The sequence below is a fragment of the Halichoerus grypus genome, chromosome 10, assembly GCF_964656455.1.
Source record: "Halichoerus grypus chromosome 10, mHalGry1.hap1.1, whole genome shotgun sequence".
Taxonomy (NCBI): domain Eukaryota; kingdom Metazoa; phylum Chordata; class Mammalia; order Carnivora; family Phocidae; genus Halichoerus; species Halichoerus grypus.
The window spans coordinates 34,406,187-34,636,601 of NC_135721.1; the positions used below are offsets into that span (position 1 = coordinate 34,406,187).

Here is a 230,415-nt window from a genome sequence, read left to right on the forward strand (position 1 = left end):
AGGCCAACCCCCTTGGATTTCCTTTTGGTAACCAAGGAAAGTGAGGCTCAGGTCACTTCAGGGCCTTGTCCAAGGCCACATAGCATGTTGGTGGGAGAACCAGGCTTGGAGCCCAGTCTCCTGGCCCTGACCTGACCCTGACCCTTGTTCCTTCCCCCTTTACCTTGGTCCTGTTCTAAGCTGAGCCTGCCCCGTGAGACATTTGACACATTAAGACTGTTCCTTCAGGAGGGCAAAATCAAGTGCAAATTCCTTCAAGCCCCTCAGAGTTGAAAACAAGAGGCCTTTGCTCCTAGAACACCCAGGAAAGGCCTCATGAAAACCCAGCAGGCGGGGGTGGGGGCCCAAGGCTTGGGGCCCCGGGTGTCAGAGGGGTGGAAACAGGATGTGAGCAGAGAGGGGCCGTGAGAAGCAAGGTGGCTCCCAGCAAAGGCAGCCACCTGGTACGGCGTGTTCTGAGGCACGGAAAAGACCCTGGGCTGTGTGGGAGTTGTCACATCCTGCTCCCCGACAGGCCTCCCCCGCCCTGCCTGGCTCCCAGCCAGGGCAGAACCCGACCCCTGGGTGAGAGGGCAGGTGAGAGGACAGGAATGTTGCCTTTTGGAGAGATGGGGATTAAATCTCCCCAGCCGCCCCAGGGAGGCCTCATACCCAAGGGCGAAACCAAACATGAAGGAAGAACAGGGCAGATAGCTCACTTGTCCATCCAGTGAACACTGGCGTGGGACTTGCTCGGGCCAGGCCTGAGCTACGACTGAGCAAAGTGAAGCTGCCAAGACCCGTTCCCTGACTTCAGGGAGGCCCAAGTATTGGGAGGGTCTCCTGATGGGGCCCGTGAAGGGCAGAGGTGAGCCTGGGCTCTGGGAGGCCCTGGGAGAGGCCCTTGGTTCAGCCGGAGGATCTGGGAAGGCTTCCTGGAGGAAGTGAGGCCTAAGGGAACTCTTGAAGGAGGGGCCGGTGAGGGGTAGGTAAAGGCATCCCAGACAGGGTCAGCCAGCACACGGTGCTGGGGGACACCTGGCCTGAGGTGTGTGCATCAGTGTCACTGGGGGGCTCTTTTTGCCCCTGGCCAGAGCCCACCCCCTTGGCCTGCTCAGGGCTTGCAGTCTCCCCTCTGGCCTGACCCCTCACTGGCACTGACACTGACTGGCATTCTCTTCCCTTGTCAGCAGCCCCCCTCCCCCGCCCCACATCCCTGCAGCAGACCTCAGGCCCCTTCCCCTCCCAGTCCACTTGTGGAAGGCTTCTAGACGCTCGCTTCCCAGCCTGGCCCAACTGCAGTGTTGCCCCTTGCACCTCTCGCCACACCACCAGCCCCCTCTGGGTGGTTCAGAGCTTTTCCTTGGTTTGTAACCAGACTTTTTCTCCTAGAGTGTTTTCATACATATTTATGTTTATATGGAGTAGAACTTTCTCTTTTTTATAAAAATAGTATCATACCGTATGATCTTATTTGTAAGTCCTCTTTTTCTGCTTGGTCTGCATCAGTGTGTGTAGATTTACCTCACTATTCTTTTACAGATGCTTGGTAGAACTATAAAAATTGTGTATTCCATTTCCCCCCAATACAGACAATGCTGCATTGGAAATCTTTGTATAATTCTCTTTCCAGAGTGATACCCAGAGGAGGGGTTGTGGGGTCAAAGGGCATATGCTTTCAACATCTGGATAGGTCTTGCCAAATTGCACCCCTCCTCCCTAAATGATACCAACGTACATTCCCACCAAAAGGGCACGAGGTAACCTGCTCTTGGTACTGAATGTTTGCCAACCCGCTGAGCAAATAACACCATCACATTTTTCCCGTGGGCAGAGCCTGAGGGCGGCACGTTTACTGGACACCTGCATCTCTTGACCTGAGAATTCTATGTTGCTCTTCTTTGTCCCTTTTTCTATTGCGTTCTTTGGCTTTTTCTTATTCAGTGTTGGAGGGCCTCACATCTTTGCTTTCCTTTGCCACACTCCCTTTCCTCCCTGTTTATTGTTTTCTGTGACTGCCATCTGACATATGACATGTTTCTTTCTTTCTTGCCTCTCCCTCCCCGCCCCGTGAGAATGGAAGGACCCGGAGGGCGGAGATTTTGTTATTTAATGTGTCCTGCACCCAGGACAGCGCCCGGCACAGAGAACGCACCGCCAAATTAATTGTCCTATCAATGAGTGAGTGAGTGAAAAATAACCCTTTATCTGTTACTTGTTTTTCAAATATTTTCTCCATGTCTGTCACTTGCCTTTTACCTTTGTTTATGGTGAGTCTGATCAGACAGAAAAAATTAATTTTTTTTCAGATTTTATTTATTTATTTGACAGAGAGAGACTCAGCGAGAGAGGGAACACAAGCAGGGGGAGTGGGAGAGGGAGAAGCAGGCCTCCCGCGGAGCAGGGAGGCCAATGCGGGACTTGATCCCAGGGTCCTGGGATCACTACCGAAGGCAGATGCTCAAGGACTGAGCTACCCAGGCGCCCAAGAAAAAATTAATTTATATGAGTTCAAATCTATCAGTTCTTTTACATGAGGCTTTTGTGTTCTGCATTTTGCTTATGGCTTTTTAAGCTTGAAGCTATAAACATATTCTGGTGTGTATTTGCCCTAATATTTACATATTTTGGTCTTATTTTAAGTCATATATTCCACATGGTATGTATTTTTGTGCATATGAGATGTGGATCAAAATTTTTGAAGAAGTGGAGAGCCAGCTGTACTGTTGTGGTATGGAGATGCCGTTGTCACTAGTGGGCTTTCGGACCTTCTCATCGGTTCCATTGCTCCGTCTGCCTATTTCTGTGACAGAACCACACTTTAAAAATCACTAGACTTTTATAGTTTATTTTTATATCAAGTGGGACAAGTCCTCCCTCTTTGTTCTTAATTTTCAAAAATTTCTTTGCTATTTTTGTACGTATTCTCTTTCACATGAATATGAAAGCCAGCTTGTCAGATCCCATTAAAGCATCTCATGATTTTGGTTGGGTCATAATGCATTCAAAGATCAAGTCAGGTTGGACCCCACATCTTTATGTGGAATAATCTTGTTATGGGGCATGACATAGTTCTCCGTGTACTTAGCTCTATCATGTCCTTCAACCAAATTTTACAGCTGTCTTTTTAAAAAATATATATATATATTTTTAAAGATTTCCTTTATTTATTTGACAGAGAGAGAGAGAGAAGGGAATGGCAGGGAGAGGGGGAAGCAGGCTCCCGCTGAGCAGAGAGCCCGACATGGGGCTCGATCCCAGGACCCGGGGATCATGACCCGAGCCAAAGGCACATGCTTAACTGACTGAGCCACACAGTTGCCCCTTTATATCTGTCTTCGTATAGGTCTTATACATTCCTCTTAGGCTTGTTTCTTGGTGTCTTACAGTTTTTGTTAATGTTTTGAATGGCAAAATTCTATTACAGTTTTCCATTGGTTTTTTGTTTTGTTTTGTTTTGTTTGGTGTGTAGAGAAGCAACGATTGTTGTATGATGATCTTGTCTCTGGTTACCTTGCTGATTTCCCTTTATAGTATGCATATTCGTCAGATGATTCTCTTGGATTCTTCTGACTGGTAGTTATATTTTCTACAAATAACAATGGTTTATGTTCTTCTCCTGTATCTCTTTCTTGTCCTATTAAAAGGCCAGGAACCCCCAAATTCGGCCCAGCAGCTGTTCTAGTGGGCTAGCTTGTCTTGTTCTTCCTTCTAGAAGAATGATCCTGTAGGCTTCACTATTAAGTATGATATTTGCTGGACTTAAGAAGGCTTCTATTTTTCTATTTCTAGTATTCTAAGAATTCTGCTTTTTTATTATCTTGAATGAGTGTTAAATGGTATCAGTTTTCTGGGGCACCTGGGTGGCGTAGTCGGTTAAGCGTCTGACTCTTAGTTTTGGCTCAGGTCATGATCTCAGGGTCATGATCTCAGGGTTGTGAGATCGAGCCCTGGGGTTGGGTCGGGCTCTACACACAGTGGGGAGTCTGCTTGAGATTCTTTCTCTCTTTCGCCCTCTGCCCCTCCCCCCCAACTCTCTCTCAAATAAATAAATAAATCTTTAAAAAAACAGACAAACTGGTATCAGTTATTTGACAAGCTTGCTCGGTGTGGTAGAGCCTGGGATTTTACCTGGGCACACGGCTGCTGAGGATACTGGAAGCCTTTCTTGCGGTTAGGGGTGGCCCAGGTCTGACCACTGGGTCACAAGCCTGTTGTTCCATAATTTTTACATTATTTACACACACACAGCCCTTCAGAGTTTCTAAAATGCCTTCCCGGAAGGCGGCTTATTCAATTCCCACAACCGGCAGACAGGCAGGCGAGGCGACGCTGCTCTGGCCCCTTCCCGGGGAGGCGGCTGAGGCTGACTCAGTGGCCACAGCTCCGGCAGGGGGCTGCCCGGCCCAGCTCACTGGGAGGGGGAAGGAGGCGCCTCAGTGCTGGTATGCAAGCAGTTCCTGTTTCCCTTATTTGACGGGGGCTATGGTGTCTCCTTCCCACTGAGATCTGTCACCTGCCTAGAACCAGTCTGGGGCAGCTGCCCTGGCCCCCTGCAGGGTGGGGGCTTCGGAACCTGCCGGCTTCACCTCCAAGCTTCCAGGCTGCTGGCGACTGCCTTGCCCCGTGTTCCCCAGACCCATGTGGCCACCCCACCACTCCAGGTGCTCCAGCACCCATTCCTTCCACAGCCAGGATGTGGTAAACCTCTCCTCGGGCCCTGAGGCTCTGGACAGGGAAGTGGGAGACCACTGAGGCCAAGCCCAGCAGCTCCTCTGTGACCTGCCCCTGCCCCTGCCCCTTCCCCACAGGAACCAGGGCTGTCAGCTGTCCAGAGCCTCATTGCTCAGCTTGGCTCTGGCAGGGGGCTTCTTGGGGGTACCCTGAGGGGACTGTGGTTGGCCCAGGGGCAGGAGAGCTCCGGAAAGGGGTAGAAGGAAGGGAGTGCTGCTCTAGGCCGCTTAAACAGGACCTGTCCTCCACTCCACCAGCCCCCTGCTCCGGCCTTGGCCTCTTTGGACCTGTTTCCTCATCTGTAGATTAGGGCTGATGAAAATCCCTGGGACGAGGCCTGGGTGAGGCAAAGCAGGGAAAGCAAGGCAAGAGGCACAGAGCGCTTTGCACCCACCTCCTGGATTCCAGTCCTATGCCTGGTGCTGAGAGACAGAGAGACATCGTGCAACTTCACAGGGAAAGGAAGGGCGGGCATCCTCGCTCCACCTGAGCACATGAGGGAAAATCTCTGAACCTCAGTTTTTTCATCTGTAAAGTGGGGAGAAGTAATTCCCATCTCTTTATTTTTTAAAGATTCATTTGAAAGAGAGCGCATGCACACAAGCAGGGGGAGGGGCAGAGGGGGAGGGAGACTCTCAAGCAGATGCCCCGCTGAGCGTGCAGCCCACAGTGGGTGGGGGGAGGGCTCCGTCTCATGACCCTGAGATCATGACCTGAGCCGAAACCAGGAGTCTGGACGCTTAACTGATTGAGCCACCCAGGTGCCCACCTATCTCTTCAAGTGACATAAAACTAATGAGAAATGTGAAAAAGTGTAGCCAACACATGGTAGGTCCACAATAAGTGTGAGTTTGAAAACATTGCCAAGTGGTTCTTGCTTTCAGCTAGCATGAGGCAATACTCAGATGCCTGGGGCTACTGGAACAGAGCTGAGGAAGCCCTGGGGGTTCCTGGGGTCTCCAGTGGGGCAGTAGAAGGCAGGCCCTGGGCTTCTTTCAGGGCTGGTTTGGCCTCCAGGACCTGGAGAAGGTTGACGGTGTCTGGGTAGCCCTGTGGCCAGGCCCATGAGCCATAGACATTCTGGGCTAGAGTCTGAGGCCTGGGCCTGGTGGGTGAAGGGTACAGGGAATTGATATTCTGATGTGTGGGGAAGCCACCAAAAATCTTGTTCTACCTGGTGAGCATCCTGTGCTGGAAGGAGCTGTCTAGGTCATGTTTGCCATCCCCCTGCCTGAGCAGGGGCTTCAGTCCCCAGAATAGAAAGATGTCCCCAGGCTCTGGGGTAACTTTCCTATGGAGGGCAGGGGAAGTTCGGCATTCTGACCTTGGCTGACCTCAGAGTGCTGCTTCCTCTCACTCCTTCAAGGACAAGTGCCTCAGGCTGGGGATGGACCTGACCCTGACACCAGGGAGAGGTGGCTGGGCTCCTCATGGGGGGTGGGGGGGAAGGGGGGGCAGGCCAGCCCTCCGCCACAGGGAGTGTCCCTAGAGTGGCAGCTGTGCTGGGGTGGTGTGGGGCCGCAGGGCAGGGCGGGCTCCCAGAGACACTGGGCCCGATGGGAAATCCGCACTAGAGCCCAGGAAGTTTTCCTGGAGGAGGTGGCTCTCGCCATCCAGAGGCAGGGAAGAGCAGGGCAGAGTTTGGAAGCGCAGGATGCAGGGAGGATGGGGGGCATGGTGAGCCCTCAAGGCCAGGCCCAGGAGTGGGGACGGGGCCATCTCCACATGCAGTCTCTGAACTGTGAGAGGTGGGCTCCACACTCAGGCCAGGTGTGTCATGAGGGGCCCCTGCCCTTCCTGTGCAAGAGAGGAGGCTGGTGGCCTGGGGGGAGGGCCCACCCAGGGCCACACAGGGTCTCTGCAGGGGTAGTTAATAAAAAGGGCTGAGGGTGGGAGTAGCTGGAAGGTCGTGGGGGGGGGGGTTGCTGGGGGAGGAGAAGAAAGTGGGAGAGGCGAAGGGAAGAGGAGGGAGAAGGCAGAGGGGCCGGTGGCCTCTCAAATGTGTGTGGCACGAGATGTCTCCCTGGGCACTGCTCCGCCGCCCTTCTGTGGGGCCTCGGGTCCGGGCGAGGGCAGCACGCCCTCTGGCCCTCCTGTGTCCTTGGGGGCCCTTCCTGGATTTCTAGCCTAACGACTTGTCTTGGGGGCTGCCTCCTGGGGCCCATGGCCTGGGTCCAGCCTCCTGCTCTTTCTCACTCAGGCCCACTGCTGGGTGATCTTGCAGCCTCAGCCAGCCGGCCCCACGACGGCAGGAACAGCAGGCATCTGGGCCTACCTGGCAGCTACCTGCAGGTAGTGGGGCCTAGGTGACTACTGGTGACCGGCCTGGCCTAGCCTCCAGGGGCCTTTCCTGCGTCAGACTAAATCTGAGGCCTACCCCTGCCCCTGGGGAAACTGAGGCAGGCATGCCTTGCCCAGTCCCTGCTCTGCATGAGTCAGGCTGGGGACAGGGCCAGAAGCTACCCCTAGGAAAGAAGCAGGGACAGCAAGGTTAGCCTTTCTTGGTTGGAATGCTCAAAAAGGACCCGGCAGGAATAAGGGCAGACCTGGCCCCTCGGACAGCTCATCGGTGTAGCCCTCTCTCCGAAGCAGGGCTCCCTGACTTGGGCTAGTGGGTGGGCTCTAAGGAATTGTGTCAGTGGGCATGCCAGCGAAGCCCAGCTCATAGTGAAGTGTCCCTGGGGCACCCAGAACAGTGCCTGACACCCAGGGGAGCCCATGCCACTGTATTTGCAAAGTCGAAGACTAATACGGGCCATCTTGTTTAGCCTTGAGATCTTCTAGGGTGATCTCCTCTCCACAGAACAGCACTGATGATGGAGCTCAGACCTTACAAGGAGTGTGTGTGTGTGTGTGTGTGTGTGTGTGTGTGTGTATGGGAGGCTCCACAGGGCTGAGGCCAGGCCCCGAGAAATGACCGTGCGTGGGACCCCCAGCTTCTTTCCAGGGCAGTGCAGACAGGGTGGGGTGGCTGTGCAGGGAAGGGGACTGCCCCCCTCCCCCGAGCTGTCTGAGTGAGAAGTAGACCAGGGGGCTTGTATCTAGGCTGCACAGCGTTCCAAGTTAAACAGGGGGGGCGCTGGCGGGTGGAGGCCGGTGTCGGGGCAGGTGGTGAGGGATGAAGATGTGTGGGCTGCACAGGGACAGCTGGGGCACGTGTGAGGCGCGGCTGGGCCCTGGGGCCTTGGGGGCACGACTGTTCACACAGGGGTCTCTGTGGGCTGTCGTGGGGCTAGGGAGGCCACGTCCTGGGGTGTGCTCGGGTCTGTGCTTGATGGGAAGGTGCTTGGCTTTGATCGTGTGTGATGGTCTGTGACACCGTGTGTACATGGACAGGTAGTGAGCGTATGACTCTGTATGCACACGTGTGTGTGTGTGTGTGTGTGTGCACGTGCACCCGGCCCTCTCTGGATGTCCAGGGGCAACTCCATGAACAGTGCCAGCTTCAGCTTTTCTTCAACGGCAGCATAGTCTGATCTGTGGCCCTGATCCCCCTAATCCTCTCCGGCGTCCCCCCCACCCCCAGCCGTCTGTGTTGCTCCAGCCAGCCCCAGGCCCAGGGCACTTCTGGGCGCCCTGTCTCCCCCAGCCCCCCAGCTCCTCTCTGGCTGTGGCATAGGCAGCCTCCCTTCTCTGCCCTTTTCCCTCGCACCTGCTGCACCTGCTGAGTAAGGAAGCGGCCCTCTTCCCAACTGTGAAACCGAGTCCTGGGAGGTGGTGAGCACACGCAACAGCTGGTGTCTCTTGGCTGGCTTCTGGGTCTCCTGGCTGGGGGAGCAGGTGCCTAGGCAGAGCTCTGGGTCGGGAAGGAGGAGAGGGAGGCTTGGCCCCATCTTTCTCTTAGCCAGCCATCCGCCCCTCCTGCAAGGCTCTGTCCACCGTCCCTGCTGATTCTCCCCACTCCTGATCTGGACCCCTTCTCTGTTTTCACCACAGGGCCAGCCAGGTCCCTGAGCAGCTGCAGCAGCTCCCGACGGCTCCCCACACAGGTTACATGGACTCTTCCGCTCCCCTGCTGGCGTGTTTACTCTCTGGAACCATTCTCTGCTCTGGGGACGCGGGGGACACCTCTTCTGCTCTGGAGCCGGGAGAAGGTCAGGGTGAGGGGCCTAGCAGGCCCCATCCGGACATTGGCTCTGTTCAACGTTGTGGCTTTTCAACTTCCTGTGTAATCAGCTTCCTGTCTGAGGGCTAGCTGGGGGCACAGAGGCAAGCTGACATCTACAGAGATGCATGGGGTGCCCACTGTGGGCTGGGCACTGTGCTTCCCAGCGCCCTGGGCGTCCTGCATCCTCAAGGGGTTTATAGCCGAGCCAGGAGATAGCACTGAGGCCCTAAAAAGAGCCAGGTCCTCTTGGATGGTGGCCTGTGTGGCCAGAGCCCGGCCGAGAGAAGGGCTCTGGGCAAGGGTGGGAGGCAGATAGGAAGAGGCTGGGTGGGTGCAGATCTGGACTCTGAGGGCAGGACAGAGGGACACAAGATCGTGAGTTCCAACTCCAGCTCTACCATCTACCGACTGTGACAGTTTGGGTAAATTAGCCTCTTAGTGCCTTGGTTCCCCCATTTGTATTTGGGGTACCAGTCATTCCTGCCTCTTCGGGCTGTCTGAGGTTTAAATGTGATAATTCCCGTAAAGGTTTCAGGACAGAGCCAGGCCCATGGCAAGCATCAGGCAGTGTTAGTGTTTGTAGCCGTCTCTGTGAGGAAAGATGAGACAGGTGTGTGCTGGTGGGAGGGTGGCCACGGGACACATGTGGGCCCTGCAGACCTGCCTGAGACAGGGTAACCTAGTGGTGAAAACCCGGGTGCCAGTCCCAGGTTCCCCATTCATAGGCTGTGCGGCCTTGTTTCCGTCCCCTCCCCACCCTGGGCCGGGGTTTCCCTGTCCGCAGAGAAGGGTAACGATGCCGTCCCCCAGCCCTGCAGCCTAGGTGCGGCGCTGCTTAGAAGGCACGCAGTCCAGTGCCCGTGACCGTGATTGTTTAATGAGGGCACAGAGAGGTGAAATCACTTGTCCAAGGCCCCGCGGCGAGGACGCAGCCCTGCTGTGTTTGAGCCAAGGCAACGTGGCTCCAGAGCCCCTAGGGCTCCCTGGTCCCACAGCTGCCATTGCCCTGCTCATGCTGGTATTACTGGTCTTCAGGGGAGTGGACCGGCCCGGTTCTTGGTGGTGGGAAAGGTGCGGGGGTGACAGGTGGGAAGGAGCGGTCTCTGGCTCCTCTGGGCCTCCAAGTCCCCTGGCCACCGCTCTCACTGCAGCCCGCTCTGGCTGCGGGGCAGCCCCTGGAGTCCTCTTGTCACAGAGCCATGCACCCTGGGGCTGCAGTGTGGTCCCATTTCTGGGAATCCCTCGCCTCTTGCCTAACCGTTCCCACTGGTGACAGAGCTCTCCCTTAGCAACCTCTTCTTCCCTTCTCGGGGACTTCACCCTGAGCCGGGGGCACATCCGGCCGAGAGGGTGGGAATGGGACCATTTCATTGCTGCACCAGCCGGGGGTGGGGGCCCAGGGGGAGCTGGGGGTGGGTGCCTGCCCAGGGAAGAGTGCGGGGAGAAGGTCTCCCCTGGCCCCAAGCCCGGGCGCATCCGGGGGTGCAGCCAGACCCAGGTCACTCTGATGGACATGCCGTGGAGCCTGGCTCTGGCCTTGGCAATGGGACTGCTCTCCCAGATGCTCTTCCTCAGGGCTGTGGCCTCCTCTCCCCTCCATGCCTCCTGTCCTCTCTCGATGGGAGACCATGGCGGGAAGGAGAGCCAGACCCTACAGAACGGCAGAGAAGCTGGAAGGGGCTGTCTGGTCCTCTCCTGGGTAACGAGTCCTGTGTCTCCTACCTGTGTCATGTCGCCTACCTGTGTCACACTCTTTAACATCTTTGGGTCCCATCTGTACCATTCAACTATATCATTACTCTAGGTGGATAACTAGTCTCACTTGCCATGAAGACAAAAACAAATATTATTGAAACAATGAGGTCAGCTCCCTGAGGGCAGTGGTTTGTGATTTATTGCTGTATTCCCAGCACCCAGAAAAGTACCTGGCACATCACAGGTACTCAAAATATATTTTTTTGAGTGAGGGGCCGGTAAATGAACAAATGCAGAAAGGAAAGAGTGATCTGGATATGGATGCTTGGGGAAGGCGCTAATAAAAAAGCCACACCGGGGCGCCTGGGTGGCTCAGTTGGTTAAGCGTTCTTGGTTTCGGCTCAGGTCAGGATCTCAGGGGTGTGAGATCGAGCCCCGCGTCAGGCTCCACACCCAGTGCGGAGTCTGCTTGTCCCTCTCCCCCTCTGTTCCTCTCCCCACTCTTTCTCTCTCTCTCAAATAAATAAAATCTTAAAAAAAAAAAAAAAGCCTTGCCAACTCCAAGTGGAGACTTTCTTCTTGACATACTCACTGTGTGGAGCAGGCTGCCTGCCGGTGCTCCTGCCCCCAGATACATGTGACAGTGTGACCCACGTGTGTCTCCCCTTCTGCCACGGGAGGATCCTCTTCTGAGTCGGCCTTTCTGAAGGCTGGACACCCAAGGTGAATGTCCACTCTGCCCCATCCTCCCCACCGTGCTGGACAGGGCCATCTTCGAAGAGCGTGGAGTCTCTGTCCCCACTTGGCAGGAGCCTGTGGGGGTGGCCGCCACGCCTCCTAGGCAGAGGCCTGGCACAGGAAACCTGACATCATCCTGACTCACTGCTCAGATGAGGCTGGGGGTGGCCACAGCTCGTCACTCTCACCTTCGTCCCTACCTGGCACAAGGATGCTGGCCACACCATTCATTTCTTCCTTCCCCCCTCGGCTTGGGGTGTAGGTTTGGAAGGAGGAGGAAGGCCCACATCAATACAGAGCTTGGTGCTTCATGACTGTGGAAGAGAAACCACTTTGCATGGGGGCTGGGGGGCTGCGCTGGTGGGGGCAGGGGAAGCCAGGAATCCTAAAGGCAGGAGGTGAATGACACTTCACTGTCAAAACAGGTGGTTACAAATAGTACAGCATCCTTTATTCCAGTTTGGTATTTTCATTAAAAAAAGAAAAAATAACTGAAGCTGGGCCCCAAACTGACTCGATGTTGTCTGCTCTGTAACAGGCAGGCCAGGACCACAAAATAACCCAAAGCCTCCGTGTCTGGCACCCCCCCGCTGCCATCTCTGATGGTCTAGTGATGAGAAGCGGGGTCATCCCTCCAGATCCTTCCACCTGTGGGGCATCCCGTCTAACCGAGACCCCTCCTCACACTGTCTCCACCCGTGTGCCCAGAGCCCTGCCTCATCTCTGCAGCGGGAATGGTGTCCCTTCAGGAGGTGGCAAAGGAGGGAAGACATCCGGCGCCGTGACTCACCAGAGGTCTGGGGATCTTTAGTCAGAGCAGGAGTGGGGGTGGGACGTGGGTTTGCCTCTCTTGTAAGGCTTTGGGCTTACACACAGTTATTGGGGGTGGGGGTTACCCCAGTTTGGGAAGAGGGGAAGGAGGCAAAAGGGAAGCCCTGCTTTCATGGCTAAGTCAGGCCTCCGTAAGCGTGTGTTCCAGAGCTGCAAAAGGGACAGCCCCGAAGCAGGTGGCATTGAGGGGGTGACATACGTGCAGCCACCTGAGGCGGAGCGCTGGGCAGGGCCCCCGGGACTGCCGCTAGAGCAGAGCTTTCACAGTGCACTCCCACTCCCGAGCGGGACTTCCCAGCAGGGCGCAGGCCGTTTGCCCCAAGGAGGGAGAGAGTCTGAGCCCGGCGTGGGAGTCCGGGGTCTGCAGCCCCTACCATTGAGCTGGTTTTCACTCCTGAGCCAGGATCTCAGCTGGCCAGTTCTCTCTTCTCCTCCCCAAGGAGCTGGGAGGCTATGGCTCCTAGCAGGGCAGGTGACGCCAGCCCCACGGGTTAGCAAGACTGGACCTGACTATTCCTTTGCATGCTCTGTAATTTGCTCCTGGAATCAGCCATTAAGTCATTTGCCGGGCTGATGCCAAGGATAAGGGCCGCATATCAGCCTCTGGGATCTGTGGCCCAGACTCCCCGGCTCTGTTGTGGGCTTTGCCACATCAGCTTCCAGACTGGCCTGTAGGGAGGGACAGGACACTGCAGTGCCCAGACAGTGGTGTGGCCTCAGCCTTGGAAGCAGTGTGGGTGATTAGCTAGCTGGTCTATTATGAACTCCCATCTTACAGATGGGGACACTGAGGCATGAGAGAGTGACTTGGCCCCAGGAATCTTTGGAGTCCTTTTGTCCCCTGGGTCCCCTCTTCCTCATAAGCACACATGAGCTACAAACTGTCTCAAACCTTGTACAGCTGCATTCAGATCATGCTCCAACATACACAGACACATCGACACACCTTTTGGAGGAGTTTAGAGTTTATAAACCAAGTGGAGGGCTTGGGGGGTCAACATGGGTCCTATCTGCAGTCCTCCAAGACAGTCTGGACATAGGGGACTGCAAGGGAGCTGGAAGGATCTTACAGAGGGCACTGAGTAGTGATGCAGGCGAATGGGAGCCTAGGGGCTTGGGTTCTGAAATCCCACGCACTAGCGGTAGGGATGAGGGCAGCTCCAGGATGCTCTTCCATTCGCCTGAACATCTCTGCTTTGGAGTACAGCTGTCAGTATCTCTTGCCCCCAACCCAGGGGCCCCGCTCCTCCCCACCACGCACACCTGGGCCTCACCACATCCGGTCCCTGGGCTGGCAGCCGGGGTGGGGTTGGACAGAAGGGATGTGGATGACCCAGCTTCCCATTCTCAGTGCTCACTGCCTTGCTCAGGTGCCAGTCCGAGGTCCCTGCTGCCCAGGGGGCCTGCTACGGCCCAGGGAGGGCTGAGAAGGGGCATGGTAAAGGGGTGGAAGAGGCAGATTCTGGTAGTTCTTCTCCTTCCCCTTCGTGAGGCTCCTTGAAATTCCCACAAGGCCCCAGGGAGAGCCCAGCAACGTCAGCAGAGTTCCCCTTCCGAGCTGGCCTGTGACTTGGGGAAGTGCTTCACCCTGGGCCTCTGGGGTTTCCCTGGGCCCCAGGGGAAGCCTTGCCCCACTCTTAACTGGAAACGTATCATGGGCCCCCTGCCTTTCCCCTGGAAGGCCCAGGGGGTCCTTCTCACGCCAATGTCCAGGGTCTTGGGCCCAGAGGATAATGGTCTGGACTAGCTTGGCCACTAATCTACTGCAAGACTCAGAGTGCTGGTCTCAGCCATGCCGTGCGGGAGGGGAGGGGAGGAGAAATTAAAGTTCCTCCTGGGCAAGGTTTCTAAGTAGGAAAAGAACATCTCAGCATGGCTCCCCATTCCCCGGTGTAGAAATCATGGCCATGTCAATTTTTGTTTGTAACAAATTCCTAGAGGGAAAATCCTGGAACAGAAAGGGAGAAAGGAGAGGAAGCGTGGCAAGGGGCAACACTGGCCCCAAAGTCTCTGGGCATGGGGATGTGCATCCGAGACACCAGTTCCCAAGGACTGAGCGGCGTGGTCAAAGGGTGGGAGCGTTCTTCCAGGCCGGGGCGCAAAGATGGGGGGCTGGCACCGGGGCCCCACTGGCCCTGGCAAACCCTTTCCCTCAAGAGCTAGTCTCCGCTTCCTCCCCCGGCGCACCCTCCCCCCTCAGCCCGCCCCGTCCCCGGAGCCGGCCCAGCTCGCGCCCCTGAAGGCCGCGGGGGCGGGCGCCGGCCCCTTCCTGCGCTGCCCTTGTATGGTGACCCGGGAGGCCGGCCCCTGGGTACTTAAGCCGCGGCGCCGCCCAGGGCGCCCAGAACACTCGTTTCGGGCAGCGCGGCCGCCGCGAGAGCCGGGAGCGCGCGGTGGAGGGGGGGCGGGGCACGAAGAAGCGCAGTGAGAGGGGCCGCCGGAGCCTGGGCCGGAGCTATGGGGCTGGAGGCGGCGCGCGAGCTGGACTGCGCGGCGCTGGGCGCGCTGCTGCGGGAGCCGCGGGAGGCCGAGCGCACGCTGCTGCTCGACTGCCGCCCCTTCCTGGCCTTCTGCCGTCGCCACGTGCGCCACGCGCGGCCCGTGCCCTGGAACGCGCTGCTGCGGCGCCGCGCTCGCGGCCCGCCCGCCGCCGCTCTCGCCTGCCTGTTGCCGGACCGCGCGCTCCGGGCGCGCCTGGCCCGCGGGGAGCTGGCCCGGGCCGTGGTGCTGGACGAGGGCAGCGCCTCGGTGGCCGAGCTCCCCCCCGACGGCCCGGCACACGCGCTGCTCGCCGCGCTGCTGCCCGAGACCCGCGCGGGGCCCACGGCCGTGTGCTTCCTGCGAGGTGAGCGCCGCCCGCGCCGGGCCCCCCACCCCCACCCCACCGACCCCCGCGTTCCCCCCCCCGCCATCCCCGCCGAGCCTCTCCCCGCTAACCGCCCCTCGCCCTCCCTGCAGGCGGCTTCGATGGCTTCCAGACCTGCTGTCCCGATCTGTGCTCCGAGTCCCCCGCCCCGGCCATGTCGTCTGCTGGGGGCGAGAACAGCCGCTCTGACCCCAGGGCTCCCTTCTACGACCAGGTGAGCTGAGATCCGAGCTCCTTTCACTATTCGCCCCCCCCCCCCCCGCCCCCCGCATTCGCGGGATAGGCACCTCTGGGGAAGGGGGCTGCCACTCGTGGATTCGAGGAGTCTCTCCATGTCCGCACTCACGTGTGTGTGTGTGTCCCCGCAGCAAACGGGAGCACATCTTTGTGTGTCTGGTGCGGGCTGCTCATGAGGGCTCTGTCAGTGTGTGCCTGCAGCGTACTGGGGGCTTTGACGGGGAGGTGTGTATTTGTGAGCGAGCATCTCTGTGTGTCCCCTTGTGTCCTATTTCCCGAGCATGATCCTGGTCAGGACAGGCTGAGGGCTCCTCTTGCTGGGGCCAGCTGGCCCTGTCTGCCCCCACGGGTGCTCAAGCCCTGGGGCGGCGCTGACAAAACCCCCTCCTCATTCTGCCGTTGCTCCCCCCCATGCAGGGCGGCCCTGTGGAGATCTTGCCCTACCTGTTTCTGGGCAGCTGCAGCCACTCCTCCGACCTGCGGGGGCTGCAGGCTTGTGGCATCACGGCGGTCCTCAACGTCTCCCGCTGCCCCAACCACTTTGAGGGCCTTTTCCGCTACAAGAGCATCCCGGTGGAGGACAACCAGATGGTGGAGATCAGTGCCTGGTTCCAGGAGGCCATAAGCTTCATTGGTAAGAGGGGGGCCTCAGCCCAGGGAGCCCAAGGGACACCCAGGTGAGGGGCCTGGGGCGCCTGTCACCTCCCCTGCGTCCCTTCGTGCCTGACCCCCCTTTCCCCCATGTCCCTTGCAGACTCGGTGAAGACCAGTGGAGGCCGGGTACTGGTTCACTGCCAGGCGGGCATCTCGCGCTCGGCGACCATCTGCCTGGCTTACCTCATACAGAGCCGCCGCGTGAGGCTGGACGAGGCCTTTGACTTTGTTAAGCGACGCCGGGGGGTCATCTCCCCCAACTTCAGCTTCATGGGGCAGCTGCTACAGTTTGAGACTCAGGTGCTCTGTCACTGAGGCAGGGCCGCACCAGGCTGCCCCCGCCCCCCGGGGGGGGCACTGATTCCCTCCAGGTCAGGGAAAGCTGCCCCTTCTCCGAAGTTTGAGAAGCCCCCAGGTGGTGGTGCTGGGAGTGCAGGAATTCTGGACTTGCTCACCTGGTGCTCTTCTGCTAGGTTGGAGGGCTGGCCCTCTTCTGGGGACCAGCATGGAGGGCATGTCTGCTCCCCTCCCCCCTCTGTCTTCTGGCGGAAACTAACTGGCCGCTACACCCATGGATTCCCACTGGTCCCACCACCATGTTGGAGCCCTTGGCAGCGTGAGCGCTCCAAGGAACAAGCTGTGACAACCGGGAGCCCCGTCTGGGGGGTGGTCCACTACAGGCCTGGAGCCTGCGGCTTGTGCTCCTGGGGAGCACCGCGTCTGTTGCGTGCGGGCCTCTTGCTCGCGTGCGTGCACGTGCATGTGTGTGTGAGCACGTCACGCCTGTATTGGTGCTGGAAAGTTTTTTTGTTCAGCTGACATTTAACACTCCCTCCCCCACTTCCTCCCAGCCCTGTGGGCGGGGGTTGGAAACTTAGCACTTTATATTTATACGGAACATTGAGGATGTGTCAATAAAATACTGTTTTGTTTAAAAAGCAACGTCTCAAGCGTCTGGTCTCAAGTCAGTGCCTGGGAAAATGGTCACGAGCCGTTTCCTCATCAGACCTCCCCTTTCCTTGGGCCTGAGGTCTGGAAGGAAGAAGGTGCTCGTGTGAGCTCCCCCGTAGGAGGGGCCCTCCCGGCCCTGGCCGCCCTGTGTCGGTGTCCTAGCCGGGCAGCCTTCCGTCTCCAGAGCTGAAAGAGGTGGTTTCTGGGAGGCTGTCTCCAAACCTCATTCCTGTTACTGGCTTTGGGCCCTGTGGGGAGAAGCCTATGTCCATGGCTCAGACCCCACTTCCTTTTTGGAACATGGATGGATATGTACGTGTGTGCACCTAGGTACGTGGCTGTTCCCGCGGCTGTGGGTGTCTGGTGTTCTCAGCTTGCACACACCTGCGTGTCACGCGTACCTGAAGGTATCTGTGCGTGTGTCCGTGTGTGTGGCTCTTCCAGTGGCCGTGCGGGCTTGTGCTAGGCCAGGCCTCCTTTTCCCCACAGTAGGGCAACACAGCCTCTCCCCTCTCCTCTCGCATCCCCAGGCAGGGCCTCCAGGCCTCGGGATGCCCGTTTGTGCTGGGGCTCATGGCAGCCTCTGTTCCAGAGTTCCTTCTTGTCCCCAGAAGCCATGTGGCCTCGTGTCCGGTGCAGAGAACACGTCACCAGGGATGGGCTTAGTTGCTCTTTACACCCACCCACCTAGCATGTCTTGATTGAATATTGGTTACTTGCCTGGCTCGGGACTATGCCGTCCGGGGTTGGGGGGCGTGAGTCACGGGCCCAGCTGCAGCCAGAGCGGAGGGGTGCACGCGGAGGCTGCCGGAAACAGGCGCTGTGATTCGCCTGGGAGCAGGCATGCGGAGGCCCTTGAGGTCAGCTCTTGGACAGCTCCCCCCGCTTCATGCAGCCTCCGCTCCTGGCCACTGGGAGCGTCGCCTGGCTAACTCTTCGTCCTTCCAAACTCAGCTCAAGGGTCCCCCCTGCAGAATGCTGGCTCTTCCTCATGGCATTCTGCCTGCCTGGCAGGGTACGCCTCAGGGGTGGAGTTTGATGGCTAGGAGGCCAGTTTTGCTCACTGTATTTCAGTTCCCTTGTCTGTAAAATGGGGTTTTGTCACTAGCCCCTGCCAGTTAGCATGGTATGGAGAATGGCACAAGTGAATTCATTTAAGAGGCTTAGCCCAGCACCTACACGTAGTAGGTGCTCAGGAAATGCTAGCTACTGAATGCCCGTGAGGAGAAGGTTCTCAGGTGTGTAGCTGTGCGTCTCAACCATGCTCATGAGGGCAGGGCCTGTGGTCTGCTCTGCCCTCGGTGCCAGGAATCTGGCACAGGTCGGCACTCATTCCAACAGGCCTGGTGAAGGACGAGCAGCCTGCCACCCGTGCCTTGTTCCCTCTGCTGTCTGGGGGTGGGTGAGGCGCTCCCTGGTCGGAACTGAGCAGAGCTGGGCTTGCAATCAAGGCTTTCTTAGGCTCTGAGTGGGCTTCCGTTTGGACCTGCCAACAACACTTATCTTGGGGTAGGAGTGGAGGGCAGCTGGGGCTCTGAGTCATGGGGGCCTTCCCAGCACACGGTCCTACCTCACAAACAGCAGGACTGGTGGCTGAGGCCCCTGCCCATCCCACCCTCAGCCCTACCCCATCCCTTCCACCCACCCTCCCTGTCCACCTTCCCCTACCTGTGTTTTTAAGTTTGTTTCTTTTTTTTGAGAGAGAGAGAGTGTGCAAGTGGGGGGAGGGGCAGAGGGAGAGAGAGAATCTCAAGCAGAGTCCACATGTAGCCCCACGCCAGGCTCACTCTCACCACCCCGAGATCATAACCTGGGCTGAAATAGAGTCCATTGCTTAACCAACTGAGCCACCCAGGTGCCCCTTTCTGTCTCTCTCCTTCCTTCTTATTTATTTCTTTAAAAATTTTAAATTGTGGGGCACCTGGGTGACTCAGTTTGTTGAGGAGCCCGCTCTTGATTTTGACTCAAGTCATGATCTCAGGGTCCTGGGATGAGCCCTGAGTTGGGCTCTGTGCTCAGCAGGCGGTCTGCTTGAGGATTCTCTCTCTGCGCCCCTCCCCACCCCCCACCCCTACTCACGCTCTCTCTCTAAAATAAATAAATCTTTTAAATAAATTTAAATCATGGTTAAAGATATACAGCAAGTCCCTCCTTATCCAAGGTTTTGCTTTCTGTGGTTTTAGTTGCCCATGGTCAACCGCGGTCTGGAAGCAGATGATCCTCCTTCTGACGTATCGCTGGAAGGTCAAGAGTAGCCTAACTCTCTGTCACAGTGCTGACGTCAAGCACCTCGCTTCATCTCATCACGTAGGCATTTTATCTCACATCCTCACAAGAAGGGCAAGTTCAGTACAATCAGGTATTTTGAGAGAGAGAGAGACCCTATTCACATAACTTTAATTACAGCATTTATTAGTTGTTAATCTCTTACTGTGCCTCACTTGTAAATTAAATGTTCTCATAGATATTATGTATAGGAAAAAATAGGGTTTGGTATCAACCACGGTTTCAGGCATCCACTGGGCGTCCTGGGATGTATTCCGTGTGGATAAAGGGGGACTACTGTATAACATAAAATTTACCATCTTTACTATTTGTTTTAAGTAGTCTCCATGCCCAGCATGCAGCCCAACACAGGGCTTGAACTCACGACCCTGAGATCAAGACTGAGCTAAGACCATGAGTTGGACACTGAACTGACTGAGCCACCCAGGTGCCCCATCATCTTTACTATTTTTAAGTGTACAGTAATGTTAAGCATATTCAAGATCTCCAGAACTTTTCCATCTCGCAGAACTGCAACTCTGTGCCCATTAAACAACAGCTCCCTATTCCCCCTTTCCCCTAGGCCCTGGCAACCACCATTCTACTTCCTGTCTCTGAATCTGACTATGTACCTCCTATAAGTGGAATCATACAGTATTTGCCCTGTTGTGAAGGGCTTATTTTGCTTCGCATAATGTCCTCAAGTCAAACTGCATTTCTTTTTCTTTTTTTTAAGATTTTATTTATTTATTTGACGGAGAGAGACAAAGCGAGAGAAGGAACACAAGCAGGGGGAGTGGGAGAGGGAGAAGCAGGCTTCCCGCTGAGCAGGGAGCCCCATGTGGGGCTTGATCCCAGGACCCTGGGATCATGACCTGAGCCGAAGGCAGATGCTTAACGACTGAGCCACCCAGGCGCCCCTCAAACTGCATTTCTTAACTAAGAATCTGTTTCTCTATCGAAGCGGGGTGATTATTAGGATGATTTTAGCCAGCTCTCATTAGATGTGGCCAGTCCATGCATGTTTACATACACTAATACCTGGCCTGGGCAGCAGGGGCATCTGTCTGTTTTCCCCATGGTTCCGACTGGTATCTTTTGAGAGATGTTGGATTCCAGGCATGGCAGGATGCTGAGAAGCACGTGTGGACAGTGGCTGGTGACCTTGCCTCAGCTCTGTCACTTCCCTTCACTGGGCATTGGTGGGGGAGGTCCCCAAATCCTTCACCTCCAGGATTTAAATCCAGGTGGGCCCCCTGGTGACCAAGCTCTGAGAATGGGCCTCTCGAGAGGCCCAGGAGCATAGAAGAGGAGGAATATGGGTAAGGAGCTTTAGTTTCTGGATCTGTGAAATGGGGATAAATGCTGATTTTGCACGGCTGTTGTGGGGATGACAGGGGCAGTGTCCATGCAAAGGTCCAGGTATCCAAAAGCTCCCCCATCTACACGGCAGGCTTCTCTGGGGTGCTGGTTACGCCGGGCGTTCAGTGTGTAAACTTTTCCGGATCCCTGCACTTGTGATTATCCACTTTCCTCTATGTATATAAACACTTATAAAAATTAGTGACCTTTTCCTGCTTCCACAGATAGGCTGGGGGTGCCTCAGGGTCTCGGGCAGCTTTTCCCAGGTGTGAGCACAGGGCGGGGCGTGGCAGGAAAGGGGTCTTCCCCTGTTGGAGAACGAGGTCCCCTGCCCACTCCCCCTTTCCCGCCCCCCGCCCACCTTAGCACCCTTCTGTGATGTTTCCCTGCCCCCTGGTGGTGAGAGGGGACCTCAGAAGAGGCACACTCCCCAGTGGTACCCTCCCTCCCTGCAGGGTGCTTGGTGCCTGGCTTCTCACCTTTTTCCCCACTTCAGCCAAGCTGAGAAGGATTTGACCTGGGTCCTGAAGGCTCCGGCCTGGGCTGGGGGGGGTGGGGGCGGGGAGCACAGGTGGGAGCGGGCAGAGCTGCAGGTGGCGTTGATGGAGGCGGGGCTGCAGGTGAGGTTGGTTGGGGTGGGGCTGCAGGTGGGGGCTGGAGAAGTCGCTATTTAAGGGCTGGGTGGGGGCGGGGACTGGCGTTAGGTCTGCTATTAGGCGGGCTTGTCCTTGCGGGTATTTGGGCTCCTGCTTGCTGTGGGGCCAGTGGGGCCCCCCACAGACCGCGTGAACATGGGACGCCTCTGGCCGTGGGTGCTTGGTCTACTCTCCATGCCAGGTAAGTGGGCTGCCTCGCCCTTCTCTTCTCGAGTTTTGGCTCCAGCCACAGAGTGTGGGTAGAGGCGAGAAGGGTGTGGCCAGAGCCTGCAGGGATCCGAGCTGATCTGAATAGCTCAGAAAACGGGCTCTCCAGGGATGCTCCCAGAAACCCGTTCCGAGGGGTGCCAAGGGAAGGCCTCCTGAAGACCCTGAACGCAGAGGGCCTGCCTGGCAGGAGGTAGCAGGTGCGGTCCTCCAGACGTCCCTGTTCTGCTTGCGTGCCAGGCTTGCCCAGTCTGAGTCCATTTTCCAGAGGTCTGGGCTGAGAAGGGAGGCATGGGGCAGGGTCCAGGCTAGCCCGCACTGCCTTCAGTGTGGGTGTCTGAGGTCTGTCCCCGCCTCTCTTCTGCTCCCTCCCCTACCTCATACCCACAGATACTCAGAGCCCAGTGTTGGTCCCCTTAAAGGAGCTCCTTCCTCAAGGTTGTCTAGCTATTATCACCAGCTGGGACTGAGGGAAGGCCAGGAGGTCTTCCAGGACTACTTTCTGGAGGCCTGCTTTCCGTGAAGGGCCTGGCTCTGGCTGGCTGACCCCCTACCCCCCACTCCCATGTGCTATCGTCCTCTCTCACCAATGAGGGCGCTCCGGGCATCATGGGTACGCACCTGGCTGGGCCAGGTTTGATCCTAGGAGCGCCCTCAGGCTGCAGCTCCCCCGAAGCCTGTGGAAGCAGCTTCTCAGAGGGCCTCAACCCTGAGGAGACCCAGACGGCCTGGGACAAGGACATCCCTGCGATTAACCAAGGTGAGGGCATGGCGGCGTCTTGTGGGGCAGAGGGGCTCTGAAGTGGTCCATGTGCTGTGGTGAAGACCATGCTGAACACGCAGCCGAGCAGAACAAGCTGGAAAGGTGCCAGCTCACTGGGCTCTGGATGAGCAGCAGTTCCTAGTTCTATGGGTAACTTTTTAAAAAGTCTCTATTTCTGTATCTTCTCTACTGGATTGTCATTTTATAAGAAGACAGAAAAGCATAGGTTTTTAAAAAATGGCCTGATAAAAGTACGGGTCTTTGGGGTGCTCCAGCTGGTGTTGAGCGAAATCATTAGTGGGGGTTTGAGATGGCAGCCACCTGGGGCAGGATGGTCTGCAGGTGTGAGGGCGTGCGCTGGGGGGGCAAAGCCGCATGAGGCCTCACGCCTCCCTGTCTGGGGATCTCCGCTGAAGAAAGAACATAGAGATAGCCCGGGGTGAAGCTGCTGGGGGGAAAAAAAGTCTGGATTTTGGAGGTTGGAGCTGAAGTGTTGGGGGACCGGGGTGACTGCCTGAGGGGATAAGAACCTCCCGGTGACCGCGTGGTCATGCTCCTCTTTCCTGGGAGCCCCAGCATGGCTGAGTGGGAGCAGGGCCGTGTGCCCCCTTTCGGTGACTGTGACTGGTCCGGAGGGAGCTAGAACCTAGAATCTGAGGCTTCCCCGGGATTGATTTTTTTTTTTTTTTTTTTTTTCAGTTGCCATAGAGGCTACTTAGCCAGGGCTGCTGGAGGCCCACTGGCTACCTGAGATGCCCTTTACTGGGAAGGACACGCCATCCCCAGCTGCCGGGAATGTTGGCTGCTAAGGTCTCGCAGCTGAAGGCCCTTGGCCAGGGATGGCTGGGAAGCTACTCCCTCCCCTGCCCAGGGCGGCCCACAGTGACTCGTAGGGGCCATGGGGCAGCCCCCTGCCTCAGTGTGGGACAAGTGTGTGGTGCCGGTTGGGGTCCAGAGCTCCTGTGGGGTCAGGTTGAGGCTGCATGCCAGCAGAGCCTGGGGCTTCCCCAGCGCCCCCTCAGTAAATCACTTGTAGGTGCCTCCCCAGCTCAGGCTCTGCGTCTAGGGAACCCAACCTAATGGGCCTCAGGGCCAGACCCTCTTCCGGGACTCCTCGTAGGGCTGACCTCTTGGTAAGGAGGCTGGGCAGAAGGGCTGCCTGCCCTGGCAGAAACCGAGGCTGGAGAGAGAAGCAGAGACAGGCTCACGGGAGCCAGACACCTTCCTTCTATGGTGGTGCGAGCTGGAATTGGTCACTTGTCCCTGCGAGGGCCCTGACTATCACACAGATGGGGGCTGAGGAAGGACAGGAGAGCCCAGGGCATGTTGGAGTGTGGCCTGGGTAGCTTCCCAGCCATCCCTGGCCAAGGGCCTTCAGCTGCGAGACCTTAGCAGCCAACATTCCCGGCAGCTGGGGATGGCGTGTCCTTCCCAGTAAAGGGCATCTCAGGTAGCCAGTGGGCCTCCAGCAGCCCTGGCTAAGTAACCTCTATGGCAGCTAAAAAAAAAAAAAAATCCCGGGGAAGCCTCAGATTCTAGGTTCTAGCTCCCTCCGGACCAGTCACAGTCACCGAAAGGTGGCACATGGCCCTGCTCCCACTCAGGCATGCTGGGGCTCACAGGAAAGAGTGTGGCCTGGGGTGGAGAGGGGGATGACATAGGGGACAGCTGAAGAAATGGCTGCTCCTGATTAGCAGAGAGGAAGGAGTTGGGCCTGGATTTGCGTGGGCTGGGGGAGCCATGGACTGTGTTCTAACAAGGGAGAGATGTGATTGGGCTGAGATCCATCATGCATATTTGTAGACTAGAGACTCAGAGGGACTGTGTGACTTGCCTGAGGTCCACAGCCTCAGGGCCCAGGGAAGCTCCACCTTCAGAGTCAGGAAGGCCAGACTCTGGGGTGGCTGCTGGGCCTGTCCCTAGAGTCTGGACTCTGGGTGGAGGGAGGGCCTGGGCTCATCCACATCCCTCCCTTCTTCCCAGGGCTCATCCCAGAGGAAACTCCGGAGAGCAGCTTCCTCCTGGAGGGGGATATCCTTCGGCCAGTGAGTGTGAGCATGTACACACATGGGTGTGAATAACTTCACAGATAGCGTTAGAGGCCTTTGAGCCCAGCCTCCGGTGTCATGGGGGCGTGATACGTGAGGGATCCAAAATCTGTTGCTCATTAGCTTGATAGATACCCTTTCTTGCTAAAGTCACAGTGAATGCTCTAGTAGGAATCAGCCAGACTGAATGGGAGGGAGGGTAACCTCTGCGGTGGTAAGAGCAGTCAGCTTGGGAGGCCTTCCTGAAGGAGGGGGTTTGAGCCTTCAAGGTCCATCTTGGTGCTCTGCCCAGGGGAGGTGCTCTGCCCGGGGGAGGTGCTCAGAAAGTACTGGAATGAAGGAAGAGATGAGCACAGACCAGCAGAGGGGCTGGTGGGGCTGTAGGGAGGTGGTGGTGGGGAACCCCAGGGGTGGCAGCCATGGTCTGGGACCCCATCCTGGTAGGACGGGAGGGGTGGAGTCAGAAAAGGAGAAGGCTGGGTGGGAACTGGGGTGACTTGCTGGGGAGAAGAGGATGCTTGGTGTTCAGGAGAGCAAGGCCATCTTCTTAGGGACTGGGTGGTAGAGGTGTCCTCCTGAACAGGACAGTGACCTGGTGAGAGCAAGACGGTTTTGCTGGTTGGAGGCTGCCCACCGTTGGTGCAACATGAGGCTGGGCTGCAGAGCCAAAGGCTGGGGCTGGTGGGTGGGGCGAGGCCCCTGTTCCTGGTCACCCAGTGAGGACAGGGGGGAAGCGCGAATCCAGTAAAACCTGTGGTAGCCAGTGGGGCAGGACAGGCCAGGGTGCCATGGAGCCTCTGCCTCGCAGGGTTTTGGTTGGCACAAGAGTGGAAAAAGGAGTTGCTAAGGCCAGGGAAGTTGCCTTAACATCAGCCTGAGAAGGACCCTGCCTCATCTTTCCGTGGACGTTCAGGGATGCTCGGCTGACTGCTGGGTTTCAGGAAGGACGGGGCTGCGGCTGGAGCTCAGCCTTTCTCAACGGGGCCACCCTGGGGAGCTGGCACTCCTCATCAGCCTCCTCAGGAACAAGTGTCAGGTTTTGTTCTGCTTGATGGAATAGGTTACAGTTCTGTTCTGTAGGACAAAGGGTCGTGTTGTATATCGTAACTCACCTAGCAGGCCCCCGGATGTCCCACCCCTCTGTCCCTACCCTCCTGTGCCTGCGTCCTGCTTCTCCCGTCTTTCGGGTTCTTGCGGCCTGAGACACGGCACCTCTGGGGGCAAGAAGCTTGGCTGACCTGGATCCCCAGCGGTCCCTGAACTGCCCTCTCTCCTCAGAGTCCCTTCCGGCTGTTCTCAGCGAGCAGCAACAAGTGGCCTAAGAACGGGGGGTTTGTGGAGGTCCCCTTCCTGCTCTCCAGCAAGTACGGTGAGTGAGTGTGTGCACTCCGTCCTGGGAGCTGTGGGCCTCCCTGTGGCCTCAGCCTTACGCCCTGTGTAGCCTGGGCTCTGCTGGGGTTCTTCCCTCTGCCTCTACTCGCCCTCACCACCAAAGAACCCTTCCCTGAGAAGCCTTTGTTCCTGAGGGCCTCGGGAGCTGGGAGGGCTAAAAGCCCGGGAGAGCTGATAGGGGTACGTAGAAGGACTGTCTGCTCCATTTCAAGGCCGACTGGCCCAGAGGACAGGGACCTACCCAAGGTTGCACAGCCAGGGCCTGTCTGGGACCCAGCTTCCCCTCCCCCCGCGACACTCAGGCTGCCCTTTCTTGACCTTTCCATTTTGGAAGAGTGCTTGGAAGCTCCGTTCCCACCCTGCCTGCAGACTTGCGAGGGGTCACGAGGGCTCTGGGGTCTCTGCTGGAGGTTCAGCCGTGGTGTCGCCTCCCCCAGATAAACGCAGCCGCGAGGTCCTCCTGAAGGCATTTGCTGAATTTGAGCGCCTCACGTGCATCAGGTTTGTCGCCTACCAGGGCCAGAGGGACTTCATTTCCATCATTCCCATGTCTGGGTACGTGCTCCTGGGGGTGTCCGTGTGTCCATGGCGGGGGGGAGGGTTCCTCCGCGTTCTTCGGAGTTCAGCCGGGACTTACCCAAGACCTTGTCTAAAACCTGTCTCGAGGCCTGGCTTCCCACGTCCAAAGCCGCCCTGCCCACTGAGTGGTTTGCTGGGTGGGAGGTGGAGAAGGAGGGGAAGGAGGTGCTTGACTCTCCTCACAAAACCCTGCTCTATGGAGACTTCATGGTCTGGGGAACGGGTGCGGCTTCTGTGGGGCCCACCTGGCCTCCGATCCAGGTTCCACAGTGTAGGAACCACCTGACACCGGGCAAGAGCCTCTGAAATGGGGACGCTGGAGGTACCCACTTCCTAGCTTGTTGGGGACTGAAGATCATGTGTGAAAGCATTGACTCAGGGACCCCTGCATGGGGACGTTCACTCCACGAGCTGCTTCCATTATTGGTGCTCCTCTCCATCCCTCAGTCCTCCTTGTGCCCCAGGCTGGGAATGGGAATTCAGTGTACCCATTTCACAGATGGCCAGGCAGTGAAGGGACTTGGGAACAGCAAGCCTGGGACTAGAATCTAGGATGGGGACTACCTGTTGGTGCTCATTCATCCCAGGACCTGGGAGGGGAAGGGGAAGGGGATGTGGGTCTGCTCTGGATCTCTGGGCTGGTACCTCCCCAGGACTCTCTCCTGGCCCTGCAGGTGTTTCTCCAGCGTGGGACGCAGTGGAGGGATGCAGGTGGTGTCCCTGGCACCTACCTGTCTCCGGAAAGGCCCAGGCATTGTCCTGCATGAGCTCATGCATGTGCTGGGCTTCTGGCATGAGCACTCACGGGCTGATCGGGACCGCTATATTCGTATCCACTGGAATGAGGTCCGCCCAGGTAAGCCAAGTCGCGCACAGCACAGGCCAGGCCTGGGGGTCCTGGCGTGAGAAGCCAGTGGCCAGGGCTGGAGTTGCCTGCCACTTAGAAGAGCTTATCTATCTTCCCCACCATCTGCCTGTCTACCATGGGGAAGATGGGGCTCCTGGTTCTCTTTGAGACCAGGAGGTGGTCCCGATACTACCGCTCTGGGCTCCCAGCCTTCCATCTGCCTGCCTGTACTCCTGCCTGAGCTAGGGCATCACTATTTGCTTTGTGTCTCCTTTTTTTTCTCAGCCAGATACCTGAGGATGGACCCTTGTTCATGGTGTCCTTCCTGTGCCAGACACTGCTGGGTGGGGTTGGGGCAGGGGGCTGTGTTCCAGGTGCACGGGTGGAGCCGAGACCGAAGCCCTGGAAGTAGTGGGCTGTGCGTGCCAAGTGTCTGATGCAGGAGGCTGAGGACAGCCTGCAGGGGCTCAGTCCTCGTGAGCTGGGTACCAATGGGCATGTGGGACAGAGGAAGCCCGGGGAGACCACGTCCCAAAAGGTGGCAGTGGTAGAGCCGAGGCTGCTCCTCCGAGCAGGAGCTGTGTGCTGGGTGTGGGGCTGAGTGCTGGGCATCTGATCTCGGGAATGGCGGGATCCCTCGCTTGTGGGGGGGGGCACATAGCTTGAGTCAGGAGGTGAGAAGAGGAGGCCACTGCTTCATGAGGGATGGAAGTGGGGCAGATACATGATCAGGAATTTGGTCTGGGGGAATGTGGGGGTAAGGGGAAGTGTTGGAAGCCTTCCTGTAAGCAGAGAGCTTCTGGTGGGAGCACCTCCACTGCTGTTGTGGGGTGAGCCAGGTAAAATGGGTGGGGGAGGGTACTCAAGAGACCAGCATGCACGGAGCCCCGGAGAAAGGGTGCCGTGGGTGGGGGGGCACTTAGGTAGCACCTTATAATGAGACAAGGGATGGAGTTTGAGATCTGAGATTAGCCTAAGGAAGGGGGTGATGATAGTGACTATACCCTGAAAATAGAGACTTTAATCCTTCCAAGTGCTCATGGAATACTTGGGAAAACTTACCATATGATAGAAAAACCTCAAATTTGAAAACGTTAATTTAAATGTTTTGATCATGATATAAAGTAAAAATAACAAAACCTAAAACTTCTACTTAGAAATTAAAGTTTAAAAAACAACGATAATAATCCTTTCTTTTAGCTCCAGGGTTAAAGAATTGCAGGAATTCTTAGAAAAACAAAAACAAAAACCCAACACACTAGAACTGATGGTTCTCCGCTAAAGCAATGCTCAGGGAAAATGTGTAGACTTAAATACTTCTATCAATAAAAATAGAAAAAATTAAGCATTTCAATCCAAATTAAGAAAAAGGAAAGCAGGAGGGAATTAATGAAGTTAAAGACAGGAATTAATGAATTAAAAAACCAACAGCACTCAAACTCAAGTGGTTTTCTTAAGCAATTTTTCCCATTTATTAAGAATGAAGAAAACTGAGAATATATTTGTATTATGTATAGAACAAACTGCTAAGATATACAAACTAATGACAGTAATGAACTGGGGATGGGGAGGCAGGACCTCAGAAGGGGGATGGAGTGGGAGGCTTATTATACATCTCAACATTTTTTGACTTTTGAACCAGATGAATATATTGTCTGTTCAAAACTGTTTAATATCTTAAGGGTTTTTAAAAGGAAGGATGAAGAACTCTGTAGAGGCAGGTATGGCAGTGACGGGAAAAAGTGGGTGCTCTGGCCAGTGGGAAAATGCTGGACTCAAACCTGGGGGGTGGGTGCACCGGCCCAAGGCAGAAAGAACAAGGTGGCTTGCTGCTGGGGAATGGGAGTTCAACAGCAGCTGATAGGCTAGTGGGTCTCTAAAGCTGGGTTGAAGGGTAGGTACTCCATCTCTTGGGTAAGGGTGTTGAAGACACGGAGTGGTATGCGACTCCGTGGAAAGTGTAGGTTCTACAAAGATAGTTGCATCCGGGTGAGCTTGAGCAGGGCTAGAAGTGGAGGGCACTCTTTAGGAAGTCATGAGGTCCCTGTGCTTCCACGTCAGCTAGTGCAGGTCTGGACCCCTCCTGGGGAGGGGAGGAGTAGGCAGAGAAGGCACCAAGGAGGTGGGGACCAGGGACTGGTGGTGGGGGGCACACCTGGCTATAGTTTTGGATCCTTCAGCTCACATAGGTTACAAGTGGCTGGAAGGCCCCTATCACCCGACCCCTCACTCCCCCACCCTCTTTCCCATCACCAAGTTTTGTGGTTGTTCCCCCCCTCCCCGCCACCCCCAGGCTTTGAAATCAACTTCATCAAATCTCGGAGCAGCAACATGCTGGTGCCCTATGACTACTCATCAGTGATGCACTATGGGAGGTGAGGACCCCCTTTCCTTTCTCCCTTCTTCACTGCCCCTCCAGCCCCCATTGTGATCTGGACTCAGGTCCCCACCTGCTGGGTTTCAGGTTTGCCTTCAGCCGCCGTGGGCTGCCCACCATCACACCGATCTGGGCTCCCAGTGTTCACATTGGCCAGCGATGGAACTTGAGCACCTCGGACATCACACGGGTCCTCAGGCTCTATGACTGCAGCCCAAGTGGCCAAGGCCCCCGTGGGGGAGGTAAGTGACAAGGGGCAGAGTGATCTGAGGAATCTGGAGCAGGTTTCTATGTTGAGGGTGGTGTCCATGAGGGTGAAGTGGTAGGACTGAGGTTGCAGGGGTGAGCAGGGCGAAATCATCAGGGGTTTACCACAAGAGATGTAGAAAAAGCATTTGAAAATTCTCACTTATGATTAAAAACTTAGTAAACAGGAATAGAGGTCACTTTCTTAACCTTAACATGGGTATCTACCAAAAACCCAGAGCAAAAATCATGTTTAATGTAAAAGCACTAAAATCAGGACCAAAACATGTTTTTCCACTATTGTCTCATCTGTTCAATGCTGTAGTGAAGATCTTGGCCATTGCAGTACAGCAAGAGAAATAATGAAAACTCTGAGGATTGGGAAGGAGGCAAAAATTGTCACTACTCATAGATGATGATTGTCTACACTGAAAGCAACAAAACCTATTAAATTATTGGAAGCAATTAGAATTTTATCTTTAAAGATTTATTTTGGGAGGAGGGGCAGAAGAAGGGGAGAGAATCTCAGGCGGATTTCCCCCTGAGCCTGAGGTGGGGCTCAATACCATGACCCTGAGATCATGACCTGAGCCGAAACCAAGAATGGGATGCTTAATTGACTGAGCCACCTAGGTGCCCCAGCAATAAGAATTTTAAAAGATGTATAGAAATTTCTATATTGATTATATCAATAGTTGGAAAACGTAATTTTAAAAAACCCATTATAATAGCAATAATAAGGTCCCAAGGAATCAGTCTGACAGAAGTTCTATAAAAAGTTCTATGGAAAATTAACCTTTATTAAAATCATTGAAGATTCTTAAATACATAGAGATATGTATCCTGTTCATTAATAGGAAGACAATGTAAAAATGTCAATTCTGATCTATAGATTCCATCAGTTCCCACTAAAAATCCCAAGAAGCTTTTTGGTAATCTTGACAAGGTGATTCTAAAACTTAAATAAAAATACAAGGGTTGGGACACCTGGGTGGCCCAGTTGGTTAAGCGTCTGCCTTCGGCTCAGGTCATGATCCCAGAGTCTTGGGACCGAGCCCCACATTGGGCTCCTTGCTCAGCGGGGAGCCTGCTTCTCCCTCTGCCTGCCATTTCCCCTGCTTGTGCTCACTCACTCTCTTTCTGACAAATAAAATCTTTAAAAAAATTATTAAAAAGAAACAAAACACAAAAGGCAAACAATAGCCAAGATACTCTTGAAGAAAACTAAAATGGTGGGACTTGCCCTAGCAGATATCAAGATATATAGTTTAAAAATATATTTATAGAAATGTATAGAAATGTATACCATACAAAATACATACATGAAATGTATTATATAAAATGTCTATAAATGCATAGAACTAGTGCAAGGATAGACAATTGCCCATTGAAACAGAATGGAGAGTCCATAAATGAATTCTACTCAGAAGTGGAGCCTTGATAAAGGGGCATTGCTGATCATTAGGGAAAGAATAGACTAGTCATTAAATGGCTCTAAGATGACTAGTTATCTATTAAAAATTCCCATCTCATGCACAAATACATCTCAGATATATACAAGACTTACATATAAATAGAAAAAACTTTAGGAAAAAAAATAGTAAAATCCTTCATGACCTTGGGATAAGTAAGGATTTCTTTAATAAGACACAAAGCAAACCATAAAACTGGAAAGATTCACAAATCCAACTACATTAATAACTATTATGTAATTATTATAGTATAACTACTAATCAAAAGGCAAAGTGAAAATACAAATTACAAATCAAGAGAACTTTTGTAACACATAACTAATTGTACCCAAAATACATATTATATAGTTAATATAATATATATAATATACATAATAAGAAAAAGCTGGAAGTACAAAGTAGAAAAACAGGCAAGAGACCTAACAAGCATCTCATGGGAGAAACCAAATTAGAAGTAAACACAAGACCTTCAACCTCCTTCACTTGTATGTGAGTGCCCCTAACCCCAGCTCTAGATGACTGCCAATCTACATTCTGTCTCTCTAGGTTTGCCTATTCTGGAAATTTCATGTAAATGGAATCCTACAATACATGATCTTTTGTGACTGGCTTCTTTTACTTAGCATAATGTTTTCAGGGCTCATCCATATTGTATCATGTATGAGTCCTTCATTCTTGTCAAATGACACTCCATTGTATGGATATACGACATTTTGTTCCTTCAACAGTTGAAAGATATTTGGGTTATTTCTACTTTTTGGCTATTATGATTAATGCTACTATGGATGTTTGTATATAAGATTTTATGCAAATGTATGTCTTTTCCTTTGGATATATACTTAGGAATAGATTCCTGGGTCCTATGGTAACTCCAGATTTAAATGCTATGTTTTCCAAATTGGCTGCATCATTTTTCACTCCCACAAGCAGTGTGTGAGGGTTCAAATTTCTCCATGTCCTTGCCAACACTTGCTATTATCTACTCTTCAGATTATATCCATCCTAAGTGGGTATGAAGTGGCATCTCATTGTCGTTTTGATTTGCATTTCCCTAATGATCTCTTTATATGCTTATTGGTCATCTATATATCCTCTTTGAGAAATGTGTTTAAATCCTTTTGCCGGTTTTTCATTTGGGTTGTCTTTCTATTGCTGAGTTGTAAGAGTTCTTTGTGTATTCTAGATACATGTCCCTTATCATATTTGTAATTTGGAAATATTTTCTCACATTCTATAGGTTGATGGTGTCCTTTGAATACAAACATTTTTAATTTCAATGGGGGTCTAACTTCTCTATCCTTTAACTGTGCTTTTGGTGTCCTATCTAAGTAGCCTTTGCCTAATCCAAGGTCATGAAGATTTAATCCTAAGTCTTTTGCATGTGACTATCCAGTTCTAGCACCATTTCTTAGGCTATTCTTTCCTATACATAATATCCAATATTACATGCTCTTTTTTTTTTTTTTAAGTTAAAAAGAATAGATGATGTGGCAAGAGCTTTGTGGGTATTCCAGAGGTTGGACTACTATGAGGAATGGAACTGGGAGGTGGCTGGAAGGGGCTGTGGGTCAAGAGGAGGTTAATCATGATGGTAGACATTCAAGCATGTTTGGATGCTGAAATGACCCAATGGAGAAGGAAAAAAGGGTGGATTTAGAGGGCAGAGGGAATAATATCTAGAACATTTGGGTAGGAGCTGCCCTTGGTGGATAGATCTCTCAGAATGTCTGAGATTCCTTGGACCTAATAAGGAAGACAGGAGCAGACCTAACTTTGCATGTGGATCTTGATGTGCAGATGCATGGGCTTCTGAGGACTTTGGTCACAAAGCATAACAGGTCACTAGCCTAGATGTTGGGGAGAAGGGGATGAATGTGCGGGGAAAGGTGCGACGCTGCTGACTAGGTGGCAGAAGAACTGGCTGGAGACACCCCGTAGGGCTGTGGGTGGTGCTGTGGCAGCTGGTGGCCAGGTTGGAGGCGCAGCGTAGGTTGGCAACTTGGTTCTCCAGGACTGGGATTTTGTGGGCGGATGTGACAGAGGGGAAGGTGCTTGAGGAGTACTTGCAGTGAGGGCTGTGGAGCCCAAGTCGGGTGTGGAGAGTGGTCTGGAAGCGGGGAGGTGGTAGAGCAGGAAGACCTTGGGGTCCATGTGCTCGGTGGAGCTGAAGAGTTGTGATATTTAAACAAGTGAGCTTCGAAGTATAGGAGTGGGCAGCCAGGGACGGAGACTTCTGCAGTGGTGGTTTCTGGTACTGCCCACGTCTGGGGGAGCGAGCTGTGAGGTCAATGTGACCAGGAGGGAGAAGAGTCGCTGGTTGAAGCAGATCAGCCCTGATATGGTCAGTGTCTGTTGATGGAAGATTGGGCTCATTGTGAAGCGTTCAGTGCATGGGCAGGTGTGATGGGTGAGAGGCAACACCGAGGGGATGGAGGGGCCTGGCCAGATATAACTTGGGCTTAAGATGAGTTTTATAAAACTCTAGGGCCATGGTCCAGGAGTGGCCGTGAAGAGCGAGGAGGCCCTGTCCTGCTGAGTGCATGTGCCTGCCGTGATGGAGGTGGTTACAAGTGCAGGAGAAATTCTGCAGGAGACCTCAAATGTGGGGTGAGAGGCAGGGGGTCGCTCAGTACAGAGGGCCCCAGGAGGTGGCGGGACAGTGGGGGCTGCCGTGCTATTAGCCCTCGGCTATCCGGTGAGTTGACCGTCCGCAGCTTGGGCTCGGGGTGGAAGGTCATGGAAGATCCCTGTGGCCTGACCTGCTGGTGGTGACTGAGACCAAGAGGGGAGGGGATGGGATGGTTCTGTGGTCCTTGTTTTTCAGTGGGAGCTGAAAATTTGGGTCTTGAAGGTGTTGAGCAGCGGCTGAGCAGGGGTGTGGCAGGCTGTCTCCAACGAGCTGTGGATAAGACTGAAAATGGCCCCGGCGCTCTACAGCGGGGCGGTGCATCTTCCCTCTGGGATTCTGGGACGTAACCTCTTATCTTTCCTGCTTCAGGGTTCCAGCCCCCCAGCGATGGTAGGAGCCCTACTCCTGTCTCTAGACCATACCTGCAGCAGCTTCTGAAGGCGTTGTTGGCAGAATCTGGGAGCCCTGACGCCGGTGGCCCGAAGGCTGGAGCCCTGCATGTTGCTGCAGGGCCCGGAGAGAGCCCACGTAGCTGGGAGCGCCCTGCGCCGAGGAAGTTCGCTATGGGGGCATCTGCAGGGCTGCTTCAGACCCCAGCTTCCTCCCTGAACTCCAGGCCTGGAGCAGGTGTTCCTGGTATTGCTCTAGAGACGTCCTGGCTGGCCCGAGTGCCCTCTGTACCCCCAACCACGGCTCCAGAAGCAGAAGACCAGCTAGTGCCTATCCAGGATGCTTTGGGGACCCCAGATCTGCCAGGAGCACATGTACCTGAAAGTCCTTTCAGGGGGATGCCAGGAGGTCGAGCCTGTGGCTTCTGTCCCCAAGGGGGAAGGGCATCCTCAGTCTCCAAGAGCTGGGTTGTGTAACCCCTGGCCTTCCCGGACAGCACCCGCTCTTCCAGCCCCAAGATGGCTCCCCTGTCTGAGGCCTAGGACTCTCCCTCTGTCCCTTCCTTCCCCATATGATCTCCTGAGGGCTCCTGGGGACAAAGGGGACTTCTAGGTCCATCGGGGGCGGTGGGGGGGGGGAGGCAGGCTTAGAGGCTGCTGGGAAGGGGAGAGGATACTCTCCAGGGCTCTGGAAGCCCAGGGGTCTGGAGAGGTGGGGCAGGGGCAGAGGCAGTTTCCAGCCCCGAAGGCCCCTGGGCATCCTCCCATGGTGAGTCCCAGCCCCCCAGCATGCTCAGGTACTGCCACCTCTCAGGCCAGGACTTGGGGAGCCTGTGGCTGGGACCCTGGGGCCAGCCTCCCATCCCTGGTGTTTGGGTGCTAGGAATATTACCCTGCAGCCTCCAGCTCTGCTCCCCAAGGGGCTCTCAGCTTGCTCCCCTGCAGTGCGGGGAGGCTTCAGCGCCAGGAACGCTACCCCAGGGGTGCTGAGGAAGGGGTGGAGGCCTCCAGCACTGCGCAGCGGGGAAACAGCAAGAACAGGAGGCCCTGAACACACGACTCCAAGCTCTTCTCCACCCTGCTTTGCTGTTCCCAGGAGCCTTCCCCTCTCTCTCCCCACCAGCCAGGGACTTGCCCAGCGGAGGTCCTGGAAGATGGGAAGGGGCTAGGGAGGTGGGGGGTGGGGTGGTCAACCTGCTTTTCTTCCTTCAGCAAAGCCCTATCCTTACCTCCTGGCTTGCTGTGTGAAGGCTTATAGGCCAGGAGCCCCCCAGTCCTGGAGAGGCACTATTCTGGTGGCCTGTTGGAAGCCCTGCTTGGAGTAGGAGGGAAGTAGGAGCCTGGGTCCGGGCCCCGTGGGGCCAAGCACCTCAGATGTTCTGGGGGAAGGCACAAATAAAATTGGGTACTTGCTCTAGGAACCAGGTACTGGGCTATGCATGAGCGCATTTAACCCTGCCGACTGACGTGGGAGGGGCCCTGGGGAGGAGAGGGACTCAGGGCAGCAGAGGGGCATGGCTGAGGGAGCAGCCCCGCAGGGCTGAGGCTTGCCGTGTTTCAGGGCTGGGGAGAGCTTGGCCTTTGCCTGCCTCCTGGGCCCAGTCAGGGGACATGAGGGCATGCTCCTGGGAGGCTGGAGCCTCTGCCCTCGGTCCATCTTGAGTCTGGGATTTTCTCAGACCGAGCAGGGGCCTGGTCTCAGGTATTAGCATCAGGGAAGGATCATGGGTTGGGGAACACAGTCCCTCTGTTTGCCCCCAGACAGGAGAGGATGATTGGCTGAGCGAGCTGAGAGTGAGTGAGGAGAGGCTCGGGCCCCATTCCTACCGGGGGGGGGGGGGCGTTCCTCTGGGAGATTCCCAAGCAAAGATCGAGAGCATACATAGTACCCCCATTTATCAGAGAAAGGAGTGTGACCACCTTACCACCTATGGGTCTCTTTAAGTAGTGGAGCCAGGCCTCTGGTGCTGGGTTGGGGTTTCTTAGTGGCCACACTAAGAGGGGGTGAAGTGCTTTGTGCCCTGTGAGGCCCTCCCAGCTCTCAGGCTGCCTGTCATTAGCCTCCATTAGGATGTGGCTTTTGGATTCTCTAGAATTTGGGTTCTCTAGGTGGGGCTGGCCGAGCCTGGTGGCTCAAGGGGGAAGAGTGCTTTTCCCCTCTTCTTTGGGGGTGACCAGGGCCGAGGCTGTCCTTGTCCTTACCCCATGAAGCCCCCTATCACTACAGACCCCGTTTCCTAGGCTTATTCCACAGCCCCACCCTGCCCCTGTGGTCCAGCCGTGGTTCAGCCCCTGAAGCCTTGGCATGGGGTGTGTGCTCTGGACGGGGCGCTGGCTGTTAACAAGAAGCTGGTGGCTAGTCACCCATCCCAGGGTCCGTGGCCTATTCCCTAATCCCCAACCACATAACTATGTGGCTTCACTCATCAATTTAGTCACTCATTCGACAGAATCTGTTGAATTAGGTGCCAGGCTGGCTCGGCTATAGGAACTGGGAGTAACAAGGTGAGCAAGGCAGGGTTTCCATTCTCGTGGAGTTTATTTGGGGGTGGACGAAGGATGGACAGTAAATAGATAAAAGAAGTCATCAGGGATTTAGAAATGATGGGGGAGGAGGACATTCCTTTAGGATGCTGGCATTTCCACTGGGACCCGAATGATAGTAGACGACTCTGAAAAATCCAAGGAAATAGGCAGTGCAAAGGCTCTGAGGCAGGAGGGAGTTAAGGTGTGAGTGGAGGGATGAAGTGAGGTGGGGCAGGGGGAGGTTGGCAGGGCAGGGATAGAGAGGGATGGTTTTATTCCAAGAGCAACAGGGAGCAGCTGCTGGAGGATTCTAAGGAGGGGAGTGATAAGATCTAAGCTTTTAAGTCATCCTGGATGCCCCGTGGAGAGTAGACTGGCAGCAGGGAGGACCGGTGGAAGGCACTACAGTTGTGCAAGCCCGAGCGATGGGGCTGTGGAAAGGGGCAGAGTGGATGCTTTTGGAAGCATTCTTCGGCAGGTGAGGCAACCGCACTTGCTATTGGTTGCAGGGGCTGAGGGCTTCCCATACGGCACGGAGAGCTCAGGGGAGGTGAGGGAGTGTGTGGGCTGAACGAGCCTGGGGTTCAGGGCGGGAGACGGACTTCGGGGAGTCCTCAGCATCTGGTTGGGAGCTAGGGGCCTGGATGAAATTACGAAGAGTTTGGGTCCAGAAGAAAAGGGGCCCCAGGACTGAACAGGGGTGCTGCGACATTAGGGCAGTGTTATTAGTGTTTTGTGCCTCATAATTGTTTGTTGCGGGGGCTGTCCTGTACTTTGTAAGATGTTTAGCAGCATCCTTGGCCTCTACCCATTAGCGGCAGTAGCAACCCCCTTCCTCCTGTGTGACAGTCAGGAATGTCTCCAGGTACCAGACTGCCAAATGTCCCTGGAGGAGAAGGGGCAAAAAAAAAAAAAAAAAAAAAATCAGTGAGACTTGGTGATTGGGAGTTCGGGGGAGAAAAGGAGGTCGAGAAGAAGGGGTGGCCTCAAGCCTGCAGTGTTCTCAGGGAAGGGGGTAGTCTGTGGTCTAAAATGTTGCTGAGAAATTAGGAGGACACGCTTGGTGGCATGGAGTCACGAATGACCCACCAGGAGTAGATGCAGCGGAGGTCAGGGTGCAGATACCCAACGGAGGGTTAAGGAGCGAGTGTGAAGGGTGAGAGATGGTGCAGTGAACAGTCAGAGACAGCTGCAGGAGGCCCGGGAGGCTGGGGCGGGGGGGCTGGCCCTGGATCGGGGGAGGAGTGTTAGTGGAGGGGGAGGATTGCAGCAGCAGAGTCCTGGAGGACAGGAGAGGGCTTGGGATACATGCAGAGGTCTTGCCCTCCCAGCAGAGCTGGGGCTCGGATGAGTGAGTTCGGGGCGAGTTCCTGCCTGAGGGCTTTCATCTTCTAAGTTAGAGGCAAAGTCATGGCTTGGAGTGGAGGAGGGTGTGCGGGTGAGGAGGATGAGCGGGACACCGATTCTGAAGAGGGGGAAAGGTGAGCACACTAGGCAAGTCTGGAGATTTGTGGTCATGGCTTTAAAGCGAGGCCAGTCGATGCAGTGAGTGTTTTGCTCCGGAAGGAGCAGCTGTTCTGCCAAAAGCTGGGTGGATGATTTAGGTCGGCTCAGGATTGGGGTTTTGTCAGGTGAGGTGTGATGGGGGAGAGGGCGGCGGACTTGCATTACGGAGGGCATGACTCAAGGGTCTGGGAAGGTGGGGAGGCTGGGGCCTCCAGGGTGGTGTGAGGATAGGGTCCCAGGGATTTGAAAGGCTGGGGCAGCTGGGGTGTGAAGCCCCGTTGGGCCTCATCCCTGTGGAGCCCTGGCATGGGAGAATCTGGGGCCACTCTTGGCTCTCAGGCCTAGACAAGTGGCTCCAGGGCTTTCAGCCAAGGGGGCGTATCTCTTGCTGTGCTCTCACAACCAGGGACGGGACCACTGTCCCTGTGTCTTTGGAAAAGATGGTACTAGGTCACCTCCCCCCACCCCTTTCCAAGGGCATCCTTTGGGGACACCTTCATTTTAGGACACTACCTGAGAGAGGCTCTTGTATGTCATCCACTGATGCCAGGCTGCCACCCCCTCATCATTGAGCAATCTTGGCCAATATTGGGGACGGAGAAGGGATGTGTGCTCGGGGGTGGGGGTGGGGGAGTGATGCAGCAAACCCATCCGCCAGCATCTCAGTACATCTCTGAGTGCGAACGTGGTACTGTGTACATGGCGTCAAAGAACTTGGAAAGCAGGGTACCTCTTTCTCCCTGGAAGGGCGGTGGGTGAGAGGTGAACGGACCTTGGAGAGTGGGGGGCCCACCAGGCACCTGGGAAGGACTGGAGATGTGGGAGCTCAGGGCATGTCCAGGGATCAACAGGTAGCCTGGTGGGGCCAGGACGGCGGGCCAGTACCCGTCATGGGCTTCCTCTCCCGCTGCAGGTGGCTGGGGATGCTCTAAGGCAGCCCTGCTGCTGGCGGGTCCGGGTCTGGGTCTGGGATTGAATTCTGCCAGCCTGGTGGAATGCAGGGACAATGGAAGGTCAGCTCTAGTCTGGGGACGGCTGATGCTATGGCCTGAGGCTTGGATTCATGCAGGGCTGGCTGGAGTGGGCAGCACAGGAGGGTGTATGCGGGGGGCACAGAGCGCTGCAGAGAGGAATGGGAATCTATTTATGTGATGGCTTCTGCTGCCCCAAGAGCCAGCTGCACATCTGGGAGGCGGGGCTGGTAGGTGGCAGCAGGGGACACAGACCCTGGGGCTGTGGCTGAGCCCCACAGGTGCCTGGAGGCTCTCCTGGCTGCCCCTACCTGGGCTTGGGCCCGGTAGGGCGTGACACTTGGTAGATCCAGAGCTGGCTGCCCCTTCGGGGAAGGCCCAAGTGGAGGGAAGGGGCAGGGGGGAGAGAGTGAGCAGCCCTGGCCGCAGCTCCTTCGGGGTCCTGGTGCCTTTCAAGGAAAACTCGGGCCAGGAAACAAAGGGCTGATGCTGATCGCAGTGTCTGGGGAGATAGCCCCTGGCCCCCCAGTGTGAGTATGGTTGGAGCAGGTGAAAGAGTGGTCCCTCAGTCCTTCCTCAGGGAAGGGGCTACTGAGACTTCTCCATCTCTGGCAACCACAGGCCCAGGCTCAGCCCAGCCAGCGGGTGGGGGATGCATCCATGAGACCTGTCTCTGGAGGGGCTGTCCTGTTCACCATCAGGCTGTCGCACTCAGACTTCACAAAGGCACTAAGTAGGATGGCAGGAGGCAGGGATAGCCCTGGATCGAGGAACCCTTCCACCCCTGCTGTGTGAGCCTGGGGAGGGGTAAGACATTGTGGGCACTGTGAGGTCATTCCCTGGTCCCGTGAAGATAGAGCAGGCAGGCAGGTCCAGTATGCACACTGTCTCAAGGCCGGGGCTTTTGGAGGAGCCCTACTTTCAGGGGTGGCTCGATGCTTATTAATACAGAGGATGTCATGCAGAGCCACGGGCTATAAATACAAGGCCTGGCTCTAGGCTGGGGTTATAACACCAGGGGCTCCGGGAGTGGTGAAAAATGTGCTCTTGAGGCTGCCCAGGCTGACACTGGTGGCAGTGGCCACAGGGAGAGTGAGTAGGGCTGGGGGTGCCTGAGGGGGAGCCTATCGCTCTTGGAGTCTGGCAAGGGGATGGGGTGGGGTGATTAATCTGAAATTTCTTACCCAGCTCCTTCTACAGCCTCTCCAAGAGGGGTGTGCAGCATGCATGTGGCCGGGGGGGGGGTACTCAGCAGGAATGCTCTGTGTGTGTGTGTGTGTGAGAGAGAGAGAGAGAGAGAGAGAGAGAGAGCGAGCGAGCGAGAGACAACATAGTCAACGGGATGCTCCTCCTTGCCTAATTGCCCCGGAGACCTACTTTTTCTCTGAGCTGTGTTAAAAAGCTGAGATTGGAGTCCAAGCCAGTTTTCCTCTTACCTCTTTGCCCTTAGTGGAGGAAACCGAGGCATCTGCGGGGGAAACCGGACAGCTGAAGTCCTAAATCTTTGAGCTTGCCCACCGGCCTTGGGAACCTCAGGGCCCGCAGAGCGCAGCGAGGACGCGGGTCTCCCGGCGGGCCGCGGACCACCGACACGCGGGCGGCAGCAGGGGGCGCTCGCAACCTGGCCACCGCGCCTCCCAGGGCTCCGCAGGCCCGACGGAGTCCGGTCGGCGCTAGAAAGCACCTGGGGAAGGGGCTCGGGCAGTCTCCCCGCTCCGCCCTACTCCTTCCACTCGGCTTCCTCCTCGAGCGCCGGGTCGGAGGTGTGGTTCATTACGCTGCGGTGCCGCAACACACCCACCCACCCTCTCCTTGGGGCTCATACGCGGCGGGAGGAGAGATCAGCCGGAGCCCACCGTCCTAGATCCCGGTGCTCGAACCGGGTCTGCAGGAGAGAGGTCTCCCATCGGTCCCAGCTCCCCGTGCGCACCAACCCTTCTGCGTCTGCAAGCGTCCTTCCCGGAGTCCCGAAGACCCCAGACACCGGTCTCTGACCTCCCGTGGCGCGGAGGCCGGGAGGACAAGGGGTAGGGGCGCCAGGGCGGAGGCCCGGGGCTGCGGGGAGGCTGCGGCCGGCCAGTCCTCCCGCCAGGCGCACCTTCCACCCGTCCTCGGTCCGCCCGCCCGCCCCACCTCCCTCCCCACCTCCGTCCCCTCCTCCTGCTCCCGCCTCCAGTCTCCTCCCTCCTCCCGCGCGCTCGCTCTCCTCCCATTCCCTGCCGCGGCGGGCTGCCTGCAGGCGCGGCTCCCGGCTAGAGCCAGCGAGCAGAGCGGGCGCCTCGGCCTCTGCGCCGCCTCCCACAACCGGTGGCGCGCCCCCCGCCCGGCCCGCCCGGCCCGCCCGGCCCGCCGGGCCCTGCGCCCCAGCGCGCGTCCAGCAGCCTCGGAGCGGGAGGGCGCAACTTTCCCCCGGTCCCGGGCGGGGCGGGGACGGCAGCGGGACAACTTGGAAAACTTCTCCGGGGAGGACGGCAGGGGTGCCGGGTGCTGGTGGGAGAGGATGTAGGAGGGCAGTGGCCGGCCCCAGGCATCCCTCGATCTCCTAGGCCCCGTTCGGCCTGGCCATGGGGCTCCAGCGCCTTCTGCGCCGCCAGGGGGTTGATCCTCCCGTCTAGCCTAGCAGGGTAGGACAGTGCTGTCGCCGGCTGAGCAGGCGCTGGGAGAGCAGCGACCCCTCTGGCCGCGTCCCACTCCGCCATGGACCACCAGGAGCCCTACTCGGTGCAGGCCACCGCGGCCATCGCGGCGGTCATCACGTTCCTCATCCTCTTCACCATCTTCGGCAACGCGCTGGTCATCTTGGCTGTGCTGACGAGCCGCTCGCTGCGCGCCCCGCAGAACCTGTTCCTGGTGTCGCTGGCCGCTGCCGACATCTTGGTGGCCACGCTCATCATCCCTTTCTCGCTGGCTAACGAGCTGCTGGGCTACTGGTACTTCCGGCGCACGTGGTGCGAGGTGTACTTGGCGCTCGACGTGCTCTTCTGTACCTCGTCCATCGTGCACCTGTGCGCCATCAGCCTGGACCGCTACTGGGCTGTGAGCCGCGCGCTGGAGTACAACTCCAAGCGCACCCCGCGCCGCATCAAGTGCATCATCCTCACCGTGTGGCTCATCGCAGCGGTCATCTCCCTGCCACCGCTTATCTACAAGGGCGACCAGGGGCCCCAGCCCCGCGGGCGCCCCCAGTGCAAACTCAACCAAGAGGCCTGGTACATCCTGGCCTCTAGCATCGGGTCCTTCTTTGCACCCTGCCTCATCATGATCCTTGTCTACCTGCGCATCTACCTGATCGCCAAACGCAGCCACCGCAGAGGTCCTGGGGCCAAGGGGGGCCCTGGGCCGGGTGAGTCTAAGCAGCCCCGCTCAGTCCCTACGGGAACTTCAACCAAACTGCCAACCTTGGCCTCTCTGGCTGCTTCTGAGGAGGCCAATGGACACTCTAAGCCTACCGGGGAGAAGGAGGGGGATACCCCTGAAGATCCTGGGACCCCTGCCTTGCCACCCAGCTGGTCAGCCCTTCCCAGCTCAGGCCAGAGTCAGAAGGAAGGTGTGTGTGGGGCATCTCCAGAGGAGGAAGCTGAAGAAGAGGAGGAGGAGGAGGAAGAGTGTGAGCCTCAGGCCTTACCAGCGTCTCCCGCGTCAGCGTGCAGCCCACCCCTGCCCCAGCCACAGGGTTCCCGGGTGCTGGCAACCCTACGTGGCCAGGTGCTCCTGGGCAGGGGTGTGGGCACCGCGAGCGGGCAGTGGTGGCGGCGGCGGGCGCAGCTGACTCGGGAGAAGCGGTTCACCTTTGTGCTGGCCGTGGTCATTGGCGTTTTTGTGCTCTGCTGGTTCCCCTTCTTCTTCAGCTACAGCCTGGGAGCCATCTGCCCACAGCACTGCAAGGTGCCCCACGGCCTCTTCCAGTTCTTCTTCTGGATTGGCTACTGTAACAGCTCGCTGAACCCCGTCATCTATACCATCTTCAACCAGGACTTTCGCCGTGCCTTCCGAAGGATCCTTTGCCGCCAGTGGACCCAGACGGCATGGTGAGCCACCTGCCCGCCGCCCATGTGGGGTTGGTGCCAGGTGGCACCAGGGCCACCCCGATTCCTGCCCTGTTTTCTGTGGCCACCTCCCTGGGGCTTTCTGGCTCCTGCCCGGGTCCTGCAGGCCTCCTCTTGGGAGCCCCCCTGGAGGGGTAGGGGCAGGGGTGCTGTTCACTGGGGGTCCATTTGAAGCCTCCAAAGCCAGCCAGGATAGAGCCCCTCCCTCCCAGGACCCCAGACCCCGGCAAGCCAACGGGTGGGCTTTCCTTCTGGACTCTGTGTTCCCTGGCCGGTCACTTGTTTGTGGTGGTTTGTTTCTCATCTTCCCCGGGTAAAGAGCAGGAAGCCAGCTTTCCATTTTTCCCAGGAGCACCTGCCACTGAGGAGGAGGCAGAACTGAGGGATCCACGCTGGATGCCCGGGGTCCCCATCCGGCGCTGGGTGGGGGGGTTTATGGTCTGACGCTGCTTCTGGGGCCTTCTCCCCTTTCTACCTGCTTTTGGATTTGTAGCTCCTTTAAAAGCCAGAACGTTTTCTGGAATCATTTTCCTCACCTGGCACCCCTCTGGGGGGTGGGCGTGTCCCAGTGGACGCCTCGCCTTGGTGGGCTGGTCTGGAGGCCTGGCGTCTGCCTGACGGGAGATCCCCGATCACTAGCATTCACCCCCTGCAAAAACCCCGGGGACTTGCTGCTGGGAGATGAGCGGCTTTGCAGAAAGCTTTGAGCTCCGTGGGGGAACACACTAGAGAACCAGAAAATGTGATTGTTTGGTGATATAAAAATCCCCTTTCTCTGTGTTTACCACCACCTGTCTTCCTGTAGACTTTTGTTCTGTGCCTGGGGTGTGTGAATTCTTACCCCAAACTGGACGTGGGGAATGGTAGAGAGAACCACTATTTCTTCGACAACGTGTTCTTGCGCCTGCAAGGGTTTAGTTATTATGCTGCATGACAACTTCTCGACATTTCACCCACAACACCAACGGGGTTTTCAGGGGCTTGGGCCCCCCAGTGGGGGAAAAGTCTTTTGTCATCGAGCAGGCTAATTGTTTTCCCAAGATGGCTAAAAATACCCACACCATGGGAGCAGCCTGGGATGAGAGCCTGGGGTGGGTGACAGAGCCCCCAGGTAGGGCGCTGCGGCCAGAACAGGTGAGTGAGGGCCCTGTGGACTCCTGCAGGGGCCTCCCACCAGAGCGCCCAGGCAGGTCTCCAAGCCCCCAGCGGGTCCCTGTGATGTATAAGCGACCCTACCCCTGATGGGGTGGGGGCCAGCTGGCTATCTCTGCCCCAGCCACGTTGCTCCATCCCACTGATGGGGCTCCAGGGGTCTCTCCCTCCTGGTTGTCTCCCCATCCCCGGGACCTGGCACCCAGAACACTTGGGAGCATTTGAAGGACGTTTCCCATTCTTCTCCAAGGAGCGCCTGGCTTGGACATTAAGTCAGCGGGCAGCTAGCGTGGGACTGGGGCTGAGCAGCCCAGGCACTCTGATGGGCCTGGCCGGACCTGGAGAGGTGCTGAGAGTTTTCTGGGGCGGAGAGAATGGAGGGGACCAAAGAGAGTCCCTCCTGGGGAGAGGGGCTGCCTAGCTCCTTCCTCAGTCTCAGGGTGAGGCCAAGGCTGTTCCCAGGGGAGTGGCTGACTTGTGACATCTGACTGGTCTTGTGTGTGTCCCATGGGACTCCTGCTATTGTGGTTGCCTGGGGGCCCCTTGTTGTGATATGCAGGTGTTTTTGTTGTTGTTTTTTTAAAGTCTGAGCTATTTTATCAATAAAAGATATTTTGTAATAAACGAGCTGTGTCCTTGTTGCCCAAAGGCTGCCAGGAGTAATTATTTCTCAGCCACTCGGATAGTATCTCTAAGCATGGGCTCCCTCCCGGGGCCGGTTGCCCTTTCCTGCCTAGGCGTGGCTGCCCAGTACCTACCCACCCGCACACCTGCCTTGTCCCCTCAGCATCCCTTATCATTGCAAGCCAGTGGGAAGAGAGTGGCCAGAGAAGCCTGAGATTGGCCTCCTGGCAAGGAAAGAGAAGGAGGGCTTCCCAGAGGAGGGGGCCTTGGGGCTGGGTCTTGGGGGAAGAGCCGGAGTACACCAAGAAGCAAGATAGGAAAGGTGTTTCAGGCAGGGGACAGCACGGGCAAAGGGTGAGTTTGGTGGATTTGTGACAGTTGGAGAGTCAGCCTTGTGGTCAGGTGCAGCAGCTGAGGGCCAGAGGAGGTCGTTGGACACCACCCCCAGGGGGGCCGGAGGAACATGGGGAGGAAGGGCAGGAGGACGGTAACTGCAGAGTGTTTTCAGCGGCTGCCTTCAGGGAGGGCAGGAGAGTGGACCAGAATGCTCTGCTTCGGGCTCTCCCACACTGAGATTCAGTCACCAACGCCAGAGTTGGAAGACCTGTGGATGTCACTCCTATCAATCTTATTTCCCAGATGAGGCCTCCAAGGCATGCGGTCCCACCTCGGTGAGGGCAGCCTCTGGGGCCTGAGCCAGCGTGGCCTGGTTCTGAGGGCAGGGGAGGCCCTGCCAGGGAGGGGTGAGGCCTGGGAGGGAAGGGCAGAGGGAGGAGTGCTGAGGTCCCAGGGTCGGGTGGTGGGAGGCCATCTACCATATCCAGGATTCACATTTCCCCGGGCCGGGCTGTGGCTTCCGCCATGGGCAACCAATGGAGACTCCAGGGACATGCGGCTCCACGGACTTGATGAGAGAGCCACACCCTGCCCTGAGAAGCTCCCAGCAGTTTCTACCAGCCTGGCTTTCCAAAGCCAAGGTCCTGAGGCCTGATGAGGGTAGATTAAAGTAGCTCATTTGTTCCCGTTTACTGAGCCAATCACTTTTCTGGCACTTTGTCTAATTACTTTGTTTGATCCTCATGCCCACTGTGTAGAAGAAGTATCAGCCCATTTTATCCAGGGGAGACTGAGGCTCAGAAAGGTGTACTGACTTGCCAGAGTGCCCCAGGCCCACACTCTTTCCACGGACCGCACTGTGTTGCCCGAGGGTCTGTGAGGGGCGGGCCCACAGGCCTGGGGGAAGGGCTCCCCGCCCAGCCTCTAGGGACGGTGACAGAGTTAGCGCGGCTAAGTACCAGTACTGAGTACATTATCTTACTTAATCCTCACAATCTTGCTGGGTGTGGCCATTTTGCCAAAGCGGAAACTGAGGCTCAAGGTCACCCAGCTGGGTCCCTGAATCGCAAAGCTTCAAAATTCAGGTGTAGAGGAATCATGCTTCTGTCTCTCGCTCCAGCTCTCGTTCGGGGGTGCCGGCTGGTGGGGGACCCCGAAACTGCGCCTGGCTGGGCTCAGTAGGCGGTGGCGCGGTGACAGACCAATCATGTCTGTCACTGCCACAGAATATGTAAGTGATGGTCTGGGCTCCACAGGTTTTCCATTCCTGACAGCTCAGTCCAAACCCCAAAGTTTTTTAAAGAAGTGACTGAAGCCCAGAGAGAATTGACTTGCCTTGGGCCCCCCCAGCCAGGCGGTGGCAGAGCTGGTCTAGAAGGCAGGTTGTCCACACCTTCATACTGAAGGGATTTTTTCCAGACTTAAGGAAAAACAGGTCCACATTCAGGAAGCATCTGGGACAAACTGCTGTGTGCGAGGGCCTGTGCCTGGCTTGTCCCCATTTTGCTACTTTGTTCCGTTCTCAGATGAAGAGCCTGAGGAGCAGAGCCCCGGGGGCCTGTCCATGGTCACACAGCTCATAGGTGGTGTGGCTGGAGCTGGACCCCGGGACCCCTGGCTCCTAGGCTGTCTTCTCCTCCTCTCACACCCCATTCCTGCTGTTCTGTGTGAGTAGCACCTACTTTGGATTTCACCCTGAGCCCATCTGAGGGTTAGTGGGTCCAAGAGGTGGGCTCAGAGCAGCAGAGATGGGGGTGGGGGGATCACACGCCTCCTCCCAGGAGTAATCCCCCACACACCTTGGGGGTGAGGGTGGGGGACAGGAGGCGGCACGGATTCTTGGCAGTTCACCAGCTGCATGTGAGCTGTCGTGGAGGGGCAATTCTACCTTCTGGAGACCCTTCTAGCTTCTGTCTTAGGACATCCCTGACAAAGGGAGAGACCAGTAAAGAAGACAGTTAAAGAAGAGGTGGGATGGATGGCTTAGGAAGACGTCTCCCCTCCCCTTTCACTCGCGGTATAAGAATCTGGGTCCTTTGAGCACAGGGGATTCCCTTGAAAGGGAGTACAGTCCTACCCTCTGCCTCAGATCAGCTGCTGAGAAATTCGGGGCTGCTGGGAGTTCCTCTTGGGGGCATTGCTGCGGGAAGCCCCCCCGGCCCACCTGCTCAAAAGTTACCTGTGCCAGGAGGGCTGGCTGACCTGCTGCCAAGACTCCAGGTGGAGGGGGCTTGTGAGTTCATTAGGCCCCTGCGTCTCCCCATCCTCGTTTCTGTGTTTGGGAGGTGGCGCTGAGACCCGGATGTGAGACCGTGCAAACGGGGTTGCTGCTGCCTGGGCCTGGGGAGGCATCTGCCCAGGGGGAGCTGATCCCGGGCGACCTTTGGCTTCCCTGGTGCTGGCCAGGAGTTCTGCTTAGAGGGCTCGGTCGCTGGGGACGGCCAGGCTGGTGTAGGACCTGGTGCCAGTGGAAACCACAGTGGGGACGTGGCGGGGAGGCCGGGGTCATGCTTTGCTTCTGCCCTCATTTGTCCAGCTGCCCCTGAGCAGAGCTGGGTCCTTCTTGGGGCCTCAGTGTTCCTGCCTGCCCACGAGGCGTTGACCCCGTGGTCTCTAGGGTTCCCTAGCTTGAGGCTCCATCTCTGCCGTGGCCCCGGCTTTCTGGAAGGTCCAGATTCGGAGGTTCCTGGAATTAATCCGTTGTTGTTAAGGGCAGGCTCTTGGGCAGGCTGAGGGCTGTGTTTTCTTCACCTTTGTGCCTTTAGTGCAGAGGCAGGCTGGGTCTGGGGTGACCGCTCAGTTTGGGGCCCTCTGAGATGGGCGGTGGCAGAGGAATAATGACAGTTCTGAGTCATCGGGACTAGTGCCGGACATGCATCATCTGGGCATTAGATTAGAGCAACGACTACTCCCATTTTATAGGAGAGGAAACTGAGGCCGAGGGAGATTGAGCATCTTGCCTGAGGTCATCCAGAGCCAGGATACCAACACACCCAGTTTAATCTCAACTGTGTCACTAACTGGCCTCAGCATCTGCCTCCTCAACAATGGGGGAGCAGGCCTGGGGCCCTCCCAGCCCAGCAAAGCCCTTGCCCTGTGCTAGCTGGAGGGCCGCCCCTACAGAGACCCCACAGCTTCCAGGTGGGGGGTTATCTCCTGGCCTGCTGATACCCCCGTTAGAGCAGGGGTGGGAAGCTCTGTTCACTGTTAGCAGGGGAGGCGGGAGCACTCAGCTAAAATTAGATTCTGGGATTTTTCGTGCTCCTGCATCCGTCCGTCCTTCCGTCCGGCGTGGGGAAGGCTGCTGTCAGCACGCCAGAGCTGGAAGGAGCCTGGATGTCAGCCTGCGCCCTCCCCAGGGCTCGCTGGCTCTGATCTTCTCACACCCTCCCCTGGCCTTTGGCCAAAGGCTCCTGCCCTTGGCTTGGCCTTGTGGCCATCTATTGATTAGCAGTGATTTCAAAGGAAGAGCGCCCCCCCACTTAATACCCATCCTCTCCTCCTGGGATTCTTCCCCTCTTCCCTCCTCTCGTCCTCTCTTCCCTTCCTCTCCTCCGCTCTCCTGGCCCTTCCCACTTCTGGGTCCTTAGAGGCTGGCTCCCCCTTCCCTGAGTGTCCCCTCTGCCTCCTGTTGACCCTCTGCCTCCTGCCTCCCCCCTTGGGGATAGTCCTGGCTCTTCATGGGGCCTGCAGGCTCCATGGACAATTGTGGTTGCAAGGGGACCAGAACCTACTAGAGTCTAAAAAAGAGCTTCCCTTCCTGGCACGTTGGGGCTATTTCTGGCCCTGCTGCAGCCCTCTGGGGTCCCGGTGCTCCAGCAGGCGGGGGAGGTGCTGGGCCCCAGCCCCAGGGTGCGAGGGTCCTGACCTTTGATTTCCCTGGGTTGGAGTGGGGGCAGACCCCTTCTGGAACTGGGGGTGGGCCCTCCAATTTCAGAGCAGCCAAGGCTCAGATGGAATGCCACTCCCTCTGCTCCCATGGGGACCTGGGCTGCTTCAGGAGGGAAAAGGGCTGGGCCATGGAGTGTGGGGGGCAGTGTGGAGCCCAGGTGTCCCCGTGTCCCCGTTCCCACCCTAGGCTGGCTGCAGCTGGGAGAGAGGGAGCGTGGGAGGCTGCCTGAGCCTGCTGCTGGGGTCCCTGGACACCGAAGTGGGGGGGTGAGGGTTAAACCCAGCCCTCCCTCCCAGTGTGGGAGGGGGCTGTTTGGGGGGAGCCACAGGCAGCAGGCTCCACGAGGTCCCTGGGCGCTCTCGGTCTATCCCCCGGTGCCACTGTGACACGCTGTCCCGGCTACACATCTGGGCAGGCTATGGCCTCTCCACCCCATGCTGGCCTGGCAGCTGGAGTTAGGGTGGGTGCAGGACTGGTGACCGTTCCAAGGATTTCCTCGGCTCTTGCAGAAGCATTGGCCAGGGGCCAGAGGCTCGGGTCATGGTCCCAGTAGGGCCATCAAATTGCTCGGTGACCTTGGGCAAATCCCTTTACCTCTCTGGGCTTCAAATTCCTCATTGTCAGATGAAGGAGTTGGACTGGAGCATGTTCCAATGATGTCCTGGGTTCTGCCTAAAGAACCACTGGGCAGGGGCAGAGAGAGGAGGGGGGCCCAGTCAGTGGCCTCCTGCCCCCAACCTACCCCTGCTTTTTTCTACCTATCCATTTTCCGGAAGCAGCTCCCCCCTCCCGCCCGCCAGGCCTCCCCCTCTGTGGGAGCCTATGGCCTCCATCCCCTTCCTACCCCAGGCTCACGTAATGTACCCTCAGCCACCTCCCTGTCCTGCCCTTGACGCCTGCATGCCCGGGGAAATCTTGGGGGCGTGAACTTCAGAAGGGCCACCTCGGAAGACATCCCTCCGTGGCAGGTCAGGAGCTGGTGGGACGGGGGGAGTGGACATGTGCGTATGGGGTGGCAGATGGCAGCCCTTGGTCTGTGTTGGGTCTAAAGTAAGGCAGGGAAGGGGAAGGAATGTGGGTGAGGTCCCCAGGCAGAGCAAGCAGCAGAAGGGCTCCTGGGGAAACCATGCTCCCATAGAGTCCCGGACTAGAATGACGCAGAGAGATGCGGCCCCTGAAAGGAACCCCACTTTAGCCCCAGCTGTGGTGCTGTGCCTCTCGCCTTCCCGGATGACGGAGGACAAGGGCAGAGACTCGGCTGCCCTGTTGGTACCTTTGCTCCCCTCACAGCCCGGCTCAGAGCAGCTACCAGGACACATTGCTCATTGAGTGAGTTTTCCCAGCAAACTGGGGCAGCTTTGGCCTTAGTCACCTAAGGCTGGGGACCTTGCGCTCTGGGAGTGTGTCTCCGATTTGGGGTTTAATCGTTCTGTTTTGTTTTGTTTTCCATCGTTTCCTAGAGAAATTCTGTTGGAAGATTCCATCCTGGTCTTGGTGGAGCTAGGGGTGGGAAAACTGTCCCACAGAGCTAGAGAAGCACCAAGACATCCTAGGAGGTGGTGGCAGGGACCTGTCCAGGAGTGTGGAAGAATCCACAGGGCTGGACAGAGAGGGGGCAGGTAGAGAGTGTGCATGGTTGGCTCATCCCAGTGGCAGCATGAGAAGGGTACTGACTTTGCAGTCAAACCTGGCTTCATTGTCAATGGGCTGTGTGGTCTCAGGCAGACCATGAAACCTCTCTGTGCCTCAGTTTTCCCCATTTGAAATGGGATGATAACTACATTAAGATTGGAGAGGGGTGCTGAGGGGTAGAGGGGTCCTGAGAGGTAGAGGTGCTAGAAAATGTCCTGGTAGAGTGAGGGGGGTGCAGAGTTGGTCCCCGTGAGTGGCAGAGCCAGTATGATTACTCCTCTCAAAGCCCAGGTCCTCTCCAAAGTCAGCTAGCAGAACCCCTTGTCCCCCGGTGTCCCCTGAGTCACTGCTCAGCAGCCTGATGGAAGGAGGGTAGGCTCTGTGGCCAGGAAGATGGCCCCATATGGCGCAGGGAGTCTCTTCTTCCCACCTTCCCTCACCCCTTCCTTCCAGGAGCTCCAAAGCCTCTCCCTCCAAGAGCTTCTGCCAGGCTCTCTCCAGCGTGTAGCTGGGAAGGGAAGGTTTTCGGGCCAATGTGTCAAACGTACCATGTGTATGCCTACCCCTTTACTGCTGTGCTCATGACGGACATCAGGACGGGATCCCTGAACTCTGTGAGCTGAGACAAGGCAGTGCTGGGCAGGCCTCCTCAAACAGTGGCAGCTGCTGTGCAAGATGAAACCTATTTGTCCCCTGGGGCTAGGGAGAATCCTGGCCTTGGCCTTGGCGGGCGTGGGGGCAAGGGCTGCCCAGCCTGATGGCAGGGGAGCCACTGGGGGTGGTAAGGAGGGCTGTCTCTGGAGACCCCTAGGCTATCGCAGGGGGACCCAAGGGACAGGTGTCAGTGCCCAGGAGAACCCCAGAGAGTCTGAGAAGGTTGCAAGTAGAAACACAGCTGCCAGCAGAGGGCACGGGATGAGGCAGCATGGCGGATTGGATGAGAGTGGGGGCTCCTTGGGCCAGCACACCTTGATCGGAGCCAGAGCTGGGCAGGAAGAGGGGAAATGGGGTGCAGGGGCACTAGGAGTTCTGCTTCTCTTGAGAGTGTGTAAAGCAAGGCAAGGATGGTTCAAGAACCACCCAACCCCCACAGTTGAACGGCCTGTTTTGCTGCTTGTGAGTCTGATCACCTGGTTGGAGCAAACGTTGTTGCTCCCTGTGTTCTAGGAGTGGACTCTGAGCCCAATTTCCCTCCACCTGCAAAGCAGGAGGCCACCCTGCAGCCTCCATCCCTCAGGGTGCATCAGGACCCGCTGAGCCTCCCCCGACCCCTCCCTGACCAAACACCCCCCTTTCCTGCTGTAAGTTTTCTCAGCACTTATGACCAGCTAGCATGCTGGATATTCCACTTACCTGTCTGCTCCCTGTCTTCATTCCCTACTAGAATGTAAGCTCCGTGCGGGGTGTGATCATTAACTGTCCGGTCCACTGTGTCTCCCAGGCCTGACCGTGCCCGACACATAGTGAAAATGGCTAGCTGCCCGGACACCAATCTCCAGGGCTGTTAAAATATTCCTGGAAATGTGGCGAGGGGCAGAAAACCATATTTATAAGAACTCCTTCCAGGGAGGGAAGAAGTGTGGACAAGAAAGAGGGTGGGAAGTTAGAGCCTCAAGAGATGGTCTTGAGCAGTAACAGGTGTTGGTTGCTGTTTGGGTGAGGCCACGTGGGCTGTGAGTCCCCCCAGCATAGCTTTGGTTTGGCTGGGCAGCATGTGAAAGTCTGGGGTCCAGGCAGATTGCTGGGGACTGTGGAGGCGGGTAGAGGTTGTCCCCCGTGATGCCTTCCACACCTCACTCTCTGCCCCATGCCCATCTTGACTGTGGTCATGGGATGGACAGCTGGTCCATGATAAGCAGAGGGGAGAACCCTGTGTCTGAGAGAGAGACAACACCTAGGGGTGAGGTGGGGGGGCCTGTTGGGGGATCCAGGGGGCAAGGAAGGGCCCCCAGCACCAAGGTTACAGAGCACGGGGGATGGAGGGCGGCGGCAGAACACTTAATACTCCCGGAGGGAAGGCAGGGTGGGGGCCGGGGGAGGGCAGGAAGCAGGAGGGAGGGCTGCGGGAGGGCTGCCTCTGCAGAGGACTGGTGGCTGGTGTCTCAGGCAGGAGGGGAGTGGGAGGGGGAGCAAGGGGGGGCCATACTGTCCCCACTATGGCTTGGGTGTGGGTTTACTCAAGATCTGAGGTGCCTTCTGGCCCTGGGCTGCGCCCCCAGGGGCAGGGGACAGGGTGGGGTGAGGCCCAGGGCCAGCAGCCCTGCTCCAGAGGCAATGGACTAAAAATAAGTTGGGATGTCAGGGTCTCCTGGCTCCAGGAAGTGGGGAAGAATGCTGAGTGTCAGGAGGAGGAGGCAAAGGGGAAGGGACAGTCACAGCTGAAGGCGGCCAACAAACTTGTTTGTTTATTTTCTGCTCTCCGGCCTGAAGTCTCTCAGGCTGCTGCTCCCTGGGCTTGGGTGAGGGGCGTGGGTCTCCACGGACCTGCGGGCGTCCCCAGACTCCTGGCTACATGCCGAGGACCCCATTTCCCGTGCACTCCTTTGAGACTCTTTGTCAGTGGAGAGCAGGAGGTGGGAACTCTGTGGGTAAAGGCAAAAGGGACCAGGTTATAAAGACCCTGTTGGGAGGAAGAGAATAAACCGTGTGCATCAAATTTCATTTCTACCCTTCTATTCTGCACATGCAGAAACCAGGCCCAGGTAGTTTAGGGACTTGTCCCGGTCACAGAGCTGGCTTCGCCTGGAGCCACCCCAGAGCCCGGGTCCGCCTGCAGGGGACTTCTGCAGGGGGCATCAGCCCAGGTATGGGACAACCGCCCACACGGCCCTTGGAAGAAGGGGCAGCGTGAGGGCATATGATGGGGAAAAGCCCATCCTGCAGGTGTGCTAACAGGCCTGTAGGTATGGGGTGGGGGAGGTGCGAGGGCAGGACGGCACAAGCTACCCCACGATCGTCAGGGTTTACACGACACCCACCTTAGCCCACCTGCCAGGCTTCCAGACACCTTGGGGGCACGGCTTGTTGGCGATATGCCTTCCCCTCCACCCTGCACTCCAGAGGTGGGGAGTGGCTTTTTAGATGCCAGGGTAAACGTGGTGGGTCCTGTTCCCTCTGCCCCCGCCTCTGGGACAAAGGCCCATGGGGAGCTCACCTCTCATCCTGGCTGCAGAGCGCATCGGGGTGATATGGACACAGCCCCTCTTGTCCTGATCCTGGGCATCCTGACCTCTGGCCTGGGTGGGCCTCAGCAGGTGCGGGTTGCTCTCTGTCTGCCCAGGCCTCCTTGCCTACCCCCTGGCACCAGCTCTGCTAGACTTGGTCCGGATCCAGCCTGTGACCAGGGCAGCCTGCTTTCCTTCCACCTCCTTCCTGTCCTCACACAGAAGAGCCCCTGTTGGGGTGAACCCTGACCACGCAGAGGTCCCGATCCACTCCACTGTCCTTGAGCCTCAGTGCAGGGCTACCCTTGCTCCGCCGAATGCCTGTCGACGTTTATCTGCACCCTGTGCGGTCACAGTTGGCCTGGGCAGTGTGAGAGGGCAGTGAGGTCCTTGGGAGGGGCCGGGCTCAGGCCCTGTGTCACCTGCAGCTGCAGGGACAGGCCTGCATCCAGGGACCAGGGGAAGGGTCCACGGGTGACAAGCAGCTTGCAGGAGGGACCCCCGTGCAGGGCTGTCCGGCCCCTTTATTTCCTCTTCTTGATTCCTCCTCCTCCTCTTTGTTTTATCAAGTCCATTGATAAATTCTCTAGAAGGGCTCAAAATCCTCAGTCCTGCTTCACCAACTGCAGCTCCATCCAATTAGTGACTCCCCCCGACTCACAGGCAGGTGCGTGTGCATCCTCCTTACCCCCCAACAGCCCTACTCCCCAGTGGCAGGCAGCCCAGATTCTCTGGAAACCCCCAGCCCCTTGGCCCTCTCCCCTCCCAGCTGGGTCATGCTCCAGCCCTGGCTAGCCTTTCTAGATTCTGGGGGTTGTCGTAAGGACGCCCTGATCTGGGTCTCATCCTTGAGGAGGCTCCCTCGGGAGGGGCCTGGGGGTGTTAAGAGGGCCCCTGCTGTCACCCTGACGCCAGCCAGGCAGAGCTCTGGGCCCGGGGCATGGAGCCCTGAAGGCATGTGAAAGGCCAGAGCCTCATCCTCCCAGAGCCGGATCACTAACAAACATGCCCTCCTGCCGAGGCCAAGCATGCACTTCCGGCTGCCCTGCGTGGCCTGGCTAGGCCTAGGCCACTCCCTCCCCTGCCCTGGGTGAGCTCTGGGAGCTGGGGTGTCCCACCCCACCCCCCTCGGCCTGGTAGCCCTGAGGTAGACATCTGTCTGGGGGCTCTGTGGATGGGAGGCCAATGGCCTGGAGGACAGAAACAGCAAGTGCAGCTGTGGACTTCACGGGCTTCCTGGTGGGGGACGGCCCTGGGCTGCAGGGAGCTTCATGGGAGCCTCGGCCTGTGAGCTTCCCCAAGGCCTCAGACTCCGGACCCCTGACGATCAGAGTCCGGGCCCTGCAGTCACCCTGCAAGCAAGCCCCTGCAGTCCCCAAATCCTGGGGTACCCCGTGATTCGCTGGGCCACCCTGCCACCAGCTCGATCAGGCCTGGAACAGCCCCAGCACAGAGAGCTGCTCATAAACAGGGCAAGTGGGCTCCTTGGGCAAGTCACTTCTCTCTGAGCCTGTTTTCTCAGCTATAAAATAGAAAGAATGATCTCCAGATGACATGGGATGTCTGTAGAGAGCCAGGGGCATTGAACATTTTCTGTAACACACCCCCTCCCCTTCTTCTCGCCCACAAATGCTGTCTCGGACCCTTTCTAGCAGGTGCTGGTGGTGAGGTGCTCAGGAATAGCCTGTTTCTAGGCCAGCCCAGGATCAGCCTGGGCCCCAGGAACCTTCTAGGGAGCGGCTGTGCAGAGAAGCAACGCTGGGTTCAGATGCTGGCTTATTTGCTATGTGACCAGAGAAGTTTCTCAACTTCTGAGTCTTGTATTGTCATCTGTAATATGAAGTCCTGCTGTACCACACTCCGAGGGTCGCGGAGAAAGTTGCGTTGAAATGATTGTCACGGAGACCGTACCTGTGTTTGCTGGCAGGCCTGGGTGACCTAGGGACGTGGGTGTAGCTCAGAAGGTCGGCCCCGCGGCAGACTTTTGGACTGGCAAGGTCCTGGCTAGGTCAAGCCTGAGGCAAGGGTCTGGGAGGGGGCTGCGGCAGAGGGGGCCCTGGGACTGCCTCCAAGACCACCCCCTCCCTCCCTGGGCTGCAGCACCAGCGAGGACTGCCACCTCTTCTCTCTGTTATTCATCAGTAATTACCCTAAATGCTACATCTGTTGTCATGACAACATATTACCAGTCCTTAGGTAAAGCCCCGTTTGCAGGGGAGTCAGGCTGTCTCCAGCTCCTTGAGCTCCATCACTGTCCCTGAAGGCCCCCCCCTTGGGGTTCCCCAGCTGGTCCCATCTCTCCCTCCCTCCCATTTTGTCCTTTTAGAGAGGTCACTCCTGTTTTCTAAATTTCCAGAATTTTTCTATTACTTTTTTTTTGGTCTCACTTTGTGACTACAGGCCTCCCTCCTCCCTTCATTTCCTCTCGGCTCTCCTTCCTTCTCCCCTTCTCTTTCCTTTTCCTGGATCCTGGCCTCTTTCTTGGTTTCCCTCTGTCTCCTTCGCTCTGCCTGTCTCTTGTCTCTCTCCCTCCTTCTCCCCCCTACCGTTGAGTGCAGTGGGATAGCATGAAGGTGGGTGGGGACAGGGGCCTTCTGTCTGGGATGGGTCTGATCTGCGGGGCCTCAGGAAGCCTATGGGGCTGTGCGGTCCGGGCAGAGGTGAGCCCAGGTCAGGCATGCCCCAAAAACCTCCAGCCTATGGGGTGTGTGGCCAGGACGGCCTCCAACTGCTTCTGAACAAGGGTGGGCCAAAGGAGCTGTCCTTCCTCCTCCCCTGCCTCCCCCAACCCCCGCCTTTGTCCGTCTCTGGGGCTCCAGCTCAGACACTGGCCTGACTGGGGACTTGCACACTTACGGAGCGCTCACTGCACGCTCAGCACCTCGTAAGGGCATCAGTGTAAGGAGCCTTGCAACAGCCCCAGGAGGTAAGAGGTATTATTCCGTTGTGCAAGGCAGGAAATGAAAAATCAGAGGAGTTAAGCAAGTTGCTCAAGGCTGCACAGCTGGTCGGTAGAGGAGGCTGGATTTGAAATTCCCTTCCCCAGCAATGCCCTTAACCGTGGTGCCGTAAGAATACCATCGATGGAGTGCTCGCTGTGGGTCAGGCACTATGCATTTAGTAAGAGCTGGAACTCACGTAGCCCGCACAGCAACCCTCCAAGCTGGGGCCTTGGGCGTCTGTTTTACCAGTGAGGGAGTCAGGCCACGGAGAGGGGAGGTAACTTGTGCAAGGTCACTCTGTGATCAGAGCTGTGGCAGGATTTGAACCCAGGTCTTTCTGTTTCCAGGGCCTGGGCTCTCAACCCTGAGTGCTGTTGCCACCCTCTTCCTCTCCTACAGGACAGAGGCCACAGAAGAGAGGGACAGGACATGGGCTTCCCATGCATACAAGTCCCTCCTTCTCTTCCCTGATCCCCTGCAAAGTTCCCTCTGGGCCCAGCCAGGGATGTTTTTGGGAATCCAAGGAGGAAGCCACATGGGTCGGCAGCATCCTCTTCTTTGCTGGGTTCCATGCAAGGGAGGGAGAGTTCCAGGTCACCAGGAGAAGCCCCCAAATCCTATAGCTTCTCGCGGGCCTCCAAGGCAACCAGAGCACCCCACAAGCACCCCCGGGATTGTCGCCACTAGACCCAACACCCCAGGATCTTGGGCGGGGGTAGGAAGACTGATGCGGCTGGGGAGCCCGAACGGAGTCAGGCCTGTGGGGTGCCAGCCTCTGGGCATGCTCTCCTGGCCTGGGCACAGCCCTTCTTGCCCTGTTGCTCCAGTCCCCAGAGAGCAGCTTGGGCCTTGGAACATGCTGTCCCAGAGTGCGGCTGTCGGGATGATGGAAAGGCAGGTTATTTTTAACAGCGGAGACTCACTCCAAGATAGAGCCTCTTCCTTGCCGGGGGAAGAGACCTCGAGGGAGGGTGGGGACCCAAACTCCAGGTGTTCCTGTCTTATCCCTGCCCTCCCTTCTCTTTCCCCCCACTTCTGGGCCTGAGAGTCTGGCTGTTGACAGTGAGGGAGGGCCTGGCAGTGGTGGGCGCCTCAGAAGTGGGTCCCTCTTCTAGAAGCCTCAGGTCTGGGAGCTAGTCAGAGCTCATATGCCACACAAAGCCTGCCCCATCCAGCTCCCAGCAGTCCCGGACCCCCTTCTTTTCCTGTGCCTCTGAGGGAACTAGCTCATTCTCAAGATCCCCCGGCCTTTCTCAGCTTGAGCTGGAACCACTGGATGATGGAGTGTGGGCCCCACTGGGTCCCAGACTTCTTTAGACATCTCAGGGCTTGCTCCTCCCAGTCCTGACACCCAGTTTATTGGGTCCTACAAGGAAGCCAGGTGTGTGTCGAGCACCTGGCCTGTGTTCCTTCCTCCCTTTGAGCCGTTTACCCAGCTGAGGATGGGTGGAAATGCCTTACCCACTCCCATCTGGATGCTGAACGTTTCAGTTCTTAGGATGACCCTCTCCTGCCCTCCTTTGTCCCCTTTTAGGACTTTCAAAGGACACACAATTACTTCTCACAGAGCGGCATATGAGAGCAGCCTGCTACCTGGAGTGAGTACCAGGCTGGGAGGCCATGACTTGGTTTCTCCCCTGTTCTGCTGCCACCTGTGTGGGATGAGTCCCTCCTCGTCTCTGGCCCTGAGTGTCATCACCTAGTCCAGGGCAGGGTGGGAGAAAATGCTCCTCAAGACCCTTCTTGCCTGAGGCCCAGACTGAGTCCACTCTGTGGTTTAGGCCTGACCAGCCAGGTCAAGGAGATGCTTGCTGGGCGGATGTACCCGTTACATCATGCCCTCCACTGCCACCTCAGCCCCCTGGCAGCCCCTCTCCACTCTGCACTCAGAAGGGCCTCTAAGAACAATTACTCCGGTCAGAGAAGTGCACAGCCCCCATGGGCGAAGCTCTAGGACCATTTATGTATATGTGTACGCCACCCAGATCAAGGTGCAGAGCAGGGACGCCTGGGTGGCTCAGTCGGTTAAGCGTCTGACTCGATTTCAGCTCAGGTCATGACCTCGGGGTCCTGGGATCAAGCCCCACGTCAAGTCCCACGTCGGGCTCTGCGGCTCAGTGTGGGGTCTCCTTGAAGATTCTCTCCCTTTCCCTCTGCCCCTCCCTACTGCTCGTGTGCTCACGTGCTCTCTCTTAAATAAATAAATACATAAATAAATAAATCTTTAAGAAAAAATGGTCCAGAGCATTTCCTTTACCCTGGAAAGTCTCTTGTCTCCCTTCCCAGTCAACATCCCCCAGGAGAGGACATCATTCTGATTTCCATTACCACAGATTAATCTTGCCTCCTCTAGAACTTTCATATACATGTAATCAAAACACATCTATTCTTTTGTGTCTGGCTTCTTTTGATCAATATCACTCTGGGAGAGATGTCCAGGCTGTCTCAGTATTGGTCCAATACCACAGTTTACTTATTCATTCCCTGTCGATGGACATGTGGATGGTTTCCAGTTTCTGGCAACTCTGAATAAAGCTGATAGGAATGTTCATGGATGTGTCTTTCGGTGGACACGTGCACTCATTTCTTTTGGGTAAATATCTAAGAGTAGAATTACTGGGTCATAAGATAGGCAAAGATTTAGCTTTAGTGGAGATTGCAGTCAGTTTTTCCAAATGACTCCACCAAGTCCACTTCTATCAGCCGTGGAAGAGAGTTCCTGTGGCCGCAGCTCCTCACCAGCACTCTATGCCAGGCTGAGCGTGTGGTGGCATCTCCTTGTGGTTTTAATTCGCATTCTCCTATTGGTTAAAGATGTTGAGCACCTTTTCATGCACTTACTGGCCATTCGGATATCTTCTTTTATCAAGAGCATGTTCAAGTCTTTTGCTCATTTAAAAAGTTGGGTTGTTTGTCATTTTCTTATTGATTTATAGGAGTTCTTTATGTACTCTGAATATAAGTATTTTGTCAGAAAATGTATTTTTTGTTGAGGTAAAATTCACATAACATAAAATTAACCATTCAAGAGTGTACAATTTAGTGGCATTTAATACATTCGCAATGTTGTGTGACCATCACCTCTATCTCATTCTAAAACATTTTCATCTCTCTAAAAGGAAAACTCACTCCCATTAAGCAGTTATTCCCCATTTCCCTCTCCTGCCACCCCTGGCAACCATGAATCTACTTTCTGTCTCCATGCAGTTACCTATTCTGGATATTTCATATAAATGGAATCCTACAGGGGCACCTGGCTGGCTCAGTCGGTAGAGCATGAGACTCTTGATCTCGGAGTTGTGAGTTTGAGCCCCATGTTGGGTGTGGAGATTACTTAAAAATAAAATCTTAAAAAAAATAAATGGAATCGTACAATATGTGACCCTTTGCAGCCGGCGTCTTTCACTTAGCATGGTTTTTTCCAGGTTCATCTACATCGTAGCTGGTATCAGAACTCTATTCCCTTTTATGGCTGATTGTTATCCCACTGAATAGATATACCACACTTTTTTAATCCATTCAGCAGGTGATGGGCATTTGGGTTGTTTCCACCTTTCGACAGCTGTGAATAGTACTCTTATTTTTAAAAAAATTTAAATTCAGTTAGTTAACATATAGGGTATTATTAGTTTCAGAGGTAGAGGTCAGTGATTCCTCAGGGGTGTACAATCCCCAATGCTCATTACATCACGTGCCCTCCTTAATGCCCGTCACCCAGTGAATAGTACTCTTATGAACACTTGTGTACCTGTTTTCAATTCTTCTGGGTATAGTGGAATTGCTGGGTCGTATGGTAATTCTATGTTTATATTTTTGAGGAACTGCCAGGATGTTTTCTAATGCAGCTATTCCAGTCTACATTCCTACCAGCAGAGTGTGAGGGTTCCAATTACTCCACATCAAAAAAATTTCTTACTCTTCATTTAAAAAATTCTGACCATTCTCATGGGTGTGAAGTGGTATCTCATCATGGTTTTGATTTGCATTTCCCTGATGGCTAGTGACATTGAACATCCCTACACGTGCTTGTTGGCCATTTATAGATCTTCTTTGGAGGAATGTCTATTCAGATTTTTTGCCCATCTTTTAGGTGGATTATTTATCTTTTTATTATTGATTTGTAAGAGTTCTTTATATATTCTGGAAACTAGATTCTTTTCAAATCTGTATTTGATTTATAAATACCATCTCCTATTCTGTAGGTTTTCTTTTCACTTTCTCGATGATGTCCTTTGATGTACAAAAACTTTTTTGTTGTTGTTTTTGTTTTTTGAAGATTTTATTTATTTATTTGAGAGAGCGAGAGAGAGCATGAGCAGGGGGAAGGGGCAGAGGAAGAGGGAGAAGCCCCCTGACATGGGGCTCGATCCCAGGACCCTGAGATCATGACCTGAGCCGAAGGCAGACACTTAACCGACTGAGCCACCCGGCACCCCGATGTACAAAAGTTTTCAAAAATTTTTGAAGAAGCTTAATTTATCTGTGTTTTCCTTTTGTTGCTTGTGCTTTTGGTGTCATGTCTAAGAAATCATTGCCAAACCCCAGGTCATGAATGTTTTCTCCTGTTTTCTTCCAAGAGTTTTATAGGTTTAGCCTTACATTTACATATTTTGAGTTAATTTTTGTGTATGCTGTGAGGTAGGGGACCGCCTTCATTCTTTGGCAGATAGACAATTCTGTTGTCCCCAGGACCATTTGTCAAAAAGATTATTCTTTTCTCATGGAACAATCTTGGAACCCTTGTTGCAAATCAATTAACTATAAATATGTGTTTATTTCTGGACTCTCGGTTCTATCCCATTAGTCTACGTGTCTATCCTAATGCCAGTACAACACTGTCTGGATTGTAAAAAGTATTTTTGTTCCCTGAAGAAGACAGGCTTTTCTTCTTTGCACTTGCTATTCTCTTTGCCTAGAATGTTCTTCCCTTCAGTTTTACAAGCTTCCTTTTTGTCATTAAGATCTTCTGGAAACGGGGTGTCTGGGTGGCTCAGTGGTTAAGCGTCTGCCTTCGGCTCGGGTCATGATCCCAGGGTTCTGGGATGGAGCCCCGCATCGGGCTCCCTGCTCGGCAAGAAGCCTGCTTCTCCCTCTCCCACTCCCCCTGCTTGTGTTCCTGCTCTCGCTATCTCTCTCTCTGTCAAATAAATAAATAAAATCTTTAAAAAAAAAAAAAGATCTTCTGGAAACATTTCCTTAGAGAAGCTTCCCTCTTGCTATATTGCTAGATATATTGCTATATATATTCTTTCATGCTATATTTTATTTTCTTCATAGTACTTACTGCATTTGAATTTGTAAACTGCATGAGAGCAGAGTCTTCTGTCCTAGTTACTAGACATAAGTTGCCTGCACACAATAGGCACTTAAAATATTATTGAATGGACAGTTTGCTGTTCCCTAGCCTGGAATGCCCTTCACCAGCTCTGCACTGATTCCAATACTCCTTGGTTTTTAATATCTCATCCAAGTGCCACCGGTAACCTTCCCAGTCTGTCTTTGTGGACAGTTCTGTTGGTGCCCCTCCTATGTCATGGAGAAGGTTAAACAAGCCAACTTTCTGCATTAAAGGGAAGTTTCCTGAGGGTAGGGCCCCACCTCCATCCCCACCCACACCCCAGAGCTCATACAGAGGGCCCTTGCCGTGGACAGGATCTGGTCTTGACCCTGGTCTGGGTATGGAGGACTGGGATGAAGGCAAGTTTGGGTGAGGGACTTACCCAAGCTTGGTGATCATTGGGTAGAAGGATTTAAGCCAAGAGAAAAAGTCAAAGATGATTTCATAGCTTTTAGCCTCAGTGTCCAGGATGATCATCATTCTCAGGTTGGAAATGTGTAAGTTACATGGGGGACCTGGTGTGGAGACCAACAATGAGTCCAGCTTTCCACAAGTTGACTTGGAGGCCATGGCAAAGTGGATAGACAGAGTGCCCAGAGGCAGCCAGGATCCCGGGCAATCAGAGTGGGAGGTGACAGGGTCAGCTCTTGACCGTGAGCCCAGGTATGGTCTGCACTGTAGCCACGGGATCCTCACAACCGTGCAAGTTAGGCTATGTTGGCCCATTTACACTCCAGGAAGCTGAAGTTCAGAGAGGTGAAGTGACTTGCCCAGGGGCACAGGGCTTTTAAATTAGGGGTTCAGGACGACACCCAGGTCTCTGACTCCACAGGCTGCCTGCTCAGCAAGGCTAGTGCTACAGGGTTAGTTCTGTTCCCCAGAGGCGCCAGCTGAAGGCAGAGAGACGAGGCAGGTCAAGGCTCAGATATGGAGGAGGGTGTGAGGCCATAACTTCGGCCCCTATAACTGTCTGTGAAGGAGCTTGGACAAGGGGAATTTTCAGTCAGGCGCTGGCTTGGAGATGAGACCCCGTTACACCAAGTGGCTGAGGTGAGGAGAGATCCTAAGACAGCACTGGGCCTCCCATTGGCCTTTTCATACGTCTTTCATGTCCTCTTCTTAAGCCCCTCTCAGCCCCCCTTCCGCTCTCCACAGAGAGAGAGCACTCAGAGCCCACCTGCAGGTGAGCCTCTCGCTCAGCTTGACCTGCTTCCCTAGCCAGCGGAGATCCTCTCTGGCTGCTTCTGCCAGTAGGAGGCAGACCTCTGGCTTGCCCCCGCTGGACCCCCCGCGGTCCTGGGCCAGCAGGGAGGTGTGGGGAGGGAGGTAATAACATCCTGGGCTCCATGGGGACCCACCCACCGCATGCAGCTCCCTTAGACAGAGGCTGCTTTCCCTGAAGTTACTCCTGCCTTCCCTTTGCTCCTGTCCACTGGGATGGAGCCCTAAGGCCACCCATCAGCCGATTTCACCCTCCCAGACCTGAGGGGCAGGCTGTGTCCATAGACATTGCACCCCTCAAAGAGCCTGAGCTCTCCTCCCCAGGATGGGATGAGGGCTGGCTGGAGTGGGAGAGCAGAGGGAGAGGACAGAGGGCTGAGGACGGGGCAGGGCCCGGAGGGGAAGAGATAGCATTTCTGGCTCTAGCCACTCTTGCTGTGTGACCTCAGGCAGACTCCCTGCCCTCTCTGGGCAGCAGTCCATCACCTGTGGATGGGGGAAGCACAGTGCTCACAAGCTTACTCATGATGGGGTGAGGTAATGCAAGTGGAGCCTGAGAATAGGTCTGCCCATGGCCAGCACAGGGGAACCAGGTGTGTGATGGCAACCACTGGGATTAGCTGGGAGGCTGTGATGGGGAGTGAGGACAAGGGAGGGGGAGAGCCAGCAGCTATGGTCAGGGGCACGGGGCTGGGAGGAATCCTGCAGGAGTCCCTCCCAGCACTCTCTGAGAAGCCTGGGAGGGACTGTGGGGAGGAGAGGGTCTAGAGAGGACAAAGAAAGGAGAGGTACTGTCACCAGGCTGCGTAGGGACAGAAAGGGGTATGAGGAGGTTTATAGAGGCTGGCATGTACCTGGACACCAGGTGGCCCATCCACATCAGGAAACACCTGTCCTTCTCCTTGGGCAATGAAGAGCCAAGATCCAGGGCCAGATGCCTTACGTGCCCCACCAATGCTTTCCCCCTGGGGAGGGATACCCCCAGTCTCCCCAGTGGCCCCACCTTACCCACCCCCTTGTGTCTTGCTGCAAGGCCCTGTCCTAATGAGGCTGCTGGGAGATGGTTTCCCTGCAGGGCACACTTGATCTAGGTTAATGGCTCCTCATTGGGCTGAGTGACGTCCCGGTGCCTGCCAGCTCCCAGACACAATAGAATTACAGCCCCATGTCCACCCTCCCAGAGCAAGGCCAGCCTTCCCTTAGCTGTCCTCGGGGTGGGGCTGTGGTGTCCTGCCTAGGGCCCTTGCAGAGATCCTGTGGCTGAGGCTTCCATGATGGGCTGGGACAGAGGAGGATGAACACAGGAGCAGGGGTCCAGAGACTCACCTCTGGGCCACAGGGGACACTGGGCCGTTCACATGACCTCCTGGTCGGGTTTCCTTACCACCCCCATCCCCAGCAGCCTTATCTCTTTAGAACCCAGACTTACCCATGGCACTTCCCTGCTTGGAGGCTGTCAGTGGCCCCCCATTGCCTAAGGAGAAAGTCCAGACACCCCGGCGTGTGCTGGAGACTTTCACATTTGGCCTGCAGTCCTCCGGGAGCTATTTCTTCCACACCCTTGCATTTGAGCCATCCCAGCTGCCTGCCATGTGGCCAAGGTGCCTAGTTCCCCCAGAGTGTGTGGGAGGCGTAGCCTATGGTTAAAGACACAGGTTCAGGGTCAATTGCTCAGGGATGAGTCATCCAGTATCCCTGACATCCTTGGGTTCCCCTTCTTCCTGAGCACCCAGTAGACCACACTTCCTGGCCCCCTTGACCTCAGGATGAATCGGGCCAGTGGGGGGGGGGCAGAAGAGACGCATGCCACTTCCACTTGGCCCATACAACTCTCCCATGGGCAATCCTCAGCTCAATTTCTGCTCTGCAGCAACCTCCAAGGCCACAGGCTAGACACGGTGGTACCAGAGGACAATGGAGCCTGGGTCCCTGAGTCACGGCTGGGAGGAGGGGTGCCTGACTCACACAGGACTGTGATGTGAGCAAGAAACCAGTGTGCACTAAGCCACGGAGATCTGGGGGTCCATTGTTAATGGCGGTTCACCCCGACTTAGTAAAATCTTAGGAGTAACTGTGGGCAAGTCGGTAACATAACACTCAGTTTTGCCATCTGTGAAATGAAACAGGAATGCCTACCTGGCAGAATTAGGCAGGCACTTAGTGAAACTGAAGCTATCTGATGTCACCTCTAAGCCTTCCCACGTATTGCCTGGCCTCTCCGCAGCCTCCTCCGCTCTGGGCCCGGCTGCTCCGGGAGGCCCTTCCAAGCCCCCAGCGCTCGGGCTGCCACACCTGGGCTCGGCAGCCAGCCCGACGACGCGTTCTGCCGGCCTCCTTCCTCACTGGGCCATTCTCCGTCATCTGTCTGTCTGTCTCTCTCCAGACTGGGCCTGCCAGCAGCCGGTGCAGAGCCTGGCACAACACAGGACCCACAAGTGGCTCTCTTGTTTGTAAGACGAGGCTTGTCCTGCCTGCCTCCCAGGATAGGGCTGAATCTGGAGGGTTGGAGGCCCTGCATGTGAAACTGCTTTGCAAAACGGAAAAGCCTGCGTGAGACTCTTAAGAGTCGGTTCCTTGACCCAGGGCACCCCCTGTCTCCTGCCCTGGCCTCGGCCCCACTCCCAGGAGTCTCGGCCACTGAAGTTCTTCTCTCTGCCTTGGCTCTCTCTGTCCCCGAGGCTTGAGGACAGCAGTGGCCCCACCCAGACCTCAGGTGAGACCTGTAACCTCGACCGGAGCCCCACCCTCTTCCCCAGCCCTGCCATGCCCCAGACCCCGACAGCCACTGGCCAGGGGTGGCTGAGGACAGCCAAGTTTGACCAACAGAGGCCACTAGACAGTAAGTGGCTCTCAGGACAGAGCCCAGATGGAAGCCAGCTGCTCAGTCTTCCCTCACTCCCTCATCTCCTGTCGCTTTCCTCCCAGGGGCAGGGGGTCAGGTCAGGAGTGTGGGATTCCCCTTGGCTCAGGTAAGGCCGTGTGGCCAGCCTCCTTTGTCCCTGTGACATGGAGGGTGGGGGTGGGGCTCCCGAAGGCTTGCAGGGAGCTACCCATAGGAGGAATGGGGTGGGGGTGGGAGCTCACAGAGGTGAGGAAAGCCCCTACCCACTGGGCCCCAGGGCTCTGGTGCGGTTGTGACCTGGGCCTGTGGAAGGAGCGCTGTGCTGAGTTCACTGGGCCAGACCTGGCTCGCCCCTCCGCCACTGCCCCGGCTGCCAGGCAAATCTGGGGAGGGGAGCCCCCGCCTCGGGCAGTGGGTGCACCGGCTGGACCATGAGGCGACACCTCCCTGCCACATTTCCTCCTCACTCCTCCACTGATGCTCCTCCTTGTCGCCGAGGCCGCCTGCCCCAGGAGGCAACAGCAGCCTGCAGGTCCCCTGTGCCACACAGACCACATACTGAGGAACTGATTTCCACTTTGTAGGTCACACGAACATGGTCGTGGTGACATTGGTGGGCTTCCTGGTCGAAGCGGGAGACATGCTCAGTCTCATGGCTTCTCCCCAACATGTCAGCACCATCCGTGCCTGTTGCTTTCTTGGTAATGCTTACATGGTCTCAGCCCCTGTCCCCACTCAGCCCTGTCCCCACTTGGCTCCAAATGTCACAGCAGCAGCATTTCCCATGTTTGCCGGGGTTTTCAGGCCCCATTTTAAACGGCACAACCGCAGTTTATGTAACTGTTCTATTGTTATTGGAAGTTTAGGTGGCTTCTGGTTTTTCAGCATTACAGAAAATGCCGCACGGAACATTTTTTGAGCATAGTGCTTTCTCCTGCCTGAGGACGGCTCTCCGGGCGAGATTTCCGGAACTGAGGCTGCTGGCTCAAAGGGCTCCCATGTTTTGAGTCATGACACTTCAGGGGTGGAAAGGCACTCAGAAATGACCTGGTCCCTTCCATCCTGGAGATGAGGAGACAAGCTCTGGACAGGGGAGATGGCCTGGTTAAGGTGACCAGCAGGGCTGGGGTGTTCCTGGGGGCTGGACCCAGAAACTGCTGCCCCTTCACCTCCTGGGAAAGAGAATTGAGCCACCGCAGATGCCGCTCCATGGGGAGCTTTTAAAAAGTCTCTATTGAGATATAATCCACACACAATTCTATGTCTTTCTTGAGAGAGAATAGATAATATGCCACATAATTCATCCATTTAAAATACACACTTCAGTGGCTTTTAGTATATTCAAGGGCTGTGCGACCATCACCACAATCAATATTAGAACATTTTCATCACCCCCCAAAGAAAGCCTGTCCCCTTTGTCTCTCAACCTTCTGTTCCCCTTCCTGCCCCAGCCCCTGGCAACCACTAGTCCACTTTCTGTCTCTATGGATTTGCCTATTCTGGGTATTTCATGTAAATGGAATCACACAATCTGTGGCCTTTTATGTCTGGCTCCTTTCACTTAGCCTAAGGTTTTCAAGTTTCCTCTTGTAGCGTGTACCAGTTCTCCATTCCTATTTATGGCCAAATAATACTTTATTGTATAAATACACCACAATTTGTTTATCAGCCCATCAGCTGATAAACATTTGGGTTGTTTCAACTTTTTGGCAGCCTGGCTGGAGCCTGCCTGGCCCTTGGGAGAGGACTTGAAGGAACCACCGGCTGGGCTTCCCCTCCCCAAGTGCCCACCCACTTCCCTCGCCCTTCACTTAGCTCCGCCTCCAATGAGCCTTTCCCTCGCAGCCTGCGGGGAAGTGCTCCGAAGCTGCCCCCTCCAGCTCCATTTCCTTGGTGTGTGGGTGGAGGGCACGGAGCAGAAGTACCTCCAGGGAAGGTACAAGACAAGGCTGGGACTCATCTGGGAGACCTGAGGCCATTGCTCTGGGGGCAGCAGCCCCATAATATGCAGAATCCTGCGTGAGGCACGGATTAATGTGTCCATCCACTAACTCATTCACTCACTTATTCACTTATTCTTTCATTCCCTGGATGAACATGCCCCGAGTACTGGGCCCTGGGTGGGAACGAGACCCTAGAGGAGCCATGGTCTGGTGGGGACACAGGGCAGCAGAAACCCTGGTGACATTGGGTGATGCTTCTGGAACCTAGGTTGGCTCAGGGCCACAGCCCAGAGAAAAGGGAGACCGAACCACAGGAGAGAAAGAAGATATTGGAATCTCCTTGGATATCTATATAGTTGCAATGAACAATCTGACAATGAAATTAGGGAAACAATTCCATTTACAATAGCCTCAAAGAACAAAATACTTAGGAATAAATGTAACAAAAGAAGTAAAAAACTTATACTCTGGAAATCATAGAACACTGTTGAAAGAAAGTAAAGCAGATCTAAATAAATGAAAATAAATGTCCACGGATCAGAGGATTTGATACTGTTAATATGGAAATAGTCTCCAAATTGACCTACAGATTCAATGCAATCTCTATCAAAATCCAGCTGGCCTCTCCAAAAAACTGAAAAGTTGATCCTGCTGTTGTTCATATGGAAAGGTAAGGAACCCAGAACAGCCAACAAAGCATTGAAAAAGAACAAAGTTAGAGAATTTCTGATTTCAAAACTTACTACAAAGTTGCCTTAACTAAGATTGGGATGGGGGCGCCTGGCTGGCTTAGTTGGTGGAGTGTGTGACTCTTGATCTCAGGGTTGTGAGTTTGATCCCCATATTGGGTGTGGAGCCTATTTAAAAAAAATAATTAATTAAATAAAAATAAGATCTTAAAAAAAAGACTGTGTGCTACTGACACAAGGTTACACTCCCATCAGTGGAATAGAACTTAGAATCTAGAAATAAACCCTTGCATTTATATCCAATTGATTTTTGACAATGGTACCAAGATAATCCAATGGGGGAAAGAATCATTTTTTCAACAAACGGTGTTGGGACACTGGATACGTAAAGAATGAATTTTGATCCCTGTGTCATAGCATATACAAAAATTAATTCAAAATGGATCAAAGATTTAAATGTAAGAACTTATATTACAAAACTCTTACAAGAAAACAGACATAATCTCATGATGTTGGATTGGGCAACGGTTTCTTAGGTATGATACCAAGAGCACAAGCAACCAAAGAAAAAAATGGGTAAATTGGACTTCTTCAAAATTAAAAAAAAAAAAAAAAAGTGCTTCAGAGGCCACCATCGGGAAAGCAGATGCCCCCTGCATGCTCGCCACAGGGTGAGTGGGAAACCTGATTAGAGACTCAGCTCGACACAGAGCCTGGCTCCAATATGGTGCAGGTGACCACGGCAGAGGGCTGTGTCTCCCCCCGGTCTTCAGCGGGGCACTCTGTGATGTGGGAAGTGACAGCCTCAACGATGTCCACATCTGCCAGGGAGCATCATCCAGGTGCCAGGAGCCTCTGCCCACCGTTGGGATCGAGATAAGATGGTCAAGAACCCCAAAGCCCATGCTCTGTGGGGGGCCTGAAGCCCTCTAGGAGGTCTGTTACTACCAGGCAGAGCTCATGGACCCCTATTCTTCCCACTTTGGCTCCCACACTGGTGTCTGGTCGTCGGGCCCCTAAGAAGCCCCCTCACATGAAGCATCGTGGGAACAGTGGATGCCTCTGACCAGCTCTCATTCTGAAGAGGGCTCTCACCACATCCTGCAAAGAAAATAACTTTACGATAACATTTGGACAACGCTAACTTTGCCCATGGGGGCACTTGGCCTCCCCCCATAGTGGCTCCTTCTCTCCTCCTCCCCCATTCCCCACCTTGTCCTTGGAGACCCCACCACAGCCTCTTTTCGGCAAACCGAAGCTTGCCTTCTTCTCCACATCAGCTCCTGCCTTGTCAGGGAGCAAAGACTTTCCCGAACAGGCACGTCCTCTCTCCTCTCATCGGGCCAGCTGGTGGAGTGGGGACCGGTGCGGCGGCTCGGGAGCCATCTGACAGCGCCTGGGGTTTGGGGTGCGCGTGGCGGCCACCAGCCCGGCGCTGGCCGCTCCTCACAGGCAGCTGCCACTCAGGTCTCTAGGAGCCTTCACGAGGACGTTTCTCGTAGTGTTACTTAGGGCCGGGAAGCATGGGATTAAATCAGTGGTCCAACATTGGGAGAACAAGTAGGTGTGAGCCACATAGCCATCAGGAGCCACGAACAAGGCCACATGCCATCACCGGGAGATCCTAAAAATACGGTGCTGCGTGGAAAGCCACGTGACGGACAGAGGCCATACCGTGAAACCACTTCTCAACTGAGAACGCAGGCGTACAGAAATCATACTAGATAGTTCTAAGGATACCTGGGTATGGAAGGACACCCATGGGAGGATAGGGAGGAGCAGGGGGGATGAGGGGAACACTGGAATAAGTCTGCACGTGGCACCTCACAGGGCCCGAGCAGAGGTCTGTGCCCTGACTCGGGCACTTGGGGAGAAGAGGCGGGCGTGGGGAAGGGCGCCGGGGCTCGAGGAGAGGGTGAGCCGCTGCAGGGGGTGTGAGGCGGTTGCGGGGAGCTTGCGTGGGGAGACCCAGGCAAGGCAGCCGCCCCGAGGGTCAGCATTCGATCGTGCAGGCCTGGGGCAGGGCAGGGGTGGGAGGGCTTGGAAGATGTGGCCTTCTGCGTGCCGCGAGGCTGAGCCAGGCAGAATTCTTGGGCCACCTCTGGCTCAGTGCAGGAGGCGGCTGTCCCCAGTGGAGGGGCGGGAGTCTTGGCCCCTGGAAGCGAGCCAAGGGGTGTGGATGCTCAGAAATGTGTGGACGTGAGCAGCTCTGCTGCCCCTGGCCTCTGGCTGGCCAGCCCTGAGCCGGGCCTGCACTGTGCCTCTCTAGCATCCACCACGCTGGAGGTCAATGGCTCTGCCCTGGGCTTGGGCGGGAGGGACCCCCAGGGCAGAAGGGACGGGGAGTCGCTGTGAATGCCTTGGCAGCTTGACCTCCTTTGCCTCCTGATTCAAGTGACCTGGCACAGCGTGTGCCAAGGTTAATAACTGATCATTGACTCCAGTACGTGGAGGCTGTGCCAGGGCTGGGGAAAAGGGAGGGCATGCTTCTTACCTGCCTAGAAGCGGTGCAAAAGCTGGCCCACGAGTGGGGTGGGAGGGAGGCAGCCGTGGTGCCCTGGGCTCTGAGAGGCTGGAGACGTGGGTCCCCATCTCTGCCTGTCCCTTACCAGCGGTGTGACCTTGGACAAGCTGCTTCCCTCCTCTCTAAGGAAGTTGTGAGGTCAGGTACACTCTTAGAGGTGGAGAAACTTTGTAAACTGTGAAGTGCTGCCCTAACGGGAGGTGAGGTGAGGAGCTGGGCTTGCAGCCCCATTTAGTGACCTGGGCTGGGCATGCAGAGTGGTCCCATGGGCAGGCAGGTGTCTGGGCTGCAGGCTGGGCCCTTCTCTTGTGCATCCCCTCCCAAACTAGCACGTGGGCTGGGGCGTGTGTGAGCCTAAGACTGGATCCCTGCCCCGTCCAGGACACAGGGTTGGAGCCTGCAGAGGTTCCAATTGGAAAGTACTATCCTCATGAGAAGGGTTATCGCAATGGCAAGATGGGTCTGCTACTTCTGAGAAGCAAATCAACAGTGAGAGAACAGCCAGTCTCTCTACAGTCAGCAGGCCCACCGTGGGAGGGTGGCTCAACGGAACTGCCCACTCAGTGGTAAGGCCCTGAGTAGGCTGTGGGAGCCACACCAGACAGCTGGCCCACACTCAGGGACCTGGAGATGCACGCCAGGCCCAGCTGCTTGAGCTACTCACAAGTGCACTTGTTCAGTGCCCCCTCCCCTGCAGCTAGATCCCTTGCCAAGATCATAGGTGCTCACTGGTGCGTCCGCCCAAGGCTGGAGGTCCGTACCTCATGGTCCTCTCCCAGGAAGCGTGTGTGTTTGGAACCCTGGTTATGTAGCAGCCCAGCCGGCAGCTCTGTGAGGGGCAGGTGACAGCAAGAGAGAGCACAGTGTCCCTCCCAGGTGCCCCCACCCAAGCGTACTCTGGCGGGGTTGGGGGGCACACTCTGGTCTGACCTCACCCTTCCAATGCAGAGGTTCCATGCACAGCATCGTCACATGGCCATCCAGGCTCTGCTTACATCCTTCTGAGGACAAGGGACTCACTGTGTTGTGGGCAACTGGGCCGAGTATTTTCAGGTGGATAGAGAGGATGGAATGCAACAATATCTTCAAGTGCTGGGCGCCGTGCGGGGCCCATGGAGGTGCCCAAGTGATTTGTGCCGTCCTTGCTCCCAATTGCTGGGTGGTCCTTGTTAGAAAGGGCTTCCTGTGGTGACCCAAAGCCAGTCACTCCCAGCCACTGGAAATGTCCTCGGGCCACCCTCTGGAGCCATGCAGAACAAGTCTGTGTCCTTCGAAGTGTCTGAAGAAAACCACCATTCGTCCCTCAGCCTCCTCTCCCGCAGTCCCCTCAACTTTCCCAGACCTCACAGCATCTTAATGGAGTTCTTAGAGTACAGCAAGTCACTGCTGGCCGCAGTCAGTGTGCCTCTCCCGGCAGGAGGATGGGGCATCCACGTCCAGCTGATCCCAGGTGGAGTCATGTTACTGGTTTAGGCCAATGATAGGTGGGCAGAAGTGTCACATGTCCCTTTTAGGCCAAAGATGTAAGAGCCAGCTTGTGGTTTGCCATGTCTCTTTTCCCTGTCACCAAATAGAGAGAATTTTCCAGATAAAGGCTACTTTGTCAGCTTGGGTTCCAGAGCAAAGATGACATGGATCAGAGCCACCATGGACATGGAACATGAGAGAAGAGCCTTTGAGATTTGGGGATCTTTTGTTACTGCAGTAAAATGCAGCCTATCCTGATTGATACATACTCATTTGTTAATGTCTCTCCCAAGTAGGATCTCCAGGGTCAAGGGGTTGTGATCAGTGTGGATGAGCAGGTATTATGGAACCATCTATTAATTCAGCATCTCTTAACAGGAGCAGCACATGTGCTCATAATAAACCTATGAACTGAACATTTTTTGTGAATGTGAACAGCTGGTAAACCAGGACTTTCTCATTCCCTGCTCAAGCAAAGAAGCACCTACCCCTGCAGAGACCACTGTCCTTCATTGGCATTCAATTTCACTCTACTGATTCTTGGCCATCTCCATATCCTCTTGGGTTAATTTTTTGAACATCTTATTATGAAAATTTCAAACATGCAAAAAAGACTCACCACCTAGATGCTACAACTTATATTTTAATATCCTTACTTTATCACATATCTATCTATGCATCGTTCTACCCATCTATCAATCCATCTTGTCTTTTGATAACTTTCAAAGTAAGTTGCAGACATCAGTGCTCTTCTCCTGCTCCCGCCAAACATTTCAGCATGCATACATTGACTTGAGATCAATATTTATTTACGTTTTGGGGGGTATACACAACGAAATGCACAAGTCACAGATTTTGACCAATGCAAACACCTGTGTAGCCCAAACTGCTATGAAGATAGAGAACATCACCATCTCCCCAGAAAGCTTTCAAGCCCTTTCTCTGGCAATGTCCATTTTAGCCCTCTAGAGGCAAGTCTGTCTTGATGGGGTTTGCCTACTCTAGAAACTCATATAAATGGAATCTTACAGTGTCAGACTTTTTAAAATCAGCATAATATTTTTGAGATTCACTGAGATTGCTGCATGTATCTGTTGCTTGTTCCTTTTTGTTGCTGAGTAGTGTTCTGTTGTGTGATTATACCACACTGTGTTTATCTGTTGTCCCATTGATGGACAGCTGGGCCATTCCCAGTTGTTGGCTATTATGAATAAACCTGCTAAGAATGTTTGTGTATGAGCCTTTGTGTGGACATATGTCTTCGTTTCTCTTGGGTAAATATTTAATATTGTAATTGCTGGCTCATATGTAGATGTATATTTAATTTTACAAGAAACTGACAGATCTTTTTCCAAAGTGGCTGTATTCTCTTCCCTCCCACCAGCAATGTCTGAGAGTACACCCACTGCTCCACATTCTTGGGTTAATTTTGAATCTGGATCCCATCATTCAGTGAGATCACCAACCTTTCTAGCCAGTGTGATACTCGGGGTTGGTTAATAGGTATACTGTGTATATTGTAAATATACAATTTACTGCCAAGCTTTTGGGGCAGGATGGAGCCCCATGGCTGAGTATTAGAGGCCCACTCTGTGAATAATTAGTTGTACCATCATCTATGTAAATGAACCACTGAGCTATAACTTGTATGCATCACCTCCACTGTATCATGAGATGGTCTGTCAAAGCAAGAAATGCTATGTTTCCTCCTAATGCCAGTCAAATATCAAAGAGGGGAAGGGGCTTGTGTTGGCATGGCCAGCTGAGGAACCCTGAATGTTGGTGACCATTGCTTCCTTCCAGAAAAGCCTGCAGATGCCATTTTCCAGTTCTCATAAATAAAGCCATTGAATAATTTGAGAATCTTGCTGGAGATAAAATTCAAGCTTATCTGTATGTAGGTTTTTCAATCCCTTCTTTGAAATGGGTACAAAATTTCCCCATCGCTTCTCTGCTGGCACCTTGCATACCTCCCTGATTTTTCAAAGGTCACTGATGGTGAGTGCTTGACTGTGTCTACAGGTTTCTGTAGTTCCTTGGACCTGGGAAGGGGAGAGAAAGGAGGGAGGCAGACAATGGACATTACTGAACACCTGTTTGTGCACTAGGCATGCATCCTACATGAGCCATCTCAACTCAGGTGTCATCATCCTCCTCCTTTCAGATGAGGTAACTGGGCCCCACAGAAACTAAATAATTGCCCAAGGTCACAGGGCTGATAAGTGGCAGGGCTGGTATTTGAACAAGATTGCGTGACTCCAAAGCTTTCTCCTACAGACTCTAAAGAGCACTTTGGTGGCCTTGAGCATTTGTTGTGAACCTCAAACCTGTATTTTTTGGGAGGGAGGCCATTCCAATGGAGAAGCAGGAAGCTTTCCTATCACTGAGGAGCAGCGCTTGGGCCAGCCCAGACCTGACTGAGGTCAGTGGAGGACAAAGGACTTGGAAGTGAGCACTCTCTTCATGACTGGTGCATTGCTGCCCGAGCCCTGGCTTGTCTTCACTAGGGGCCAGGTAGGTGGAAGACAAATGCCCAAGCTCAGTTAATAAGTGGGGCAACCAGGGTCCAAATCCAGGCCTCTCTACTCCAAAGCACCTATTGAACTCATTCTCCTTGTACCTTCTGTCCGTGATGTAAGTTTGTTAGGGTCATGGCAGGCCCAGGGTCTGATATTGGGATCCTGCTGCAAGTCCCATTGTGAGCACAACAGGCTTGCCCAAAAGATCCATCCCAGGATGTTCCAGGGAAGGGGTGGGGGTAATGACCCAGTCCTGGGAGATGAGATCGTTCATTGGCTTTCAAGGTTGTCAGTCACCACCACCCTGCAAATCAGGGTGGAACTCGAGGCATCTTTTATTTCTAAATTTGTGAGGGGGAGGTAGGATTTAGGAAGGCAGGCCTGGACCATGACAAGAATTAATTTTGGGAATGTGACCTTGCACATCCAGAAAGGTCCCCAAGTGCCCAGAAGACAAGTGGCCCTTGGAGGCAGCATGGCCAGGGGACTGGGACAGGGAGAAAGAATGTTTGTAGAGTTTGGCCAGATTGCCTATTTTTTTTTAAAGATTTTATTTATTTATTTGAGAGAGAGTGAGCATAAGCGGGGGGAAGCAGCAGGGAGTGGGAGAAGCAGTCTTCCCACTGAGCAGGGAGCCCGACACGGGGCTCGATCCCAGGCAGACGCTTAACCAGTTGAGTCACCCAGGTGCCCCCAGATTGCCTATTAAGATGAAAGATTGTGGCATTACTGCCCCAAGCCTGGCATACAGCAAACACTAAACAAGACACTTAAGGTCAAAACTGTACATGTCATAAACAGAGCCATTTTCTGTGGGCTGTTACATTTCTTGGAAGGAAAGCTATAGCAGATGAGGACCCAGTCACCAGAGAGGGTTCCCAGGGCCAACGATGATGCCTGTGTGGAATTAGCTTGTAGCTGAACTACTGGCCCTGGGAAACTGGGCTTAGAGGGTTTAACTCAAGTGGCTGGGGATGAAAATGCAGGGCTGTTTAGAGTCTTGATGGAACCAGAGGACAAGTTATATGTGTGTCTTAGAGGATGGGTTGGGCAAAGGTACAAAGGGTACGTACGTACAGCCTGCCTTTAGGGCTTCAGGGGTGGGGTGTCCTATAGGCTTCCTGAGTTTGGAGGGCACCCAAGCCTTGCTGGGGCTGCTTAAGCCTTCCCTCCAATCTGAGAGAGAAGGAGTAGACACAGGGCCAGGGAGACCTGAACCCCAGGGTCCAGCTCTGTGTGGTGCTTGATGGCCCACCTGGAGCTGGGAAGACAAGGAGCCTGATCACATGAGAAGGAGCCCCATGGCAGAGCGGTGTGGGGAAGGGCACTGGGCTGGGGGACTGGGCTTCCAGTCCGGGTTTCATTATGTCTTCTGAGCATTTACAGATCCTTCTAGTCCTCTGTGACCTCGGCTGTGAAACAGGGACGATGATGCCAGTCCCTGACCTGACCAATTCACAGAGCTGATGGGAGGCTGAAAAGAGATAATAGGGACAGCTCTGGTAGGATATGGAAGGTGGTGACAGACCATTGTTCCTGCCATAGCAACAAGGATCAGTGAACTCAAAGGTAGATTGAAATAAATTATCCAAACTGAAGAGCACAGCAGACAAAAATTTTTAAATGTTTCCTTTAAAGCCATAGGAAAGCTGTGGAGACACATACACACACACACAGTCTAAGTGAACTAAATTAGAGAGAGGGCAAAGCCTTTCAGGAGAGAAGAGATTGACAGTTGCTTTCATTCTGCCTGAGTGGGGGTGGTTGCCTAAACTGGGTAGTGGAGGAGCAGGCCTGACAGGCGGAGGGACTTTGCTGGGAAAGGAGAAAATGTCCAAACTTTCAACAACCAGGTGAACTCGTCTGGTATATTAGAATCTAGAGGAGCCCCTTGGGCACCTGCGTGGCTCAGTCAGGTAAGCGTCCAATTTTGATTTTGGCTCAGGTCATGATCTCACAGTCATGAGATCGAGCCCCCACGTTAGGCTCTGCTCTTAGCATGGAGTCTGTTTGAGATTCTCTCTCTCCCTCTGCCCCCCCCATTCATGCTCTCTCTCTCTCCCTCAAAATAAATAAATAAAATCTTTAAAAAAAAATTATCTAGAGGAGCCCCAAATATAGAGCTATCCTCTACTGGCTGGCCTGCCAGTTCTCCATGGAGCTTTGGCTGAATAAGCATCAACTGGGGGTAGGGCTGGGAAGCAGATAGATGATAGATAGATGGATGATAGATAAGTAGATAGATAGAAACAGAGAGGGAGAGAGGTGAGAGAGGTATCTCACAGTGCTTAGATCCAAAGCCCTGCTGGAGGGGGAGGGGAACTGAACTCACCCTTGAAATATTAAAACCTCAGTGAACTGAAACTAACCCAGCTGCAATCTTGCTCAGTTCTTGATAAGACCAAGGCTAGCAATCTGACAGAGGAAAAATAGAGTGGATAAAAAAATAAGATGCGACTATATGTCTATAAGAAACCCACTTTAACTATAAAGACACACATAGATCAAAAGTAAATGGAGAAAGATACACCATGCGAACACTAATCAAAAGAGAGCAGAAATAGCTATATTAATTTCAGACAATGACAATTTCAGACCAAGGGAAGTTATCAAGAATGAAGAGGAGCATTACATGATGACAAAGAAGTCAATTCTCCAAGAAATCACAACAATCCCTAATGCGTACATATGCAGCTAACAACAGAGTATCAAAATACATCAGGCAAAAATTGATAGAATTGTAAGGTGGAACAGATGAATCCACTCATTACAGTTAGAGGCTCAACAGCTCTCCATTAGAAATGGACAGAATTGGGGCCCTTGGATGGCTCAGTCAGTTAAACATCTGACTCTTGATTTCAGCTCAGGTCATGATCTCAGGGTTGTGAGTTCGAGCCCCATATTGGGCTCTGCACTGGGCGTGGAGCCTGCTTAGGATTCTCTCTCTCTCTCCTTCTGCCCCCCCCCCAACTTCTCTTTCTAAAAAAAAGAAAAAAGAAAGAAATGGACAGAATCATCAGGGAGAAAATATATAGACTAACTCATTCAACATCAGAATACACATTCTCAAGCTCACATGGAATAGTCACCAAAACAGATCACAACCTGGGCCAGAAAACGCACTTAAACAAATATAAAAGAAGAGAAATCATACAATATTTGCTCTCAGATAAAAAGCAAAGTAAACTAGCAATCAATAACAGAAAAATAGCTGGAAAATCATGAAATACTGGGAGATCAAACAACACACTTCTAAATAATATGTGAGTTAATGAAGAAATCCCAAGAGAAATTTTAAATTATTCTGAACTAAATGAAAGTAAAAATACAACATATTGAAATTTGTGGGATGTAACAAAAGCAATGCTTAGAGGAAAATTTATAGCATTGAATGCATATCTTAGAAAAGAAGAAAGGTCTAAATCAATCATCGGGGCACCTGGGTGGCTCAGTCGTTAAGCGTCTGCCTTTGGCCAGGGTCCTGGGATCGAGCCCCACATCAGGCTCCCTGCTTAGCAGGAAGCCTGCTTCTCCCTCTCCCACTCCCCCTGCTTGTGTTCCCTTTCTTGCTGTGTCTCTCTGTCAAATAAATAAATAAAATCTTTAAAAAAAATAAAATCAATCATCTAAGCTTCTACCTTAAGACACTAAAAAAAGAAGATTAAATTAAATCCAAAGTGAGCAGAAGAAAAGCAACAGTAAAAATTAGAGTAGAATCAATCAAATTGAAAACAGGAAATCAAGAGAAAAATCAATGAAAACAAAAGCTGGTTCTTTGAAAGGATCAATAAAACTGATAATGCTTTAGTCAGTCAAACTAAGAAAAAGAGGACATAAATTACTAATATCAGAAATGAAAGAGGGGACATCACTACAGATCCTTTATTAAAAGGATAATAAAGGAATATTATGAACTATATGCCCACAAACTTGATAATCTAGACAAAATGGACCAATTCCTTGAAAGATACAACTCACACAAGGAGAAATAGACAATCTGAATAGGCCTATATCTATTAAAGACATAGATTCAATAATCAATAACCTTCCAAAACAGAAAGCACCAGGCCCAGATGGGTTCACTGGTGAATTCTACACAGCATTTAAGGAAGAAATTATACCATTTTTCTACAATCTCTTGCAGAGGATAGAAGCAGAGGGACTACTTCCTGACTCATTTTATGAGGCCCTAATCACCCTAATACCAAAATCAGACAAAGACATTACAAGACAAGAAAACTATAGACCAATACCTTTCATGAACATAGATGCAAATATAAGCTTGGAGAATTCTTTGCTAGGAGACCTACACTACAAGAAATACTAAAGGAAGTTCTTCAGGCCAGGGGAAAGAATCCCAGATGGAATCCCAGACTACCAGAAAGAAATGGAGACACCAGAAATTGTAAACATGTGGATGAATATAACAGATTGATTTCTGCCCCCAGTTTTTAAAAAAGACTTTTGACTGTTTAAAGCAAAAATCATAAGAATGCAGAAGTAAGATATACAGTAACACTAGCACAAAGGACTGAGAGGGGTAAATAAACTATATTGTTGCAAGACTCATGTGAGTGATGCCTGCAGGGTGTACCCATTTGCAGACTCATCTAGCTGTACACTTAAGATTTGTACACTTCATTGTATGTTAATTACACTGTACTTCAATAAAGTATTATTAACATAAAAAGAGAAATATGCAGAGGTCTGTAAGCTGTGGAGGACTCACAAGTAGAGTGGATGTTTATGTTTGTCACTGGGGAGTCAGGTCCTGCTCCTTGGAGGAGGCTGTTACAAGCTGAAGGTGGAGCAGGGCTGAGAGGGTCAGTTTGCTTCCTGGGGTGCTTCCAGGCAGGAATTTCCCTGCATGATTGACTCCTACTGGAGCCCATCTTCCTGCCTTCATGGGAGCTGCAACAGGGCTTGGCCTTTGAGATGAAGGGCCCTGAAGCTTGGCCTTCCTGTCCTGGGACTTGGGGGGAGGTGGGGAGCTGGAAGACGGCTCACCCCCTTTCTGGGACTCTCTCCCTGTGGTGGGGAAAACTAGAATGTCAGCCTGGAAGGGACTTCTGATTCAGTCAATTTGTTGCCGCTATTTTGCAGAGAGGACTTGGGGCTTAGATAGAATAAATTTGAGAAATTGGACTTGAAAGCAGCCCTCCTCTTTGTACTAGAACAGCTGCCTGGGGCCCATTTAATATTGTCTTCCCCGAACAAAGCTAGAGAATCTACAGTTATCCCTTCCTCTGCCCCTTTTTAAAAGATCCTCATCCCACCAATGCCCTTGCTTTGTTAGCTCTGGGGAAAACAGCTGATAAAACTAATTGATACTAAGGTGTGAGTGGCTGATACCCATTTAAAGCCTTCCTAAACGGGCATGCAGATTAACCACCTCGAAGAAACTGTCCTAATGATGTGGTTCCATCCAGTATGGCAGGCTGAGGAGAAATATTTGGGGCCAGGGGCAGGCAAAGGAGGTGAGAAAAGAGTTGCCAGGCTGCAGGCAGCATGGTGTATGAGAGAAGGCAAGGCTTTGTCCCTGCTCTAACTCACTGGCTCATCTTGGGCACATTAGATGACCTCCCTGGGCCTGTTTCTTCCTCTGTAAACTGAAGGCTGGACACGAGAATAGCTCAGAAGTCCTTCATCTCTGACATCCTAGCCCTTTTCACTTACCTCCTTCTAGTGTGTTCACTTTACAAGAGTGGTTTTGCTACAACCTTTGGCTCTTATGACCAGTCTAGAAGGAGATTAGAGCCCCAGGTGTGTGTGGGGGGGTGGGAGGTCGTCCAATTTGCAGGTGAGGAAATGGGGTGGAGAAGGAAGGCCAGTCAGTGGGATGAACTCTGAGTTCCCCCCTTCCCCCAGGCTGCCTCCTGCAAGGGGCTGGAGGAATCTTCTTTGCATGCCAGAACCCTGGCTGCTTCCCTGGCCTGCCCAGGGCAGTAGTGCTCTCCCTGGATGGGGCCCCAGAGGGAAGTAGGGGACCCCTGCCAGAGGGCTGTTCCTTCTCAGCTTCTCCCCAACATCAGGCCTCGGAGCCACCTCCAATATCTTCACCGATTCCCAAATGCCCCTCACCTTCTGCACCTCTGTGCCTTTGCCCAGGTGTCCCCTCCACCCTGGCTGTCCTTTCCTCCTTCTCTGCCTGCCACAACACTTGTAGCACTGAAGTGGCTCCCCGTGGCTCCCCATGGCGTGAACAGGCCCCGGGGAGGAGTACGGGAAGCGGCTCAGTTAATGACAGTTCTCATCCTTACTGTTTATACTCCTATTACCCCCTGGCCGACCCCAGCCGGGCCACTGAGCATCCTGTTTTCTCACTGTAAAGGGGAGTGAGGGTCCCAGCACCGCCCGCCTCGCCAGGCCGTGGTGAGGGTTAGAGATGCTTGGGTGGGGACGGTCGCGGGGTCAGAAGTAGTGAGGAGGACCTGGTGGGCCCCATGGCAACTTCCCACACTCACCCTAGGGCCAGGAGGTGGCCCTGCGCTCCCTCGGCTGCTGTTCTTCTGAGCTCTGTGTTGACAAGGCCAACAGGGCGCCTGGGGACACTGGTGCCCCTCCCCGGAGCCTCCGCCCTGCCCCTGCCCCTTCCCAGTGAGAAGCCCAAGCTGGTGAGCTCCTTTCTGGCTTTCAGGATTTAAAATTGTTTATTTCTAAAATAAAGAAAGCAAAGCCTCTGAAATGGCAGTAGTTATGTGGTAATAAAAGGAGGCCTAATGGGCTCTGGTTGAGAGGGGAGAGAGAGGGAGTGAGACACCACACTGCCGGTCACCAGGGGCAAACGTCAGGGAATCATGGGTGCCACTCCCTAAGGGACCAGGAGGAGGGCATGGGATGGTGGGGGACAGCCTAGAAGGCATGCCTTCCTGGCCCCTCCCCCCTGGGCTGCATTCTCCTCTGGGGAATGGGCTTCCAGGCAAAAAGGCTTGGGAGCAGACCCCTGAGGCCACCGGATCCTTGTCTGGCCTCCCACGGTGGTCTGGGGGTGGGGGTGGGGAGCCCGTGGCTTTGTTTGTGGGACTTGCTGTCGGATCAGAGAAGCCATGACCCCGTGCCAGGATGGGGACCTCAGAGACCATTCGCACTAGGCGTGGCGGGTCCCTGGCCACGTGTAAGCAGTCCTGCGCCCATCACACACCTGTTCCTGCTGAACCTGCAGGCTGCTGCAGGATTTCTCCTCACTCGGGGCACCCCAGACTGCCATGCCCGGCGGGCAGACATCCGAGGAGCCGTGGCCAGACCCGGGGTGCCCCCGAGCCCCTGTGTGTTGGGCTCCATTTCCCCAGCTCTCCTGTCCACAGGGGAAAGCAGTGACTCAGTCCACGGCTGAGTTACTAAACATCATCCTCCAGAGCCCTGCTTCCTCTTGCTCAGGCCAGGAGCTTGCGCTGAGCCCCTCATGCCTCCAAAAGTCCACGGAAGTCCGCGTCAGCGTGGCCGGGAGCTCCCACCTGTTTGGATGGAACATCTCTTCCAAAAGTTCCCTGAGAAAAGGTGCAGACGAGAAAGGTATGTCTGAAAATGGCTTCAGTGCCCTGTCACACTTACTGTTGGCCGGAGTGGTCATCCAGGTTCTTGCAGCGGATGGCCGGCTCCAGGGAGGCCCCCAGCTGCTTGACCCTTTTGGCCCCCAGCTGCTGGGGCAGCTCCCTCTGACCCTGTGTGCATGTCCCTGTCTCAACCCCCACTGTAACATCCTGTCACCAAGAAACCCCCAGCAATCATTACAAACAAACATGGCAAATAGGCAAAAAACACTAACACACAGCAACTTTAATTAACAGCAAAGCACATGGAGATCACATTCCAGGAATGTATTTTAACAAGAGGCACCTCCTGGGGAGAAATGGAAAACACTAAGGAAAAAAAAAAACCCATCCCTTGCCTCTGCCAAACTCCTCTCCAGCAGCTGCCTCCTGTTTGAGAAGATCTACATCTCAGGAATATTAAATTTTTTATTGTTGTTTTTTTCTCCCCCCTACTTTTTTTTTTTTTTTTTTTTTTTTTTGGCAGAGAGGGTGTTTATTTTATTTTTTGAACCAGGAGCAGCAGCAGTAGAGGGAGAAATGGGGGAACAGGCAAGCTGGCTTGGGGCCTCCTTCTGCCTCAGCTGGGATGTGGAGGGACAGGGTTGCAGGACTCCTGGTGTTAGGAGTGGACCGGTGAAGTGCAGGGGGCGGGCACAGTGGTGCCCTGCCTAGGAGTCTGGCTGGGGGTTTCTAGGTGCAAACACCATCAGCAGGCTCACACTGTGGGGAGGGGCCATCGGCTGGAAAGGTGCAGGGAAGGAGATATGACTCCCTGCTCATCCATGGGGAGGCACGAAGGGGCTCCCACCCCTACCTCCTGTGAAGAAACTCAAGGTTGGTGGCAGGCCTGAGGTCACCAGCAGCCAGCCCAGGACCCTGTGAGTGCCCATCGTGGATGCTCACCAGGAGCGCTGAGGGCACCTGCCCACTGAGCACCTGGAGCTCCTTCTCTGGCTCCCCGAGCCACAGGCAGGGGCCCACCCCAGGGACAGGGTTAGTCGTAGTACAAGAGTTGGGGGGTGATATCCCAGCAGCCCACCTTTGCAGAGTCCCTCTGGGTGCGCAAGGAGAAACTTCTGAGAGCATGTGTGAGAACACCCAGTAGCAGGTCCACATGCAGAACAGGACCCCATAAAATATATAAGAATATATTTTATATGAGAATATATTTCTCATATATTTTATGAGAAAACAATGAATGTCTTATTCCTGTATATGAATTTTAGAAGATTCAGAAGAAGACCCCCAAAATTGTTAATAATGATTATCGGGGAGAAGGAGATGGTTCATCTTAGACGTTTGGTGTTTGCTTCGATTGTTTACCATGAACAAGTATATATTTTTGCATGGAGTATTTTTATGAAAAAAATAATACTAGCTGAAGTTATCTCTGGGGACAGAAACTTGTTTGGGGGGACAGGAAGTAGTTAAAAGACACATTAGCATTGTCTAGAATATTCAAGTGTGTGTGTGTGTGTGTGTGTGTTTTCTCTTACAAAGAGATGTTCTTGAGCAACTTAAAAAAAGTCTTAAAAGCCTAGTAAGTAAATAAAAAATAAAACCCCTGGCTGCAGCTTCTGAACCCCCTTCCCCCCATACCTCCTCCACTGTCACCCTGCCTGGGAGTCTCAGGTCTCAGGAAGGCAAATCTCTGCCTGCAGCTGAAGGAAGGCCTGCGGAGGCCTCACTGGCTGGACTCAGGCAGGAGCCAGGCCCAGAGAATCTGCGTGCTGGGGCTAGGGCAGCTCAGCACTCAGGATCCCAGCTCTGTGGGCCTCTGGTGTGGCTCAGAGGCCACAGCACTTGCCAATCCTGCAGTTAGCTTCAGAGGAGCAGGCCTGGACCCAGGAGCCTGGCCCTCATCCCCCAAAATGGGTGGTACTCTTGACATTGATCCCTGCCCCCTCCCCACGTGGGCAAAGCACCATTCTAGTCTCCAAAGCCCTCCGAGCCACTCTTGTTGAGTTCCTAGCGGGGCCCTGGCGGACCCTGAGCCCACCAGCTGGAGGGTCCACACTGTTGTCTGCTGTGAGGCTTGACCCAGCATGGGCTGGGGGAGCGGGTGTACTTGGGGGAGGAGGTCCCAGGCCCCTTCCCAGCACCGAGCTCCCTCCCCCCCCCCCCCCCCCCCCCCCCCCCCCCCGCTGCTCTTCAGTGGCTTGCAGGAGGCATTGTTCAGCACCTGACAGTTCCCTCTGCCCCCCACCCCCAGCTCCTGCCTCCCTCACTGTCACGTCAGTTTGGACAGCTGTCATGCCAGCTCTGAAACACAGCCAGTTTCCCCAGCTCAGTTCTGGAAAGAGCCCCGGACAGGAGTCCTCACTCTGCTTCCACCAGTCTGGTGACCTTGGCATCCTTTGCCCTGGGGAGTGAGAGACCTACCACCTTCCTGCCCAGCTGGGTGAGAACATCAGGAGAGCTGAGGGCTGGAGGAGGCAGACGAAGCAGGGTCTTCATTCATTCAACATTCAGCATTTACTAAGCACCTGTAGCATACCAGGTGCAGTGCTAGGGGAGACCCAGATAAAGGAGGGGGGTCTCTAACATTGAGGGGCTCACAGTGCGGTGGAGTGGCCCGCTGACAAGGGGACAGAGAATTATGTGGAAATTCTACAGTGAAGGCATTTGAAGTAGCAAAACAGGGCCCTGGGTTCTGCCTGGGGGAGCTCAGAAGTTGGCAGAAGAGGGAGAATTTGTTTTGGGCTTTGAGGGATGGCTAAGAGTTCACCAATTAGAAGAGACCAGAGGGGGCCTGTAGACAGCAAGCCAAACAAAGAGGAAGCAAAACATGTTTCACCTAGAGATGCTTTATAAGGGCTGTGGTGAAAGATGACACTGAAAAGGCAGGTGGGCAATTGGCCTTTGTATTAGAGTACTTTTGGCTGCAAGTAGAAGAGTTGCCCAACTAAAATGTGTAAACGCACATGATGTTTTATTATGTCACATAACAAATTGCCAAGGGCTGGCTAATTTAGCAGCTCAATGATGTAGTTAAGGACCATTTTTCCCACCTTGGCTTTGTTTCCTCATGGTCACAATGTGGCTGCCACAGCGCTAGTCAACATGTCCTCACACATCCAAAGACAGCAAATGGGCAGTTTCCCCAGAAGACTCAGCAGACTTCCCCCCAGGTCCCTTCATCTAGAATCGGGGCTTATCTGTAAAGGGGGGCTGAAAAAGCAAGTGCCCGGCATTTTCTCTCTAATGGAAGGCTGAATGGGCCAGTAAGGAAGAAGGGTGGAAGTAGAGGACCTGGGAATGGCCCTTATGAGACAACCAGCAGTGTCTCCCAGGCTTATGAGTGAGGGCAGCCGCATGAAGCAGTGTGGCCAGGGTGATGGTGGTGTAGTCTGAGTGCTGGGAAGCACACACACACACACACACACACACACACACACAGAGCAGTCCTCACATTATCCCCTAGAGGGAGGAGGGAAGGGTAATTGACACAGGATCACCCAGAAGAGCAGTGATCCAAGTTGTTTAATGCTTCCCTGAAGCTTGGTGGTCTCTGTGGAGAGCCTGCAGATGGCCATGGAAAGGGCAGGGGCCTCGGAGCCCAGGACAGTCTCAGGACACGTGGTGGGGCAGGGGTCCCATGCCAAACTCTTCCCAATGAGTGCCTGAAATCTCCCCATGAGAGCTCCATTCCTTTGGATTAAGCATCACCCTCCTCTCTTTTGCAATGTGAACACCCATAGCAAGGCAAAGACAGTAGGCCACAGTGGGAGGAAGTTGACAGAATCATCCTTAGTCCAGAAAGGGCCAAGGGCCCAGGGCATCTGGTTGGGGAGGAGGCTCTAAGAAGGAGGGGGCCACCCAAGACGATCTCTGCTGATGTCCCCGGATGTTCCCAGCACTTCCTCTTAAAGGCCTCACTGGGCCACTGAGGAAGAAGCAGCTGGCCTCTGTCATGGCTGTGGCCCTGAGGCCCAGGCTGGGGATGGGTCATTCAGGGGAGCAGGGGCGGGGGGGCCCAGAGGCAGAGCCTTCCCTGAGTGCCTGCGGGAGGGGACCTGCCCCCTGATAGCCTGGGCACTACCGTTAGGCCCTCTTCCCAGAGCAGGCAGCCCTGGCCCCTGGCTGAGTGCAGGCCGAGGGAAGGGAGGCAGGGCTTCTGCCTGTGCGGTCTGGGCCGTGAGAGGGCCATGGCTGGGCTGGAGGCTCTCCTGACCTCCGAGACCCCCTCCCTCACAAAGCAGAGCCGTTAGGTCGGCTCCAGGCTCACCACGGGCAGATGTGAGAGAGGAATAAGCTTCTCTCTTGTTCACACACTGTTACTCCCAGCAGAAATGAATCCCAGTGGACATGAGCCCCTCACTTATTTTAAGTCCTGCCAGGTGGCCAAGTGGCTTCTGGGAAGGAGCTCCTTCGTCAGCCATGCCCTCCCCAACTGTCCCTGAGCCACCAGCCCCTTCCCTTCCACTTGGTTCCCTGACACACTTCATGTCCCCACTGTCCTGTGAGTGCCCCCTGTCCCCCCTCAGCCTCCCTCCCACACAAGTATGATCATCATCCCTGCCTCCCTAGCCTGCTCCTCCTGTGTGTGTGAGGCTGACTGGAGGTGGGGGTGGGTAGGTGGCCAGGCCCCAAGCACACCAGCCCTCACCCCGCCTCTTACCTCCCAGCCTGTCCCCCCAGGGCCCTCTCTTCTGTCAGGTGGGGAGACTGAGTTGGAGGGGCAGGGTTGGGGGGAGGCGTTCCGTTCCCAAGAGCCTGACACAGAGCGTGAGCTTTCAGAAGATGTGACCCGCCCGTGGTGCCGGGCAGGTTCCCTACCCCTCGGTTCAAGGTCCACCCCTCATCAGCTGGCTAGGGGCCCGCACTCCCAACACTGGAGGCGTATTCCTCTAGGCCATGGTACCGTGTCTCCAAGAGAGCCCCTCTGAGATGAAGAAGTTCCAGTAGGGGCTGCCAGGGTTGATCTTCAACTCTTGGCCGAGAGGTCGTTTCTGGGCTGTGCTGGGGACCAGGCCGGGTGGTGGGGACTGGCAGTGCTGGCCTTCAGTGCTGGCTGCCTTCCATCCTGCTCTGTGGCCACTTTTCTGGACCTCAGCTCCCTTTTACAGAACGGGGGGAGATGTTCTTTGAGCTTCCTCCCGGCTGCAACATCAGAACGGACGCCTATTTCTGTTTGCAGCTGTGGGACTTTGGTCAAATTGCTTGCCCTTCCTGAGCCTCAGTTTGATGCTATGTGAATGAAGCGGACAGTGAGAACCCCTGAAGATCAGATTTTTTGATGGAAGAGTCGTAACTGCACTGACCCCCTGGCCCTTTTACACAAGGGGCTTGTGCCCCAAATATCTCACTGGAGCCTCCCAGCAACCCTGTGAGGTAGTGTGACTCTCACCCCCGGCTTTACTGTTGCGGAAACAAAGGCCCAGCTAGAGGGGCACAGCTGGGGAGATGGGCCTGGCCATTAGGTCCCCCGTTACCAGACGGAAGGCCAGAGCAGGGCGCAGCACTAGGGAATGGTGACCCAGAATGCCCGCCTCCTCGCCTGCCTCTCCTGGGCTGTGCATCTCCGGGAAGGCAGAGGAGGGGTGGCCGCCCTGCCCCACGTGCGGGCTCCGGGGGGGGCAGGGAGATGCTGCTACTGCTGTGCCCATAATCGCCACTTCTCCATCGCTGCTAATAGCATGTTTAGCTTGCTGACTCCTCTGTTTGCCTGGTGCCTCCCACGGCCCAGAGCTGGGAGTCTTTTAGCTTCCGCTTGGGGCAGGATAGCTAGGGCAGAGAGGGCCTACCTGTTCCCCGGCCCTGACCGCAGCCCACGGTCCACCTGGACCCTGGGCTTGGCAGGGTGCCCCGTGCAATTCCCCCCAGGAATTTCCCTCTGGGCTCTGGGGAAATGGAAAGCGCCTCCTGTTCTTGGAGACCCGGCTGCTCCATCCCTCTGAGCTCTAGTGCTCTATGCATCTCTTGCCCCCACACAGGACCTAGTGAAGGAGGGTTCTGGGTCTGAATGGCTTCCTCATGTTCGGAGTGGGCCTCACAGAGTGGGCAGGACTCAGGCCAGCCCACCTTTACATTATACTTCCACTCCTCCTTCCTACCCCTTTACATCCACAGGCCACCAGGGGACCCATCTTAGATACAGATCTGGCCATGCTAGGGCAGGATGGACCCCCAGCCCCCGAGGAACCATCAATCCTGAGCTTCCACTTGCCAGGTTAGTAGAAAACCTAGCTCACACTCTGGGAGGCTGCTTCTCCCCCTGGCTTGTCCACAGACCCCAAACGTTCATGAGCTTCCCAAAAGTGTCCTGCCGGATTTCCCTCCTGCAGGGAGAAGGCCCTTCAGGCTGGCTAAGCCCACTGCCCTTGGCCTGGGACTTTATTGCCACATGGTGGCCCTGGCTTCCTCATTCCTGGGCCTAGCACCTGCCTGATGAAGGGCTTCTCCCTTGGGAGTCCGCAGCCCTCTGCTGGGCCACATTCTGGTGACCCACTTGCCCAGACAGGAAGGACCCCCCAGTGGGCAGAGAGGGCAGCTGGGGCAGGGGAGCCGGGAGGAGTCCCTCTGTCCTTCTCCTGTCTTAGGGAGGCACTTACCTGAGAATGTTATGATTCCTTGTTTACTATGGCTCACTTTTGGAATGTTCCCTCCAGGAAGGCAGGGGCTTGGTCCCATCCATGGTGGTCTCTCTAACACTTAGAGCGGTAGTACATGGTCTAGACCCGGTACTCAGTCACCACCTGTCGACTGAATAAATGGGTACACATTTTGGTTCTCTTTTCCCTTAACATTATTTCACAAAGACTTTTCCAAGTTTGCCATTTTTCTTGGCTGCCTAATAAATATTCTGCCTTATTGACACATCACCCATCCACTCCACCACTCGCAGACCATTTTGGCTGACTGCAGTTTTGTCCTATTATAAATAATGTTGCTATAAACAGCTGTGTACATATAGCTATTTTTCCCCTTGCAATTATGTCTTTGGGAGGAATTCCAAACAGTGGGATTACTGGGTCAAGGAGCATGGCATATTTATGGCCCTGGTTATGGTGGGACTGGCTAGTTCTCAGCCCCCAGGCTGGCCCCAAGGTTTGTTGCTGAGCGCCAGCCACAAAAGCCCCTTCCCTTTGGGGCCGGAGGAGGTGCTCTCTCTGGCTCCCGATGGGCTGCGGGGCCAGGCGCAGGGGCAAGGGAGCTCACGTGGGGTTTGTGGAGGGGTCGGAAGGAGGTAGCTGTGGGAAAAGCAGAGGCGGGGCGTGTGCCCCGGTTCCCAGAGCATGCGGAGGCCGCTTCCTCTCCCAGACCGCCTTCCTTCTCTGGGACCAGCTCTCCCCTATCCTGGAGAACCCACCCCGGGCTCTGAGAGGGGAGCAGTAACCACCTGGGGGCTGCAAGAAGAAGGGGTGGACTCTGGTGCCTCAGCAATTTCTGGCTTTCCTCCTCAAGGCCCTTTGGTAGGGGGCCATGTTTGGGGAGGGACAGGAGGTGAGGAAGCAGATTTTGAGCAAACATCTGCGTTGTTGTAGAAAAAGGGTCTCCGATCTACAGTCTCCCCCAAAATGCTCTGTCCGTGTCCCCTTCCCTTGGCCCCGCACATCCTCACTCCCTGAGCCCCCTTAATCCATCACCAGTCCCCAGACCCAGCGTCCTGGATGGTAGAGGGGGAAGGATCCACAGCAGCCCCTTCTGGGCCCCGATCTAGAACCTGCCTCCTACTGGAGGGCAGGGTGGCCAGGGTGTGCCCCCTCCAGGCATACCTGTCCAGTCGTGGAGAGACTCACTCGCAGTTCAGGAACTCAGCCTGGTCCCTGGATGCCTGCACTTCCAGGAGACCTCTGAGGCTTGACCCCACTGACAGAGCCGGGCCCCGGGGGGAAGAGGGGCTGCTGAACGCACAGGAGCTGGCCGAACCCACATCAGCAGCGCTGGACGGCAGAGGCCTGCGTGCCTTCAGTGCCGGGAAGGAGGGGCTGGGGCTCCCAGTGTCCCTTGGCTCTCCCTGAAACTCTTTCCCGGGCCCTCTGGCTTCCAGGCCTCCAACGGCAAGAAGTTCTGGGAAACAGTGCAGAAAGAGCATGGGACTTCTCATCCTGTCACCAGCTGGCTGTGTGACCCACACTCCCTGCCCTCTCAGCCCACAGCCGTACCACGGGGGCACTGACAGTCCTGCCTTGTGGGGATCCTGCAGCGGCTTGGGCCAAGGCCTCAGCAGGGTGGGGCTCGCGGGGTGGCTGACCCGACGCAGGGCTCGCTTCGGCGCTGGACCCAGGAGGGCCGGGAGTCTGGAAGGAGCCTGGTCCCTGCGTCCTAAGGTCAGCCCTTGGCCCGGTGCTAGGCGCGCTTCTGCGTTAGGGGTGTCAGCCCTCTTTCCTCAGCCTCCCCTCCCCTTCCGGTGCCGCACTGTGCCTCACAGAGATGGGGAGCTTTTAGCTGGCTAATGAGGGAAACAATGGCTTTGAGAGTGTGTGGGTGCACATGGGGGGGCCTGTGTGGGTTGTGTGGTTTTTCCCGGACAGGCAGGCGTGAGACGGAGAAGAAATTGTTCTGTCTAAAATCTCAGAGACGAGCTCTTCTCCAGACGAGCTGGCAGAGTGACTGTCTCATGGCTGGGTGGGGAGCTAAGAGATACGGTGGGCCATTCCCAGGGGCAGGTGTGAGGCAGGACAGGGCCAGGCTCTAGTGAGGATCCCAGGAAGGCCATGACAACAAAGATAACCGTTGATGTTTGCCCAAGCGTCGCCCCCTGCAAAGAGCCGTGACATCCACAATAGCGGCCAGTCCTCACAAGCATCTACGGGGACCGTCAGGTGGCCAGACGTTGTAATGAACCCGGTTGACAGATGAAGAAACTGAGTGGGGCTCTAAGGCGTGAGCTGACTTGCCCAGGTCACAGAGCCGGTTAGTGAGAGAGCCAGGGCTTGAACCCAGGCGTCTGAAGCCTGAAGTCCACCTCTGCCTGGCACCCCACCCTACATGACCCCATGGAGGCGAGGGAGCGCCAGAGCATGGGGCAACAGCTACAGTTTATGTTCTGGGTCCTCAGGTAGAATCTGCCAAAGGTGCCCTCCCATCCCCCACTCCAACCCGGCCTCAACCTTCAGAAGTATGTCTTCCATGTTGGAGGGGGAAAAGGTTGGGTTGGGGAGAAGGCTGTCCTCCTGGGACCCCAAGTCCAGAGTGTGGGGGGTGGAGGCCCTGGCAACCCTGGGACTCACAGGCAGGCTCCAGGAATCTGGTGGGACTTCTAGCTCTCTGCCATGATGATTTTTTTTTTCACCACAGAAAAGGAGCCCGCTAACAATGGCTAGAAACTGAATCCTCCCCAAGAATCTCGTCTCCTTTGCTGGCAGCATTTTCTTAGCAGAGTGGGCATTCCTGTGGTGAGGGAGCAGGTGTAAGGAGAGTGGGCAAGTCGTCATTCTGGTAGTCTATGGGGCTGTCCCTTTCATCCCAGGCTCATAGTGGGAGTTGGCTTCTCCATCCATAGCAATTCAGGCCTCAGCCACCTGACTTGCTCGGACCAAGAAAATGTCACTGGAAGCGATGTGTGTGTGACTTCTAGGCAGAAGCTTTAAGAGCCCATGTTAGTCCACCTTGTCTCTTTCTTTGTCTCTGAGGTCCTGGATGCATCTGTTGAGATGAAGCCTCCATCATCCCGGGCCACTGAGTGACTTTCCCCACGGTGAATGTGTTGCGTGTGTAAGAAATAAAGTTTACTGCTTTAAACCCATTGAGATTTGGGGATGGTTACTACATACCCCAGCCTATCCTGACTGGTACAGTCACCAAGCTGGCCAATAAGAACCTTGCCTAGGACTTTAGAATTAGGATCTAGGCCTTTCTAATGGGCTAGACCCATAATATGTAAACCTGACTTCTTTGTTTTCCTCCATGGGAATGTGGAAACAGGGAAATCATTCTTTTTTTTTTTTTTTTAAGATTTTATTTATTTTTTGACAGAGAGAGAGAGAGAGAGGGAACACAAGCAGGGGGAGTAGGAGAGGGAGAAGCAGGCTCCCCACAGAGCAGGGAGCCTGATGCGGGGCTCGATCCCAGGACCCTGGGACCATGACCTGAGCCGAAGGCAGATGCTTAACGACTGAGCCACCCAGGTGCCCCAGAGAAATCATTCTTTAAAGAGAAAGAAGAAAGTGGGAATAGTAAGGAGAAATGGAGAGATATCTCCCCCATTCTATTTCTTTCTCTCTCTCTCTCTTTCTTTCTTTTTTTAAGATTTTATTTATTTATTTGTCAGAGAGAGAGCACAAGCAGGGGGAGTGGCAGGCAGAGGGAGAAGCAGGCTCCCCACACAGGACTCGATCCCAGGAACCTGGGATTATGACCTGAGCCGAAGGAAGACGCTTAATCTACTAAGCCACCCAGGCGTCCCATGAGCATTCTATTTCTTGCCAAAGATCTGGATGCATAAAAATCCCCATGTCCTTCTATGAAACTCTTCCCCTTTTTATTATACAAGCTTGGGTTGGTTTAGGTTGCTTTCAACCAAGAGTCCTACTATAGAGTGCAAGGGTATTTGGGACAAGTCTCCATTTTACTGATGAGGCTCAGAGTGGTCAAGTGGCTTGTCCAAGGTCGTACAGCCATTTAGGACAAATGTTCACACACTCCCTTTCTTGGTGAAATAATTCCAACAGTAAAGATAAAAATGTTGGTCTTCCCTTCTCCCAACGCCACCCTTCGTCAATTTGGTGGGCATTTTACCAGAACTTTAAAAAATATGTTACAAACATATATGTATACCACACTCAGAGTTTTATTAGAAAAATGGGATCATATTATCCCCATTTTTCTGAACTATGCTTTTTTCACTCTTCAGATTGTTGACATTTGCAAATTCTATCTGGGCCAGGCCAATCTGGTGATGTGCCAGGAAGAGAAGGGGTGAATGAGGCCGGGGGCCAGGCTCACAGGGCTGAGGTCAGAGAACCCTCCAGGCAAGGGGTGTGGGGGTTAGAGGGAGACTCAGCCAGAGTGGGAAACTTCCAGGCACTGCACAGACATCAGCCCTCCCCGGCAGCCAGCTCCTCTGGCCGGCTCCGAGGAGTCTGGTGTTCCATTTATGTTAAAATCTGCTCCCCCTGCAAGTCCTCCCCACAGGTGCATTACCTCTCCATTCATTCCGGGGCAAACTGCTTTAGCTGCCTCCCTGCCCCCCCACAGTAGACCCGGCAGGAGTGGGTGTGACTCCCTGAGTCTCATACTGGGGCCTCAGCAGCCCCAAGGACCCTCCCTGCAAAAGGAGGTAACAAATGCCATTATGGGCCAGGAAGAAATCTAAAGCTCAAAGACCTAGAACCAAGGGCCCCAGGGCCTGCAGAGAGTGGAGAGAAAACCAACACAGCTGAAGGCAGGCAGGCAATTAAAGGAGGGGGCTGAGTTTTCAATTAACAGGCTCCTCTGCTCGCAGAGGATAATTAACAGATTAGCAAGGCTGGTGGTGCTGCTACCAGCCAGGATTGGGCCAGGCACCAGGGTCGGGGAGAACTGGGGCTCCAGATTCCACAGGAATGAAAGGAACCTTCCAGCTCAGGAACCTGCGGGCAGCTGAGGGTCACTGGACTGAGCAGGCTGGATGGCAGGGGAGAGGCCCAGAGGGTGGGGGCGGAGTGGGGGGGACAGTAGGGTCATCACACTGTCTCTCCCAGCCTGGCCTGCAAGGGCCCTGGGTTTGCAGAGTCCTCTCTGTCTGGGGAGGGGCTCAGGAGGGGACTTATGAGACTACTGGGGAGTCATGGTGTGGATGCCCCTTGGACTTGCACATTGCCATACAGCTCACAACGAGCTTTCAAGGTCATCTGGGGGCAAAGCTGCATAATGTAGACAGGAGAGCAAGGCCTGTGACATTAGACACTCCTGACTTAAAATCTTGCTCTCATTTCCTGACTGGGTGTGGTTCATCGGACATCCCCGCTGCTCTCCCAGACTTCCCAGCTCCTTTCTCCTTAGGCAGGACCACACCAAAGCATAGACGGGCCAATGTGCAAGCCCCCAGCTGTGTCTTCCCCTGCCAGGGAGTTTGAGAAGGCCACTGTTCCAGAGAGCAGAGCCTCGATCAGCCTGAATCCCTGAGTGACCTGTGTGGGGCAGATGCCCCTGCCAGCCCCCTGGAGACATAGCAGGAGCCAGAAGTGAACAGTTGCCTTCAGTTATGAGATTTCAGAGCTGTTTGTAACAGCAGCAAACCAAGCCAGTCCTGATTCTTACAGGGGGTGGCCCTCACCTCCCTCAGGCTCTGTTTCCTTATCCATAAAGTGGGTAAGAATGATACTCACCTTAAGTGATTATTGGAGGGTAAGTGAGATGACATATAAGTTAGCTGAAGGGTACTCTCAGCTCCTAGGTCCCATACTCCCTGTTAAAAAAAAAAAAAAAAAAGGCAATGTTGCTACAGGCCAAGGTCAAAGACCAGGGACATTTCTTTGGCCATGACTAGTGGCTGGAACTTTTAAATGCTGAGCAAAGAGTTTAAAGTTTGAGTAGGGGTATAGGCAATGTCCATGGGATGCTGGAGGCCTGGCCTGCACCCTCCTGGGAAGGGGGAAAGCCAGGCCAGCTCCTTCCCTTTCTGGCTTCTCCAGTTCTCATCTGTCTGCAACGTGCAGAGAGGGGCTGAGGGCTGCTACCGCCATCCTTGCCTGGGGATAGGCTGGCTGGGCCATTAGGTAAGTGCTTCTCCCAGAGCTGCTGGCCCCAGCAGGCTTCCCAGGGTTCTTTCAGGCCCCAGGCCTGTCAGCGGCACATGGGTCCCTGAAGCCCTCCCTTGCACCACCACCCCCCCGCCCCTGTCCTGCAGCAGCCCAGCTGCACGTCCTCTCCTGGCCACCCCCTGGTCCTTCTACCAGCATCCCCTTCAGCCCGTTCCCAGCTGGTCCCACCATCCCCCATAGAAGCGGAGCAGGTTACAGCCATGGAGACGGCTTCTGTTCTCGTCCACTCTGTTTTTGGCCTGTTCCCCACTGTTCCTGTTTGGTCTATAAGATCAAACCCATTTTTGTTCAGCTGATCTCATTCCGCCTGGAGTTTCTGATGCTCTGCATCCAAAGGCCGAGCAACGGTTTCTGTCTACTTTCAAATATGAAGCTGTCTCCCACCCTCTGTAGTTGGCTCCCTGCTCCGAGTTCACCTGATTCTTTAGAGGTAGAATGTTCCAGGCACAGGCTTTTAAAATGTCCTTCTTAGCCTGTGCATGTTCCCATGGGACAACCCCCCACGCCCGGAATCCAAGGTGCTATCATTTCTCCCCAGCCAGTAGCCACGGCCCTCCTCTCTGGGGCCTTCCTGCCCACCCTGACTGAGCCCACTGAACCCTCTGGACTCAGATGCACGAACGCAATCAGGATGCCCCACGGCCACTGAGGATACTGAGTAGGAAGGAACTCAACTCTTGGGTGTCTGACACGGAGTAACAGACCAGCAGGGGTTGGCAGTTTCCCTTGGCTCTCTCACAAATGATTCTGTTACAGCTGCTGTCAGCTGCCGCCACCGAGTGACCCGAGAGATGGCCACTATGCTGTCCAGCCCATCAGCCTCTGGTCACGTACGGCTAACGAGCACCTGAAATGTGGTCAGAAAGAGGGAGATGTTCTGTGAGTGTAAAATACACACTGGATTCTCAAGTCGGGATGAACACAGAACGTGAGCTATCTCAATTAATTAATACATTAATTATAACACCATAAATTATCTCATTAGTATCATAACCATCTCATTTATTTGTATTGATTACATGTTGAAATGATAGTATTCTGAACATATTGCATCAAGTCATTATTGAAACCGGTTTTACCTGTTCTTCTCACTTTTTAAATGTGGCTACTAGAAGTGTGAAATTACTCACGTGGCACGCATTTCATTTCTACCGGCCAGCACCGCGCCAGACGCCTCTCCATCCCTCCCACCACGTGGAAGGCTGCCCTTGAAACGCCACGTATTCATTTCCCATCGCCGCGGTAAGTGCTTCCCAACTCAGTGGTTTAGGACAGCACAAATTCACTACCTTACAGTTCTGGTGGTCGGAAGGCGGCCCCAGGCGTAAAAATCAGGGTGAAAATCAGGGTGGCACCAGGGCTGCCTTCCTTTCTCGAGGCTCAAGAGGAGAATCCGTTTTCTGCCTTGTCCAGCTTCTGTGAGCTGCCCGCACTCTGCTGCTTGTGGCCCCTTTCCATCTGCAGAGCCAGCCGGGGCAGCTCAGGTCTCCGATCTTGTCTCTCCCACACAGACATTTCTGTCTTCCTCTCCACATTTCAAGGACTCTGGTGAGTACATGGGGCCCCACCTGGGTAATCAGGACAATCTCTTTATTTTCAGGTCAGCTGACTGTAGTAACCTTATTCCATCTGCAACCATAATTTCTGCCTTGCTATAGAACTGAACACATTCCCAGTTTTCAGGGATTAAGACGTGCAGATCTTTGGGGTTCATTCTTTTGCCTCCCACATGCCAGTAACCCTGTCCATCTGTTTTCTTGTCCTGTTCAAACTGGCATATCTTGGAGGTGACTGATGTGGGGATATGTTTCATTTCCCTGGTTTCCTTCCCTACAGGCCCCTGGGAGCAGTTTGGGGACCATGTGATCCCAAGAAGGCGATTCCATCTCAAAGGGGGGTGGGTGGGGGACAAGGGAGCATATGACCTGACTGAAGTTAAGTTTTGGACACATAAGAAAAGTCTGCCTTCAACCAGCCACCTTTCCCACAGGTTGCTGAGGCGCAGGTCCACAGGTCCACCCTCATCCCTCCTGTAACCCCAAAGAGGACTCTCTCACCTCTGCACCTCCCCTCCCTTGGCGGAGTGCTCTGTTTTGAGTGTGCTACTCAGCCTCATCCAACCCCTCTTTTCTGGGAATGCTCTAATCCTATGGCTGAATCGATGGGACAAGAGATGGACACAAGGATGAGCTGGACCATCAGACGCTCTCTCCCACAGATCTGAAATAAGAATGCAGACATGCCAGAAGTCCATTAACCGAGGGAACTTGGGAGCTGTGTGCTGAGGAAGCCTCCCTTCACCCAGAGGGATAGAAGGTGCAGATAGTGTGGGGGAAAAACCCAAGGCAGGCAACCCTGAGGCCAGGAGAGCCAGAGGGGGCAGCTGCTTCCGTCTCCAAGGGCTCTCCAGCTTGGGTCCAGTCCTTCCTGAGGTCTGACTGCCCCTCTGGCCCAGTGGGTCTGCCACACTTCCTCAGAATAAATCCCCATCCCCCTCTTTTTTTCTCTGTAGAGAAGTTCAATGAATTTTTATCACTTGAAATCAAAAGAGCCTTCAGTAAGCCACCCTTCCCATTCCCACACCAGCCCTAGGTTTCGAGCCCTAGGTCCTCGAAATAGCGCCCCAGCCTTTTGGGGATCCTCATGCATGTGGTCCTCTTCCCCCGCTTTGTGCCAGGCAGATGAGGCTGCTGAAGCTCACGACTTTAACTGAATTGCCAGGGTCACAGAGGGCAGCAGCAAGTAGTGCTGGACTGCGTCCCAGGCCTTTGACCCCAAACCTAGTGGCCCATGTGGCTAGTTGTCTACCCAACAGCCATTCTCCCCTTCCTTTCCCTCAAAGCCACAGACAGTTACACTACCCAGTATGACCAAGGACAGGTGTCCTCTGAGTGGGGCTTTCCTGTGAGACCCAGTGGCTCTTCAGTTTGGCCCTTCACTTCCCGTTATTCCTCTCTGGGGCACGAAACTGTCTGAAAGGGCATCAGCCATCTTGTGACCATGAGGACAAAGGCAATTGCCAAGGGTGGCAAAGTAGGAAGCTGAAAGGACTCTGGTCCCTGATAACCTCACCCCAACCGCAGTGGCCTCCCACCTCTGGATTTCCTATTACTTGAGGAAAAAACCCCAAAGGCTTATTTGCTTAATATAGTATTGTCAGGTTTCTGTAATTTTTTTTTATATGCAGTTGTAACTGATCCTCACCTGTGTCCTTTGGGAATTTTGGTCATGGATGGAGTTTCCTGGTAGGAAAGGAAAGGGCTTCAGAGACTCTCTAATGTCACCATTTTGTCCTTTCAGGTTTGCAAGGACAGATGGAGAGTCAGCAGGAACTTGGTCTTCCTTGGTGCTCTTAAGGGTGAATTCTAGGAGGATTCCTTCATCAAAGAAGAGGAGAACCCAAAGGAAGATGGCCGCCATCGGAGCCATTCTTTTCATTTTTACTGATGAAGAAACTGAGCTGTGTCAGTTAAGGTATGTTCGGCTACAAGTAAAGAGAACTCAACCAATGGAGGCTTAACTGAATAGGAGTTTATTTTACTCATATAACAAATCTAGTGGCTTTAAGACTGCCTCACAGCCCAATAAATTGAAAGTGTGAGGTTGGCAAGTCTGAGATTTTCTTGGTATTTCCCGCATTGTTGCACAATGGCTGCCACAGCTCCAAATATCACATCCTCACTTATTGATGAACAAAATTGGAAAGAAGGGAGAAAGAGGGGAGGAAAGAGGAGGGGGGGCTTTCCTTATAGAAGAAAATCTTTCCCAGAAGGACCACAGCAGAGTCCCCCTTCTTCATCATTGCCTGGGAATGGGTCACATGGTTACCCCTGGTTGCAATGGAGGCTGCCCAGGCAAGGATTTAACAAAGGGCAGAGGTGCTGCCACAACTGTTTACACAATTGTGATCCCTCCTCCAACTGCACACATTGCTACCAAGCCAAATCAGGGTTGTGTTTGCAAGGTGTGAAGAGAGAATGCCTGCCAGGTGGGTGACTGACAAGGGGTGTGGCTTGTCCAGGGTCAGACATTGACTAGTGAAGAAAGCACCAGGCTAGCCCCAAAACCCCTCTCCCCTGATATCGGATGGGAAGAACCTCTGCATCCTGATGCAGCAGATGCTGCTTGAGTATCAGAATCCTGTACTATTAGGGTAGTCTACACCCTTTAAGCCAGTGCCCTCTGCTGGAGACTGGCCAAGAATGAGTGTGTGATGAAATTCTGGCCAGCGAGATATGACAGAAAAGTAGCTAGGGGGATTCTGGGAAAAGTTCCCTTATTCTTAAAAAGATGTAACCAGAAAAAAAAAAAAAAAAACCCCAAAACATAACCAGGAAGAGGTGGTATCCTCTGCTGTGTACAGTCGTGTCTGGATGTGATGCCTGGAACTGTGGCAGCCATATTGTGATCGTGAGAGAAGCTACCCTGAGAACAGAGCTGGCCCACTGAGGACAGCATGGGGAGGGTGAAGAAACCCGCTTTTCCGCTGCTGTCACTGTAGCACTGAACTGACCAGTGCTGAGCTCTCCTGCCTTGGGGCTTCTTTGTGCAGGAAACAACTCTCTTTTATTGTTTAAGCCCCTTTGAGTCGGGCCTTCTGTTCTTTTCAGCTGAAGGCATTCTAACTAATCCACACATCTCCCTCTGCTCCATTTCCTGCTCCAGAGGCAGGTGCAGACCAGCAGCAAGCGGCCCCATTCCGGGGGAAACCAATGCTACCTGTTCTTTGCCCACACAGTTGGAGCTCAGCCTCTTACGGCCGGCTGCTCATTACGCAACTGTGCTGCCCACTATAGCCATGAAAAAGGCTGAGGACTGCGTTCAAAACCCCAGGCAGTGGGGAAGAGTGGTTTGAGGGGAGGTGTTGTGGGGGCTACATAAAGGTCTTCAGACACCCCCCATCCTCCTGCACCGTAGCCCCACCCAGCCCAGCATTGCCCCCAGTGCCCCAGAGACAATACTAGCAGCCACCCCCCCAGCTGCTTGTGTGCGGGATGGGGCAGAAAGGCTAGTGGTTAAGTGCTGGAGAATCCCCAGATCCTGGGGCTGGCCCAGAATGGGTTTTTGTTGAGGGATTGTGACCATTCTGTCTCTGCAGCTCTCCTGGTGCAGGATGAATACAGGCCAGTTAAGTACTTTTCTGGCAACTGATTATATAGATTTGCTTCCAAAGGAGCTCTCTAGCAATGACCCAGGACCCCCAGAGGGCCCTCCATCAGCCATTTGTGTTGAAAACACTCTGAGCATGCTAGCCTCTTTGCTTTCTGGGAAAGGGATGCTGGCAGGGAGAATGGCTTAGAGGGAGGGCACTTCTTGAGGCATTTTCTTTCCCAGAGGAAATGCCAGAGGGCCCGAACATCACCACTCACCCCCCAGGCCACCCACCACTAGCTGCCAAGTGAAGTCTACAGATTGCTGATCTGACCCGTTCTGCTCGGAGACTCTAATGGTGTTTGCTGCCCCGGATGGCCATGCCTGAGCCAGGCAGCAAGGAATCTCACATTCTGCTGTTCCATCTTCATGTTGCTGAGCTTTTGCCATTCCCTGTCTCAGGATTCCCACTGTCCCAGGTGATTCTGCCACCCCAGTGTGGCCATCAGAATCACAGAGATTGCTTCAAGCATGGGCATGTGACTCTTTCTGGGCTAAAAAAGAAAAAATGTGGGTTAGTCCTGGGGCTTTTGTGAAAAACTCTGGGCGAGGGACACCCACACCTCTGGGTTTGTTAGCTGGAGAGTATGCAGCTGACATTGCTGGGGACCGTCTTTGTCATCCAAGGGGGTCAGCGTAGGAAGGGAAACAACCCAGAGGAAAGCAGATCGGAAGAGCGCTCATGGACATCCCGTGACATTATTTGAGTACCTGAATCCATCTATACCTGAAATCTACCTCTAGACTTTTCAGTGATTTGAGTCAATAAATTCCCTTTATTTAAAAAAAATAATAAACAAAATGAACAATTGTAGCTGGGCTCTCTGTCATTCCTGTTCAAAGTCATTACTCATATAAAGGCTCGACTCCCTCGCACGCAGAATGAATCTCTCCTTTATTGTTCTCCACACGCTTACGCACTTACCCCACTTTGTTAGCATTGCCTGCTCCTTTCTCTCCCTGCCCAGCTGAACCGGCCCCTCCTGTAGGAGCGGGCCTCGTTCCGCCTCAGCGCCTGCTGGACCTCAGGTACTGTTCATTACACTTTCAAGTGGAGTTAGATTCCTTGGTGCATTATCAGCTTCGGTCAACATAAAACCCTTCTCTTGTTTTCTTTATTCTCTTTCATCTCTCCCCCACTCCCATTCCCTTCCTCTGCAGAGGCAACACACTAATGGGACTCTTTCCTCCACCCCCTTGTCGGCATTCTTGCAAAATGGATATTGCCTTTATGGTTTTTTTTAATTTCTGTAAAAGGCAGTGTTTTGGTTCTCCTATTGTTTCTTACATTTTAAACTCAGCATTAAGGCCCATCCATGTTGCTATGTGTGCATTTAATCTCTCCTAGCTGCTGCATAATTTACGGTGGGTGTCATTCCCATTTTTCTTTCCACTCTCCCTGGGAGGGACACCTACGTTCCCTCTGACAACCCTTGTCCCCATCACCACCACAAAGAACTCTGCAGTGAACAGCATGCTATACATGTCCTAGGGACCTGTGTCAATTTCTTTTGCATCTCTACGTGGGAAGGGAGTTGCAGGTGGAGGGCCGTGTGCTATTGATTGCAGTACCTCTGCATGGCTGTCCTGGTCTACCTTCCCACAACGGCAACATCCCCACATTTCCACCCAACACTAACACTGGTCTTTATCCAGCAAAGTTTGGCCTAATAGATTGCAGCAGTTCACTACTGCTATGTAACAAGTTACCACAAACTCAGTGGCTTAAAATAACATGCATTTTTTTACCCCCCATTTTCTGTGGACCAGGAGTCTGAGTCTAGGTTATCTGGGTCTTCTGCTCAGCCTGCAAGCAAGGTATTGGCCCTCATGCGTTCTCATCAGGGGCTCCAGTAGACAAGGATCTGCTTCTAAGCTGCTTTGGGCTGTTGGCCGAATTCCTCTCCTTGTGGCTGTAGAACTCAAGTTGACTTGCTTCTTCAGGGTCAGCGGGAGAGTCTCTGACCTCTACATCCTTTTAGAAGAACAACTCACCAGATTAGGTTCGACTCACCTAGGATAATCTCCCTTTTGATTAACTTAAAATCGATGCTGGAGGGGCGCCTGGGTGGCTCAGTTGGTTAAGCGACTGCCTTCGGCTCAGGTCATGGTCTCAGGGTCCTGGGATCGAGCCCCGCATCGGGCTCCCTGCTCAGCAGGAAGCCTGCTTCTCCCTCTCCCACTCCCCCTACTTGTGTTCCCTCTCTCACTGTCTCTCTCTCTCTGTCAAATAAATAAATAAAAAAAATCTTAAAAAAAAAAAAATCGATGCTGGGGCTTTCATTACATCAGCAAATTTTCTTTGCCTTTTCCATACTGCATAACCCCATCAGAGGTTGACATCCTATCACCATTGTTATATTTCACTGGTTAGAGGCAAGTTTAAATAGTCCTGCCCATATTCAAGGGGAGAGAATTATATAGGGCTTGGGCACAGGGACTCATTTTAATTTTGTTATTGGTTTTTAAATTGTGGTAAAGGATCCATAACATAAAGCTTTCCATCTTAACCATCTTAAAGTGTACAGTTCAGTAGTGTTAAGTACATTCACACTGTTGTGTGGCCATCACACCATCCATCTCCAGAACACTTTTCACCTTGTAAAACAGAAACTCTATACCCATTAAACACTGACTTAGCATTTCCTTCTTGCCCCAGCCCCTGGAAACCACCATTCTACTTTCTGTCTCTATGAATTTGAATACTCTAGGTATCTCATATAAGTGGAATTATATTTGTCTTATTCTAACTGGCTTATTTACTTCCCATAACAGTGTCAAGTTTCATCCACATGGTAGCATGTTGCAGAGTCCCCTTGCTTTTTAAGGCTGAATACTATTCCTTTGTGTGCATGTCTCACATTTTGTTTATCCATTTACCTGTCATAGACCCTTGAGTTGCTTCCATTTTTTGGCTATTGTAAATAATGCTGCTATGAACATGGGTGTGCAAATATCTCTTTGAGATCCTGCCTTCAATTCTTAGGGGTATGTACCCAGGATTAGAATTGCTGGGTCATATGGTAGTTCTATTCTCAACTTCTTGAGGAACTGCCATATAGCTTTCCTATTGGCTGCACCATGTGACGCCCCCACCAACAGCTGCACACGGGTTCCAGTTTCTTCACATCCTCACCAACACTTGTTTTCTGTTTTCTTAGTAGCCATCCTAATGGGTGCAAGGTGGTAGCTCATTGTGGTTTTGATTTGCATTTCCTTAATGATTAGCAATGTTGAGCATCTTTTCATGTGCTTATCAGCCATTTGTATGTCTTCTTTGGAGAGAAGTCTGTTTGGATATCTTATTACGATCTACATTTCTCTACTAATGATTTTGGCCATATCCTCGTATGTTTCTTAGCTTTTTGGGGGTTTCCTCTTCCAAAAAGTCCATGCTTGTATCCTTTGTGCATTTGTTTCTCTTGCGAATTTGCAAGAGTTCCTTGTATACTGAGGCTGTATTAATCTTGTCAATTTTAGACTTTGCACATGTTCTCTCATTTTGTCAAGTGTCATCTGGAACAGATATCTTTCATTTTGACATAGTAAAGTCCCTCCACCTTTTTTTTTGCATTATGACTGTGCCTTGAAATCTTGCCTAATAAACCTTTTCCTCACTCTGAGTCTCAAAGATGTTCCTCTCCATGTGTTTTTTTTAATCAATGTTATAATTTGGCCATTCTCATGGACTCTTCAACCCACCATCTGAGCACCCACCTTGTATGAGATAACATTGTTTTTCTCTATAAAGTGAGGCAGTTTTCCCAGTAAGAACAGCTGACTTTGATGCACCTTTTATTGTGTATTAAGCTTCCCTAGAACTAGGGCTTCATCTCTGCACTCTCCATGGCTTGTCTATTCTTTCTCTAACACCATACTGGATTTTTTTTTTCTTTGTTTTTAAACAATGTCATTATAGTATGCCTGAATATTTGGAAGAGGGAGATTCCTGCCCACCCACCTTTTACTTAGGCATCTGTAGACCTTTATTCCTCCTCACACATTTCAGAGTAAGTTTTCATAGCTGGAGTTTTTATTTGGATTACAATGACATTATAGATTAACTTAGGGAGAAGTAACATCGCCATATATTTGGCCACCCCTCCCAAGAGCATGAGATGACTCTGCTTGGAGGGTGTCTACACCCACACTTTGCTCCCACCTAGCAATTAGCAAGCAATGGATGGAGTTTGCTAAATCAATGCTAGGGAGAAAATCTCCAAGGAGGAAGAAAGAATGGGTCTGGAATGTTCCTCAGCACCACTCCCTCCATTCCTAGCCAAGCTGGGCAATAGGAAGGAAACACCCTGTTACAGAACCTATGTTCTCTGGGTAGACAAAACCCAAGTATGATGGAGGAAATGCATATGCTGGGAAGTTGAGCTTCCCACCCAGAAGGGTTGAGCTCTCCTGGAGAGGGGATCATAGAACAACAGAATAACTCCTGGCTTTCCCCACGGTTGCCCTGGCCAGCATCACATGATGGCACTGGCTGGTTCACCACCATCAATGATGTTTAGAGGACTGATCATGCTTTTCCAAACCCATCCACTCCAGTCTTCCTGAGCCACATTCCAACCATGTGAAGTAAGTAGATTATTATTCCCATTCAATAGAAGAAGAGAACTAAGGTCCACAGAGAAGGAAGTTCACTAATCACTCAACAAAGATTTATCCAGAATCCACAGTGCTGGGCCCTGGAACACAGCAGAGACCAGACAAATGGTCCAGCCTAGTGTTGGCAAGTCAGCAGCAGAAACCATGATGGGCATGTTGCTTTTGTCAGCCAGCACCCCTTCCCTGAGGGAACCAACGTCTCCACATCCCACTCCTGCTGTGGTAGTCAATCATGGTGTTCCCTTCACTTCGCAAAGTTAGGGAAAGGGGGCAGTGGTCTATGTGGAGCCAATATGGCACCATACTCCCTAGGCAGTGATTGGACCAGAGGGCGGGCAGATAATCCTAGCAGGACCAATCAGAGTCTTCCCTGGGGTTTTCATATGGATGTTGGGGGACATACATTTCTTTCTAAGGTTGCTAAGGCAAGTGGGTGTAAGTCTTGGGTTGCTGGCTGTCATCTTGGTATAGGAGAGAGCTATAAGGAAGAATAAAACCAATCAGAGACAAGTGGTACAGACACATGAGAATCAGAGACTGACAACATTGTTTGATCACTGGATCTAGCCATGCCTGAAGTTAGCACACCTACACTTTCTAGTTATGTGAGCCACCCCATTATCTTTTGGCTTGGATTTGAATTACAATCAGTGGAAAGGAAAAGAGTCCCATTGAACAGAGACCACCACCACAAGTCCAGCTTTCTGCTCATTCTACTTGACTGTCATTCCTCAGGATCACTAGACAATTTTGGGATGGGGCTCTTTTTGGTCCTAATTTCCCTTTTCTCAGAATCTCTTTGAGTCCTAATTCTGTCAGCAAATAACCTTTATTCCTTATTGTTTTATGGCATCTTCTAGAATGCCAAATGTGCCTTCTGGGTCAATATTCAAGCCGTTGATAAAGATGATGGGGTGGAGGACAGAGCCCTGTAACACAAAACATCCTCCTCCCTCAGGCCATCCACTCCTTAACTTTTCACGCTGTTTCTGGTCTTCACAGAATCCCAGATTCCTATTATTATACAAGGACTTCATATTCCCACTCCCCATTCCCCATCCCCCACCTCAGCTTCTTGGCTCAAGTTTTCTCCACAGAGCTGCCAACCTTAGCCAGGGAGCAAGTGGCCTGTGCGGTGAGCATCTGTTTGCAGCCTCCCAGCATCCATTTTCCCACTTTCCAGCCACCAGTACCTAGATTCCTCTTCTCCATTCTCAGCTGTGTGTTTTACTGCAATATTTAACAAGACTTTAAGGAAGGTTCTGGAATAGTGGAAGGGAAGTACAACACAGAGCACAACCAATGGTTACCTCTAAAGGTGGCTGTGCTGAGCTCCTAGACGGGGGAGGAGGGAGAAGGAGGGTGGTGGTAATTTGAGAAAGGGGTCCTTGGGGGCACCTGAGTGGCTCATTCGGTTAAGCGTCTGCCTTCAGCTCAGGTCATGATCCCAGGGTCCTGGGATCGAGCCCCGCATCGGGCTTTATGCTCAGTGGAGAGCCTGCTTCTCCCTCTGCCTGCCACTCTGCCTATCTGTGCTATCAAATAAATAAATAAAATCTTTAAAAAAAAAAAAAAAAGAGAAAGGGGTCCTTTCTCCAAACCCCCTGGTGAGCCCAAGAGAGAGGTGCCAGGGCCTCTTTGCCCAGATGAATGCCAGCCTAAGTTCTCTTTGCCAGATGATATACAGCAGGAAGGCCCATCTCATTCAGGGAACACCAGAGGGCTGCCAACCACGGGGAGGGCCTTTGTCTCTCTGGGCCAAGGGAATTAGCTACACGCATCAGGACATGCTGGGTGATGGGATCTGGCCTGAACCCAGGGTGGGGCTCCTGAGTTCCAGTCCCGACTGGGTGGGGCCAAGCCCAAATGAACTTCTCTGTTTCTCCCAAGGTCAGGCCAGCCACAGTCATTCTCCACGGCCCCTGGCCTGCAGTTCTGGCTGCATGGCAGCCCCAGGTTTTCTGCACCGTCTTGAAGAAGAGCCCACTGAATCCTCAATACCCCAACTCCGATCCAGGTTTGAGAGGTGATGCTTCTTTTCAAATGTCCAAATTACAGCAAAACACATTTCTTCCAAAGAAGCAACATAACCGAGAAGAGAACTCTGCTTGCTGACACACCTGGTTTCTGCTATCACAATCTGTGCAACTTTTCAGTCTGAAGCATCTTGGGGATGCTTGGGGCTACGTCTCAACAATAAATCTCCCTCGGAAGGACAGGTGGGAACCTACCTCAGACAACCGTGAAATTCAACTGCCTGTACAGATAGTGTTCCCAGAACAAGGGGAGTGTCAGGTAAATTCAGGTCTGTACTCTTAGGAGGCAACTCACAACTTGTAAATAAAGGCGGTTTTGTTTTTGTTTTGTTTCAGCTTCAGAATCTCGGGGTCTAGTTGTGGCCAGTGTACCTAGATAAAAAAGCAAGTAAGATGGAAAACATGGATTTTGCAAGTGCTGACCAGACACCGCCAACCTGGGTTAAAGTCAATGGACACAAAAAATATGGCCTGGGTAGCTACACACAAAGTGGCACAAAGAAGCTATTAAGATGGCTACACCCTGGAGGGGATGATAGGGGCAGTCACATCATGGGCGGTGAGTCAAGGAGGGAGGGATGTGAACCACTGTCTCTCCTGCCCACCCAGGCTTCCATGTGGTTTTGCTCATGCAGTGCCAACAATGTTCTGAAACTGTGGGATTCTCTTGTGTGACAAGTGAGCTCATTACATGGGGGGCAGTGCCGGAACACAGCAGTCATTCCTTCCCTCATTTATTCTATATGGTTTGCCTGCTCCTTGCTGCTCCCCTGCTGTGTGTTGGGGACAGTCAAAAGATGAATGAACCAATACAGTCTTCATTCACCTGGAGCTTAGGGTCAAGACAGGACTCGGGTATTTACCAAATAACCACACCAATAAACACACTGGTCACAGGGCCAGCTCTAGAGTTCTAACCAAGGAGGGAAATGACACTGGGGAGGCCTGACTTGTTTTCCCACGATCTATAACCCGCTCTTGGTGGTTCTCTCTCTTTTGTAAATGTTCCCAACTCAGAATTTTGCTAGACTCTGAACTCCAGCTGGGAGGCCATGTGTATCTTGGGAAAGAAACTCTTTCATTAGAACCTGGTTGCCATGACTCCTCGTTCAACCTTCGGGTACCCCCGGATCTCAAGGACAGCTCCATGGGTTCCCACGAAACCGCACGGCCTGCCGGGAAGGGCGAACAGGGGCCAGCACTCACCCTGCTGCGCACCTACTGCGCCTGTGCCCTGCGTGCAGTCAGCTCGTCCCGCCCGCCCACAGCACGGGCCACGTGGCCACGTAGCGCACGGCGCGGCGTTGTGCGGGGCGCCAGGGGGCGGGACTTCGAGCCCGGCGCGCGTCCCAATTGGTTAAGCGGAGCTTTCTTTTAGCCGGGAACGCAAAGCTCCCCAGCCGGTGCCTTCGCGCCTTCGGGCCGTCTCGCTGGTAGCTGCTTTGGCGGGAGTTGGCGGCGGGTGTGAGGTGAGAACCGTGGGTTTGCTCCCGCTCCGGGCCAGGTCGGACCAGGCCTAGGATGGGCCAGGGGCCTTCCCAGTTTGGGAGCCAGCTTGGACGACCTTTCTGGGGGTTGGCAAGGGTTGGACGGAGTGCCGACCTTGCAGGGCCTGCCGAGCAAATGCGTCCCTCTGTGGGGTGTGTCGGGCCTCCCGTCAGCCTAGACCCAGGGGAGGCGTCCAGTCCGACGTTCGACACTGGCGCAGGCGCCTTTTCTTCTGTCCGGGGCCAACTCAAGGAACGCTTGCCGGGAGTCTGGTGAGGGGCCTGAGTTCCGAGCCCCCCCCCCCCCCCCCGCACGCCATGTTCAAGCCGCGGTTCTTTGTAGGGAACGGACATTCCAGACAGGGACCAGGTTTGGATGTTATCCCGTGAGGAGGGGCCGCAGATCCCGCTGCGCCCACGGGCTGGGCATCAGGTGTCGTTGATGTGGCAAATGGGAAGGCATTTGCTGCGGGGCTCCAGCCAGCCCCGGGGGGGGGGGGCGGTGCCAGCCAGAGGTGTAGGTCTCAGGTTTTGGGGTTTTGTTTTTGTCTTTAATAACAACAGCTGGAAACCCCTTTTTTCTAATAAAACACGCTCACTAGTCTTAAATGTTGAGGTTAACTCATCAAGTTTTAAAGTATTGTGTGGCTAAAGAAAATACATATATGAACTACATTTGGCCTTTGGGATGCCAGTTTGCCACCTCCGCTTTAGGTGTCCTAGGAGGAGGGGGCGTCCAGGCAGGAGCTACAGACGACAGAGATTACCCCCTCAATTTGGGGGAATTGAGCCCTAGAAAGATCTACCCCAGAACTGACCTCTGGATCTTATAAGCTGAGTAGTTGACTCAGTTGGTGAATGGGAGTTACCCCCTTGCTTTGTCTTTTACGCTGCCCCTTCAGGGTTAGCACAGCTTTAATGGGGTTAGATTTTGAGAGTGGTCTGAGGGGGTGGTCTGAGGCTGGGGAGCAGGCATCCTCCTTGCAAAGGAGGCAGAACCCCTCAAATTGCAGCCTCAGCTTGGGGACTCTGTGCCAAATGTCTGTGAGTGGGGCTGTGAGACGTTTTTCAAAGTAGGAAGTGCATTTGGAATAGGTCTAGCAGACCTTGTGCACTGAAGGAATTTCGATCCTCTTGGCTTCATAGTTCTAAACTGTGCTAATTGGGGAGAGGAGGAGAGACCCAGAGGAATTCTGGGAGGGGGAGTTACAGTCTCATCTAGCACTTCCTGGATCCCTCCTCTGTGCAGGGCTGACTGCTGCGCCTGTGGAGATGTGTCCACTGCAGCCCTTGCCCCCAGGAGACTTTCAGATGATGTGGGGAAATGAAACTTCGATCCTGGAGGAGGCTTCTTGCCCAGCAAGCTTGGGCTGGGGGAACCAAGGAAGAGAGGAAAAAACTAGAGGGTGATCCAGAGGCATCATGGATTTAGAGCCCTGGACAAAATTTGGTGGGATGGCGGGGAAGGGAGAAGGCACTTCCACATGGATATGTACATTGTGTGGTGGGGTAACATAAATAATTGGATCAGCCTACCCAGGGACATGGTGAGAAATCAGGGTAGAGGGGTTTTTAGCGTCCAGTTTCTAGGCTGGGAGGGGTTCAGTGTTGTTTTGTGGAAGATAGATGTTTGTTAGTTCAGGGGAATATTGTGGAGGGAGGGAGGGGCTGAGGAGATACCAAGTGGGAGCTTTTGTGGAGAGTACTGAGTTAAAGGGGATGGGATCCACTTTGGAAAACTCTGTCTTGTCCCCAACCAGATGTGCATTCCTTGGGAACAGGTCTGTGTGGCATTTCTCTGTTCTGATCCTCCAACTATCCCCCTACCTCATACCCTATGCCCACATTCCTATAATGATTGGATGGATAAAGTGCTGTCTTGTGCAAGGGAGAAGAGCCGCTGAGCAGGACCTGGTGGCCTTGTGGCGATGGTCCTGTTCCTCTTTGGCAGTCTGATGCTTCCTTCATGCCAATCCAGCCTTGTTCTTTCCCTGTGCACAGAAGGGGTCTCAGTCTCCATTATAGCCCCCATCTGTGCTGTGAGATGGCAGGGTGGCTGCTGATGATAAGATAGCCGATCCCCTTCATGTAAGCCTGAGGGAGCCCCTGATCTGGACACTGAAACCTTTTGAGGACATCTGCTCCTTTATGGGACATGTCGGGTACGGGGTGGGGCTTTGATCTGAGCCAGCTTCCAGCCCAGCTTCTCACCACTGCTGGCTTGGGTGTTGTCTGTCCTGGGGTTGAGGACTTGAGGGCGGGGGGTCACTCCAGGACCCCTTGTTGTTCCCCAAACTCCAGGTCCCCCTCCATCCTTCTTCCTCTCCCCAGGTCGGGTTCCTGTGGAGAGAGAGAGAGAGAGAGAGAGAGAGAGAGAGAGGGAGAAGTGGCTAGTTCCCAGATTTTATAGGCCCCCATGGATACCATGTTGGAAGCCAGACTCCAAACCCAGCAGAGGAACACCCAGAACAGCCAGGAGGTAATGTGGCCCCTCCCATTCCCAAAATACCTTCTGTCCTCTCACCTCCCCTTCTGTGCCCCCTCACTTCTGGAGCCCCCTTCCCTCTGCCAAGGATTTTGAGTCCTCTAATTTCTTTCTGTGACCCTTTTCCAGACCAGCTTGTGGTCCTCAGGCTTTGGGATGAAGCTGGAGGCTGTTACCCCATTCTTGGGGAAATATCGTCCCTTTGTGGGTCGCTGCTGCCAAACCTGCACTCCCAAGAGCTGGGTGAGTGATGGTAGGGCTGGGCCCCACCAGGGAAGCTTGGGGAAATTGACTATGGGAGCCATGGCTCTGGGAAGCAGCTTTCTTTATGTTCAGCTCTCCTTCACCCATGCCTGTGCTCTGGTCTTTCAGGGGAATGGATACACTGGTGTTGGTTGTGTTGTTGGTCAGGGCTGGCTTCCAGGCCTTCAAGAGTTGGGCGGGGTAGTGCAGAGAGAGGAGATGGGGCATGGCCAGAGGGCTGGGGTCTGGCCAGGTCTGCATGAGTCTTGTTCAGTTCTGGGGACACTGCCCACTTAAAGTCACACAGCACTCAACACATGCTTGAAGACCTCATGCGTCCATACCATGTGCTGGTGCTGATGAGCCCCAGGGTCCTGGCAGAGATCCAGGCTACGTGTCCTCTGCTGTTGACAAGAGAACTTCTCAGAGACTATATGCTACTCTCCACGAGGGGGATTCTGTAGAGCATGCAGCACTTCCATTTTGACTAGGGGACCCTTTCTCCTGAGTGAGTCTTGGGATCTGAGAAGTGAAATGCTGTACTATAATTTTGTCTCCTGGGATACTCAATACTCCCGTCAGGCAAAGCCTACAGAATATAGAGTGGGGGCTCTCCTGTGTTGGTTTGTTAAGGCCCCCAGGGACATACTGTCTCTGGCCCCTCTCCTGCAGGAGTCCCTCTTCCACAGAAGCATAATGGATCTAGGCTTCTGCAATGTGGTCCTGGTGAAGGAGGAGAACACCAGGTAGTCAGGGCTGGGAACTGGGGGGAGGGCGGTGGGCAGGGTCCTTGGGTGCAGGGCTGCTGGGGCCCTATTTTGTGGTGTCATTAGTTTTTCCTTTGGTGGAAAAAGAAGGGCCCCTGCCCTCTGCTCCATACCCGCAGGTGGGGAGAGGCAGGCTGGGAGCTCTCCTGCAGTTTCTTCTCTGAGCATTTATGGATTGCCCACTGTGTGTCAGGCCCTAAACCTGTATCCCACTCAGGGAGAGGGGAGGGAATGGGGCACAGATGGGCAAGTGCTGCTTCTTCCTGCTCCATGATAAGCCAAGCTCAGGTGTTCCCAGGCCATGGGACTCAGGTGTGATCCCTTCCTGGTGGAATATCCTCTGTAGACCCTACTGGGGTATGGGCCCTCTGAAAGATCACCACCCTCCCTGCTCTGGGGGCTGTGTCCAGGTTTCGGGGCTGGCTGGTTCGGAGGCTCTGCTATTTCTTATGGTCACTGGAGCAGCGCATACCACCCTGTCAAGATGCCCCACAGAAGATCATGGAAAGCACTCGGTGAGGAAGCAGGGATTGGAGTCTGGCTGGCACTTTTGAGACCCTTGAAGGGATGACCAGCATTCTAGGCAGGGGTGGTTTAGAGGGCTGGCTTCTAGACTGTTAGCTTTGCTGGGGCCCTTCCTTAAAGATGGTGGATAAATACTGGAGTCTGTGTTCTGGGGATGCTGTGGTGCTGAGGGAAGTTACCTGAGAGATCTTAGGCCTGCCCCAGCCTGACACCACTCCCCCTCACACCACAGGGTGCAGAATGTCATCTCAGGGAGGGTCCCAGGAGGGGCTGGGGAAGGCCAGGTACCAGGCCTTGTGAAGAAAGAGGTACAGCGCATCTTGGGCCATATCCAGGCTCCAATCCATCCCTTCCTGCTCAGGTAACTGGTAGGGGCACTCTTTTCTGGGCTGGGGCCTCTGCCTTTCTGGAGAGTGGGTGTTGGCTAGGTTTGGGGAAAGACTGGACTCCCCTCCTGGGAAGTTGGATGGTGTGTTTACCAGAGAGCCTGAAGGGAGCCCCTGATCTGGACATTGTGATCTCTTTCAAGGACAGCTGGCTCCTTGATGGGACTAGTCAGTATGGGGTAAGGCTCTGATCTGAGCCAGCTTCCAGCCTAGGTTCTCAACACCATTCAACACTGGCCTGGTGTTGTCTGTCTGTTCTGGGGGTAGGGGCTTGGGGGTCACCCCAGGAACCCCTGGTTGTGGCCCAGACTCCAGTTCCCTCTCCATCCTTCTTCCTCTCCCCAGATCAGGTTCCTATGGAGAGAGGTGAGGTGGCTGCTTCCCCATCTTATAGGCCCCTATGCTCCCTCCTGCACTCATCTGGCCCAAGTCTGAGCTCCTCTTAGATGCAGGGCCTTGTTCCTGAAGAATGGAGGGATACACAGGGCAGAGTAAACATATGGCTGTAAGAAGGACAGAACAAGGGTTAAGATTGAAAATAGGTGTGGGGGGAGGAGTAGACTTGTAAGACAGGGACAAAAGGGGGAAAGGAGTCAAACTTGAGCAAGGATGGAGGGAACAATCCTACTAGAGGGAATAGCATGAGCTATGGCCATAGGAAATGGCCACTTTTGCTCACGAAGCTGTGGTTGGAAGCTGGCGAGTGAGTGAGAGAGCTGTCGGAGACAAAATTGAGAGGTAGAAGGGACAAGATATGCACGGCCATTTTAGAAGTTTGGATTTGATTTCTAAGTGCAGTGAAAACCAGTGGAAAGGTTTTAAGCAGGAAATGCTAACAAGGTGAATTGGATCAAGAGCAGAGAACAGAAGACCATCTGGGAAGCTTTGTTAGTCCAGGTGAGATGCCATGATGAGGCATGTGGTGGTGACAGTGGGGGTTGGAAAAATGGATTGAAAGACCAATGTGAAATTAATAGGTCACTGATGGGTTGAAGGGTGAGGGTGGGGGCAATGAGGGGAAAGGGAGAAATCATGGGAGAGCCAGGGTTTTGGCAGAGCACCTGGTGGTGTGGATGGAGGGGGCAGGCTTGGGGAGGAGTGAGTTTGGCCCACAAAGGATACCTTGGCCATAGAGTTTCAGATACCTCATGTGTTGGTGGAGACCCTGAAGAGGCAATTGCTCATGAGTCTGGAACTCAGAAGAGGTAGAGGCCAGGAACATAGGTTTGCAAAGCTTTAGCATATAGATATTTAAAACCAAGAGATGAATGAGTCACTGAGGGAAAGAAGGCACAGCTGTCTTGAAAGTGCTCAGTGGTCAACTGCTTAGTTAGGACAGGAAGTAGAGGTTGTTGGTAACTTTGACCAGCCCTCCATGTGACAATTCTTTGACTTTGCTGAGACTTACAGTCCCTTGACCTGACCACCTTTACACCAGCCATCAGCCCCCCTCTCGTCTTGTCTTCTCTCCTGGTCTTGCTTCGATTCCAGGGCTCATCGTGATGATGATGTCCTTGGGAAGGAGTCACTGGTTCTGTTTGAACCCAGCTACCTGCCTTCTCTGTACCTAAGCAGTCAAATGTTTCCTTTATGAGATTTTCAAAGAGGCATACAGCATCTGCCAAGACTCTGATCCAGACTGCTGCTTCTCAGATTTACCCACTGTTAACTGATGGCCCCATCTCATGCTTCATGGAGAAGTAGAAGCCATTGGACGAGGGCGTGCTGCTTGTCCACCACATCTCTGTGCAACTTGCATCTACACTTCTGTCCTCATTCAACACCAGTCCTCCTCCATTGGGCCTCTGGGGAATGCCTCCTCAGAGACCTGGCCCTTTTAGTTATCCCCTTTTTGTATCACTAACTCCCTCCTTTGTATTTCACCTTTCCCAGCAGTTTTCAAAGACCCAGGCTGGGTTATGCCTGGAGAGAGTCTTGGTCCTCTAATTTCTTTTACGGTCAATGGAGGCAGGGAGGTGCTCTGAAGCTAATTCGAGGCAGTTGCACCGTGAGATCTTGGGAAAGTAACAGCACCTTATAGGCATGGGCTTTGGTGTCAGGCCTGCCTTCCAGCCTCCACATCACCACTTCTTAGCTTTCTCTACTGCTTCTCAGCAGCTTCTGTAACCTGCCCAGGCCTCACTTCCTTCTTCCATAAAGTGGGGACAGTAATAGCACTTGCCTTACAGGAGTGCTGGGTAGCTTCCTGAGGTGCCGCGGGCCCTGACTCATGGGCGGGGCCCTTACACACCTCAGACTGGGTGTCACTCTCCAGGCTGTTCAGCTGGGCACTGCTGCGGTTCCTGAACTGTGTCTTCCTGAACGTGCAGCTCCACAAGGGCCAGATGAAGATGGTCCACAAGGCCTCGCAGGCAGTAAGGCCCGCCTTCCGTTGGGTTGGGGATGGCGGGAACAGAGGAGCAGAGGCTAGGCCAAGCCCTAAGTTGGGACCAGCCCCATCAGCTGGTGGGAAAAATCCACTGCTCTTTGACGACCTTCTCTTCGTGTCTCACGGTCTTGCTCCCATGGGGCTCCCTCTAACGTCTTTTCATCATGGTCTTAACCATTACCTTAAAAGTTGTTGACAGAGCTCCTCTACTTTTGGGAAATGTGCTCAGAGGAAGAACTGCTCAGCTGAACCCTCCCTCCCTCTGGGGCTGCCCTGGGTCTGGAGGTGCTGGATTTCAGCTTCCTGTATCTTCAGGGTGGGGGCGGATTGGCACTTCCCTCTGGCTCTTCCCAAGCAGGGCTTGCCGCTTGTCCTCCTCTCTACCCACAAGTCACTCCTGGATGGGGTCCTGCTGCCCTTTGTGCTGCTCTCCCAAGGCCTGGGTGTGCTCCGTGTGGTTTGGGACTCCCGCACCTGCTCCCCCACCCTCAGGTAAAAGCCTTGTGCCCCTAGACATACAGGGGAGAAGACCCCACCTGGGGTAGCGGTGTGTGGGGATGTGTACGGGCATGTTGCTGGCAGCAGTTCCCCAGAGGCCCTCTTCGTGGTCTTTCTGCTCCCAACTCTCTGTCATCTCAGCCTGTGGGGCTCAGGTGAAGGGTCAGCTATGAGCCTTAGGGCCATGCCTGGCTTCGGAGTGTTCAGGCAGGACCCAGGCTGGCCCTGGTGGGCCAAGGTTCTCACTAGCCTGCCTGGTCCCATCTCCTGAGCCCCTTCATTCATCAAGCTTTGCCTTATGCCCCACAGAGCTCTGCTGAAGAAGCTTGGGGGGCTTTTCTTGCCCCCAGAGGCCAACCTCACCCTGGACAGCCCTGAGGGGGTCCTTGCAAGGGCTGTGGTCCATGCCGTAAGTGCCCCCAGTGGTACGGTTGGGGCCAGACCAGGGTACAGGGGCTTGTTGCTGCTCTGGCCTTGATACCTGCCTCCCCCAACCCCCTTCCAGGCTATGGAGCAGCTGTTGGTCAGCAGGCAGCCCTTGCTCATATTCCTGGAGGAGCATCCTGGGGCCCAGGGGCCTCGGCTGTCAGCCCTGGGCCAGACCTGGCTGGGACTGGTGGTACAGGCTGTCCAGGTGGGCGTCATCCCAGATGCCATGCTAGTTCCAGTGGCTACCACCTATGACCTGGTTCCAGATGCACCCTGTGATGTATACCATGTGAGTCCTGCCCCCGAGGACTCCAAGTGGACACCATCTCTAGAGTGGAGACACATTACTATGTTCTCTGGCCAGCTTCTCTTAGGGTTAGAGTTAAGGGGAATGTAAAGGAATTCTACCCCTCCAGTCATCATCCTGGGGCACTTGCCAAGGCACTTAGACTTATCCAGTCATTTCATCTTCTAAAGACCCAGCTAGAGAGGGATTTCTCCTGTTTCATGGATGAGAAAATAAGCTTGAAGAGGCCATGGTCATGCACCAGTTGGGGCCCAAGATAAAACAGCAGAAGGGGCGCCTGGGTGGCTCAGTCATTAAGCGTCTGCCTTCAGCTCAGGTCATGGTCCCAGGGTTCTGGGATCGAGCCCTGCATCGGGCTCCCTGCTCTGCGGGAAGCCTGTTTCTCCCTCTCCCACTCCCCCTGCTGTGTTCCTACTCTCACTGTGTCTCTCTCTGTCAAAAAAAACCCCACAAAAAAACAGCAGAAAATAGTGCCCCTAGGCAGTTTGCTCACTCAGCTCCTCCCTCCCTGCAGGCCTTGGCCCCACTGGGGTTGTGGACAGGAGTACTGGCTGTCCTGCGGAGCCTACGAGGCTGGGGCTACAGCCCCAGGGTCTGTGTCCGTGTGCACCTGGCCCAGCCCTTCTCCCTACAGGTATGCAGCCTGCTGGACAAGGCTGGGACTGCCTGAGGTCTGTCCCGGGGCTTCTGGCAGCCTGGCCCTCAGAGCCTCTGCAGGGATAGTCTTGCCTACCTCAGGTGGGCTGTGTGCAGGTTTCCTGGTGGGCCAGGGCAGGCCACCTAAAAGCCTTGTCCTGGGCAGGAATACACCATCAACGCCAGAAGCTGCTGGGGCAGCAGGGAGACCTTGGAGCAGCTGCTGCAGCCCATCGTGCTGGGCCAATGGTAGGGACACGGTTGTGTGTGGGTCTCGGGGGCAAGGCAGGCAGCCCTTCAGCCCCAGCTTGTGACCTGGCACCCTCTTTCCCCATACCCACAAACTCATCACCAGCTCCAGCCTTCCCTCTCCAGCTATCCATGGGTCATCTAGAACAGAGCCAGGCACCCCTCCTTGCCTATAATCTGACTGGGACATGGCACACAGACCTGGAAAGGGCTAGGGTTACATGGGCCACCTCTTGCCTTGGGAATGGGCATGGGGAAACACCCTCACCTTTGAGAAAGCTCTGGGCTTCCCCACAACTGTTCTGAGGTTTGGTCCCTTTATCCTGTGATCTATGTCTCTATCCCAGTACTATTGTCCCAGACACTGAGAAGGAGCAGGAGTGGACTCCAGCAACTGGGCCCCTTCTGGCATTTAAGGAAGAGGACCAGCTCCTGGTCAGGAGGCTGAGTCGTCATGTCCTGAATGGTGAGGGGGAGCTAGGTCTGAGCCTTGGAGGGGGGGGAGCTTCTGAGCATTCTTTCTACTGGGTCAGCTAGTCTTTGGAAAGCCCTCCTTTCCAAATGGGTTTCTGCACCTGACTTCCACTCCTGTGTGGCCCATTTGGGACATGTGAAGAGGAGTGGAACCCGCCTTGCTCCCGGGAAGCAGGGCAGCCAGGGAGAACCTGAGGGAGCCACTAGATGACAGGCTGGCGAAGCTGTGGAGGGTGCACTGTGCAGGGGGAGCTGGCCGGATGAGCCACCTACCCGAGGCCATACCTGGCCCTGCCTTAGGCTCACCACTTCAGCCTGGTCTCCTTAGTTGTAAATGAAGGGGATGTCAGTTGCATGGAATTATGCACATAAGGGACTTAAGAGCACCCTCTGTACCAGACACTGTATTAACGAAATTCTCTTTATTACTCTTTGAGTGCCCCTTCTGTGGCAGAGACCGTGGGGGTGAGTGGGCCTGTGAGAGGCAGGGAAGGTCCCTGAGCTCCCATCGTGTATTTGATAAATGTTGGTTTTCCACAGGGAAAGGTGGCACTCAAGGACCAGGCCTTCTCTCCCCTTGCCTAGGGTAGAGTTGGGGGGGGGGGTGCTGCTGCCAGTGGGGTGCAGGAGGAATGTTCTTGACTAGGAAGACTTGCTGGGGCGGTGGAGGGACTAGGCCCCTGGGCCTCGGGCCCTGACCAGCATTTCCCACCCTAGCCAGTGTGACCAGCTCGGCAGTGATGAGCACGGCCATCATGGCAACACTGCTGCTCTTCAAGCATCAGAAGGTAGGGGACAGAGTGGTAGGGGGCTGGGGGAGGGGGTGTGGCCCTCCTGCTCAGCCCCGTACTACCCTGGCCCCCAGGGTGTGTTCCTGTCCCAGCTTCTGGGGGAGTTCTCCTGGCTGACCGAGGAGACGCTACTGCGTGGCTTTGACGTGGGCTTCTCGGGGCAGTTGCGGTGCCTTGTGCGGCACACGCTGAGCCTGCTGCGGGCGCATGTGGCCCTGCTGCGCGTCCATCAGGGGGACTTGCTGGTAGTTCCTCGGCCAGGCCCGGGTCTCACCCACCTGGCACGCCTGAGCGCCGAGCTGCTACCTGCCTTCCTGAGTGAAGCTGTAGGTGGTGAGTCCCCAGGGCTTGGGCTGGGTGGGACGTGTGTAGGGGCGAGGCGAATGGCCGCCCTTCTCGTGCCGGCCCTCTCCTCCCCCAGCCTGCGCTGTTCGGGGGCTGCTGGCAGGCAGAGTGCCGCCTGAGGGGCCCTGGGAGCTACAGGGCATCGAGCTGCTGAGCCAGAACGAGCTGTACCGCCAGATCCTGCTGCTGCTGCACCTGCTGCCCCAGGACCTGCTGCTGCTGCAGGTCAGGCCTCTCCCCCCAGCCCCACATGGTCCTGGGCCTCCCCTGTCAGTTGTGGAGGGGGAGGGACTGGGCAGGCATGGGCCCCTAAGTCTTCCTGTGGCGTTAGGTCTCCCTTGCCCACTGCCTGGTTCTGAGGCCACAGAATGCTTTTCTCCTCAGCCCTGCCAGTCTTCCTACTGCTACTGTCAGGAAGTGCTGGACCGTCTTATCCAGTGTGGGCTCCTGGTTGCTGAGGAGGTAGGAAGGGCGGCTGGAGACAAAGCCCCAGTCTGGGGCCTGGCCACCTACTCCCACCCTGAGTGACAGCTGCCCCAGCGTGCTGTGGGGGTGGGCGTGCGCCTAGCCTGGCTGACAGGGAGGCCTGGGTCCTGCCTCTGCCAGTCTTTGCCTCGGGCTTTGCCCTATCTGCCCTATCATGACAGGACTGGACAACTGTACCTCTGCGGTCCTCTGCATGTCTCCTGCCCCTTACAGTTCTTGTCCACAGACTGTGGCCCTTGAGGGTCAGCGCTCACTTCCTGTCACCCTGCAAGTTGGCTCAGCAGGTGCCATGGTCTGGCGTGGCCCTGGGTGTCGTCTTGGGCTCCCTAGTTCTGCTTTTACTGGTTTCACCCCCACATGCCTGGTCTGCCAAGTACCTGGTCTAGGGAAGTGGGGGGCTCAGGGCTGAACCTGTCAGGGACCAATGGCTCCCACGGCTCCCAGACCCCAGGCTCCCGGCCAGCCTGTGACACAGGGCGGCAGCGTTTAAGTGCAAAGCTGCTGTGGAAACCGAGTGGGGACTTTACTGATAGTGACAGTGACGACTTCGAGGAGGCTGAGGGCCGGTACTTCAGGGTAAGTTGGGAGAAGCCACATCAGGGGTGGGGGAGGCAGGCAGCCAGTGGGAATGGTCCTCACTCTGGTCTGTCCCCCTCCAGCTCAGTCAGCAGTCACGCTGCCCTGACTTCTTCCTCTTCCTCTGCCGCCTGCTTAGCCCGCTGCTCAAGGCCTTTGCACAGGCTGCCACCTTCCTTCACCGGGGACAGCTGCCAGATACAGGTAAGGCGTGCCCCCTCCGGCCAGCCACAGGGGGGGTTGAGAGCTCTCAGGGCAGGGGCCCCAGGCTCACATCTTCTTTCTCCCAGAGTCCGGCTACACGGAGCAGCTCTTGCAGTTCTTGCAGGCCACTGCCCAGGAGGAAGGGTTCTTTGGTGAGTCCCAGGCAGCCAGCCCAGGCTCCCCAGAGGCAGGGAAGGGTTTGCTGGTGGCTGCTGCCCCCTGCTGGGCAGTGACATCGCAGCTCCGGGAAGAAGCGTTGTAGAGAGAGGGTCTTTGCATCTAGTCTGAGCCCTAGCCTTGGCTAGTTCCTTCTTTCAGCACAAGAGAAGCCTGCGCCCAGTGGTTCCCTGCTCCTCCCTATAGCCTTCACTTCTCTCTTCCTTCCAGAGTGTGCAGACCGAAATCTTGCCATCAGTGCTATCTGGACCTTCAGAGATCTGGGGGTAAGAGGAGCCAGTCTCACCATCCTCGTGCCTCCCATCTCTATACCGATAGAGCTACTCAGGGAAGCCTAGCTGTGCCCACCCTGGGGTTTACCTAGTGTCTCAGAATAGGCGTGGTGGCAGTAGTTGAAGATAGGGTGGTTTTCCTGGCCCTTTTGGTCTCCTAAACCACTGTCTCATCCTACTCTTGGGTTTAAGAGGCAACAATTGCACTCAAGGCCCAAGGGGCCCGAGGCTCACTTGCAGTGTGCTGGGGGACAGGCACAGCCCCCATGGTAAGTGCTCACAGCCCTTCCCTGTGGCCCAGGTGCTGCAGCAGATGCCCAGCCCTGCAGGTCCCATGCTCTACCTGTCCCCTACGTTCACCAGCCGGGAAAATCAGGAAAAGCTGGAACAGTTCATCCGGCAGTTCATTTGTAGCTAGAACTGTGGGGTGACTTCTCAGCCCCAGAACATAGCAGTGTCCTGGAGCCAGAAGACAGGGGGCTGCACACCCTTACCTGAACTATAAAATCTTTTGTGCTTCATTGGCTCTTGCCGTCTCTTGCATTTTCCATCCTTTGGTGTGTTAAGGGGACTGGACAAGTTTTTTCCCAAGCCCAGAAGTGTCTTTTTTGGGGTATCTGTTCTCTCCTTCCCCACCCTGTGAGAATGCCCTGTCTTGTTCCTTAAAACCCTAAAAAACAAACTGTAGCAGAAGCCAAGCTGCTGCTTTGGCTGAGAATTTTATTGATGAGGAGAGCAAGCTTCTCCTCTCACTCTACCTGGAAGAGGCAGCTGGCCCTGGGAGAGAATGGATGCCCCACTTCTTAAATCCAGGGCCTGTGGGGAGAGCCCTCACACCACCTTGTTGATGATGATGCCTAGTTCTTCAATTTCACACTGAACTTCATCCCCCTTCTGTAACAGAGAAGATCAGGACATTAGTCCTTTGGCCTCATACAGGCCTGGATTTCACAAGCCTGCCAGGGATTCTGGGTCCTTGTTCCCTTTCCACCTTTTAGTCAACCTACCTTGAGAAAGACTGGAGGTTTCCTGAATACGCCAACACCTGGGGGGGTCCCAGTCAGGATGACGTCCCCTGGGTAAAGCGTAACGAACCTGGGGCAGAAGAGACAGGTGAGACCAGGGGTCGAGGTGGCCAGAGCCAGGGCTGGAAGGCTCAGCTCAGCCTCAGGTGGGGGTGTGGAGTAGGGCCCCATCCCACTTACTGGGAGACCCAGGCTATCAGCTCTTCTGTCTTAAATACCATCTGGTTGGTATTGCTGCTCTGGACCACCTCCCCATTCACTCGGCAGCAGATCTTTAAGTTGTGTGGATCTGAAAAATGTAAAAGCACCACCTTGGGGTTCTTGTTTTCCCCCAAAACCCTCCCTTTACTCAGAAAGCAAATGCACAAGGTGGCTTTGTGACTGGCCAGGTGAAAGGTCTGTCTGCTAGTCTCCCCGCATGTACTCCTGGCACTTCACGCCCACTCAGCACTCCCTACCCTGGAACTTTCTGTATGGACATTGGCGTCCTCAGGTCTCCCTGCATCTACCACCTAGCAGAGCGTCTGCCAGTGGTCACTGGGGTGGGTGAAGGAGGGAATGTCCCAGACCCTCCTCTAGCCACAGCAGAGGCTGACAGCTGCAGATATAAAAACGACTGGGTATCTGTACTCCAGCAGGGTAACCAGCCAGACGGGCACGGACGCCTCCTGCACCTGACGGCAGGGGACAGCTTACCTAATAGTGTCCTGGCTAATGAGCACCTTCGTCTTTTTTGCTTTATACACTCACACCCCCCTCAGAGCAGCGGAAACACAATTTCACTTCACTGACGGCTGCACAGGGTGGTGTAAAGCTGGGCTGCATGGACACACCCCCACCCAGATGGCTGTGCTCTGCCCTCTGGCTGACGGGCTTTCCTCCTGGCTCACCGTGCTGCCTAGAACGGGTGCTGCCCTGGTACCACTGGCTGTGGAGGGGCCGCTGTGCTCTCCCCTCTCCCTTCCTGGGGAAAAGGCATGGGCTTCTGGCAGCCATTACTTCTGCTTCCTGCCAACTTAAAGACACTCACGGACAGTGGCAGCTAGAGGAAGTTCTACCACCTCTGTAGTGAGGGACATGGAAGGAGGCCTGCGGAACTCATGGCCTAGGGTGAGACTTGCTCTCAAAGGCAACTCCAAATTCCAATTTCCTGAGTACGGCTTTTCATTTACTCTGCTGTGTCCATGCAAGAGCAGGAAGAGTCACCATGTGGGCTATCCCAAGACCTACCTGCTATGCTGTCCTTGGTCACCAAGGCAGGGCCCAGGGGGCAGAAGGTGTCAAAGGTTTTTCCCAGCAGCCACTGCTTCCCATTGCGTCTCATTTGCCAGTCACGAGCACTTACATCATGAGCCACAGTGAAGCCGGCCACATGAGCCATGGCATCTGTGGCCTTTAGGGGACAGGGGATTTGGCCAGATTGGAAGTTAGCTCATCACGGTGAGACCAACCCCCATAACCAAGCCTTTATCCCACGTCAGTCGCCAGAACTAGCCGAAGATGGGCAAGGAATAAGGCAGGGAGCAGGTAGTCGCCGTCCACTTCCCAATGCCAGAGACGGCTGGCATCTCTACCAGCTTACCTTGATGCGCTTGCCTTTCTTTCCAATGACCACAGCCAGCTCCACCTCCCAGTCCACCTCCTGTAGAGAACGAAGCAGTGAGCTACCTGGCTCCAGGGCCTGTTCCCATGCTGAGGGGCTGCACACCGTGCTTTAGGGCCTAGGTCTCTGACCGTGGGGCTTGGCTGTGGGCCCACAATTGTAATCGCCATGAACCAGACGTAGTGAAGGCGGGGGGAGGTGTGGCCTGTAGACCCATAAACGTGGGCAGGGGCAGGCAGCAGCACTGCGTGCACGCACAGCTCCCCACTGTGGGGAGCGCCTGGCTCGCTCACTTGGTACAGCACGTGACTTGATCTTGGGGTTGCGAGTTCGAGCCCCACGCTGGGTGTAGAGATTATAAATAAATTTTTTAAGAAAGGCAACATGAGTCTGGGCACTGAATTTACAAGTCACTCGATACTTTCAAAAAAGAATGAATACCAAGTAATAACAGCTAACCCTACTGTGTGCCAATAGCATCCTAAGTGCTTTCAGGTATTAACTCACTTAAATGAAAAGAAATGGGCACACCACAGAAAAAAACATGCACAGCCTTTCCCTTAATCAGCAAAGTGCAACTATAAGAGAGATACAACTTAGCCTTTCAAATTGCCTGCTCTTTCTAATGGTAACAACCAGAGTTGCTCTGAGCACGGCCGACACCTGATCTTGGTCTCTAGCATTGGTCCCCACTAGACAGAAATGGGTTCCTTGGGGGAAATGGCTAATTCCAGGTCTGAGACAGTACAAGATGAGCCTGAAATATCTTGGCAAGAAAGCAAGGAAGTACTGAGAAAGTGACAGGGCTGGGGCCAACCTGAAGCCACCCACCGGCCAAATTGAGACGATTTGAATATCAGAATATAAGTGATGGACTATAACATACTGGATAAAAATGAAAATCAGGAATACACAGTGCTACTAAAGGGACAGGAGTAAAAAAAGAAGGGAGGTAGCTTTTCTTCACAGAATGCCAGATAGTAAGAAGGAATGATAGAAAAATCACCTTTTTCTAACCCCCAATACAATAATGAATTCAGGTGAGGATCCCTGGATGAAAAGCTGTGGGGCAATAAGATAGTCCACAGGGTCTCAAATTCCTACCCTGTAGACTGCTTATTAATTACCACAGTGAAATACACCTTTCCGATGAGATCTGGTCAACATCAAGTAAACCAAGTGATCAAACTTTAGGACCATCTGACATAAGCCTCCCAATGGGGTGCAATACACATCTGTTGCTTCAGACTGAATGTGCCCCCTACCCTGAAATTCGTATGTTGAAACCTAACCCCCAATGTGATAATATTAGGAGGTAGAGCCTTTGGGAAGTAACTAGGTCATGAAGGCGAAGCTCTCATGAATAGGGTTAGTGCCCTTATAAAAGAGATCCCAGAGAGCTCCCTTGCCCCTTCTACCATGTGAGAAAACAGCGAAAAGAGAGCCGTCTGTGAACCAGGAAGCCGGCTCTCCCCAAGCACCAAATGTATCGGTACCTTGATCCTGGACTTCCCAGCCTCCAGAACTATGAGAAATTTTTGTGGTTTATTTTGTTACAGCAGTCCAAATGAACTAACACCTATATAGAATCCTTGACAAAAAATGTTTAACTCAAATCTAATGAGGAAAAAGAGTGTGGGATATGCTAAGACAAACTGCCAGGATTCTTCCAAAAGTCAGTGTCATGAAAGAAAATGGCAAGGGGATTGTTTGATATCAGAATTCAGTAAACTATGGCCCACGGGCCCGATCGACCTCCTGGCTGCTTTTATAAATAGCTTTCCTGGAACACAGTCATATTCACTCCTTTATGTATCAGCCACGGCTACATTCACACGACAGGGGCAAAGATGAGTTGTTGCAACAGACACCCTGTGGCTTTCAGAGTCTTTTACTGACTGACCCTTTGAGAAAGTCTGCAGATCCCTGTTCTAGATTAAAGCACTAAAGAGACATAACCAAGTACACTGCGTGGCCTTGACTGATCCTGGTTCAACAAACAAAAAGTAAAACAACCCAAATTAAGTCATCTTTGGGGGCAAATGGGAATATTCTCAGTTGGACTATATATTAGGTATTATTCATGTTAATTTTCTTAGTGGTGATAGTGGTTATTATGGTCATGTAGGACGTTGTACTTACTCTTAGAAGATGCATCCTGAATTTTATTCTTTTTCTACAATTAGAGTGTATTATTTTTGCAGTCAGTAAAAAATACGTTAATTTTTTTTCCCTGAGACTAGCCTTACACAGTATAATCCCCTGTAGTTTCTACTAAATGCACTACTAAGCAACAGGTAGCTCCTTTAGGCTGGCTGCTGAGTGCTGAGCACCCTGGTGATGGGCCGGCGACTGGGGGCCTATGAGGAGGCACTGACCTGACTCTCCGGTGGGAGGATGACCTCATCGTAGGGCCCCACGATGGAGCTGGCAAACTTGCTGAAGATGATGGGCTCCTTTGGCACTGGAACGTTCTGCTCTTTGCAGTGGTCCACATAATTCATTCCCACACACACCACCTTGTCTGGCCGCGTGACTGGGGCCAGAAAGGTCACCTCTGACCGTGGTAGGACTGGCAACTGGGCAGCCAGAGCTCTGCAGAGACCAGAGCAGGAGAGAGGGACTGATTAGGAGCAGGCCAGCAGCCCTTGGGCATGCTGGGGAGGTACTGCAGCAGCTACAAGTTGTGCTTTTTCAAATATATTTTCTAGATCTATCAAACATCACAATCAGTGTGCAAACCAAACCCAGCTATTATCCTTTGATATCAGAGCACTGTTTATTTTTTATCCAGTGTTGATTTCCTTTCCCCCATTAGGTAATACATGTCATGTAGGGGAACTGAAAAGGTGCACATGAGAAGACCGGAAAGGCCTCTCTCCTGCCCCTGCTCCATCCTCGCACACAGCTGCCAGGGCCCGCGTAGCTCTCCACGGTGCTCTCCACATACTCTTCTCCTCTTGTCCTTTCTTACACAACTGACAGCACACCAAATACACCTTTTAAAAAAATACGTATTTTTTGGAGACCTCTGTGTAGCAGTAGATACCTTTCCCCTTTTCTGACAGGACTGTGACCTGCACAGTACAGATACACCCAATTACCTGATGAGGGACATGGAAGTAGTGTGCAATCTTGGGAGACTACGACCGTATCGGAAAGATACTGTTACCAATACTGTGTGCTCTCAAACGTTTGTATTTGTGCCAGTTTAATATGTACAAATAACTCAAAGTGGTTCTTAATTTACTGTTCATCAGATTCCATACGGCTGCTGGCTTCAGGGAAGTCCCTACCTAATCTAGCCCAAACCCAAGAACCATCTCTAGGAATACCTCTTTGCAGTCCTCTCTCTTCTAAGGAGCCAAGCATCCAAAGACTCCCCCAAGCTTCCCAAGATGCCTCCTAGGACCCCAGATCCCAGACTTCTCAGGCAGACAGGAACTTAGTCCCTTGGGGAAGGCAGAGTGATGAAGCAGAGTTTCCGGCCCCATCACCGAATGTGTGGCCTTGAGATAGTTAATCACCATCCCTGGGCCTGAGGATGTTGTCATACAAGATTTCTAAGGCTCTTCACTAAGAGAAGAGGTGAGAAAGGAAAGGTAGGGTTACTCTGCTGACCTGCAAGAGTTACCAGCTAACTGTTTCCCAGGGCAGGGATGGGGGTGGGAAGGGGTGGGTAGCAGGGCAGCCATTGTAGCTGCCTGCTGATTTACCTTCTTGCCACTGAGAGAGTGGCCTCTCCCTGCTCCAGGAACTCCATCATCGTCTTGGGCAGTGTGGGGTCAAAGGCGTTGAGGTTGATGACCCCCCCGCCATTCCCTGACTCCAAGCCCAGGTGAGGTCCCATCAGGTGGGGTGCCTGGAACTGCACCAGTCTCATATTTCTGGAGGGTTGAAAGGGCCACTTCTGAGCCTGCAGCAGAGTTGTGAGCAACCTTCTACAGGAGACCAGCATCAGAACCTATGAAGAAAACCGTGGGTCCTAGGGGACAGAGGGAACAGAAACCACCATCGGGGTCCACAGAGTTCCCCGAGCTGCAGCCCAAGCCCTCTCACGCCATCAGCCATTCCTGGCACAGCACAGTCCTGGAAGTGGTACACATTTATTAGTTATTTCACCCTGTTACACTGTATCAGGTGATTTTTTTGCTCAATTCAATGCGTGTAATGAAACATTTCTAGCGGAGTGACTACTTCATGCCAGGCACTGACCTAGATGGCAGGGGTTCCGGCGTTCCTTCAGCCGGTGCCTTCCGCAGGCTCCCGCTGTAGCTGGCACTGCCGAAGCACTGACCCGCCCGGCCCTGCCACCCTGCTCTCAGGGCAGACTAACGACTGATGGCGTAAGAAGATCCAGCAAGTGGGACTACTGCTGTGAAGATAAACGGTCCTGCCTTTGTCTAGTTTTCTTGAGGAAGTGATGCTGAGCTGAGCTGGGCTGGGCTAAAATAAGCAGGACTAGAACTTAGCTAAGAGTGGGGCCCTGCATGGACAAGTGACCACTGGTGAAACTGGCTTCACAGCTGTCACAGGCAATTTTTTAAATGCCAGTTTGATCCTTTCACCCTTCTACTGAAATATATTACCAAGCCAAAAGCCCTACCAGGCTACCCTAGCCTTCTAAGAGCAGCCCCCACAAACCTCTCCAGACAGTAATTAGCTTCTCCTGCTGCAGTTCAGGCTCCCTGAGGGAAGAGGCTGCAGACAAAGGGCAGGGCCTAAGCCTGACAGGCATCACTGGGCTATCTCCTCTCTGGGTTCCAGGACTACGTCTGTCTCTCACTGCTCAGTCCCCAGTGCCCAGCACTGTGCCCGGCACAGAAGGCTCTACACTACACTCTGCTGAATCAACAAATGCCAGGAGCGGCGGCTTGACTTTTCACTACTTGGAAAAGCTTGGTGATTGTCAGCATGGCTGTGTCTTCCCTTCTCAAATCACTCAGAAGCTTTCAACAGGGCTCAGGTCCTGTTTTGAGTTCTAGGCTTTACTCAAAGACAAACCCCATTCTCTTGTTTTGTTTCTAATCTAAGCCTGACCTTCATTCCAAACAGTCCCTGCCCTGCATGGGTCCTTGCTTTAAAAAGTAACTCTTTATGCTCAGGCACGTGGAGGTAGTCCCAGACTCCTGGTCCTCACCCTGATGGTTCAATTTGCCATATTCAGTTAAAGACCCAGGTCACTGATCTGACCACTGTAGTGGCCAAGGAGTTCAACCAGAAAACCAGGAGCTTTGAAACTTCCGCCCTCCTGTCTCACACAGCCATGCTACTGTCAAAAATCTGTTCAAGCCAAAATGCATGCATTCAGACACTCTACACACTGAATAAATAGTTACTGCTCCCACTGAATGCCAGGTCTTATTTTAAGTGCTTTACCTACAATGTCTGATTGAATTCTCTTGACAATTGTGGAAGGTAGGTACTGTTAGTTCCATTTTACAGATGAAAAAAACAAGGCTCAGAAAGATGAAGGGATCTGCCCAAGTTCCCAAGGAGAGAAAATAGCTGACACTTGAATCCAAGTCCAGGTGACACTGAAATTCTTGGCTTGGGCTAAAGTGTCCTAGAGGTGGTGGGGGTTGGACTTCAGTATATCTCCTAGAGGCCCACTGACACCCTGTCTTCTGTCAGCCTGGGAAAACTTGGTCATATGCTGGCTGCCGCTTCAGGGATATGGCTGGTCACCTGCTTTCCAAGATAACCCCAGGCCCCACTGACTATGCCCTTCCCACATGACAGGCACATTCAGGTTCTCATTCTGCCCTACAGCAATTCCCTCAGGTACAACATCCCATTTTACAGAAGCGGGCAATGAGGCTTAAAGAAATCATCTGCCAAAGTAGCAGAAAGTGGCCCTGGTGCTTCTGCGGTAGTTACGATGCAACAGAACACGAGCTCAATTCAACTCCTGGAAAAGGGTCCTTAAGGAAAGAGGCAGAGATTCGAGGTGGAAACAGCACAAGCATCGCAGCTTGAGAGACGTGGGACTGTGTCCCACCACCCACTTGCTTGGCACCCCGCACCAGTCCCCCAGCTTTGTCTCCGGCACTCACGAGGGCCCGCCCGCCGGGTCCCTGTGGTCGCTGCAGCCCGGGATCCCGGTCCAGTCCTGACCTCAGCCGAAGACCTGGAGGGAGGCTGAGACCCGGCCCGGCGCACAACTCCAAGCTACCTGGCTGCGGCGGCCGGTCTTGCCGGGTGCCCTGAGCTGTCGGGCGCGGGCTCACGGGGTTGGGGGGCCAAGGTCAGCAGGCGCCTAGACACCTGCACCGCGTTCTGGAAACCGACTCGCCCGAGGATCTGCAGGAGTAGCGCGCCCAGCTGCTCCACGAAGACTTTCGCACAGGCGGGCGCTCCTTGGTGACGCCAGAGAACGGCAGCCAATAGAAGGGCGCCTCATTCTATCCCGGAAGTCAAGTCACGGAGGGGGCGGGCCTAGCGCTGGAGGGCAGGTAGCCTCTCGGGTTTTTTCAGGCGTCTGGGCGGGGCCGACGTGGGTGAGGCCGGCCGACGCAGGTGAGACCAACCGCCGCCCGAGGCCAGTCCCCGCTACTCAAAGTCGGGGCTCCTCGCACCTGCATGAATCTGGCAGTAAGTGCTTCCTGAAAATCTGCGCTCTGGGCTCCTCGCTAGCCTCACCTGCGTCGGGCCCTGCTTCGGGCCAGGCACCATTTTGATTATTGGGAAAAGAGTGGAGGAGACCAAATTATGGCGTCCTGGTTCACAACGACGAGTATTTTTGTCTTCCTATTCTGATATATCACTGAGAAGAGGAGGAATGATTGCACCCATTTTACATATGGGAAACCCGAGGCAGAAGTGCTTTGCTCAAGGTGACACAAGGAGCGTGAGTAGTGGAACCAGCATTCTGGACCCCAAGGGCAGCCCTTTACTCCCATTCTCAAGCAGCCTTGTCTTCACATGCACTGTGTTGGGCCTAGGGCAGGATAGTGGGAAGCATAACCTCTAGCATCAAAGAACAGGCATTCGAGTGCACAGGTGGTTTAATTAAACAGGCAGTCATAATCCAGTAGGATTGTAGGCCTCTGGCATATGGAGACACATAAAGGGCTCTGCGCAAGATGCCCAGGACTTAACCCTGGACCAGATCATCCAGGGTTTTACTTGTCCCAAGAAAGAGTTTGAGCCTTATCTTAGGAAACAGGAGGCCTCACAGGGGATGTGCCACGGTTAGACTTGCATTTGAGAACTTTTGCCCGGCCACTCCTCCAAGGCGAAGTGTCTAGATACGAGTGGTACAGGTGACAGCAATGGTGTAGGTGGCTTGGTGTGTGGCAGAGACGGGAGAATCCAGAGATATTTAGAAGGTAGAACTGACAGCCTTCAATGATGATGACAGGAGGTGGGAGCGGAGGGGGGAGGAGGTCCAAGGCCTACTCCTAGGGCTCTGGCTGGTAAATGGCACTGCCATTCATGGAGACGAGGGGTCTAGAGGGGCAGCAGGTCTGGGGAGAGGATGGTGAGCTCAGTTTTGGATGGGTTATATTTAATGTGCCTGTGACACAGTCAAGGAGCACTGCAGGGTGGGCAGTTGGAGACACAGGTCTTGGAACTTAGGGCATTAGCTCGAAGGTAGAGGTCAGCATACTGATGGAAATGGAACTTGTGAGGCTAAGTATGATCAGGAGGAATGTGGTAAAGAGAGCCTGGCATAAACCCCAGTCAGGAGACCCATCATGTAAGGATAAGCCAGAAAGACTGAAGGGTAACAGGGAGACAGGGGAACTCATAACTTAGGCAGAGGTTTGGGACTGCACCTTCCAAATGCCAAGGAGAGGACTTCTGCTTCTGGACGAGAATAAAACAGGTGATGTCATTAAAGACCATGGTCAAAAAGATAATAGGATACTATGAACAAATCTACACACATAAATTTGACAACCTCAATGAAATGGACCGAAATACAGCCTATCACAATTCACCCAAAATGAAAGATAATTTGGATAGCACTGTATCTATTAAGGAAATTGAATTTGTAACTTAAAAACTCCTGAAAAAGAAACATCCAGTCCCAGATGGTTTCATTGGAGAATTCTACCAAATGTTTAAGGAATGAACACCAATTCTACATAATCTATTTCAGAAAATAGAATAGGAAGGAACATGTCCCAATTCATTTTATGAAGCCAGTATTACCCTGATACCAGAAAACAAAGACAGTACAAAAAAGGAAACTACAACCAATATCTCCCACAAATACAGATGCAAAAGTCCTTAACAAAACATTAGCAAATATAATTCAACAATATATAAAGATAATTCCCTACCATGACCACACGGGGTTTATTCCAGGAATGCAAGGCATGTTCAATATCCAAAAATTACTCAGTATAATCCACCATACTAATAAGCTAAAGAAAAAAATCACAAAGTCATATCAATTAATGTAGAAAAAAATCTGACAAAATTCAACATCCATTCATGACAAATACTCTCAGAGAACTCAGAAGGGAACTTCTTCAACTTGATAAAGAACATCTAACAAGAAGCCTACAGTTAACATCATAGTTAATAGTGAAAACGTGAATGCTTTCCCCCTGGAATTGGGAAGAAAGAATGCCAGTTCCTAACACTTTTTTTTTTTTTTTTTAAAGAATGATTGATTCATTGTGCAAGTGGGGGAAGGGGCAGAGGAAGAGAGAGAAACTTAAGCAGACTCCCTTCCGAGTGCAGAGTGTGACTCCAGGCTCCATCTCAAGAGCCTGAGATCCTGACCTGAGCCGAAATCAAGAGTTGGACACTTAATGGACTGAGCCACCCAGGCACCCTGCTACCACTCCTAATCATCATAGTACTGTAAATTCTAGCTAGTGCAGTAAGGCAATGAAAGGAAATAAAAAGCATACAGATTGGAAAGGAAGAAATAAAATTATCCCTTTTTGCAGATGAAATGGTTGTCTTCACAGAAAATCCATAGCGGGGAATACCTCCTGGGAATAATAAGTGAATTCAGCAAGGTCACAGAGTACAAGATCAACATAGAAAAAATCAACTGTATTTCTATATACTAGCAATGAAAATGTGCATCCTGAAATTTAAAATATAATACTATTTGCTCAAATAAAAAGAAATACTTAGGTGCAAATCTTAACATTAACAAAACATGTGCAGGACCTGTATGCTAAAAACTATAAAACACTGATAAAAAAAATCAAAGATCAAAATAAATAATGAGACACGTCACATTCACAGATTGGAAGACTTAACATAGTGAAGATGTTAATTCTCCACAAACTGATATACAGGTTTAATACAATTCTTACCAAAATCCCATCAAGATTTTTTGTACATACAGACAAGACTACTCTAAAATTTGCATTGAAAGGCAAAGGAACTAGAATAGCTACAACAATTTTGCAAAAGAAGAATAAAGTGAGAATAATCAGTCAACCTGATTTCAAGACTTATTATGTAGTCACTGTAATCAAGATTGTGTGCTATTGGTAGAGGAATAGACAGATCAATGGAACAGAAAAGAGAACCCAGAAATGGACCCACAGAAATATGCCCAGCTGGTTTTTGAGAAAGAAACAAAAGCAATTCAATGGAGGAAGAATATTCCTTGCAACAAATGGTGCTGGAGCAACTGGATATCCATCTCTTTAAAAATGAACCTTGACCCCCCCCCAAAAAAAGAAAAAAAGAACCTTGACCCTCGCCTTAAATTTCTAGCTTATATAAAATTTAACTCAAAATGGATCACAGATTTAAATTTAAAATGTAAAATTATCAAGTTTTTAGAAGAAAATATAAGAGAAAATCTTTGAGACATATGGCTTAGTGAAAAGTTCTTAGACATTACCCCAAAAGGCATAACAGAGGGGGGAAAAAACATAATTAAAAACTTTTGCTCTGCAAAAGGATGTTAAAAGGATGAAAGAACAAGCTATAGACATGGAGAAAATATTTGCAAACTACATATCTGACAAAGAACTCATATCTAGGATATATAAAAAACCCACAGCATATAGACTTGTTGAATCACTATGTTGTATACCTGAAACTAATGTAAAATAGTGTCAACTACACTTCAGTGAAAAAAGAAAAAAGAAAAACCCTGAAAAATCAACAGAGGAAAAAACCCAATCTAATTAGAAATGGATAAATGGCATGAAGAGATGTTTCACTGAAGAAACTATACAGATGGCATATAATCACATGAGAAGATGTTCAACATCTCTACAGAGATTAGCGGGATGCAAATTAAGACCACAATGAGATATCACTGCACTATTAGAACAGTTTAAAAAAAGCAGTGGCAATACCAGATGCTGGAGAGGATGCTGATAACTGATCTCTTACACGTTGCTGATGGGAATGTCAAATGCTATAGCCACTCTAGGAGACAGTTTGGCTGTTTCTTTAAAAACTAAACATGCATTTACCATATGGCCCAGAAACTGTAATCCTGGGCATTTATCCCAGAGAAATGAAAACCTATACATGATTGCTCATAGCAGTTTTATTTGTCATAGCTAAGACCATGGAAACAACGAAGTGTTTTACAATAGGTGACTGGTTAAACAAAATGTGGTACATCCATAGCATGAAATACTACTTGTCAATAAAAAGGAACCAATTTTGGATATACACAAAAACTTGGATGGATCTCAAGGGCATTATACTGAGTGAAAAAGGCCAATCTCAAAAGGTCACATTCTGTACGATACCATTTGTAGAACATCTCAAAATTATAGAGCTAGAGAACAGATTAATGGTTGCTAGGGGTTACAGATGGGGGTGTTGGTCTTTCACTCAAGTGAATGAAAAAATCTCTTTGTAAGCCACTGTTATCTTGGATCCCTGTTACTTGCAGCTGTACATGATCTGAACTGGTAAGTCTCTGCCCACACCACACTTTTCTTTAATTTCCTCCTCCATCTCAAGTCTCTTTCAAACTCACATTCCTCCATCCAACCTATAGATGTTGGCATCTCTCAAGGCATGGTTCTTACTGCTCTTCTCCCCACTCAGTAGGATCCCTAGGCAACCCTTCTCATGTGTGATGGTTTAATTATCACCATAGAATGAAGTCTCACATGAACCCAACTGACTATTGGACATCTCCATCCTGATGTTTCGAAAGGACCATAAACAACATGTCCAAGACTGAACTTACAATTTTTCCACATCAAACACAGTCTTCGTCTCTCAGAGATGTCAGGAGCTTCTGTCCAGCTGGGCAGTTCCCAAACCAGAATTCAGTCTTTGCCCTTCCCGCACTCTCACTTCCATTTCCAACCCATCTTCATGTCCTAGCAACAGTACCTCTCCAAATCTGAATTGTTAGACTTCCCAGCATCCCAGGCCAAACCACTAAGATATCCTACCTGGCGGTAGTCCTGCTATGCCTCTGTGATGATTTTAAAACATGTCCACAAATTCTCTGATGCTCCTTCCATCAATAAGAGGTATCTAATTTCCATCCCCTTTTCTGTGGGCTGAACTTAGTGACTCCCTTCTACTAAATACAGTGTGGCAGATGACCCTGCCTGACTGCCAAGGCCAGTGGACTAGTGTGCTGGGGCTGCCATCAGGGCGGGTGGCTTAAAGAACAGACATTTGTTTTCTCACAGTTTTGGAGGCTGGAAATCTGAGATCAAGGTGTTAGCAGGTTGGGTTCTTCTCAGGGCTCTCTCCTTGGCCTGCAGATGACCACCTTCTTGCTGGCTCTTCACATGGTCGCCCCCCTGTGCATGCACCCCTTGTGTCTGTGTCCAACTTTCCTCTTATGAGGACATTAGTCACACTGGATTAGCACCCACCCTAACAGCCTCATTTTAATTTAATTACCTCTTTAAAAGACTTATTTCCAAATACAGTTCTGAGGTACTAGGGGTTGGGACTTCAACATATGACTTTTGGAAGGACACAATTCAGCCTGTAACAGCTAGGTAATAAAAGGTGGTACAGCCGCTTCTTGGCTCTCTCAAGACAGTGTATCAGTCTGGGTCCAATCAGGAAAGAAATCACACGGTAATTTGAACAGATTTAAGCTTAACATAAGGAAGTATTAACTATAACAGGGGATTGGCTTCATGAGGGATTGCCCAGTAAGACTCTAAAGAATATAAAAGCATCAGATACAAGGAGCAGTCAAACCCTTAAGGAAACAGCCAAGGAAGAAACCTGCCAGGGCTGAGATCCAGACCTTGTTGGAGTTGGCAGAGATGTTTAGTGCTGGAACTAGAAATCCGGAGCTCACCTGAAATCCGCCCTCTAGGGTACTGGCAACATTCTGCCGCAAGCACTCTGTTACAAAGCCACCTGGCCGAGGGGGTGCCACGGGAGGCTGCTGGCCGCAGGTGCTGCTGGTACCACGTACTGCAGGAGCCGGGCACTGCGGAAGTGGGGAATGCAGCGGGATCCTGCTGCCGGAGAGGCTGTCTAGTGAGAATGCTGACGCCAGGAAGCAAAACCCTGTCCTCCTGGAATGTCTCTCCAGTGCCCTCTGCAGACGATGTTTCAGGGTCAGCTGGCAAGGAGAAAATATTTAAAGGGCTTGGGTCCGTTTTTACAGAGTAGGCAAAACAGGTGACTCTGGAGCTGACAAGCAATAAATAGGTAACTGGCACAGTCCAACCCTTTGACTACTCTGCTTCCATATTCACCCTTGACACATATTTAAATTCTGTACATCAACAAAACAACTCTTGATTGCTATCTAATATGAGGTTATGCTTCCTAGGAGTAAAGAAGTTCTCACCCTTTCCCCAAGAGTCACGGTATCCATCACAAATTTAGTGCCAGCCCTGGATTAGAATATTCTGTTGCCTAAAATGTAAAATTAAGTTCTGATAACTTGTGTATAAAGGAAAACTGGGAAGGAGAGAGGAACAAATGGTTAGCATGTCCAAATGTAATGATCAAATAGAAAATAAGAAAAACTTTTCACAGAACTAGAACAATCCTAACATTTGTATGGAACCACATAAGATGTCGAACACCAAAGCAATTTTGAAAAAGAAAAGCAAAACTGAAGGTATCACAATTCCAGATTTCAAGTTAAACTACAAGCTGTAGTAATCAAAACAGTATGGTACTGGCATAAAAACAGACGCATAGATCCATGGAATGGAACAGAAAACCCAGGAATAAACCCACAATTATATGGCCAATTAATCTTTGGCAAAGAAGGAAAATACATGTAATGGGAAAGACAGTCTCTTCAACAAATGGTGTTGGGAAAATTGGACAGCCACGTGCAAAAGAATGAAACTGGACCACTTTCTTTCACCATACACAAAAATAAACTCAAAATGGATTAAAGACCTAAATGTGAGACCTGAAGCCATAAAAATCCTAGAAGAGAGCACAAGCAGTAATCTCTCTGACATCAGCCATAGCAACATTTTTCTAGATTTGTCTCCTGAGGCAAAGGAAATACTACATCAAAATACAAAGTTTCTGCACAGCAAAAGAAACTATCAACAAAACTAAAAGGCAACATACTGAATGAGAGAAGACAGTTGCAATGACATATCCAATAAAGAGTTATAATCCAAAATATACAAAGAACTGATACAACTCAATAACCAAAAAGCAATTAATCCAATTAAAAAATAGGCAGAAGACATGAACAGACATTTCTCCAAAGAAGACATACAGTTGGCCAATAGACACATCAAAAGATGCTCAACATTACTCATTATCAGGGAACTGCAAATCAAAACTACAATGAGACATCACCTCACACCTGTCAGAATGGCTAAAATAAAAAACACAAGAAACAACAAGTGTTGGTGATGATGTGGAGAAAAAGGAACCCTCGTGCACTGCTGGTGGGAATGGAAGCTGGTGCAGCCACCAGGGAAAACAGTATGGAAGTTCCTCAAAAAATTAAAAATAGAACTACCCTATGATCCAGTAATTGCACTACTGGGTATTTACCCAAAAAATACAAAACCACAAATTATTCAAAGGAATATATGCACCCCTGTTTACTGCAGCATTATTCACAACAGCCGAACTATGGAAGCCGCCCAAGTATCCATCGACAGACGACTAGACAAAGAAGTGGTATGCCTGTGTGTATAATAGAATATTATTCAGTCATAAAAAGAATGAAATCTTGCCATTTGCAACAACATGGATAGAGCTAAAGAGTTAGTTAGAAATGAGTCAGAGAAAGACAAATATAGGATCTCACGCATATGTGGAATTTAAGAAACAAAACAAATGAGCAAAGAAAAAAAAAGACAAACCAACAAACAGACTCTTAACTATAGAGAACTGATGGTTACCAAAGGGGAGGTGGGGGGTAGGGGGATGGGGGAAAATAGGGGATGGGGATTAAAAAGTATACTTATGATGATGAAAAGAGTGATTAAAAAATCAGTGAAAAAAAACCAAAAACCAAAAAAAGAGCAGCAAAATTCCTACAGTTCTCCTTTCTGTAGTTTGTCACAAGGTTGTAACCGATATTGCTAGCTTTCTTTTTTCACTGCACACTCTGTATTCCCCTGCCCTCAATGAGAACCTCAACTGGTCAGGGTTCTTTACCTAAAGGAGTGACCTAAACTCTCATTCCCAAAAGGTTTGAGCCCTCAGTTGTCCTGCCTTTTTTGATTTCTGTAGTTTTCCATTAACCTTTGCTGTTGTATTTTTCATTAAACTTTACTAATATGGGTCCTGTGAGGGCAAATCTCTGCCCTTTCCATGATGGAGGAGGTCCAATGTAATCCAATCCACCTGCCGCCGGATGGCTAGCTGGTGCCCACAAGGAATGGTGCCATATCAGGGATTAACACTGATCTCTGCAGATTAGGCACTCAGCAGCAGTGGTAGGTCAGTCTTGGTAAGAGGAAGTGCACACTGCTGAGACCATGCATGGACCCTATTCCTGCCATCCTGGTCACTCGGTTCATGGGCCCATTGAACAAGCACCAGGGTGGCTGGGGAGAGAGGCTAACATCCAGAGTATGTCATTTTGTCCACCTATCGTTAAGTGTCTCCTCAGCAATGGATGCCTTTTGGTGGGCATTCACATGTACGCTACTATCTTCATGGTCTGTGTCCTTTCAGGGAGGTCCATCCACATACCTCTTCTCTAGACTTGTCATCAATTGTGATGGTAATTTTTTTTTTAAAAGATTTTATTTATTTATTCATGAGAGACAGAGAGAGAGAGGCAGAGGGAGAAGCAGGCTCCCAAGGAGCAGGGAGCCCGATGCGGGACTCGATCCCAGGACTCTGGGATCATGACCTGAGCCGAAGGCAGACGCTTAACCATCTGAGCCACCCAGGCGCCCTGTGATGGTAATTTTATGTGTCAACTTGGCTTGGCCACAGTGCCCAGAAATATAGTCAAACATTATTCTGTATGTTTCTGTGAGAGTATTCTTTGGATGAAATTAAGATTTAAATCAGTGGAGTATGAGTAAAGCAGACTGCCCTCCATAGTCCAATCCACTGAAGGCCTTAATAGAACAAAAACTGATAGGTACCCACCCCCACTCCAAGCAAGAAGGAATTTTGCCAGCAGATGGCCTTTCAACTCAAACTGCAACTCTTCCCAGTCTCCAGCCTGCTGGCCTATCCTGTTAGATTTTGGACACACAAAGCCTCCACAATCACATGAGCCAGTTCCTTAAAATGTCTATCTATCTGTGCACCTGGGTGATGCAGTCGGTTAAGCATCTGACTCTTGGTTTCAGCTCAGCTCATCTCAGGGTCGTGAGATCAAGCCCCAAGTTGGTTCCACACTCAGTAGAGTCTGCTTAAGTTTCTCTCTTTCCCTCTGCCTCTGCCCCTCCCTGCACATATGCGCGTTCTGTCTCAAATAAATAAATAAATCTTTTTAAAAATCAATCTATCTATCTATCTATCTATCTATCTATCTATCTATCTATCTATCCATCCATCTACCTATCTATGTTAGTTCTGTTCTCTGGAGAACCCTATCACATCAATCTTCCATTCCTGTTCCTTCCAGGTCCTTGGCCATACAGTCAAACCATTAACAACTGTTCATGAATCCATAACCAGTAGATTCATACTTCTGGCCATCTCTCACTCCAGAAAATCAAACATATTGCCCAAAGTTCTAGCCACAGGGAAGATTTTTCTTTACCACTGACCTTCAAGGTCATCCCTGAGAGTCATGCTGCCTTGTAACTTTGGGGAAGTATCAGCATCCTATCATGCAGACCCCTCTGTAAACCATGCTTGAGTTTTTTCATCTTCAGTAAACTGACCCCAAAGACCATCACAGGAAGCCTTGCCCGTGGGTTGAGAGAGAGGAGGCAATGCAACTGGAATTGGTGTGAAAAGAATGTGAGTCACCTGCTCATCCAGCTTAGTTGTATCTTCCGCAGCTGCCTGAGCTTGGACTCTACCACTTCCATTTGATGACAGATTGATGCTGCACATGTCCAACCTTATGACGGGGGAGGGGGGTGTCCAACAACACCTAGATTATTTGGGAAGCTCAGTACCTCATATCCCATACTTAGGTGCTAAGTCTCTAACAAAGCCCAACAGCAAGCCAGAGCTGTTTCCTGAAGCGAGAGGAGATATTTCAGAAGAGGGTTATATATAGACATGCTCCACACTCCTAGAACCTGGACCATGAGGATTCTCTTATCGGTGCTTTCCAGAGGCTCCATATAGCATCCCTATTTGCCATAAACTTCAATTATTAGCTGACTCCTACCCCAGCCACCGTCTAACTGCAAGGGCACCAGAGACCTCGCACAAGCATCACTGTGAGATGTAATAATGACCAAGGACTGCTATGCTGCAATAGCAGACCACAACAACCTCCTCTCTGCTTTCTGGCCCCCTCCAACTTGGTGTCCATGTTCCAGCCAGAGGGACATTTTCAGAACACTGACTTGACAGGCCACTCATCAGTGGCTTCCTGCTGCTCTCAGGCTATGCCCAAGCCTTCAGAGGACCTCCCCATTTTACCTCCATTTGCGCGCAGGATTCCGGGCTCCAAGCCCCATCAATCTAGCCCGATTCTGGGCAGTGCTGTCTCCCTCTCGTGTCACAGCCCTTTACCTGGCTCACTCCTACTCATCCTTCAGGTTCAGCTCACATGCCACCTCCCTCAGGAAGCCTCCTGAGGTCATGTGGCCTGTCCAAAGGTTCTCACGGAACAACAGACCTCACTTTTGTGGCTGTAGCACTGGTTGTAAATGTAAACTCTTGAGTGACTGACTTTATTAATGCCTTGTCTCCAGGAAATTATAGGCTCCACCAGGGAAGGGTTTGCAAATATTCTGCCATTTTATCCTCAGACCCCAGCACAGTGCTGGGTGTAAACAGTTGTTTGTTTTTTTCAATGATGAAAGAATGGTGAAGTATGGGCCCAGGGCTGGGATGGACGGGAGCTGGAGTGAAGATGCCTTCCACACCAGTCTCTTGATGCCTGTCCCACATACACAGGGGACACGGCCTGGGGTGGGGGGACACAAGTCAGAGACCACGGTCTCCTTCCTTTGGGCCCCATTTGCTCTGCCCAGGACAAAGTTCCACTTGGGACTGGGGAAGTTTGTCAACAAAGCAGGGAACTTGAGGATTTCACAATACTGGCTGGGCTGGCAGTTGGCTGTGGGGCACTGCCGGCCTGCTCTTTGGGGCTTTATTTTTAGTTTCTGGATGTTTTCCTGTATTTGGTAATTTCTCAAAACTGGGAAAAAGCACTGCCTGGCTTCATTTGCTCTGCCCCTGGGTCAGGACAGCCAGAAATGCTCAGGAAAGTAAAAGTGGAAGAAAGAGGGACCGGGCTGGGGCTGGGGTGTGTGTTCAGGCTAAGGCCCCCTACAGCGCAGGCCAGAGATGTTTCAAAGAGACTTTGACCCTGGTGCCGTGGGAAAGCTGGGCCCATGACCCAGCAGCCTCAGGGCCTTGACACGGGGCCCCACCCTGGGCTGTCTGCCCTGGCCTCCTTCCCTATAACCTTCAGTTCAGCGGCATTACTGACCACTCCCTGCCCCCATGTGCCCAGAGTGCCAGTACCATGGCTCCCGCTTGCAAGATGCCCACAATCTGGCAGGAGAGACAGCACCGGGCACGCTGACCGCGGACCCCCCTTCCTTCGGGGCCCGCTGGAGTCTGGAAAGCACGTTCACCACCCCACAGCTGAGCTTAACATTATGGCTCACAGCAATTGAGAATTTTTCAGGAAAAGTGCCAGTCAACCCAGTTCTAACTGACTTAAGGGGGTGGAGGGGGTGAGGAGAGGAATCCTATTAGGGGCTCATAAGCGAAGAGTCTATAGAGACTGGGAGGGGCCTGCTTAAAGTACAGTTTGATTTTTAGCTCAAGGGCCACCCCCTGCCCCCACTTGCCTTCCCCGGACCTTGCTTCCTCTCTCTTCATCCCTCAGTCAGGCCATCTTCTGCACAAGCTTCATTCCCACGGCTCCTGCAGGGACAAAGACGCAGGAAGAGCCCCAGCACTCACACGCCCCAGCTTCTGAGAGCAAGGCGGCAGCGTCTTTCCCAGCATGCCCAGCACATGTCTCCCTGGACCTCATTGGCTGTAATCGGGTCAGGTGCCCGCCCCTCAACCAATCACTGGCAGGGAAAGGCATTGCCTCGCTTGGCTTGGAGGTAGCGTGGCTGCCAAAGCTTTACCGAAGCTGGGGTTTCCTGCTGGAGGAACAGACAAAACAAAGAAGTACACGGCAGTTGTCAGGGAGCCCTGTTCTAAGGCTGATGGCCCTCGGCAGTCAGGACAGCCGTCGGAGCGACGTTTGTGGGTTGGACGGCCCCCTGACTGGTGCCACCGGCACCCAAGAGAAGGCTGCGCTCAGATCCCTTCCCCAGGGCCACACCGGGACTTCCTGTCAGGCCCCTTCTCTGGGACCTCTCAGCTCTGGCCAAGGCCTAATTAAACCCGTATCTTCCCCTTCAAGATATGTGCAATTTCTTGCATGAATGGTCGGGAGTGTGGGTGCAATGGATAGAGAGTTTCTTACAGATCCCCTCATCTTGGCCCTCTCTGCTTAGGGAAAGGTTATTCCTGGCCACGCCGTCTCCGGTTCTGCCCTACAGGCACCAGTCTCTGTGCAGATCGGACCCTGTCTATACCCCACCCTGTTCTCTAATCTCTGAACCCTGCAGAGCTCACTTTGCAGGCAGCTAGGTTCTGCACATTCTCTTCACAACAAGCTAGTTCAGACAAAGTCCATGTGATTATAGCTGGCCCATGTGAAACCAGAGATGACTGGCTCTGATACTCCCCTAACCCGAAAGGTTAGAGCTCATGTGAGTGGGCAAGGGGGCAGGGAGGGGGGCCCAGTACCCGCTTTGGGCTGGCAGGAGTGTCCATGGACTTGGGGGCTTGTCTGGGATGGAGAAGGTTAATGGGGCAATGCAAGGAACAAGGAACCAGTTCCAGGGTGACAGAACCCGGCTTGAGGAGGGCCTCGCACTAGCTCTCAAAGCTTTACTGACTCTGCAGCATAGCTCCTGTCTGGAATGTGTCAGGGAAGGCAGGACAGACCAGGGAAAAAAGGCTCCCAACCACTCTAAATGGACATCACAAATACTTATCCTGAGGAGGATCCCTCAGTTCCTCACTTTGAGGAACCTCACTGTTTCCTCTTGTTTTACTCACAATCTATGGGAAGTCCAGGTCCTCTGGCAATCCTCCTGGATGAGCTCTGTCCCCCTCCCCCTCACTCCATCCCGGCATGTGCCTCGTGGTAACTTCCCTCATGGTCTGAATCCCTGCCTGGGACTTTTTGCCTTCTGGGTCCCCACAGGACTTGAATTTCCCAAAGGCAGAGACTGTGGCTTATCCACGGTGGTCTCCTCACATTGCAGGCCACACCTGGTGTGTGGGAAGGTGTCTAAGAAATGTAGTATGAGGGCACCTGGGTGGCTCAGTCATTAAGCGTCTGCCTTCAGCTCAGGTCATGATCTCAGGGTCCTGGGATCGAGCCCCGCATTGGACTCCCTGCTCCACAGGGAGCCTGCTTCTCCCTCTCCCACTCCCCCTGCTTGTGTTCCCTCTCTTGCTGTGTCTCTCTCCGTCAAATAAATAAATAAAATCTTAAAAAAAAAAAAAAAAAGAAATGTAGAATGATGCCTCCCTTAGCGAAGACCAAGGAATTTGGAACTTGGCAGGGGCAGGGAAGAGGATTACTGGAGAGTCACTGCCTGGTGTGAAGGAGGAGGCAGAAAACCACCCAAAGCAGACACACAACCATCGGAAGCTCACAGAGGACAGACAGCTCTGCAACTTTGGGAGCCTCTGAGGCAGCTGTTACTGAGGGCTCCAGGGCACTGAGCAAAGGTTAATGACAGAAGAGTGCCGAGAGATTGCAAAAAGATCTCAGTCCCCACATGTGGTTGTAGGGGAGGGGGTGTTGTTTCAAAGTTTGCTTCTGTCAGGATCACACTCTCAGCTGTTTGAAGCCTGCTCTACACACGACTCCTTCCCATAGGATCTCTGACAGCCCAGATGTTTCTGCGACAAACTACTGTCTCCTGTCTGGCTTTCTAGACCCTAAAGAGTGTCATTGGGTTTTTCAAGCTTTTTTCAGGATTTTCAAAAGCCTCATGGGCAAGGCTAACTCGGGAACCCAAATGTTAACTTCCTTGCTATGGGCTGGAATTAAATCAGTTCCGTGTGGTAACAGTTATGCAGTCTGATGAGTAGTTATGTGTGTCCTGGTTAATAAAATAGGGACTAACAGTGTGTCCTCTCTCCCAGCACCCAGCTCGGCTGACTCTTCTGGAATTATTACTTGATCAAGTCCGTTTTCTGAAGAAAAAACACGTGGAGAATGAGGCAGAAATAGGAAAATGTCTTTGGGCTGTGAAAGAAATGACAAGTAGCTTCCCTCCCAAGTAGTTTCCTCCGGGAACCTGAGGGCAGGAAATCTGTGCGGAGGCCCATTTGCAGTGCGGTCACCCCCTGGTGGTCAATGGGGAGCACAGCACTTGTAACCACAAGCCAACGGGGTCTCCAATAAAATTGGAAGAGAAGCCATGCATCTTCTAAATCATAGGCTGGCCATTGCTCTGGAAAGCTGTGTAGCAGAACACGATGGGGAAGGGTATGGGCTCCTTACCCAGTGTCTCTGGGCCTCAATTTTCCCCTTCCCTGCAATAAAGGTAACAAGGAGGGGCCTCCTGGGTAGGCCCATGAGAGTGAATGAGACAAGCCTGGCCACAGGACCCTCTGCGCTTGCGCTGGGCCCTCTCTCCTGTCTGGGGCAGGTCAGTGTGACCACGCAGTGAGTGGTGGCAGGAGGATGGGGCACGTGGACAGCAGGTTGCCTGATGCGGCCTGATGGCACAGATTGTTCCTCCTTAGCCACCTGCTCCCCAAATAGGCTTTGGAAGTTACCAGGGAAACTGGGAACCATCACAGGTTTATATCCAATACCTGGAAACTCCTTTTGAAACATCTGTCCTTTCTCTGGCGGCTTATTGATATGAGCCACCCTTCTATAGAAAGGGGAGAAAACACATGAAAATTTCAGCGGGGTAAGAAGGAAGGATGTTCATATTTATCAAGAGGCTAGTAAATATTCATATTTAATCATTGTAACAATTCTATCAGAGGGTTGTTTTTTGGCTCATTTTACGGTGTGGAAACTAAGGCTCAGCAAGGTAAACTGATGTGCTTAGGATGAAACAGAAAGCTCCAGAACCAAAGCATGGGCCCTATGCCCTAAATGTCACAGGGCCTTAGAGGCGTAGCATGTCTGGAGGTTATGGAGCTGTGCAAGGACACAGGTCTTCTCTACCCTCAGGCAGGGTAGAGAGGAGCAGATTTCCATAAGAAGCCTCCCTCAACCTCCAGCACCCCCACCACCTTGGGCAGCTCCACCCCCTCTAGTCCAGACTTCTGTTGATTACTGGGGGGCGAGTCACTTCATCCTGGTCCACATAGCTGACTGGACCAGCCCCGACACCTGCCCGGTGGCAGCCAATCCATAGGCTGCTGATACCCAGCAGGAAGAGCGTTCTTCAGACCTCTGGGGACAGTGAGAGTGTGCTGTCCAGCGGGAAAGGGGCTTGGTAGCAGGAGGACACACTGCACACGCTAGGAAAGTATAGTCAGCGAGCAGCCAAGTTTCACAGAACCAGTGCCCGGAGCAGGGGAAGGGGCTTAAAGTTCCCTGCTCTCTGGGCTCTTCATGCTTCTTGCACCTCAGACCTTGAGATGAAATAAATCTCTCAGAATTTTCTTCAGTGTCTATTGATGGCAAACTCTCTCAAGTTATGTTTGTCTGAAAACATTTTTATGTTGCCCAGGCTACAGTTCCAGGTTGGCAGTTATTTTGAACAACCTGAAGATAACCCACTGTCTTTTAGCATCATTGTTACCAATGAGATGTCATTTGTCAGTTCGTTGCTCTTTCCTCTCTGGCTGGCTTGGTGATCTTTGTTTCTGGTGTTCTGCAGTTTCAGTATACTATGTCTTAGGTGACAGTCTCCTTTTATTTAGCCTGCTTGGGACTTGTTTGAATTTCTTAAATCAGTGTATTGGTGTCTGTAGTGATTAATCTTCTGTGTCCAGGTGCCCCTCAGGCTTGTCCAAACTATGGTGCCCAACACTAGTCTAAATGTCTCTGTGAAGGTATCTTGTGATGTGCTTACCATTACTAGTTAGAATCAGTAGACTTTAAGTAAAGCAGGTTACCCACCAGAATGTGGGTGGGCCTATTCCATCAGTTGAAGGCCTTAAGAGCAAAACAGGTTTCCTGGAAGAAGAAGGAATCCACCTCAAGACTGCCACAGAAATTTTGCCCCAGGTTCTACCCTGCTGGCAGACCCTGTGAATTTTGGACTCAAGATTGTAACTTCAACTCTTGCCTGAGTTTCCAGCCTGCCACCCTGCCCCGCATATTTCAGACTTGCCAGTCCTCGCAATCACGTGAGCAGATTCCTTAACACCCATCCCCTTTGGCCAGGAGAACCATGACAAAAACAGTGTTAAGTCAAGCCTGGAACTTCTTGGCCATTCCCGTTTTTTTTTTTTTTCAGGACTCCATTGAGATTTAAGGTTTACTTTCTCACTCTATTTTCTATGTTTATTTACCTCTATATAGTTTCTATTTCTTTATTACTCTGAGTTAGAATTTGAATAATTTCTCTAGATTGATTTCCAAGTCAATGATTTTGTCAGCTGGGCCTGATTTACTGCTAAACCCATTCCTTGAGTTTTAAATTTAGTCACTATATATATATATATATGTGTGTGTGTGTGTGTATATATATATATATATATATATATATATATATACACTTTTTTCCCCCAGAAGTTTTGATTCTTTTTTCAGATATGCTTAGGCATTCAGTATAGTGTTTTCAACATGCATTTTCAAGTTTGCCTTTTATTTCTATAAACATATTAAATATAGTCATTTACAGTTTTGTCTGCTAATTCCATTATCGGGAGCCCTCTGGGTCTGTAGATGCAGCCTGGTGTTTCTGCTAAATCTCACTTACGGTGTCGTGTGTCTTTGAATACTCAGTCATTGTTGACTGAAATCTGCTCATTTTCCTTCGACTTTACAGAGATCACTACCAATTAAATTCTCCATCATATTTTCTTGTGGATTTGGGCTGCAAACTCATAAAGTTCAGCTCATGCTTCCTAATATTTTTGAAGGTTTATTTATTTATTTTAGAGAGAGAGAACATGCGCACGTGCAGGGTGGGGGCAGAGGGAGAGGGAGAGAGAGAATCTCAAGCAGACTCCCTGCTCAGCTCGATCCCAGGACCCCAAGATCACGACCTGAGCCGAAATCAAGAGTCAGATGTTCAACTGACTGAGCCACCCAGGTGCCCCTCGTGCTTTCTAATTTTAGGGGTGAATCTTCCCAGTTTTACTGGGGGCTTGAGATAGTCTATTTTTCTTGCAGCCTCCTGGGAGAGAAGGTGGGAACGGCTGGGTTTGTTTCTATTTCACGCTCATTATCTCCAAGGGTGTAATTGGGGCTCCAGTTCTGTGGAGGAAGGATTTCTTGATAGACTTCTCACCTGGGTGGATCCTGGGCTTGATCTCTTATACCTTAGATTTTGGAAGGATGCGAAACCAAAGCTCAGCCAAGCTCACATGTTTCAAAAAGTCCTTTCAGGGCTCTGCTTACATCTCTGAATGTGGAAACATCCACTCAGTTCCTGGTCCAAGAATGCTTTACCTTTTGGTCAGTTCAATGATGTTTCTAAGAAGTTATTTATTCTAGATTTTTAGTTGTTTTCAGTGGAAGGAATAATCCAGTTACCTAGACACTCCATGTTATTGGAAACTGAGGTGCCTATATTTTTAAATGGTAAACCTCGCATTTCTGGGATAAAACCAAATCTGTCATGATATATTACATATATCATGTACATATAACATACATTGTTGAAATGAGTTTACTGATACTCTGATTTTTTTTACATCTTTGTTTTATAGTGGAGAATGTCCTGTAATTTTTCCTTCTTATCCTACCTGTGACTGATTTTTTTAAAACTCCTGGTAATACCACTCTTTAAAATGAGTTGGGAAGTGTTCCCTCCTTCTCTTCTACACCAACATCCAGAGAACAAGAGAGGATGGGACTTGTCCAAGGCCACATACGTTTTATGGCCCAGGTCAGGACTAATGTCTCCTGTCCCTGAACCCAGGGCTCCTTTGGACCCATCACTGCCACTCAGCCACACAGAAGGCATACCATACCCTGGTCACCTCCTCTGCACTGAGTGTCCAGGTCAGGAAGGTGCCAAGTGAATGAGTGGAAAACAGAAGTATAAATGGATGGATGATGGATGCATGGATGCATGGATGCATGGATGGATGGAAGGAGGATGGATGATGGATAGATGGAGGGAGGATGGATGATGGATGGATGACCATTCCCCACTCTGAGCTCTGTAGACCGTCATGAAGTGAGTCAGTGCTTACACCCAGCCTAGAGCCACCAGCTTAGCTCCACTCTTCAATGACTGGGAGGTCCCAAGATCTTTTAACCCAGCTTCCCCATCTGTGCCCTTTAGGCTGTGACCAGAGTAAACATGCTCAGCATGGTGGTCAGCCCATGGCAAATGCAGGATATCCCATCCAAGACAGCAAGATCAGGGCTTCGTTACCTGGACTGTGCCAAGGCCCTGGGGCTCAGGTGGAGAGGGGTCTTTGGAGTGTGTGGGGGTGGAAGTGGGTTCCTGTCACCTGTCCTCCCAACTACTGCTGTGATGGCCATCAGCCAAACCTGGTGACTCATGGAGGCTTGGGTCTGTGTTCACTGTGGAGGTGTCGTCACATGGCGTGGGGTCTGGTCCTTAAAGCACTGCAGGTCCCCCCCAGAACCTCCCTCCTCCCCATCCTTGAGTTGGGGAAAGCCCGTCCTCTCCTCCCTGCCAGGTTCTCACTTCTTGCTGCGCCCCTGGCATCATTCTCACTGAGTTTACACTTTTGAAAACAAAGCTGGGAGAGGAAGCTATCTTCAGGCCGATTCTGCTTCTGCCCTGTAACCTGCACCCTCCAGCCAAGGGGACACGGCAGAAACGACTTCTTGGAACTGGAAAAGAAAAATGGTCTGGGAATGAAATACAAATGGCACCTCAAGAAGTCACCCTGCCCCACCAGCTCTGCAGAGGCTGTGGGCCTGGAGCTTCTCGTAAAGGCTTCCCAACAGCGGGCCTCCCTTCCCGGCTCCACCTTCAGTGACATCACAGCGGGAGCCTGCAAGCGAGCGCAGCGGAGCGAGTGCCAGTGAGCGTGGACATTGGCAAATGCTACAATTCAGGGAATGTCAAACATTTACCAGCACAGCCCTGGGCAGGAGCCATGGCTAACAGCAGCAGGGATGGGAGGGGCTGGGCTGAAATCCAGAGTTGGGATAAAGCCAACAAGAGTCCCTCTTCTTTGCCAAGTTTATTTTATTAAAATATACAGGACTGAATATTGGTGGGCGCTGAGAACAGGAACCACCCTCCCAGGCTGCACCCAAGGGAGACGCTTCTGCCATGCAGACATGCGGCCAGTCTGCATCCCAGGGTGGGAGACAGACCCCTCCTGCTTGACGTGCAGCCAGTCTGGCCCCAGGCCAAGAGGGGCAGGGGCATGGTGGTGACCCTCTCCTATGGCTTCGGCCCCTCAGAAGCACAGCTACGCCAGCTGGGAGGGCTGGGCTGGGGATGGGGGTGGGCAGAGGGGGAGAAGATCCCTGAGCCAGGGAAAGCTGATACCCTCCTGGAGGAGGGAAGAAAGACCCGCCCCCCCCAGTCAAACTGGAGATGGGGTGTCAGTACAATTCCAAGGGAGAGGACCACCTGTGTGTGGGTGCCAAGGGGTCCCCGTGGCCAAACCAGGCCAATCTCCACGGCCTCCGCCATTCCCCCTTTCCTTTGAGGACCCTGCTCACCCCTGGGCCAGGCCTGAGCAGAGAGGGGGTGGCAGCCGGTGGAATGTATTATATGGGAATGTTCCTCAGGCCCACGCTACCTGGGACTGGGTTCCTTCTTGGGGAGGCCTGGGCAGATAAGAGCAGCCTCTCTCTCTTTCCTAGGGGTTTCTGTTGACCTACCACTCAGCCTCAGGCCCCTCAGCCCTCACTCTTGGCTCTGCCTTCAGGCTGACCTCAGCCTCCATCCCAGAGCAGAACCCAGACAAGGGGAGGCCCTACGATTTGTGCTTTTGAATGTTGGTGAGCTGGGCTGGGCTGGGCTGGGGATGGGCTTTGAGCCCGCATGGCTCTGAGGCACAGAACGGATCCCCATGCTTCTTCTCCAGAGCTCCCTGTATTGGAGGCCACCGTGACCCAGGCCTCAGCCCTCTAGGAGGGCCCGATCTTGGAAAAACAGAGTGTCCTTGGCTCCCTTTGTGGGCTGCAACCTGAGCTGCTCTGGGTGCTTGTGCTTTTTGTATGGGGCTGGGTGAGCCTGTGTATCGAGGGATGGCCACATTGCTCTAGGACCCTAACCAGAGAGTGGTGGGGGGGGGGCTCATCCAAGCTGGGGGCCAAGGGAGACAGGAGCTGACAAGAAAGGAGGGAGAAGCCCCTTCTCAGGCCTGCTCTGCCATCTGGGCTCCCAGGCTGCCAGTCCCTGATCCTTGTGACCTCTTCTTAGAACCTATTATGACCTTGGGGTTGAACGCCCTAGGCCAGAGGGGTATTCTGGCAGCCCCACCTACTTCATTCCCACTGAGCTAGGACTGAGGCAAGGGAAGGCTTCTTCCATTTCAGTGGACTTGGCAGACAGTTCCCCTAAGATTCTCCACCAAGAAACCCAATCCCTGAGCTTGAAAGGATGGAGAGAGTCCAGTGGCCCCTGGAGTGGCAGGCATCCTGGGACCCCAGGGAAGTGTTTCCAGGAAACAGCAGGCTGTCTCCATTACTACCTCTTTCCTTGTCCAAACTCTCTTGACCCCACTGCCCCGCAAGTGTCCTGTGGTGACGAGCTTTCTGGGAGTGTAGTCGGGTGGCAGGGGAATAGCTGGGGGACAAGAAGGCCAGAGCAGCCCCCACAACCTGGCCCATGTGTGGTGGGAAAGAAGGGTGATGGGAGGGAGGGGCGAGGGGACTCACACCAGCGGGGCCTTTGTTTTGGAGACTGGACCCTCTCCTGTAGGGGATCTCGAGTGCTCTCCTGGCAGCACCCCGTGGCCAGCAGCCTGCACACACGGCTCTTTCAGCACCCACTCCAGAGGCAGCCCCACTCCACTGCTGGCCGGGGGCTGGTCGGGGGCTGGCCGGGTAGTATAGCTCTCACCACCTGGATCCAGCTCCCAGCCGGACTCAGCCCCTCCCTGACCTCTGCACCCCCTCTACCAGCCCAAAGGAACGGGCTGTGTGTGTGTGTGTGTGTGTGTGTGTGTGTGTCTAGAGCAAACTGTTCACTTTTTGCAAATATATTAGAAAAAAGTTTCTCATGGAGGCTGCTCCTGCAGGATTGAGATTTCTCTGGGGGCAGAGGTGGTGGTGGCCACTCAAGGACCCCTCCCCACTAACATGTCCTAGATGACGTTCTCAAACAGCTGCATGGAGCTCATGATGTTCTCATCCTGTGTGGAGAGAGAAGGAGGAGAGGCCTGGTTAGACCCCGGGTGGGCAGGGCGGGGCCGTGCCCAGACTGATCCTACCTTGAGCAGATCCTTGCCAGGGACTCGGAACCCTGCAGTGACCCCTCTGTCTGTCTCCCCGGGTGAAGGGGCAGCTGGTCAGGCAGAGGCTCTCTTCAGCCCCGGAGCCTGACTGCAAGCGCATCTGGGGGCTGCTGACTCGCTGATGGACAAACTTCCCTGGCTGCACTCAGATGGAGGCCAGAGGCACCCGAGAGGCCGCTCTGGGACTGATGCAGATGGCTAAGCCCAGTGGAGGCACATGTCATGGCCCCCAAGGGTGCTCTGAAGAGGAAGGTCAACAGCAAGGCTGGGGGAGGCTCCAGGCGCCTTTCTCACAGTGTGGCCCCGTGCTGAGGGCCCCAGGGCCCAACCATCCTCCTGTTGGCCCACGTCTGCCCCTCTGATGTGAGGCATTAGAGGGCATCTGAAGGATGGTGTGCTCGTGGGCTGTGGGCTGGCAGGAGCAGGTGGCAAAGGGATGTGTTCAGACGAAGGTGTGAACATGGAGTCTGGAGGTCGGGAGGGGCTTGGGGACTGGCAGGGGCAGGACCCTGGGTGTCCTCAACTCCTGATGGCCACCTACCTTCTGACAGGTCTCCAGGAACTCATCCATGGTCACCACCCCATCCTGATTCCGGTCCATTTTCTGTAACCCAAGCCATGTCCTCAGTGAGTCTGTGGGTCCCCTCCATCCCAACCTGTCCCCTCTGTTCTCTACCCTGGATCCAGGCCATGTAAAGGGCCCTCCCCGGCTACCTCCGTGGCACAGCTGACCTCTCTGGCACCTCCCCGGTCTGCTCCCCACACCCAGCCACTGCCCAGCAGTTTTCTTGGGCTTACACTTCCCAGAATGCATCCCCATGCTCATCTGACCCCCTCACCTCCCCGACAGGCAGCCAGGGCAGATGGAGCAACCAAGGCACAGGATGGGCCGCCAGCAAATGGAAGGTGGAAACTTCAGCCCCTTTCGGCCTCGTGGACACAGAGCAAGGTCACCCCAACCCCACTCCTCTTGCACGGTTTTTCTGGAGGGGCTGAGAGAGCTCTTGGAAGGCACCAGAATGCTGGCCTGGGGTGTCAACTGCCCTGGAATCCACAAGCCCTGGCCTGCCCCGAGATAAGGCTCAGTGGATCGGGGAGTGGGGGTGATGTTTTAATTTGCTCCCCAGGATCCTGACAACCAGCCCAGTGGGGGATGCAAGGTTAACCTCCTCATGGGGGGAGGAGGGCTCAGAGAGGGGAGTCACTTGCCCAGGGTTGTCCTAAGAGGGGGAGCCCATCCCTCCTTCCCCTCAGGGTCCGGGGCTAGAGCTCTCACCTGGAAGAACCTCTCCACATGCTCCAGAGGCGCATCCTCCCGCAGGATAGGGTAGGTGTGGCGGCCCATCATGTCATAGATGGACTTCATAATGGCCAGCATCTCCTGGAGGGGGGCCGGAGTGGCTGGCGTGAGCTTTGCTGCAAGGACGTGGGACGTACCAGGGCCCAAGGGGAGGGGCTGCGTCGAAGGGGGGAGGGCACCTCCAAGGCAGCAGTGAGTGAGCAGGGGTGGCGCCCCAGCTGGACGGGGACGAGCTCACCCCCATCTAGTGCACTCAGCGCCAGCCTCTGACTCGCCAGAAGCTGGAGATCGCTTCTGATGTGCCCTCTCCAAAATTTGAACCTGTAGCAACTATTTCATATACAAAACAATGTTTGGGCTAAACAAAACCTAACTGTAGGCCAGTATGGCGAGGGCCCCCGCCTGCCCCCAGGGAGCACCCTGCCCCCTTGACTGGTGGGAGCCAAGGCCAACTCCTCCTACCCTCTGTCCCCAGCTTCTCCACCTGGGTCTCCCTCAGGACCTCCCTGTGAGAAAGAATGGCCTAAGAACATTTGTCGAACTAGATCAAGCTGTGTGGGGAGGGGCACACAACAAGCACCATGCTCCCTGCACACAGGTGTCCAGGACCGAGAGCCTGGACAGGGGGAGAGCCCCCAGGCTGCTGTCCCCTCCAGGGCGGAGCTGAGAGCCATGTCTCTGAGCAGGAAAGGGAGACAGGGCAGCCAGGGCAGCAGGGGAGCGGAGGAGAGAGGCTGGGAGTATGGCACAGCAGCGGGGGAGCGGGCCGGGCAGCCCCCCTCCCCGCCCTGTACCTCTTTGGTGATGTAGCCGTCCTTGTTGATGTCGTAGAGGTTAAAGGCCCACTTGAGCTTCTCGTGGACCGTTCCTCGCAGGAGGATGGAGAGGCCGACCACAAAGTCCTACAGAGGGAGGGGAGGGTGAGGAGTGACAGCCCAACGCCCAGATTTCATTTCCAGTTTGCTGTGTGGCTTCACACCTCTACAGGTGAGGAGGCTTCATTGCTGTGCCAGCAGATGCTGTCCGTTAGGTCAACACGGTGTGAGGGTATGCGTGTGCGTGCGTGCGTGCGCGTGCGTGTGAGCATGAGCATGTGCATGAGTGTGTGAGCATGTGTGTGCGCGCGTGTGAGCATGTGCACGAGTATGTGTGCATGTGAGCGCATGCATGAGCATGTGCACGAGTGTGTGAGCATGTGTATGCATGCATGTGTGAGCATGTGCACGAGTATGTGTGCATGTGAGCGCGTGCGTGAGCATGTGCACGAGTGTGAGCATGTGTGTGCGTGAGCATGTGCACGAGTGTGTGAGCATGTGAGCATGTGCACGAGTGTGTGAGCATGTGTGCGTGCGTGAGCATGTGCACGGTATGTCAGCATGTGTGTGCGTGCATTTGCGAGCTTGTGCGTGAGCATGTGCATGAGTGTGTGATCATGTGTGTGTGTGCGTGAGCATGTGCGTGCGTGAGCATGTGCATGTGTGCACGAGTGTGAGCATGTGTGCGCGTGTATGAGCATGTGCATGAGTGTGTGCGTGAGCATGTGTGTGCATGCACGTGAGCATGTGCACGAGTGTGAGCATGTGTGCATGTGCGTGTGTGCGCGTGCGAGCGTGTGTGTGTGTATGGCATGGTGGCTGGTACTGATCTTCTCAAATAAAGATATTCAAATACATGCTGTCTTAGACCCATTTAATACATGACTACTGATATAGAAGACCCAGGGTGCTCTTTTAATAAAGGGGGGGTGCTCTCCTTTTAGTTCACCAAGGATCTGCATTTCAGGTGCTTGAAAACTTATAGCTTAAAAGCTAAACTAACAGTGCTCAGCTCTGGGGTCACGACACGCCCATGTGCTGCAATCATTTCTGAGGTGTGCAGATAATTTATTATAATGTTACAAGACATGAATGTTCCAGCGGCTTCCCTGTGAAAACTCCAACTGCTCTAACAGTTGGTGGAAAGCCAGCCCTTTCTTCCATTTCCTGGAAGGCTTGCAGGGTGAGCCTTCCCTGCCCCATGGGGTCCTCCCAGGTTCTTCTGAAAGAAGGGAGCAGAGCAGGGCTGTCCTGGGACAGGGAGTGGAGGACGACAAACTACAGGGGGCCAGGCCGTGCACCAAGGGGTTTGGCTGCCCCTTGAACATCAGATTTTCTGGATCTGAGGAGGCCTGTACCTGAGAGAGGCTAAGGGAAACAGGGAAGCAGTCTGGAAGAAACAAAACTTATTCCAGGAGGAAAAAACTTAACAAAAATGACTAGAACTAGAGATTAGACATCTGTCACCCCCAAAATAAGAATAGGATGCTACGAAAGGGGAGTCATTGAGAATAAGAAAGAGCTCTTGGGAATTAAAAATAAGAAAGCAAAATGACAGATTCAAAAGAAGGTTTGGAAGAGCACGTGGAATCTTCCATAAAGTCGTGTGAAAAGGCAAAAAGCTGGAAAAGAGAAAAGAGGGCAACGAGAGAGGTCCACTCCAGAGGAACCACGGCTCGCGCACCAGGAATTCCAGGGGGAACCGGAGGAGATGGAGGAAAGCAGGCTGGAGAAGCAAGGAAGGACTTCCCAGGATGGGAGGCTGGGAGCATCCAGGTCCTGCCGAGGCCAAGCACAGCGCACGGAATGGCCCGCTGTGTTGCCTGCAAGCACCAGGTGCAAAAAGAGGATCCTACAAGCTTCCAGAGAGAGAAAAACACAACCAAACAGAACAAACGAAATCAGGCCCCGCACACAGGGTCAGGATTCCGCATGCTTTGCCTCTGGCAGCGACGCGAGGCCAAAAGCCACCGAAGTGCAGCCACCACCACTGGGAAGTGCAGCTCTGGTCCCATCCAGTGGATCAGGCGAGAGCAGGACCGCAATGAAGATGCCTCCAGACATCTAAAGCCTCAAAAGTTACCTCCCTGCTCATAGCTGTACCCCTGAAAAGGGAGAATAAAGCAAGGAAGAGGAAGATGAGGAATTCTGGAACCAGGAGACCCAACCCTGGGGGGAAAGAGGCTGGGGAGCGTCCCCAGGGAGATGCCTGTCTGGGCACTGGAGAAAGGCCTGGAGTTGAATTCATGATGAGATCACAGCCCCCAGGCAACTCAACAATCAGGACCACCGTTAACTGGTGGCAAAATAAGAATGTGTGCTGGGAAAGGAAAACATAATCAGTTCACCAGAAGGCTCAGCTGGGCATCAAAGTCACGCCATCAGAGTAAACCACAGTCCTTGTCTCACCTGAATCCTATTGTTCCAGAAAGCCAGGGGATATGGGAAAGGTGTGTGCGCCCGTGGGAGACCCAGCTCCTTGCCCCCCCACCCCAGCGGGCAGCCAGTAGTCTAGAACCGGGCAGCCGGGAAGGAGCACCACGTGTGCTACTGGGGACACGGAGGAAACAGTGGCAACGGGCTACAGCAGAAAGTGGCGGCCTCCTTGGGTGTGTGGGTGGGTGCTTCACGGCTGCTTTTCCAAAGCACACCCTGCTCGCAAAGTGCGCCGTGCATGTGTCAGTGAAGAAAATGAAAATGTTAAAGGAGAAACAGGTGATAGTTCCTATACGCCCAAGTTTGGGGAATCATCACTGAAGCTTGTGCATGATTTAGCGAACAGGTAGAGCCTCCCCGAAATCACGTCCCTGGGATCTGACAGGCTTTCCCAGTGGGAGGCAAAGGCGTGCAGTCCCACTCGAGGCCGCAGGGAATGGTGAGGCCCACACAGGGCCTCCCTTCTCATGTGGGCCATGGTGGGGGGCGCCAGCACCACACTCCGCCCCCCCCCACTATCTTGTCTTCAGAGACCCAGGCCTGCCGCCTCACAGCCCCCGAAGTCAGCCAGAACCAACCGAGGAATGTCTCCATTCCGTGTCCCTAAGTGTGTACGTAGAACAGTGGTGATGGTACTTGGCCAGAGATGGGTGGGAATGTCCCCCTGCGAGGCCACTGGCCCATCCTCCATAACCCACAGAGGACCCCATGTCCTGCCAACACACGTCCGAGTACTTGGCAGTTCTAAATTTCCAGCCCCACACAGCACAGTTTCATGTGCGACTGTCCCTAGCTGTAACCCCTGATCTTAACTCCGAGGCAAACGAAGTCCATCGCCTCCACAGCCCCTGCTCTGCGGCTGTGTCCCTGAGGCAGAGCCCGGGGAGCATGAGAGGCCCTGCCGTGGCACGGTGACGCAGGCCTGCGCTCCCGGGCTGAGACACCGCTGAGTGCACACCGGGGGCAGGCGCTCAGCCAGAGCGGGGGAGCATGACGGCGGGCCTGCACGCGTTCTCTCCGGTTACTGCCCTCACGTGGGGTTTGGCCAATGAATGACACAGGGAGGGGGCTACTGCAGAGCGAGCTCAGGGAGAGGCAGCCGCCCCTTCCTCCAGACACACAACCAGCCCTAACACTCCAAAAGAGCAGCAGCGTGCTGGCACAGCGAGTAGGTTGAATGAGAAAGGCCCCGGATGGCATGCAGGGTTCTGGTGCATCTATCTGCCGGCACATGGCCTGGGCCTGGGCCTGGGCCTGGGCCTGGGCCTGGGCTGGGCTGGGCTGGGCTGGGCTGGGCTGGGCTGGGCTCGGGGTGCCGAGACCAGGCTCCCTCCTGTGGGCACATCCCAGAGGACCCAAGACGAACAGCGCAGCAGGCAGACCCTGAGGTGGGATGGCTGCTCCCGCTTGGCAAAGATGAGGTTGGCTTGGGTGCTGTTTTGTTTTCTGGTACTCTTCTTGGTGAGGGTTAGGGAAGTTACAATATTTTACCACATCAAAAAACTTTAATATGTGTCTTGTATCTCAAGAATATACAACAAGGATTGGGATCATTATCAATATCAATAAGCTGACCTGACTTTCTGTTTTAAGGGCACATGGGAAGAGTCCATCTCAGGCGGGCCAAGAGTCACCCTCACCCCTTGGAGTCCTTCCTGCCATGGGGATCCCAACCCGTGGTGCACCCAGGATTGGGCTCTGCTGCCTGGAAGGTCCCTGGGGACATACGTGCCCTCCTCTCTTTCTGCAAAAGCTCTCCTACAGCAGAACACTGAAATCAAGTAGGTCCTCAAGATAAACATATGCATATGGAACCAGAGGAGCTGATTTCATGGCAAAGAAGCCCGCAGAAGGCCCGGGACGATGCCAGAGATGCCTGACCTTCTGAGCAGGCACCTAGCAGAGGGGCTTCGGAACCAGCGCCCCCAACTCAGCCACTGACAGAACACCCCACAAAGACCCGCCACCTACCACCTTAAAGGGACCACCAGACCCCTCCCTCAGGGGAGTGACAGCAAAGACCACAGGAGGGTGACAGAGACCCTCCTGACACCCACCGTGCACCGGGGCCCTGGTGAGCTGTCCCGTCAGCTGATTTCTGAACAAGAGAAAGTCTCTCACAGAGCCCCGGCTGGGTCCCTCACATGATTCCTCCTCACCCTTTAGTCCTGGAAATCTTAGGTGCCCCCTCAAGGATACACAGGAGCCTGGTCACAGGGGAGGACGATCAATTTTTCCTGTCAGCCTCTGTGGTGCTTGGGGTTTTACCGCGTGCAGGTATCACTGAAGACAGGACAGACGACGACACTGTGCTTCCACAGCACCAGCCCGAGCCTGCAGCCCGGGGCGGGCAGGGCCCCTGTGGTCACCGGGCAAGGCTGTGGCCTCGACGGCCTCCCCACCCCCCGCTCTGCCCTGTGTCACCGTGCAGGCTGGCTGCGGCACACAAATCAACCGAGCGGCATTACCCACGGGTTATTATTACACCCCGGCGCGTCCGGGGCTTCCTGAGCCCGGCCGGCTTGTTCGTCCGCTTTCCTGTCAGCTGCCCTTGGCACTGGAAGCCGAGCAGGGTGGTTATCGATCAGGCCAGGCTCTCAGCAAGGTTCTCCTCTCCAAAGAGGTTTCAGCTTTTCGCCTGCAGCTATTTTTAGGGGCCTGGGCTCCACAGACGGGGCCTCTCTCAAATGGTCCCGTGTGGCCAGCCGGCGTGGAGCCCACAGCTGGGCCAGCCCATGGAGCCCAGGCACGGCCCACCTAGGGGGCAGGTGTCGGAGGCGGGCGCCCCACGCTTCACTCGCCGCGCCCGCTCAGGCTAGGGATAAATTCTGGGGCTGGGTGCCTGAAATCCTGCCAGGAGCACAGACCCCTGGGTGAAGCCTTGCCCCCTTTTCAAATGCAATTTCACGTGGGGTTCCTACGGCCTCAGTGTACCTTAGCTCTCTTGGCTTGGTGCGGCTGGAATGGAAGAAAAGGCTGAGTGAGAAGAGGGTGGCCACATGGCCACATCACATTTCCCTAACTTCACAGGCGCAGGGCCAGCCGAGCACAGTCCGCTCCTTCCCTGGAGGACACACTGGACCATCTACACCCAGGATTGTGTCTGGGCCTCCGGAAGGCCCGAGACAGACACCAGGGCAGGGAGACCCCCCCCGGGGGGGGGGGCTACAGGGGCAGGGGATGTGGGAGGGGTCATCGGGGACCTACCTCAAAGCGGATGGCCCCATTCCCATCGGCGTCAAAGGCGTTGAAGAGGAAGTGTGCATAAGTGGTGGCATCTGGGGAGAGCAACGGTGAGCGCTGGGGGGTGTTGGGGCTCCCAGCCCTTCCAACAGGACAGAGGCAGCACCAGGCCTCTGGCAGGCAAAGGGTGGAGGCAAGGATCCCCTCCCCGTCAAAGTGACACCCACTGTTTGTAGAGCTGCCACAGGGGGGACGTGGGGATTTGGGGAAGAGCCAGGGGGCCTGGCCTCAGACTCACCTCCCTGAGGGAAGAACTGGGAGTAAATGAGTTTGAAGGTGTCTTCATCCACCAGGCCCGTGGGACACTCCTGCGGCAGGAAGTCACCCTTCAGTGACCTCAGTCATCCCCAGCCCCACACCCCAACTCCACAGGGCCTGGCCTCTCTCCTCCCTCTGGGGATACTGCTGCCTGAGATACTGCTGGGCTCTACTGAGCCCCCGAGCTGGGGAAAGCCTGGCGGTGGGGCAGGGTGATGCAGCAGGGGTAAGTGGTAAGTCCCTCCATTTGCTCCTCCCTTGTGCCAGCATTGGGAACACATAGAAAGGATGGTGCCTTCAGAATACTGATTCTGCGACCTGACCAACCCCAGACAGCTCTCCCACAAAACATAAGACCCATAAAGGCCCCTGGGATATTTGCTATGCCATGGAGAAGTTTCTAGAAGGTCTCTCTGGGCCAGGGTCCCGACTTCCTAGAGCCTGAGACAGGAGGGCTAGGTTGGTCAGGGCCTCTCCCGGAGGGATGGGTAGGACTCACGTTCTTGAAGCCCCTGTAGAGGGACTGTAGCTCCTTCTTGGTGAACTTGGTCTGTGCCTGCAGCTGGTCCAGTCCCTCCGGCTGGTGGCGCACTGTGGACAGCTCCAGCTCACTGTCGCTGCTATCTGGAAGGGGACACAGACCCAGGGAGGGTGGAACAAGTGCCCCTGTTCCTCCTCTTGCTCCAATGTGGGAACCAGGCCATGGGCTAAAGTAGGGGTGGAGGGACTCTCCTTACATGACTACCATGTATGGCCCCACAGGCTGTGCACTGCACAAATGGAATGGCTATGGTGGAATGACACACACTCAGGAGTTGTGCCTCATGGATGCTCTGCTGCTTTGCTCCTCACACAGAGTAGGCCCCCTCCACTTGCCTCATCTAGAGTGTGTCACCTTCTCAGCCACATGTGGGATGGGGGCTGGGAGCTGGTCTTATCCTAAAGAGGCACTGAACAAAGGGAGGTGGGAGGAAAAAAGACAGCAAGACAAACTCACAGGACCTCAGCCTTTGAGATCCAATTCCCGGATCACCTCCTCCATGCTGCCCTCCCTGATTTCCCCCAGGAATGTGGCGGTTGCCACTCTTGGCCCATCCAGCCTAACATGTTGCTGCTTGGCTGCATTTGGTGTGAGGGTGTCAGTCACATTTGGGTAGGAGGTCAGACCACAAGGGCCCATAGGGCAGGGACCAGACCTTTCTTTTAATAATAACACATCCAATAACAATAATATTTTAATAATACTTTAATAATAAACACATCCTTTAATAATAACTCATCCATGGTTAATTAACCACGTTAATTAACCATGGTTATCTTTGCTGGGGGGAAGTCAATTTCAGGTGATCTTTACTTTTTTTTATGATTTTTTTTTACATTTTTCTAATTTTTTTTTTTAAAGATTTTATTTATTTATTTGACAGAGAGAGATATAGCAAGAGAGGGAACACAAGCAGGGGGAGTGGGAGAGGGAGAAGCAGGCTTCCTGCCGAGCAGGGAGCCCGATGCGGGGCTCGATCCCAGGACCCTGGGATCATGACCTGAGCCAAAGGCAGACGCTTAACGACTGAGCCACCCAGGCGCCCCAACATTTTTCTAATTTCTTTTGGAACGGCATGCATCACTTCTACAACACATCAAGCTATAGACAAAACAGCACTGAGTGCCTTGCTGAACAGCAGGCTCACAGAATTACAGAACTCCCCACTGAAATGGGGAGCACGACCCCCCTGCACTGTCATGGCCCCTGGCCTCCCCTGGTGTCCCACAAAACAGTAAGCACATGATTATCTCACAGCTGCTCGCTCGCTCCCACTGCAGGGTGAGTGCTGTGAGCCACCCTGCGCTGCCCACCCTGTGCCCACAGAGCTGAGCGCAGTGCCAGACGTAAGGCACTGTGAACCGGAGCACACTGAGCCCTGTGCTGGGCTGCCCCACACCCGGGCCTCGCCCACAAGTCCTGCTGGCTCTCGCTCAGGCCCACCGTGCCCTGCAAAGTGCCCAGCAATCAGGCTCTGTTGCCTTGGTCCCACGTGCTCCTGAACTCCAAGACGGCTCTTTCATACCTTCCTTCTCTTTAAATTCCCAGTGCCTCCTCCCCCATCCTTTGTCAGGTTGCTTCCTACATCATTGAGAAAACAGAAGTCACAGAAGAAAATTTCTCCAAGCTCCCACCCCCACATCTACCCATCTACCTGTATTGGCCCAAACATCTGCTTTCCCTTCTTCTCTGGGAACGAACTGTCCTGGTTCTTGGCCGAGGCAAACCCCTCCACCTGTACAGTGGGTTCCAGCCCCACTGTCTCAGGCATGGGACAGCAGCAAGCCTCCCCACTCTTTCCTCATCATCTTTTTGCTCTCCCTTCTGGATCATTCCCATCATCATGTGGACGTACTGTTAAATCTGGCAATCCTTAGTCAAATTAAGTATAGGCAAACCTTGCAAGCCAGCCACTCTACTCTGCGTAAACATCCCAAATGGAATCTTAGCCATCTAAGGGGACTCTACAAGGATGTTCATGGTAATAGTATTTTTGATGGGGGAGTTGGAGGCATCCAGGGCTGAATCACAAGCAGGATGGGCGGGCACAACTGGAGGTGCACAGCAGTGAGAACCGTGCAGTGGATTAAAAGGACACACAGCGGCATAAATGGATGTTAAAAATTGGTTGCTTACTTCAACTAAGAGGCAGATGTTTCAGAGTGGATGAAAAAGCAAGACCCAACTATATGCTACTTACAAAAAGGATACTCTTAAATCACAGCAACAGATGTAAATTAAAACAGTGGAATGAATAAAAAACCTGGTGTGGCTACATTAATAGTAGAAAAAGTAGACCTCAAGACAAAGGGTACAACTAGAGACAAAGAGGAACATTTTAGAATGATACAAGGATTAATTCATCAAGAAGACAGAGCAATATGAAATATATACATATATCTAATAACAACTTTAAAATACCTGAAGCAAAAAAATTCAAAACTAAAGGGAGAAACAGATAAACCACAGTTACAGCTGAAGATCTTTTTTTTTTTTTTTTTTTTTTTAAAGATTTTATTTATTTATTTGAGAGAGAGAGAATGAGAGAGAGAGAACACCTGAGAGGGGATAGGGTCAGAGGACGAAGCAGACTCCCTGCCGAGCAGGAAGCCCGATGCGGGACTCGATCCAGGGACTCCAGGATCATGACCTGAGCCGAAGGCAGTCGCCCAACCAACTGAGCCACCCAGGCGCCCACAGCTGAAGATCTTAACACGCTTTTCCAGTAAATGGTACAAGTAAAGCTACAAAAGACTTGAAAAACACTATCAACCAATTTGATCAAATTAATATTTATAGAGCCCCATGCCTAACAACTATAGAATACACATTCTTTTCAGGAGCACATCCTATGGTTCCCAGTATATACCAGATGCTGGAATATAAAGCAAAACTCTGACCACAATGGTATTAGATCAAAATCCCAAAAAACAAGATAGGTAAAAAATCCCAAATGCTTGGAAATTAAACAACATACTTCTAATATACCCATAAGTCAGAAAGGAAAAGCACGAGGAGAGTCTTGACATATTTTGCATTGAATGATAATAAAAATGCAGCATACCAAAATTTTCTGGATGCAGGTAAAGCTGCATTTAGAGGGAAATTTATAGCTTTAAGTGACCTTACTAGAAAGGAAGATGGGTATAAAGTCAATGATATAAACTTCTAGATCTAAGCTTTTCAGAATCCAGAAAAAGAGCAAATTAAGTTCCAAGTTATTAGGATAAAGGAGATAATAAAAATAAGAGTGAAAATCAGTGAGAAAGAAAACAGACCAACATAGAGGAAAAACCAATAAAGTTATTAGGAAACCCAATAAGCGAGCCATAGGCGAGGAACACGTATGTGCGGTACATATATCCGTGGTACATGAGCCTTATATCTTATACAAAAATTAACCCAAAATGGAGCATAGATTTAAACATAAGACATAAAACTATAAAACTTCTAGGAAAAAAAGACACAGGAGGAAATTTTTATGGCCTGGGTTTAAGCAAAGAGTTCTTAGACACAACACCAATACCATGATCCATAAAAGAAAAATTGTTAAGTTGTACTTTTTATTTTATTTTATTTTTTGGGTAAATTGTACTTTTTAATAACAAAACTTTCACTCTGCGAGAGATAAAAGAGATAAAAAGGTAAACTACAGACTGGAAGAAAATATTTGCAAGTCATATATCCGACAAAGAATATCCAGATCATATGAAGAACTCTCAACACTCAACAGTAAGAAAACAACTCAAACGAATAAGTGGGCAAAAACTTGGTCAGACACTTCCCTAGAGGACATACTGGTGGCAAATAAAGCACATAAAAGGTGTTTAACACCACTTGCAATTGTGGAAATACAACCTAAAACCACAAGGAAATGCTACTACACACCTCTTAGAATCACTTAACTAACAAATATTGACAATACCAAGGGCTAGTAAGGATATGGAGTAACTGGAACATTACACTTTGCTGGTGGGAATGAAAATGGTACTGCCCATCTGGAAATCAGTTTGGCAGTTTCTTATAAACATACACTTACCATATGACCCAGAATTCCTACTCCTGGGTATTTACCCATATGAAATGAAACTACAGTTTCATTTCTATGAATGTATTATACATTCAAATATATACATTATACTATGTATTATATTACACAATAACGTTTATGCAAATGTTTAGAGCAACTTCATTTATGATCACCCAAAGCTGGAAATAACCCGAATGTCCTCAACCAGTGAATGGATAAACAGCGTGTGGTGCATTCCACGGTGGAATACCACTCGGCAATAAAAGTGATCGAACTATTGATACACGCAGCAATGTGGATGGACCTCAAATGCACGAGCTAAGTGAATGAATCCAGACTACGCAGTGTATGACTCACTTAAATGACATTCTGGAAAAGATAAAATTGCAGAAATCATAGGGAAAGACAATCTATCAGTGGCTGCATGGGGCTGTGGCACATGGGACATGTTGATGACAGAAAAGGCAGCAGGAGAGAATTTTCTGTGTGATGGAATTGTTCTATACCTTGACTGTGGCAGTGCTTACATTACTATGCATTTGTCAAAATTCATAGAACTGGACACCAAAAAAGGGGAACTCTACTGTATATAGATTAGAAACAAATGAAATAGAAACTAGAGTAATTGCCTATAGGAGTAGAAGGAAATGGGGGGATAAAAGGGAAAAAATAAACAAAATAAGAGAGGGGTTTAAAAGGGTCAAGACTGATAATGTCTCCTGAACTAAAGAAGATGAATAACTTAATCCTCTGCCCCTAAGGGTCAAAAAATAAAACAAAAATCCCAAACCTGTTGCTATTTCTTCCTCAACCCTACTGTCCCCTCCAGCTATTTCTTTCTTCTCTTCTTCTTTAACTCACTGTCTTTACTTCCTCTCCTATTCTCCCTTGAACTTAACTCCTATGGGGCATTGACCCCACCAGTGCACACAAACTGCTTTTCAAAGAATCACCAGTGATCACCATATTGCTAGTCCAGTGATCAATACAGTAATCCTGACTCCTAAGTCATAGAAGGGCCATACAAGAATGAAAATTACAGTGACACCATGGATGGACCTTGAGAGCATTATGCTAAGTGAAATAAGTCAGGCATAGAAAGACAAATACTATATGACCTCACTTACATGTGGACTCTAAAAAAAGCCAAACTTACAGACACAGAGAGTGGACTGGTGGTTGCCAGGGCAGGGGGTGGGGGAAATGAGGAGATGTTGGTCACAGGATACAAACTTCCAGTTATAAAATGAGTAAGTTATGGGGGTCTATGTACAGCATGTTGACTTCAGTTAAGAATACTGTGTTGTATACTCGAAAGTTGCAAAGAGAATAGATCTTAAATATTCTCACTCCTCCCCACACACACAAAAGGGTAATTATGTGAGATGATAGATGCATTAATTAACCTTATTATAGTAGTCATTTCATACATTTATATAATTTTTTTTGGTTTTGAGGTTTTTAAAAAAAGATTTAATTAATTAATTAATTAATTGAGAGAGCGAGTGAGCAAGCCGGGGGGGGGGGGGGTGGAAACAGAGGGAGAGAATCCCAAGCAGATTGCACGATGAGCGCAGAGCCCCATGTGGGGCTTAATCCCACAACCCGAGATCACAACCTGAGCTGAAATCAAGAGTTGTACGCTCAACGAACTGAGCCACCCAGGTGCCCCTCTACAATGTTATATGTCAATTATATCTCAGTAAAGCTGGAAGAGCAAACAAAAAGAAAATTACATGCCCATTTCACTTTTGAATGTAGATATAACCTTAAACAAAATGTTAGCTAACTGAATCCAACTGTACTAAAAAAACGTACACCATGATCAAGGTTTTATCTGTAATATGGAGGGAAAAATCATATGAAAACCTTAATAAAGAAAAGGCATTTGATAAACATCCACATCTATTTATAATTAAACGAACAAAAACTTTAAGCAAACTAGGATTGAAGGGAACTTTCTTAACTTGATGTAGCTTATATTTGCAAGTTACATATTTATTTACAGAAAATATTAGACTGAATGGCAAAGGCTGAGACACATTCCCGTTAAGATTTGGGACAAGCCAAGGTTGGCCGCGATCATCCCTAATAGACATCCTGCCAATGCTCTAAGGAAATTTCAAGAAAGAAAGAAATAATATAGAATTGGGAAGTAAAGGATAAAACTAACATTACTTGTAGATGTTTGGTCCCTACAGGGACCAAAAGAATCAATATACATGACAGTTTAGTAAGGTTGCCAGATATAAGATTAATTTACAAAAATCAATAGCAATTTTCTATACAGTAATAACCACCTAGAAATATAATTAAAAATATAACATTCATGATAGCAATAAAAACTCAAAACTATCTAAGTATTAACCAAAATTCAAAGGACTTCTCTAAAGAAAGGTAATCTGAATAAATGAGACATTCCATCTTAGGACCACATAATATAAAGATGTCATCTCTCCCCAAAGTAATCTGTAAATTCAATACAATCCCAATTAAAAATCCAGTTGGACTTTTTGAGGACCTTGATAAAATCACTCTGAAATGCATATGGAGGAACAAAAATCCATAAAAATCTAGAAAGGAAGAGTATAGAGGGGATTTTTCCCAAAATACGAATACATTTTCACAGTCACTGTAATAAAAGTTGTGTGGTTGGTACAAGAACAGAAAAACACACCAAAAAACCGACCAGAGAGCTCAAAAAGAGACCGAGGTATAGCAGGAACATCACAGAAGATTTGTGCGAGGGTCAGATTGTTTAGTAGGTGGTTTTAGGTGGTTTTAGGAAAACTGGCTCAGCATGGAAAACTGGCTCAGCACAGAAATCTGGATCCCTTTCTCACCATGTAAAAGTAGGCTCCAGATGAAGCAAAGACCCAAACGTGAAAGGTAAGCTATAGAGTTAAAATGTAAAAGAATCCCTTGCTAACCTAAGGGTGAGGAAAGATTTCTTAAAACTTCAAAAGTTCAAACCATAAAGAAAAAAAAATGGATGAATTTGATTACATCACAATTAAAGATTTCTGTTCAAAAAAAGGGCACCATGGCCAGTTCGAGACACTCAGCAGAATGGGAGAAGACAGTGTATAAAACGGTCGAAAGAAGAATATCTAGAATAATCATAAAAAAAAAAACTGGAAAGATGAATAAATATGGGAAAGATGGCTCAACCTCATTAATAAACAGGAAGATGCAAATTACATTGAGAATACAGCAGCTAGATTGGCAGGAAATAATAAAATGAAATGAGGTTGGGGCGCCTGGGTGGCTCAGTCGGTTAAGCTGCTGCCTTCAGCTCAGGTCATGATCCCAGGGTCCTGAGATTGAGCCCTGCATCGGGCTCCCTGATCGGTGGGGAGCCTGCTTCTCCCTCTCCCTCTGCCTGCCTCTCTGCCTACTTGTGCTCTCTATCTCTCTGTCGAATAAATAAATAAAATCTTTAAAAAAAGGTTTTATTTATTTATTCGACAGAGAGAGACACAGCAAAAGAGAACCTCAGAGACAGGCAGGCTGGGGATGTTCTAGTTCTGGGGGTGGGGAGGATAGGTTCATTGGTGTTTATTATTCTTTTTAATGCACATATCAAATATATATTTGAATTTGCTAGAGGTTAATCAAAATGTTTAAAAGTAATTAGAGGGGTGCCTGGGTGGCTCAGTTGGTTGAGCATCAGCCTCTTGATTTAGGCTCAGGTTGTGATCTCGGGATCCTAAGATGTGGGGCTCTGAGCTTAGCATGGAGTCTGCCGAGGTTCTCTCCCTCTGCTTGAGCTCGCTCCCTCTCTCTCTCTCTCAAAATATATAAAGTTTTTTAAATAAAAAAATAAAATATTTTTTTAAAAAGGTAATTAGAGTACCCAGAGCAAGAGAAAATGAGAGCGAGAACACACGTCTGGTCTGGACAAAGTAGGACACTTGGAAGAAAGGAAAAGGACAGCAATCCCAAAAGAAATGGCCAAAGGATACACATGGGCAAGTTAGAGGTGAGCAAACTGAAAAAGCTGATGGGTACACAAAGAGGTGTTCAAAATCATTAGTATGAAAATGCACCTGAGAACAACAAGGAAAAATGTGACACGCATGAAATCTGCAAAGTCTGAAAGCTACTTTAAAAGTCAAGACTCAGTTGGGGAATGTGGGCTACCTTCTCCCACGGCTCTAGACTCACTTGCCTGCTTGCCATCTGCACTTGGATGTCTAGGTGGTTCTCAAATGGAGCATTTCCAAACTGAGCTCCTGATCTTCCTCCCAAAACTGTTCCACCCACAGCTTTCCCCAGCTCCGGGGACGGCAACTCTGTCCTGTTGGGTGCTTAGGCCAAAACTCTGGGCGTAGACCTTCCTCCCAGCGCTCACTCCACAGGCATGGCCAGCCAGCTGTCTCAACTCCTGCCTCTGACCCTTTCTCCCACTTCCACTGTCCCCACCCTGGTCCAAGGCTCCAGCATCTCTCCTGGCCTGTTGCCCTGCTTCTGCCCTGGGTCCCGTAGGTCTAGTTTTCAAATAGTGCTAGAGGAAGCTGCTGGAAACAATATCCAGTGTGTTACTCTGTTCAACAACCTCCCCCAAGCTCTGAGTATAAAAATAACCAATAAATAACCAATAAACGCAGGCCACCGCCACCCCCACCCCTCCCTGGCCTGGCTCTGACCTCATCTCCCAGTCTCTCCCTTTGCTCCCTCTGCTTCAGCCATTCTGGCCCCCTTGTGCCCGGCAAGCCCACCGGGCACACTCCCTCTACAAGAAACTGCTTTTCCCTCGGAACTCACACCTCCTTCGTCTGCTCAAATGTCACCTCCTCAGAGGTGCCCCCCACCATTCCTATCTGTCCCTCATCTCTGTTCTACTTTTCTCCATTTGGCTATGATTCCCTGCCAGATGCATATTTTTCTCTTCCCTCGTGCTACGGACTGAGTTGGGTCTCCCCAAAATTCATATGTTGAAGCCCTAAGCCAATGTGACTATTAGGAGATACAGCTTTGGAGGTAATTAAGGTAAGCTGAGGTCCTAAGCGTGGGGCACTAATCCAGTAGGATGGGTGGCCTTGTAAGAAGAGGAAGAGGGATCTCACCCCCTCTCCTCCACCCCCACCCCCACTTTCACCCCCTCTACACACATATGCACAAAGCAAAGGTCATGGAACTGTCTGGAACTGTCTCAGGAGCAGGGGACCTGGCTTCTTCATCTTGACTCCCACAGCGTCCGGCCCAATCCCGGGCACCCCATGTGCTCTCAGGGGACACTAGAGACCTCTCCTGGCTCCTCCCCGAGGGAAATCCAAGGTTCATCCCTCTAGTTTGTTTCAGGGGAGATGCAGCCAGATCTCTTAGGACTCCCGGAGGCGTCACAGCACCTTCTGCAATTACAAGGACGACTGGCAATTAATGGATCTAAATAGCCATTTGCTCCAGCTTCCCTCCACACCCCGAGGAGCCGCGCTCTGCCAGACTGGGAAGTCAGCCTGCTTCTGCGGTCTCCCTGGGCTCAGCCCTTCTCCTGACCCTCCAGACGCTTGTCCTGGACACTACTCACCCCCCCCCCCCACTGATAACCAGGGGCTCAGCAACAAAGATTTAACCTCTCCATCGAACAAAAATTTGGTTAAAGGAGTGAAAGCATGAGGCTTTTAAAAATTTGTTCTTAGGGGCACCTGGGTGGCTCAGTCATTAAGCGTCTGCCTTCAGCTCGGGTCATGGTCCCAGGGTCCTGGGATCAGGCCCCGCATCTGGCTCCCTGCTTGGCGGGAAGCCTGCTTCTCCCTCTCCCACCCCCCCACCCCCCGCTTGTGCTCGCTCTCTCACTTTCTCTCTCTCTGTCAAATTAAAAAAAAAAAAAACTTTAAAAAAAATTTGTTCTTCAAAAAAACTTCTGTTGCTGTTCTAGAGCCGAATGTCCCCGCGTTATACAGCAAGCTGACAAATCACCAACGGGGCTCTCCTCCCAGGGAGTAGAAGTTCCAGTCCGGGATCCTGACCCTGTGCCACACAGCGCCCTCTGTGCAGGACCCACCGGCAGGGGCTTGGAAAAGGTGGCTCCAAATCTTTAATTCACTGAGCAAAGATGCACCAGGTCCTGGGTGAGGGGCATTTTTGGCCTACCTAGTGCCTGAGCCCAGTGGAGCTCCCTGGGCTGTCTCCACCTTTGCAAGCCTCCCTTGGAGGCGGCTGCAAAAGCTTCTCTTGCACCCCCTTGCCTTGCCAGCCAGCACCCATCTCTGTTCCCTTGCTGCAAAACTCTCCCACAGTGCTGTCCACATGGGCTGGCTCCAATCCTTCCTACCCCGCTGGCAGATCTCAGCCCTGACCGCCCCTGCTGGTCAGGGGATTCCTAGACCTGGAGGTCCCTCCAAGGAGCCCCAGGGACCACTGTGGGGCAAGACTCCCCTTCGAATGCCAGCAATGCCTCTTCCGTCTGTCAGGGCTTCAAAGTAAGACTCCGTTCAAGATTCCGTGACTGAGGCGCTTTGAAACCACTAGACAGGCAACAGCTGAAGCACTGACTTGGGGAGGGACCCCTCCCAAATCTTTGCCCAAATCTCCCATCGTACAGCAGCATCAGGCCTCAGGCTCCAGATTACCTCCCTGTCCCGCAGAAGCCACCCACCCGGAGCCCCACCTCTCTCCTTCCCTTTCCCAGAGCCCAGCCCAGGAGCCTCCAGCCAGCCAGTCAGGAGGACCTTACAGAGCACACAAGGAAGGATGCCGATCATGATGAAGGGCCCGTCAAGTGCATCCTCCTCCCCTACTAACTTCTAGTACATGGTTAGTGATGAGTGACACTGGGGGGGGGGTTGGGGCTAGGGCACTTTTTGGCAAGAAATAACAAGCGCTTGCTCTGTGCTGGGCATTGCTTTATGAGTTTGCACCCAGCCACACACTTAGTCTTCACAGGGGCTCAATGAGGGAGACTTTGGATTGGGACCCAGGCAGCTGCCTCCCCTCTGGGTGTCTGACACCCACGCTGTAAGACGCTGGGACGCATCTGCGGCTCCTTGGCCCTGCGGAGTTAGGGACGCATCCAGGACAGGTATGCCAGAGTTTGTACAAGTCCTGGCCCTGCCACTCCCTGGCTGGGTCACCTCAGTTAAGTGACTTACCCTCCCCAAGCCTCAGCTTCCTCATCTCTAGGATGGGCCTGCTGTTGAGGACAAAATTAGGATACACACAAAGAGGGGTGGGGCCCCCTCAAAGAGGGAAGAGCGGTGGTGGTGGGTCGGGCCGTGCCTGCCTCCCTCTGGGCACTCCCCGTTCTCCCCTTCACACCCCTGTCTCTTCACCCACCTATATCCCCACTGTCACAATTCAGCCTCCCTGTCCCCACCCCAGCCAGAGGGGTCCTCCCCTCAGAGGACATCTGCTCAGGGCTGTCCTAAAGGGAGGGCCAAGACACTGCATGACTTGTGCTCCCGCTGGCTTCACACTGCCTGGCATACAAAGGGTGCCCAATAAATGTGTGCTGGGGATGGCATAGAACTTACACTTACTCAACACCTGCTGTTTGCCAGGCAGTGCTGGGCACACTCTGGGCCCTAAGGGTATAGACACAAGTCCCTGACCCCCTCAGAAAGCCCATATGGGGTGGGGATGGGGTCACAGAAAATGTCAGGACAGCATCATCTACCACAACCCAAAGGGGTGGGGAGTCAGAGGGGTCAGGGAAAGTTCCCAGGGGAGATGGTGCCTCCAATCCAAAACCCATTACAGATGAGGAAACCGAGCTCAGGTAAGAAAAGTGACTCGCCCAAGTTAATGCCAGCATGTCAGTGACTAAGTCAGGCCTGAAAAGCAGCTGTCCTAGCCCCTGGCCACCTAGCCCCTAGTGCTCCTTCCAGAACAAGGCTTCTCAACCTTCCTACTGACATTTGGGCCTGATCCTTCCTTCTTGTGGGGGCTGTCCCGTTCACTGCTGGATGTTTGCCCTCTACCTGCAAGACACCAGTAACCCCCTCTCCCCAGCTGTGGCTGTCAAAAATGTCCCCAGACATTACCAAATGTCCACGGAAGAGCAAAACTGCCCTCCGTTGAGAGCTACTTGTTTAGAATTTAGGAAATCCGACCTGAGCTAAGAGGCAGTGACCAAAGTCAAGCCTCGGGCCCAGATGTGGACAAAAAGGTCTGGTGTCAGGGTTTGCAAACAAGCACCAAGAATTACCCGCCCAGGGTCACTTTTTACTGCTGGGCCCCACCCTGTGAATCCCTTAGACTTGAGTTCTGCTTTTCACTTTTCCAGTGCTTTAGTTCACCACACCCCTGTGAAATGGATAGGGGAAAATATGCTTTTATCCTCATTCTACAGATAAGGAAATTAAGGCTCAAGAATGTTAAATGCACCAAAGTCCCCTGGTAAGCTAGTGGCCGAACCCGGCTGGAATTCTCCGACAGAGTCACCCAATGGCAGAGACGGACAGGAGACCCAGGGCAGACAGAGGGCTTTTTATCATCTGCATCTACTTCTAGAAGGCTGCATCCCTAGAACCCAGATCCATTAGTTCCTGACAATCCCAGGGGCATCATAACTCTGGCAACTCACAGATGGGAACTACGGAGGCTCAGAGAAGACAAGAGACACACAACTGCTTGCACGCATGCTTGAGGGGAGCCGGGCACCAGCCCTCCTCCCTCAGTGCCCGCTCCCATCCAGGCTGGGGCTGCAAGGCATGGGCTCCTCACAACCCATCTGACAGTCCCGTAGACACTGCCTGGCCAATGGGCCTTCCAGGCTCTTAAAGGACACCACTCCCCATCATCATGCAACATCTGGAACTTAAAACTCCCTCCTTCTGATGTAGGAGGGGAGGCCTGTTTGAGTGAGAGAATGTTTTCAACCATGAATCAGTCCTGTTACTACGAGCAATCACTCCATTGCTAATTACTGGTGATGCCAACGGTTCACAAAGTTTGCGCATTTATTATATGCCAAGAATGGTGCTAGAGCCTTAAAGCCCCAGTGACTAGTTACACGTCTGCCACAGCCCACTTTACAGGGAACGAAACTGAGGCTGAGAAAGGTTAAGGGAGCTTTACAGCCAGCATGTGTGGGTGACAGCAGCCCCAGCTAAGACCTGGCCGACATTGAGGCTCTACATTCCTCCCACTACATCAACACATCAGAACTCCAAAGGGGGCACAAGTGGGCAACCATACCAGGAAAGAGAAACTCATTAGAGCCTGACGTGGGTTTTTTAGCAGGTTGAAGAAAGCATCTATAGTCTTGTGCATACTAACCACCTTGTAAAGAAATCCCTCTTCCTTAGAAATTACAAAGACAAATTTCACAGGCCCAGACCTGTGAGGGGGTCGGGCTCAGTTCAGAAGGTTTTGCAGCACCAAGTGGAATGAGACCACTGGTGCTCCTGGCCCCTTGGTGGCCCAGGAGGGTCCAGGAAACGGGGAAGATCAATGTAGGGGCCGTGGCTTGCCTGAGCACCAACCACCCCCCACACCCACCATAGACTCCAGACGGCAAAGGACAGGGTATGTGGGACAGACGAGTGCCCTACAGGAGCCATAGGTCCTCAGGGGCACAGCGGTGAGGATGCTTTCCCCTACCTCATCCCAAGCAAATGCATTTCCCACTAAATCCCCAGTCATAGATTCCCAGCTAGGGTCAGCATCCAGACAAGTGCAGGCCCAGCTTGGGCAATTTTCCTCTCCAAGTAAAATTTAAAGCTTAAGGCGGTACCTCTCAGAACCACCTAGATCACGTCTCTTCTCTCTGGGCCCCATGAACTCACCTAGAAAAGGTGTGATGGAGCCTGATGACTTCTTAGGGGCACATAGCCATGGACTTCAGCTAAAGAGTGAGCTCTAGGTTCTGAAGGCAAAATGGAGGAAGGGCCTTGCTTCCAGGCCCTGTGCCCCTTCCTGTCCTCAGTAGCCCTTGGCAGGGGTTTGGGGGCACATCCTCAGGCTGGAGGGGCTGCCAGGCAGTTCAGAGGCAAGGACAAGTCCTTCCCTCCTCGCCTGCCTGGACCTCTGGGTTTCAGTCCCAGGAGCTGGAGCCTGGCAAGGTCAGCAGAGTGCTGAGGCAGGCAGGATGCCCATCCTCCCCTGAGAGGACAGCAGGGGAGCAGGGGTAACATGAACAGGACAGGCTGGCCCCTTCCCCACAGTACAGAGGTATGGGGCTGCAAATGCCTCTTTGGAACTGGGGGGAGGGGAAGTTACAGCCCCGGTAGGTCAAGATCCCCTTAGAATGGGTGTGCCCTAGAGGGGCTCCTCCTCCTAACCTGCCCAGAAGTCTTAGGGAGGTATAGAAGGTTGGGAAGCAGCTCCGAGGGCGCCTCTCAGGGGTCCCAGGGAGGCTGTCCACTGTCTGATTTAAGAGTAGGTCAGTCTCCTCAGTTAATATTTTACTGGGACAGCAATGTGGTGCCCGAGGATTTGGTTACTGATCCCGTGGGCGTGAGCCTTGTCTAGGGATGTTGGTCGAGGGGAAAGGGGCTGCCCTATGATGTGGCTGAGGTCTCTTATCACTTGCCACCATCAGGTACCCCAGGCTGAGGATCCTTCCAGTCATCTTCACCCTGAGCCACCTCCCGCCAAAGAGAGGCCCGAGCCGGCTGTGCTCACCCGGGGCGGCTCGGACCGGCAGGCCTAGGATGGCTCAGTGTGTCACCAAGCATCTCGCTCACGCCCACCCCAAGCGCCGCAGCTCCATCCCCTCCGGGGCTCCTCGGAGCCCCAGGCCTCTTCGTCCTCTCAGTCCCAGGCCAGCCCTCGGGAGTCCGGAGGGGGCGGCGGCTCAGGCGGCCAGTGCCGCTGAGCGCTGTGCGCCCGAGGGCCGCACTCGCTGGGCCCGCGGACCCGCGCCCCGGAGCGCGACCGCTGCTCCCTCCCCACACACTGCTGGCCCCGGCGGAGCGGCGGATGGCCACGCGTTACCTTCCATGGACATGGGCTCCAGGATGCCGAACTGCTTGAGGACGGCGATGAACAGCAGCACCACCACGGCCATGGCGCACAGCTCCATGCCCTGGATGCCCATGGCGACCCGAGCTGCCCGGGGCCGGGGCGTGCCCCTCGCCCGCGCGTGCCTCGGGAGGCGCCGGGGCCCGTGCAGCCCGCCCGGCCTCTTGGGGAGGCCGCGGCTCACATCCCCCGGCAGGCGGGGCTGCGGGTGTCGACGGGGCCCGGGCCCCGCGGAGGGCGGCGGCGGCGAACTGGGCAGGCCCGGAGGTTAGACGCGGCGCGGCAGCAGAGCCCGAGCGCAACTTTCCGAGTCAGCCGGCAAACTTCGAGGCGCAGCGGCGGCGGCGCGGAGCGCAGCTCGGGCGGCCGGCGCGGGCCAGAGACGCCTCCATGGCGGGCGCGGGCGCCTCGCCTCTTTCGCCCCCTCTCCAGCCCCGCGGGCGCGGGGGCGCGGGGGCGCGGGGGCGCGGCGGCGGCGGGGGTCCCGGGCGCTCCCGGCCGCCCCAGCCGCCATCGCGGCTCGCCGCGCGCTCATTGGCCTAGGCGCGGCGACCACCCGGGGAGGCGTCCCCTGCGGCCTGCCCCCCCCACCCCCGGCGCGAGCCCGGGAAGGGGCGGAGGGAGGTGGCCCCGCCCCACGCGGCCCAGCCCCCGGACGGAGCCTGGCGCACAGCCACCGCCACCCTGCCGGTCCCAGGGAGGCCGCGCGGTCGGTGGTTTCACCCAACTGCCGGTGCAAGGTGGGGGCTGAGTGGCTGGGGAAGGGGCCGGGGACCGGAGAGGAAGGGAGCCGCAGCATCGCTCTCTGTGAGTAGTCGGGGCTCCAGACTCCCGGCTGAGGCGTGCGGAGCCTGCCACTGCCGCTCACCGCCCCGCGGGCCAGCGCAGAGCCGGCCTTCGGGGGATCGGGGAAGCCCTCTCGCCCCGGGGTATTTCCCACACCATCAGGTCTCCGCTCGCGACTGAACGTGGCCCTGGTCTGGCCCCCGCTGAAAATGAAAAAGTTGGTATCCAAAGTTATCCAGTTCCGGAAGCCCACGTGCGCTCCAGGCTTTTGGAGGGAGTGTGGGATTTAGCCTTAGAGACTCTTGATTTTGCTGCGTGACCTTGGTCGAGTCACGGACATGCAGACTCCTCCTCCATACAGAGGGGCTGGTGCCCGCCTGCCTTTCTGGCTGTGGGAAAGAGCTGAACGGATGCCAAGTGCAACGCGAGGGCAGTGCACAGGAGCGCTAATTCGTTTGTGGATCGCTCTCTTCCTGCCTGGGGGCACTGGGTAGGAAAGGAAGGAGAAAGGAAGGGGAGGGGAGGGGGCGTAGCAGGGCGGAGCCCGGGATCCTTCAAGTCCCCGAACTCCCGGACTTGAGGGCGGGAGCCGTGGCTCTCTGCTGCCCTCCCGCGGGCGTTGCGCTCTGCGGGTGAACTCGCCAGCCCCGGGCTTAGAGGGTCCGAAGCGCGCGGGCTGCTTCGAACGCCAAGTTCTTTAGTTCTCCTGCCGCTGTAGTGGAGGGGGTGATCCAGCCCCGCTCCACGCCTGTTTGGACCTAGGGCCTGAACAATAGTAGCTTCCATGTACGAGCCTCTGCTACCCACTCGGTTATTCGTTCAACAAATACTGAACGTATACTGCGCCCCAGGCACAGAGCTCGCGGGTGCCCGGGTGGGGCGGGAAACAGCAGCTTGTATGGATGAGGGCCCTTCTGGAGCTGGCATACAGGAGCCAAGCCTTTAGGTTTACTCTTAATCCCTAAGGGCTGCCCCAGTGGGCATTTCTCGTCCCCATTTTACAGTTAAGGAAACCCACCCGAGGGTGGACTGGGGCAAGGGCACAGGTGCAGCCCAGGCCTCCTGGATTCCAGAGCAGATGCTGGCCCAGCATACCGCACAGTTTCCAGTGGAAATGGATGGGAGAGAGGCTGCTGGGTTTCTTCTGGCCTGTGCAGTTCAGCCTCAGTATTTAACACACCTGGTTAAAAGTCTGAGTTATTGGAGATATTTTTAAAGAACTGTAAATGCACAGCTTTCAATTGCATTTAGTGGGCATGCGGTGAGTTTCCACTGACCAAGAGTTCTAAGCAGAGACGCTAATGATTGCCAGAGAACACAGCTCTGTTGGAGCACATGAGTTGCTAAAGTGTTAAGTCTAGAAAGGCTCAAGATGCTCCCGTACTCTAATTTACACACTTATGTGCTGAGTAAAATCTAGCCTGTGTCCCAGCTAGTTGCCACCAATCCTCAATCAGTGGTCTGGTTAAGAGTACATTAACCTCTCTAAGCCTTTTTCCTAAAATGGGGATGACAAGCCAACCTCTCCAGGGGCTTGTAAAGGATCAGGTGAGACAAGGGCTGGCCTGTGTCACAGGCTCTGATGGCCCCTTATGATGTGCTCTTGGAGCTGGGTATGTTCAGGGTGCCAGATGTGAGATAGATGGGGGGACAGAGAACTGAGCAAGCAAAGGAAGCCATATGAAGGGTCCTCCTGAGGCTGGTCCACCCATGCTCTCCTGCCTCAGTTTCCCCTGGTGCTCCTGAGCATCTTCCCTGGGAAAGCTTCAATGACTGCTCATAAACACTGAGCTATAAATGAGACATCGATCCCCTGGCTCTGCGGCGTAAAATATTAACGATGCCTAAGTGGATACCAGGGATGAGAGCAGAATGTCCGCTCGGCATTAGCAGCCTGGGCCATGGGCCTAATGGATGGGAAGCTGACTCCCCCGCTCACTCACTAGCTTGGGGCTTGCCAGCTCTGGGGCCAACCAGATCCACTGAGGCTGGGCTGATGGCCCCATCACACTCCCTGCTTCCATAGGACCTGGACAGGGAAGCTGGCAGACAAGCCCCTAGACTCTATACATCCTCCCCACACCCATGAAGTACCAGGCCAGGCCTTTCCCAGCTGCCTGTAGCTCCTTGGGCAGCTTCCAGCTGCCCCCTCCCTAACAGCTCCCAAGTGCCTCCTATGGCGGGGAGCATGCTGGCTGTTGACAGTGATCCCTGCCAGCTCCCTGCCTTGGGGGAGGGGCACATACAGAGAAATCTCTGCGGCACAGGGTGCTGAGGACTGCCAAAGAAGTAGGGAAGGACGAGGGGCAAGGTGGGGGGAGCAGCTCGCGCTACCCCAAGTGATAGTAGAAGGCTGGGGAGCTCTGAGCCCTCACCTGGAAGACTTCAGGATGTCTGGGAGGCTCTGGGAGGCCCTGGTGTCCTGGTTTAGGAAGTTTTTAGATCTCCAGCTGTTTTGGGCTGGTCTGGGGCACACCTCGAACCTAGCCTTGCATCCCACAGCTGAGATCCTGGTCTTCCTATGCCTGGCATATTGATACTACTCCAGTTCTGCCTCCAGGAAGCCTCCCCAGATTATGCCAGCCCTGCATCACCCCCCTTCTCCTCAGAACCGCCACGGCCTCCGCTGCCTGGACCCCGCCGTTCTGCATCATGTTTTGGCTGTCTGCCCAGACATCTTCCATGTCACCCCATGCTTCTCCTCTCTCATCATAGCTGCGCTGTCAGCTCCTGTGGGTTGGGACCCTGTCCATTTGACCAGTATTAATTGGGTGCCCCAGCCCGCTACTGACCACCTAGCTGCCCGAGGATTTCAAAAGGTCTTTTGACTTTTAAGGGAGGGACTGGGCCACACATATGCTGTTTGAGGGACCCACGCCCAGCAAACAGCTCAGCAAGTTGTTCCTGTCTCAACTCTCCCGGAGGGCAGGCCACCCTTTGTTCTAGTGCATTCTACTGGGCAGAACAGTCATCATTCAATTTATTTCTCCTCATATCTCATAGGAACCAGACAAGAATGTCCACAAGTGGAATTCCACACCGCAAAGAAATGCCTCTAGGACTCCTCCTCATGGATGTCCCAAGGCTCCTCAAATGTGGTGCATTCAAAGCTAAACTGTCAACCTTCCCCCAAACCTGCCTTATCTGGTCAGGCCAAAACCCTGGCTTAGCCTGGAATTCTCCTGTCCCACTTCTGCCCAGTTTACCAACAAACTCTGGCACTGTGTCTCTTTCTCATCCTTCTCAGCTCCACTGCCACCAGCCTGGCCATGCCATTGTCTTTTTCTCCTGGACTCCTGACATCAACTGCCAGCAACTCTTCCCATCTCCATTCCGTCGTCCTCCTGTCTCTCCCCCTGACCACCCATAAGGGTGGTCACCTCAAGATGGACATCAGATCCTGTTTTTCCCTTGCTTAAAACCTCTAGTGGCTGGCTGACTCAACACTGGTTGTGTTTGTCTGCTCGACATTCCTCTCCCTGATTTGGTGACAGCCCTCCAATTTCCTTTGTGGAGCCCCCTGCCCCTGCCGGCCTCGGTCCAGTGATTTTGGAGGTTTGGGGATATAACTAGTCAACCAACACCAATTCCTCTTTGCCCACTGCATACCACCCCTCCACTGCCATAGTGATTGGTTCAGGGGTGGGTACCAGCTGGGAGCCAGGACAGTGAGAGACCTCCATGACTGGCTCTGGGACAAGCAGGAGAGAGGCACTCTCGTTCACTGTGGCAGCTAAATGACCACCTTGCCACCATGTGGGGACAGGAAGCTGGAGAATGAAGTTATTTCTTGAGAAAACAAAACAAAAGATAAATAGCTCAAGTCCAGTTGACAATGTTCTATGCCTTGACCCAGCTGTGCCTCATGGCACAGCTAAACCTATGTCTTTCAGTTATATAAGCCAAGAAATCCCCCTACTGTTGCTTAAGCCAATGTGAGTTGGGTTGCTGTTCCTTGCAACCAAAAGGGTCTTAATCAATGCAACCCCCATTACTCATAGAACAAAGACCAAAATCCTTAATATGGCCCATAAGAGCAGCTAACATTTACTAATAACTCACTAGGTACCAGGCACTTCAACACCACTCAGCTTCGTTTCTCACAGCTCCCCGTAAGGTAGGAACTTGATAAGAGGAAGAAGTTGAAGTACAGAGTGCTTAATTCTTTGCTTAAGGGCACACAGCTGAATACGCAGCATCAGAATTTGAACCCAAACATTCCAATTCCACAGCCTGTGATTTTAATTCAAACCTGCCATGCCCCTCTACACCAGTGTGGTCGGGCCCTTCCTCACATGTCCCAAGCCACACCTGCAGCTTCCTGAATAGGCCCAAGACTCTCCCACCTTCAGATCTCTTCGCATGCTCTTCTCTGAGCCATGAATGTTCTTCCTCCTCCTCCTCTTCCGTTTCACCCAGCTAATTAGTGCCTACTTGTCCTTTGGGTCTCAGCTTAAGTGTCACTTCTGCAGAGTATCTTCCCTGACCTGCTCCCCCTTATTAGTCTCTGCTATGCTATGCCCCCCATCCCCGTCCCGCTTTGCAGTTCTCACAATGTGAGTTAGGCTATTTACTTATGTGTTCATTTATTTGTTTCTGTTCTCCCACCAGATTGTAAACTTCCTGAATGTATAAGTTGTACCTGCCTCAACGTATTTATAAAATAATTAATGGGATGTCAAATGATGCTTTTCCTTCAATTATTTCAGCAGGGGCTGTCCTGGTATCACTAGCAAGAGCACCAGACTAGGAGTCCAAGAGAACCAGGGCCAAGTCCCTAGTTCCAACCCTAACCTGTTGGCAGAGTTGGCCAAGGCACACCACCTCTCTGAGCTTCCCTTTTCTTCTTGTAAAATGGGGTCACTTGGTGAATTTACCTGCCTGTCAGAAAGTGAACTATGAGAATCTGACAAGCTGATGGATGTGAAAGCATCCCAAGACAGGCATGAGGGACCCTGTTCCTGGAGATGCCCACTTCCTCAGAGCCAGAAACACCTAGGAAGTGACACCAAAGTGGTCTACTTCTCTTTACCTTATGGTATTGCACAAGTCTTCCAATCAAACAGACCTCTGGGGTCTGTTTGAACCCATCCACACAGTCTCTTCTCTGGCCCAACTTCAGATTAAATGTGGGAGGTCTGTGGCTACAGGTAACAGAAAGCCTCCATTCCTTTAACTTAAACCATAAGGAAATATACCATGTCACACACAGAAGTCCAGCAGGAGGGTGGCTCCAGGGACAATCAGCTCAGATTCAGGGGTATCATTAAGGACCTGGGTTCATGTATCTACCTACACCTCCAGGCTCAAGACATTAACCTTACCCACAGCCTGTTCCCCTCATGACCACAAGATGGGTGCCTTGTTCCAGACATCACATCCTGACGTGACAATGTCCTGGGAAAGATGGGATCCTCTCTTCCTATGTCTCTTTTTTTTATAATGAAGAAGACTTACCCGTTAAGTGTCTCATGAACACTTCTTCGTGTTTCATGGCTGGAATTATTTCACATGCCATGCCTAAATATGTTGTTGGCAAGAGGAATAAGACAACCACTATAGAAGAGACCACTAGCTCTCCACCAAAACTCATTCTCCTCTCTCCTACAGTTAAAGAGCCTTAACTAGGCACATGGTTGCCCAGTGGTGACAGCATTTCTCAGACCCCTTTGCAATTAGTTGTGGCCATATGACTAAGTTCTTAACAGTAGAAGAGATGGGTGCTGCTTTGGGGATGGAGGCCTTAAGTCAGGGAGTGAGTCTCCTCGTCATTCTCTCTTCTCTTTTTCTTACTCGCTAGAACCCAGACATGTCGATGACCAGCCTCAGCCATGCAGATTATGACAAGTCTGGAAGGGGAGGAGGGTGTGGAGCCGCAAGAAGGAGGGGACTTGGGTCCCTGAATGACCCTCATGGAACAGAACCGCCCACCACGCTGGAACACTCAATGCTGAAATGTTAAGGAAGAAAGACATAAACTTAAAAAAAAAAAAAAAAAAGATCTCTCAAAGAGATGAAGTGAGGTGAGAGCTGGCTATTTTTGAAAATAAAGGTAGAAAGGAAGAGGGAGATAAAAGGTAATGAAGGCCTCACAATGTTGGAAAAGCAAACACTTGGACCAAACAGCAGAAATAAGATTGTTGCAGAAAGCATTTTTCAAAGGTCCTTTAAGATTTATCAGCCAAACAAAGATGGCCTCAAGTGAGAGACAGAAATGGGTAGAACAAGGAAGCCAAGAAATAAAGCAGCTATGGGAGAACTGTATTCAGAAAAGAACTTTGGCAGTAGTTACTGAACACAGAACTGACTGGAAGAAAATGGACCAGAAAATGACCAAGTCTTTGAGGGTATTACATTGTGGTAGAAGCCAGAAGTCTGGCCCCAAAAAGCCTGTGAGTAATCAAGACCCACAGTAACTCTTGGCCTTCCCAACTTGCACTAGCGGAAAACTTGGAAAGCTCTATGGCCCCAGAGGAGGACACACTTCCCAATGCCTACTTCAAATGTGGCCTAGAGGGAAATGGACAGGGACTGGAGGGCAAGGCTGGAACTGTGGAGGAGAGGGGGCAAGGTGGTGGACCCAGAGAACAGAACTAAGGTAGCTAGTTAAGCTTTCTCCTTCCACTGCAGGGTGGATAGCCCAAGAATCCTCACTATCCAAATCCACATGTTTTCTGAATTCAGATATGAGAGTTATTTTAGTAAGTTCAGGTCATGAGTAGTATAATGTATCATCCAAATCTATCAGATTCCTGAGTTTTGGATAACAAGTATGAGAACTCATGAGTGAAAGGTATTAGAAAATTATCTGAATTCAGTTCCAAAGTTTCGATCGGGAGGAGTTGGCAGAGCCACAAGGTGGATGGCACCTGAGCCCCGAATGTCTGCATGGAGTGGAGCCACTCACCAACCTGAACACACCTCAGGATGCTCACAGGAGAGAGAAATAAACTTTGTCCTTAGGCCACTGAGTTTTAAGAGTCTCATTGCTACAACGCCTGATCTAACTAATTAATGCAAACATGATGGCTCAGATCAATCAGGACCACCCCCAGGGGGAGGGAGAAGGCCCAGTTCTACTTGTGGCTGAAGGAGGAAGGGAGACACCTGAACCTGGGGCTAGAACCAGAGCTCTCTAAAGAGGGATAAAGTAAGGAGTAGATTGGGGCAGACAAGCTACAGTTTCTTCACTAATACCCCTCTCTTATAGTATCTAGGCCCAAGGCCCAAAGTCTCATCCCTCTACCCACCAAGTAAAGAGATATCAAGTAAAGAGAGTCCACTTCCTCCAACGCAGGGCTTTAAAAAGGCTTCAGACTGTGTCTCACCAGCCTCTACTGATGCTCTCTCCTTGGGTGGGGCTTAGACAAGTCAATGCCTCAAATATTTAGGGAGCCCTCACTCTGTGGGTAGTCCTGGTGAGCGTTCTACAGAGTCAGTTTCTTGTGGAGATCTTTCTTAGACGGGCTATTGGAAAAGTTCCTCGAGTTTGAGAATATTCACTGCTATTGACTGAGCCAGGTATCTGCTAGATGCTTTACAAGAATTACCTGGTTTCATCTTCATGTTGACCCTAACTATGGAGTAAATAACACCATTTACCCCTGTGGCAGAGACTTTTGGTTGCATAGACTTAGGATCTGTTCTTCCCTTCTTTCTCTCTAACAGAATCTTAATTTTGTAGGGGCAACAATGTGCTCTGCTGAAAAACTACATTTCCCAGCTTTCTTTGTGGCTAGAGCGGGCCATATGACATAGTTTGGGCCAATGAGATATAAGCAGAAGCCATTGGGTGGGTCTCCTAAGAAACTACTGTAAAGAGAGTGGGAGAGACTCAGTGGCATATGCCCTTTTGTCATTTCTCTCCACTCCTTTCTGGAATGGGTTATGATGGCTATACCTGGAGCCATGAGAGAAGGACACAGGCTCCTGAATTATGATGACTTGAGCTGCCAAACTAAACCTAACAGATACCTACCTCTGGAGTTGTCATTGCTTGAGAAAACTAAACCCTGGTCTCATTTAAGTCACCATTACTTAGGTTTTCTGTTCCATGAAGCTGAGGAGAAACTGAGGCTTAAGAGATGTACACCAAGTGCTCACCATGTAAGAGGCAAAGCTGGTGTTTGAATGTACTGTGAAGACAGTGCCACAGAGAGATGGGTGGTGTGCCTCACAACCCCTGCCTCCCCATTCGCCTCCTGTGCTGACCACATTGGCTCTTTGGGGCTCCTGCCTTGCCTGATGTCAGCCTGCTCCTTGCCAGTTGCCAGTCTTGTGACTGGGAGCTTCCTTCTAAATGTTCAATCCAACTGAAGGCTCCAGCTGTTTGTTCTGCTGCTCTTCTCACCACCTCTAGGTTGCTCCACCTTCCAGCCCAATGGTTGGGCTGGTTTTCTGGGCCCCAGTCCTCACCAGCACTCCTCTGCCTAGCTTTCTGCCTTTCCTCTCTGGCCCTGCTGCTTCAAGAACAAGCCTGGAGGCAGAGAAGCCCATGATGAGGACAGGGAAGAGCTTGGGTGAAAGGTGAAGGTTGCCTGCACCCAGGTAGAGGCTGAAGGACTGGAAAGGAAGGAACCTCATTGAGAGAAATGAAGGAAGCCGAAAGATTCTGCATACTCCAAATGCAGCCTGGGAGGAAAAGCTATAGTTTTTAGGGCTCTGCTCCTACAGTGATTTTCTCATAACTTATAACAAGAAATTTTTTTCGAAAAGATTTATTCTAGAGAAAGAGAGAGAGCACGTGCATGAGCGGAAGGGGCAGAGGGAGAGGGAGAGAGAATCTGAAGCAGACTCTATGCTGATCATGAAGCCCAATATGGAGCTCGATCCCATGAGCCTGAGATCATGACCTGAGCCAAAATCAAGAGTTGAATCAAGCTTAACTGACGCAAGTGCCTATATAACAAAACATTTTTTGAAATATTTAGATTGGGGGTGCCTGGGTGGCTCAATCATTAAACATCTGCCTTCGGCTCAGGTCATGGTCCCGAGGTCCCTGCTCAGCGTTCCTGCTGAGCTTCCCTTTTCTTCTTGTAAAATGGGGTCACTTGGTGAATTTACCTGCCTGTCAGAAAGTGAACTATGAGAATCTGACAAGCTGATGGATGTGAAAGCATCCCAAGACAGGCATGAGGGACCCTGTTCCTGGAGATGCCCACTTCCTCAGAGCCAGAAACACCTAGGAAGTGACACCAAAGTGGTCTACTTCTCTTTACCTTATGGTATTGCACAAGTCTTCCAATCAAACAGACCTCTGGGGTCTGTTTGAACCCATCCACACAGTCTCTTCTCTGGCCCAACTTCAGATTAAATGTGGGAGGTCTGTGGCTACAGGTAACAGAAATCCTCCACTCCTTTAACTTTAATCCTCCCACTCTCCCTGTGTGTTCCCACTCACACTGTCTCTCTCTCTCTGTCAAATAAATAAATAAAATCTTAAAAAATAAAATAAAATATTGAGATTGTTTTTAAATGACAGTGTAGCATATTGGTTAATAGTTCAGGCTTTGAAGACAGACTGCCTGGGTTCAAATCCTGGCTTTTCCACTTATTAGCCATGTGACCCTGGGCAAGTAACTTAGCCTCAACAAGACTCAGTTTCTGCAACTATAAATGGGAACGATAATACCTATGTCACAAAGTGAGTATGAGGGTAAAATAAATTAGTACATGCAAAGCACTTAGAACAGTGACTTTCCTTGAGGTATTCAATGGGGGCTGAAGTTCTGTTATTATCACAGAGAAAGGATTCATTGTATATCCTATCGACACTCAGAGACCAAGCAAGAACATAGGTGAGTTTGAACACATCTGTGCTTTTATTTATTTTATTTTTAATTTTTAAAAGATTTTATTTATTTATTTTACAGAGAGAGTGAGAGAGCATAAGCAGGGGGATCAGTAGAAGGAGAAGCAGGCTCCCTGCCAAGCATTATTATTGATTCTTAAAGGATCTTTGCTTCCCCCTTTTCTTTTTACCTTGTTGCAAAAACAGGTCTACATTCTTTTTGTTTTTACTAAGTGTCTTGAAATGGGCCATACAGATAGTTTAAGGAAATAATTCACAAAACACACATGTGCCTCATCCATATCCCTGTCCTCCTCAAAGTCATCAAATAATATAAATACTATATAAATGAATCATATGAGATTACCAATATTTGACTCTGTTTAACCTGATAAATAGATAAATAAATAAATAATTCAACATAAATGTGATGAGAGTCCCAGAGAACAGAAGAGAGTAAGAGAGAAGCAAAGAAAAACTTTGAAGAAATAATAGCCAAAAATTCCCAAATTTGATGAAAAACATAAATCTCTAGATACAAGAAGGTCAAAAAACTCCAAAATGATAAACATGAAGATATGTCCACCTATACACATCACAGTCAAACAGTTGAAATACAAAGACAAAGAGAAAATCTTGAAAGCAGCAAGAGGAAAATGACACATCACATACTGGGAACAATATGATTATTAGCTGTCTTCCCATCAGAAATAATGGAAATAGGGGCACCTGGGTGGCTCAGTCGGTTAAATGTCTGCCTTTGGCTCAGGTCATGATCCCAGGGTCCTGGGATTGAGCCCCATGTTGGGCTCCTTGCTCAGTGGGGAGCCTGCTTCTCCCTCTCCCTCTGCCTGCCGCTCCCCCCTGCTTGTGCCCTCTCTCTCTCTGGTCAAATGGATGAATTAAATCTCAAAAAAAGAAAGAAAGAAAGAAAGAAAGAAAGAAAGAAAGAAAGAAAGAAAGAAAGAAAGAATGGAAATAGCTGGAAAGCAGTAGAATGACATACTCAAGGTGCTGGAAGAAAAAAAAAAAAAACCTATCAACCGAAAATTCTTTATCTAGCTAAAACCATCCTTCAAAAATGAAAACAAAATAAAGACATTCCCAGATAAACAAAGACAGAGAGTTCATTGCTAGCAGACTTGCCTTATAAGAAATATTAAAGGAAGTCCTTCAGGCTGAAAGAAAGAAATTCAAATCCACAGGGCGGGGGGGGGGGGAAGAAGAGTGCCAGCAATTTAAATTCTGTGAATAAATTTAAAAGATTGAGTAAGGGGGTGCCTGGGTGGCTCAGTCTGTTGAGTGTCTGACTTGATTTTGGCTCAGGTCATGATCTCAGGGTTATGGGATCAAGCCCCCCATTGGGCTCTGCATTCAGTGGAGAGTCTGCTTGTCCTTCTTCCTCCCCTCTGCTCCTCCTCCCTCAAATAAATAAATAAATAAAATATTTTTTAAAAGACTGAGTAAATATAACTTTTTCTTGTTTGTACTCTTAATTTCTTTAAAAGATATGTTTACATAAACCAATATTTATGACACTGTATGCTTTGGCTTATAACATATATGAATGTAATATATGTGATGATGACAGCATACAGGAAGAGAGAAAAGAAAATATATTGGAGGAAAGTTTTTATATTTTACTGGAACTAAGTTAATATTATTCTCAAGTAAATTGTTTTAAATTAAAATGTATATAATAATCCCTAAAAGATCCACTAAGCAAGTAAGTCAAAATAATGCAATGTTAAAAATCAACAGAAGAATTAAGATGGTATAAAATATATGTTTAACACAACAGATGGCAGTGAAGGAGGAACAGAGAACAAAAAAGAGACAAATAGTAAACAAGTAGCAAAATGGCAGGTGGAAATCCAACCACATCAATAATTACAGTAAATGTGAATGGACTATAATTGAATGTCAGAGAAAAAAAAAACCCAGAAAAGAATATAAGGAAGATGTGGGACAAAGTAAATAAGTCCAACAAATGTGTAATTGGAGTTCCAGAAGAAGCAGAGAGACAGAAACAGAATCAGAAAGCCCAACAAATGTGTAATTGGAGTCCCAGAAGAAGCAGAGAGAGAGCAAGAGACTGAAGAACCAGTCATTTGAAGAAGCAATGGCAAAAAAATTTCCAAAACAGATGAAAGATATCAAACCACTTTATCAACCAGCTCAACAAAACCAAGATAGGATAAATACAAAGAAAACCACAGCTAGGCATGTCATGGTCAAGCTGCTGAAAACTAAAGGTAAAGAGAAAATCTCAAAGACATCCAGAGGAAAATGACATTCAGGGACATAATACAAATGATGGTAGACTTTGTGACAAAAACCACAGAAGCCAGAATACAATGGAATAACATTTTTTCAAAGTGCTCAAAGAGAACTAACCAGCCAACCTATAATTCTATACCCAGCAAAAATGTCTTTCAAAAATGAAGGGCAAATTGAGACACTCTGAGTTAAAAAAAAAAAAAAAACTGAGAGAATTTGTCATCAGCAGACACATTCCACTAGAAGTGCTAAAGAGATGGAGTTTCCCATGCTGGAATCAGCCTCTGGGAATAAGTTTTTGCCCCTCACAGGTGTCATGGGATCTCTCAGCATCTTGAGAATCCCAGAATCAGGGCCAGTGGTCTCTGGAAGGAAAGGAACTTCATGTTCCTTAATTGAACAGTTCTTTTTCCCATGGTTCTCGTGGTCTGGAAAGACTTGGAAGTCATGAGAGAACTGAGATGCTTGACATGTCGACATGTCTCCAATTGTCACTGTGGTAGTTGTAGACCCCTCACTGCCTACTTATGGAAAATTCTCTTTTGATTTCCCAATGAACTTTGATTACACATTGGTCAGAAAGAGAGGATCTCTCTTCATGCCTCTATCTGCATCCAGGGTATATCCAAATCCCCATCTATTGTCCCAAGGATTTACAAGAGTCTAGGAATACTGAACAGGTAATGGAAAGAGGGACACTTGAGGCCACCTTGTCCTCAGCGCCCCTCATCCCACTCCTTAGGTCCCTGTGATAGAAGATTCCCATTCCCTTTTTCATTTGGAGGACTTCTAATCTCTTTCTATGTCTTTTCTTACCCTTATACAGGTCCAGTCCTGAGGAACCAACCAGCCCCAGAATGACAGGACTGGATAAGGCCAAGTGTAGTTCTTCTCAGCAACTTCACTGCAGACACTTACAATTTGTACACTGTCCGCCATGTTTCTTTGGGTAAATTAATTTTTCTTGGCTGAACTTGGCTTTTGCATCTCTCTGTGTTGACAAGAGGTTGGGCAATGGCGAGTCAGGAGATTGAAGATCTGTGTGACCAAAGCTATGTTGCCTCTCACTTTCCTGGGCCTTGGCTTCCTCATCTCCAAAGTGGGGGAAACATTCCTTAGCCCGTGGCCCACCCGCTCATACTGTCGTGAAAATCAGGGGTCCCCATGCATGTGGGAGAGCTCTATATGCTAAGGGGCTCCATGCATATGTTGACTAGTATCATGTCATTTTAATGTCTTGCTGAATCTAGGCTGGGGCCCTCTGCACAAAATATACACAGGAAGCATCGTTGGCCAACTCCAAGTCTGCTTGTTCTCCCTGGCATGCGCCCCAGTCACACGGTGTCATCGATCCTCATGTTTTATGACATTAAAGCTAAGTACTCTGAAGTCACATCCTTGCTGCTGATCTGTGAAGAAGTCTGGACATAAGCATTTCTTTGTTTGTACTCAAGCTGAGGGCCCAAGGGTGTCTTGGGGAATTTCCATCGGGGATGCTGGATAGTGGTGTCTCAGCTCTTGTGGTGGCCTCTGGCAGCTCAGGGAGGTGTGCTGATTCCAGATGCCCTGCATCAGCCAGATGCAGATGAATGGGCTGGGAACCAAAACCTTGGAGTTTGAGATGAGAAGCAGCAGGGGAGAAGCCAGAGCCCTGGGCTGGGGGTTGAAAATCCCAGAGCTGAGATCCACCCTTGCGTCCCTCCCACAAGCTGGGAAGTCCACACTTCTCTCTGAGCTCAGTAAGGTGAGGGAACTGGGGACTAATAATAGTAGCAGCTTCATTTACTGAGTGCTAACTATGTGCCAGGCACACTCCCAGGCACTCGCGTGCATAACATTGTTTCATCCTGACGCTGCTGTTACTATCCGCACTCAAGCCTGCAGGGATGGAGCTGCAGGACTCGTCCCTCCTTCTACGCTCCAGAAGCCTGGGGTTCTAACCTGAGCACGTGCTCCAAGAAGGTCCTTGGCAACACTCCAACATTCCCCCTCTCAGAGGGCTTGTGAGCCCTCATGGAAGAAGGGTCAGGGGCCAGAGGAGTCTGTTATCTAGACCCAGAGGAGGGAAAGGGGTTTTTGAACCTTCCTTCAATCTGGAGAGACAAAGGATTTCAGAGTTAGAAGGAGGCGGAGACTCATTCATGTATTTACTCATTCAACAAATATTTTACTGAGTGTCCACTCTGCGCCCGGAAGATAGAGCATTAAACATGTCACACGTGGCTGCTGGCTTCAGGGAGCATGCATTCTAGATGGGGAGACAGACCGTGAGACAGTTATAATGGGGCAGGCCACAGATGGTGGTGGGAGACATACTGCGAAGAGCTCCACCCCAAACCTAAGGCCCAGAACAGGTTTCCCAGAGGCAGCTGGAACACTTCCAAGCCCAGGTCTGAAGGCAAAGAGGGACATGAAGAGGATTTGACTATGAAGCTCCAGGGCAGGAAAGTGTGACCGGGAGTGAGCAGGTGGTGGTTGGGTGGGGATAGACAGTGAGCCATTTAAGGGGCCATAAGAACAGGGGGTGGAGGCAGGGCCAGGCAGGGGCCAGGAAGTCAAGGTAAGGGGTTCGGACAGGGTTTTATTTAGAGGGCGATGAGGCATTTGTCCCCTCTCCTCCCCGTCCCCTGCCCTGCCCTTTTCCTTATAACGACCTCTCTAGCTGCTACATGACCAGGTTAAGGGTGGGTGGGAGAGGCTGCAATGATTTCCTCCCATTTCACAGATGAGACAAGTCAGGCCCAGCCAGGAGCTATGAAGTCACACAAGTGGCACAGTGGGGACAAGAGCCCAGACCTCTCAACTCCTTGGTCAAGGCTCCTTCCTCAGCCCTCATCCCCCTGGAGCTGAACATCTAAAAGACACGGGGCAGCAACCGGAGGGGTGGGAGGCCCACACACAGCCCTACTTCTGCTGGCTGCATGGCAGATGGATCCTGGCCGCCCTGGGCTTGACCCGAGGACAGACACACGGGGCCCCGAAGTGAGCACCCTGGTCTCCTCTCAGCACAAACATTTTTACCAAAAGAATAGACTCTGGGGGCCAAATTTCCAAAAGATGTATGAGAAGCTGGGTCTGTACGGCTGCCCATTATAGCCTGAAGCACAAGGAGTCAGAGGACTTAGAGACGGACTCACACGAGACAGGATATTTCATATTCGCACAATCGTACATGCAACGTCACATGCATTGTTTCCTTTGAGCCTTAAAACCTGGAAGACAGCCAGGGATGTCATTATGATTCCCAATGAACAGATAGGAAAGTCGAAGCCTGGCTTCTTAGGTCCACATGCCAAAACTTAGCTCTGAGCTGGGGTGGGCACCTGTGTGCAAAGACAGGGGGTTGGCGGAGGGGCGGGGTTCTCCCCCCAGATGCTCCTACTTCTGCACCCCTTCTGCTCTCTGTGGCCACCACCCAAATCTAACAACCACGGCATCTTCTCCACGCCTTTGCGCTATGCTTTCCCCAGTTTCTTCCTTCAGTGTGATCCCACCTGCCTTCTGCCTTTTGGGGACTCCTCACAATTTCTGGCTCACTGAAGGCACCTCTTCCTCATTCTTTTCTGGTTACCTCCTCTGTCCTTCCTGGGAGAACTGGAAGCAGATGTGTGCACTGTGATCACTTGGCCTGGTCTCCCTTACCTGACAGGACCCGCAGGAGCTCAATCCTCGAGGCTGCCCTCACTGTCAGGAGGTGCGCAGTAAGTAAGTGTGAAGGTGACATTCGCCAAGCCCTGGACAGTGCCGGGCCCTGAGCAGAGATGCCCGCTGGATCCTGCTCCACAGTTGTGCTTGTCTGGTTTGTCCTCTGGTAGGGATGCTCCTGGGTACTGAACAGGGGACCTCACAGAGGCCTGTACCCAGAATACAATGGGAAGGGAGAGGCCCTGCACTCCAAATCCCAAAACAGCCACCCTGGCTACTGCATGAACCTCCCCCATATATTCATTGTTTCCCTGAGATTCTTAGTGGAGGAAATCAACAAACAAGGAAACCAACAGTCAAAACCTCTGTCGGGAATCCAAGTGAACCAATACAGGCCTTATCTATCTATTTGAACAATGGACTCAGTAGCATCAGATCACCAACAGTGCTGATCTCAGTCAATACTGACCCCAGTCAGCACTTCATCTGGTCCTGGCCTCAGGAACCACTTGTGTGTCCCATGACCCTCATAGGCCTGGTTTGGGGGAGCCTTTCCAGGGCTTAGGAGAATCAGTGTTTCCCTTGAGTTCAGTACGTCCCTAGGCACCCCTGCCCGGCCTCTTCTCTGCATCTGACTGCTGAGATTCCGGCTCCCTTGATTGAATTGACTCAGGCAATGGGATTTATCTGCCCTTAAATGAAACCACAGGAAGAGAAAGGGACAAGAATGACCAGAAATGTGGGCTCAGACTGTTCTCCACCTCTCACACCCAAATGGCTTCTTCCACATGGCTCTATTCTTGGCTACTAGAAGCTGCCAGGCCTCTGTGTCACTGTTTCTCTGCTCTGGACCCAGGGCCATTCACTGTCAAAGGATCTGAAAGGGCTCTCATTGGCCCGGATGGGGCAGGTGCCTGCCCTGGCCAGCAGGTGCTCCTGCTGTGGCTGGCCCAGCAATGTCCAGGGCCCATGTCTAGATCAAGAAGCATGGAGAACTGGGAGCCCTCATCCCAACCAGTGGTTAGAACAAGATCAAGGTCACTTTCCAGAACATGGATAAGTGCTTTTCTGAATAGAATAAACCATAGGAACCTTCTGCAGACACCAGGGCCAAACTCAGGGGGTGGGCATAGGAGCCGAGACCTTTCCGTGTGTGTGTGTGTGCCTGGCTTGGCCCTAGACCACTCCTGCCCAGTCCTTTGGCTTTCAAGCCTGTGTATGTGCCAATGCTCCCCACTTTCTCTCTCCAGTCCCAGCTAACTGCCTCCTCAACACTTCTCTACTAGGATGTCCTTAGATGTCTCAAACTTAACGTGCTACACCTGAGGAACCCCCTCCACCACCCCACCACCCACTTATTGCCCCATGCCAGGCCTGCTCCTCTGTTGCCCACCACAGTGAATGATGGCTCAGAGCTCCCCATGTTCAGGACAAAAACCTTGACCTCACCATTATCTTCAACCGCCTCTTTCTCTTACACCCTACCACTCACCTGTCAGCAAATCCTTTCAGCTCCACCTTCCAGTGCCTCCAGGACCAGCCCGCTCCTCACCACCTCCGTCACCTGCACCCTGCCCCAGCCTGCGTGCCTGATGGCCGCAAGGACCCCGCCACCCGCCTGGCCCCTGTGGCTTATTTTCCTTCTCGAAGCAGCAGCAGGAGGGCTGGCTCAGAGCAGGAGGCAGCTCCCAGGCTCCCCACATGGCTCTGCTCAAATCCCTGGGCTCCGCCTCCCTCCTCACCAAGAGCTGAAGCCTCCTGCAGAGGGCTTCACACAGACCCTCCCCAGCTGCCCTGCCCGTGACCTCTCTGAGCATCTCCGGGTTCCACAGACAGCTCTGGCTTTGGCCTGCGCTGTCCCTCTGCCTGAAAACTTTCCCTGAGGCTCTTCTCTCCCCACCTCACGTCTCTGTTCAAATGTCACACATTCCCTCCAAGCCCTTCCCTGGGCCCTCCGCCCCTGTGTAATCCTTGTTCTGTGTAATTTCTGGAGCCCTGTTACTTTCAAATATATAATTTATATATCAATCTCATTTTATAGCCTATAAACTAGAGAGATTTTGATCTTAGATCCTGGCCGCATCCCCAGGGCCCAGAACAGCGCCTGGCAGACAAGCTTGATAGCTTGTTGAGTGAATGCACAGCTAGGTGGCCTTGGCCTGGCCTGGGGCTGGAAGGCAGAGGAGTCCCCGATGTTTACGAGGATCCCATGTCAGCCCAGGGACCTCACAGGGACTGAGAGCCACAGCCCTGGCGCTCTGGCCCAGAGTCCCTTTGCGGTGGCGGCCACTGGGCCAAGTCAGGCCACCACAGCCTTGTCCCCTCCTTGCTGCACCTGCCATGGTGACTGCCTCACGGGGCCTGGCCCTCCTGGCCATGAGGATTTCACTGGGCAGACCTTCTGCTTGTGGGGAGGGTTAGGCAACTCTTCCCCAGAACCCCTGTGTCCCCCTGACTGGGCCTGGCGGAAGAAGGGAAGAAGAGCTCCGAGTGGTGCTATTAGTAGCCCCCGTCTCGCTGCCAGGGGGACAGGCCTGGGACACCGTCCAGCCCCCAGACTCCCCGCATACCAGCCGGGAAGCCCAGCCCTGGAGACCTGGCTCCCAGGACACGTTAAACATCGGTCAGGCTCCACCCCCACCCCCAGCCCAGGACGGGGGGCAGTTTCTGGCCTCAAGTGTGTCCAGAGACCCATTCAGGATTGGCCTTTCCTGCCACCTCAAGCTGCCCGCAGGTCCTCACCCCTGCCCTCCCTGTTCTTCAGCCCTGCAGGGCTCCCTGGGGAGCAGCAGCCCCACCTTCCCGCTCCAGCCTCCTCCCCACTCAGCCCTGCAACTCAATGACTCCAACACTCTCTTCCTGACTGCCAGCACCCGAGCTGGGGCATATGGGCACCCAGCAGGCCTGAGCCCCTCCCAGAAGTGGTCACAGGCAGGGCCTGGAGGCCTGGGTCTGCCACAGAAAAGGGGTGAGCCCCCCACCCCGCCCTGCAGGGAGGACGGGAGATGGACCAGCCCAGGGACAAAGGCCCTGAGTTGGCATTTTCAGGTTTGCGTTTGGAGACAATTAGGAGCTGAATTATTAAAGACGTGTGAGAGAAGAGGCCGTTTTTAAGAAAGCATGAGTAAGCAGGGCTCTCTCCCGGCCGCACACGGGATCGAAGGCAATCAATTGCCATAATGGCCGTAAGTATTTACTCAGCTTAACTGTGAATATGTGCGCCAGCCACGCACTTAACACAGGGGTCCCTGCCCGGCAGAACCCCGGCCGGCCAGCCAGAGGGCTACAGCTCCAAGCTCCCCGCCCCCCCCACCGTATCCTCTGTGGCGTGCGCTCCCTAAGGGCATGGGCTCCGGAGTCCGATACGGCTGGGCTCGCCTGGCCTGGTCGCCCTGGGCAGGTTGCTCGACCTCCCTGAACCACAGGACTCATCTGTAAAATGAGCTGCTGAAGCCCACCTCAGGGTTCCCAGTGTGACTCCCAGGGGGGCTGACACTCGGCAAATGCCAGTCCTGCTGGCCCAGGACCTCATGGGGGCAGATGCCAGGGGCCCTGGTCTTACCCTGGGCTCTTACTTAGTTACCACACAGGACGAGGTTAAGTCTCAGAAGTTGGGTGCTCTCAATTATAGCCATCTAAGTATGACACGGCTCGTGTGGGGCCACTCTGAAGCTCAGCCTGGAGCCAGGAGCCGGCGCATTTACTACACACTCATCCCGTGCTGGGCATTCCCGAGTCATGTCTGTAGCTGCCTTAATCCTTGCCACAGCCCAGAGAGGAAAGTTCTATCATCACTCCTCATTTTACAGGTCAGGAAACTGAGGCTCAGAGAGGTAAAGTGACTTGCCCTAGGTCACACAGCTGGTAAGTAGCAGAGCCCCTCCAACCCTTTCTAGAAACCTCTGGGCTCTGCTGAGACCCACTCTCTGCCCTCTCTTCCTCCTCTGTGGCATTCCCACCTCCAAGAGGTGGCTTGGCCCCTGGCCAGCAGCCTACATGCCTGAGGACACATCTAAATACTGGCAATGGCCACGGCCAAAAGAGAACCCGGCTTCTGTCAGCGACCCCTCCGCCCTGAGATCCTGGCTCTGAGGGGGCCTGCACGGCCAGGCTGTCCCACGGGTCATTTGGCCGATCTCTAAGGACCTTCTGATCGTGGACTGAAGATGTTGCTTTAAGAACAGCACCTGGTGTCTTCCCCAACACACAGGCAGGCTCAAAGCCCACCTTGACCATAGAGGACGTGTGGATGGCAAGTGCATGCGCACACTCACACGCACACAAGCACGCGCCTGCCAGCGAAGCCAGCACTTTGTGGCTTCCAGCCTCCCCACAGACTCAACTGAACCGCTTCCCTTGTGTGTTCAGTGCTTGGAAATGGCTCAGCCGTCCGTGGCGTACTCTACTGCCCTCCTCCAAGTGCTGGGATGGAGCCCTCAGCCTCTCTCTCTCTCTCTGGGCCCCTCATGCTTCTCAAGCTGGGACACCGAGGCTAAGACAGCTGGGGAGAGTAGGGAAACGAGCACTGACCTGAGAGTTCCCAGACCTATATGACCTTGGACAGCTCCCATTTCCTTCCCAGGCCTCAGTTCCCCCATTTGTGCCTTGAGAACTCAGCAGGTCTAAGATGAAGGCCACTGGGGGTGGGGGGAGGGGGGGAGTCTGCCATCATATTTGATTCATTCTCCCAGGCTCAGGGAAGATGGGGAGGGGGTGACTTTGAGATCTTCATGGGGTAGCGGGGGGCAAGGATAAACCAGACCTAGAGCCTTGCTTCTGCTCCCATCCTTCCAGAAGGTGCAGACCTCTTGGAGCTCCAGGTTTGTCCAGCACAGGCAGTAGCAAGTCCTGAACAGCTCAAGCCTGGTCCTGAAGCCCACCATGGCGGGTTCCCAGGGTGTTTGTGGGGAGGGGTCCAGCTAGGGCCCTGCAAGGGAGGGGAGGGCAGAAGGGAAGGTCTCCCAGCTCCTCGTCCCTCCCAGCCTGTGCCAGGCTCAGTAGGTGCTTCATGGATGTGTTTTGGATGGATGGATGGATGGACGGACAGACAGATGGACAAGCTTTTCCCTAAGCCTCAGGTGCTCCCCGCAGGTGGGGTTAATGGCGATGCTCACCTAGCAGGATCAGTATAAGGATGGCTGAGGGCCCAGGGAGTATGCTCTGCCCAGTGCAGTTTCCTCCTCAGCTCCCCCAGCTCCTTGCCCTGGCCCCAGCCAGTGCCCAGAAGCCTCTTTGCAAACGGGCTATACACAAAGACAATGCCCCTGCCTCCAGGCATCCTGGGTACACGCTCATGCCTTTCCTGGAAGAGTGGGCAGGGAGCCTGCATGTCACCTCAGAACCACTGGACTGGGGTCCCTAAATGCAAGGGGATCATGGGACCCTGGGGTGGCTGCGAATGGTGGGCGAGTAGATCCCTAGAACTGAACTAGACGGGCAGCCTCCTGGTCTTGCCGGCTCCATATACACAGGGAAGCTCGAGGCCTAGTGGACAGTCTGGGTTGAATCCCCAAAACTGAGAGTGGTCTTTGCCAAATGCCATTTGGTCAGGCACCTGCCATGTGCTGGCCCTGTGGTGATATGACAGGGCCAGTCCTCTGAGGAGGTGACGTTTGAACCGAGGCCTGGAGGAGGAGAAAGTCCACCGGTGCAGATGCTCCGGGCAGAGAGGACAGCATGCACTAACATCCTGCAGAGGCAGAGCAAGGGCCTGAATTTATTTAAGGTTCAAGGGAAACCACTGAAGGCTTTTGGCAGGAGAATGACTTATTTATGTTTGCAAAGCAGCTGAGTGGAGCATGCACTGCAAGGGCCACCTCCCGGGAGAGACCTTGGGTAGGAGAGGCGGGAATGAGAAAAGGAAGCAAGGAATGAGCAGTAATGAAGACTACCCTCTGGTGCTCTCTGCTGGGGTTACTGGATTAGGGGGCAGGAGAAGGGGTGGGGGGGTTCTTCCTCCCAACGCTTGCACACTCCATCCCGAGGCTCCCGGCCCTCTCCATCAGCCTGACCTGCCCCCTCCCAGGCTCCTTGCTCCCCACTTGGGGCAGCCCCCTCTGTTTGGGGGGGTAGGGAATGATGGTGGCCTTGGTGTCATGAGCTTCCCACCTGGCTGGGGACCCTCCACAGGCAATCACCCAGCTTAGACCCCAGGCTGCTCACGGCTTACTGGTTTCTGCCAACGCTTCCATTCACTGCTGTTTTCTTTTTGAAAACTTAGAGGTGGTATGAGGCTTCCTCCCTCCTGCTGAACTATGTGGGTCAGTACTCCTGAACAAGTGCTTCCTTGGTTGCTCCTTTCTTCCTTCCACTCACTCCCTCACTCATTCACCTGCTCTGAGTTGCGCTATTCTGAGGACTGTGTCATCTAACACTCCCTGCTCCATTACCAGGATTCGGGTCACTGCTCAGGCCCAATCTTCAGTTTGGGAGGGACAGCTCTTGGTCACCAGAGTGGGGGCCCCAGGCCTGTGAACTACATCAGGGCTGCACCTTGCTCTGAAGGGCGGTGGGGAGAATGTCCTCCATGGGTCCCAGCCAAGACACCTGCCCTCCCCACGTTGTCCCTGGCCTCTGCCTACCACTCCCACCACTGGAGTCCTCCTTCCACCAGCCAGCCTCAGTCAGGCTTTTATAGACCCCCCTCATGTTTTCCCCCAAATTTGGAAGAGGGCATAAAAATTTCATCTTTTATTTTGCAATGCAAGGGTATTAAAAAAAAATTAAAAAATTCTAACTCCCATCTCTCTTCAGCATTATTTCAAAAGGAAATGAAGATGTGAACCATTGAAAGGGAATACAGTTAGTTTACTGAGAGTTCACCACCTGTCTTTCCTCATTTCACTCGGGAAACCTGTACCAGCCTACGGACTGGTGGTCAGGAGCCTGGTCTGTCTATCTTGGGAAGCATTCGTGTTAGATCACTACAAGTAGCCTGCCACCCCACGTCAGGCACAAGCCCAAGGTGTGGACATGGCCCCTGTCTGCACCTGTCCCCTCATCTACACCCAAGGAGGATGGCTAAAGAAGGCCTTCCTATGTAACAACCAGGATTCACCCCACATTCCTGAGGCCTCTGGGGGTGATCCAAGAGGGAACCATTGCCACACAAAGGCACACTGAGTCCTAGCGCCTGGGGCCGGCACATCATGGGCAGGAGCAGGGAGGGGAGGCCTGCTGGGGAGAGGGTCCCAGCCTGTCCTGGGCTTAGCTCAGAACATCAGGAGCCAGGATGTGTCCTGGAAGAGAGATGGAAGCCCAGGAACTCCAGATCCCTATGTTCCTCTGCTCCAAAGGTGAGAGGATGTGGAGGCAGGAGGGGAATCGGGAAGGGCTGATTGGCAGGAGAATGCAGAGCTGGTGATTTCAGATTAAAATGGTCTAGTGTGGCAAACGTGTTGGTTCCTGCTGCCCCCTGGTGGATTTATGGGGAAATACCTGCCAAGAGAGACCCTTTGGCAGCGGGGCAAGGAGGGAGGGAGGCAGGAAGGGGGTGGCCAGGCCAATCCAGGATTCGGGTCACTGCTCTCCAGCCTGTGAGCGTCTGCCCAGGAGCCCCCGTTGCTCAGTCATCAAGGTTCTGTTTTCCCTGAGCAGCTCCAGGCCAGCACAAACATTCCCTCCTATCCTGAAGCATCTGGAAGCTATTCTTGTTTTTCCTCCCCACCATCCCAAATAACCCCCAATCCCCCTCCACCCGAGAGGACGGGGACTTGGGCCCCACAGCATCAGGGGCACCACACACACACCATGCTGGGAAAGAGTTCTGGCACAGGAAGGTGGTGATGGGGCCCAAAGGGTCCCTGTATCTGGGCAGGTGACTACCAATCAGCTTTCTGGGAGGCTCCCCCTGCCCACTTTTCCAGTCAGTGCCCTTTCCACTGACCCTCCCTGTGCATCCCCAGCCACCCCTCTCCTACCCATTCTGATCTGACCATTTGGAGGCAGGCAATGGGGGAGGCCGGGCAGGCAGAGGCGGGGACCTCAGCAGCCCCATTATATGTGTCCGGAGACTCCTCCCCACTCAAGCTAAGGAAAAGCATCAGGCTACTCACAGTTGGCTTTTAATGAACTTCACTTCCTTAGCAAGGCCCTGGGGAGAGGTTTGGGAGGCTCTCTGAGTGGTGGAAGGGCGCAGAGTCTTCCAGGACTTGGAGAGGGCATCCAGGGAAAAGCCGGGAAAAGGCAGGAGGGGGCAGTGGTTCCAAAGGCAGGCCTTGCCCAGGATCCAGGACCCAAAAATGCACCCCAAGCTCCCAGGTCCCTGTGTCTGGTTAAAGAGTTGGGGGGAATCACAAGATTGACAGTTGGTCCTTGCCCTTGAAAATTGCCCTCTCCTGCTCTTGCCTCCCAGATAAGGAAACTGAGGCCCAGAAAGGGGGGAATTGCAGCTGTGAGTCACACAGTAAATCCCCATTGTCCCAGCCCTGCCGCTGAAATCCCGAGGGGTGGCCCTGACCTAGACCTTTACAGGCTCTGGTAGAACCCTCGAAACCGCTGTCGTACCTGCTCAGTGGATGAGGAAACAGGTTCCTAGAGACCAAGTAACTTGCCCAAAGTCACACACCAACACGCAGGCAGCCAATACCCGAGCCCACGTGGTAGCAAAGTGGAGAAGGTGCAAGATTTTCATGTGCATCTGACCATCTGACAACAACCTTCTTCATGACCTCTTTATTCTTATGATCCTTTTACAGATGAAGAAACAGAGAGGTTAGAAGCAATTTCCTCCATGCTATGTTGAAGTATTCAAACAAGGAGGCCATTAGACTGGGATGGCTCTAAGGCCTTGGTAACCTATGGAAGCAGACCCAAACCTAAGCCAGAGCCAAGGAACTTGAATATGAGAAAACAAAACTTAACAACAACCAATCACAAATAGCCAGCTAGGCTTTCCCAAATAAGGCAACAGCTTAAGCTATGGTCAATCAAATCATGTCCTTGCCTTGCTTCCGTATATTCTTTTAAACCCTCCCCTGACCCAGCTCCCATGTGTGCAGTGCTCCCAACTACTGGATTCAAATCGATGTATGTTCATATAAGCTTGACAACTGTAGTGTGCCTCAGTTAACATTTTAACAGCTCTGGTGTCAGAAGTGGAATCCAAAGGAGACCCTGATGGGCCCTGGGAGGACCTGCTGAGCCCTTTGTGCTCACTGCTTTCTCCCTGCACCTGAATGAAGGTCATGGGTAAGTCCCTCGCAGATAACTGAGCTTTGCAGCTTTTGCATTATAAGCTCTCCGACTTCATTTAAGCATTTATTTAACCAGACTGGGTCCAACTTAAACATTATGAGCTCTCCAACTTCAACCACACTGGGTCTTGACTGAAACAGGACTGAGCCCAGGGTGAGGCCTCAGGTAAGTACAATTTTGTTTTAAAGGAAGGAGAGGAGAAAACAGGTTGCTTCAAATCCAGAAAGTCTAAGACTCCTCCATTTAGGACTCTATGCATGAAAATCATAAGAATTGACTCTGCTTTGGCAGAGACAAAAGAATATTCAGAAAGGTGAACAAGGAGGGATATGCCCGCAAAAGGTGGTAAGCCCAACACAGGCCATGTGGGCTTTTTACCTCTTAGTAAGGAAGTGTTCCAGGCCCAGACCCAAATTTGTCTGAACAAGTGGGTTAAGCTTACCAGAGATAATCTTGAATTATGATGGCCACAGTGGGGAAATTTTAACCTAAATAAACTTATCCATTTATGAGATGCCCTGGAGAAAAAAGGGTCCCAAACTTCCCCAACACAGTGGGATGAATTTTTGATTGGTATGCAGAAGCTTCTAAGACTAACTTAATCAAAAGTGTCCCTTTTAAAGAGTTAACATTGCCAGGAATATTTCCTGTTTGTCCCAACTCAAACCTGATGATAAGATATTTGAAGGGATTTTTTAAGAGGACTTCTATGGACAGAAGTTGGTGTAATTGGAGACCTATATTCAGAATCGGACAGGAACTTTTTAAAGGCCTTCTAAGCTAAAAGGGAAGGACAACAACCTGAAGCCTTTGTGAAACAACATTCCAAAGACAGCTCTAAATCTAGAATGTAGGAATCTTTTGAGTTCCATCTTAGTTGGAAACATTTTCCCTGATATAAAGAAGCGAATTGAACATAATGTGGCTGGCTGGGGCTGGGGCGGGGGCGGGGGGGGGGGGGTCCAGCCCCTTGATATCATTCAGACTGCAATCCAATTTGTCTTACAAATTTACAAGAACAGAAATGCAGCTCTCGAAGCAATTCAAAGCCCACCTATCCTTTTTACCAATCCCACGGAGTAGGGCACAGAGCACTGGTTACCAATCCTGCTTAGAGGATTCTAAACACTTCTGTCCACGGCATCTTAGCATCAGAGTTGCCAGTGAAAACACATACCAGCCAAGCATTGGATGGAACAACACTTCACTTACAGAGAGAAGAGACAGAGCAAGATCAGCTTCCAGAGTGGACATCAATCCCCCGTGGCTAGCAGGTCTCCCCTGATGGCTGACACGGGGCCGCTGACCTAGGAGCACCCCTCTCCTGCTGCAGTGGACAAACCTTGCCCCTCCCTGCAGAGGACAGATAGAACCCTGGCTTGTCCAGGTACCAAATGGGGCACACACTTTAAGCAGAGACAAAAGAATATTCAGAAAGGTGAACAAGGAGGGATATGCCCGCAAAAGGTGGTAAGCCCAACACAGGCCATGTGGGCTTCTTACCTCTTAGTAAGGAAGTGTTCCTGAGGCCCTCTCTTAGGGGGTGAAGTGGTGGTCCAAGCCTGTGGGTCATGAGACTGCCTTTCCAAACAGTTTCCAAGTAAGATAAAATACTGAGCAATCATTACTGAACCTAGGTTTGTCTCCCTTTGGCTTCTTAATACAGACCGACTAAAGAGACTTCTGTCACTCAACATGTTTTGTGCCATGTGGAAAAATTTACTCTGAGGAAGAGTATGCTCCTAGAAATTATGAAACGTATTAAAAATTTTGCCAATCTATAGAGTGCTGGTATAACCGTCCACAAGTCCTCGCTCCTTAGTCTCACTAGAAATCAGGGTTTCCAAGGGTTAAAAAGTCTAACCTGATATATGTAATCAAAACTACTAGAAATAATGAGAGAGACAGCTCTGCACGCAAGGGAAGTAGAATGTATTTGTGGTAAAAAAAAAACAAAAAAAGGCATAAAGTAGGGAAATGCATTTTTGTTAAGGGAAAATGGAGTTATTGTGCCTACAGGAGAGTAATGTGTTGTTTGAGAACGAGAAGGAGGAGAATAAAGGACAAAACTAAATGGATCTGGAAAGTGGGAGGAGAGAGAGGAAAATCTAAGGTGGTCCAGGGGCTAACACTGAATGGAGTTTTTAGAAGGGTTTTAAAAATAAGCGTTAATATCAATAGTATGCCTACACATAATTAAAATGTAATTCTCTTTCATTTGTTAAAAGAACAAAGTATTCTTAGACGATTGGCCTGCTCTTGATAAGAGATTATGAAAGGTTTTCCTTCACCTTTGGATAATCCACCTGGAAAGCAAAGATTGTGTTTTACCAAAGTAATTTCTTGTGCTTCATGTTCTTTTTTATCAGGTCTTTGATTAATTGGGAGAAGGGTGTCTTTTCTTTAAAAGAGCTAAGGATTTTGTGTGTGTGTGTGTGTGTTTGTTTTACAAAATCTTGTTTGCCTTAGTCTTTATCACTTTGGTTGACTAAATTACCAAGATCATATTTAATCAGCTGTTCAAACTTTTTGATATTTTGTATAAACTTCCCATAATCAAATTCTAAATGAAGTCTTTTTTGGCCTTAAACTACCTTGGAATTCTCCCGAGGACTCTGGAACATCTCAGCCGATTAGTTCTCTCTCCTTATAAAAGAGCCATAAAACTCACTAAAGCTTATTACTGGATATATTAAATTACATGGAAAGAATTGTCAAGTAAGAAGTGCTGCTAAACCTTCTCTAAGTTATATTTGTACGGATATGTGTTATTGATGTTAAGTGTTCCAGAAATTATATGAAATTCCTAGAGATCTCATGTGTCCTGGTACCGTGTTATCAATTCTAATTCGAGCTATTATCTTAAGATGTATGTCACGGAAATAATGAAAACCCCTTGTTAACTGCACTATAATGAACTCTCAACAGATCTTTAACCATGGCCACTTTAAGTCTTTAAGTAAAACAGTTATTGTTTTACTCCATTGCTTTTGCAGAAGGGCTTCTCTTCAAAGAGATTCATGGAAAGAATTCTGACAGGGACAGATTTCTGATAACTTTAAGATTATACCACTAAACTCTATGAGAACTCTGAGGATCAAGAATTCATGACGTGAGGGGCGCCTGGGTGGCTCAGTCATTAAGCATCCAGACTCTTGGTTTTGGCTCAGGTCATGATCTCAGGGTTGTGGGATTGAGTCCCCAGTAGGCCTCTGTGCTCAGTGGGGGGTCTGCTTGAGATTCTTTCCCTCTGCCCCTCCCCCTGCTCTCTCTCTCTCTAAAATAAATAAATAAATCTCTAAAAAATATTTAATGAGGTGGGACTGCATGGATTGATGAGGATAATTATAAGTTTTATTACTTTGCTTAAAGCATGGCTGGTTCTTTACTGTTTTGTTTTCTGGATTTAAAAAATGCTTCTTTTCCTTTTTTTAAAGTTATCTATAACACAGCAATTTAGTAAAGTATTCTTTTGTAAACAAAAATAGAATATATATTATTATATCTGACATATAATGATATATAGTAATAATAATAATACATTTTTTTTTTTTCTCTCTGCCTGATCCCTCCAGAATCCAGAAACTCTTATTGGCTATTCTTACTTTTCATGACAATGCAGGTTTTTGCGTAAGTTCAATAAGAATCGGTTCTCCTTGTAACAGGGCACAATTGGGCAAGTCCTTAGCTTGACTTCTTAGACTAACGCGAAGTTTTAAAAAAATCTAATAAACCGGGAATGACTTTATGTATCCAATAAAGCCCCTTAGATATGACCAAGCTTTAACTGGAATATTATATTTAAGGATATACATAAAATCAATATTCTTGCCATTATATAAATAATCGGGCCAAGTTTAATGAGACAACTTACTTTGCAAACAAATTTGTCTTATTATCTTTGCTAGAAATTGGGGTAGTTGTAGAGAGAAAAATTATGTTTCTGCAAATTTAGTTTCTGTAAAATTATAGTTTCTGTAGAAAGCTATCACATACCCTTGTGAATATCAGATTCCAGTCCTGTTCATTGTCTTTGAGGTTATCTACCTGTAAACTGGCTTGGATCCTAAGTTCTTCCAGTTTTCCTCTGATATCTGGCTATGGCTTTCCAAACTAATGTTTCTAATTTTCTTTCTCTGACTCGGACTCATTAAGAACAAAACGTTTCCTTTTCCCGAAGCCCTGCCAACTAACGCTAGACAACTAGATAATAAATAGAGAAATCACCACCATGGCTCATGTGTGGATAAGCTTTGTACCTGTCGCTCAGAAAGTTCTCCCTAACACCAGCAACACAACCAGAGACATCCAAACTATAAAAGATGCTTTGAGCCCTACATCTAGGAGACCAACATCTAGAAATTTTTTTTTTTAAAGATTTTATTTATTCATTTGAGACACACAGATACAGAGAGAGCATGAGCAGGGGGAGAGGGAGAAGCAGGCTCCCCGTTGAGCCAGGAGCCCGATGTGGGGCTCAATTCCAGGACCCTGGGATCATGACCTGAGCCGAAGGCAGACACTTAACCATCTGAGCCACCCAGGTGCCCCCATCTAGAAATCGTCTTGACTGGCTTCCCTCTGGGCTCAGAAACTGGGTTATAGTCTCCTCTAACCATTAACCTTTGTTTTTCTTCTGTTTCCACAGAAATGCCTTGTATTAAATACCTGATTGCTTGTACCATCTAGACCTAGGTTTGGGAACCCTCCTGGGTACCGCCTCCTGAAATAAGACACAACCGTTTAACTGAACTGACCTATTCTCAGGACTAAGGGACACGTTCAGTGGGACGGCACAATCTACCAGCTCAAATCCCAGACTGTGAAACTTCTTGGAGGGATTTCAAAGGCAGGGAATAAAGGACAGCAAAATATGCCACCCCAAAATATGCCTCTTGGGCATAACCATTATTTTAAGCTGATAAAGTGGTTTTAGATCCTAGAATTGCTTTGGATTACTTGTTGGCTGAGCAAGGAGGAGTCTGTGCTATGGCAATTACCTCATGCTGTACCTGGATCAACGCCTCCGTATACTAGAAATTCACATACGAGAAATTAACAAACAAGCCACTTGGCTAAAACAGGTTTGATGCCACTTCAGACACCTTCTTTGATTTACTGGCTACGAACTCGTCTGGTTCATGGGTGCCCTGGTGAAGGAGCACACTTCAACCTCTTGTCATTATTATCCTCCTGAGAGTTATCACTGTGATCTCCCTGGTGCACTGTGTTCTCTCCAGGGTCTGAAATATACATTCACAGCCATCAGAAGAACATCAGATGGTCTCACTATGCTTGGAGACACAGAAACAAGATGAACAATGAGATGAACAGCAGAAGGGATTCTTCCACGGCCTGACATCACAATCTGTGTTTCATGACAAGATCGGAACCTAACCCTGAGGGTGACTGAGAGAGGCAGTAATGCCAACTTGTCGGTTAATCCCTCATGTGTGAAAGGATGACAGAAAGGGGGGAGTTGTTAAAGAGATGAAACAAGGAGGCTGCTGGACTGTGGCAGATCTAATGCCTTGGCTCTATTCAACCGAACCCAAACCTCAGGAAATTTAAGAACAACCAATCACGAACAGCCAACTGGGCTTTCCCAAATAAGGCAGCCACGTCAGCCATGGCCAATCAAAGATTTCCTTGCTTTACTTCAGCTCCTTCCTTATAAAACCCTTCCCCCAGCTCCTGTCTGTGGAGCAGTCCTCACCACCTTCTGGGGGGACGCTGTCCTGTTTGAATGGATGTGTGCTCAGATAAACTTTTGAAATTTTTAACGTGCCTCAGTTTACCTTTTACCAGCTGTGAGTGCCAGAGATGGTATTCTGTTTAAAAACTGCGGGAATAAGGTGCAGAGAGCATTGCACGGCCTCTCAATCCTGCTAGGGCATTGTCCAACGCCTGCCCGGAGCCTCGGACTCTCCAGGGGAGCAGAAGTGAGCGGTACAAGGGATGAGGTCCCACACATTTTACAAGCCTATAAAACTGATAAGAGGCGATGATTTCCTCTTCTCTCTGGCAGAGAAGATAACCCCACGGGTGGCTGTCTCAATGCCCTGGATCTTAGTTTCAGTCGAACTGAGAGGTCATATCTCAGTGTCCCTTTTATTTCCACCCTCTCTAAAAATTCCTGTGTTTCTTTCTCTTTTGAATCAGCTTTGTCATTCTGCTGGTTTCCTTATTAAGTACTTCAATAGAACCTTGACACACACTCACTGTCTATTTGTGGAAGAATGATATTTTTAACACATAGAGAATGATGCTTTGACAATGCAAGCCAGCTGTGCCCAGCTTTGTCTGGAACCTCGAGGCTTTGCGGCCTCAGTCTCAAGCTCCAGCCCTCTTTCCTGGCTCCTGGCCCTTCCCCGCCTCTGCCCCATGCCTTGTCTCTGGGAGGCCTGGGGCCTGGGCACCTGCTGCAGGGTGGGGCGAGGGGCTCAGAAGACAGGGCTCTCCCCCATCTTGATGTGGACTCCATGTCTCATATCTAGGTGTTAAATGTGGCTTTCCTTGTTGAGTTTGGGCAGAGGCCCCAGCAGCTGAGACCAGCTCTGCAGGTCATACAAAGGGCCTAGGAAACCAGTCCTGTGACTCACCCTTCCTCACCCTGCCAGGTGGCAGAGAAGGAAAAGGTTGGTGAGGCAGAAAAAAGGAACATCTTTGGAAGGTTGGTTGTTGTGCTGGGTGTCTTCCCTCCTCCTACACCAAGGGGCTTTAGTCCTCTGTCCAAGTGAGGGGCTTCTGGGAATCCTGTGGGGTCTGGGCATGTGTCTGGGGCCAGGTGGGTCTGACCCACACGGGGAGGAGGTCAGGTGATGGCCATGGCTCCAGAGGCTGGAGGCAGCCAGGGGGAGGGGGAGGAACTAGACACCCACCCGGTGATGGTCCCGGAGGCAGAGCTCCCTCGGACCCTATGGAAGAGAGCTGGGGGAATCCATCCATCCAACGGTCCTCCTCGTGCTGGCTGGAGAGGGGGAGTCTCAACAGTTGGGAGACAAGGCCAAGGGCATCATGAACAGAAGAAGGGAGCTGGCAGTGGCCTGGCCCCCGGAACCAGGTGGGAAGCAAGGGGAAGGAGGATTGGAGATGCCCAGGACCCTGCCCACACTCCGCCTTCCTGTGCCACCCTGCGGCCTGAGACAAATCAGCAGGAGGGAGATCCCAAAGTGAATGAGGGTCTGGAACTCTGATCTGGGACAGGCAGGATTCCCTGAGGACACACGAACACCTGGAAGATGCCCACAGGACCTGCACAGAATTTCCCCCAACGACAGGGAAGGGCAATCCCGCAGGGCAGACGGAAAGGGTCAGAGGTGACAAAGGATCGCGCCACCCCCACCCCCCCAGCTTGTTCCATATGGGGATGTCCAGTGGTTGTGTTCTAGCAGCATCTCAGCGCTTACACCAGCCTGCTCTTGACCTCCTTGCTCCCTGCTCCCAGACAGCTCCCTTGCACCCCCACTTACTGTGAATCCCAGAACCAGTATCTAGAGCTGGAAGGAGCTCAGAAGTAGGGCAGCAAGCTCAAGTCTTTGTGCTTTCTTTTCTTTTCTTTTTTTGTTTTTTGTTTTTTATGTCTGATGAGGAACCTGAAGCCTAGGGAGGCAGATTGCACCCTTGGGTGACACAGACCTGCAGTCTCCTTCCTCCTTGCAAGACAGACTGAGACAGAGAAACACACAGAAGGAGTGAGAAAAAGCCCCCATGAGTCTGCAAGCCGATCAAGCATGTAAAAAGGTTTGAAAAAGGTGCATGAAACTACTGGGCAATAAAGACTCCCATTCACGGAAACTCAGTAAGCAAGGGGTCTTGCTGACTCTCCTAGTCGCCCTGTGCAGCAGGCAGCCTGACATATATCCATTCCCAGAGACTTGGTAACTCCAGGCACATCCCTCTGCCACTAAGCCTGACCCCCAGGTGTCTCCCCTCCCAGAGGAGTGACCCACCGTGTGCAAAGTTCCATCCTCCCCAACAATGACTGCCTCGGGTGGGGAAGGCCAGCAGCTGGGAGGCAGGGCTAAGGGGCATCACGAGCAGAGACAGAGCTTCCATTGCTTTTGAAAAGCTGGCTTGTGACCCTGGGCTCCCATTTCCTGCAGCAACAATGTCCTGAGTCCCCTCCCCTTAAAGGTCCCTGAGGTTGCCACCCCTGCTTTAGACTCAGACCTCCATCTGGTCTCCCTCTGCAAACCTTCATTATATCAGAATCCTGTTTTCTCATAACTAGAGATCTATTATTGCTTTTGAGTATTTGAAACCATTATTATTTGACCAATTTTGAGATGATTGATATGATTGCTTATATATAAGTTCAATTTTGTGTTTTTGTTCTTCTTAAAATATTATTCATTAGTTCGACAAGGATTTAGTGCACCAGGCTTTGTGCCAAGAGCTTGGGTCAGGGCAGGGAATCAGAGCAGGGGACAAGGCGCCCCCCCTCCCAGAGAGGGGACAAAAGGCCAGGCTTTTCAGCCCAGCCCTGCTCAGTGTGGGCACATTGTCCCTCAGGGTCTATGAGCATCTTTGGGCAGCAGAAGCATTTTTTATCTTTGGCTAAAAAGCCAATATATCACATGTCTACACTGACTCATATTTATGTGTTAGGGATTTCATTTGATATCTCTTTAGAGAGTTGTGTGATTACTTTAGCCGAATTCCCTTCATATCCCTCTAATAACAGGATAAGACAAAAGGGCCCAGAAGCCCCGAGCTGTTAAGGGTCTCTCCTTTCAGTGTCTGGAGCTCCTGACACCATCCTTCCTGGTGCATCTGGCCAAGAAAACACCAGGCACCCACAGGCAGGAGCCCCTCTCCCTGTGCCTGGTCCCCACGGCTGATGCTGGGTCTTGATCCTGCTGAGCCCTGGGGCACCCACCCTGGTGAGGGGCAGAGGGGACAGAGCAGAAGCGGGACCTGGCCTGTTGTGCTGTCACTCCCACATGGGGCTCCTCCCCAGGCCTGAGCCTGACAGCCCCATTATATCCCTGCCTGAAATCCCAGGTTGGTTGGTTTTATAGATTTTAAAAAGACGGCTGTCACCGATCAAGCACTTTCTTTCATCCTCACTACATAAGTCACACATCTCTTTGGTGGACCAGGAGGGGGCTCTGGGGAGGGGAAGAAAGAGGGGAGAGGCCAGGGCAATGGGGTCAGTGTGGGCAAGGCAGGTGGGCTGGCCCCGGAGCCTCCTGCTTCCTTCTGGCCCAGGCTGAATCTGTGCCCCTGGAGAAGGAAGCCCCCTCCCACCTCGTCTCCCGCCCCAGGCCCAGAGTGCGGGAGCCTGGCTTCACACACACTGCCTGCGGTCATAGGGCAGGGCTCTGAGCCAGGGGGTTCCTTCCAGTTCTGCTCTTGGGGTCACCGCCCCCTCCGATTGCCCCAGCCCCTTTCAAGGCAGGCAGAGTCCCAGACCTGCTTTTTTCTGCTCTCTTGACTGGTCCTGTCAAAGCAGCCCTCACCTCGAGCCAGGTTCCCAGAGATGAAGCGGAAGAAGAAGCTGATGATGTCTCCCAGGTGCTTCTTGCAGCCATGGTGGCACTCCTGAAGCCTCAGAGCAGGCCCCCGGGTTGGGCCCGCGGTCTCACCATGCCCTGCCATCCCTGGGCCCGGCCCCATCCTGGAGGCCCCAGCTCCTGCCCTCAGCTCGGCCTGACGAGCCACAGTGCAGGCCACCCCCAGCCTGCTCCGTTCTTCCTCTGCCTGCCTCTCCCTAACCTGACCCTCAGAGCCTTCCTTCTAGAATTCTCTCTCTCTCTCCCCGCTCTGGTCTGTCTCTACTCTTGGTCTCAAGCTGACCCTCAGGGTCTCGGCCTCTCTGGACTCTGCTTCCCTCCTCTGTCCTCCGTCTCTGCCTCCTGCTCTCTCTTCCTTCCCCAGGACCACCTGCCCTCAGCCCTCAGCCCAGAGCACCCAGGGGCCAGCCAGCACCCTGCCAGGGTGGACCTCCTCAAGCAGCCCCTACTCCTACCCTCAGGCCCGCCCCTTCACCTTGTCCTGGCTCTGGCTGTCCAGGACCCCGGAGCTCACTCTTGCTGGAGGCAGAAGGGCTCCTGCAGCTTCCTGGGCTGGGAAGGGCGTGGGGGTGGGGGTGGGCATTGCTCCTGAGCTCCCAGCACCAGTGGGGAGCTGCCGCTGGTGTGATATTCAGCTGAGAGTGTGAGCTCACTGCAAGGAGCCTCACCCATGACCCAGGGCTTCTCCGCAGCCAGGAACGGAGCAACCTGCTCCCACCCAGGCTTCCGGTCTGGGCGGAGCTGGGGGATCGGGTAGGGCCCTGACTTTCGGCTCTCTCTTGACCTCTGGTCTCTGCTCACTGACACCAAACCACAGCGCTGTTGGTGCCTCTATAGAGTAGAGAATGGGGAGATGAAAAGGAGGTCCTCTGACGAGGACGGTAGAGGAAAACAAGTGGATGACTGGGGCAGAAACTGCTGGCCATCCCCCCGCCCCCACATTTGCTGGGCACCGAGCATGTGCCAGGCAGTTTGCTAAGGTCCTTCCGGCCGCCAGCGCGTTCCGTCATCCAAACAACCTCACAAGGTACGTGTGGCCGAGAATTACACGTCAGTATTCATTCTCCTGCGCTTTTTCACCTACAGAATTCAGATTCTGTTGGAGGTGGAAATGTGCCCAGCTTTAAAAAACCAACATTCTCCCACCTTCCTTGCAGTCAAGGTGGCTCAGTTCTGGCCAGGGAAATACAGGCAGAAATCTTCCAGAGATTTCCATGAGAGTATTGCTTTCCTGATGTAGGCACTACCATTTCCTCCTTCCACCCAGTTTCTCCTTCCCCTTGCCTAGAATGAAGCCATGATGGCTGGAGCCAAAGCAACTACCTTGGGGCTGTGAGGAAAAGGGCAACCCCCCCCAAAAAAACCAAAAAAACCCCAAAGACCTTGATTCTGACCTCCCCAAGCTGCTAAACTAGTGCCAGCCACTATGTAGCCCAGATTTCTCATATCTCTGTCTAAATTAAGCCGCTGTTATTTGGGGTTTCTGTCATACGCAAGTGCAGCCGAGTCAAAACATTCCCTCTGAAGTGAAAGACGAACGGTTGCACCTTGCACTCCCAGCCGGTAAAAGGAAGTAAGCGTTGGCTGGGCCTTCCTGTGTAACACCGTGAAGTGCGCGGCTTGAGACTGCTTTGCTGAGAGTAAGCAAAGGCGGCAGACAAGCAGCTCTGCCCCTTGGGCCTCCCGACCCTGCACATTCATGAGCACACCCTGTGTTTCAGGCAAGGTAGCATACTCGGCAGGCCAATGGCCGTCTCCAGGAGGAACATCCCATGGTCTCCCGGCTTTGGAGTTAAGCAATGCTTTCTTTGGCAAAGATTTTTCTTTTGCCCTGGAGCTACTGGTTCGCTACTGGGCCCTCATGGAGATGGAATGCCTGTAGGACATTGTGGCCACGGACCTCCACTGCCCATCAGGCACTGAGTATCAACCTCTCCCCCAGCTCTAAAGGCCCGTATGTGTGTGTGCAACACCCTATCATCGCGTGCACGGGCTATGTCTGGGTGCAGGGGCAGAGGGTCTGGAAGGCTCAGGTAAGTGTGTAGCAAGTGACTCAGGCCCCCATGGAAACGCTGCACCACCAGCTTCCCCTCAACCCATACCTATGACCCCGTGGGGAGTCCCTAAGGCCATCTGAAGAGGAAAAGCAGTCATATGTAATTTATAGACAGAGCTGCAAGGCACCAACTCTAGGTTGACATGGTGGCCCACTCAGCAGGGAAGGACGATGGAGAAGGGGAGTCTTCCTGGCGGGCAGAGTGTCTAATACATCTGCTCACCCACATTTCCTAGAAGAAGAGATGGCCTGGTGTACGGACCTACACTCACTCAGGGATGGTTGCGAACCATTTGTTCAGGAGTCAGGGAGGTGGAGGAAAGGAGAGAGGAGGAGTGGTGACTGTTGTCCAAAGGGCAGCAGGCCTGAGAAAGAGCTCAGTAGTCGGGTAGACAAGATGACCCGGCAGCCTGTACTCCTTGCTGCCTGGCACTGCTCACCAGCAAAGTTCCATGTGGTCTAAGATGACTTACAGTTTCAATGAAAGAACTTCTCCTCCCCAGGCTGATGTGGCTACAGCTGTTGGGTGACCAGCCAGCCACCGATTGGCAGGTCAGCTCCTCTGTACCCCTTCATCCTGGCAGGGACCACCCCTTATCTTCTCTGGCACTGACCCTCATTCCGCATCCGGACCTTCCTCCCTGCCCGCCCTACTACTGCCACCGCCATCGCCCATCACAGCGTCCCACACACCGTTGCTACTGCCCAGGGGACTCCTCTGACAACGAAGAAGTATGGCCAAAGCCAGTGCTTGCAAGACCCACGGTTGAGAGAGGGATGTTTCAGTTCCCTTTTGTCACCTAACAAAATACACTGAAATACCACCCTTCTGTCCCCCCTCACGGGCCTGGCCCCAGCACCAGCCACCAGACAACTCAGATGCTGTCCCGTCAGATGCTGGGTGTGCTGCTGGACATGCCACTTCCCTAGCAGAGGGACGGATCCAGAAACCAAGGGACGTGGTGACAGTGGGCCCTCACAGCAGCCCTCAGCAAGCCCCTCACTGCATTTTTGCCTCGCATCTCCAATACTCTGGGCTCCGGATTAGAGCTTTTGGATCCCAAATCAAGGATGCTTCCTGAAAGGAAACACCAGTGGACCTGCTGGGCTGGAGGCTGAGGCTGCCACCCGGCCATTTTGGGCTCCTCATACCACTTAGACCAACTTATAGGTGGGTTTTGGGTGGGATGAATGACGCTGATTATCCGGGGGAGAAAGTGTGGCGGCTGTACGAGGTGGGGGAGGAGAACACTATGTCCCAAATCTAGTGACTTCTCCAGGGAATTTATTAATTCTGCCGAATACAGTGATAAATGTTAGTGGGGCGTTATAGGCAGGATGACCAGGAGCTCAGATCCCTCCGGAATGAGAGTTTGGATCACTTCCCCAAGGACTCCTAACTGAGGCCTCTGTGGTGGTTTACAGACAGTTACAAATTTCCTACCACAGCTCCATGGAAAAGAAGTCTATTCCCTTCCCCTCAAATCTGGGCTGAACCTATGGCTGGTTGTGACCAATAACATTCAGGGGAAATGATGCTCTGAGTTCCAGAGCCTAGGCCTCAAGAGCCCTTTGGCCTTTTCTTACTGGAACCCCCCTCTTAGAAACCAGCCCCCTTGAACAGTGGGCCTGCCATGCGGTGAGGAAGCCCAAGCAGCCCTGTGGGGGAGACGTAGACAATGAGGTGACACATGTGGGTGGAACCTTCTTGGCCCAGCCCAGCCCAGCCCAGCCACCAGCTAAACAAAGACAAGTGAATAATCACAATCAATGCCATGTGGAGTAGAAGAACCATCCAGGGAAGGCCTACCTCAATGCCTCACCTACAGACATGAGGGAAGACAAAAGGGTGGTATTTGGGGGTATTTTGTTAGGTGACAAAAGGGAACTGAAACATCCCTCTCTCAACTTCAGAGGTTGAACTCAACACACTCTCCCCAGAGAAATCCTCTTCACCCATCATCTCCCCCCTGCCAGACCCCAACCATCCAACTTTCTCTATTTTTGATGAGGGTGAAAGCTTCAAGAGCCATGTGGCCACTTTTCAGATAAATCCTTGAAAATTTGCATCTGATCTGGCATCTCAATTTGAAACACAATGTTGCGAATATCTCGGTGCTTCAAACACATTACAATCCTGGCTATTTATATATCCTTACAGGTTATAGACAAGTTAATTTACCTTTTTGTCCTTGTCCCTTTCTACTACTTTTTTTTTTTATCGGGGTGCTGGTGGTGGTGGTGGCTTTATGATTTTACATGGGCTTGACAGAGCCCCCCGAGAAAGGAGTACCCAGAGATGAATGCAGCGGTGGATGAAAATTTGGGTCTCCGCCGTGGGGGAGGGGCAGGGGTGTGCGTGGGTGCGTGAGGAGCGGCCGCACGTGCCACACAGCATGGGGTTCCTGCTCCAGTGTTCCTACCAGAACAGCTAGGGATGTGGGGCGTTTCCCGGAGTGGCGGGCAGGGCCCAAGCTTCCTTCTCTGGCTCTCCAGAATTTCTGTGAACGTCCCAACAGCCTAGACTAAATGCCTCTCTGGTTAAACCAGCCAGCCTGGGTTCAGTGGTCTGCTGCCAAGAGCCCAGGTTATTCTGTGAGCAGCATTATGACTACAGTTTTATAGTTGAGGAAACCCAGTCCTACCGCCCTCCTCAGGAGCCAGACCTGAGAAGCCCGTTGTCCGGTCGGTAGCTTAGCCATGCTCCTGGAGAGACGTTCTGGTATCCTGACAGGAGGGACTTTCAGATGCTGGGGAGACAAGCAGAGCAGGTCAAAGTCCCTGCCTCTGGGTCACTGAGGACGGGCTCCCCAGTGTTGGTGAGGGACACACTCTTCCGCTTGAGGACGGGTGCTTCTCCTGGGTGGGGTTGGGGTTGTATCGCCTGCCCTGTGCTCTCCTGGACTCCCCCCGCTCCCGGGCCCACTTCGGGGGCCACTGCTGCAGGCCGGCTCCCAACTCCATGTGGGGGCCTTCCCAGCCCAGGAGGGACCGCCAGACACAGCAGCAGCTGGTCCACCATCGCCCTCTCGAACCCCGGCCCCTGCTTGACAAGGCCACCTAAGCCTCGGGGACATCCATGTGCTGTACTGGGCCTTGGCTTCTTCCCCCAAGCCGTCCCAGAAATCTGCCTCCTCTGAATGGAAAAACCCCCGACAACAAGGGTGTAGTGTCTCGGCCTTGCGCCCGCCTTCCAAAGGCACCCAGCGCTCAGGACACCACGGCCGGGCCTTGCTGAGCTCGGGGACTGAGCGACACTGAATGCGCCGATTGTTCTCTGCACCCAGAGCCCGGGAAGGCTCCTGAAGCAGAAGCACTCCCTCTGGGCACACTTTAGCATCCCACGTGCAGGCAAAGCCCTCAGTGTGACCACACCAGCCGTGCCATCCTGGAGGGGCACACGGAGGACACCTTTGGACTAAGGAGACTGGGTCTGGGAGCTAGGCCTAGTGGAGACCAGGGGTGCGCTGGGGTCTTGGCTCCTCAGTCTGGGAGGGTGGCTGCTGTCTCCAGGGATGCCGGAGGTTCCCTGAGAGAAGAGACGTGGAGGACACACATCGGGGTGGGCGCCCCTCCTGGAACACATGGAAGCTCCAGGTCAGGGCCTTGCTCAGCCCCTAATGCCCTGTGACCCGCTGTGTCATGTGACCTCCCTGAGCTTCAGTAGACTCTTTAGCAAAACAGAGTCATCTGATCACTGAACGCCATTCAGTGCAATATGATCTTGTTTTTCCACGCGTCACACAGCCTCTTAGTGCCTGGCATGGCGTCTGGGGAGTGTGTCCGTGCAGGGCAATGCACCAGGCTGGGCCTGAGCCATGGATGGTGTCCTGGGCCCTGCTCCACCCGCCCCCACTGCTGCCCCCACAGCTCTGGGCTATGACAAGTCTCCAGCAAACACATCCTGACAGCTCAGCATGGGTTCCTGACCTCCAGGGACCTGCCCTGAGCTAAAGGTGGGATCTAGGGGCCCCTCGGGGCCCCTCTCCTTGTGACCTCGAACACAACAAGCCTGCCCCCCAAGCTTGCTTTCCTCAATGCCCCCCACCCCCACTCGGGGCCGCAAAAAGCCTCAACCAGGAGGTGGCACATCAGCCTCCAGGCCCATCCTGAAGCAGCTAAACGTGGAGACGGGGCCCAGCAGGAGCGAAGCCTGGGGGTGGGGTGGGGTGGGGGTGCCCGACGGAGAGGATCAGGGAGGGTGACACAGAGAGGGGCGCTGAGGGGATGGTCTTGTGCCGCTGCCAAGAAAAGCCTGGAGGGGGCGCCTGGCGGGCTCGGTCGGTATAACATGTGACTCTTGATCTCGGGGTCATGAGTTCAAGCCCCACGTTGGGCGTGGAGTCTGCTTAAAAAAAAAAAAAAGAGGGGCGCCTGGGTGGCTCAGTTGGTTAAGCGACTGCCTTCAGCTCAGGTCATGATCCTGGAGTCCCGGGATCGAGTCCCGCATCGGGCTCCCTGCTCGGCAGGAAGCCTGCTTCTCCCTTTCCCACTCCCCCTGCTTGTGTTCCCTCTCTCGCTGTCTCTCTCTCTGTCAAATAAATAAATAAAATCTTTAAAATAAAAAAAAAAAAAAAGAGTCTGGGGGGCAAGACCAGTGGGGTACTGCAGCCTCCAGCAGCACGAGCTCTGTCCGTTGCAGCGGACTGGACCCCTCGATGCACACGGCTGGCCACGCCCCAGCGCCACGGCCCCATGGCTCACCTCCGCTCTTGGATTCTATCCTGATAGCAAAGGGAGGTGCTTTTACCCTGCTGTGGAACAGACAGCAGGCAAGATGCCAGCCTCCCAGGTGAGCCGCTCGCATGAACTTCTAGTGCCTTCACGTTTCCGCCACATGCAAACTCCATGCCCCCATCAGTACCCGAGGCGTTGGGGAGCGCGCACGGACCCCACACATGCACTCACGTGCACCAGTGCTTCTGCGAAAGGCCTCAGCGCCGAGGGCAAGGGTCAGGAGCAAACGCCAGCCAACAGCACAGATGGGCGGGGGCTCTGGGGGGCGGCCGAAGGGAGGGGCTGAGATGGCGCCGGGAGCACCCTGCAGGGGGGCTGCACTCGACCACTCGACAGAGGTGGCTGCCAGCCGCTTTGCCTGCTGCGGGGCCCCTCAGGCCATCCCCTCCCCTCTCCCTGCATCAAGCCTGGGAGACTGGGGCCGTGATTTATGCCCATTCTCCTGTCAGAGGGCCTGAGGCTCCCTGGAAATCGTGCAGACCGTCTGAGACAACAAACGGGACAGGCTGTTAGGGCTCAGGTCTGCCTTTTTCCTGACAGGCGAAGAGGCAGGCTCTCCTGCACGCCTCGTGTATGTGATCACACGCGTGTGGGTGTGTGCACGTGGGTGTGAGCGGTGGGCGCGCCTGGGTGTGCACCCACACGGGCGTGGTGGGTGGGTGTGCACACTGTGTGTGGTGGAGGCACAGGTGTGTTGGTAGGTGTGCCCAGGTGGGACTGTGTGGCGTGTGTACGTAGGTGTGAGAGTTCGGGGGCTTCACGAGGCCCCCTGTGCGTCCCTTGCTCTGTCACACTCGGCAGACATCAAATATCACCAAGGGCAGGTACAGACCAGCCATTTCCTGAGTCCCCTCGGAGCCACACAGGCCCTGGGTGCACTGGGCAGGACCGAGGAGGGGCAAGGGCCAGGGCCTCCTCCTCGCTGGGCCTCTGCACACACTGCCAGCCATCCTTTTCACAGAGCACTTAGGAAGAATGTGTGAGGTGCCCGCAGGTGACCCGCTAAGGGTAGGCAGAGCCAGCCGGGCCTGTCGGACTCTGACCCCTGGCTCTATCCTCCCAGCAGCCGAGGTGGAACACCCCAGCATGGTCCCAATCCTCCGTCCCCACCCTCCCCGGGTCCTGCTTTGAGCCCAGCGGCCTTGCTTGTATGCATGAATGAAAACGTTATCCTCCCAAAAGAGGCAGAGGTGGTGTGGCCTGGGCTGGGGTCCCCGGCTGGTCTGTGCGCCCTCAGAGAGAAGAGAGCTCAGAACAGATGCCCACGCCCACCCCGGCCCTCCTCCCAGCCCGCCCCTGCCCCTACCTGAGCCCTGTGGGGCTGCACTGGACAGGATCCACTTGACCAGGCAGCACCGCATGAGGGCCTGGCGGGTGAGCCGCGGCCTCTGCCACTTGACGCCCTCCTTCTTGCTCAGTGGTGTGCGCCCCGGGTCCCCCAGGAGGCTGCCATCTGACACCTTCATCACTTCCTGCAGCAGGGACAGGCAAAGCAGCCCTGAGCCCTTGCTCAGAGACGACCTCCAGGCCGACCCCAACCTCTGGGGCAAGGTTGTCCTTAATCCCACCAGGGTCTTGTCCCAGGTTCGCTCTACCCGGGGCACATGGCCTGAGCTCCAGCTGCGGGAGGGCGCCCCCCTGCGTGGGCACCGGGTCTGAGCAGTCGGGTTCGTTGGCCAGGACAATGGCTACCAGCGTGGCCAGTTGGGGAGATCCTTCCAGGGTCATGGGGTTCCACGTGTGCTGCCTTTGTGTCATCCTGAAATGTACGTGGTTCCCCAAAGCCAAGAAACAGATGAGCAGTTAGGCAAGTGCTGCAGACCCGGGGCCCCAAACAGAGCCCCTGTGTCGGTCAGCTCTCGGGCGCCAGAAGCAGAGACTGACCCCAGCAGATGACAGCTGGAAAGGAATCAGCTGCGGGGGTCCCGGGCCAGCCACAGCCTCCCCAGAAAGGACAGAGAGCCAGGCTGGGAAGGCAAACCAGAGCAAAGAGTGAGCCAAGGGACAGCGGCCCTCAGCCACAGTGACCCCCAGAAGAGGCCCGGGAGAGCACTTCTGCTGCGGCAGGGCACCCCGGCCCCTGCAGCTCGCGCTTCCATGCGGGGGGGCCTGCTGGCCCTGGGACCTGGAGGCTGCCCTGGGGGTCTTCTCAGTTGAGTCCCTAGCTCCAGGTTCAAGGTCGAGAGTGGAGGAAGCTGATAGTCCCCGCCTGGGTCCTGTGCCTACTCCCTGGCTGCAAGAGGAGTCAGGAAGGCAAGCATCTGGACTTTAAGGCTCTCTCACGTCCCCGGTATGGGCTTTCCTGGGCACGAGGAGTAAGAAAATGCCTACAAGGTCCCCTGAACCGAGGAGTTTGTACAAATGCCCGAGTGAGGGGAAGCTGGTCTGCTGCATCCTGCGGCTCCAGTTAAGCTGGAGAACCCTCCGCGTGCTGGGTTGGCTCGTGGCTCCCTGAGGCCCGTTCCTATTTAGGGCCGGACAGTCTGCCTCCTGGTCAGCTTTTGGTGAAGTGGCCACCTCGACAGGGTGACGTCCACACCCCTTTTCCTGATTTCTGGAGCCTTCCCAGTTGCAAGTGCCCTCTCTATCACCAACACCCTCCAAGCCTCCCCGACACACACCTTCAGGAGCACCCCCACATTCCTTCCCTTCTCCAAGGCTTGCCCTGGCAATGAGGGGGGTCAGCGGTGCCCAGAGCTGCAGCGAGGATGAGCACACCCCATCCTGGTGGGGAGAAAGAGGGGGTGAGCAGGGGTGGCCAGGGGTCTCAGGGTGCCAGGGAGACTGAGGGAGGCCCCCCGTACGCACATGCACACACGTACTTACACATGCACACATAGACCCAAGTCCTGCCCTAGCTGTGTCAGAAGGGTACCTTCTCCATTATTAATGATCTTATTCAGGAGAGAAACGGCCTCAGTGAATAAGGTCTTTATTTCGGTCCAGGAGTGGGGTAGAGGGAAGATGGGCAGCTGGGGCTTCATTACTTCATGCGTTCTTTGCTGTAGGCTCTGCAGCTGGGGTTAGTGGAGAATGTCAGGAGGAAAAACTGCACTGGGCCTCAGAGCTATCCGTTGGGACCCCGTCGATCCCAGGACAATGCTGCCCGTGCTGGCTGGAGCCCGAGGCTAGTCCCGGGGATTCTATCTTGCAGACCAGGCCTAACTAATGGGGGAGAGACCTGGCGGGGGGCCCAAGGTTCTGTCCTCCAGGGAGGGCTGGGAAGACCCACAGGCAGGGCAGAGAGCTCCATTTGGGCCTTTTACTCTGGGCCTCAATGTGGTCTCACCGTCAAGACAATCCCACAGGTTCGGCAACACCACCCCCATTTTAAAGATGAGGAAACTAAGTCCCGGAGAGTCTGGGGACAAGCCAGGGCCTCTCTGTACTTGTGGTCTCCTGGTTCCAAAGTTTAGGTGGTGCTGGCCACAGGCCGTATGCTTAGCCTTCCTGGGGCCAGGCTCCGGAAAGGCCTCGGAAGCTGGGGAGGGGCCCCCAAGCCCCCAGCCACATCAGAGTAACAGTCTATGATGTAACAGAGTAACACTCTCCTGGGTGGATGAGCCCCAGTATGTGCGTTCTCCCTGATGCAGAGAGTTGGGGGTGCGAGTGGCAGGAGCTCTGGGAGCCCCACAGGCAGGGCCTATGATGGCCTCCCCCTGTGAAGTGGGTGAGGGGTCCTTACAGGAGAGGAGGGGCTCACAGTGGCTGAGACGGGGTAGGGCCACACAACTGCAAGGAGGGGCACAGTCCACAGGCTGTGGATTGGGCCCATCCGCCCAGGGGGGAGGGCAGGAGGCACGAGTGACCGCAGGTCATCCTCATGAATGGTTGACACTGGTCTGTCTGGGAGAAGGTCTGACTGGGCTGTCAGGAAATGTTAGTGGCCACTCTGGGCACCCTGCTCCTGATTTGGAAACTCTCAGGCATAGAAGGGAGGGAGCCCTGAGAGGTGACACAACCCCCTCACCCCAAGATGCCTCTGTTCTAAGAGGTGACAGATTTGAGGAGTGCTGAATCAGTGAGGAAACTCCAGTTTGAATTAAATCCCCTCCCATCCCTGCTAAACACCCCGTGGCTTCCACTGCATTCCAAATAAAACCCCAATGCCTTCATCCAGCCTACAAAGCCTCAGTCAGCGGAGTCCCCCTGATCGGCCGGCCACGTGCGCCGGGCGCCAGCCTCGCCATGCTCCTCACACACGCCAGGCAGGTTCACGCACCTTCGCTCCGCTGCCCCCGCCCCCCGCAGCTTCCCTCCAGGGTCTCTCTATATTAATTCTCACAGCCACATGTGATTCCACAGTGATCTCAGTAAAGTCTCAAATAAAAATACTGTCCACAAACAAAAAAGGCTGTTAAATATACATACACACTCGAAAACCTCAAGAAATATTCACAAATGACTAGATGAAAGTCCCCTGACACTTGTCATAATTCAACTGAGAATTTCTCTCCTCCCACTTCTGCTTGATCCTGCATCATTTCCACAGCGGCTGGAGCCATCCCTCCATCCTCCGTGGGCCTCAAGTGGTGGCCAGGGTTGGGTGGCAGAGACCGACGAAGCCAGAGGATCTGCGCCGAGGCCGCACAGAGTCCCCATTGGCACATCTGGCACAGATGGCCATTCTGGGCCACGTCCCAGCAATGGCCCTTGGCTGGCCCTGCAGACCTGCAGCCTTCTCTGAGGTCCGCAGGTTCCCCAAAGGCCAGAGGCCGTTCCCTGACAACCCAGAGCTGAGACCCGTAGCTCCTGTCTGGCCAGATGGGTCAGGGGCAGGTCTTAGCTCACTTCCAAGTCCAGGTCTGTGGGGAGCAGGGGAGGGACAGAGAGGACACCAAGCTGGTGATGGACCTGCTATGGGCCAGGCACTGGGTTAAGAGTGTGGAGATGCTGTCTTATTTGATGCTCACACCAATCTATTGAGGTTCCTTAGACCCTCCTCTAAATCAGCCCGCTGAAGCCCAAGTCCCAGAACAGATTCTTCCTCACACCCTCTTACCAAGCTTGCCCAGTTCCCCCGTGGTGTGTGTTCTCTCGTGCTCAGGGTCAAGGAGGAGTCCTCCTAACTGTCCAACTTCAGGTGTGTCTTGGTGGGCTTTGGCTGGAGGTCATGGGCTCCCAGGGCTGGAGCTGGCCACTGGGCACCTGGGAGATGCTCCCATCTGGTTCGGGAGACGACTTAGACTCTGGGGGGTGGGAGGGGTGCCCTAACTGCCCCTCTACCTCTGCCTCCTCTTTACAGAGATGGGGTGTGGCCTCAGCTCAGAGTCTCGGCAGGCCACATGGGTGGGGGGGCGGTTAATGTTGTTGTTTTGTTTTTGTTTTCATGGCATCCATACTGTTACCTTCTCCTTCATCAATGGCTCCCCTCTTTCCATTTACAATAATGATTTAAAGATTCCCCTTTCAATGCATTTATTAAAATTTAAAATGTGACTAAATTTAAAGAAAAAATAAAAAAACAATTACACAGATTGTGGCAGATAAGGCAAAGTCAGTGAAGGCAGAGTACCAGCAGCTAGGAAGCTTGGAGACCTAGGGGCCTGCTCAGTGCAGTCCTGCTGAGTCCTCGGGTCTGAGCTGTCCCAGACAGGGGCCCCTGGCTGCAGGTGACTACTGAGCACTTGAAATGGGGCTAGTCCAAATTGAGATGTGCCATCAGTGCAAATAAGACACTGGCTCCAAAGCCTTACTTGGAAGGATATAAAATAGCTTATTAATTTTATATTGCTTACATATTGAAATGATAATATTTACACTGGGTTAAATAAACTATATGATTAAAAATAACTTTGCTTTTTAAAAAAACTTTCTTTAATGTGCCTCCCTGAACATTTAACATGACACCTGCGACTCACACTACACTTCTATTGGCTAGCACTGTTCTAGATGGTTCTCAGACCGGCCAGTTGGATGGTTTGGGGCAGCCTCCCCCTGCCAGGGCGTACCCTGACCCCAGTTCCTCTCTCCTTCTCAAGTCCCAGCTAGGGTCCGTCAGACCTGTTTCAGAAAGGTGGCCCAGTGGGGTGTAGAGGAAGGGTGGGGGGCAAGGAAGCAGGAGGCCAACCTGGGGGGGTACCCAAATCCAGGGGAGGAAGTGGGGGTGCTGAGCCAGGCCCAAGCAGTGGGATAGGGGGTGAAGATATTAGTGGGTATTTAGGATCTGCTGTGGATGTGGGTAGTGGGGGGGCTGAGGGGACTCCCCAGGAACTGCAACAGTTGTCTCCACTGAGACGGGGGAGCAGCACAACTCCTCATACCTTCCAGCCGCCCCAGGGCAAGGTCTGCACTCTCCACTAGGAACACCACCGGCTGAGAGTTTTCACCATGCCGTCGAGAGAGGCCAGATCATCTTAAACAGACTACCAGGACCTGGGCCTGGACATCCACCTCATGAGTCCCCACCCCCTGCAGCCCCCTGGAAGGCCAGTAACCTCAAGGGCTGCTACCCTGCTCACTGCCCCATGCCCAATGTGCACAGTGTCGCCTTGTGGGGGCCCATCAGGCCAAGGACTGGGGTGCCCTGAGGCGAGACCTTCAAGCAGCTACTTCTGTCTCTGTGGCTCATCAGTGGGGCTCTGAGAACCCCCAAAGCGAAGCCCAGAGGTTACCTGTGGGCATGTGGCAGCCTGTTGGGTGTGGGGGTGCATGGCTGAAGGCCATGGAGGGTCTTGGCAAACCCAAGTTCAAACACCCAGGCTCCCTTCCTCAGAGGTAATGTCATCCGAGGAAATGCATATGCAAATATTTGGCTACTTTTTCCCAAATATTTACATTTATGGATGAGACATAGCATGAATGGTTGCATAAGGACCACCAGGACCCACCGGATGCTGGCTCAGAAGACACACTTAGCCAGGGAGGGGGGATTTCAGGCAGGTTAATGTTGTTTTGGGCCACCACGTACAGTGGGAAGAGGTCTGCAGTCAGCCCCATGGGGATTTGAATCCCAGGCCCGCACCTCCCGGCTGGGCAGCCCTGGACAAAGTACTCGACCACGCTGAGCCTTAGTGTCTTCATCTGTAAATAGGGATACTTCATCTGTAAATATGCCTTTATGAGACCACGGGGAAGGTTAAGTGAGGTGACATACAAAGCCCCAGCAGGAGCACGATTATCCATAGTCCCCATCCTTCTGATGCTGAGGAAGTTCTGCTGCCCAGAGCAAGGGGCAGGGCCAAGCGATGGCCCAGGGATTTCCAGAGAGAGAGCGAGCCAACTCGCTCTGCTCGGCGGCTGCATGTCAGAATGACCTGGGAGCTTCCCCCACATCTGGCTGCCTGCGGGCTACGCTATCTGACTCGGTGGGGCCCGTGCTGCTCTATTTTTATTAAGCTCCTCAGTAGGGGAGCTTATCTGACAGTACTGCTAGGGTTTAGAGGGCTCATCCCACCCAGTGGAAAGTTCTGGTCTTGTCTGTGGGAGGAAGGGGTCTCAGTATCTCAGTCTCCCCCCCTCCCCGCCCCACCGGGGCCCGCTCCTAAGAGGGCTGCCCTCAGGGCCAGAGACTGGACCAGTTGGGGATGCGCAGAGCTGCTCAGATGAGGGGCTGCCTGCCCCCCACCCACGCCCCCAGCACTGTCCTGGGGACTGTGGCAGCGCAGGCTGGCTCACCGAGCAACCAACCACTCCTCGTTGCTCGCTCTATTTCCATCACTTGGGACAGATGGCAGGAAGTGGCGGTGGGCGTCGTGTCGTGCAGGCCCTGAGGATTTGGGGTGGGGAGGCTTTGGGGAGCCTCGATTCTCCACCCACCCCTGGGCACCTACAGATGCAGGCTAGGCAGCTCGCCTGGTGAGGGGGGAGCTGGGAAGGAGTCCCTGCCAACATTTGCACGAGCACACGTGCCGGAGCAGGGGAGGGAGGACGGGGTCATCGCCGCCCTGCGTCTGACGGCTGCCACCTGGGCTAGGAGACAAGCTCCCCACCTGGCCCGTGCTGTCCGGGCGCTGCAGGCGTCTCATTAACCCGGGGCGGGGCGGGCGGAGAGGGGGGAGACGCGGCGTGCTCATTGACGGCATTCTCCTGTTGGAGTGCCCTTCCCAGGCTCTACTCAGTAATCAGAAAATAGTGACATTGACCCTCCAACCGTTTATGGAGCTCTTGCTCTATACCCGGGCTGTGCTAAGCAGGCTGATACAGGACGTCATTTATCTGGGAGGATGATGATGTTTCCCCCAGGAAAATGAGGAGACCGTGGCACAGAGGAGCTAACTAACTTGTCCAAGGACACACAGCCAATGCAGGAAGGAGCTAGGACTGAGCCTAGACCTTCCTGAGGCAGAGCCAGATTAACAGCCGTCCCAGGCCACCATCCTCTCCTGGCTGGAGCCATCCAATAGCAAATGGTGGGGATGGGGCTCCATGATAAGCTAGTGGGCATTTGTGTGTCCATGAGACTGTCCCCTGGCACTTTTGGTAGCGTCCCCCACCTCTACTCCCTGCCCCCACCGGTCAGCACAAGGCACCGGGCTCAGGTGAGGGCCTGGCGCAGGCTAGGAGTGTATCTAAGGTCCAAATGGGGAGACTGAAGCTCGGAGAGGGGATGGACCTGCCCAAGCTCACAGGGTCAACTGGGTGGAGTTGGGGGTAGAACCTGGCTGTCTGGGGGTCACTGCTCAGAGTGTCTGTCTTGAGAGAAGATCTTAATCCAGAGTCAGGCTGGGCTGGGCACAGGGGCATGGCACCGGCAGCAGGTGGGCTCGGGTTTACCCCTTGTTTGTCCTGGAGGCGTGTGCTGGAGGCGGGGATGGGCAGTGGTGGGGGCAGAGCTGGAGATGCGGCCCGTGAAGACCAGGGACCTGTGGGGCTCGGGGGCTGCTGGGCAGAGACCTGAGGCAGGAAACCGGGCCAACTGGGAGGTGGGACAGGCCCCCCCTGGGCTGACCTGCCAAAACTCAGCTTAGCTCCCCCTCTCCAACCCTAGCGCCTGTGGGTCTCCTTGGTTCTTTCCCTGTCACGCGGCTGCTCTGTGGCATTCTAAGGACGTAGGCTGATCACAGCTGACAGATGCACCTGTTCAAGGGAAACATCAGTCAGCTGGGAATAGGGAGCTGGGGTGGGGGCACAGCACACAGTGACTGACTCCCCACTGTGCCCTCCTTCCTGCCTGTTTCCTTCCTGCCCCACCCCCCACCCCTATCTGGAGGACCAGCTAAGGAAGACTTGCCAAGTTTTCTCTCCTCTTCTCTCTTTGCCTTGGAAACCAAGGTTGCCCCTCTCCCTCATAGAGGCCACATTCAGGGCTCCGCAGCTGCTCCTGGGCGTCACCAGAGATGCCTTGGAGTGGGGCAGAGAGAGCAGATGGGCCCCAAGCCAGCCTGAACCGGCAGAGCACCTCCCACTCTCGTGGAGGATTTTGATAAGAAAAGGGATCCTGAATTCAAAAGATGGGGGTCCTTTCCTTTGCAGCTCTGGATCTACAACCCGGAAAGGGATCTGTGGCTGGCTCAAGGTCACATGGCTAAACCAGGGGACAAGGCCAGGGATGGGGTGTGGTTCATGTGCTCTCACTAAAGGTTTCTGAAGGAACAAAGGGCCACAAACTCATGAAGCCATCCCCCAGCTGGGATGGGGCACTTTCCCAGCTGCTTGGTGACAACCAAGCCACTCTCCGTTCATAGCCTTCTCCCAGGACCTGCCCAGCCCTCCCGCCAAGCCCTAGGGACCTGGGCTTTGAAATAAGATGGAGCAGGGTTCAAATTCCAGCTATAACACTTTGTGGCTTGCAACCTAGGGCAGACCTCCGTTTCCTCATCTCTAGAGTGGGTACAATACCAAGAGCTACTTCGGGGGCTGCCCAGCGTTCTAGGGAGATAATGCAGGTGCAGGGCCTGTTGGATAGGCTGTGCAGGGAGAAGTGCCACCTCGGGGATCCTGCCCCTCAGCCCTGCCCTTCTCCCAGACCCCACCTGGACGACAGTCAGCCACTTCACTCCCCATCTCAATTCAGGCCTTTGATCACTCTCTTTAAAAATGGGTGAGCAGGGGCGCCTGGGTGGCTCAGTTGGTTAAGCAACTGCCTTCGGCTCAGGTCATGATCCTGGAGTCCTGGGATCGAGTCCAGCATCGGACTCCCTGCTCAGTGGGGAGTCTGCTTCTCCCTCTGATCCTCCCCCTCTCATGCTTTCTGTCTCCCATTCTCTCTCTCAGATAAATAAATAAAAAATCTTAAAAAAAAAAAAAAAATGGGTGAGCAAATTCGGGTCCACCTCCCAGAAGCACCTGCAAGAAGGCTGGAAGCTGGGTGGGTAGAGGTTCCCAGTGCCTGTGCCAGGCCATGAAGACATCACTCCCCAACGACCTAGGACGGTAGCTCGCACCTGCCGCGGGAGACCCCGTGGTTCTGCTTGTTCCTTTCCCCTAGGAGCTCACGGAGTTCAAGCTGCACACCCTGCTCCCCTCTCTGAGCCTCAGTGTCTGTAGAAAGGGAGGTGGCAGTGTCTGCCCTCCTGGGATGTCACAAGGATCCACAAGGGACTGGGTAGTGCACAGAGAGGTGAGGGACTGAACACCCCTGGGGTGTCACTGGGGGCAGCCGCTGACCATGACTGACCGGCAGCTGAGGGCGAATGAGTTGGGCCAGCTCCCAGCCTGGGCTCTGAACTGCGGTCCCTGCCGCCACTAGAGTGGAAGATTTTTTTCCCAAGCCCCCTGCTGACCTTGGTGAGGGAGCCAGTGGTGGCTTCCCTTAGAACCACTGTCCCTGCCTGCCCAGCACCAGCAGGTGTGGGACCCGCTCCAGTCTCTGGCCAGGCCAGCCCCAGGAAGCCACCGGCAGGCTTACGGCAGAGTGAGATCAACTGGGGCCCAGGAGCCGGTTGTAGGGGACGCAGAGGGCAGTGTGGGGTCACAGTGGCCAAGGAAAGGGCCAGATGCACCTGCGGGACTCGAGCCACACCCTCCGCTCACCAGGCAGGGGCAGGGAGTGACCTCCTGGCAGTTAGGGCCAGCAGAGCAAAGGAAGGGGGCTTGTCTCCCGGCTGGTGGACAGCCCAGGCTGTGTGCCCATGTGCAGCCCGGGTTTAGAAACGCCTGCCTCCGTGCGCGTGCCGTCAGCTGTGGGCACAGTCACGGGCACGCTGGTGTGGTGCGTGCTCACACCGACGTCTGTGGATGGACAGGACCCGTGTTGGCTGTGGTGGGCGTGTGCAGTGAGTGCGTGCACGGGCGCCCGTAACCAGCCACGCAGTTTCTCTGCTTCTGCCCTGGAGGTTGCTGGGGAGACTGGAGGTGACAGGAGAGAAAGCACCCTTCAACGTGCCCTGTCGCCAGGCTCAAGGGGTTTCACGTCATCACCTCTGCTGATCCTTCTGGCACCCCTGGGAGATGGACCAGACAGGGCAGGGGTGGCCCAGGCTCTGGGGAAGTGTGGCCTGGAACCACCCACGAGCTGACTCTGGGCTGCTTGTCCTTGAGGGTGAGAGAGACAGGAATCCACCTCTGGGGGTAGGGGGCGGTGAAGCTAGGGGAGCAGTGAAGATAGACTGCAAGATGCCAGCCCAATATCTATTCTTCCTTACTCACAAGACCCTGATTTTATTTAAGTTTTGTTTTGTTTTGTTTTGTTTTTTGCCCATCCTTCTTTCTACTTCCTGCTGCCTACACGTGCTGGCTGGAGCTCCAGCAGCCATGTTGGACTTTAAGGTAACCTCAAGAATGGGAGCCAGTGAGACAGATGGAGCCTGAGTCACTGCTGACCATGGGGCCCCCCGTGCCAGCCCTTTATGGCCTCCCTCCGGACTTCTGCATGAGAGAGAAATGCAACCAACCTCGTTCAAACCAGATCTGAGCAGCCAGATCTAAGCCTGATGCTGCTTCTTCCTTCCCAAGCAAGACTATCCCAAACATGTGAGAAGCTTGCAAGGCATCAGGGCGGATTTTCTGAGTGCGAACTGTAGTCTGGGAACTGGCTTATTTTCCTCTCCCTCCTTCTTCACTTACTTATTCTTCAGCCTTCCCAACACCCTGCTACTATTTCTTGAACTCTGTCCCAGGCATTTTCCTTTGCCTTCTCTCTCTCCAACCTCCCAGCCGCCCTGCAGAGTGGGAACTAGGAGCACGTGTCCTTATTCAGGGGCCCAGAGCCCTTTAGGAAGTTGCCTTCATTGATCACCTGAATGATTAAAAGATGCACTCATTGCCCAGCCTTCAAGCCTAAGGCACCCCCTCCCAGCACTCAGCCTTCCCCCTCCTCTCAGGGCTGTGGGCCCAGGCTCAGGGTCTGGGTCAGGCTCAGGGTCAGGGTCAAGCTGCTCTGGCCCTTGCCCCGGGGACCTGACAAGCAGCACCAGACACATGCCTGACCCCAAGCTCCTCCTCTGTCCAGCTGCTACCCCACAAACACCTAAAGCCTCTCAGGTCCAGAGGGGGCCCCAGACGGCTAGCCTCCCAGACAGGACACCCCGACAATTACTTTTTCAAAAGTGACCCTACAGGGGACGACAGCGCTTGAGGTCAAAGGAGGAAGCACAAGGCTCCCTTGGTCCAGGGCCACCCTCAGAAGCCCTGGCTCCCCACCCCTGGGCGAGAGCCCCCAGCCCCGCCGGCGCCTACCTTCGCCCGATGCATCCTGGGCGCTGAAGGAAACTGTGGCCGGCCTCCCCTCTTTGCCGCTGAGCTCAGGACTGCCGCGCCGGCGGGCGGCTGCCGCATGTTTGCACGGCCCCACACGTAATTGTTACGGGCGGCTCCTCGCCCGCCCCCTGCCCACCCCTCCCGCCCCGCCTGCTTCTCCCTGCTCCACCCCTTCTGCTCTGCCTCCCTCAAGCCCTCTCCCTCCCTCCGTGTCTCTTTCCCTCTCTCCCTCCCTCTCTCCCTCCCCACCCCTCTCTGACAGATTCTCAGTCCCCTTCCCTGGCTCTCTGTTCCACTCTGGGTATAAATGGTTCCTAATCCGTCCCTCTGAGCCTGTTGAAGCCCCTTTCCCGGGCTCTTGGCTCTGGCCCTGCTCCTGTTGCAGGGCCCACGGCTCTCTCTGTCCCCACCCCCCCCACCCCCCCGACCCCCCGCTGTCTGTCTCTTTCTCTAACACACACACTCTCTGCT

At 52.9% G+C, this 230,415-nt stretch overlaps 6 protein-coding genes and 1 long non-coding RNA gene across 14 annotated transcripts; 4 read left to right on the plus strand and 3 right to left on the minus strand.

The window, feature by feature from the left end:
• The first annotated feature begins 14,451 nt into the window (after positions 1–14,451).
• DUSP2 (dual specificity phosphatase 2) lies at positions 14,452–16,780 on the plus strand. The gene is made up of 4 exons (XM_036074880.2): positions 14,452–14,930; positions 15,044–15,165; positions 15,606–15,822; positions 15,943–16,780. The coding sequence occupies exons 1-4, from the start codon at positions 14,543–14,545 to the stop codon at positions 16,155–16,157; spliced, it is 942 nt and encodes a 313-aa protein (XP_035930773.2). The 5' UTR covers positions 14,452–14,542; the 3' UTR covers positions 16,158–16,780.
• A 5,112-nt stretch (positions 16,781–21,892) lies between these two features.
• On the plus strand, positions 21,893–34,661 carry ASTL (astacin like metalloendopeptidase). The gene is made up of 8 exons (XM_036074876.2): positions 21,893–22,043; positions 24,030–24,091; positions 25,373–25,463; positions 25,924–26,041; positions 26,740–26,921; positions 29,206–29,287; positions 29,377–29,531; positions 34,006–34,661. Exons 1-8 carry the CDS (start codon positions 21,893–21,895, stop codon positions 34,500–34,502), a joined length of 1,338 nt encoding a protein of 445 aa, XP_035930769.2. The 3' UTR covers positions 34,503–34,661.
• Positions 34,662–36,555: 1,894 nt separating this feature from the next.
• Positions 36,556–41,129, minus strand: LOC144379343 (uncharacterized). Its single transcript, XR_013442167.1, has 2 exons — positions 40,465–41,129; positions 36,556–37,437 (listed from the first exon to the last, which is right to left on the minus strand). It is a non-coding gene; the product is annotated as an uncharacterized LOC144379343 (long non-coding RNA).
• A 357-nt stretch (positions 41,130–41,486) lies between these two features.
• ADRA2B (adrenoceptor alpha 2B) lies at positions 41,487–44,810 on the plus strand. Its single transcript, XM_036074877.2, has one exon. The coding sequence runs from the start codon at positions 41,726–41,728 to the stop codon at positions 43,058–43,060; it is 1,335 nt and encodes a 444-aa protein (XP_035930770.1). The 5' UTR covers positions 41,487–41,725; the 3' UTR covers positions 43,061–44,810.
• Positions 44,811–111,287: 66,477 nt separating this feature from the next.
• On the plus strand, positions 111,288–121,528 carry GPAT2 (glycerol-3-phosphate acyltransferase 2, mitochondrial). Of its 4 annotated transcripts, none has more exons than XM_036074864.2 (21): positions 111,288–111,350; positions 111,486–111,599; positions 112,272–112,345; positions 112,777–112,881; positions 113,124–113,252; positions 115,553–115,652; positions 116,025–116,158; positions 116,474–116,573; positions 116,670–116,882; positions 117,415–117,534; positions 117,703–117,785; positions 118,133–118,251; positions 118,977–119,047; positions 119,125–119,383; positions 119,472–119,620; positions 119,780–119,857; positions 120,326–120,457; positions 120,541–120,661; positions 120,748–120,813; positions 121,049–121,104; positions 121,412–121,528. In XM_036074864.2, the coding sequence occupies exons 1-21, from the start codon at positions 111,288–111,290 to the stop codon at positions 121,526–121,528; spliced, it is 2,403 nt and encodes an 800-aa protein (XP_035930757.2). The 4 variants fall into 4 exon arrangements, with proteins under 4 accessions (XP_035930757.2, XP_077913566.1, XP_077913567.1 ...); XM_078057440.1 differs by having other exon boundaries at positions 119,143–119,383; XM_078057441.1 differs by lacking the exon at positions 116,670–116,882.
• Positions 121,529–121,810: 282 nt separating this feature from the next.
• On the minus strand, positions 121,811–136,177 carry LOC118524625 (oxaloacetate tautomerase FAHD2A, mitochondrial). 4 transcript variants are annotated; one of them, XM_036074867.2, is made up of 8 exons: positions 135,968–136,177; positions 127,455–127,702; positions 126,117–126,333; positions 123,718–123,777; positions 123,366–123,528; positions 122,316–122,424; positions 122,118–122,205; positions 121,811–122,004 (listed from the first exon to the last, which is right to left on the minus strand). In XM_036074867.2, the coding sequence occupies exons 2-8, from the start codon at positions 127,694–127,696 to the stop codon at positions 121,942–121,944; spliced, it is 942 nt and encodes a 313-aa protein (XP_035930760.2). In that variant the 5' UTR covers positions 127,697–127,702; positions 135,968–136,177; the 3' UTR covers positions 121,811–121,941. The 4 variants fall into 4 exon arrangements, with proteins under 4 accessions (XP_035930760.2, XP_035930765.2, XP_035930764.2 ...); XM_036074872.2 differs by having other exon boundaries at positions 127,455–127,723; XM_036074871.2 differs by lacking the exon at positions 135,968–136,177 and adding an exon at positions 129,914–130,114.
• A 13,405-nt stretch (positions 136,178–149,582) lies between these two features.
• KCNIP3 (potassium voltage-gated channel interacting protein 3) lies at positions 149,583–230,052 on the minus strand. 2 transcript variants are annotated; one of them, XM_036074874.2, is made up of 9 exons: positions 229,924–230,052; positions 218,672–218,837; positions 160,379–160,503; positions 159,860–159,929; positions 159,586–159,656; positions 153,922–154,029; positions 153,104–153,208; positions 152,369–152,431; positions 149,583–151,725 (listed from the first exon to the last, which is right to left on the minus strand). In XM_036074874.2, exons 1-9 carry the CDS (start codon positions 230,020–230,022, stop codon positions 151,678–151,680), a joined length of 855 nt encoding a protein of 284 aa, XP_035930767.1. In that variant the 5' UTR covers positions 230,023–230,052; the 3' UTR covers positions 149,583–151,677. The 2 variants fall into 2 exon arrangements, with proteins under 2 accessions (XP_035930767.1, XP_035930768.1); XM_036074875.2 differs by lacking the exons at positions 218,672–218,837; positions 229,924–230,052 and adding an exon at positions 175,332–175,600.
• Positions 230,053–230,415: the final 363 nt, after the last annotated feature.

Bases quoted from the DNA above. Each gene is read 5' to 3' on its own strand.
- KCNIP3 (XM_036074874.2), bottom strand. From the start codon at position 230,022: ATGCGGCAGCCGCCCGCCGGCGCGGCAGTCCTGAGCTCAGCGGCAAAG. The intron at 153,209-153,921 runs GTACAGGGCGGG...GCCCCCCTCCAG, and splicing joins ACGGCTACATCACCAAAGAG to GAGATGCTGGCCATTATGAA. The intron at 151,726-152,368 runs GTAGGTGGCCAT...CTCTCCACACAG, and splicing joins TCCTGGAGACCTGTCAGAAG to GATGAGAACATCATGAGCTC.
- DUSP2 (XM_036074880.2), top strand. From the start codon at position 14,543: ATGGGGCTGGAGGCGGCGCGCGAGCTGGACTGCGCGGCGCTGGGCGCG. The intron at 14,931-15,043 runs GTGAGCGCCGCC...CCCTCCCTGCAG, and splicing joins GGCCGTGTGCTTCCTGCGAG to GCGGCTTCGATGGCTTCCAG. The intron at 15,166-15,605 runs GTGAGCTGAGAT...CCCCCCATGCAG, and splicing joins GGGCTCCCTTCTACGACCAG to GGCGGCCCTGTGGAGATCTT.
- LOC118524625 (XM_036074867.2), bottom strand. From the start codon at position 127,696: ATGCTGGTCTCCTGTAGAAGGTTGCTCACAACTCTGCTGCAGGCTCAG. The intron at 126,334-127,454 runs GTAAATCAGCAG...TGGTCTCTGCAG, and splicing joins ACTCTCTCAGTGGCAAGAAG to AGCTCTGGCTGCCCAGTTGC. The intron at 123,529-123,717 runs GTAAGCTGGTAG...TGTCCCCTAAAG, and splicing joins AGAAAGGCAAGCGCATCAAG to GCCACAGATGCCATGGCTCA.
- ADRA2B (XM_036074877.2), top strand. From the start codon at position 41,726: ATGGACCACCAGGAGCCCTACTCGGTGCAGGCCACCGCGGCCATCGCG.
- ASTL (XM_036074876.2), top strand. From the start codon at position 21,893: ATGGGTACGCACCTGGCTGGGCCAGGTTTGATCCTAGGAGCGCCCTCA. The intron at 25,464-25,923 runs GTGAGTGAGTGT...CGCCTCCCCCAG, and splicing joins CCTGCTCTCCAGCAAGTACG to ATAAACGCAGCCGCGAGGTC. The intron at 26,042-26,739 runs GTACGTGCTCCT...CTGGCCCTGCAG, and splicing joins TCCATCATTCCCATGTCTGG to GTGTTTCTCCAGCGTGGGAC.
- GPAT2 (XM_036074864.2), top strand. From the start codon at position 111,288: ATGGATACCATGTTGGAAGCCAGACTCCAAACCCAGCAGAGGAACACC. The intron at 115,653-116,024 runs GTAAGGCCCGCC...CTTCCCAAGCAG, and splicing joins TCCACAAGGCCTCGCAGGCA to GGCTTGCCGCTTGTCCTCCT. The intron at 116,574-116,669 runs GTAAGTGCCCCC...ACCCCCTTCCAG, and splicing joins CAAGGGCTGTGGTCCATGCC to GCTATGGAGCAGCTGTTGGT.